The 284,855-nt window shown below is 39.7% G+C and overlaps 3 protein-coding genes across 4 annotated transcripts; 1 reads left to right on the plus strand and 2 right to left on the minus strand.

Annotated features, from left to right (window-relative positions):
- Positions 1-67,106: 67,106 nt before the first annotated feature.
- Positions 67,107-229,546, minus strand: STIM2 (stromal interaction molecule 2). Of its 2 annotated transcripts, none has more exons than XM_036853686.1 (12): positions 228,953-229,546; positions 170,632-170,762; positions 128,039-128,153; positions 100,541-100,652; positions 96,469-96,584; positions 93,393-93,570; positions 92,692-92,869; positions 87,605-87,772; positions 86,818-86,918; positions 86,335-86,573; positions 73,148-73,421; positions 67,107-68,539 (listed from the first exon to the last, which is right to left on the minus strand). In XM_036853686.1, the coding sequence occupies exons 1-12, from the start codon at positions 229,359-229,361 to the stop codon at positions 68,062-68,064; spliced, it is 2,499 nt and encodes an 832-aa protein (XP_036709581.1). In that variant the 5' UTR covers positions 229,362-229,546; the 3' UTR covers positions 67,107-68,061. The 2 variants fall into 2 exon arrangements, with proteins under 2 accessions (XP_036709581.1, XP_036709582.1); XM_036853687.1 differs by lacking the exon at positions 228,953-229,546 and adding an exon at positions 228,623-228,698.
- Positions 229,547-230,740: 1,194 nt separating this feature from the next.
- On the minus strand, positions 230,741-234,064 carry LOC118895778. Its single transcript, XM_036853307.1, has 2 exons — positions 231,977-234,064; positions 230,741-231,600 (listed from the first exon to the last, which is right to left on the minus strand). The coding sequence occupies exons 1-2, from the start codon at positions 232,517-232,519 to the stop codon at positions 231,505-231,507; spliced, it is 639 nt and encodes a 212-aa protein (XP_036709202.1). The 5' UTR covers positions 232,520-234,064; the 3' UTR covers positions 230,741-231,504.
- A 29,110-nt stretch (positions 234,065-263,174) lies between these two features.
- On the plus strand, positions 263,175-263,891 carry LOC118895818 (ras-related protein Rab-5A-like). Its single transcript, XM_036853373.1, has 2 exons — positions 263,175-263,335; positions 263,370-263,891. The coding sequence occupies exons 1-2, from the start codon at positions 263,175-263,177 to the stop codon at positions 263,812-263,814; spliced, it is 606 nt and encodes a 201-aa protein (XP_036709268.1). The 3' UTR covers positions 263,815-263,891.
- Positions 263,892-284,855: the final 20,964 nt, after the last annotated feature.

Consider the following 284,855-nt stretch of genomic DNA (forward strand, 5'->3'; position numbering starts at 1 on the left):
TTTCCAGATGATTGGCTACAAAAATAAGCATGCCCACGCTTCTCCAAAATTTAAACTGTATCGGAAGCTCCAATACTCAAAATCACAAGAATGTTTTTGTTATTTGTTCTTAAATGTGGACAGGAAAAAAATGAGTACGAGAAGAGGAAATATAAAAGCTGGAGTGGGTTTGTCATCTGCTTTTGCAAGCCTGTCTGAGACTGTGTGAAGAAAACACCCTGGTCTGTTCCATCTGCCCTCCTGCTCCTTTAATCTTCACCAAGACAGTATTTGAATAAACAGAGATAAACAGAGCACAGAGAAGTGCTTCAGGAAGGGCCATGTGTGCTGGACGGAGTACACACAGAGCCCAAACCTGAAATATCTTGGAATTCAGGATCAAATCTGAGTGTCCTGTGAATCCGATATTTCCTTTTTTATTTTATTTCTCTTCTTGTCCCAAAGTTTGATGTCCTCACGAGTTTTCCATGGGAAGAGTCAGCCTGGGATTGAGCCCCAGGAAGGAGCCCGTGACCTCCCAGACTCCATCCTGGTGGTGGCCAGGGAGCTGAGCCCAGGCAGAGACACACCTGCTTTTTCCTCCAGCCTCACCCATGGCACTGCTGGTGCAGTTGTTTGTTTGTTTGTTTGTTTGTTTAGACAAAGCAGAAACCCTGCAGCTGACAGGAAACCAATCACCCACCACCTCTGCCCCTCCCTTCATTCATTTCCTTACCCAGCACACATCCATGAAGACCTTGCACTGTGCCAGCCCCTCTCAGGGAAATGTGAGGTGTATAACTGATTAACAGGAAGTCCAAGAATCTTAAGCCCCAGGGGTACCGCCACATTTTATCCCATCCATCAATCACTGAGCTCAGGTGGAAGCAAAATAGCTCAGTGGTTAAGGGCATGCACTTTAGAACCAGACCTGAGCTTGAACCCCAACACTACCACCAACAAGTTGTGTGACCTCTCTGGGCCTCCATTTCAACATCTGTCAATGGAGGACGATAATAATATCTACCTCTTAGAGTTGATATAAGGAATAGATGAGTGCAAATATGTTTGGAACCAGGTCTAGCACATAGAAGTGCTCAATGTTGTTCTTATTTCCTCATTGAAGTGTTGTGATGCTTAAAGGAGAAAATGCATTTAGCATCATGCCCTGTGTACATAGCAAGTGCTCAGTAAATAGTAGCTACTATGTTCTTTCCACCCGCCCCCAGGCAAGGTGGTATAAGAATACTAGGGAAGCCGGGGCTGTTCTCTGGAAGCCTTACATTCTAACAGGGAAAGAGCTGTTAGGCAAGAAGGGCTGGAGGATGCTTCATGGGGAGGCAGAGTATTATTCATCATTCGGTCATTCAACAAAGATTTATTGAACAGCTGCTAAACTGCAGGACAGTCAATATTTTAACAACAGCTAGAGAACACTCGGGAAATAACTGCTACCCAAGGCTCCAGGCAAGTGTCTCTGCCACCCCTGCTCTGGGACTTCTGCAGAATCCTGGGATGTCCCACCAATCCAGCCACTAAAGGAGTTTCCCCTGGCAGAGCCGGAGCCTCCAGGACCTCAGGATCTGCTCCAGGGCTCCCATTCTGAAGGGCTGGTACCTCTGCCCTGCCGGTTGTCGGTGTTTTGAAAAAACCCCCGTGTTCACCCTCCACAGGCTGGTAGAGAAGACGAACAAGCAAAGAGTTGCCAAACAGTGTGACAAAGAGCCAAAATAGTGCTACTCACAGAAATGAGGAGTACAGGGCCAACTCCACCTCGTGGATGGGGCATCATAACCGGCTTTACCGAAGAGGTGATGCCGAAACCAGGTATGACTGGGACAAGCAGAGATACAGCATGCCAGGCAGAGGGTACATCAGGGGTAAGGCACAGGGTAGAAGGAGCGTCCTCTGAGGAAAAGCGAGATCACAGAGCACTTGTTAGATTTGTGGGCAAGGAGACTGGAAAGATGGGCAGAGGCTACGTGTTGGCTGGGTTGGGATACAATAAGGTCTCAAGGATGGACAGGAAGCTGGGGAGTGACTTTGGTAAAATCACCCTTGCAATGAAAGCGGACCAGAGAGGCAAGAAGATGGAAGCAGAGATGCTGGTGCAGGAATCCGGGGTGAGAAATATGAGGCTCCCAATCTAAGCAGGGACAGAGGAGATGAAAGCCAGCGGGGGAATTACAAAAGAGGCAGAAAGGATGGATGTGGCAGCTGAATGGATGAGGATAAATGAGGTGGGGCCGTCAAGGAGGACAGTCAGTTTTCTACCTGATCACATGGTGCCCGGGACACCATTCCCCAAGCCAGGGCAGCCGGATGTGAAGGATGAGAGCCAGTGACACACACAGAGGGGGCTAGAGGTTATGCAGCCACACACCCCTCCTGAGACGTCAGCCAGAGGGATTTTTTATAAATGTGAAAAAGATTACATCACTTCTATCTTAAAATCTTAAATCTTAAAATGGCCCCCAATCCACTCAGAATAAGATCTGAGCCCCTGATTTTCTTACCCACACAATCAGGCCCAGCACCTCTCCAGACTCAGTGCCTACCTGCAACCTCCCGGCTTCCTGATCTTCAGTTGCACTGACCTCTGTCTCATCTGGACCCAGAACAAGCCCATTCTTGCTCCTAGACACTTGAGCTCTGCTGTCCCTTCCACATAATTTGTGCTTTTCACCATTTTCCTTGTCATTGAGGACACCTCTCAATTGTCATCTTCCCAGAAATGCTTTCCCTGGCCACCCCATCTGCTGTTACCACCCCACTGACTCCCACCCAGTTAGGCTCTAGTACATTCCTTCCTTTTCTTTAAAGTATGAGATGATCTCAGGTAGGTCTCCTTTTAGTCTCTCCCATTAGGATATAAAAGCCGTGAGGATAGAGGGAGGGTCTGTCATTCATCCCTGAGTTCCTAACGCCCAGAACAGTATTGGCTCATAAGATATCATCAGTAACCATCTCTAAAGAAATGAAGGGGCCGATCTGGGTCATCTGCCTGTCCCTTGTGTTTTTGGTTTTAATTTTAGAGGGATTCTGTAGAGGAATGAGATATACTATGTACCTGTAAGATGACAATAAGAAACAGTGCACTCAATGGGAAAACTGAGGAGAGTTAAATAAAGGGGCTGTTTATAAAGGTGTGGGCAGGGGTGGGAAAACTGACAAGGGATGGCACCGTACCCCAGGCATAGCCAGAAGCTGTTGCTTCCCCAGGGGAAAAGGGCATAAGAGGAGACATTACCAGGCTGTCTTACCAGAGTAAGCCGAGGGCACTGCAGGAGCAGAGCCGGGAGCTTTAGTGAGGAATGATCCCAGGAGGGAGGGAGCTGGAGGAATCACCTCACTCTCCCAGCTCCGATCCCCTCTCAGTGCCTCTCAATGGATGAATCCAGCCAGAAACCATGGGGAAGGGAGCCCCGGGCGATGAGGGTCCTACAGCTCAGCCCCCCAGGCAAAGAGGCAGAGAAAGGTGGAGCATGGATCCGGGGGAGCACAGGGAAGTTATCTGTGCACTGTTTTTTTCCCCCCTGCACCTTCAGAACCGTACAGTAGCAGAGGAGTGATTCACCAAAGTGATACAGGACAGACAAAAACAACACATTTCCACCGTGCGTATAGATTTACAAACGAGAGAGTCTTGCTTCCCATAACCTCCCTCTGGCCCCTTTGGAGTCCCGTCTTCCCTCTCTTCCCAGTACCCACCCCCTGCCCTCCCTTCCCCCCACTCACTCCTCACCCACCCTGCAGCTTCTCACTGCCGTTGGCTCGTCAGACATGGGAAACAGCACGGTGGCTACAATCTGTGGAATCATCCTTTACATGTCGATACTGCCTTGGGTTGTGGTGCAGAATAAACTGGAGGCATAAAATAGAATGGTGTTCTGAAATTCTTACTGAGCACAAAAGCAGCAGGAGATGGTAGAACAAGAGATGTGAATTTCATGCCCTCCATCACCTGGGCTGCAAGTTTTGAAAATGCAGAATTCCTAAAATGCTGACCTTGGAAATGACAGGACTCAGGCTCAGAACTTTCTAAAGGATTTGGGCTGCTCTGTGTTTTCCGCACAGATTTGGGTGTCTGCTTTTTTAGCACAGAGCCCGCAGATGTGGGTGCACATATGTCAACGAGTCATTGAAGTTTTCTGTGTATTTGTTTCTGTGACATCTAATTCAGTGCTTTGCCCCAGGCTTCACATCACGGGCACAATCAAGTATTATCTAATAAAACTTTAAATGTAGCCAGTGCTTAAAGTCCTTTTCTTAATATAATGGAAACTTGGGGTGGGGGGAGAAGAGAGGAAAAAAATTCATCTTCAACCTTCGTTGTGCTCCAGCGAGTGGCAGCACCAAGCAAACCTGGCCCCCAAACTTCCAGGCAGCCAGGGGTTTTCATTTGCTGCCGGCTTTCCCCACATCATTGGAGAGTTTTCCCCACTGCAGATCACCCCCATAGAAGGATTTCTCTTTTCTTCAATTTGTATCATTAAAATCAAAGATCAATGCTGGGTTCTGGGAGGGGTTTTACAGGGCCAACTTGGTGCCCCCGAGAAAATACATGGAAGCAACTTAGAATCTCAAAGGTTTCTCTTTGCAGAGTCCACCCTCAGACTTAAGAAACAGCCCTCGACATAGGGTCTGGAAGAGCTGTCTACAGGAACTAGCCAGGTGCTGGACTCTGTGATGACCTTGCTAGTGGCTACCTGTGGACAGGTAACGAGCAAAGTTGGAAAGAGAGAGACTGGGAATATGGGAGAAGCAAGGAAGGAGAAAAAGGCAGAGAATAAAGCAAGGATTTAAATGATTGGTCCATGGTCACTCATCTAGGAAGCAGAAGAGGCAGAACTTAGATTCAATTCCAAAGTCCAAATTCCTTTCTTTATAACAGTTGGAGAGGAGTCACACGTAGCTCCTAGCACACAGAGGGCACCCTCAGTAAGAAGAGTTCCCAGCTGATCTGTTTAACTCTAGTGATTTTCATGAAAGCATTTTTAATAGGCCTTAGAGTATACCAAACAATGGGCTGGGTCTTTGGGATCCAAAGATAAACAAGACCGAGGAGCCCACAGTCTAGTAGGGGGGGTAACTGTGAAAACAAATAACTATACCCAAAAAAGTTAGGGTAAGAACATAAACAAGTATAAAATGCCATAAGATCAGAGATGAGGGAGGAACAATTGATCTAGAGAATCTGACAAAGATACATAAATAGGGGGATATTTGATGTGGGTTTTGAGGGATGACTAGGAGTTCAGACAGCAAATGACGGCAAGAAAAGGTATTATAGACCAAGAAACAGTTATTCCAAAAGACAAATATGGGAACACTATGTGGAAGTGATGAGAGAGCAGATTTGGCTCAATAAAGCATAAACAGCCCTGAAATAGAACACTGCCCCAGAAAGCAAAAATTCTCCATTGCTGGAGAGGTCTGAGCAGAGTGTACACACCCCTGCATCGACAAGAGAATAATCATGTTAAATTCTGCCTAGACTCCTTAGTGGTCCCTAAGGTGTTCCCTACTCAAGCTCAGCTCAAGTTGGAGTTGGAGTGCAGTGCAATGGTGGAAGCATGGCCTCAAATTCAGACCAGCCGGTGGAACCCTGGCTCTTCACTGTAAGCAGGACAAGTTACTGAACCTCTCTGAGCCTCTGGCTCTGTGCCTGTGGACACCTGCCTCACTTTCTAGAACTAAATGAATTACTGGTGCAGAGCACTTAGCTCAGTGTCTGGAGTGGAAGATGAGTCCACAATATATAAACTTGAACAAGGATGTCATGATTATCACAAAAGGTGGAAACTCCACTGAGCTAAGTTTGACCTGCTCTTATCACCAGGGCAACGTGGCAGTGCTAGGGCCGGTAGCCACTGGCAGAAAACATGAATATATGAACAATGGACCAGGGCTGGGACACCAGTAAGGAGAATGAGGTCATAAAGTGCAGGGTCGGATCCTATCTTTATTTAAAATTTTGGTATTTTGTTCATCATAGATCTTTTTGCCTTAATTTTTATTTAAAAAACAACCAACAATGCATTAATATATTAAGTATCTTGATTCCTGAGCTTTTTAGCACCTTCTTAAATTTGGTGCCCAAAGCAAATTGCTCATTCCCCTCCCCCAACCCCTCCCCAGGCTCTTCCTGCCGCTTTCCATGAGGAGCCCCACATAAGCAGCCCTCGTGGGTTCCAACTTTCACCTTACAGTCTTCCTCTCCAGGACCCCCAGCCTGTGCCGAGACCCTAAGATTCTAAACAGAACACAGCTCCTGGCTTGGTGATACTTGATTTCACTTGATTTCTTTCTTTTTTTTCTTTTTCTTTTTTTTTCTTTCTTTTTTGCCTGCCCTATTATGAATTTTATTAAAAAGAAAAAGAAAACTTTAGAATTGGAAGGCTGAGAGCTCGCCACTTGAAAATCAGCCTGAATTGTGTCATTACCCTGAGGAGGCAGAGGAGTGAATTGAAACGAATACAGAAAATTCACATCACCTCCAAATGAGTAGTCTTAATGCAAGAAGAACCTGTGCTCAAAGGGCCTGTTTTCCCGGTATAAAGTGCAGCCGGCTCCCCTAAGTGACAGCCAGGTCTGTTTTGCAAGGTGTGGAAGCCTTAATCAGCCTTACCGTTAGTGACTTCTTCAAGTCCTGGTCCCACTGACTTCTCTCCCTCTGCAGCAGTCCTAAACGATGCTGTTAAGTAATTCAGTTTGAAGAACTTTTAAGGAGATCAGTTTTACTAATGCACACACAGCATACTAGAGGCTGGGCTACCGTAGAGAGAGGATCTCTCTCTCTTCTTAAATCAGAGAACAAGAACAGGAATTACTGATCAGGTTGGAGCCTCGGCCTCACCATGGCTTCCCTATGGATCAACAACTCCTGACTTGGCACTTTACAGAAAGGTTACAACTATTTATGTCATGTGCAAGCTATATACAGCAATTAGAACCGCTTCACAGCTTAAACCAGGACATTTGCAGGTGTTTCAATGCAGACATCAGAGTCCTTGGATTTCTGGTGACAGTTGTCACTCAGAACTGGCAGGAAGGGCCTAGATTTTGCATATATATATATTCCAAGTTATTTCTTATCATGCTCAGTGTTCTTGGTTCCTTTACCAATTAGCCCTTCTCTTATAAATGTTTCTATTCGGAATGTAAATAGTTACAGTGTAAAGTCTGTAATTTAGCAACTATCCAGCAAGATGGAGATCTAGTTCAAAGACAAACCTTCATCTTGCGTGAAAACTTATTCAAAACATGCAGTGTTAGTAGGAGTCAGGAATTAACAAATGGCAAACCGCATAGGAACAAAGAAAGCGTTTTAAAAGGTAGGGGGCTAGGATATTCTAGAAACTGGTCAGGGAGTCACTTTGGATAAAGATGAAGTACCTGTGAAGTTGATGCGTGTTAAATCCAACAGTCTCTGATTAGAGTGAGTAATCAAACTAAGATGCTACGTACCCCAGGTTTGGGATTCTCTATGAAAGTTATTCTCTTAAAGCTATGATTTCCCAGTAACAGAACTCCCCATCCGTATGCCTCTGTGATTCAGATTTTCTCAATATCATTTTGATTATATATAAGTACAGACTCGGCTTGAGCCCATGGAAAAGTAGGACATCAGAGAAGCATTAGATCACCCAGGCTACTTCGTACCACTTAGAAGATTAGTAATCTAAAAAGACACACAAAACCTGCTTTAAAACATCTTTTGCTTTCCGGCATCTAACTTGAAATTGGCTTCCAGGAAGAAAAGATAAGGCGGTGGGAGGGAGGGGGGAAATTAACATTGGTGGGAACCCACTGTGCATCAGATGCTATGCTGGGCACTTCACAGAACTTCTTGCTTAAGCTGGGTGAAAATGATGTGAAATTATCAAACCTCTTGCCTTTTTTCTCTTAATTTTCAGAGAAGCCCATTCACTGCAAAGTACCTTATGTTTCCAATTTTAATTACTCTTTTGTTAGTTTGGATGTAAGTGACAGAATCACAATTCAAACCAGCTTTGGCAAAATCAGCGATTTATTGGCTCAACTCCAAAGAAAAACTGAGAAACCAGACTGTGGGATGCGCAGAGATGCAACCCAGTTTTATGACAGCTGGAACTTGGAGAACAATTATCACTGGGATTATCTTCCTAAAAGTTGTCTCTTTCTTTCTGGGTTCATTCTTCTTCAATGCACCCCTGCTTTTCTCCACATCTGAGGGGAAACGTGGCCCTCCCCAAAGCACCTGAGCTTGACATCGTGTAGCTTCTAGATCAGGAGAGGACCTGACAATGTTTCTTATCTCAAGACCGAAAATCCCAGCAAGAAGACCGTTTGTGATGGACACCAGGCGCCAGTGGTAGCCATGGTGACGGGAGGCAAGCACTTCCTGGGAGAAGGGGACAGCAGTCCCCTTAAGGCTCCCTACACCCATCTAGAAAGTATTTCTCTCCTTAGTGAATGCCTAGTTTAATTCCTAGCACATAACAGGCCTTCAGTAAATAGTTAGGAATGTCAAGGATTTTTTAAAAAAGGAAGTAAAAAAAAAGGTAAGTGAGCAGAATAGACAAAAGGCTAGGCTGGCCATGAGTCCAGTTCATAGTGACATATCTTCCCTGCAGGTGAGCTCACTACCTCCAAAAGCATATTGAGAGCCCAAGGGAAAGTTGCTTGTGTGTGTTTAGAAGTGCAGACACCTTTACCCTCAGCTGACGCAGAGCTGTGACCACACCGATAAGGTGCTCGAGCGGCCAGTGCTTCCAGGCTTCTTTTATCTTCCCCTGCAATAATACGATTCTTTTTCCTTTAGCAGCTGGCATGAGGATCTCTCCTCCAGGGAGAGACCCACTTTCGTCAGGCAAATGCTTTGATAAATCACTCAGGTCAGCTGGTGCTGGGATTAGAGAAGCAGGTGGGGCTGCTCTGTATGAGATAAGAAAAGTGACTGCTCGGCTCCGGAGAGGGAGGGGAGGAGGGAGGGGAAGAGAGAGGGGGAGGGGAGGAGGCTGGGGAGGAAGGAAGGAAGGGGAGAGGGAGGGTGGGAGCAGACTCCAAGGAGACTCCAAGTCAATGGCACATTCAAAGAAGCCTGGGAAGAAAAGAAGCACATGTCTAAGGGCGTGGGGTGCCCTGGGCTCTGCAGTATGAGCACCACGCCCACCCCCGACCCCGCGCATCCTTTACAAACAGCAGCAATCCCCACTTACAGGGCGGCCTTCCTGGAGAAGCCTGGGAAGGGAAGAGATTCTGTGTCAAGGTCAGAGTGGGGCACACGAAGAGCCTGACCACCTGGGCAAAGGGGCAACGTCTGGCCTGGAGTCCCAACACCCACGTGTGAAATGACCCGCACGCCAGGCCTTAGTCCACACCTGCGGGGAGCCCGGCAGGGCACCAGCGCTGGTGTCCAAGGTGAGGACCGCTGGCCTTCCCTCCCTGCTCCCTAAGGCGACAAGTCGAAGTTCTAACAATTCCATTTGGTAAGTGTAGCCCTTGTTCACAGGTCCCAAGTTCCAGTCACTTTGTCAGTTTTTCTGGTCCAAGGCCATATCCACTCTCGGTCCTCTTCCTCCCTCCTCCAGACCATTGCGCTGTGCTTCCCCCCCACCTGCGTCTGGTGAGCTCCTCTTTACCTTCAGATGTTCCTTCCATGTTCCTTTTTCTAGAGAGGCTTCCCCTAGCCTCCAACGTTAGATCCATGTCCCTTTTATATGACATTGATTTCCTGACTCATCTCAAGCATCATCCTGATCATGTTGAATTAGAATTGTTTACTTGCCACTTATCTGCCTATCTCTCCCACTAGACTATAAATTCAGTGTCTGTTTTATTCACCACTGCATCCCTAGCACAAAGTACAGTACCTGTCCCACATCAGGTGCTCAATAAACATCTGTTGAATGTGTTGAATAAATGATCCAATGAATAAGGCTCTGGGAAAACCACTCACAGCCAATTCAGTCTCAGCCTAATCACTCCAGATGGGTCCTCTCCCCTCCTTAGTCCCACACCCTCCTGCTGCTCCCCGTCAAAGGAATGTAGAGCCTGCAGCCATGGCTCTGCCATCAACAAGTCACTCTTCTGATGCACCTGATAGTAGCCGCCAAGGAGCAGAACACCTGCCCATAGAGTCTAAGATCCCAACCCCAGGCAAGTGAGACTGGGGAAAGGAACTACTGAGAAGAATCCTACCCATTTGCCACCTCCTACAGTCCAACTGGCCACTGTTACGATGTCCAGAAAACATGTACGTGGATCCTGAGGGCATCAAACACGTCCTCTCCCTGGGTGACCATAGAGACAAGAGCAGGACCTTCTCGAAGACTCTCAGATGTCCTGGATCTCTGAACACATGAAACAGAAACACCATGGTCCCCATTTTCACTGAGCCTCAACTCCAGCCCAGGAGACTGGACACCACAGGGAGCCAAGGTGCAACCGTGGAAGAGGACAGCAGAGAGAAGGCAGCGAGTGGTTAAAGCCCACACAGGAGAGGACCCTTCAGAGAAGGGCAGGGACCATCCCCCAGAGGACTTAGAGAATAGGTAGCATCCGAGTACATGGGTAGAATCAGGAAGGTGTTGAAGACATGATGAAGAGAATCAGCAGAAAGGCAGAAGTAGGAAAACCAGAAAGACCCTTGCAGGCAGGGAGGGAACCATGGCAGCTGGAGTGGATGATTGATTCAGAAAGAGGAGAAGAACCAGAAGCCCAGGAAGGGCTCAGACTGCAGACGTCTGAGCTCCGGGTTGTAGAATCTGAACCCTGACTTCTAGGTAACAGGGACCCTTTGAAAGCTTTAGGCGCAAGTTCCCCTCAGAGCAGAGCTTGGGGACAGGACTCTGGTGACAGGAAGGCAGCGCTGGGAGAGCGAGGCTGTAAGGCAGAGGAGCCGGCCGGGCAGCTGCGGCCCTGGGCAAAGGGAGAAGGCCTCTCCTCTCTTCCAAGGACCAGGGCGGTGGAGGCAAATGCGGGGCGGGGAGGCAGGGAGGCCAGGCGTGGGGCTGGATTGTGAGCAAAGGAGGATTTAGCTTTATCCAAAATATTTTTATTTTTTACAAGGAAAATTATTTATGTAGTACTTGAGTGATGAGAGGTAATAAAATTATTGGAAAGGAAGGAAAAAAGGCAGAAGTAAGAGAGAAAAGAAAGAAGAAATAAAAGATGAAAGGAAGAGAAAGATTGAGCAGAGAAGGAAGGGAGGAAGAGAGGAAAGAAGAAAAATGAAAAGAATATAATTTAGTAGATTCAGGAGTAGTATCCATTCTAGAAATATTTACTGGGTGCCTATTCTGAGCCAAGCAGTCTTACTAGGATGAACAAATAGATAAGATGGAAAAGGTCCCCTCCTTCATGGAACTACTATTTAAGGGAGGAGATAGAAAATAAACAAGTTAAGAAATAAATAATTTTATCCCAAATAGTGAGCAATAAGAAACATAAGAGGCTATCAGCCTACGCAGAGAGAGAATGTTCCAGTTATCTTTTGCTGTATAAAAACCAGCCACCAAACAGTATCTTTAAGGAATAATAATCATTTGGTTTTGCACATGAACTTCCAGCTTGGGCAGGGCTCAGGGGGGACAGCCCATCTCTGCTGCACTCAGCGTCACCGGGGCAGCTCACGGGTAGGCGGCTGGATGGCCAGGGCTGTTCTCCCACATCTGGACATGATGCTGGCTGGCAGCTGGCACCGTGGCTGGGCCGGTTGGCTGCAACAACTTCACGTGGCTTCTCCTCCTGTACTGGGCTCTCTCACAAAGTGGTGGGAAGGCTCCAAGAGCAACGGTTCTGAGAGAGAGAGAGAAAGAGAGCGTGAGGCTGACACTATATCACCTTTTCCGATCTAGCCTCAGAGCTCATGCATTCTATTCACAGAAGTGAGTCACTAAGGCCGCCCAGTACTTGAGGGGAGAGGAATTAGTCTCTACCTTTCTATGAGAGGAACATCAAGGGATGTGTAGACATCACAGAGAATGATGTGGGAGGAAAGCCTCTTACACCAGATGGTTAGTAAAGGGGGCTCCAGAATCATCAGTGAGGGTTCTCCAGAGAAACAGAACCCAGAGGAGGTTTCCTTTTTTTATATATATTACATATACTGATATTATATATGCATTACACATGCACACACACACATATATATACACACATACACATGGAGTGGCACATGCAGTTGTGTCAATTCTGCCATCTGTGGGAAGCAGCAAGTCTGCAATCCATAGGGCAGCCGGTAGCTGTAAACTCAGGCAGGCGTTAAATGACGAAACCACTGGAAGATTCTGCACAGGGCGTATGCCCTGACCTACACTCAGCCGGCACCGGCTGCAGTCGGAAGGCACAGGCTGGGGGAAGGGCCACCCAGAGTTAGCAGCTCCCCAGATCAGGGGTCTGGAAGGAGGGGACGAAGGGGGACAAGCGCAAGGAGGCCTGTGCTCTGCCGGCGGCATCAGCCGTGGGACAGAAATGAAGAAAGCAGAATTGGGCTCCCGTTCTAGGAAAGTCAGGTCTGAGAGGAAAATTGTTCAACTGTCTTGAATCAAAGCAGTAGGAGAGTCAGGGCTGCACCACCGTCTGGAAGGCTTGGCTCAGAGGTGATGGCTGAAATCATGGCGCGAGGGGCTGACCAAGGGGGAGAGGAGAGAGAGCCCAGCCCTCTCTGGCGGCCAGCTCCTTCTTATTATCTAGTCATGACCGCAAGATGGGATCCAAGGAGCTGATGAAACAGAAAACAGTTTGAAGAGAATACTGCTCTGTTCTCTCTTTTTGTTCTCCCAAAAAGGCCACGCATGTGCTGAGATGTTAGGCCGTCCAGGAGACAGCTGGGAGGCGGGAGGCATGCATTACTTATAAGACTCCACTGAAATGTAAATTGGGGTGAGTTTATTGGCTCCCTTGGTCTTAAATGGAATCATGAAGTATTCATTGGGGCCAGCCAAGACCTTTCAGATCTGGAGCTCCGCGAGAAATATGTGGCATGCTTAGGCTACATTAATAAAAAATAAATAAATCCGTGTCCAGGAAACTCGTGCTTGTGCACTCTAAAATTGCCCATTCTGTAGATATTAATGTTTAATGTGTTTGTAAAAAGCAGTCGGCTTTGCCGAGCGCAGCAACAAAAACACCCCGCAATCCTCCGTACTTAACATCTCAGCGAGGCGCCTAAGCGCCCGGGTGGAGGTGTTCTGAGCAGCGTCTCTCGTGGAGACACATTAAAAAGTGGCTTCGCTAAGAGGAAACGTGCTCGCTCGCTGCTGATGCGAGTTAGACTCAAACTTTCACCCACGGCTCACCCTGCTCAGGAGAAAGGCTGAGAAGTGGATGGTCTCAGAACTGAATCCATAACGACTGGACACTCTTTTAAGGAAAGATCACTGCATCCAAATGAACAAAGTTGGTTTTATGGAAAAAAAAAAAAAAAAAAAAAAAGCTGGTAAACACTCAACTCGGAGAAGCAAAAGTACTTTCTGGCTTCAGACCACTTACACCATCCCAGATGTTTCCTAGACATTTCTAGAAAGAGCACACTGATCGATCTGACCCATCGCTTTCCTAGGCCAGCAGGCAGCAGGCTGCACATTAGAGAGGCTGCACTTGGAAGCTGTTATGTTTTGCTTTGGGGTCTCAAGTCAGTGCAGAGAAATCTCTTCTTCCCCTAAGCTGATTTGCAGTCAGAAAACAGCTCCTAGCCCTGCCGACCAAACCTCAGCCTCCCCACATGCCTCTGGGTTACTTTTCACCCGGAGGCATCACTTGGAACCAAATAGTGAAATGAGAAAGGGCAGGTGCAGAGAACAGAGCTGACCACCCAGGAATGGGAATATATACTCAGACCCAGCATCGGGCACCTACCTCGCCACTAGCTTGCTCTGCACACTCAGCCCGGATCTGCATAAAAGGAGTGTGGAGAGCAGGGAGAGACTCTCATTCTCCCTCGCCTCCACATCCTGGTGGTCACCAGACCCATTTTCATTTCTGCCCAGACTGCAGGGCCACCCACAGTGTCCCTGAAGTCAGAGACCAAGCTTGCAGAGAGAACGCAGGGGACTTAATAGCTTGAGAAATGCTGGGAGACACTTGGAGCTTGGCTTCTTATGCCGAGAAAGGGAGCCTGGCTTATGACCCTCCGAAGGAAGCTTTGCTTGTCACAGCCCATATTGTGGGTTGACTTGTGTCCCCAAAAAAGGTACGTTGAAGCTCTAGTCCCTGGTACTTGGATTTACTGACGATTTTGACTTGAGGATTAGAAGAATGATGTTACGATAGTACTAATAGTCTCATCTGTTGTAACATGGACACTTTGCTTACTGCAGTGTTTTAGTGCAACTAAGTATTTGAAGCTGATACTCAGAAATTTACGTTTAAGAAACGGCTTTTCTCAGGAAGACATTAAGAACATATTGGAGAGCATTAATGTGGAGCTAGCCAGTGTCTGCTGCAGGATTAATGGGAGACTTTCTGCAGAGGAGAGGGGAAGGTCTGCAGGTGCATCAGGGCCTGAGTTCTGGACTTGGCCTCGTTCTATCCAGTGATGATGTGACCTTGAGAATGTCACTGCCCCTCTTTGGACCTCAATATCCTAATTTGTAAAATGGCAGTATTGCACTAGGAGACATTTAAGATCTCTTTCTGATAGAACATGCTGTAAGAATTTCCCAAGCTGTCTCCTTTGGTTGGATTGTGCACACTGCATTTCTCCTGAACTTCGGCATTAAAACAACACCAAAGGCAGATCTTGGGAGAAAAAAACGGAGAGACAGAGGATAAGGGTGTGAGTCCCGGTTCTGTACTTGCTGGCCACCCGTGAGAGGTGAGGGGGTTAAATTATGTCTACCCAAATGATGTTGAAGTCCTAGCCCCCAGTACCTGTGAATGAAGGCAGTGCTGTGACTGTGACCTTATTTGGAAATAGGGTCTTTGCAGATGTAATCAAGCTAAGATGAGGTCATCCTGGATTAGAGTGGGCCTTAATCCAATGACCAGTGTCCTTATAAAGACAGAAAGATTTGAAGACACACGGAGAAGAAGACAACATGAAGAGAGAGGTGGAGTTGTTATGCTGCCAGAAGCCGAAGGACACCCAGGGCTGTGAGAGCCACCAGAGGCTGGAAGAGGCGAGGAAAAATTCTCCCCCAGGACCTTCAAGAAATCATGGCCTGCCCACACCTTGATTTCAGACTTCTGGCCTCCAGAACCGTGAGAAAATACATTTCTGTGTTTTAATCCCCCCAGTTTGTGGTAATTTATGCAGCAGCCCTACGAAACTAATACACCCCAGGACCCATGGTGGTAGCTGAGGAATAAGCAAGGGAAATCTTGGAGGCCAGTGCTGGTAGGAGCTCTGTGGTGAGGATGGGGATATCCACAGCCGGCCCCAAAGAGGCTTCCCAACAGGGATGCACTGAAGTTGCCAGGAGAATCCCACCCGGGCAGCATATGGTCAGGGCACACCTGTCCTGCTGCAGCGTCCAGGAAATGTCCACTTTAACCAAGGCGTCTCCAAGAGCATCACCAAGGCACCAAAGGGACTGAGACAAGGGGAGGGCGTCACGGTCCAGGAGGAGGCTGGCCCTGCTGTGTGCCTGGGCAGTCACATCACATCGTGGTCACCCCCGTGGGGGCATGGCTGACTGTCTGCAAATAGTCCTCCTCCAGCCTACCTAAATCTTTGGTTTATCTTGAAATGCCTTCCCTAAGAAGGAGGAGCACATAGATCACTCCCCGTCGCTGGGCTGGATCCTATGAGAAAGTAGGCACCCTGTAGATATTTGTCTGGAGACTGACAAAATGAAGGAATGCTCCAGATGAACTCCAGGTGAACGTTTAACCGGACTGGGGTGGGGCTGGAGCGGGATGGGAAAGGAGAGAAGGATGAGGGTGAGTATTGGGAGGACTCCAAGAGGCGAAGGACCGAATCAGGACTGATTTTGGCTCTTCAGGGATGAGCCTGGAAGGAGTCTGGTTTTGAGTCATCTGTCAATGACCTTTAGAAGGGTGTGGGCAAGTTTACTTAGGGAAGAAGCTGAAAAGGTATGAATACTGAGTACTTCACTCCCATGTATTCATGGTTTGGATTCTGAGATCTGCTTACTCCAAACAGCCTCACTCTGGCCTGCAGCAGTGAAGACTCTTCGGGACAATTCACTTCAACCATTCTAGAAATTCCACGACTTTGTGGAGCCGAGTCTGCCATTGACTCACTGGGATGGACCCAGCTCCATCTCCTTCTGCCTCTTAAGCAGATGAATGAATGAATGAATGAATGAATGATGACTGAGATCTATCTTGGCAGGATAAATAACACCTGGCCCCAACGACGAGCACAGCATAAAGAGAACAGATTTGGGAGTCACGCAGCCCAGTTTGCTGCCATCACTTTCTAGCTGTGACCTTCAGCAAATGACAACCTCTGGGAGCCCCCATTCCCTCAGCAGCCAAATGGTTATTAGCAAGAACTGAAGAGAAATATGTAAAGTTCCTAACACCTAACAGGTACTTAATTCCAGGAGTTTCCTTCCTCATCCCTCCATCCTCTGTTTCCTCCCTCCTTTATTCCTTTCTTATAGTAACTAACATTTGAGGTACGCCCACTAACTGCCAGGCCCTGTGTGCTAGGGGCTTTCCTATACATCATCTCATTTAATCTCATCCTTGCAGGTTAACTATCCTCCTGTATTAGTTTGCTAGGGCTGCCACTGTAACAAAGTATTACCAACCGGGTAACTTAAATAACAGAAAATTATTTACTGTTAAATAAATTTTAACAGTATCATAGGGAAATAAAATTCTGGAGGCTAGAAGTCCAAGATCAAGGTATGGGCAGGGTTGGTCCCTTCTGAGGATTGTGAGGGAGAATGTGTCCCATGCCCCTCTCCTAGCTTCTGGGGGTTTGCTGGCATTCTTTGGTGTTCCTTGGCTTGTAGAAGCATCACCCCATTGCTGCCTTCATCTTCACACAGTGTTCTCCCTCTCTGTGTCTGTCTCTGTGTCCAAATTTCCCCTTTTTATAAGGATACTAGTCATATTGGATTAAAGCCAACCCCAATGACCTCATCTTAACTTGATCACCGGCATAGACCCTATTTCCAAGTAAGGTCACATTCACAACACTGTCCTTCATTCACAGGTACTGGGCGTTAGGACTGCAACATCTTTTGGGGAGACACAATTCAACCTACTCACCTCCCAAGGATGGCCAGCAAGTATAGAACTGGGACTCACACCCCTATCCTCTGTCCCTCTGCCTTTCTCCCAGAAGCTGGCTTTGTTTAACTGTTCATGCCAAAGTTCAGGAGAAAGGAAGTGTGAACAATCCAATCACAAAAGGAGATTCTTACAGCATGTTCGATCGGAAAGAGATCCATTTTATAAATGAGGATACTGAGGTCCAAAGAGGGGCAATGATTGACCCAAGGTCACACTGCTGTATAGAAGGAGTCCAGGTCCAGAACTCAGATCGCAATGCACCTGCAGACCTTCTCCTCTCCTCCACAGACAATCCTCCATCAGCCCTGCAGCAGGGACTTGCTAGCAACCACATAACGCTCTCCGAGAATGTCGATAAAAGACATCTCTTAAACGTAAATTTGAATAAAAGCTTGATCACTCAGTTGCAGTAACACACTGCAGTAGGCAAGGTGTCCATCTTAAACCAGATGAAGGGACTATTATTATTATCATTATCATTATTATTATTCTAGTATTCAAGTCAAAATTACCAGTAAGTCCAAGAATGCCACTTTCCTCCCATGTTCACTTTCAAGAAAACAACCCACAGAAACTGAATCACAGTTTCAGCTAAATACATATTTAATTCCTTATGTATTTTTTATATTTTGTTTTGTACAGAACTGTTTACCTAGTTAATGATGAAGCGAAATCTATTGTCACCAAGTTGCTGGGTTTTTTTCCTTACTCAGTCTTAAAGTGCCCCCTAGTGAAATGTTTTTATACTTAAGAAGCAGAGAAATAAGCTGAAGAGAAGCTTTTCAGAGAGCTGAAGAGAATTTTAGAAAGAAATGGGGGCAACAGTGGGGGTGAGGGGAATTGCTCCCTTGTTTCAAGGGGATTTGAACATGATTCTTTTAAGATCTGTTTTGAAGCCTTTTTCTATATGCTCACTCAAGCAGAGTGCCTAGCAGTTTCATCCCTGAGGCAGGAAGGTTTCACCCACAGAGCATCCACCAGAGAAATCCTGCAAGCCTGCTTGCAGCCGGGCAGAAGGGACAGCCAGCCCAGCCTGATTCTAGGGCCACAGAGAAGCCAGGGGTTCAGCCAGTCACTCAAGCAGTGGCCGTGAAACCTCTGCCAACACTAGGTTTGTGCCCAAGTGATTTTAGGGAGCGTCTTTTCAGGAAAGGAAATCGAGTGCTGTCCTTTGGTTATTTCAAGTCGTGCACATTTCTATTAAAAACAGCATTTGATGGGGCTGTGCATCTGTGGAGGCAGGGGTATATGGGAACTCTCTGCAGTAAAAAATAAAGTTTATTAGTTAAAATAAAAAAAAAAATTTAACCCACAGCACTTGATAAAGCAAAGAAATCACTCAAAGGAACTAAACATCAGAGGGTCAACTAAACAGCTTCATCCAGTCGGCAGTTTGCAACCCGGCCCCTGCATCAGAGTCACCTATAGGGTTTTTAAAAAATACTCATTCCCTATCGCCACCCTCAGAGGTTTGCATTGATTGGTTTGGGGTGGAGCAGGCATTAGACTTCTTTTAAAAGTCCCCCCAAAGCAGGACAATGTGCAGCCAGGGCTGAGGAATACTGACCGAGATGATGGCCATCGCTCAGACTCCAGATCTCACCAAGGCACCTTCTGGCTGGTGATCTGGGTTCCCTTGGAGTCCTCCTATGGGCAGGATAGGAGAGACTAGTCACACAGAAGGGATGGGAATGCAGGTTTCAGGTGTGCCCTGTCCCCTGGACCCTGTGGCAAGTCAGTAAAGTGGCATCTGCTTAAGAACTGGCTTCCCAGATGAGCAGCTCACAGGGCAACTCAGATCCCCAGGTCAACTCAAATTATCAGGGTGACTTCATTAACTGCTCCCTGGGTTATTCAGATGTGTTTCTAGGTATGAGAGAAGAGCCCGAGTTTTAATTCAGACAGATCTGAGCTCAAGCCCCAGTTCTGCAACTAACAAGCTGTGTGGCGGAGCATAAGTTGCTCAACCTCTCTGAGACTCAGTTTCTCTATCTGTCAGAGACATACGCATTCCCTCATAGAGTTGGGGTGAGGCTTACATTTAAGAGTGTTGTGTAGGTGCCTGGCCCTACGTGCAGCGGGGCTCAATCAACAGCAACGTACAGTGTTAAGCTTCAGCCCTGACCAAGCTTCCAGTAATTCAGAATAAGACTCTAGACCCACTCACTCGGGGAAAGCTACATAACTTCTCTGAAGCCGTTTTCTCATCATAAAAAGGGGGTAATAATAATAATAATAAACGACATAGTTCTTTTGAGGATTAAATGAGTCAATTTGTGGAGAGCAAAGCTCTTAGAACTCTCCTGGTATATAGTCAGTGCTCAGCAAGCGTTGGCTCTTTTTATTATGTCCAGCTTCTGTATCTTTGCTCATTTCATTAACCCAGTTTTTAAGGCCTAATGAACACCCCACCTCCCCTGATCCCAGGCAGCCCCAGGAAGCCATCAAATGCAGTGGGATGACCAGAGCCTCTGGAAGCCAGTGGTCCTGGGGGTCACAGGGCTGCCTGGCATCATGCAACAGCCCCATGTGAATACACACACCCCTTCCAATAGCCCAAGAGAATGTGAACCTAAAGGTTGGTGGGCAGAGCCATCCAGCCGGGAGATGGGGACGCAGGCAGCTTCCTCACCTGTTGCAGAGCAAACCTCTGTGAGTGGCCTCTCTTAGGGCTTAGTGACACCCCTCCTTAGGTCTGAGACCTGCTCTTCTTGCCCCATTGGACAGCGACAAGCAACACTGCCCTCGGACAGCTTGATCCTCGTGTCCCCTTTGCCCAGCCCACAGGAGCTCCACCAGAGCCTGGGCACTGTTTGGAGGAGGTCGTGGGCACTCCCAGGAGGGCACTGCTGCTCTGGGAAAAGGCGTTCACTCCCATTAGACGCTGTTAAAACCTAGAAGACTGTACAGCACACTGACCCTAATGTAAAATATGGACTTTAGTTAATAACGATTTATCAATATTGGTTCACCAGTTGTAACAAAGGTACCACATCAATGCAAGAAGTTAATAATAGGAGAAATTGGCGGGGGTGGGGCAGGGGAGTGGAGTCTGTGAGAACTCACTGTACTTTCCGCGCAATATTTCTACAAAATTAAAACTGCTCTAAGAAATAAAGTGTATTAATTAAAATAAAAAAAAAAAAAAAAAAAGACACCCTGTGAACCTCCCTTGGAATGAAAGTAAGTATGGCCTTACGCATCACAGTGAGAACAGTTCAAATGTCAGCCTGGCAAAGCTAATCATCCCGGTACCTCCCAGGCTCCAGCATGGTGGTCCCACAACCAGGCCACCAGCCCCAAGTACAAAGTCCCCAAGGCGGAGCTGCCAGCACTCCGCCCCTGCCAGCAGAGAGCCTGGGGCCCCTCCTTAATCGCGGTGAGCTTGCTACCCTCCCTAAAAGCTCATATTCAAGTGTAAATGACCCAGGTCAGTGGAGATCCCTGGTGGGGGCTTGGATTTTACATCCCAGCGGCTCCCGGGCTGGGAATTATTTCCTCACAAAGGTGAATTCTTTCTCCTGGGCTGCTTCCACCAGCAACATTCCCCATGCCTGGTGAATGGTGAACATGTGCAGAGGATCACAGGCAGAAATTTTGCACGCCCCATTGGGCAAGCCGCTAGGAAATCTATCCAGGGCTGATGAGAGCTACATCTGCCCACCCCGACTTAGCCAATTTGTCTACCCAGAAAAAGAAAAAAATTACATGAAAAGAGTGCCCAATTTTAAGGAAGAGGTTTTTTCTTTTTTCATTATTGTGAAACATTTAGTATAAAGGAGTATTTATCACCCTTTGCTGACTGCATTCCACTCTGGTTGCTAAAAATAAGAAGCCCAGTGTTCCTGGGCTTCTTATCCTGAAGGTGGTTAAACTTGTGTTAGCAAAGCTGTCAGGGGACTGGGTAGCACCCAAGAGTGTACCAGGAGCACCACCAGGTGAAATGTTTATACAGTGCCCCCCCTAATGGGCACCTTAACAAAAACAAACAAAAAAAACAACCATAGATCACAATAATGAAGGAGGAAGGAAGATACTGGTGGTTTTTAAAAAATAAAAGCATCTTAGTGGGAAAATTTCCCTCTGTGCAGGACAACAAAAGGAATATTTCCAGGAAGTTGAACCTTCTCTTTTAACCTTTGGATTTTCCCCTTGCCTGCCCCTTTCCCTCTGCTGCCCACACAATCCTGATGGGCATAGGATTCTCCACTTTCTCTGCTCAATACGTTTCTTGACAAGAGAATTCCAACGACGACGCACTTACTACCACTTCCTCTCCCCATCCACGTCTGGGAGGAGCATTGCACCCAGCTCAGAGCCTGGCCTGAATGGGTATCACTGGCCCCATTCACGGAGAACAAGGAGAGACCAGAGAAAGAGACAACCACTCCAGACTAGTAGATGGCAGTTTTAATAAGCAAGGGGACTTATATACGATACTTGTCTTGGGTGCCACAAGATAAATAGATCTTGCCCTCCAGTCAGAATCTTAAAAGTTTATCTAGAGGCCTTAACAGGGTTCAGTCACGTGTACCATAAAGGTGGTCAAAACACCACTTTTCTCTCTTAAGGCTCTGTCTTTTCAAAGGGCTGCCACAGTGGGAACAGTGGGCAGAAAGTACATTCCAAGAACGGGTCCAGCTCATGGGGTCAACCTGCAGTTATGTTCTCCCGATGACCTCCTCCAACACTCCATAAGTGATCCAGCTGTGGTAACAAGACAGGAAAGTGACAAAAAGAGATGGATAAACCAAGAACACTGATCTGGCTCTCCATCCCATGATCCCTGCCACAGCATGGCTCTGCTATTTCTGGCAGGTGGCTTCACAGTGCAATAACCCAGCTATTGGCTGATGCATGGAGATGAGCCTAGACTAGCAGGCAACCTCTAACCTGTGCTTAACAGGCCTTCAGTCCTGTTTCAATTCCTTGGATGCATATATCAAAGGAAAGTTTCTCAGTTTTCAAGGAACAGCAAAACTGGGAAAGAGTGTTGATGCTTACACACCGTGAATGTAAAAGTGCTACTCATTGTACACTTTAGTTAAAATGCTAAATTTTCTGTTATGTATATTTTGCCACAATTTTTCTTTGCTTAAAAAAAACATGACAAGCTTTAACTTCTAACAGCTTTTGATTCCCTTACAAGTTCCTTTTTGCCCCGTAATTCTTCCCCAGTCTCCTCCTTTGCCTGAGAAGAGGTATTTCTGAAGAAGCAGTTGGCTTCTTACCCAGGTGGCTCCTACACTATTCTAAGAAGTCATCAAGCCTCTTGAAGGAGTGGTGAACTGGACTGGATAAGTGATCATTACAGGAGCCCCCCAACTTTCTTTTAAAAATATTTGTAGGGCTTCCCTGGTGGCGCAGTGGTTAAGAATCCGCCTGCCAATGCAGGGGACACGGGTTCGAGCCCTGGTCCAGGAAGATCCCACATGCTGCAGAGCAACTAAGTCTGTGCACTACAACTACTGAGCCTGTGCTCTAGAGCCCTCGAGCCACTACTACTGAGCCTGCATGCCACAACTACAGAAGCCCACGTGCCTGGAGCCCATGCTCTGCAACAAGAGAAGCCACCCCAATGGGAAGCCCACGCACCACAACGAAGAGTAGCCCCAGATCGCTGCAACTAGAGAAAGCCCACACCCAGCAACGAACACCCAACACAGCCAAAGATAAAAACAAATAAATAAATAAATTTACCAAAAAAATAAATAAAAAATAAAAATATATGTAACCTGCTTCTTCCTTTAATATACCATGAACATTTTTCCTATCCCTTCAGTATGATCTTCAAAATCTGCATAATATTCCATTTCTGGCTGTTTCACCTTCATAAAAGCACTGCAGTGAACCTCATCATAGGTACACCTCTGTGCCCTCCTCTAAATATTTTCAAGGTTTTTTGCAGAGTTTACAGAGAGAGCCACCTCCTTTGTCCCCACCACTCTGTCCCCAAGCTCTGCCCTCCAAGGCTCCCAGGAGCTCACCTTGGCTCACTCTACCCAGCAGAAGATCCTGAGAGATCTCCCCAGAATTTCCCCTCAACCTGACTAGATCTTCATTGGCAAATATATTCATATCTTTAGAGGGCATTTACGGATCTTCATTTGCAATTTTAAGCATTTGTTCAAAAAGCATTTACAGACATTGTTCTAGGACATGGGCATTGAACCAGGGCATGGGCAAGGAAGGTAAACCCAATATTTAATCAAAGAAAAAAGGGGAAAGCACCTCAGAAGAAGCTCTCTGAGCACGCTGGACAGTTCTTTCCTTTGCAATAAATTCATCCGAGAATTGTACTTAGCCCGAGACATTTTTAAAGCTCATTCTCTCTTAAAAAGAAAACGGTAAGGGATGTGTGTTTCATGCCATGAGATAGCTGCAGAAGGTTTGTGTTTCATTTTGCTCAGTATTAATCTCCACATTCAAGTCGACGCTGCTTTCGCTGAGTCAGCGCCGTTCCTTTAAGTGACCCGATTCTGTAATTCCATTATTAATATTATGAAAATGGCTTTCCTCTACACTATTTTGTGCTATCAATGGAAAACCACAGTTCCAAAATGCATTAGCCGTTGCCGGCTCCGGCAGGATTATTTGCATCAATATAAACCGAGTTAATCATCTGCCTATTTGAATGATCAGTCACGTGGCGCCCGCGCGCGCCTTGCCCGCCCGGAGCCGCGTTATTTCTTTTGGGTCCCAGGTTCTCCTAAGCACTGCAGATTTTTCTGCTCGCTGTCGCGTCAACTTCTTGCCATTTACTTTGCCATTTTTCCTCTCCTTCCCGGACAGTGATGTAAGCCCCTACCCAGCCCCCTAATTAGCAGGTGAATGGCATGTGTTAAAACCGATAAGTGGAAGGAAAGAAACTTTCATTAGGAAAAAATAACGAGCCCTGTAATAATAAATGTCAGAACAGAAAAGACGCCTCTTATTTTTCACAATATTAAACTGCCTTTGGTATCTTAGGCCTTGAGGTAATACTTTACTGACTTACAATTTGCAAAACCAAAATTAAGGCAGATGGGGATGGGAGGGTGGAAATTAGATGCCGATCACGGGCTTTTGATGCGTTCCAACCTATGCACCTTCCCTCTCCTAAGCCTACCGGGACTGTCATGGATTTCCCGCCAATGATGCTGTTGGCCATCAGCAGAAAATTAGGGAGTTGGAGGCTGGGGAGAAAAAAGGAAGGAACCAAGAAATCTCTAAAATGCAAATCAGATCACTTTCTTCCAGGTAAAACCACAAGGCAGCCCTGGGGTTGTGCCATCCGAACCCTCCAGCCTCTCCAGGCTATTGCCCACTCTCTGCCCATCCGTCCCCCACCGCCCCCCTCCCCCGACCCAGTACCCTTCCTTTCTTCCCTGGGAAGCGCCTCCTCCCTTAGCTCTCCCTCTTCCTTCCTTTGTAAGGCTCCACCTCTATAATGCTCTTGCTCTCCCATCCAGTTTCAGATGATGTCAGCTTCCTCTGAAAAGCCTTCCCTGATCCCTCCAAGAAGAAATCGTTGCACCATTTTCTTTGTAACATGCTTCGTGCTCCTAACATTTCTTCACCATCTGTAGTGGGTTGAATGGTGGCCCCAAAAAAGATGTGTTCACGTCCTAACCTCTGGGACCTGTGAATGTGACCTTATTTAGAAGAAGGGTCTTTGCAGGTTTAATTAAGTTAAGGAACTGGAGATAAGGTCATCCTGGATCAACCATACGGGCCCTAAACCCAATGGCAAGTGTCCTTAGAAGAGATACCCAGAGGAGAGACACAGGGAGAAGAGGAGAGGTCATGCGCAGTCAGAGGCAGAGGGATGCGGCCATAATCCAAGGAACGTCTGGAGCCCCAGAACGTCTGGAAAGAGCCGGGAAGGACCCTCCCCTAGGGCCTCTGGAGGGACTGCGGCCCTGACAACCTTCTTTTGAACTTCTGGCCTCCGGAACTATCAGAGGATAAACTTCTGTTCTTTTAAGTGACCTTGTTTGTAGCAATTTGTTACGACAGCCACAGGGACAGCCCATGAGCTCCATGAGGTCACAGGTCAGGCCCTCTATCTGCACTGCACACCAGTCCCGCCAGAGCGCATACCACAGCGCCCAGCACATGGTAGAGCTCAATATATGCTGATTAGGGACCTCCCTGGTGGTCCAGTGGGTAAGACTCCATGCTCCCAATGCAGGGCGCCCAGGTTGGGTCCCTGGTCAGCGAACTAGATCCCGCGTGCATGCCGCAGCTAAGAAGTCCACAGGCCGCAACTAAGAGTCCCCGTGCCGCAACTAAAAGATCCCGCATGCCGCAACGAAGATCCTGTGTGCCGCAACAAAGACCTGGCACAGCCAAAAATAAATAAATAAAATAAATTTTTTTTAATATGCTTATTAAATGAGTGAATGAATGAATCAATGAGTGAATGAATGAATTAATGGACAAGTGATGAAGGGCATGATAGTCTAGGAAGAAATGTTTTTCTTCAATATGCGCCTCCAGCTTATACCTATCTAAGTACCCTATTGGAAAGGGCTCCTTTGTTAGTGACGGAGACTAACCGAAGCCATGTGGCCGTATCTGAAGGACAGAAATGTGGCCAGGCCCCAGAGGATGCAGGAGGAGGAACCGGGAAATCGTCATCACCATTTCTCACCGCAGCCCCATCCACACAGCTGCTTCCTCCTTCTCTCTTGTAGCACAGTTTTCTCTGTTTCTGCCTGGAGGAATCCACCCAGCCCACACCTCCTGTAGGGTGGTCCAGCTACCTTAAAGAGTGATCTCTTTCTCCACCCCTATATTCTCAGGGAAGGCTCTCTGATGAGCCAACCTTGAATCAAATGCCCACCTTTGTCAGTCAGAGGCAGGGGGCAAACATGGCTGTCAAGAGTCACCTACTTTTGCAGTTCTTAAAGCAGAGGGCTGAGCAGCTAACCCAGGAGCTACCCCCTACAGCCACCCTGAGCTTGTCCTACACTGTCTAAAGCACCTGAGTGACCCAGCATCTCTGGAGCCACCATATCCTCAAGGGCTGCCAGCCTTGTGAATGGACAGCCAGTCAGTGCACAAGGGCGGACTTTGAAGGTTTGCCCTTCTCAGTCCTAATGCACCCAGATTTATACGTGTTCCCCTTGAAAAGTACTAAGAGTGTAGTCAGTCACATGAGTACATGCCAGAGACTCAGGCTCTCACTGATATGATTATACCACAGGGAAAAGCCACATTAAAAAAAAAAAAATATCCCACAATAAGAACAAAACTACTTAGAGGCACTTATCATAATGAAGCTGCATTAAATTACAACAAATAATTGTCCTCTTGAAAGAACTTCTGCCGATAAAAAGCTCCAGTTGGTAGAGGAAGGCCAGGAATGTCAGCACTGAAAGGAGAAGTATCAGTCGTCTAATTTAACGGGCTCACTTGACTGATGGTGAACCAGCCTCCAGGGGAGAAGGGGCTTGCCTCCATCTCACTATTAGCCAGTGAGAAAGCCCTGGTTAGAATTAGCTCTCCCAAGTCCCTGGTCAGCGCCACTATTGTCTCCTCTCTCCTCCTGCAGCAGTAAGTAAAGCCAAGAGAGGGGGTAATTAAAGCAGGTCAGGGAAAAGAAAAGACAGAAGCAAGGGAAAAGGCAAACAGACTCAGCCAAGCAAATCAGAATGTTGTAGTGAAGGAATAACACCGCTATTGTCTCTGAAACCAGCCTGGGATACAGTAAGCACTCAGTGAATCGCCGTTAACCAATTGCTAATTGCGGGTACGCAGCCATGCTCATCATTTACAAACAGTAAAGTCTCTCTCATAAAGACAACAGCCAGTTACAAGAATATCCCATAAGGTTATTTTCTCATTGCTTCTTTCACAAAACAGTTGTGTTCTTTTGTGTATGAAGACAAAGATTAATCAACTCTTGATGGGGCGAGAGGTGAGGTTTTTATTCCTAATCCCCATACAGTTCTGGAATCCATAGTGATTTAGGAAAAGGACTTGTGGGAAGTTTATGATCTCTTTGCCAAGATCTCCAGTCTTCAACATGCAGGCCCTGAGGGGCCTGGGGAGAGGAGTTCCTGAGTCTTCCTCCCCAGGCCCTGAAACTTGAATTTTGGTGACTACGATATTGTGATTTTTTTTTTTTAATGAGAAATATGTATTTGGCCTATGTCCTTGTTCCTGGCACAGAGCTCCCAAAACCCTTGGAATTTCCTACGATGAGAGAAATAAAGGTATCTTATTATTTAAATGAGGTGACTGGAAATCACCGAGACTGGGGGCTGGCTGTCAGAGGGACCAACCACTAATTAGAGGGTTGGAACTTTCAGTCCCACCCAGACCTCTGGGGTGGCCAGAGGGGCTGGAGAATGAGTTCAATCACCAGTGGCCAGTAATTTAAACAGTCATGCCTGCGTAATGAATCCTCCATAAAAGCCCAAATGGATGGGGTTCAGAGAGCTCCTGGGTTGGTGAACACGTGACGATCTGGGGAGAGTGGCACACCTGGAGAGGGCATGAAACCTCAGCACCCTCTCCCCATGCCTTGCCCTGGGCATCTATTCCAACTGGCTGTTCTCAAGTTCCTTTTATAATAAAATGGTGATCTAGCAAGTAAGATGTTTCTCTGAGTTCCCTGAGCTGCTCTAGAAAATTAATTAGTTAACCCAAGGAGGGGGTCATGAGAACCTCCATCTATATCTGGACATCAGAAGGACAGGTGGCATTGGCATCTGAAGGGGGGGCATGCAGTCTTGTGGGACTGAGCCCTTAACCTGTGGGATCTGATGCAATCTCTTCATAGTGTTAGAATTTAGTTGAATTGTAGGACACCCAGCTGGTATCTGAGAATTGCTTGATCAAAAAAAAAAAGAAAAGAAAAGAAATAAAGCACACATTGGAATTGGGGATAGAACCGTAGTGACCCTCCCAGAGAAGTTTCGGCAGGGTCAGCAGTGCAGAGGGACAGCTGTTCCACTTTAGCTGAATTAAAATAGAGACAAATCCCCAAGCCTGTTCCAGCTGGTTGGTGCCGCTGGAATCTCATGGGTTGTTCAGTCAAGGTGAGCTAATTGATGAGCTGAACTGGCCAGAGCGAGACATGAACTAGAAAATATGTCCATGAAATGTAATATAGTCGCCCTCTGTATCTGCATGGTCTGATCAGCAGACTGGGAACCTATGGATAAAGGGTGGGGACGTGGGGCAACAGTACTACGCCTTTTTATTGAAGGGTCTTGAGTGTCCAGAGATTTTATTACCAGTGGGAGGAGGTTGGGGGCCTGGAACCAATGCCCCCACTGGATACTAACAGACTGTATATCCTTTTTTGCCAATGAAAAGATATGTCAACTAAATCCTTTTGGTACACACAAATTCCACTGTCCTCTAACCAACCTTCCTTCGCTTCTCTTCCTATTAACTTCCGCTGGGGGAAGCTTGGTGTGGGTAGAATATCAGAAAATCAGTTTCTCTCCAAAACCTAAACAGGAGACAAGCTAAGCTCTCGTGCCCAATCACCACATTTTGCATGTCTGGGGACCAAGTCTGCAAGTGTGGTGACGGCAAGGAGGATCACACCATTGGGTCCTGTCCTGTCTCATTGTGCAGAGACATTTAGCACAGTTGGGCTTTAAGTGCACAGAAGAGGAAGTTGCAGTCAGCGTTTTGTCAGGCGCCCTGGAAAGAGCCATCTCACTCTGATATCTTGCTCCTAAATTCCTGGGTCCCATCCCACTGACAACTTCTTTTAATTAAAGCACTGAAGCATAGTAGAAAGGTTCTTAACAGTGAAAGAGAGAGGACCCCGAGGGAAAACAGATGTATCTTGATGGGCAAAGAGAAGAAAGGCCAGAGAAAGGAGGCCAGCAGCCACGGGAGGGTGAGCCCACGAAGAGTGGGAGAAGACAGGGCTGAGGGGAGATGTCATGAGTCCACCCAAGGCAGATGGAGGAGTGTGGGTGCTGGGAGTCCTCTTCTGTGCAGTGTGGACCACATCTGGTAACCCTGGAAGGACCACGCCCAGCAGAAGAAATACATACAATATGAGAATTACTAGAAACCTCTGACTCTCCACAGCCCCAGTGACAGGGAACCATGGCAGAAGCCAGCTCTGCTTGGTGATTTCCATACATTCCCTCATTCTGTTTTTTCCTGCAATCCAGTGAGAGGGCTACTGTTAGCCCCACTTTAGAGACTGCAAATAGTATCAGAAGAGCTTTATAGTTTGCAATCTCATTGATTCCAGGTGCTCAAGGTCCTGTTTTGACAGGGCGAAGCACTTTCACTTTCTTGCCCTCCACAATAAGAAGACAGGAGATGCTTCTAAGTTCCGTAACAACTCTAGACCAAGTTCCAGCAGCCACAATCCAGGACCACGACGCCAGCCTCTTTCTTTCTGACCGTGCGCCAGGCCAGCCCAGCCCATTTGTCCCAGATCTCCAGTCTGATGGTAAATCTTTCAAGGACTCTGTTGGCCCTCACCGCCCCAGCCTTGGTTGGAATTGCCCTGTCCTAGTGTCAACTTCTGTGCCTCAGAGGTTGAGGCGTGGGTTCTTTCATGCCCTGAATGCTCCTGGGCCCCTATTCATACCGGTCCCCTCCCTCTAGAACTCAAAGGGAGAGGCAACATTTGCCAAAGCCACCAAACAAGAGTTATACACTCTTCCCGGGAAAATGGGAAGCTCTTTGTTTTACTGGTTCTGTGATTTCCCGGACAAGTGTTCTAAGTCTCTTTTCTGCAAAATGAAAATAATAATAGTATCAAACTCGTATAATTTTTATTAATTTAAATAAGATAATGCATGTAAAGCACTAAGCATGCACATGCTAGATAAATAATATTATGTTAAACGTTGCTATCATGATCATTCACCCACATTTGCAAAAATAACGTTTTCCAAATGACCCTCTGCAGAATGAAGATCTGCATAAAACGTCTCTCAGTCTCAGTCGACTCCTGTTGCAGCTAGAATCTTCTTTCAGCCAAGCCTGCTCTCCTCTACACGTGTACCAATTAATGGTCCCAGCGCCCTGGCTACATAGAGAGCTAATGCCAACCTTTCAGTGCACTGACGTCTCAAGTTTATTCTGCATATTGATGCTCCTTGTCTTTCATTTCTCTCTGACTCCCCTCCACATTCACACATACACGCCAGCTCCTTAAAAAAGAAAAAGGCTTTCAGAAGACAGTAAGAAATATTTAATGTAATCACTGTTCTAGTCTCATGATTACTGATACAGAGAAGTGTACCGGAGCAAATGTTTAAACCCATTAAAATTAAATAATGCATTGCCTGTGTCTCTGTATTGCCTAGCACACAGGGGTCTCTCAAAAAGGTTGCCCACACTTTTGTAGTTCAAGTCCTGGGATAGCAATCCCTTCGTAAGTGCCCAGCATCCCCTGTGCATTCATTTATCTCCTAGAAAATAAGTCCCTAGCAATTGTCACTTAAACCTGATTAGGATGGGGAGATGAAAGGAAACCAGGATTTTAATAGGCTGGTGAGCTTAAATGCGATTCTATCGAACACACAAAATCATTAGCAGATGTGAATGTGACTGATGGAATATTGCATCAAGAGCTGTTAAGAAAAGGGCTCGCTTGGCAGTGTTCATTTCTGGGAAAGCCGTTTAAACTCCTCTTTCCCCACACCTCTCCTCAGTTACCCAATTTAGTACTTGATTTGTTTTCCCTCTAAGATATAGATACAGGCAGAATCATTCATTTTACCCAGCTTCTACTGTGTCCCTATGCTGTACCCGGAACTGTGTCAACCACTGGAGACATAGTGATGAAGATGCCACGGTCCTGCCTTAAAGGGACTCGTGGTGGAATGCACGGCCACACAAGGTAAGGGCTGTAACACAGAGCGAGGGGATGTGGGTGCCGACCGAGAAGGAAGGGTGCTGTTGACTAGGGCTCGCTGGGAAAGCATTACAGACAACGCGTTTCAGAAAAGCTTTTAGAGCTGAGGAGTTCACCAGGACATAAGGGGTCTTGTACATGGGAAAAAGAGTAGAGATTTGAAAGAGAGAAAGTGCTTAGTGTTTTCATAGAATGGCAAGCCCAACACTAAGGTTAAAAGGAAAATGATTTGTTGGGTTTTGTATCAGGAAGATTTTTCCACAAGTAACAGAAAGTCAGACCACCAGTAGCTTGAGTCACGAAGACAATTATTGTTTACTTCACAAAAATCTATGGGTTCTGGATGGTTCCAGGGGTCATTCCACGGCTTGGTTACATCATCAGATACTCCGGCTCTGACCATTCTTCTCTTCTCCCATCCTCAGAGCACTGGCCTTCCGCCGTGGGGCTTGTTGCCCCACGATGGTGGCTGCCACAGTAGCAAACATCACATCCTCATCTGGTGTCCCAAGAAGGAAAGAAGAGGCAGGGGCCAAAAGGATTCTTTTATCAGAAAATAAAAGCTTTCCAGAACCAAGTCCCCCAGCTCACTTCATCTTAGCTCTGAAAATAGGTTATGTGCCCAATCCCATACATAAGGGAGAATCTGAGGATTTAGGAAAAAGTCTCTGGTAAAGGAAAATGGAATGGCCATGCCAGGATTAGATCAATCCTGATTAATCTCTGAGGAAGGACAAGTGGTCGGGTCAGTAACTAACAAGGCTACACCTTTATATTATTAATGCTTGAGACACAAAACAAAACAGCGTAAAGAATAACAACTCATCACCCAGCTTTAAAAAATAACTCATTGTCGGGGCTTCCCTGGTGGCGCAGTGGTTGAGAATCTGCCTGCCAATGCAGGGGACATGGGTTCGAGCCCTGGTCTGGGAAGATCCCACATGCCGCAGAGCAACTAGGCCCGTGAGCCACAACTACTGAGCCTGCACGTCTAGAGCCTGTGTTCTGCAACAAGAGAGGCGGCAATAGTGAGAGGTCCGCGCACCGCAATGAAGAGTGGACCCGGTTCGCCGCAACTAGAGAAAGCCCTCGCACAGAAACAAAGACCCAACACAGCCAAAAATAAATAAATAAATAAGTAAAATTTAAAAAAATAAGTAAATAACTCATTGTCAACATACAGTGTCTTCCAAGGTTCCTTCTCTTTCTTCTTTCTACCCAGGATGAAACTGTCCAGATTTTGGAGGTTTTTCATTTATTTGCATTTCTTTTTTCCTTTCCATATATATTTCTCCCTGTTCAATTAAAAACATTGTTGTCTGTATTGAACTTTCTTGTAGATATCATACTGCAAAAATTCATTTGCAAATTGCTTTCTTTTGATCAATATTATGTTTGTGGAATTAATCCATATTGATTCATGTAGCTCTAGTTCATTTCTTTTCACTGCTATGTGAATTCCATTACAGATATGACAATTTATTTCTCCTCTGGATGGATGCTGGGAAGTTGCCAATATTTTACTATTATAAACAATACTTCTATGATTGTTATTTTTCATGTCTCCTAACATATGTGTGTGTGTGCATACATAGGTATACATGTGTATATGTGCATATACATGCCTGCATATATGTGTGTGCATATATATGTATACATATGTGTGTATGCATGTATGTGTGTATATATTAATTCATCTAGGATATATATCTAGTGGTATATTTCTGAGCAATAGTGTATACGTATCTTCAACTTTACTGTTGCCAATTTGCAACAGCAGTAGATAAGAGGTCCCATCACTCCACACCCTAACAAAACTTGGTCCTGTCAGACTTTTCATTTTTGCCAATCTGATGGTGTGAAACAGCACCTAATTTTAGTTTTAATTTGCATCTCCCTTATTAATAATTAAGTTAAGCATCTTTTCATGTGTTTATTAGCAATTGATGTTTCCACTTTAGTAAATTATATCTTAACTCTTTTGCTTGTTTTTACTAATCTGTTTGTCTTTTTCTCTTTGATATAGAGAAGTTCTTTATGTATTCTGGCTATTAATTCTTTATTTCTTCCTAACTTTTTAAAGGTATCTTTTGATGGACAAAAAAAAATTTTGTTTTAATGCAAATTGAATTTTTCAATTTTTGCTATGGTTTGTGAGTTTGGAACATTATGAAATTCTTTTTTCCATCAAGTTCATAAAGATGTTTTATTTTCTTGTAAAAGCTTTTAGACTTTTATATTTCAGTCATTCTACAAATAGAGTTTTAACCTATACGATGCTAGGGATATTGTATTTTTCTCAATAGTAATAACCAATTGCCAATAAATAAATAGTGTTGATTGAAGAGTGTCATTTTTTTCATTGAGCTGCAGTGCCAGCCAGTTATGCATGGAGTGTGTCTGGGCTCTCTGTCCTTTGCCAGTGATCTACTTGCCTGTGCCAGTACCACACTGCCCTCACCATAGCTTCGTGATCTGTCTCGAGAGCTGGCAGGGAGAGTCCCCCAACTTGTTCTTCCCTCTCAGAGGTGTCTGTTAGCAGAGCATGACATGTGGGGCACCCCATTCCCATCCAGCTCCCTCCAGCCCGTCTACGCAACACTGGCTTCTTGCTTGACTCCGTAACCCACTAATAGCCTCTCTTCCCTTTCAGTTTGCACATTCAGCTATGGGTGGGATGTTTTGTACTCCTTCGAACTGAAAGACTCGCTTCCCATTTGAAGCTGCATCTGAAGACAGACACCCCATTAGCAGACTTGCATTTGGAGGACAATTCCAGTGTCGTAACTAAACACCACCTGACCACGTTAGTGAGCACAAGGGAGGAAAAGGAAGGGCTGGTCTGCTTGACTGCTGCACACACCCCCCGAGGAAAGTGTCAGCCACACCAGAGCCAAGGAAAGCCAGTGTGCATGGGCTCCGGGAAAGCTGATGTCAGAGAAACAGCCAGAAGGGCCGGGGCTTGGAATACAGGTGTTTTAACCTGACTTCTGTTTCCTCCTCCTCTCTTCATGGCCCACCCCCAAGCCCACTTGCACTCCGTACCCACGCACACCCACCTCCTTCTTTCACCTGACAAGGTGAGAAAGAACTTTTGATTCTACCTCTTCCAGGCCTCCTGGGCTGTCCAAACTCTCAGAATCGAACTTAATATTTTTTTCTCTTTCCAGTTTCCCACCACTGATCTCTGTTCAAATCTCCTATGGAATTCCTAATTTTTGTTTATGTATTTCTAAGTGCTGTTTATGTATTTCTAAGTGCATTTATATTTGTAAGAACCTTCAAAGATGTTTTAGGGAAAGGTGAAATCTAAATATATGCCCTATTCTACAGAGAAGGAGTTGCAACTCAGGGAGATGAAGCAATGTGTTCAAGAATTTGTGGTGTATCTGGGCTAGAAGTCGTACTCCTAATGTCCACGCCAACATCCTTCTCTTCTTCAGTCTCCCCACCTCTCCCGGGGGACTTCCGGCTCACAGAACAAAATCTCCAGTGGCCAATTGGGCTGACGAGGACTTACTTGCTAAGGGCTTTCCAGGAAACCACAATGAAGCAGAACCTGGCTTCAAGGAACTTGATACCCAGGCTCTGTGTGTGTGTGTGTGTGTGTGTGTGTGTGCTGTGTATACCCACTTTAATAAAGTGTGCATCTGAAACTCTGCAGGAATGGTGGCCCCGTTGTGCCAATTCCTTTTTAATGCCTAAACCCTCAGCACTCCCCCCTAAGGTACAGAGTTTTAAAAGCTGCTCAGGAAAAGGGGGAAAATATCTCGACACCACCTTAAAAGCTCTATTCGCTCAGCAAGAGCCATCATTTTTCTATCAGCTCAGAGACTGCCTAACAAGCAGGGCCAGAGGCTCTGTCCAGAAGGCAGAAGAAGGAATTTCAGCAAATTGTGAGTTACTTAGCACAGGTGAGGACGGGCCCAAGGACCGGCTCAAGGAACTTGGAAGCCACAGGAAGACTCTGCAGGAGGGCAAGAGGGTCAGGCCTGATTGGGACCAAGGCCTGGGTGGGCTTTCTCACTCACATGTGCAGATGCCCAGGAGGCCCTACTGACAGGCTCTGCCCTGGCAGCCCTCACACTTGAGCAAGCATCAGAACCACCTGGGGGAATTCCCTGGCGGTCCAGCGGTTAAGGCTCCGCACTTCCAGTACAACTCGTTAAAGCAGATTGTGGCCCTGACCCCAGAGTCCCTGGTTCAGTGGGCTTGGGGTGGGGCCTGGGAATTTGCATTCCTAATGTGTTCCCAAGAAAGTGATGCTTCTGGAACAGGAACCACACGTGAGAACCATGGCTCCACTCAATTCAGTTACACATGGAAAGACTCTCAAATACATCACAGGTGCCAGACGCTGTGGGGACAGTGAAATAAGGTGGTGTTTCCAAAACCCAGTTATTCAAAAAAGAAAAACAAACAAAAACACCCAGGAAGCTTGAAAATATACAGACTCCTAGGCTCCTCCTAGAAAATACAGAATTAGTACGTCTCTGATGGGATCAAGGAACCTGCATTTTTCAACAAGTTCCCCAGGTATTTCTTATGATCATGAAAGTTTAAGACAGACTTGACTTAAGGCCTGGTTTTCCAAAAAGCCCAGAACTTCTACCACAAGAAAGGTCTCAGAGTAACCCACTAGTGTTCCCACTTCTGTTACCTATTATCCGGCACAAATTATTCTAAAATGAACTGGCTCTTTCCCATAAAAGATCTCGAATAAAGAGCCCTGGAATAACAAGGGGGAAGATAAAAAAAGGAGTGAGACCAAGGACAGGTGAAGTTTAGCAGGCCTGGATGGAAGGCATGAGATGCTGAGAGGGGTCCGGGGGGAATGGGGTAAATTGCAAAATGGCCACAATACTTTATAGCTCCTTCCACAGAGAGGTAGAATCTATTTCTTCTCCACTTCTTGAATCTGAGCTGGCCTGTGACCTGCTTTGATCAACAAAATGAGGTAGACTCATTCTAGAATGTGTCTAGAATGTGGCATGACACGCTCGAAAGCTACTCTAACCCTTCACAAGCCAGCAAGCCCCAGCCGCAGACCACAAATGCCTGAACAAGATGGGCTGGACCAGAACTGTCCCGCCAAGCCCAATCCAAATTCCCTGCAGAATGCTGAGCCAAATGAATGGTGTTATGTTAAGGCACTAAGTTTGGGGTGGTTTTTTACCGAGCAAAAGTTAACTGAGACAAGAAGGAGACCAGGAAATGTCCAGGGAACCCTAAAAATCAATTCCATCATTGGAGCATTTTGCCTTAGGCCAGACCTAAGTATTGTGACCCTGCTGTATGATAAGGCCACCTTCTGGCTTCCTCACTCCCCAGCCCCTCCACTCAAAATTCAAAGCTTTTCACTGAGCAGTGAACAGGAAAATTCAGATCCTTCTGACATCTCAGCTTTGCTCACTGTCCCATTGCCCTGAACTCCATTTAGATGGGAAACAGCTGCCATTTCACCACTTGCCTCCATTGCCATCTAAGAGGGCAAAGCGAGTCAGTCCCCTATCCACACACATCTAACGAGCGTCCTGCCACATCGTGGGGATAACTGAACCCTGGAGAACTCTCTGTGCTCCAGGCATTCATACTGAGCTAACTCTTAGCAAACAGGTAGCTGAGAAGCAGGTAGCCAGGTGATGGATGGAAAACAGTAAACAATGGCCCAGGGGCCTGGCAATGGGCCTCCAGCCCTGCTTGTTCTCATTGGGAATCTTGGGTAAGCGCTTACCTCCTTGCACTCCAGGAATTCAATGGCTGGATATGATCACCAACAAGTTGCTAATGATCTGGAGAACAGGGGATGAAGCTCAGGTAAGAGATCTGGGTCACAGTTCGGAGAGAGCTGGCTTTGTAGGGGTGCAACCCATACGGTCCACAGGGCCCTAGGTTCAAAAAGCCCTATGCTTGGTTTAATGCTCATCTGTCGCCATCTTTAGATGCTTAATAATTTTCTCTTTGAACCTGGGTTCTGTAAGTGAAGGAGGATGGGACAATGGAACATGCACATGAGCAGAGGAGATAGGCACACTATGTGTGTCAGCCTCTGTCCCTTGTTGCCACGTCCCCAGACAGTGTTCATGGCTCCTCACGAGCACAGAAAGCCGGTGGCCCATGATGAGGGGACTTCAGCAAGACTCACATCTATGACTGAGTCAGTCATAGATTGTGGGGTCACTGCCAGCCCCAAGAGGTCATGCTTTCTGTTCAAACTAGAACTTGCTCCAAATGAGGCAATGAGCTCTAAGAAACATGAACAACCAAGGAAACTGCTATGGGTTGAACTGTGTACCTGCCCCCCAAATTCATGTGCTGGACTCCTAACCCCCCCATACCTCAGAATGTGACCTTATTGGGAAGTAGGGTCATGGCAGCTGTAATTAGTTACAATGGGGTCATACTGGTGTAGGGTGGGCTCTAATCCAATATGACTGGTATCTATATATAAAGAGGAAATTTGCACGCTGACATGTACACAGGGAGGATGACGGCATGTGAAGATTGGAGTTATGCTGCCGCAAGCCAAGGGACCACCAGAAGCTGGAGAGGGATCTGGAAAAGCCTCGTCTAGAGCCTTCAGAGGGAGATGGGCCTGCCAACACCTTGATTCAGACTTCTCCCTCCAGAGCTGTGAGACGATAAATTTCCGTTGTTTAAGCCCCTCTGTTTGTGGTACTTTGTTACAGCAGCCCTAGAAAAGTAAATCAGAACCCTGCTATATCCTCTCTTCCTTATACTACTTCCCTTTGTTAGTCAACCACAGATGCTGAAAATGATGACACAGAAGGAAAGGGAAAGAGAGGCGACTCATAATCCCTTTTCCTTTCCGTCCTTCCTGACTCATTGTCAGCCAAAGATAGAGAGTGTTGGTGGAATGTGCATGTACCAAAAAGTGAAATTTAAAACAGCTTTAAAACAGCTGGGTTCATTTTGTGCAGCATTTCTACTGTCCCAGTAAGAAAAAATATATATATGTAAGTATTTTATATATATATATATATATGTATATATATATGTATATATATATATATATATATGCACATACAAGCTGCAAAATATGAGTTATGTAATTTGGGAGTTTTTTGAGTTACGTCATTTGGGTGATTATATTAGTTAAATAGTCTTATGTTTACATTTAAAAGAGGCATTGCAAAATATAAAGAGGAACAGCAAAAGTGCTATTAATAATTAAATTTTTAATTTTTCTTTACTTAGAACAACACTAAAGAGCAAATGTAAAACACCATCACAAGTTGAAAAAGAGACCATAGAAGAAAGGAAAAAGTTTTATATTGTACCACCTTTAACAGCACTTTTTTCCTGCCTTTTGAACAAAAGGACCTGCATTTTCATTTTGCACTGGGCCCTGCAAATGACGTAGCTGGCCCAATTCTAGAATTAGCCAGGAACGGCAGGCAATGATATTTCTACTCAGGTGCTCTGAACTTTTGGCTTTTCCCCAACTCGAAAATCTGGATCTCTCTGATATTATTTCTTATAGCAATTTATATGCACATAGCACACACAGATTTTACATGATCATAGTGCTTGGGTGTGCAAAACCGTCACCTTTTTCATTTCTCCATAACTGATGCAAACTTAGTTCTTGAGACTCCATTTACCACTGATGGAGGAAAAAAAATTGCCAATTCAAGGAAACTCAGTGACTTTGGGGTTTGAATTCAATCAATTCAGGATACTGTCCCTGTAAACTCACACACACACACACACACACACACACACACACACACACACACACACACCCCTCCCCAGGGAGGGATTAAAATCTGGGAAGAAATTCCTGGCTCGTCACTAGCAGTCATCCACGCCGACTGAGAGGTACAGTTCCCTTTGATCTTTCCCTTTCGGTCCTCACCCACCTACAGACGTAGCTGAAATGCGGGGCGCTCTCCACCCTCCCGTCCACACAGCTCCTTCTGCATCTCTTTATGCTCACAAAGAAGCCCTTCCAGGTCCAGGAGGAGGCTGCCTGCTTTCACTCTAAAGGACAGAGTTAAGACTTTGTGACAGAGAATGAACAGCCCACAACCAAAAATACTTATTATCTGACTCTTTACAGAAAAAGTTTGCCAACCCCTGGCCTAGACACACTGGCTGTTACTTCTACTTTCTGTTATTTCAATGCAGCAGATATTCTTTTCTCCTGTAGTAAGTTTGCTGCCTCCTCAAGAAGCAAGGCTTAATTCCTCTCTACTTTTCAGAACCCCTCAAACTTACCCAGGGTTTCCATCCACCCCTCTAGGAGGACAGGGCATTTTGTCCACGTCCCCAGATGGAAATCCATCATTGTCTTAACCCTGCTGACATTCTCTCTGATCATCCTTTCCCACCAACAAGCCATCAGATCTTTATTACCTCTTTGGAAGAAAAGCTGATTTTATACCATCATGAATTGGCCACATATATTAGTTATCTACTGCTGTATAACAAATGATCCCAAAACTTAACAGCTCAGCAGAACAAACACTGATGATCTCACGGTTTCTATGGGTCAGGAAACTGGACGTGACTAAAATGAGTGTCTCTGCCTCAAGACCTCTCCTAAGATTGCAGTCAATCTGTCATTGGCCCGGCTGCAGTCATCTCAAGGCTGGACTGGGGGAGGATTTGCTTCCAAGCTCCCTCACGTGATGTGGCAGGCCTCAAAATTCCTGCTTCCAGCTCACTTACGTGGGACCCTCCACAGGCTGCCTCACGACGTGGCAGCTGGCTTCCCCCAGAGCCAGCACACCGAGAGAGAGTGAGGGACAGCTCCCAAGATGAAAGCCACTGTTCTCAAGTGACATCTCATCATTTCTGCCATATTCTATTCTATTCAATCTAATGTGCTGTATTCCATTTAAAGATGTGGCCTTAAACCTACCACATCACTCTAAGGCTTATGACAAACTCTGGCTGCAAAATACCTTTGTCAAAAATAAAACCAAAAAACAAAGCTCTTGATAGCCTGGACTATCAAGACAATTGTGTCTACCACTGTCCCTCAAATTCCATTCAGATACTTGTTTGAAAGCCATTCTGAGATGCCTTAATGCTCCCCTTCATCCCACTCCTCCCCTGGAGGCAATAAATACTTTGTGACAAAAAAAGAGAGGAAAAAAAAAGAAAGAAAGAAAATAGTGAAAACCAGAAAAGGGACCAGGAGGCAAAACCTTGGTTTTTACCTTCCAATTTTGTCCTACCATATTTACTTGACAAGGCATTTTGAATGTCTGAAATCCATCTGTTCAGGCAAAGAAATCAAGCAAATAAGAGGAACCAAATGAATGGGGACAGGCAGCTCAATGTGCCATAAATACTCCAAGGTCCCGAGCACATGACTATGTGAATAAACATTTAGATCCACATAAATATAAGCAAGCCTTTCAGGAACAGATCTTTGGCAACCACCAGCTGAAGGAAATCAAAGTCGCTGTTCAAATAGAGTCCACTCTTTACCTATGTGTACTTCCTTCTCTCTGGCTGGTCCAGGCTCCTTAACCCCACATCTGCAAAAGTTTCACAATGTCCACTGTGAGATCTCAGCCTTAACGAAGACTAAAGTTAAGTGATCTTCCAACAATCAAGAAGATAAGAAAAATTTCTTCATTTTCCTCCTTCTAAGAGTAAGTAACAATTGTACAGAGGTTCCTTAAGAAATGAAAAATAGAGTTACCATATAATCCAGCAATCCCACTCCTGAGCATATATACAGAAAAGATGAAGCTCTAATTTGAAAAGATACACGCACCCCAATGATCACAGCGGCACTATTTACAATAGCCAAGACATGGAAACAACCTAAGTGTCCATCGACAGATACATGGACAAAGAAGATGTGGCACATATATATATATGATGGAATGTTACTCAGCCATAAAAAGGAATGAAATAATGCCATTTGCAGCAACATGGATGGACCTAGGGATTATCATACTAAGTGAAGTAAGTCAGACAGAGAAAGACAAATGTTATACAATATCACTTATACATGGAATGTAAAAAATAGTACAAATGAACTTATTTACAAAACAGAAACAGACTCACAGACATAGAAAACAAACTTATGGTAACCAAAGGGGACATGGGGGGAGGATGAATTGGGAGTATGGGATTAACAGATGCACACTACTATATGTAAAATAGATAAACAACAAGGATTTACTGTAGAGCACAGGGAACTATATTCAATATCTTGTAATAAACTATAATGGAAAAGAAATGAAAAAAATTATATATATATGACCGAATCACTTTGCTGTACACCTGAAACTAACACAATACTGTAATTCTGTTTCCTGTGCACCTGTTATCACTTACTTTGTTAGACACTTTACGTGCATTATCTCATTTAATTCTTATCCTCACAACAACACTGCCAAAGAAATATTGTTATCTCTTTTTTTTCGGATGAGATAAACGGCTCAGAAAAACGAACTCATTTTCCACAGGTCACACAGCTATAAAATGGGGAGTGCAGAATTCAAACCCATATCTGTCTGAGTCTGAGTGCATTCTCTTTACAGTATTACCATTCGAGGGGTAAACCCAGTACACACGTCTTCCTGGAGCATCCGTTATCTACAGAGATTTAGGGAGAATATAATTTTCATATTAAAATAAATTATTACATATAGGAAAAATTAATATGCATTGTAAAGATCAAATAAATGCCATGCTTTTTGGTCTGTGGGTTTGGACCACACGTGAAGATCTCTGGGGAGATGGGTTTCCTCTTAGTTGCACTTGAAGTTTCCTCCATAAGAAAGTTCAAGAAGCCCAGCACTCACCCCTGCCTCCCTACAAGTAAGCAAACAAAAAGCTAAGCACAGCAAGACATCAGATAAAGTTTTTTGGATTTTTTTGTTTTCAATCCAGTCTTGATTCCTTGTGGGACTCTCTCAACACAGCAACTACTGTACCAGTGAAAATGGATGGTTGCTTGTCTCATTCCTGTTCCGCCCCACCTTGCCTTTGAGTTCTGATACAATCCTGTTGAGATCCTTACAGGGGAATGAGATGTTTTGATATGTTTGCTGATTTCAAAGGCAAATCCCTGGGAAATACCACAGCAATTGTGTTCTAATTCACCTGAGTCAATGTTTTGACTTGTTAGAAAACAATCTTTGCAACAGGAGCAAGCCGTGCAAAAGACGTAGAGATCAGGGAGCCGAGGGGCCAAATAGAGACGCCCGGGAAGTTACTGATGTACTTCCCTTGAGATGTACTAATGTGTCTTATTTAAGAGAAAACTGAAGGGAGCAACATGGGGCCATTTGAAAGAGCACAACTCAGTAATTAGGTTCCATTCATTGAAAATTTGGACCTAGCCTGAACTAACAGACAACTGCCATTCAGAGAACGACTGTGTGCCACAAATCTGTGCATGTGGACCACATCTATTCCTCACAACAACTCTTTGGGGTAAAAACTGTCATTCCCATTTTACACTTGAGTAAAATGAGGCAAAATGTCCAGGAAGGTCCCTCAGTCACTGAGGTAAAAAGGAATAACAGAGCTTCCAGGTTGGTGAACACATCCCGGTGCTGGGAGGGTGGCATGCCCAGGGAGCTCCCGGAGACACCCCCTTCCCATATACACCTCTCCCACCTGGCCATTCCTGAGTGGAATCCTTTATAATACATGAGCAAACATTTAGTTTTAAAAGGTAGCAGAGTAAAGGTTTCAACTGGAGCCTGGTTCTTCATGGCCATCAGTCACAGGCACGTGCTATACCCTAGAAATTCCCTTATAACAGTCATCACATTCTAATTTCTGATGTAATTGGAAATCTCCCCCATCAGAGGTTTCCACACCCTTGGAAGGTCTGGGGAAGCAACTGACTGAGTTCATAAACCCAGAAGTTCCAGGGCCATGGGGGTGATTCCTAGGAGCTCACCCAGAAGCTGTTACAAACTTCACACCAGCATCTGCCCACACTTCTGCCCACAGTTACCCAAGGATGATAGCTTCGTCTTCTCTTTCACGTTCCAAATCTCACTCAAGTGACTCTGATTGGCTGAATAGAACCCAGAACCATATGAGGACAGGAACTGTGAGGTAAGTCCCTGCTTCTTCCCCAAAGCACAGACGAGAATGGAAAAAGCAGCAGCAAGGATACTGAGCTGATCACAGCCAATCCGGCCAAATGCTAAATCGTCTGTGCATCACCAATTTGCAACTTCAATTTATACCCCTGGGACGATTAAAAGAGTTTAATGGATGCCATTATTGTACTATAAATCTATTGCTGCATACAAACCACCCAAAACTTAGTGGTTTAAAACAACAACCATTTATCTGGCTCACAGGTCTCTGGGTCAACAAGCTGGGCTGTGTGCAGCTGGTCGCTCTCACGTGTCTGTGGTCAGCCTCCTCCCAATAAGTCGGATGGCTCTGGTTGTTGGCTGGTGGTTGTCTGGGGCCACATCTCTCTCATCCTTCAGCAGACTGGCCTGGGCTCGTGCCTACGGAGACTGGCAGGGTTCCACCAGTGAGAATAGAAGCTGTAAAACCTCTTGATGCTCAGGCTCAGAACTGATACAATGTCATTTCGGCCACATCCTATTGACCACAACACGTCATTAAGCCTGCCCACGCTCAAAGGTATGGAAATAGCCCCATCCACTGATGAGAGAAACCTCAAAGTCACATTGAAATCAGGGATGCATACAGAGTGGAATGTGCAATTTTTGCAAACATCTACAGGACTTTATCCAATCATTTTGGGAGTCAGGTAAATAACATTCAACACATTCTCATAAACCCCTTGCAGGTCACTAATGCACTAAAGTGCATTATGTGTGGTATCCTGACAAAGCCCTTTTGGTTTTGTGTGTCACGTGGGCTTGGTGTGCTGAGAATCGACCTTGGGAAACACCACTCTCCCGCTATGAATTCCCAGCCAGAATCCAGGAAGGTATCTGTTTTCATACTTTAGTGGATAAAATGCAATAATAGGGCAGACATTTTTGTGGGGAAGAATGTCTTGTTTTATAGTAGGGTTAATAGGGGAAATAAAGCCCCATATAGTCCCTCAACTTTCGGTTTCTAAACTGGAAAGACCACAGTGTGTGTTCCAGCAGCCTCCCTGAAGTCATTAGTGCTTCAGAGCCAGCTGAACTGCTGGATAATAATGATTCTTTGCACTTACAGAATGCGTTTCCTCTGAGGAGTACCAAGTAATTTACAATCAATTATTAATTAATCCTCAGCCCCCACGAGATGAGGATGGGTTATTATGTGTCTCTGACAGATGTGTGAAGTGGCCAGAGGGAGACCAAGTGACACTAAGCTTCTGCCCAAGGTCACTGCGTTGTCAGACTCACTGGACACTGTCACAGCTCCGCCAGCCTCACCATTCATTCTGCAAGCCTCTCCCACAGAAGCACTGGAATTCCTCGGGGCTGGTTCCAGCCATTTCAGAAAAGTCTGAGTTTTTCAGATCAAATGTGAGGATTTTGCTGTCCCATTTTGTGTGTTTTGGGGGGAGGGGGAGGGTCCATTTTTTTGCTGTTCGGTTTTTAGTTTTGGTGTTGATGGGCACAGTTTTAGGTCTACCACTTAGGTGTCCAGGAAGAGTTGGTTCTAAGTGCATTACTTTTGCATTTTGTTCAGACATGTCACTTACGCAGGGAGAGCGTGCATTCTCCCAACTGAAAGAGGAAGCATAACAGCTCACAGAGTGTGAAAGGAGGCCTAAGAGAGGAGGGGGGAAGCGAGCCTTGCCTCTACCAGGGCCTCGTATTTTTGCAGCAACGTGCAGTTAAGAGATAAATGCAGATTTGCTTTTCTAAACAGATTGCACTTACACCAACTCTCAGAAAACTAGAGTCCACTTCCATTAGCAGATGAACACATCCACAGAAAAAGCTACGAGCTACAGAAGAGTCTTTGAGATTGCTTTCAGACATCCTTTGCAGTTTATTTTCAAACGGATCTCTTACCTGAATATGTGTTTTTCCACACATACAAACGAAACCAGCCAGAGCGGGTTTGTTTTTGTACAGGGAAGCAAGATCCAGTCACATCTAAAGAAGAGCTACACTGTACGTTAAAAACTCAGAAACTGTGAGCCAAACACCCCGATGTTGAGGCCACGAAAGCCATGGCCAGCCTTCTGGCCAGCCTTCTGAGCCTTCTAAGACTAGCTGCAGTCATTGCTGGCACATGAGAATAGACAGCTTGGATGACATAAAATCCCAGGGGCCACGAAGGAGTAATTAAGCATGGTGACTTCCAGGGTCAGTTCAATGGAAGAAAGCATTGTAATGTCTGGAACTTTTTTTTTTTTTTTTTTTTTTATTCACACACACACACACTGTATTTTATTTTTACAAGACATAAATAGACTGACACCAAGCATTGTACATGGATGACCACAACAAAAGCAACACTGATTGCAATTACCAAACATGAAACACACTCATACTATGTCATAATATTGGTAATGTCTGGAACTTTGAGGAATACTCTTTGGACAGGATACAGTCAAAGTTAGGCCAGCTGATGGAACTCCTTCCTTCCTACATCAAATGTTTGTTGAGCATTTCCCTTGTTGAAAGCCCTGTTCTGGGACTCTGGAGGGATGTACCCAAAGCCAGCAGTCTCAGTAGAAAATTCAATGACCTAATTTTCTTGAACTCTCTCCCACTCCCACTCCTCCCCCTTCAGGCCTGTGTGCCCTTTTGCTCTGCCTGGTTGTGAGTCCCATTCCTGGCAGATTAGGATGTAAAGCAGAACTCTGTCTGAGGAAACAATTGAATAAGGCTTCCAGGAAGACCCAAATTCTCCAGGTCTCAAAGGAAGGGGACCATGACGGTAGAGTTCCAGTTAGCAGGGTTGCCCTTTGTGGGAGAGAAGTGGTGTTACCCATGCGTCCAGGTCGTGGTAGGATCACCTCAGCTGCCCGGGTCGCAAGCAGAGAGGGGCACAGGACAAGGGGGCGTGCCATCGCGTCAGGCAACTGGCCTGCACTTGCAGCTGTGGGCTCCTATCAAGAGGTTCCTGCTGGACAACCCCAGCACACGTTCATACTTTTCCATTTCTCTCTTCTTTTTTGTCCCTGGGTTCTGAGGTTGATCTTGTATCTGTGTATGACAGGTGACTGTAAGTCCTTACATGTGTTTTAACTCAGTAACTGCTCATTACTGAATGAAATTTATTATCTTCAACCCATCCTTTTCCCTACCATCTGCCCTCACCTACTAAATTCTCTTGATTATATTCCAAAGCCATGTTTGGCTGGTTCTGATCTCATCTCTACCGCTGCATGGCCCTGGGTTAAAGATTTAGCTTCTGAGTCTGGTGCCTTGCATCTGATATCTGTTTTACAGGGTCACTGTGAGAAAGAAACAAAATAACTTAGGTAAAGCACTTGGCACAGAGTTGACAGCAAGTAAATGTTAATTCTTTTTACTTCGCCTTCTAACCTCTTCCCCTGTGCTCCCAGGCAGTTTGCTCAGACAACTATATTTGACTTGGGGATGGGCTGCTTTGTATAAAAGTTAGTGACAACTAGCCCCTTAAACTGATGATGCATAATTTAAAGAAAAGGGAAGTAGACTCAACATTGACTAACAAAGGTAACAAAGACAGAAACAAGAGGCACAGCCCTGGGGGGGCCGGGGAAGTGGGGATAAGACAGGAATCATAACTGATCTGCACATGCACAGTCACCAGGAAGTCAGAAACCGTCATTATTTATTATCAAACTCTATAAAATTTGTTTTATAAAAATACTTACAAAACATTGATCAAATCCACATAACCATATTTTAGAAGGTAATCTTCCAGAAATTTACCAAGCAAGAAAGTCACTCTATATTTAAGGAGACAAAAGGAAATGACAGATGATGATAAAACAAGTTGCTACCAAAAGGGGATACAAATATGATACAAAAGAACCCAAGAGAATAAACATGTGATGTTGGTAAAGGATTTGCTTGCTTTGAGTAGATCCTTGAGTAACTGCCAACATCCATCTATGTGCAAACCAATAAAATATGTACCACATAAAGTGCAAAGTTTGGCAGACATCTGTGAAATAGCAGCTAGTGGATAATGAGTTAACACATGCTCTGGAGAAAACCCCATTTTTTTTCTGACCTATTTGTAAATGAAGGATACAGAAGAAGATCCTATAAGAAGCAAAGCAAAATTCTAGCTCTTTACCAGAATAGTCTATCTCACCACCAGGCACCTAAGCCCCAGAAGCCCCAGAGAAGGACTAGCCAGCCCCTAAATTGTCCATCACCCCCTCCCTGGGACCAGCTGGAGTCAAACCAGAAGCAAATCTTCAAATATCCTCCAGCTTTGAGCCCTGCCCAGCACAACAATATTCCCATAATTCCATGCTCTTAGGGAAAGAAATTACATTCACCTGCATTTTATTTTGAGCCAAATACCCTTTGGGCAAATCAAAAAGAGATGAGTATTCACTGCTCCCCCCGTCCCTCAGCAATGTCTTATGGCTTAATTAAGACAGTAATGACTCTGGGGACAGAAAACATGTTCGAATTCTAAGCCAGCCCCAGCCTAGCACATTCCCTCACCAGGCAGGCATCAGGAAAAACGGAGAGCAAGCCCAGCTGAAGGTCACCACACCAGGGGGAAGGTGACTCCTCTCCAATTTTAAAAAGAGGAAGAAAAAGCACGAGGCAGCAGCTGCTGGTCCACAGAGCTGTGTTCGTGTTTGACCAAGGAGCCAGGGCCACGCAGATTACAAATGTATGCACACAAGCAATACACTATGTAGGCAGTGGGAATCAAAATGGGATGTCCCTGTCGGTGTGATGATTGGGACACAAAGACACACAAAGACACACACACACACTCGTCAGAAAATATTTTCTTTAAAGCAAAGTCCACAAATGAAAAACTATGATTTTTCTCAGCAAATTCAAACCTTTCTAACCTTCTGCATTAAAGACATCGTGTGACAAATCAGAGCAAGCCCACCCCATCCCACTAAGAGGTGCGCGCCAGCTTCTGGTGAGCAGACCTTCAAGCTTCCCAGAATGATAGATGGTGGCGTGGTTACAGCTCTAGTTATCAGGCCCAGTGTCAGCATCCACAGAAGCCCCCAAACTCCCCTCTTCATCTATCACTGACTACAACGCAGTAAGACAAACAGAACAGATTTCATTCAAATCAACTGCACAGTTGGGAGACAGTTTTCAATTTTATTCCATAACGAGGGTGGCTTTATTGCTGTAGCTACTGAAGGAATACAAAGTGGCCAGATTTCTGGTCCATAAAAAGGCCAGTGTTAGAGTCTGGAGGAATGTGAAATTGAGAAGAGGAACTCTTCTGCAGATTTATGCGTAGGTAAAGTTAAAGCGCAAATCAGGGAGACTGGACACTTTAATACGGCTCTTCTTTAGCGATATTTATACAAGCCTTTGAACTGAGCCCAACCATTCAGAGCTGATACTGTGCAGTGTTCTCAAAAACTTACCAAATATTAAAAACCCTATTTTGCAGAAAAACAACACTTTGCATGTTGGAGAGGCAGAGTCATAGTTAAGCAAACGTCCCTTTGTTTTCCACCAAGAGAAACTCAAGCTTTTTTTTTTTTTTTCACCTTTTACATTGGATGAGAGAAGATCTTTTCCTTTGTTGCAGAATCAGCAAGAAACTGGCAACCTGGAAATGTGTATTGCATTCATCCTGAACTCCCCCTCCAGGATGGCAGTGTCTGAGCAGTTAGGGAGCACAGTCCTGGGGACTGGGTCAGCTATAGAAAAGGATGAAACAGGTCTTCCGGTCTCCAGAGGCTGCCAGTCTCCTGAGGCTTCTGGTCTCCAGGGGCTTCCGGTCTCACTCTGTAGGAATGAGACAGGCAACCACAGTGAACGTCTCTGTGGTCTGAGATTATCGGAGAAAGATTTCTGAAGAAGGCAGGAGTTTAGCTGAGCCTTGAAGCAAAGGGAGCAGGTAGATAACGGTTTCCTATTTCCACTCCTCTGCATCTACTATTCCCTCTACCTGGAACTCACTCGTCATCTCATCTTCTCTGAAAACACTAGTTTTCCTTGAAGAATCCCGAAGTCTAAAGTCAGGGCATCTTCCCACCAGCCCCACCTCTGAGCCCACCTCTTTCCTTCCTGTTCCCTCAAGTCATTTAGTCTTTGCAAATTCTGTCAGTTACGCGGTGAGCATTTTGACAGAGAGCTGGGTTGAACACAGGACTTCCAGACCTGGGGGCAAGATGAGATTGTCCCAAGGTGGAAATGCAGACCTCATGCTTCCTGTAACAAGATCCCATCAGCCAAAGGCTGTGGTGTTGAAAATACATGCTACGTATAAAAAGTAACTTGCCCTGAAATTTTTCTTGAAACTAGAAATGTTGTCATAAATGCTCCAGAGAAGGTGGATTTTATGTGCTCTAATTCAGATTCCGTTTACCCAGGGGTTAGAGCCACTGAAAACCTTGACAAAAAGATAGTCAGGCCGCATACCTCTCTGAGGACTCTTTCAAACTCCCTCTAACAGGGTGGATTAAGGATCTGGAGGTATTCAGAGGGAGGGAAAATTCTACTGTGGAGACAGATGTGTCCAGGAAGGCTTAGTGAAAGACGTAGTCTTAACTTAGGTCCCAAAGGACAGAAAAGGGAGAGAGAGGCGGAGAGGGGTCAGGAAGGGTGTCTGGGAGGGGCAGGAATAGCCTAAGTCAGGATGGATCAGTGGTCAGGCAGGGTAGGAGCTGTGCGTCAGGAGGTGGGGTTGCTGCTCAGACTTTGCAGGGTAGGACCCAGCTCATGCTAACAAGGGTGCTTTTCCTGAAAGCAAAGGCTACTGATGACCTTTTTTCTAGACATCTTAGTTGGGTGCCACCAAGTCTGACCCAAAAGCCAGACTCCAAGCAGGATGTGGAAAGAGGGGTACGTCAAGTAGTGGAACAAAGGTGAAATCCATCACTTGGATCTAAGGTTCAAGGCATTCAGTTCAGGGGTGAGGAGGAGTCTGGAGCCATAGAAGTAAGGCAGTCTCTCTCATAACAGAGAGAGGTCACAGCGGCCTCTGCACGCTGCATGTAGAACAAGCCTGGGAAGTCAGAAGGGTTCCATCCCATGTGCCACTTCTGATGAAATCATAGTAACTGCCTGGGGGGCTGTGTTGCCAAGGACCCACACTCCTCACTGCAGCCTGCAGAACTCTCCCGGCGGCAGCCCTGTTCACCTGTCCACCTGCATTTCCTTCTTGCCTCTGCCCTCCCCTTGGCTCACCGTGAGGAAAAACGTCCCGAGAGTCACCTCTGTCCCTCAGTGGGACCAATATTGACACGATGCTGCCTGAGACATTCCCACTCCTGAGGGAGCTCCTGCAGGGGCTGGAGGACCTGTCTGTCAGGGAAATGGTAACCCTTGAACACTGGATGAGAGAAGCCCTCATGGAGTTCTTCCAATTCTAACCTTTTAGGATGTAATCAACCTGATGACCAAATAGGTTGGTCCAAGTTGTAATTGACCAAGCTTTTACAAAAGGGAACTGCCAGGTCCCTGTGTCACACCCAGCTGTCAAGTGGATTAACCAGGACTAAAAAGATGGCACTTTGAAAACCCAAAGCACCAAAACCAAAGAATTAAATCAGTGAAATATTAGTGAGTTGTACTTGAAGATAAAATTAAATACTTAATATTTGTCTGTTGCATACCAAAGCAAATTGCACAAAGTAACTCATAATGAAATATTTAATTAGCTGCTCTGAAATGAATTTGTTCTCAAACCATTAATCTAATTAGCACCCACAACTTCCCTTTCACAGCACTTGCCTTGTTTATGTATGAGGCCGACACACAGCTCACATTTGTCTACTTATGTATATGTGTATCTCTAAGAGCCTCCTCCGTGTAGTACAGACTATTTCCTGCTCCCTTGCCTCCCATATTTGTGGGTAACATTCATTATCCACAAAACAAAATAAAGAAATTGCTCCAAATGAGAAACATTTGATGTTTCAAAGTGCACAGAGAAGGGGCTATTTTTCCAACATGCATTGCAGATGTAGCAGCTGAATGCATGTGCACACACAAACTCTAAATGAATAGCCTGCATAATCGTGACAATTATATGTTGCAATATATTCTGTTTCTGCTAATCAACTCAGGAAGCTCCAAAGAGGGGGAAAAAAAAAAGATTGTCGTTTCGTTCTTTTCAATATTGCAGCTTGTGGACTCTACCTCTTACTGATAAATTTGACATTATTGAAAAAATACTGAAATAAATTTAGAAACAAAAATTATTCCCACTGAAAAATTAGATAATTAACATTTTGAAGGCAGCCGGAATGGGGAATAGCTGAGAGAATACCAGTACAATACTGCCATCTAGAGGCAACTATGGGAAACTACAGCTTTTAAAAAAATTTTTTTTCAGATTGCTTTATTCCAGAGATGTAAAATAAGCAAAATAAAAAGGCTTGCTGGTATATCCGATAAGGATAGGAAAAGGAGACCTGGAATTCTAAAAACTAGATTCTTATTATTCTTACATGGCTTAAAGCGGAGCTCTCCAAACTTTTTTCACTTCTTTGGACCCTTGGGTGTTTGGGAGGCTGAAGAGGAGGGCAGGGTTGCTGATCTGGCAGAGAGGGACGCGACCAGGCCTGCCAGGAAACTGAATACATGAGTGGGGTCAGGCTTAGTAATGCCTGTTCTTCCTGTTTTGTTTTTGCATTTGTTTAGGGAAATCTGAAAGTTTGTATGTGAAATCTCCGGATGTTTTAATTTGGCAACTGAAAATTTAACTGTGCAGTGAGAATGAAACATGTCTGTGGGACAACCTTGGCTCAATGGCAACCGGTTTGTGACACTTGGAATGAAAGAAAAAATATTACTGGTGAATCCTGACCCAAGGAGAAAGGAAGAGAGAACCTAGGAAGTTGTTGCCAGCTTGGAAACATATAAAGAGGGATGGGGGGCCACACCTAGAAACTCCAGCCCAGTCACATGGGAAGACAAGAGTCTAATGTAACAGTAGCCTTAGCTCTCCAACTGTAACTCATGGACTTCTGCGTTAAAGGACTTAAGGAAATGTGCACAATCTTCCAAGTGCAAACGCAGTAAGCTCTTTCCCCACCTCATCACACAGGGGAAAATCGTCCATAACGCTGAATCATTCCTGTGTTAGGCCAGTCCTTTCTCCGAACCCTGGTTACAGCTGAGAAAGCTCCCCCCAAGAATTGTGACCCAGGAAATGGGAGACACCATGGGAAAGAAAGGAAGGAGAAGAAAGCTCACAAAAAAATGCCAAAGGCAGACAGAAACTGCCAAAGAAGAAAAACATGGGACTTTCCTTTTGATATTGTTTTCAATCATTGCAATGAACAAGTTAAAAGTCATAACTAACTATGGACACAGTATCAAATAACTCAAAGAGAGCAAAACAAAAATGGTATACAAAGTGATGCCAAGCCCTGCATATGTCTCTATGGAGCAAATAAACGTTGGCAGGTAGAGAGTGAAACATCAGGCAAGCTGGGATGTTGCAATTGATTTGCACTCTTCAGTTACCCTGTACTGAGGTGCTCTGTGTGTTCTTTCCCTCTGGATAAAATAATCGCAGGTTTATACTGTCACAGAACAAAGAGAATCATGATGTATGTTTCATAATTTATTAATATTTAGCTGATTCCACACTTTTGCTAAACAGAGGAGTGAAGGAAGGACATTTCATAAGTGTGTTCACAAGAACCCAGGAGGAAGCAGGGAGGCCAGGGGCACAGTGGTCAGTGTGGGTGAAGGTGGTGCATCTCCTCTCCAACTTTCCCTTCTCTCTCTTTACTGATTTTTTTTTTTTTTTGGTCTTCTTGTTGCATCAATTTATGAAAACAAGGTGTTAAAATCTCCAATTATAACTGTGGATTTGTTCTGTGAGTCTTTCCTTCATGTATTTTAAAGCTGTATTGTGTGCATCCCCTATATATTTAGGATTTCTGTGCCTTCCTGGTGAATTAAAATATCATTATGAAATGTCTCTATATGTAACAATAATCTGTCTGGAAGTCTGCTTTGTGTGAAATTGACATAAGCACAGCAGCTTTCTTGTGCTTACTATTCCATGGTATAGCATTTCTCCTCCTTTTTTCACATTCTAACTACATGTATACTTATACTTAAATTGCTTCATTTATAGGTAGCATCTTGTAGAGTCTGCATTTTTATGCAGGCAGTCTCTGCCTTTTAAATGAAGAGTTTAGTCAATTCATTTTAAGTAATTAATATGATTGGGTTTAATTCTACTACCTTGCTATGTGCTTTCTATTTTTTCAGTCTTTCTTGTTTGTTCTTATTGTTCTTCTATTTCTCCTGGCTTATTCTCTTTTGAATTAATCAGATTTCAGTTGTAGAATTTCCATTTGGTTCTTTTTTAGAGTATCCAGTTCTCCACTGAGGTCTCCCATCTGCTGACTTATTGTGTCTATCTTTTTTTTTTTTTTTAAGTCTTTGAACATTTTTATAATGTCAGTTTTAAAGTCCTAGTCTGCTAAGTACAGTATCTGGGTCCTATCAAAGTCTATTTCCATTGACTGGTGTTTGTTCCCTTGAGCATAGGTAACACAAGTCTAATTGCTCACATATCTAACAACATTTTATTATATGTTGGACATTGTGGGTGATGTTTAAGGAGTCTGGATTATGTTATTTTCTCTAAGGAAGGTTAGTTTTGTTCTGCAAAGGAGCTAATTATTGGTAAATTTCCTTACTCTGGCTTGATTTTATTCTTGTTAGGGTGGTTCTGTTTCATATTTATTCTTAGTCCCAGGACATGGCTTTTACGTCTATTGCAGGGGTTGGCAAATGTTGTCTGTAAAAGCCAGGTAGTAAATATTTTAGCTTTGTGAGCAGTATATGGTCTCTATCTCCTTTTCCTCCTTCTCCTTCTTTTCCTCCTCCTCTTCTTCCAGCTCCTGCTGCTGCTGCTGCGCTGCTGCTTTTGAACAATACTTTTTAAAAATGTAATAATCATTCTTAGCTCACGGGCCACACAAAAACATGCCACAAGTGAGATTTGGCCATCGTTTCCTGACCCCTGCTCTAGAGCATGGTCCGTAATCCTAGCATGTAGCCTTTACGAGTTCTCAGCTGAACCCCTGCAGTGTTTATTGAAGACATTCCATTCGGGATTGGCCAAACTTCAATGTACACCGGTTAGCTCATGGCAGTCACTCTCTCCTAAGCCTCATGAAGCCTCACCCTGTGGGGGTACAGCCAAGCTCTCAGCTAAAGACCCAGAAGAAACCTCTATGCTCCACACCACACTGAGGTCCAAAAGGTGCTAAATGGAAAGAGCTGTGCAGGGGAAGAAGCCGTTCTGTCTTGCCTGGGTTAATTTTCTCTCTGAGGCTGTACATTTTAGGAATAGCCTAAAGAGCTGTCCATGTCCTCACTGTCTGTGATATGTTCTTACCCTCAGGGGAATCACTGATCCAAATCTTATAAAATAGTTAAATAGTTACTCATGACATCATCCTTACAGATGATTTTGCTCTCCTCTTTCTAGTATCGTTGATTACTGTAAAAAAAAAAAATCACTATCATTCGGACTTGTCATCAACTTCTGGCTTCCTTCTCATGCTTACCTAAAGATTCTGCTATAAGTTTCAGGTTAAAAAGTAGGTGTTTAACCAAGACAGACATCCTCAGAGCCTCAATGAAAAGGACAAGGCACTCTTACCTATTGATACTTTAAGTAATAGACTCATGAGTATAAACTGCCAAGCTGACACCACTTAGACAACTGCAGATTGCAGCAGGAGACTGAGTCAGGATCTCCAGGACTTTTTTCTTTTAGTCCAGAAGCAGCCACTTTGTAAAAGCAGATTGCAGACCCAACATACAGTGCAACAAGTGTTAGTTACATGGAAGTGAATGAACTGATAAGGTGAATACAATTGTGGTTATTTGTATTGGGATATTATTTATCTTCTTATTGTGTACTGGTATTATTTTTAATGTTCTATTTTCTTATGGACCTATGATGAAGCCCTTTCTCTTTCTTCTTGATCAACACCTAACCTTTATTTTAAACTAGGGATTAGAAAACGATGGTCCATGGGCCAAATCTAGCTCATCACAGGTCAAATCTAATCTATGAGCCCACTGTTTACATGTTGCCTATGGCTTCTTTTATGCTGCATTGGCAGATTTGAGCACAAATCTTATAGTAGACCCATGGCCCACAAAACTGAAAACATTTACTATCTTGTCCTTTATAGAAAAAGTTTGCTGATCCTTGTTTTAGACTATGCCTTTGCAAACTGAAATGAACTATTGTTTACAACACTGTCAAATTCAGAGACAAATGTTTTTTACTAAGTCTTTTGATTTTAGAACCAAGGTAGTGGACTTTCCTGGTGGCACAATGGTTAAGAATCTGCCTGCCAATGCAGGGGTCATGGGTTTGATCCCTGGTCTGGGAACATCCCACATGCCACGGAGCAACTAAGCCCGTGTGCCACAACTACTGAGCCTGCGCTCTAGAGCCTGCGAGCCACAACTACTGAGCCTGCACTCTAGAGCCTGCGAGCCACACCTACTGAAGCCTGTGCGCCTAAAGCCCATGCTCCACAACAAGAGAAGCCATCGCGATGAGAAGCCTGCGCACCACAACGAAGAGAAGCCCCCGCTTGCTGCAACTAGAGAGAGCCCGTACACAGCAACGAAGACCCAAGGCAGCCAAAAATAAATAAATAAATTTATTAAAAAAAAAAAAAGAAAAAAAAAGAGGCAGTTTTTCAAGGGATCAATAAGTTTTGTTTGTTTGTTTAAGCAGTATATAGTTAGAAAAATCAATTGTGTAACCAAAGCTACGCATGAAGTATCAAATGAGACTAAATCTCATTTAATCAGGTATGATATGCCTCCCATTGAGGAACAGGAGTTGTGCTTCATATGTGGAACAAAGGTTCACAAAGCCCTCCCAGTAGACCTAACACCTGTTTTGTGGATTTCTGGATCCTGGAATTTTAGATCATTTCCTAGCAGACCAGGTACCTTAGTAGATTTGGAGAATTTCACAGTGAGAGAGAAATTCATTCACATTTACAGGTACTCCAGGAAAAACTGATAGAAATGAATTTCTTAGGTTTGGTTTTCTAGCTTCAAATCATGAGTGCAAATAAGAGCAACAAAAACTCTTCTGGCCTATTGAATAGACACTAGTAGATTCCACGTAATTTCTCCAGACAGAGGTTAATATTTTGGCCTTAGTCATTGCTTAAGACCATGTGGTGCTGGATTTGCTGACCATACTTCAAATAAATTTATATTTAACTAACACTTTTTGCTGCACCAATGTTAATAAATCAGAACAAGATAAAATAAGACTAGCTTTTGTGATCAAAAATAATCTTTAGGAATTATGATCACAAGGATGGCTTTTAGAAAAAGTTTCCAAAATCTGAAAAAGACAAAGGGGTTTCTGCCTGTTGTTTCAGTGTTGTGTTGGGTGTAGTCTAACAACCTGCCCAGAATTATTTTGATTCTCTAGGAGTGTGTGCCTCTATATGACTTGCTATTTACTATTCAAGATATTTTTCGACTCTGCAAGGGTAGATGTTAACTCATAGAAAACAGAGATGTAAATTATTCTTGTCCAATAGGAATGAAAATGAAATTTATCTCTGGAGAGATGCAAGTGGAAATATTATAACCCAAAAGTTATGGCTTATTTTATATATAACTTAGCAATCTGATTCCAGCATCCTTTCAATGACTTTATATACCTAAGTCTCTCAAATTTTCTTTGAACCAGCTTCACCATTCTGCTGAGTCCTTCATTAATGAGTTTAATAAATTCTTGACACAGACTCACTTTAAAAAATTTTAGATATATAATCATTGACTACCTTCCTAGATGCTTGGGTAAAATATGAAAGCTAGAGAGAGTTAAGGACTTTTTTAATATAATAAGTGTTTAAGTCTGTTTCCCAATGTAAAAAAGGAAGCCATGAAAAGAGAACTATTAAAGATTCATTCAAGAGGAGACAATTAATGAGTCAAATCCCGGAAAAGGAGCACAAAATTCAAAACGTGAATGGCTGGATGACTCTTGGTTAGAAAAATGACCAACTTTTAACCTGATGGTGAAAAAAGGAAGTATAGTTGTATACATAGATAACTTTGTAAGTTAAGAAGCAACAAGTTGAAGACGTTCATACCACGTAAGCTGTCTGTTGCTGAGACTGAGGGTTTGGTGGTGTGGTAGGTAATGGGAAGGCATGGTAAGGGTTTGAATGGTCACTGGTAGAAATGAGAAAGAGAGCCAATTTGAAACAACCTTGCTGAGGTGAAAAGGGAATTTGTTGGCTGTACTAATCTCAATGTGGGATTTTTGGTGAGAATCAGGGATGTGTTGGAGGAAGTTCCAGACGATTGCAGTGATGTATTGTGGAATTCAGGAAGGAGAACACAAGAGAGAAAGCCAAGATGTGGCCGATGGATGTGGAGGAGGTGGATGGTATCCTGAGACTGGGCCCCGTGACAAGGTTGGTGAGGCGCAATGGAGCAAAGGAGTCAGCAGCAAAGAGGCACAGGGTGAGGCTGGGGATGGAGGCTGCCGGTGGACGGTTCCAGATGATGACGAGGTTTCAATGTGAGCAGCACTGGCGTCTGATATTCAAGTTAAGTATGTGTCTCGGGTCAACATTTCAGAAGACATTGGGGTTAGGGTGTAGGGACAGGCTGGTAAAAATGACTTCACTGAAAAATATATAGGGGGCACTAGGCTCTTGCACACTGGTAAAGAGTAAGAAGTTCTTTTTTCATAGGGCAATGCTTGACCTATTCCAGATATTCTGTGTGACCCAGAGCCTAAAGACCACAAGGAAGGGGAGAAGAGTAGAGTAGAGTAGAGATACCCATTGGGTACCCAGCACTGCGGCGGGCCCTTCACACACACCATCTCATTCAATACAGTAATAGTGCAGGAGGCATATTAGCATCCCAACTTCTTAGATGAGCTAATAGGCTCTGGGAGGATAGGCTATTTGCCCAGTATCACAGGTAGGAAATGTCAGGGCTCATACCCAGAGCTATCAAGAGGCCAAAGTCCATTTTCCTAATTACTACAGCATAGTCTCCACGAAAATAAGGAAATAAGGGAACAGGATTCAGGAAGGGGAGAGAAGTGGGAAAAGGCACTTAATAATTTCTCAAGATGTACATTCAGGCACCTTGTTTTTTCCAAAGGAGGAGGAAGCACTAGGTACCCCTAGAATTGCCCTATACAGCACAACTGTACCTATCAATGTTCATATGAAGCAATTAAAATATTGAGAATCCATAAAACAAACATATACTGGAAGTACAGAGAAGAACCCAGGGACTTTGTATCTTTGTTCCTGGTTGCTGGCTCCTTTCAAGGTATTTACATACCGAGGAATTTACGTACCTCACTTCTTTCACGTCATTACTCATAACCAGCTTCGTAACACTGGTCTTCCTAAGCATCCAGCTGAAAATTACAACCCACCACCTCAACCCTCACTACTTGGACACTCCGTTCATCTAAGATATCACATATTTCATTTGGTTATTTTATTCTCCACTAGAACGTAAACACCATGAGAGGGGGACTTTGTCTTTTTGCTTTTTTCATTTTTGTGGGGTTTTTTTGTTTTTACTATTGTATTCCCAGCATCTAGAATGGTTCCTGGCACATGGTAGAAGCTCAAATATTTTAAAATTTATCTCAAGGTCAGGCAAGTGCCCAATGACCTGTGGCAGACCTTTCTAATTCTTTACTCAAAATCCCCCTTCTTTCTTATCAGTAGAATTGTGTTTGAGGGCAGCAGCAGCATACCAAAAATAAATAAATAAATGCTAAACCATTCTATTTCCCAGCTTCTCTAGCTGATGATGGCCGTGAGGCATCGTCCTGGCTGATGAGCTGGAAAAGGAGGTTCCTGGGCGAGGCTTCCTGAAAAGCTCTGTACAAGGCAGTGGTATCAGCCTGCACACACCAGTTTGCTTTTGCCCTTCTTGTCTGGCATGTGCATGTGATGCCAGAGGCAGCACAGTTATCCTGGGCCATCAGGCAGCTCAGGATGGATAAAGTGGAAAGAGGGGAGGAGCCACTACCTTACCCTGGACCACCTTCTTCTGGACATCCAGTCCTATGAGGGAAAATAAAGCCCTAATTTTTTGAGCCATTGCTTAGCTGTGTTTTCTGTGACTTGCAGCTGAATGCAATCCTGTGTAAACCCCCAGGGTCAGAATTGTGCTTCCCACTTTCCCCTCCTTCAAATCTAGGCCTTGCGGTCCATGTGTGGGAAAGCTAGGTGTGATTGGCACCCACTCAGCCAGTTATATGGAGATTATGGCTTGTTTAACAGTCCAGTCCATCGTGGCAGGACAAATAATACTGAGCACAAGAGAGTGAAAGGCTGGCTGCTTTTCCTGTGCAGACCTAGCAAATGTTGGGTTCTCTCAAATTTCTCTAATCAGGAAAAAAAAATCTAGAGAAAGTGGAAGAGAGGATGAAATGTTTCCCAAACATGGAGAAGTCCCTTCATTTACAGGCTAAGAATAAAATGCAGAGATATAGTCAATATTCCCTGATACAATCAGGATCATCCCCGGCAGATATTTTTAAAATGTAGATTGAGTTCCTAGCCTAGAATTAAATGAAATAGAAACACCCAAGATAGGTCTCCTAAACATCAATTTTGAGAGAGCTCCTCTAGTGCTACTGATTTACATGCTGGTTGAGAACCACTGCTTCAGTGGTTTCACACTATCAAACCTGTTATGGATTGAACTGTGTCCCCTTGAAATTCATATGTTGAAGGTCTAACCCCCAACGTGACTGTATTTGGAGACAGAGCCTACAAGGAGGTAATTAAGGTTCAATGAAATCACACAGTGGGTTCCTCATCCGATAGGACCTAAGCGTTCCCTGTCTTCCCCGCGGTCTCTCTGCCAAGCGACGACACAGCAAGAAGACGGCTAGCTGTCTGCAAGCCAGGAAGAGGGCTCTCACTAGAATCCGACCATGCTGGCACCTTGATCTCGAACTTCCAGCCTCCAAAACTGTGAGAAAATAAGCTTCTGTGTTGAAGTCTCCCAGTCTACGGTATTCTGCCACAGCAGCCCCAGCTAATACAAGCCTCTAACCAAAGGAGGTGACCACCCTACTTCCCCATGTTCTCTCTAGGGTCCTTACTAGTCTCCCGAAGTATCCTACTCATTCTCACCCTTATACTTGTCTCCCTCCATTGGGAAAACAAGTTGTTAAATATTTACTGAGTCTCTGATTTAGTGGCAGGTGCTAAGAGGGAATGTAAGGATATATAAACAAACGTGTTTACCCCTCGAGCTACCTGGAAGCAACAGAACTGTAAAATAAATTTAAGAAGAATCATTTTCCTATCTACAAAACAGAAACAGACTCACAGACACAGAGATCAGACTTGTGGTTGCCACGGGGGTGGGGAGCGGAGGGGGAAGGTTGGACTGGGAGTTTGGGGTTGGTAGATGCAAACTATTACACTTAGACTGGATGAACAACGAGGTCCTACTGCATAGCACAGGGAACTATGTCCAATCTCCTGGGATAAACCATAATGGAAAAGAATATTAAAAAAAAGAATGTATCTATATGTATAACTGAGTCACTTGGCTGTACAGCAGAGATTCACACAACATTGTAAATCAACTACACTTCAATAAATAAAAAAAAATCATTTTCCTCACATTTAACCCTTTCAGTGATTTCCCACTGATCTCAGGACCGAGATGGCCTGCAAGGCCCTACACCACTGGGCCCCCTTTTCTCACTCCCTCCCTACAATTCAGCCTTCTTTCAGTTTCCTGAACCCATCCTTTTCCTCCTGGGCTCTTTCTACACATGCTGTTACCACTGCCTGGGCCACTCAGAAACCTGCTCTCCTCCTCATCTGTTTCCTACCAACTCTTCAGGGTTAAGCACAAATGTCGCTTCCTCGGCAAGGCCCTTCCTGCCCTTCGAGTTAGATCTCCATTAAGCACTCGCAGAGCCGCCCCGTGACCTTTTTCTTCATAGCACTAATAACAGGCATGGTGATTTAAACAATTATTTACGGACTTGTTCAACAAGTGAGGTAAGGACAATGTTTATCTTAGTTATGCTTCTGTGCCCAGCACTCAGCATATTATAGCATATTCTTATTAAAAGAATAAGATCTGATAAGACGAGAAATCTCATTAATTACCAGATATATAGAATAGTCATTAAAAGCTCAGGTCAGGAGAGGGGGTAGAGCAGCAGGACTGGATAGGCTAAGCAACTGCACAGAGTAAACACCTAAACAGAGTCTGAAAGGAAAGAATCCAATCATTCTGACGTCATTTCTGTTAGGCCTATTCAGACAGCACTCACCGTTCAGAGTCCAGCTCTAAAAATACGTTTCACAAAGAAAACGGACTAGTTACTCCATGCCATCTTGATCTCTTCCTTCCTTGGCATCTACATTATAAGACAACAGAAACACAGCCATACAATGCTCATTTGTATTGGGTAATAGTCTTGCACTGTCTTCTAATCATTAAACTTGTGAATGCCCTTAACAGTCTGAAACTTGAAGGCAGCAATAACATGTTATTCATTTATTCATTCATCAGGCATGTAATGTATTCAGTGCCTGAAGTTCCAGTCTGCAGGACCTCAAAGCGAGATAAGGCAGAGTCTTTGCTCTTAAGCAGTTCAGTTTATTGGGCCAACAAGTAAACAGGTCCTTGTAATATGATGTGACAAGTGCTGTAATAAACACCAAGTTCTGGACATTCACAGAAGTGGTTTCTCACTCAGATCGGGGGCCTATATGGAAGGTTTCCGGGAGATACCTGAGCTGAGTTAAAGGTTTAGAGTTTGTGGCCCAAGACTTGAGAAGACATTCCAGGCAAAAGGAGCAGCCTGGCTTCTTCAGAAACCTGTATGAAGTTCTGTGCAACTGGTTAGGTTATGTCCATAATGTGAAGCCATGAGGCTAGAGAAGTAAGCAGGTCCAGAACACCAAGGTCTTTTGCTAGTTTAAGTTTATATTTTATCCTACAGGCAATGGAAAGGCATAGAAAGATTTTAATCAGAGAAAATCGATCCTATGGCTTAGAAAGCTCACCAACAAGTAGATGAAAGATGGTAAGGCTGGGTTCAGTTAGCTCTTTAAAGTTAATGAGAAATGGAGAAGGCAAGGCCCCACGGCAGTAGAGGCATTAGCTAAGATGTTCAGGGATTAAATGGACAAGATTTGGTGATGTGACAATAAATGCACCTTTTCCCTCCCTACCTCCTCTCCTTTCCGAAGGTCCCATGTCCCAGTCCTATTTCCAGGTTCATTTTCTTACCTTTACATTACACGTCAAAGGCAACCTCTGGTTCACTGTTACACCTAGGCTTCACCACCCCCACCACCATCCAGCCCCCCTTTCTTTTAATTTCTTGTCATTGTACTTTTTGACTACAGATGCACACCTCAAGTGTTAACAGAAAGCTTTTTCAAGGAGAAGCACCGAACTTGAATAGCCGGTATTTCAAAAACAAAATTAAAAAGCCACATTCTTCTTCCAGAAACCTTTTCCAGTTCCTAAGTGGCATTGCCCTTCAATCTCCCTCTGATCTGATACTATCATATCCCAGGGACCAGAGGTCTGTGAGAGTATCTCAGAAGTTAACATTCTCACATGTGGGAAATTAGCCCATGTGGATATTTTAGAACTAAGATGCTGCAATTAAAGAGGCGGTACTGGGCTTCCCTGGTGGCACAGTGGTTGAGAATCTGCCTGCTAATGCAGGGGACACGGGTTCGAGCCCTGGTCTGGGAAGATCCCACATGCCGCGGAGCAACTAAGCCCGTGAGCCACAATTACTGAGCCTGCGCGTCTGGAGCCTGTGCTCCGCAACAAGAGAGGCCGCGATAGTGAGAGGCCCGCGCACCGCGATGAAGAGTGGCCCCCACTTGCCACAACTAGAGAAAGCCCTCGCACAGAAACGAAGACCCAACACAGCCATAACTTAAAAATAAATAAAAAAAAAAAAAAAAAAAAAAGGCGGTACTTAAGGAATAGACACAAGGTATTCTTAACAGAACCACAATACTGGGATGGCTGCTATGTTACACAACTATTTGAAACTAAAATGTGGCAGTCTGAAGCAAGAGATGCAGAACAAGTTTGACCCAGGTAAGATTTCTTAGAGCCCTGCTTCACAGGGAACTAGAACCTGCCAGGGCCAACTGAGCAGGATGTGGGAAGGGGAAGCAGCACCTCTGCCTCTGCTTTAAGGACTGGGGATTTGGAGTGGCTGAGCCACTATGACCCCCACTCCCCCCATTCCCCCCACTCCACCCACTGCAGAACCGCTCTCACCCAGTGGAGGCCAACTGCCAGCCTTACCTGGAGCTCCCCGCTTGCTCTCTCACTTTTGGAGGCTGATGAAGACACTGCAACATAAGCAGTAAACACTAGATCATCAGGATAATGGAGACCCTGGCAGTCAAAACTCTAGCTCAGGAAGGGATCCTGGGCATTGCCTCAATCCTTTCTTGCTGATAGGAAATCAAGATCTGGACTGAGGCCTCCCTACAACGTCCCATCTGGGCCTACAACAAACATCGCCATGGAGAGGACCCTTTGAGGGCCACTCCAGAGACCTGTAGATAACCTCAGAAAAGCCCAATCACGGGACTGAGGCAGTATCTGAAAATTGGCCTGAAGCCCACTTGACACCAATTGAGAAATGCAAATCAAAACTACAGTGAGGTATCTCCTCACACCAGTCAGAATGGCCATCATCAAAAAGTCTACAAATAACAAATGCTGGAGAAAAGGGAACCCTTGTATACTGTTAGTGGGAATGTAAATTGGTGCAGCTGCTACAGAGATTAGTATGGAGGTTCCTCAAAAAACTAAAAATAGAGTTGCCACAAGATCAGATCAGGCCTACCTGAGTAAATCTGAAGGAGAGTGTCTTTCAACAGACGATCCTGTTTCAGGGCTGGGGATGTGGGGAGGGAGTCTTTTATCAGTACTATCAGGGCTTATGTGGGGTTGCTCAAACACTGCTTCTCTCTGGTAAACAATTTACCCCCGAATGAGCACCCTCACAGCTGTTACAAAGTGTTTTGCTGGAACTCAGTAACTGCAAGCTCACCTGCTGGAACTAGACTACTAGTTAGGTGCAACTTGCCCTTGGACCTGTGTGTTTCAGCCACACCAAGTACTCTGCCCGTCCTCAGCAAATCAGCATCATTCAATTATCCTTGATTTAATAGATACTATTGAGTTACATAATCTCTCTCTCCAACATTTGGTTTACATTTCTATTACTGCCCTTATTTTAAGGGTTCATGACCTGTCTCCCCTATTAGATACCAAGTTCCTTTAGGGCAGGTACCTGTCACATTAGTCTCTGTACCTCCAGAGCTTATCGTGATGCTTGGTACATGGTAAGCTATTTAATATTTGTTGAATGAATTAAGCAGATTCTGATTGTCTCTTACCTGTAATTGGGGGGGGGGGGAGGCAGGGGGCGGGGAATCTACTCTCTCACTGAAGACCTAAAAACAGGAGAGCAGGAAGACTAAAATTTAAATGTAGGTTTTCTTCGGCTTACTTTTAAAAATAAACATGAAAAATACCATTTGATAAAAAAAAATCAGTTTTAGTTAGTAAATGAAGAATACAAGAATAGCTACATTTGAAAGACTGTGTGAAAGATTGAAAAAAAACACTAGGACCTCAAGAACAGGCAAAGGACATGAAGAGACAATTCACAGAAATGAAAAATACATGGCATAAAAAAACCTTCCATCCATACTAGACATTATTTACCAATTAAAAAACTTATTAAAATAGCAAAGTTTTAACCAAATGGTAATTCAGAAATGATGGTCTGAGGCAAAAAGTCACTTGTACCCTCAAGTATTGAGGGGAATACAAACATAGCTACGTGGAGAAAGAACTTTAACAGTCACCCTCAAGGTATCTATGTGAGACTTTGTGTGTATACATACAAACATATGTGCATATACATAAAATAAAAATCTTGATGCTTTTCTAAAACTATATATATTTTAAGGAATGAGAATGTTCACTAGAATTTATGCAGTATGACTTAAAAGTTAGCATGGTTCTACCACTTATTAGCTATGTGATCTTCAGCAAATTATTAATTTTCTGGGCTCAGTTTCCTCATCAGTAAAATGGTGATTTTAAAAAAAGAAAAAAAAAGACACCTACCTTACAAGGTTAAATGAGAATATATAGAGAGTTTAGAACAGTGCCTGGTATATAGGGTGCTCAATAAATGTTAAATGCTACTATTCCTCATATTAGAAATTTGGAAACAGCCTAATGTTTAATAATAAAAGAATGATTAAAAAGATTATGGTTAATCAATACAATGGCATATCATACAATCATTAAAATGTTGTTCATGAAGAGTTTTTAATAATGTTGGAGAAATGCTTATACTATATTAAGTGAAAAAGCATAATATAAAGCTATATAGTATGATTTCAATTATGTAGAATATATATCAGTATATAGAAAATGATCTAGCAGAAAACATACCAAAATATTAAAGTGATTACTGTGGGCAGTAGAATTTGATCTACTTGCTGTTGTTTTTCTTCTTCATACTTTTCTATCATGAATCGTTTTTTTACAGTAAGGAAGGTATTACTTTTAAAATCAGGAAAATACCATAGTTTTATAAGGTTAAAATAAGGTAAGAAATGGGTAATTTTAAAAATTTATATTAATGTCCAACTCTTCGTGTGTAAATGATGTGATACAGAAATTATTGTGGCTTTCCAAAACTCAATTATTTTCTGTTGAATTTACAAATACAGAGCATTGTACTAATGCAAGTAAATATTATAAGCAACATAAGGCAGCACGTATCCCTTGGTTGAGTCTGTTTATAACTGTATGAAATTTAGAACAAACAATGCATCCCCCGACTTAAGACGGCCCACATTTTACTTAGGCCAGCCTCTCCCACTCCCAACCACAAGTTCTAGCGTCCAGGTGGCTCTGATCCAGGATCCCTTCTAATCCTGAACAAGTGGAAGCCTTGCTGGGCACTCCTAGAGATCCTCCTTCTCCCAGCCCCACTTCAGGCTCTGTGGCTCTTACCTTCTCTATTCATCAAACTAAAAGGTTCTCATCCCTTCTGCAATTTTCAAAGGGAAGAACTCCTGCCTGGTTGTAAGAAGGAGAAAGAAGATTAGGTATTCCCTTCACTCTGAAGAAACTTTCCATGGCGCTTTTCAATTCTTCATGCACAATTGTTCCCCTTCCTAAACAGCTTTAGGGTCTATGTTCCCCAACTCTTGACCTTTCAGGTTAACTTACCTTATAATTAGTCCAAAACACTATGTTCATTTCAGTCAAACAATTTTTGCCCTTAAAGCACTGTCTATTAAATATATAAATATCTGCGTATATAAATATCATTCAAGACCTTAACAGTTTTTAACAACGGCACTAAAGTACATAAAATTTACAGGAAACTTTGGGAAACTGTTCATATTCTTAGTAAAGTATTGCTTTGGAGCAAATCTTGAATGCTGATTGTTTATCAATCAGCATTTTCATCTAAACAGGACCGAGTTGGACATTATATATTTCAGCCACAAAGCTGAAAAACCATTCTAGCTAATATGCATCAGTTGTTCACCTAAATGTCCATCCACATTGCATTAACCAGATCATTTTGACTGAATTTTTAAAAGCAGTTTAAGCAGAAACTCCCCAAATGTTAATGTACTTTGTTACTCATGTGACAATCTTCACAGTAAAAGTTACCTTTATAATAAGCTATCAGTTTAACAAACCCCAAACTTCATAAATTAATACAATACAATCTAAATGCACCATAAATTTATATTTGTTAATCTTGATATTAGAACATTTAAACATTTCAAACTACATAAAAATATGACAAACAATATAAAATAGAAAGAAATTTGTTGACAACTTACTTCCAAAACATCACTATTTCTTATATTGCAGTTAAGCAAGAAGACAGCTTACACAGCTCTCCAAAAAACATATAGTGTTCTTAGTGGAGTGTTATCAATAAAAATCAGCACAGTCCCACACAATAATGTCTTCGATTTATTATCTTTTCCACAGTACAAGTTTTTCACAAACCATAAATCCTTTGCAGTTATTGAGTCTGTAAACAAGTGCCTGAATCCCCACATCCCCCCAGTTTAGTATATGCTTGTGAATGTTGTAAGTCCTTCAATCAAGTTTTAACTCTTCCACTTTGTGTAAGGAATCAAGAGCCTTCTCTCTTTAAGTTATTTATATTTTATCATACAGCCTGCAATGCAGAAAATCACAGTGAAAGCCCTGGGAAAAACAAAACAACATGGTCTTTACAGCAGGACTTGAAACTTTATAATGTTAAATGCATTTAAAGAAGCTTCCCATAATAAAAGCGTGGGTTTTCATTTCCAGAAATCAAGTTAATTAGAAACCCTAGGTTCTACTTAAAAACCCATTTTGATCTAAAAGTGAAAACAGTCCCCTATCCATAGTCATTTTATAAACTCTATACAGTTTCACTTGCAGAGATATTTTTCCAGTCTGAGAAACAGTAGTGCAATTAGTTTTACTCCTTTTAAGTTATTTTAGTCCAGGATGTAAATAGCTCTGTGGAAAGATAAGAAGATGCTCTGGTAAACAAGAAATTTTTGCAAGCCCATGCTGGCTTACTAGTCCATTAAAGCTTGTAAGTCCATAGTGGCTCTCAACAAAATGTTGTATATACATCACTAATAACAAAGCAGAAATAAATAGGCAAAAGTGACTGTAAACTGTCTCATCTCTTAATGATTTTTCAGTAATAACTGGCTTGACAAATTGATTATATAGTCATTTAAATAAGCAGACAGTAAACAGTTGCTCTTAAGGACATTCCACTATGGCATCCACTCTGGAAAGCCCCAGTGGAGTTACATTCCTAAAATTAAAACAAAAAAAGAGGAGTGAAGGATGGGAGATAAAAGTTTAAAGATGCCACTTGAATGGAATTCCACCAAGTCAGCCAGTTCACTTAGATTTCTTCTTAAAAAGGCTTTTAATTTTTGATGGCTTTTTGCTTTTCTCTCCATTATGGCAAAGGTCATGCGGGATGCTGCTTATCCTGGCAACACCTGGGGCTTCCTGAACTGCTTTGCTGTCGTTGCCAGCTGAGGAACATGATGTGTGGCGAGGCTTAGGTACCGGGATGCCACTGGAAAGCTGGTTCATGCTACAGGATTTCTCCAAGATGCCATTGTACACTTTGCTTGCAGGACTGAAGATCATGCTCTTAGTTTCTGTCAGACCTACGCAATCAGGAGAACCCCGGGAGATATCTGCAGCTATGGGCGAATCTCCTCTGGATGAATCCTCCAGAGAGAGCTCATCTCTTGATATTTTTCGAGGAGACAATGTTTGGTATATCTCAAGGCTTGAAGGAGGAGATTGTTTCCTTCCAATGGAAGAATTTAAGGAGTCACATTCTGAAGCTGTGTCTGGCACTTCCCTGGATGAGATAGAGGCAAAGGTAAAATTTTAAATCAATATGTTCTTAAGGGTACCGGCAGACTTTCTAACTAATTCTAACCAAAACATCTTTCGCTGTTTAAGCTATCGAAATATTAAAGGGAGAGATGTTAAAATTCTATACACATTTCAACAAAATTAGAAAATTACTACTTTAAATAATATAACTTATCAAAATGTTTAATTTTTAACATAAACTATGATAATGATACCTTCCAATCTAGAAAATATTATAACTTAAAGTTATACCTTCTTCAATTGTCAGAGAAATGAAAATGTTTAAATTGTACAGGTTTTTATCATTTCAGCTACTTCTGTGTTTTGTTTCAATACTGAAAATTTTTCTTTCTAAATCACATAGTTGACATATAGTTGAAAAGATGAATTTTAGTCACCACCTTCTCCCTTTATTTTTTAGTCACTGAATTGATTAAATATAGCTTCCTAAGGAAGGAAGAAAAGAATATACTAAGCTAAAATATAAGCTCTCCCAAGTTTAAAACAGAAGGGAAGAGGGGTGAGGTACACTGGGGTGGGGAGTGCATGGCAGGTGAAAGGTAATGATATTGAGCTATTTTTTTAAAGTAGACATTCAATAAATTCTCACAAATTTATTCCTTTGTGATTTTTCCCTCTTTTCCACAGTGGAAAGAGAAATAAAGAGAACTGGAAAAAATAAAGTTTACAACCCCAAAGCCAACATACAGTAAATGCTATCAGCTATTCCTTCAAAATATACCTCAAACCCACCCTTTTCTTCCTGTCCCACTGCTACCGTCCTTCTTCCTGCCCTACTAGTTACCTCAATGATTGCAATAGCTTCCTAATTCATCTCCCTGCTTCCATTCTTGTTCTTCCCTCTGAGTTACTTCTCTGCACAGCCCTTAAAGTGGTTTTTAAAGACTCAATCAGAGCACAATAATCTCTTGCTCAAAACTTTCCAATGTTTCCTCACACACTTAGGCTAAACTCCAAAGTCCTTGCCAAAGGCCACAAAGCCCTGCACGGTCAGGTCCATGGCTATCCCTCCAGCTGCACGGTGCACCATTTTCTGCCTCTTCCTTGTTCCTGCCACATGCCAATCATGCGACTCCCTCAGGGCTGTTGCACTTGCTATTCCCTCTGCCTCATCTTTTTTCCCCTCCATCTCCACATGACTCAAATGCTCTCTCTCCAGAGATGCTTCCCCTAACTACCCTATCCAAAGCAGCATTCTCTTTCCTTTTACCTGTCTTTGTTTAGCATCCCAGAACTTATCACTACCTAAAATATTTTATATTAACTTGTTTATAGTAAGTTTCCCCAGAAGAAAGGAGACAATGAGGGCAGGAAGTCTTATTAACTTTTGTATTCTCTGGAATGGTGACAAGCTCATAGTGGATATTTAATAAGTATAGAAGGGAGGGAGGGAGGGAGGGAAAGAGGGAGGGAAGGAGAAAGGAAGGAGGGAGGGAGGGAAAATAAAGGGAGGGAGGCAGGAAGGATAAAAAGAAGGAAGAAAAGAGAAGAAAGAGGGGAAGGAAGGGAGGGAGGAAAATTTTGAAGAATAGGGATAACAATTTATTCATTTTTGAATGTACCATACCTGAGATGAATAGTGTTCACTCTATGAACGGAATGATTACGAAATGAAAAGTAGAGTCAAGGTAAAAAGTAACTGGCAAAAGAAATAAGGTGAGAGAAGGAAGAGAGCTGAAGACAGAAAGGCAGGAACACATATGATCATGATCCACCAGCTGGAACTAGGCCAGGACCGTGTCTCACCTGTCTTGGCAGCTCAAGTTATCAGCAAGTACATGGCACACAGCAAGGACTAAATTCATATCTATAGAGTAAATGAATTGAATGATCTCTCACCTTGGATGATCTATGATTACTATCATTATTCATGTTATGATATGCATGTTTATTGATTTTGACATGTATTTTGTTAATACCATACTTCAGGTATATATTAGACTGCTAAATGTATTTAGTCTTTTTTATGAACTTTACTCACACATGTATGCAAAGACTGTCTTTATTACACTACAAGCTTTCACAAGGTACAAAATCTCCTGGGCAAATAAAGACTTAGATAATGCTTTCATTTTATACATTTACATGTACTGCATAATTTTTCAAATGCTCTTACAATTGATAATGGATAGTGCTAACAGAGGGCAAGAGGCAGTTCAGCTAGGAAAAAATGACTCAGAAATCAATCACTGGTAGGGACTTTTCTGCAAGGCTTCTTTTTGGAGTAGATGTCCATTAATCAAACAGCATATATCACTGTTCCCTGGAGCAGCTTCCAGAGCCAGAAGCTGATCTGGTCAAAATTTTATGAATTTACTTTCTATTCTGTTATGTGGTTTGGCTGCTTTGTGTGTGAAATTCTAAACTAGGTTAAAAATATTTTAAAAACTAGCTTCTAAAATCTAAATAATGTGTGAAAAGAATACTGACCTAATTTAGGAGACCTAGATTCCTGTCCTGGTCCTGCCATTAATCAGCTGTACAATCTTGGGCAAATCACTTAATTTAACCAGATCTCAATTTTCTTGTCTAGGTAAGAGAATTTGATTAATCTCTAATACTACTTCTAGTTCTAATATCCTAATTCCAAAACAAATAATTGTCTGAAGTGTTGCTTCTTCTGCATAAGTAGTCAGACTTGGAATATAGGTCTAGTACACCTTAAAATCTCCCATTTTTTCCAGAGCATATATTCTTCAGAATATTGAATTTAATTGTATGTACCATTTATGTCATTTTTCTACTTTTATTTTTTTCCCACAGTGACGTGCAGTTGAATTTATGTAAGTTTAATGCACATATAACAAGACTTAACTCAAGGTAAGGTTTAAGTGAGTGTATACGTGCAATAATGCATAGAACATAAAAGATTGGTAAATGGTAAATGTTTGTATTATTATTATTTTGTAAGGATTCTGGTGGTTCAACACTTAAAAAACTAAAATGGAGAGGAGGAAGTTGTCTGAATCCAAATTCTTCTCAAATTTATGAGCTAGCTGTGAATTTCTGACAGTGCTCTTTGAAATGAGGGCTGAACATTTCCATCAGTGCAAAAAATTCTACTGGACAGCAGAGCTCTGGAGTTTTCCTACTAATTTCTGTAAGCCACACAAAATTAGTTTTGTCAGTAAAGCCATCTTAGTGGTGACTACAGTTATACTGCAAAGGTTAGACAAAAAAGCTGGTCATAAAGTGCTAACCAAGCAAAGCTGCATCAGATTCTCCAGTTGCAATGACAACACAAAACTTGTACTATCTCTTTAGGAATATGCTATAATGATCACTTGCTAATCATAAAATTTACTTTCACTAGCAGATGAAACAATTATGTGTGAAGAATCACATGACAGAGAGCCACCAGGGCTTATGGCAAGTGTCCAGCCCATTCCTTCTGGTTTTGTTTTTCTTACAAGAACAGTAAAGACTTCATGGCCACATGGCTACTAAGTGGCAAAATCAGAAACCAATACCAGTTTTTCTGTCACTTAATACCGTACTGCTCCAAAAGAGGAATATGGTTTATAGAGATCCCCAACAGCAACCGGTCTCACTGGACTAGAATACACTGCTGCTATATCTACTTTATAGAAAAAAAAAGTGTTATGAATATAATTTCCTCCTTTAAGTTCCTGACATTTTCTTAAATCTTTTGCATCTGATACTGCTTGCTTGCTAGCAAGTACTAGCACATAACAGAACAAATCATTAATTGGCAACAAGTATTTTAAAACCTCAGTCAGTCATATTTAATGTTTCCTTGTGCTCAAGTATACTTAAGCTCATGCCTTTATATTTTACATATGAAACTGTTCGTTAGACAAGTTTATATTCTGAGACTTGAGTCAATTGTGTGCAATAGCCTCTAAGCAGTTATATCTCAAAATATCCTATGTCTGTGGTGGTCAGAATTCTAAGATGGTCCCCCAATTCCCAGCCCTGGTGTACACACATCTTCTCCCAGTTAGTTATTTAATCAAACACTAACATAGGTGCTGCTATGAAGGGATTTTGCAGGTGTAATTAAGGCCCAAACTAATAGATCTTAATATATAGAGAGATTATTATCCAGGTAAGCCTTTTAAATTTGGGTATAGAGATCAGAGATAAAGGAAGGCAGAGATTCAAAGCAAAGGAGGGATATGAAAGAAGGGAAATTCTCTGTTGCTGGCTTTGAAGATAGAGGCCACCCATGGCAAGGAAGAGCGGGCAGCCTCTAGAATCTGAGAGCAGCCCCCCACCTGAGAGCAAGCACAGAAACCAGGACCTCGGTACTGTAACTATGAGGAATTGAATTCTGCCACAAACAAGTGAGCTTTGATGAGGCCCCCAAGCTCCAGATAAGAATAAAGTCCAGCCAACACTTTGATTTTAGATTTGTAAGACCCTGAGCAGAAAACCTAGCCACACCAAGCTTGGGCTTTGGCATACAGAACTGAGAGCTAATAAATGGGTGTTGTCAGAAGCCACTAAAGTTTGTGGGAACCTGTTATGCAGCAGTAGACAATTAACACAACATACCACTCCTACCCACCCAGCCCAACACATACTGTATTTCATTCATTGCCAATACCATTGCTTTTCAGCAGAGAAGTAAATGGCCTCCTCCTCCTCTTCATTTCGATAAAGAGCAGGACAACTTGACACTGAGAGGATATCTGGATCAGGGGAAGGCAAGGAGTGCTGTGTGTGCTGGGGATGGTGGGGATGCCGGGGGTGTGACGGGTGCGGGGCATGTGCAGGAAGCTGAGCTCGCTGAGACTGCGGCGAGGACGGAACGATGCTGCGGCGGGAGCGACACAAGCTGCTGCTTCTGGCCAGTGATCCAGCAGGTTTAGCCATGGTCCCTGAAAGCCAAGCGGAAATAAATGAAAACTTTCATAAAATCCAATGCTCCTTTCATGCACACTACAAAGACACACCAAAGAGAACTGATGTGATTAATCTACCTTTGTCACCACTGAATCTACCTTTATTGAAGTAACTGTACAATTACTACCATCCTCTATCACCTATAAAACTGCTTCTCAGGAAAGTTAAGAAGTAAAAAAATGTAACAAAAATAAAAACAGGTCTAAAAATTAAACAAAAGTGAACATATAAACACATGAGGTTTTAAATATAAAATCTGACATTACTAACCATAAAGGCTTAAACATTTACCCAAGATAACAAATTCTTATATTTAAAAATCAATAAAGCATATTTATAAGGAATCTGTACTTTATTGCAAATATTTTAATGAATTTTAACGTTGAAAGATGAGAAAACTATTCAGTAAAACAGGTTGGATTTTTCAACAAATATCTCTTGAGATAGCACAACTTGTTTGAACTTTGAGAAATTTTAAATCAAGGATCATTTAAATACTGTATATATAGTCTCACTATTTTTTAGGCAAAGGTCAGATAAAAACTTGTTTTTTGAACACTGACTACTGTGGAACTAACCAGAAGTCTTAGATTACCTTGTTTCTGCTCCCAGTCTCAGTCTAGACCCACACAGACAGCAGACAAACTTCCCCTATGTGCTTAAATCTTCCCTGAATGGGCACTTCATTTCTTTGCCTTAATGGAAACATAGCTCTCCTAAGAATACCGTTCTCAAGCTGAAGCCGTTCATTCTTCATACCTCACATGCTGCAGCATCAGAACAACAGACTGATGGCCTTCTCACTCCCCAATATTGTTGTAAACCCTCACTCCCTTTATAAAAACATGTTCCTTTGACACTCACACTATGAAGCCACGTGAATCTCTCATCTCCACTTCACTAGTCACTTCCTGCTTAGTCTCTCTCTTACCAGTCCATCCAACCTCTCACCAGCTTGAGCCATCTCATCTGTAAGATCAACACCTTAACCAATCATGGTTTTCATCTCTTCTCACCAGACATTCACCTCTACTCTACTCCACCACCCACTCTCAGGCCTTGGGTCTTGCCATCATTCAAAATTGCTGCATTTTTGAAATAATAAGCTTAAGACATCAGATAATTTAGATTCTGATATTCCTACCTTTCACACATTCTGTTCCTTCCACTATCTGTCCCATTCTCTACCCTAAACTCAAGGCCCTTATCTACTGTTTATCCCTTTTGCTGCCTTTATTTTCATCTTCTCCCCTTCTATTTCCCATCGGCACTTAAAAATAAAAGTTGAAAAAACAGGGGGCTTCCCTGGTGGCGCAGTGGTTAAGAATCCGCCTGCCAATGCAGGGAACACGGGTTCAAGCCCTGGTCCGGGAAGATCCCACATGCTGCGGAGCAACTAAGTCCGTGCGCCACAACTACTGAGCCTGTGCTCTACAGCCTGCGAGCCACAACTACTGAGCCTGCGTGTTGCAACTACTGAAGCCCGTACACCTAGAGCCTGTGCTCCGCAACAAGAGAAGACACCACAATGAGAAGCCCACACACCGCAAGGAAGAGTAGCCCCCACTCGCCACAACTAGAGAAAGCCCGCATGCAGCAACGAAGACCCAACACAGACAAAAATAAAAATAAAATAAAATAAATAAATTTATTTTAAAAAAAAGTTGAAAAAACAAACCTGAAAAACAAACAGATAAACAACAAGAGCAACAAGAAAACCTCCTCTACCCTCAGACTGTTTTCAGCTGACATCTCTCTTCCCTTTTATGTAAATGATCTATGTTGCTTTCTCCACTACTTTATCTTCACTCATTCATCAAAGAAACGGTAGAGTGCTTCCATACAATTTCCCTACAACTATCATTAACAAAGTTATGATAAACTTCCTCATTGCTAAATTCAGTGAGTATCTCCATCCTTCCTTGACATTGGACCAGCACGTGACATTATTAGTTTATCCTTTCCATGACCTCTCCAACCACATTCTCACCTCTTCCTTTACTGTCCCTTAATTGTCTGTCTCCAAAGTTCTGTTCTAGGCCTTGTTATTCTTGTTCCACTTATTCTTCTCAAGAAATTTCATCCACTCCCATTACTTCAATTACCCTTTGCAGTCTATAGAAGTCCAAATCTGCGACTCCAGCTTTTAATCTTTTTCCTAAACTTTAGAACTTCACAATCAACTGCCTACTGGACATTTGGGTGTTCCACAGATATCCACACTGAATTCAGCATTTTCCTCCCAAATCCACTCCTTCTTCTATGTTCCTTACACCTTGGTAAAGAAAAAAACACACCACCACTCACCTAGTTATCTGAATTGGAAACACAGACATTCTTGACTCTTCTTCCTCCATCATAATCCACATCTAGTTAATCATAAAGCGTTTCCAGTTCTACCTCCTGGGTATCTCTCACATCTCTCCACTTCCCCCTCAACAAACCACTGCTGTGTTATGCTGGACTACTGCACCAGAATAATAACTGATCTTTCTCCTCCAACTTATTCTCCATACTGCAACCTGCATGATCATATTAAAATGGAAAAGGAATATGACATTTTATTGGTTAAAACCCTTAAGTTGCTCCCATTACTTCTAGGATTAGGATAAAGTCAAACTCCTTAACAAGGCTTAGAATGCCCTATTTATCTAGCCTCTAATTTGGAACTAGTGTCCCTCTTCTCTGTTATAGGAATACTAGGAACAATATACCTCACTCAGCTCCCAGAAGTATCAGAGTATTTCTTGCCTCCACACCTTCTGTCCTCATCTCATCTCTCCCTTGACCTCCTATTTCACTTAAAGAGCAGTTCCTCCAGGAAGTTTCCCAACCCCTCCAAATTCAAGGTCAGTGTTTGCCCTCTTGTGCTCACATGGCAACACCAAAGTGTATTTCCCTATGACATAACTTAGTGCATTGCTCTTGTCTGTCCTCCATTAGACTGCATGTTTCATGAAGGAAATAACTGTGTACCATGTTCAACACCGCATCACAACTGGCACAATGCCAGGCAAAAAGTAGATGTACAGGGACTTCCCTGGTGGCGCAGTGGTTAAGAATCCACCTGCCAATGCAGGGGACACAGGTTCTAGCCCTGGCCCAGGAAGATCCCACAAGCTGTGGAGCAATAAGCCCATGCGCCACAACTACTGAGCCGGCGCTCTAGAGCCCGCGAGCCACAACTACTGAAGCCCGCGCACCTAGAGCCCGTGCTCCACAACAAGAGAAGCCACCGCAATGAGAAGCCCGCGCACCACAACGAAGAGTAGCCTCTGCTCGCCGCAACTAGAGAAAGCCCACAGGCAGCAACTAAGACCCAACGCAGCCAAAAATAAAATACATAAATAAATTTATTTTTTAAAAAAAGTAGATGTACAGTAAGTATTTAGAAGCCCGCGCACCACAACGAAGAGTAGCCTCTGCTCGCCGCAACTAGAGAAAGCCCACAGGCAGCAACTAAGACCCAACGCAGCCAAAAATAAAATACATAAATAAATTTATTTTTTAAAAAAAGTAGATGTACAGTAAGTATTTAGAAGCCCGCGCACCACAACGAAGAGTAGCCTCTGCTCGCCGCAACTAGAGAAAGCCCACAGGCAGCAACTAAGACCCAACGCAGCCAAAAATAAAATACATAAATAAATTTATTTTTTAAAAAAAGTAGATGTACAGTAAGTATTTACTGAGTGAATTAACAAACAATTCAAACAGAAACAGCCACTGAAATAACTTGACGGACTGGGAAAAAAAAAAAGAAAATGGGTAAAATTAAAGGGAATATTTTCAGAATATTTGACTACCTCCATAAATACCATACAAGGCTTTTTCCAAACACAAATTATATAATATGAAAATATTTATAATTTAGTAGGCAAACACTAGAATTTTCTCTTACTTATTTATAATGATTCATAGATTACAGAACTGGAAGAAACCCTGGAAATCTTTAGTCTGATGTTCTCACTTTGTCAAAGAAGAAACAATATCCTACAAATACTAAAAGAATGTGTCCAGACTGGCACAGATAATTAAGTTCTACAACTCTTAGCATATAATGCAGCCGTTCTCATCAATCACTGGTTACTTGGTATACACAGTAAAACGTAGCCACATTCAGCCATGAATAGGTGTGATGAGAAGGGCTGAGAAGAATCAGGATTCCCTGCTTGGAAAAATGAGTATTACTCACAAAGATGGAAAGATACTGCATGAAGGAGGTTTAAAAAAAAAGTAAATAGTTTATATGAGGAAAATTCTAAGTAATCCAATAAAGAATATAACATAAAGATGAGACTCATAAATGGGTCACATCTAGAAAATGTTTACAACTCTACAATCCTTTCAAAAATTTTTCTCCTTACATATTGCCATCTCTTACATATTGCCTACACCATAAAACTCATGTAGGATTAAAAAGCAGTTCACTTTGACCTTGTAACAAGCTCTCCTATACAAAAGGTGAACATGTTTAATAATATCTCCGGGCTGTTATTAATTCTCAATGAAAGCCGGCAGCCATCCCTACCTGTGATTTATAAGAGTAGTTAAATGAAACACTGAAGTTCACTGTACAGAAATTTATTTGAGGTGATTTTTCATTCTAATATCAATAACTACATACAGAAGCACAACAGTTTAATATGACACTATTTTTCAAACTGTATTTTCTTATGGCAAAGAAGATAAAATTTGGTTTTGAATAAGGGGGTCCCCCCTGCCACCAACAACCAAAAATAATAAGTAATATAGGGACTTCTGGTTCTAGCAATATGGCAGTCAAAGATAACCTGACCACCATTCCCAACCCCCAACCACACACTTTAAATAGCCTCAAGTACTTCAATACGCTGAATAAAATATAACAATAGTTTTAAATGCATAGCTGAGTTTGCAAGGAAGAAGAGAAAATTCTCGGATGCCAAAACACAAAGACTAAAAGTCAGAGCTAATAGGCCTGTGAGTGATGTTGGAACTGCTGTAGGAGGTTCTCGGTCTCAGTAATTTAAGGGTTTGTGCTTTAATTTGGGGATATAAATGACATCTTAAGCCCACAGAAGGTGAGGAATAGGAATTATGAGTGTTCTGGATAAAAGCCTGGGCCTAGATGGCTGCATTCCTCAGTGGGAGGGTGTACTGAAAAGAAATCTGACCAATGAACAAGGGAACTTCCTTCAATGCATGTTCTCTGGATACAGGAATTTAAAAAGGTTCTTGTGAAAAACTCAATATGCTGGGTGTTCAATACTCAAACTCAATACAAACTAACTCATATTACCCTGGAGTTCAAGTTTATACTACCAGAAGGGTCTGTGAAACCCAAATCCAAAAGGTTAACAAAAAAAAAAAAAAAAAAAAAAGATGGTCCTGAGTAGGTGAAGCCCTTGAAACTACTGCCAGAAGCAAAAGAAATCATACTGAGGAGCACTCCTACTCCTCACAAAGTGTTTCCCTGGAGGGAAGAAAAAAAAGAAGTTCCTTTAAGATAGTTCAGTAAAACACTATAAAACAGGAGAAGGCAATCTGCTCTGCAAACTCAAGAAACAGCTGCAGTAATCAATCAAGAACATCAAATAATACAATTATCAAATAAAACTAAAAAATAAGATGTTTAAGGGCATTAAATTATAAAATAGAAATGAAAAATGAAAAAAGGACAAGGCATTAAAAAACAAGTAGATTTTATGAAGAATCAAGGAGAACTAACAGAAATGAAAACAGTCACAAATTAAAAATTCAAAGAATGGGTTAAACAAAATTGGAGCTGAAGAAAGAGTAAGTAATCTCGAAGACGGATCTAAGGAAATTTTTCTGAATGCAGCACAATTAGATAAAAAGAAAGGTTAAGAGATGTGGAAGATAAAATAAGATCAAACATATAATTACAGGCTAATATTAGTCTTATATTTCTATACAACTAATATTCCAGTAGGAGTGAACAGAGAAAAGAAAAACAATATTAAAAGAGAAAACAACTAATAATTTTTCTGTAATTGAAAAAAGATAGTCATCTTCAGATTCAAAAGCACACCAAGTATCAGGGAAAAAATTGTACACCTAATTATATTATAGTAAAAACATGTAACAAAAGAAAATGAAAACATTTTCTAAGCGATGAGAGAAACGAGAAATTACCTAAAAGGAAACTGGAACAATCTGCCTTACTAAAACTTCTCAACAGTAACAATAAGAGGCCTGAAAATAACAACAAATGTTTTCAAAATACTATGGGAAAAGTAATTGTTCATCTAGAATGTGATATCCAGTTAAACTATTATTCTCAAGTGAGAGTGAAAATAAAGACATTTTCAGGCAAAGACAGAGAATTTACCACTCCCAGTTGCTAACTGAAAGAATTTTTACCAAAGAACATATTTTCAAGGAAGAAAAAAAAAAAGGAAAGAGTAAAAAGCAAAATACAATGATGAACAGAGAAACACATAAGTCTTTCTGAACAATGACTGAATAAAACAATAAAAAAATGACTTTTGCAGGGTATTCAAAACAAAATACTAGACAACATTAATATATAAGATGCAGAGGGTAGTGTCTAAAATTAAAGCATCTGAAGATCCTTTAGGAGAATGACAGAGAAGCTGAAAAGAGGTATAGAAAAGAGAAACCACAAAATAATATGCCAGAGAGAAATCCAAACAGATCAGCAAGCAGATTAAATGTAATTGGATTAAATTGGCCTTCCCTGGCAACAGAGATCCTCAAATAGAATGCAAAATAGTAACAGTTATTGCTATTTCTTATACAGACGTATCTAGAGCCTGATGATGGAAAAAATTTTAAGTGAAGAAAAAGTTACACTGGCAAATATTAATCAAAAGAAAGCTCCTATAGCTATTTTAATATCAGATAATACAAACTTAAAGGCAAAAAGTACGGTTAGCTGTAAAGCAGTCTCCGCATAATCACAGAAGAATAGTTAATCTTTTAAAAAGATACATCTGGACTTGTATTCACCGAATAACTTGGTTTAAACTATATAAAATAGAAATGAGCAGAATTACAAGACGAAATTGATAAATGTGAGAGATCTGAACAAACTTCTTTCTGCAACTGACAGAAAAGTAGACCAAAATGTAGGTATATAGAGATTTTTCATAACTAATACATGATTTAACCAACAATATAGTATCCTATAACTAACAATTAAGAAAATATACTTTTCAGGTATGTGTGGAAAATTTTAAATATTCGATCAAATAAATACTAGGTCATGAAGCAAGTCTCAGAAAATACCAAAGAATAAATGTTATACAGATGCTATTCTCTAAGCATAATACAATTAGAAATTAATAAGTAAAGATATTCTTTAAAAACTAACGCCCAAATAACAACAAAACAAACATACTACATTTGGAAACTTAAACATATACTTCCAGATAATTCATATTTCAAGGAAGAGACATATTAAAAGTTGGAAACATTTTAAAACTAGATGATAATCAAACTATACGTATCCGAACTTCAGGTAGATTCAGTTAAAGTCGTTCTTAGAGGGAAATTCACAGCCATAAAAATCATACATTAAGGAAAACAGGAGGACTGAAAATTCATGAGCCAGCTGTCTAAATATTGAAAACAAACAAATGAAGCAAATTCCAATAAAGGAAATAAAAGATAAGAGTGGAACTAAATGGAGAATATCAACAAAACCAACAGTTAGCTCTCTGAAGAATGATGAAGTGAAATAAAATAGACAAATCATGCCAGATTAATCAAGGAGGAGAAATGAAAAGAAAATTTAAAGATGTGAGATTTTTAAAATCATATAAAATACTATGGAACACTTTAAGCCACAAATTTTATAACTCAGATAAAACAAACAATATTTTAGAAATATATAATTTAACAAATCTAGACTTATGACCATTTTAAGAAACTGAATCAATAATTTAAAAATCTGTCTCCTTCCCTCCTGCCAGCATACACACACACCAAACTCAAACTGCCTATAGGCAATTTCTTCAAAATCTTCATAGAATCATCTGTATCTTATAATATTTCAGAATACAGAATAAAATTCAAAACATTTATTGAGGATTATCATGGGCCAGGGTATGTTCTAATTGTTTTACAAATATTATTTGGTTTAAATTACAAAATAATCTCATAGGGTAGGTTACATTTTACAGACAAGGAAGCTGAGAGTCAGAGAGAGTACCTCCCACAAAGTTACACAAATAAAAAAATAATGTTTTGTGGGACATTCAAAACAAAACAAAATACTAGACAACATTACATACATATAAGTAAAATGGAGGAGTAAGGATTCAAACTCTAGCAATCTTGTTCTAGAGACCAAATTCTTAACTACTACTATCAGAGTAAAAAAAAAAAAAAAAAAAAGAAATGAAAGAAAAAGGGGTATTCTTTGCCTTATTTTATGATGCTAATATAACCTTGATACCAAAATCAGAGTGTCGAGAAGGAAAATTATTGACTAATCTATGATTTAAAACGTAAAAACCCTAAATAAAATAATATAGCAAACCAAAGCTAATTATTATCAAAACAGAACATTGTGACAGAAATAGTTTCACTGATATTTAAAGGAATTTATTTAAACAGATTAAAATTCAATGGAATAAAGAAAAATAAAACAAGCAATTACCTCAAATTATGCAGAAAAATAACATGGTAAAATTTAACATCCATTGATTTAAAAGAAGAATCATTCTTAGCAAAATAGAAATAGAGATTAATTTCCTTAACTTAAAAATAATCTATCAGGGACTTCCCTGGCGGCCCAGTGGTTAAGACTCCGTGCTCCCAACGCAGGGGGGCGCGGGTTCAATCCCTGGTCAGAGAACTAAGATCCTACATGCCTCGTGGCTTGGCCAAAAAAAAATGTAACCCATCGAACACAGAGCAAAAAACAAAACAAATAAACAAAAAAACACACTTCATGATGAAATAAGCATTCTCTTTAAAGTTAGAAATGGCGATCACTATTTGTCTGCAATCACTTTCGCACTTTTATTCAACATTTTACTGGAGGTCTCAGATTGCCTCGGGGAAAAAGCTCAAGGAATGGAAAGGGGGGAAAAAGTCATTATTATTGTCCACACAAAAAAATCCAAAACACTCTTATAGAGAAATTCAATGTTTCTATATACAAAATCAGCATACCAAGATCAACAGCTTTTCCCTATATATCAGCAACAAGCAATTTGAAGTATAACTTTTTAAAGAAAGGTAACACATGTAACTATAAAAAAAACAAGCTAAAAATTAATTTTTAAATTCAAAGAAATTCCAGTAAAAGCCCCATGGAACTTTTCATGGCGTTTCGTAAGCTGATCCTAAAATTCATAAGAATAACTTGCCAAGAGTAGCAATTCTGAATTTAATAGAGGAAGATTTAAACCCATCAAACATTAATACTTACTATAAAGCTACATATAGCAACTAAAGCAAAATGGGATCAATGGAACAAAAATAGAGAGCCTGGAAGCATTTATGCATCTATGGAGAGAAGCTGTATTACAAACCAGCAAGGATAGAGCAGGAATGAGACTAGGACAACTGTTTATCCATACATCAAGAGATATCTTTAGATTCCAACCTCACAATAGGAACAAAAATAACTTCCAGGTAGACTAAAAGACTAAAGGATTAAAGTGAAAGTTAAAAACTTTTAGTAGAGCAAACAACAATCTATCGCCTTATGAAAAAGACATAAAAATACAAACCAGATTTGTAAATTTGTCATTAAAAATGTTTTTTTTGAAAAAAAACCGTTTGATTAAAAGAGAAAATAAGTAACATAGCACAGTAAAAAAGAAAAGCCAAGGCCTAGGAAAAGACATCTGCAACCCTGAAATAACCAGAAAATAATAATAATAATAAAAATTCTTCCAAATAAGTAAAGAATCTTGGAGGGAGATTCCACGGCAGGAAAAAGAAACTCAGAAAGGAAAAAATCTGAATGACAAACACCAATAAATATGAAATGGTACTCAACCTCAGTAGTCATTAAAGAAATTACAATTTTAATAACACTAAAGTATCATATCACACGCATTCAAGTTACAAAACAAATAAATCAGATCATTCCTAGTATGGTGAGGATACAGGCAGACAGGCATTCTTATAAAACAGTGGGTATGTAAACAGAGAGAACCACTATGAAAGCAACTTGGCAACGACTAATAAGAGGTGCCTTCCCAATGACTTAGCAATCCATTTCTAGGTGTCCACCCAGAGAAACTCTCAAAGTTAGGAACAAGGAGACAGAGATAAGGATGCTCATTTCAGTATTGTTCGCAAGGACAAAAAAGTAGAAAGCACCTATCTCAGTAGAAAAATGGATAAACTGTGGTTTATTATTACAAAAGATAAATAGATATACTGTGGTTGACTCATATTAAACAGTTTTAGTGAATTTATCTGTATATACACATGGAAATTTTCTAAAACATACTTTTGACCAAAAAGAGTTGCAAAATGATACCCACAATTTGATAACATTTATGTACATTTTTAAACAAACAACAATTGTATCTATTGTTTATAGATACAGCTGCATGTAATACAAGTAAAACAGGTTTTAGAAGATATACAACTTTAGTAGGAAGGGGAGGAGATGTGTTTTCTTTTTCAGAGAAAAAGAAAGATGAATAAAGCAAAATGTTAAAATCTGTTTATCTTTGTAGTAAATGAGCAATTTATTTTCAGTATTTTTAAGCATATCTGAAGAGCTTTATGATAAGAAATTTTAAATAAATTGCTACTACAATCCCACTATGAATATTTAGTAGATACTATAAAGGTGCTGGGAAAACCCATACAGAGCTAACCTTTGATAATATTTTCTCTTTTTTATTTACACATAATTAAACATAGACAATATTATTCTGTATATGGTTTTATAATCTTTTACTTTGCTCTTAACATACCACAGGCAGGTTTCCTTGTCATTCCTTCACTCTTAGACAATTTACACATATCCATGGGGCAGATTTCAAACTGCTTAAAAGGGTATATAATGAAGAGCTTCATCCTACCTTAGACCCTAGTACTACTGCCAAGAGTTTATTTGTCAGGTCCAGAAATTATGCTTTTATAACTAAACAGAGTGGAGTATTACTTTTGTGCCACTGGGTGGAGACAGAGCTCTCAAAGTGTAATCTTTGGCATAAGTTGTTTTTCAGAGATAATAAACTTCAGCATTTCTAAAACATCATACTGAATTTTAAAAAGTTCAAATTTCTCTGTGTATCACAATCACTAAAAAATTATTCACATTTAGTGATAAGTGTTTTAATGCACATGTGGATATCCTGCCCCATCAAAAAGTACTTAAAAAAAAAAGTAAAGAAAAAACTAGTTAATTTTAGGGAATACATATATGCACACTTCTGATATCGAATAATTATGGTTTCTAAGGAGGAACTGCAACTTTAAAAAGCTATCATTTTCAAACAAAATCATACACTTATGAATCAGTGTTGCATATATAGTAAGCTTAAGGGCACATAATTCAAATAAACGCAAGTTGACAGTATCCAAACAGCAGAGCTAGCCCATATCTAGATAAAACTTTGCAACCATCACTATCTTGCAGCATGGGGCAAGTGAAATGATTGAGGTCACATACTTCCCAGTATTCACTGCAGTTAAAATCTGTCCTCTCCCCCTTCCTCTTGTAAGAGTTTAGTGTCTCCCCAATCTGCTTGCATTATCTATCTGCCATTAAACCAGATAATTAAAATCACAGAAATGAACACAAGCACATAGTCACTGATTAATTATTTGCAAACTTAGGGTTTTACTTCATAAAATTGTTTTAACATTAGAACCCTTTCTAAATCATAACTTTAGGAAAGCTGTAACAATTGGACAGAAAATTTCAAACTGCAAAATGTTCATATATCATGATTTGTGTCTCAAAGACTCAAATTTCTGTGTAAGTTTTCAACTGATGAACGATTAAATTTTGCTCTCTATTCTTTGGAATCTTGTTCTAGCTATACTGTTTCAAAAAGGTTACAAAGATTGGGAAAATGAATCAGGCAAGCAATAATAAGGATAAAGCAGTTTTTCAAATGATTTCTAATACAAGAAATATACCACTTTAAATTTAAACTCTCTATAACTTTGCAAAAATTCCAAATATTTATTAATAAATTCTACAATTTATTAATAAAATCTAAAATATTAAAATTTCACCTTCCTACCAAAATGTATTCTTTACACTGTAAACATCTTCAAAGACTACAGCATAACAAAGCAATTAAAATGAAAACTGTACATGTTAAAACCACCTTTGGGAGAAACTCCACTTTCTAGCAACAAAAAAATGTTTTCTAAATATAAACGCAATTTAATTTTGTGTAAAGGTGAGTGGATTTAGTGCTTTATGAGTTAAATACAGCCAGATAATACTCTTTCAATAAAAGGAGAGAATTGGAAAAGCAAAACAAAATACTATGAAACATGCCTACTGGGAAGGCAACTCAATTTAAAATAAATCGACTGGCTCCAAGTCACACAGTTGGTTAGTTAGTGGCAGAGCTAGGATTGCAACTCAGGTTTCCAAGGTCTTCCTCTAATTTTTAATTTCTACTATAGATTAAGCTGCCATATGAAAGGATGTTTTCCCTCAAAGCTCAGCACTTCATTCATACAATGACTTAGCATGTATGATGTGTTATTATATATGTGTACATATATATATATGTATGTAACACACACACACACCTCATATAGTATGTCAAACAGTAAACACAATGATCAACAAAAAGAAAAAAGAGAAAATGAAGAATTAACACAATTTTTATCACAGATTTCAAAGCAAATGATTCATAAAAGGCATGGCAGAAAGTTACTTTTAAAACTGTACCAACTCTCTTTTTTGAACTCACCACTTACCGGGAAACTGTGACACTATTGGGGGTGTATCTTCATCTAAATCATCAACTCCTCCAGCAATGGGATAGGGTGGAATGGAGACTCTGGGCATCACCACCCAGCTGTGATCAGAATAAAGGGAAGAGGTGAGGCTGGGGAGTCCCGAGTTATGGGCTATCTGAAAGCCACAGATCTTCTCTATCTGTTGCCAGCGAAAAAGTCGTTCTCGTAAACAAGTTGTCAACTCAGAGAGAGCTTTCCTGGAAAAGCCAATATAGGAATTACTTGTTGCATCAAAGAGTCTTTAATACAGCACTGAAAAAGGTCAACTACATGAACAGACCAAGGCAATTAACCAATTTCAAGAAGAAATTACCCCTTTTCAGAATTAGTATAAATGATATAATAGTACATGATTAAATGACAAGTTAAAACATAAATTGCCTATAAATTACACATTTCAACATAATAAAAATAGACAGTTAGTGACAGTAACATTCTTACTTTGCTTCCAGAATTTTGTGGTCTACCTCATCTAGGGAGGAGCTATGTGCAACATGCAGAGTCCCAAAGACTGTGCTTCTCTTCTTTTTAATTTTCTCTGCCTAGAAACCCAAAGAGAGAAAAATAAGGCTAGGTTTGGGATAAAATACACATATACTAATAAGGTTTATTTTGTTTTGAATATATTAATAATTATAAAATCAATGGAGAATTATTAGCCAAGATATAGCCCTATTTTCCAAAAAAGAAAACAAATGAGGGAGAAAACGTGCTTTCCTAAGCCACACTTTGTTCTGGAGAATTTTTTCCCTCATTTCTATGGATCAGAAAGACCTGAATCTTCTATTTAAAACTAGGAGAATAACATAAACTATATCCTACTGTAATGGAGGTGTTAGTGAGTGCACTGAGTTTTTTGTTGTTGTTGTTTCACTAGAAATCAGATTAAGACTCAATAATTTCACACAATAATTAAGAGTCAGACATTAATTTCTAGTAACTCCTAACCTGAATCAGATATGAAGCAGCAACCTAGAAGAGAAAAGCTCCGTATAAAACATTTATGATAATGATATAGTACGGATGATTTTTAAATGATACTAAGGTCATTCTGAAAGGTATGTACTTCTCTTAAATAAAGTAATTTTACTTTTATGAGAGTCAATCTATGCAATAAGTTCCAATTCATGAAAATAATCTGCGATACTAAAAATTTTATTCAGATCTTTGTATACCAACTGGTTAATCCCTTTAGAAACGTAGTACGTTTTGCAATATAATAGAGTACCTCATCCTTAGCAATAGCTAACTGCATTTCAGCATTCTGTCTTTTAATATTGTAGTACTGTACTTCTACTTCATGCGTCAGCTGAAGCCATTTTTGAAGTGCATCTGGAACAGACCAGCTGCTTCTGAGTTCAAATTCTTTTTCAGCCTTTTTTAGAGCCATTCGAACCTGGGAGGGAGGTAGGAAAGAAAAGGAGGAGTGGGAGAGAAGGAGAGAGAGGGAGGGAGGGAGGGAGGGAGGGAGAAATAGGGGTAGAGGAAGGTGGTAGAGGTTAGAGAGAGAAAGAGAAATTTCTCTTTTTAAAAGATATTTAAACTAAGATTTTTTAGTACCAAAATTAAGAGACAAGGCAATTTGAATTATGCTCTTTGTAAACATCTTTTTAAATCACAGTCTAAAACAATATTTCTAACATTAAAACTAAAGCTGAAGTTTTTAAGTACCTCTTAAACTCACTAAGCAAGTTTGTAAAGCCAGAGGGTGAATGGGAGCTTACATATATCTTAGGTTGCAATATTGCATTTTTATATTTTATAATAGCCAGACTCACTGAGAGACAAAAACCCAGGGCATGTACAAACTGAAATGGACTACATTTTTTGTATTTTTTTGTTTATGGACAGGATACGAAGAAGTATCCAAAATAGGGTGAATACCTGTTCTATTACCCCTTCTAATGTTCCCAAAAGACCTTGCTGTAGCTACCTAACTATACACTCATTTTTTAAAGTAATTATACCATTTTTTAAAAGTTTTTCAGACATCTTTATGGCCAGTTATTTCTCATTGTTATGAGCATATCTGCCTATTATAGTCTGTTTTATCACCTCTATTTAATTTTTTCCTGCTTCTCACATACCAAAAAGTTGATAAATTAGCATTTCCAGACCAAGTGTAAATTTCGAGAAAACAGATTCTGAGTGAGAGTCTTCTTGATTTTTCCATGGGAAACTATGAATAGCTTCAGTGTCAGAATGTGGAAGTTTTTCTTCTAGCCGCCCTTTAGGGGAGCCAGAAAATAAACAGAAAACTAAAATGCTTAGTGTATGAGGTGGTATAAAGTGCTAAGGAGAAAACTCTTAAGGAAAGTCTCACTAAGAAAATGACACAGAATAAAGAGACAATCCATTGTAGGAACGATTCACTTAAAAACTAGCAAGAGCTCAAGCTAAGGATGTATAAAGGTGCATGATGGAACTTATGAAATTACATACACACACTCAAGACCTTCAGACAAAGTGACAGATGGACTATGGAGCATCCTGTTTCTAGAGCACCATAACCGCAAATTAATTTTCCCCACAGTTAATAAAGTAACTAACACTTCATTCCTAAACTAACGTGCAGAAGAACGTTTGATCTGATCAAACCCAATTTATTTAAATAAACCTTATCATGTGCCAGAATGAACTAAATTAGAGTACTAGACACAAATTTCTGATAAAGAGAACAGCTGCCAGATACTACAGGAAAAAAATGTAGAAAGGTATTTTTTAAAACTCTAAAACTTTTTTAAAGTTTTCTAAAAACTTTTTTTAAAATTCTAAAACCGTCAGACAGGAAGTAAACAATTCAAAATACAGGTATTAACAGGAAGGGTAAAACAGGACTTACTCACTTAAGACAAATCGTAAGCAACACTTGCCTGACGCGACTCCCTGTGCAATGTGCTTGCGACAATACTGCGCTTAATAAGACGGTTGGCAGAGCTGTATGAGGTCCCTGCTAATCTCTCAAGAGAGAATTTGAGCTCAGGTCCTGTGACATGGAGTTGTATATAACACTACAAAGTGTAGGTCACAGGCCCTTCTTCTCACAAGATTTTAAAGCTAAAATTTCTATATAGTTTTCATTGCCAAAGATGTATACAGAGAATCTGAACAAATTCACTCGTGTTTTTCTCTTTAACCATAAAGATTTTCCTGAACGTTATATCCATAAATTTATTTCCCCCAAACAAGCGCAATAAACACATTTAACACAGAATTGATATAGTTCTAGTATAGACTGAGGCTGACCAATGTTTTGATTGACTGTCAAATAATGTCTCAAAATTTTGGAAATTCTGACCTTCCAACAACAGCAACTATTTTCTCTGCCATTATTATTTTTTTTTTAATGACATTTTTTTTTTAATTTTTTTTTATAGCTACTTTTATTTTTATTTATTTATTTATTTTTGGCTGTGCTGGGTCTTCGGTTCGTGCGAGGGCTTTCTCTAGTTGCGGCAAGTGGGGGCCACTCTTCATCGCGGTGCGGGAACCGCTCTTCATCGCGGTGCGCGGGCCTTTCACTATCGCGGCCCCTCCCGTTGCGGGGCACAGGCTCCAGACGCGCAGGCTCAGTAGTTGTGGCTCACGGGCCCAGCTGCTCCGTGGCATGTGGGATCTTCCCAGACCAGGGCTCGAACCCGTGTCCCCTGCATTAGCAGGCAGATTCTCAACCACTGCGCCACCAGGGAAGCCCCTGCCATTATTCTTAAGTTTATCACTTGATCTGAATTCCAACCCTCAGTCTAAATTAACATTGTTATTTACAGGGAAATAGATGCAGTGAAAATTAAGTAATTAATAGGTTTTACAAATGATGAATTATTAAGTTGTTTAAAAATACAATACTTATTTATATAATTTTTGTGTCTTAGGAATAAAACAGCAACAAGTAAAAACATGACATCACAGAAGAAAGTCTAAATATCTGAAAACCTGGTTTCTGGACCAACTTTATGATTTATTACCTCTGTTTCCTTCAGCAAGTTCTTTACTTTCGGAGACTTAGTGTTGCAGGTACAACAGAGGTACTATGACTTGCCCTAACTTTAGGCTTCTTGAGACTTTAAGAACAAGATAATTTATGTGCAAAGTATTTAAACCACACAAAATATAAAGCACTACTATTATTCACCCAAAAGCTTTTGTTTAACAGAAAATAACATTATACAAAATATGTACCAGATCTTCCTGCCTTCTAACTTTGAGAAGTTGATTACCCACCCGACAAGATACAGTAATGCTTCAAACTATGTGGAATTGTGGATTATGTGACATTATATGTAAATTAATTTCCCACTTAAACTTACTTTTATAAACAAAGCTTTTAATAGCAGTATGGGAAAACACGGACTTTGGAATAAAACACACATAATCTTGCCTTTTGCCACATAATAGCTGTGTGACCTAAGGCAAGTTATTTAACCTGTACACATGTCATCTGTAAATCAGAATAATGTCTATGTATAGTGAGGATTAAAATTTTGCAGTGACGTGCACAGCATAAAGTTCTGGCACAGAGTAAGCACTCATAAAATTGTGTTTCTTATTATTGTAATCATGTTGGACAGAGTTCTTTTTAAATACCCAGTTCTCTCCTTTAAACCACCTCTTACTGACTCAGGATCTCATTAGGATTATTACATTTGTGCTGCGACGTAGTACCATAGTAATCTTAGGGTCTACTAAGGTATGCAAGGTCTCTATGCCCCAAACCCCAGATGAGAATATTTCTGATTTTGGGGTCCTTCTTTATATTGTGTCTTTTTTCCGTACTGTGAAATTTTACAGGCAGTTTCCTGTAAAATACTGCTACCAGTTTATGTCTCTGTAGAAGAATCCCCACTATTGCTTTCTGATTTGTTCTTTCTCACCTGCAAAGTTCAGAAAAACAGCTAACAAGCTTTTTAATTTATTTAGTACTGACTGGGAACAACCAAGAGTTGAAGTCTCGGTGGGAACAGGCACAGAGTTCTCACAGGAGTAAAGTACATAATATCTAATTCTTGGACACAGTATAATTTGGCTAAGCCTTTTTTGTTAACTCCCTGGTTCTTTACTACATTCTATATAGACAAGGTCTGCCAGGTAAATAGGACCAGACTGCAAAATAGGTCTAGGAGTCAACTTAAGAGAACAAACCCCTTAAAGGGAAAAGACCCAAAAGACAGGTATCCGGGGTATGAGAGAAAGAACAGTTAACTGTTAACAAAAGAGATAGCTGCATTCAGTCAGACAACTCCTACCAAAATGACAATCTTGAAGGAATTAGTAATGCACCCTGAACATTTCCTCCTGAGCTGAAACTGAAACTCATCCATTACATAATTCTTACTTAGCACTTGATTGAGAAGACAACAGTGCATAAAGCAAAGTGGGAGGCAGAATACCTAGGTTCCTGGCCCTGCTTTACAACCGAGTCACTCTCTAAACTTGAACAAGTTTTCTCGTCCTCATTTTGTTCCTCAACTTCTTTATCAGTAAAGAAAAGGTCAAAGTCAGAAGAAGGAGATGAGACCACGGAAGCAGAGGTTGGAGTGACATGCTTTGAAGATGAAGGAAGGGGCCATGAGCCAAGAAATGTAGGCAGCCTCTAGAAGTTGGAAAAGGCAAGGAAACAGATCCTCCCCCTAGAGCCTCCAGAAGGAATGCAGCCCTGTAGGCCTATTTTAAACTCTGACTTCAGGAACTCTAAGATAATAAATGCGTGTTGTTTTAAGCCCCTAAGTTTGTGGTAATTTTTAACAGCAGAATTATAAAACTAATACATCTGCCTATAATTAAATTCTCCCAGGACCTCCCCGCCTTTTCTGAAGGATTGTGCAATGCCTGAACTCCATCCTGAGTAAATGCATAGTAGAAGCAGATATTGAAAAGGACACCTTTTGAACAACTTCAGAATTTGTAGCAGATTATGTTCTAAAACCATTTAACAGGATTCAAATGGATGTTTAATAGAGATTCTTAACATTTGCAGAGAACTTTAACAGTAGATATACTTTACTAGGTTACAGTCAGAAACTGAAATATACTACAGTTGTTAAATGAACATCTTAGATTCACTCAAGACAATTAACATGGCATGGGATAGGACTTCATGAATGAGTGAACATGAGGGTAACTTTTCCTTTTAGTTGGTACTTTGTTTTTTTGCTATATGAACTTTGACCAGTGCTAACAATATAGACAGATGACTCTTTTATTAACTAAGGAAGAGTATATGATGGAACTAAATGTAGGAGATTGAATGAAACCCAAAAAACTCCTCAGGGTAGCAACACAAATATCCTCACAAATACTTTTTTAAAACATAAATACCTGTTCCAATTCCTGCTCTGCATACTGACGTCTACTCAATTCACATTCAGCTCCCTCCCTTAGCTCTCTCAGCCGACAAGCCTCTTCCTTTGCGTAATTGATTTCATCCATCATTTTGCGCTCTAGATTTTGCTTTTCTACAGCAACATTTCTGTTTTCTTCCTGTGCCTTTTCAAGCCTTACAGAACAATAAAAATGAAAATTCCTCACAAAAGTTTCCAAAATTTCATTATCTTAATGAAGAATAAATACGTATCAAGCAATAGGATACATGTTTCAATCAGAATTCACAGCATTTTCTATTGATCTTAAATTTGGACAACAAAAACATCAGGTAGCCTAGTATATAGCTATTTTGATTTATCTTGAGCTAAAAATACAGGATATAGAAGGGAAACACTCTTCAGGAAGAAGCTTTTAAGAAACTCATAATTATTTAAATCATGTTAAAAATAAAATTTAACTTCACTTATAATTCTACCTATATTTGCTTTATTTCCACTGGTCTTCTGCCCATTTATACCCTAGTGCATACCTTTATAATAAATTTGTGATTATGACAATATGATACTTTTCTAAAAACATGAAATGAACTCCTGATGTATGTACCAACCTAAATATAAATGGTAAGCATATGCCCATATTACATATTCACAAACTGTTATCTTCCCACAGTTTTATAGTCTTTTTTACCTACTCACCTCTCTTGTAAGTCCATGAGACTTTGCTCTGCAGTTTGTAGACTCTCTAAGTCTTTCATCATTTTTGCAACATGTTCTTTTGATGTCCTATTCTGCGTGTAAGCAAACCAGCACCCGCCAACACCAATTACTATAGAAACTGTGAGGATAAAATCCTTCATCCAGTTATGAGGAGGGCCTACGAAGACAGTTACAGATGGTTAAGTTAATCTTTGAGCATCACAGAATCTCAGTACACACTGCCACTTATTTTAAAAAATAGTAGGTATCTAAAAACAAAACAAAATATGAAGATGTCCCTCCCATACACAAGTTCTCCTCAAATAATCAATGTGCTTATTATAACTACCTGATATACTAGACCTACAGGAGGGCAGTGATAAACCCACATGGATGCACCATGTCCCTGCTGCTACAGGAGCTAGTGACAGAATTCCTGGGGAGCTCTGAAGAAGCAACAGTATCTCCAGTCACACAGAGAGGATGGCCCTCTGTGGGGTGAAAGGAGTCATGAAGAGTATCACCATTACCAGCTCCCTTCCTTCAGACAAGTTAGGCAGGGGTCATGCTTTGATACACAAACTGAAATCCTAATCATTCACCAAAAAGCAATTTCCCAAGCACACAGCCATGTAATGAGATTAATTAGTGATTCTCAACCAAGAGTGATATTCCCTCCAGCAGACATCTGACAATTTTTGCTTGTCATAATTTGGAAGGTGGAAGTAAGGGTGTCTGTTATGGGTATCTAGTAGATGGAGGCCAGGGATGTTCCCAAACATCCAATAATGCATAAGACAGTCTCTTTCCTGCCCCCAGTCTGGCGGTAACAAAGAATCATCTAGGAATTATCCAGCCCGGGGTGTCAATAGTGGCAAGGTTGAGAAACCATGGGTTAAATGATCATAACTAGTAACGTTTTAGGTGGTTATCTGCCAGAGAGATCTGGGTTACTAGAGGGAAACATCGGGATCGCCTTCCCCTGTGGCACACCAAGCGTGACAGTAACCCCCGACATTTTTTCTAAAGTCAGGAGCCAGGAGCCAGGAGCCAGGCCTACTGTCCTCAGTAATACAAACCACAGCAACCGCTAGTCAAATAATTTCCTAGTTGATCTCTGAGTGCTCAGTGGGGGGAGACATGATAACTAATACAATATAACATGTTATTTGTTGAAAAGAGATACAGTTTTTCAGTGAAAAACTGCCTAACTGCCCACACCTCCAGAAGCAAGGAGATACTCTGCATGTTTGATGAGATGAAGAGCTCTATAGAAATGAAAAGTTTTCATGCTTACAAGCCTAGCGTTCATCTACGTTTACATAGTGTGATAAACAGCATGTTCTACGCCATAGACCCTCAGTGTTTCATATTTCAAGAGTGCACGCCCTCACCTATAGTGAAAGAGATTCACTATTCACTCTTTGGCAGAAGGCTAAAGTCTCAAAAGGATTTATTTTTATTCTGCCTCAGACTGAGAGGTTCAGCTCAGGCTCTAGTCCAAACACAAGCCTTGTTTAGGCTGAACTAGAATCACCAGGAATGACAATAAACAGATGGACAAGTCTCAACTGCACAATAAGTGCCACAAACTGGAAGAGATTTCAGTGAAAACTCCTTTAAAATGTATTTCTGTTCACTTAACACTGCTAATTTTTTGTAAATCTAATGTGGGTGTTCCAACTGTAGGGCTCATTCACTCAAGTAATAATTCTAAGACAAACACATTAAAAAGGTAACGCATCATTAACTTCTAAACTGGTTTGTTATTAAAACATTTGTTTTCAACATTCTTTGAGACTAGTTTGGTTTCTTTTCAAATGATAATACTGTTTGGCTTAGAGAGTGGTTTGTTCTTGGATTAATAAAATATAAATATTCCTGACCAGTTTGCATACAGAGACAAATTCTATAGTTTAATTCCTATTTTCACCAATCATTCACATGAAAAAACTAGATCGAATCTCACAGAAGACAACCTCCAATAGATTCAGTTGAAAACTTAGGATAAGGAAAAGGTTAGAAAGGGTATCATCTTTATGGAATGCTTGGCATTTCAATAGTGTTCTATTTCATAGGGTTTGTAATTTCCACCAACTCTCACAAAGGGGAGTTCCAGCTGTTTCACCAGCTGCCCTTTTAGCCTGAGCCAAAAAAGAACCACCAGTAAAGTCATGGAATCCATCCAACCACTCCAGTAACCCTTTATTAGCAGGGGCACCCCCAACATGGTATCATAGAAACCTGCACGTCTCTTAACTTCAAGAACTGAGGTAAAATTAACATTAGTTTCTTAATTTATAATTTGTAAAAGCCATTTTTCTTGGATTAATTTTGTTATCCCTTTTTACCTTCTGAAAAATAAAATATAATTCCTCTAAAATGTGTACTCTTCAAACATTTTTCCCGCAAAGCTTTCTGAAATTTGAAATTAAATGAAGTAAACATATTAAACTTCCCTTCTGGGAAGAAAGTATTCCTCTCAAGGTAAAGAAGAACAAGGTTCACTTCCCTTACAAATATGACAAAGCAATTTCTTAAATGTTCTTCTTTAGAACAATCAAGTAACATTCTCCACCTTGTACTTCTGCCAGAATAGTCTGTTACTTTGTACAGTTTCAAGCAGACCTCTAGGGCCTCTGTTTTTGATCTGTATCTTAAAAATCCTTTTCCTGGTAATTAATAAAGTCAACTTAGGATTTATTACTTCGTGTTATCAAGATGGTTAGATTGCACCTTTTTTTTAAGGACTCTTCAGTGAATATCCAGCTATAATAACATCAACATTAAAACTGCTGTCAAGAGCTTTAAATCTAGAAATTTAATTCTAAATTATCAACTAACATATAGTTTTTACAACTTTCTACATCAGTAACCAGCTTTGAAAATTCCACACTCCATATTTCAATGACAGAAAATCTCACCCTACAAATCTTTTAAGATAGTATTACATTTCTTTCATAGCTAACAGAGGATTCTTCTTGGTCTACCACCTTTCTTACTTTTTCCTTCTTTAAACAACAATGGATGATCTGATTATTCTTTCGCACCATATTTTGGGAGAGAGAATACTAACGCGTTAGAGGTCCGAACAAAACCACATCCAGCGCCTTGAGCTGAAGTTTCTGTCTGTGACTCCGATCACTGATTTTCAACTGAGAGATCATAAATGAAGGTTCATGCACTGCTATCCTGTTCATTTAAAAAATACATATATATTAAAAATATTACTAGTATGTAAATTTAAATATTTCAGCAACATATTTAACACTATACATATTAGTGACGATTACTTTAAGAGCTCATCCATGTGCAATTTAACACTTTATTAACATGTATCGAAAACCTTTTCAGTGAAAACTCAGCAGTGCAAACACTCCTGTATGTTAATAATTTAGTTGCTATATTGATGTTTTTGTTTTCTATGGTTACTTTATGCTATAACTTAATATGATTTAGAAATTTATCAAATTCAAAATATTTTATAATCATTAATTACCTCTGCCATTTTACTATCATTTCATAAACAAGAAAATTGTAAGTAATTTACTGAACATAGCAGACTTTTAAAAATTATCCTCAATTTAGATCATATTGCTTTTCTTTATAAATATCTTTTAAAACAGCTATACCTTTACATTCTAATATTTAAACTATTTAAGCAAAGTCCACTGAAGTCATAAATGGGAAGTAAAAAGTCATCACTGGCTGGGGGAGTAAACTGAGGGACTGATGTAGTAAGAAGTATTGAACCATTTCATTAGCAATGAAGAAAGTATGCAGGGTGCCAAAAGGCATAGGTGAAATAAGGAAATAAAATCACTCCGTTTTGGACTTCAAATCCAAGTATCCCAGTTGTCAAGATTTCTTATCAACCAACTATGATGCCAAGAAGGATCTTACGATACAAAGTGTAATAATAATAATAAAATTGTTAATAACAATGACGATTACAACAAGCATGTACTACGTGCTGGGTACTGTGCCAAGGGTTTTTAGAACTCAAAGAACCTATAATATGTGTAAAATTGCCATTTTATAGATGAGGAAACTAAGGTACTGCGAGGCTGAGTAACTTGCCCGAGGTTACTAATTAGTAAGAAGTAAGGCAGGGATTCAAACCCAAATGTGTATGATCCCAATGACTGTACTCTGAACCACTACATTTTATTTAGGAAGATTTCAGGTTACAGAAATCCGATGAGGTTTCTACAAAACTTCAGAGAGTAAAGAACTCTAACTTGCCCTATAGAAAATGCCTTCCCTCATCATCTCTGCAGGTAACCTTTTGTGTATGCTCCTGTTACATCTTCAATATGACACTTATCAAAGTGCTTGAAGGCAAACTATACCTCATCTCTTTATCCCCAAACCTAGCATGGTGCTTGGCAAAAGTAGATGCTTGATAAATGTTTATATAACAGACGAATGAATGCATGGATGGATGCATGAATGAATAGCAATACTATCGGCAGACTAAATTTAAGACAGACAATGAGATGTAGTAAAAAGGAAACTATAAAACAGAATTTTATGCAAAGTTCTATATGAGCCCAGAGGTGGAAGCAATTCTACCTGAGTGGGTGAGGATGTCAGGAAAGTTCACACAGGTCTGAAAGGAATGAGGAGGCATGTGTCAGGTGAAGAGAGCCTTAGTATAAGCTCTGGTAACAAGAATTACAGAATATAGAAAATACAATAAAAGGCTTAAAGATAACCATGACATAAAACTAACATAATTTTACCTACCTACTGCAGATGTAACAATATTTTAATGCCACAGAAAGGAAACAAAATAATGAATTATTGTAGGTATGTGTACATCTGGAATGTGTAATACATTTTCTTATACATTCTTATAAATAGCTCTTGTATCTACAGTTACCCTACAAAAAAGTTTAAGTTCAAAAGTTGTGAAGTTAATTTCTATTACCATATAAAAGTTAAGCTTTTAAATGGACTCATCTAATTTCTATTACCATATAAAAGGGGCTTGATGAAGGCTATTCCAGTTTTCCTTTCCCCTCCATTCAAACAGCCTCCAGGGGGCTGACCTGAAAAGCCGAACTTCCACATTTATAAGCTTTTCTTCTGTAGTAACGTGTTCACTATTTTTAAAAAACTGATCTTGATTAAGTGTGTGATGTTATCTCAACAATTCTACCAGAATTTGAGGTTATCTCTGATAACCTTTACTTAACCAAAAGAAAAAAGTGGCTATAACATTTATGGTCAAAACATCAAGCAGCCTGGGACTTCCCTGGTGGTGCAGTGGTTGAGAATCTGCCTGCCAATGCAGGGGACATGGGTTCTATCCCTGGTCCGGGAAGATCCCACATGCCACGGAGCAACTAAGCCCGTGCGCCACAACTACTGAGCCTGCACTCTAGAGCCCGCGAGCCACAGCTGCTAAAGCCCGCGCACCTAGAGCCTGTGCTCCGTAACAAGAGAAGCCACCACAATGAGAAGCCCGTGCACCTCAACGAAAAGTAGCCCCCGCTCGCCACAACTAGAGAAAGGCCGCGTGCAGCAACGAAGACCCAATGCAGCTCAAAAAAACAAACAAAATCAAGCAGTCTATTTTATTTCATGTTGTTGTTATATAACGAAACTTCCCAAAAGACAGGATAAGAAAAATTCTATATGTTCCAGGGTAACATAAACAACTTGAAAAACCCTAATCCCATCAATGCTCTACTATCCTGTTTTGTTTTAACTTAGAAACTTGTCTTATTTAAAAGCAAGAACTCTATTTTATTTTTTTTTCCTTCTTTTCAGCATCTAGTTGCACCATGAACATACAAGACACTTAATATGCACTTGTTGATTTGACTCTTAACTCCATAATTTCATCATTATAGTCATGTACACAGTAAAATCAGAAATACTGTTGATTTTCAGAATACATTTAAGAAGACATGAAAACTTTCAACTTGATCCAAAATACAAACTTCAAAGCAACAAATGCCTCTTATTTAAATAGGATGTATAAGTAAATTGATTAGAAATAAAATATGCATATAATAATTAGATAGCATTATTAGAGACTTTTTTGGTACAAGAAACAATCTAGGTTGGAATGGAACATAAGCAATCTCATAAGGGTCAAGTTCCAGTGGAATTATGCAAATTTTAACATTTAAATCTTTAACGATTATTAGGTTAACTAATGGAATTTTTAAAAGATAATTTAGAAAAGTAGTGACAATTAATTCCAGACACCTAAGGAATAAATTGGCATCCTATACTTTGGTATCAGATCTATCTGTGTTCAAATGCTACCTTGGGCAAAATATTTAACTTCTCTCTGACTTGGTTTTTTCAATCTGTAAAATGGGGATAATAATACACTGTACTTCGTTTTAACCATGAAGCTTATATGAGATAATATACAGTACCTCTATGTAATATACATTCAAAAATGGTTGTTATTATTTACAGTTTATTTATTAAACTTCATTTTTTTGAGGTTTAACATATGGTCACTAAAATTAAGTGTTGTTATTAAAAGAATACCAATTAAGACTAAGGATCTGTACATTAATCCATTCAAATAGGTCTTTTCATAAAGGTGGACCCATATCAAATGAATAAGCTTTTGTTACATTTACAACGGGATCAGAGGTCGGCCCTTTGTTTTTTGGGGTTTTTCTGTTGGTTTTTTTTTTTGGCTGCATTGGGTCTTCGTTGCTGTGCATGGGCTTTCTCTAGTTGCAGTGAGCGGGGGCTACTCTTCATTGCGGTGCACGGGCTTCTCATCGCAGTGGCTTCTCCTGTTGTGGAACACGGGCTCTAGGCGTGTTGGCTTCAGTAGTTGCAGCACGCTGGCTCAGTAGTTGCAGATCGCAGGCTTAGCTGCTCCACAGAGGTTGGCCCTTTGATGTTATCTAAAAAAGATGTAGTTGACCTACCTTCTAATTTTCAAAATTACTTTCCTTAGGAATAAATATTTTAAAAGGCCAGATTATTTAGGCAAGAAAAATTGGTTAAAGCTTGCAAATTCACACCGTACAGATATCAAAGAATGGATATATTTATAATATTTTCTTTGAGCACTGAGCCACAGAAGTTAACTTGTAGATTTTGCTTTGAAAAGTAACATTATTCTGAAGGAGTACAAAAAATACATTTGAATAATAAAGACCCACCTGGGAAGCGTTGTTCCTTTGACATTATTGTCTCTAAAATTCTTCTCATATTGGGGTAGTTCAACAAATTCTATCAACCACTGAAGCGTGTCCTCAAGGGTCCAATTATGAACTGCAAAAGATGAAAAGAGAAGGAATATTTTAAACACATCTGCTTTCAGAATTTATATAAATTATATATATATTTATATACATACACATATGTATAACAATACTATAACTTAATTGGAAATAAAGATGTTAGACTGAATTTTCAATTCAATTCAATCAATAATAAGTACTACAATAATATGTAGCATTCTATGAAAAGCTAAAAACAATGGAGACATACCTCCTACCCTTAAGGGCTTACAATCTAGAACAGAGAAGACACATAAAGGAAAAGATAACAAAATATTAACATGCTTAATTCTAAAACAAGCATCTATGCAAAGTTTGAACAGGACGAAATAATCCACTATTTCCCTGGTTGTAAACTTACCAGATATATATTTATTCATTCATTCTTTCATTTAGCCATCCATCCATATAATACTGTACACCTGAGTATCAGGTTCCATTCTAAGCACTGGGAATATGGCAGTAAAGAAGATGGATAAAGTCCTTACTCTCATAAAACAAATTCTTTTGGGAGTGGGGAGGGGCAATTAACAAAAGGAGGAAGAAAAGAGGAGGAAATTTCAGATAGTGATCAGCTATTAAGAGAGAAAAGATGTCAGGGTAAAGTCTCTCTGAGGAGCTGTTACCTGAATTAAGACCTAAAAATTGCAAGGAGTCAACATTGTGATGATCTAGGAGAAAAAATAATCCAGACAAAGGAGAAAGCTGGTGTAAAAACCTTAAGATAAGGAATGAACTAGCTGTGTTTGAGGGAAAGAAAGTAGTCAGAGGGGCCAGGTCAAAAAATACTTTCAAAAATTCTGGATATTTTTCTAATTTCAATAAGAAGAAGGAGAGGTAAATAATCTATGTTTTTAAAATATCACTATCCAATGTGAAGAATGAATTGTGAGAGACAAGACTGAAAACAGAGAGGAATAAGGAGACCATTCCTTCCACAACTGTCCAAGCAAAAGGGGTTATATTCCCTTGGACTAACGTGCTAGTAGAGCACATGGTGACAAGTGGTCAGATTCAGGACATATTCTGGGGAAAATGCTTTCAGATGTTCTGATGAAATGGATGGGGTCTGATAGCTAGAGGAAAGCCAAAAAAAGTACGGAGTGCTGCCACTAACTGAGATAGGAAAGAATGAGGAGGAACAAACTGGGGAGGCAAGTAGGGGCAGGTGATAGAGATCGAAAGTTCTATTTTTAGACATGTTATGTTTGAAGTATGTATTAGATATTTAAGTGCCAATATACGTAGCAGTCAGATATACAAACCTCAAGCTTGGGGAAGAGTGAGGTAAGGAACAGAGATATAAATTAGAAGTCATGGGCATATAGATGGTCTTTAGACTAAATGAAATCACCCAGAAGAGTTGAAGATAGCTGTTAATGGATTCTAGAAGATTGGTTCTAAATCATGAAGAAAAGAATAGCTAATGTCTCTTCTCCTAGACACTTATTTTGAGTTAAGCCCTTTAATGCATTTTTCCCTTTAAACTTTAAAAAAAAAAAAAAACTTATGAGGCACTAACATGATTATCTCCATTTTGGAGATGAGAAACTGAGAAGTTAACGGGACGGACCAAGATAGGAGTAGCTGAACTGGATCTGAACCTAGGCCAACTGACCTCAGGACCTGATTCTACACTACTCTAAGAGCAATAATATTAAATAATAGTAGAGATATAAGCAAGCAGTTAAACACTGGAAGCAACTCAGACATTTCTGTTGATACTTGAAGAGTAGGAAGAACAATAAGTTTATCCAAAGGAAAGGATGCAAATGTGCTTGAAAAAAGAGCTCCGTGTTCGTCTGCATTTCATCTGAGGGTGTGGAGAAACAAAATGCTTATAGATCACAGAAAAGGCCAAAGTAGAGTGAAGAAAACAAATGAGCAATAAAAGCAGAGATGGGAATCCATCTGTGATAAATCTGAGATAAGATCTTTCTGATTATGTTAACAATGTGCCTTTTTCATTAAGTGTTCTTTAGAGGAAAAGCTTAACTAAATCATAAACAAAAAATTAACAAAAATTAATTTTTAAATTACATATGATATTTGATAATTTTATACTGAGACAAAGCTTTGACTATTTTTTTAATGAGCTCTCTTTCATGTGTTCCTGCCATAAGCTTGGGCATGTGCCTGAGGCTGCTGTATCTGTTTAGCCAGATAACTTAGAATAAATATCAGCCAAAGGTTCAGGCCCTGGGTGCTTTCCACTGAATTTAATACATGCAAAGTAGCCTTTTTATCTTAAGTTTCTTCCTATCCAAGATGAACTGCATTGAGAATTGCCTTGCCTTGACTGCCAAGAAACTGACGGTGCAGCTGCACCTCACACACCCACACAAAAACCTCAGCCAAGAAAACAGGATAAGATTCTCTCTGTCATTTCTATGGCTGTTCAGCTGATCAAAAGCAAAAGTCCCTGATCTAAACACTCCAGTACATCAAAATAGTCCCTCAATTCCCAATGAACCAAGATAGAAAAGAAAAATCAAATGAAAAATAATACATGTTTAAAAGTACACAAATCCTAGTATTACTCCGTCTAATAAATAGAACATTATAGTGGTTCTAAAGTAATTTTCTTTTCACTGAATCTGTAAAACTCCAAAATTCTAACATAGAGCACACATTTTACTTTGGTGGGGGGGAGGTTCATTTCTTCTTCTTGTGCTATTTGGTTTCTTCGGTGATGCCTAGTAAATACCTTCACTTCTCAAGAGCAGGAGCTGTATTTTATATTAGCTTTCTCTGCTCCAATTACAGTAAATTGTCTTCCAATTCTTAGGACAGATAATACTACGTCCTTCCTCAGGGCCTTTGCACATGCTGTTTCCTCTTTCCCTTTCTCTATCCCTCTGACTCATCTTTGCCTATTTACTTTGTTGAGCCTTCATATTGCAGTTAAAACTTTAATTCCTCAGGGGAGCCTCCTCAAACATTACTATATGATCATATATCACTCTGTACTTTTAGGCATAGCATTTAACTAATTATAATTATTTATTTGTATGATTATTGTTTCAACATCTGTTTATAACCACTAAAGCATGAGTTTCTTGCTCACCATTCTAGCCCTAGCACTTGGTACACAAAAGGCACTAAACAAATTATCTATTGGATCCTCTTGAATAAACGAAGTAGAGCATGTTTAATTGAGAAGTATTATGAAAATCTATTTTCATATTTTAGAAAGGAGATTCAAACAGAAATAGGAATTTGTCTGTATGACAAATTTTTGATGGCAAAGGAATTATTCATTTAAGAATTATCCATAAATCAACTATACTTCAATTTAAAAAAGTAAATTAAAAAAAGAGAATTATCCAGTTCCTTAGTATCTGCCTCTCACTGCTCTTTCACATGTGCTGTTGCTAAATACCATTCCCATCAGAGGGCAGGCAGAGGAGGATATGATACTCCTTTAAAAATATAGATTTTTTAAATCTATCTGTAAAGCTACAGAAATGTCAGTTTCTACATTGTTAACTTATATTGTTTCTGCTAGAAATTGTGGCCAGTGCCATAGGTTGGTGTCTTTGAGTGATTTTTGGCAATTTATTCCAAGACCAATAGAAAGAACTCTGGAATTCAAACAGACCTGATTCTAGTCCCAGCTGTGTCACTAACTCATTGTGATATCATAGCCAGATTATTTAACTGTGACTCTGTTTCTCAACACACACACAAAATAATGAAATTGAGCTAGACCATCTTTCAAATTCACTCAAATTCTGTTTTTATGATTTTGTTATAATGAACAAGAGGTAACGTTTAAAATATTGCTAAACTGTTAACCTAGAACAGTAGATTATAGAATACTGAGAGGGAAAAAGTAACTCTAAGAACTTTTAGGACAGCAACAAAACTGTTCCTAACATTTACTACATGTTTATTAAACACCAGGAGATTTGCAAAACTTATTTCAAACCACCATTGCAACAACCGTTTTGAAGTAGGTACTTTCATCATCATACTGAACCTATAAGTTTATGAAGGTGAAGTTTTTAATTAGATAAAACAGATTACTAAATGGTCAAACCAGGTTTCAGACCAAGTCCATTTCTAGAATTGTCTACCATTGTACAATAACATTACCTCTTTAGAGTTAGGTAAGTGGTCCTCATAATCAAATTAGGCACTACAAGTAGACGGTTTATGCTCCATACTTGAAACCATATATGCAGCTTTCTAAATCTGCCATATTCCCCCATGCCACTCCTTCAACCTGGAATGGCTTTCCCCTTCTTCCTTCTTTGCCAGGCTTGCTCTTCCTTAGCCTTCAGATCAGGAAGTCACTCCTCCACGAAGTTTTCCCTATCTGTCCATTTCCAGATTACAGTTGCTCTTCCTTGCTCCCCTGGTCACACGTACCTGTATCTGCCATAGGATTTATCACATGCTCTCATGTAACTGTCCGTGCTTGTGTTGCCCTCCGGATGATGAGTTCCCAGAGGGCAGGAACTTGTTCTTTTACCTAACACAGTGATTATTAACACCATAATGCCACATTCCTCTGATATAGGATTTTACATTTTACTACACACTTTCACATACATTCTCATTTAACACCTCCAAACCACATCTGAGAGACAGCTGTTACCTCTACAGTCTATAGAGAGAACCTTATCCAAGAGAGGTCATGTAATTACAATGTAGTTACACAGCTAGCATCTGAACTCAAATCTTCTGACTCCAAGTTCACTGCCAATAGAGGTGGCTCCTGATTTAAAAGAAGAGCTCACTATTTAACGTTAAAATTCAAAACACATTTTCTCATAGAAAAAAAGCTTCCAGACCTACAGTACTAATAGTAATTCAAGAGTTAAACATTACATATGAGCAATCTGCTGTGGGTAACTGCGTTAATGGATTCAGGATTCCACTACAGGCATTAAGTAAGCATCACGGCCTACTGAAGGCCTGGAGGCAGTAACACAATAGCCCAATGGAGCTACACCGGTTCTTCATCATGGGACTGACTCCCAGGACTTGAAAAGGGGGCTCTAACAGCCTGAAGGGTAAGATTTCAAAGAGTCAGGGGATTGAGAGCTGGAGCAGGGCTCTGGAGCAAAGCAAGTAGTGTGGGACAGGGGAGAGTGGGGACAGGATGGTGACGAGAACCAAATCTCCAGGAGACGAGGGGGTGTGGGAGAACACATTTATGGATTTTTCACAGGAACAGAGAGGCACTATGAGGACTCTCCTTTCCATGCCCCCTTTGCTGCTCTCTAAAGGGCTCTTTCTGTAATAGGGAATGAGACTCCTGATTCTACACCAAAACACTTCCTCTTTCCTGCCCTTCCTACTTGCTATCGTCAATGCCACCTCCATATAATTAGTTTGGACCAACACTTTGAAAAGATGAAAAACAGTAACTGGGCCTCAGGGGAGACAGCAGTAGAATCTATAGTAATGGGGAGAATGAAGAGATAGTAAGGGCTAGAAATACCCAGCAACAGAGAGGTAAAGAATTAAGCATTCCTGTGGCCACCCAGCAAAAGCAGCCTTCTAAAAAAGACTCATGAGTCATGCATAGGTACATGCTCAGTTGTACAAACTAGGTTATAAGTAGAAGAAACACTCCAACTGAAAGTGGTCTCTCCCTCCCCTGAATTTCTATAGTACTTACTATTTCTACCAAATGGCATATCATATGTGCTGCCTTATTTTGTAACAGTTTGCTTAATTACATCTTATGTTCCTACCATACTGTAAGCTTCCAGCAGCCCAGCATAAAGTTGCCATTTAAGTATTAGCTAAATACATAACTGACTTTTTTCTTCCTTAAAGAAGCTGTTTTGTTTTGTTTTTGTGTCTACTTGCTATCCCATAGTGGAATGAAAGACAAACCGTACTGTTTTCATGATATCCCATTTCAAAGAGAATCCCTGACTCCAAAAGAGGATCACAGAGACTTACAATGGAGGCTAAGGTGCCAGTTTATAGCCATGTGTTTGACAGTTGGATGAGATGAGAATTTGTGTGCTTTCAGTCCATCTCTGCCTTAAACAAATGTGACAGACAGGAACAGTGCAAAAGAGAAACTTCAGAGGATTTACATATATGTATTTACTTGCTCATTTCATCTGTAGAAGGCCATCTTATAAAACCAATGCACCCAGTGCACTTAGTCATATACTTGTATTAAGTTACAGGCCTAAAAATACAAAACAGCTTAGTGAAGTACCACGATGTAAGTTTTCATCTGTTGTATTTAATATTAAGCACATGCTGTCCTAAAAGGCTTCAAAGATGATTTGTGAAATCACCTAAATACTGTGAGGGAGAAAACTAATTTCTAATTAGAAAGCATTAGTGTGCATGTAGAGACATGTTAATAAAGCAGTACCTAACATTTTGTTTGGCAAGTTCCAGGAACTGTGCTAAATGCTTTACATGAATTATCTCATGAAATCCTTTCAACAACCCTATGAACTAGGTTTTAGGAGTAATATTATAATCTTGGTTTACAAATCAGGAGGCTGAGTCTCAGAGAGTATGAGTAACTTGTCTAAATTCACACACCAAGTAAGCAGTGGAGATAGGATTCAAAACCACATCAACTTCAAAGCCCCAACTCTTAACCATTATGCACTTCCTCCTCCCCTCCCCTGCATACTGAGAAAATTTCAAAGCCACCGTCAGCTGTGTCACATCTTGTGTATAACAGACACACCATTTACATTTACTCTGCATTTCATTTCTTAACATCTCCTATTACTTTTTAAAAACTGCTATCTTCTAAATTTATGATAAAAACATTTGTAATGTTCTTAATGTTAGGAAAGCAACTAACATTACTTTAACAGTTTCTTTTGGGAAACTAATGTGTTTCAAAGAAATCAACTTGTGATATTTTAATACAGTACCATATAGCTACATACAGTACAGTTACTACACACTTACTACTTTCTATTAAAGTATGAAAACTTCTTTATAAGTAACAAAAGGTGTGGTAAGGGGGTCAGGAAGGAGAAAGAAGAAACATTGTTAAAAAAGTAACTATACTTAAAGCTGGCCATATGAAATGGTTAATAAAAACAAGTTCTATATTTTGAAGCTACTTTGATACACAAGCTAAAAATTATTTGTCATTTGAAAAATATTTGAATTACTGGCATGTTTATGTGACATACTAATTTCTAAAATATAGGTGCAGACCAGTATTCACAGCTTCTCCAAATTCAATTTCAACTAAGAATTTTAAGTTACAAAAGCCTCAGAAGTTCTTACAGTGACAGACAATTTATCTGGGGAAACTGCAACTAACCAAAGGTTCAACATAGCAGGACTTCGATGAAAAGCAACTTTAACTAAATGTAATATAAACATTAAAAAAAAATAACTTTTTAAAATATAAAAAATGAAAATGTTTAAAGCTTTCCACACTTAATCTCAACTCAGGCGGTTTATAGACTTTGTGGTATCAGTTCTGAGTGAGACTTCAGATGATCAGCTGCTCAGCACAGTCAAGGGAGGCTTATCTTTAGAACAGAATCAGCACGTGAGCGCCTCATCTGCACAGTGGTCAGTGGGGCATGTCTCTGTTAACAGGACTAAGTTCCTGCACCATGCTATATTTGGACACCTAAAAGCCACACCCTGAAATTGGGAAGTCTAGACATTAGTAGATATTAGTAGTTGTATCAAAGAGAAGTAAGTACACACTTTCTCTCATGAGCTCCTTACCTTTTACCATGCAAGAATTACATGTAATTTTTAGACACTCTAGATAAATATTGGTAAATGTCTGAATGTTCAGAACTCAAAAATTACCAGGTGTTCTCTTTCCAACAGTGGTACAATGGACACTAAGGGAAGGCTTTAATACTTTTCCTGTTGTAAACTGCAATCTTATCATTTAAACGGAGTATACCATCAACACCTAGTTTCGTGAAGATGATGAAAGATAACAAAGACATATCTAAAAAACAAAAACTGGAGAAACATTGAGTCTCAAAGTTGTATGACTGTTCTGAAGATTAACTAACAAAATGTGTGTGGAAATAACTCTTAGGAATGGTAAAACTGCTCCACAAATGTAAATTATTATCATAATATAATAAATATTGTTACTTATAATAAATAAGTAAATTCAAGGAATTTGCTTTCTTTATAAATAAGTCCACAAAATCAGTGAACTCAATAGCTATAAGGGAATTAAATGTTTAATCAAGTTTTCCTAAACATCTCATTACGATGTCATCGAAGATGTCAGGGACAGAGTGGCTGAATCTCTGGTTATGCATCTTCCATTTTACACTCAGCCCTCAACCTTCTTTTTTTAAAACACTGAACTGAGACTACAAAGAGTAGTTCACATCAAATGAAAATAAGTTCTTTAAGGGCAGACAATATCTCTTATTCATTTCTATATTCCCAACATGTTATATATACAATGCCAAAAATACAGCAGGCACTAAACAAATGTGGAATGGCAGATGTTTCTTAGGAACTCAATTAATACTTGCTAGATGAGTGAATGAATTACAAAATGATTTATTAACCAAGGCTGCCAGGAAAATGTCACCTTTGCATTCACTTTAAAAAGAGTGGCATTTCTAGATAAAGCAACAAACTTTTTCAAAAGTACGGCTAAGCTTCATAAAAAAGAAAGGATGCTACTTTTCAAAGAATATGTTGAACAACAATTCTATAATTATAATTATTATATTTACAAATGTCTGCTTTAATTTTCTGCTATTAAGATTTCAAAAATGCTCAATTTTTTTCCTCTTGGAATTTGGGAGTTTCTTCAAAAGACTATCTGCACAGGTGACTTGGGATTCTTATATTCAACAAATATTTACAGAGTGCACAGTAATTACTCCTGGGCACTAGATAAAATAAACGTAAAACATCAGAGTCAAGAAATTATTACCAAGACTAACATAAAGCTCAATGTAAGAAAATGTATTGACTTTAAGAGGAAGTTCAACAAAAATGAACACAAAGCCCAGTTAATAAATACCTTATTTCTAAAGGGTATTAAATCAAAGGCCAGCTAAAATTGGAGCTTTCACAGCTTCTTGTCACACAGCTCCAGGTAAGAAGAGACATCACACGCAAAACGTGTTAATCCTTATTTCTCCTAGAATAGAAATATTCACCAATTCCAACGGTAAAAGCATTCTCAAGATAGTATTACCTAGGAACTTTGATATGACTCTTTCTAGTACATGTAGCATTTAAAATTCTAACAGTTCACAAATGCTATTAGCTGCATTTACTTGGTATATAGCATTTTCCAATTTAGGTTTCAACTACTATATAGAGTAGTGGTTTAACTCATTACTATTAATGCCAAAACAATTTAGGAAAAGTTCACTTGTTTTCTGAGTACTACTGACACAATGATTGAAACATTAAAATATTAAATAGCCTCCCCATTCACAGGGGACCTTTGTCAATAGCTAGAGTTATGTGATGAAGGAAAAATGTGAATAATGTGCTTCAGTGATAAAAATAAATTCATAAAGACGAACTCCTTAATACAATGTCACTGTATAGTGCTCACTCGACTTCTCTCCAAAGTCTTTTTAAATTCTCAAATTGCCCAGCAGTAGCTGGGTTCCATGTGAGGATGGGACGATAGGCTAGTGGTGGGCAGAGTCTGCCTAATGAGGACAATGGGAACACCAGGTCCCTACAAGGCAGGCTCCTGAGTGAGGGAGCAGCCCAATGGTGTCAAGAGACTGAATATGTACAGGGGGACTCAGCAAATTAGAAAATATATTGAAGATAACAGAGCTAGGTGTTTCATAGTCAGTGAAATGAGATACAAATAGGGAAAGAAGTTAACTAGAATTAACCAGCTAGAATTAATCCAGTAGTGTTAGACTGGTATCAATGTGAACTGGTAACAGGTATCAGTGAGAACTCGTGACTTTTAATATATAGAGAGAAGTAAATAGAGATGTGTGTGTGTGTTTTTTAACTCTGTCCACTGAGAAGGCCTGGGAATAATACCTCAGTAGCAATGAGAACACCTAGTGTGCAAATCTTGGTTTCTAAATACCACCTCAACTAAAAGCAACCAGAACTCCTTGGAGAAATGGTTGTTTCCAGGGGTAGGGCTGAGAAATAACAAAATAAGCCTGGAACATCTTTTTGTGCCAGAATATAAGGAAAGCTCAAAAAATGATAGAGACATACATATGAAAGAATAGAAAAGCCAGCTTGAAAGGCTTCCCACTAGCCATAGCTGGGACAATTTAAGCATTAAAATAATGAGAGCAACAAATCCAGGAGTCCATGCTGATATAAATGAATAAATGCTGAAGATCAATCTTCAGAACAGTTATAAGATTTTGAGATTCACTATTTTCCCAATTTCTATTTTCAAGATATGTCTGTTATCTCCCACCCTTTTCACAGGACAAGATGTTGACAATACACTGTTTAAATTTCTTCCTTATAATAAAATGCAACTAATAAATAGAAGGAATGATGGAATTTGAAAAATTACAATTTGGCAACCATCAGAGTAATAATTAATTCAGGCAAGAAACATTCACAGATGCTGAAACTAGTGGGTGAAAGTGATATGAGGAATGTGATGTTACAAAGTCTCCAAGTTTCTCTCCACACACACACAAAATATTACAAAGGGGGAAAAAAGTAACTTTACAGTTACAGAAACGGAGTAGACACTATCTTAATCAAGTGATCAAAGGTAACACCACATAAGACAAACTGACACCATGTGCCAATCAAAAGAATTTAATGAAAAGAATCATTTCTGTGACAGTCCAGCCCAAATGCCTAACAGGGATCTAATCATATGAAAACATCAAACAAACCCTAATTTAGATACAATCTACAAAATGACACTTTTGACAATTACTGGCCAAAGACATGCAAGGCAAGGAAATACTATGGAACTGTTCCAGATTAAAGAAGACTACAAACTCAGGACAACTGAATACTCTTGGATCCTTTGGCTATAAAGGTCATTATGAGGATAAAAGGCAAAATTGGAATGAGGGTCTCTGGACAAAGTGTATATGAGTTCTTTGTTCTGGTCCTGCAACTTTTCACTAAATTTGAAATTGCTTTCAATTAAAAAAACTGCATTAATAATCTTTCTTTTTCAATTATGCAGGCAGAGAGTTCTAATAATTGCTAACTTCATTACTTTTGTAGTTTGTGGTTTTCTTCAAGAAAGTATGGTAATCTTTTAACACTAACAATGATAATAGCAAATATTAGGCCCTTATTAGCTGTTAAGTATTGTTCTAAGCTCTATGTATTAACTCATTTAATCCTCAACACAATCCTCTAAGGTGGGTACTATTACTACCTACATTTTACAGATGGGGAAAGCTAAAGACAGAAAGATTAAGGTACTTGCTCAAGGGGAAAAAAATTTACTAAGTGTTACACAAAGAGCTGAATCTAGGAAGTCAAGCTCCACACTTTCTATGGAATACTGTCTCTCTAGGAAAGGACAGCTGTACCTTGGAGTTTCGCAAGATACCAGTAACTAAAAGATGAGAGACCTCAGTGATTATAAAGCCTCAGAATCCATAAAAAGTTTACTTGTTGTTCAACATTCATTTAGTACCAGGTTGAAAAGATGTAAGATCCTAAATTCATAATACTGGAAATTTCTAGTACAGATTTATGATGTTTATTTAGCAAAAAAACTAATAATAAACTACTACAAAAATATTTATGATACTTTTGAAAACTAGACTTTAAAGAAGACCAATTCTTTTCTTAACTTTGGTTGCATTCAGGAATAACCTGAAATTTAAGTAGTTTTTTTTTTTTAGGAACATCGTGACTACATTGGTTTAAAACAATAAAACATCTGAACTTTACTATTTCTCTACTGTAAAAGTAGAGCTGGAGTTGAAATAACCTTTTTTGTGTGTGTGCCTTTTCTAACTGTCTATTCAATAATTCCCAGTTATATTTCTTTGTTCTCTTGAAATTGACTTATTTCCCAGATCCAGAAGCGCTTTCCTGCTTTAACTTTTTTTTTTTTTCCAGGCCCCAGCTGTGTCAATGGGGAAGAAAGTAAATCTGCTTACTCTGGTGAAACAGTGTTGGAGACAAAACAACAAGTTATTTCCAAATAATTAAATTCAGAGTTCTACTTAAATTATAAATTGCCCTCTTATTTCTAGTCAGTAATGAGTATCTATTTTAATGGAAGTGTTGACAAACCAAAAACCATAGAAGTGACCTCTAAGTCCTGCCTAACCAATTTACTTGCAAAATAAACAAATTCTTACATTCCAGAAGACAAATACCATATCTATTCGTAATTTATCCATGTCTTCAGTCTACACAAATGCTACTAATAAAAATATTACACCAATTTGGTATTTCAGAGAATTCTGCTCCTTGCTTCCTATTAATATAAAGAAAATGAAAGACAATCACGACATCAAATTAATTTCTGAAAAAATATTATCCAAATTTTTCATTAAAAAATATAAAAAATGAAGACAGCACCGTAAACTAAATAAAACTTCCATTTCTTATAGTAATCTAAATCTCATGAAAGTATTGCTTTTCCTAGAATTGATAACAGCAAAGTACTGCCTATAACTACTTATAATTTAATAACTTTTTATAATTTCATAAAAGCGTATCTCCCTAGACAATTCTCTGGACGCCTTTATAAACTTTATATTCATTGACTCTCTAATGTTATATTTGTTCTTTTCCCTACTGAGAAGACCTCACTTGGCAAAAATTCATGAGTAACTCAAAAGATAAGAACTCTAGGACATCATGAAGACACAGCACTGCAAAAACTTTCTACATTCTTAGGCTCTTTACAGTAAAGTTACCAGTAGTTGCGAACAGTAGTTGGTATTCTTAGATATTACTTAAGTGTGATGAATACTATTTGCCTTTTGGGGGTGTTTATGTCATGTGCCAAGAATCATATATTCCCTAAACTTAACATGTATCTGGAGGGCATCACTTTCTCAAGATTTCCAAACTAACTCAGAATGACAGCACCTAGTTTTTGCCTCCTCGAATTCACTTCTTTGATCCTCCAATGATGCTTTTAAAAACACCTATGTTTCCTCTTGCACAGTATACACATGTCTGGTGATCTAGGTGAACACAGTCAGGGTTTCACTTTGTCAAAGTAAAAAGAGCTGTGCAGAGCTGAAAATTTGTAACAGCGAGGAAGATTTTGGAAAGGGTAGAAGTAGAGCAAAATTTACTGATATAGTGTCCAGCGATGAGAGTTGTATTAGCTCATTTAATTAAAATACCAAAATGGGATTTAATAAAGCATCTATATTTGGGAAATAATATACTCATCATAAAATTCAGAGTGGGAAAAAAAGAGGTATATGAGAAAATCCATTTATAGTCCAAAAATTTTGGCCTGAAAATGTCAAGAACATATCAGATTTTCTGAAGGAGTGACTATATTTTACATCTTGTGACCCATGCTGCCAGACCCCACACACCTACTTCTGGATCCAGAATAACCTTTTAAGCCTTTCTTCTACCTACTCTTGCCAAAGTCTAGTTTCTCTTGCTCATCAATCTGTTACAGCTGTTTGTCAACTAGGTACCCCTTTTCTCTCTGTCATCTTCTGAGACAAGACTCATGATCACCAGGGAAAGGGGGTCAGAAAAGGAAGTAATCAGAGGACATCGCCGCATGACCTAAGCCAGTTACTTCCTGAACTTTTTCGAACTAAAGCAGGCAGGAAAGACTCCTTTCTCTTTAGTCAAAATCCTGGGAAAAGGTAAGTTTACAACTGCCCACAGCCACAGAGTTTAGCCTCTAGGAAATGCAGTAGGAGAAAATAAAAGCAAAATCCAGAAAGAAACAGAGAAATGCAGATAACCAGGGTGGATTAAGCCCCTGACTACATACCTACACTTTCCTTAAGTTAAATATAGTTTTTAATTAATATAGATTGATTTTCTCCTACATCAATTTTTTCTCAACTGGGTCATTCCATTAATAAACACACTTTTATATATTTCCACCTTTTAAAAAATAAAAAAAAAACTGCCTTCATATCATATTTATCTTCAGGTATCACAGCCCCACTTCTCTTCTCCTCCTTTTGAAAGTCAACAATATTTACTGTCTGCACTTCCTCTTTTATCCACTCCGATCCGACGTTCACTTCCACCACTACAGTGCAACTGCTTTGTCGAGATCACCAGCAGCAACCTCAGCCTCTACTTTGCCGATCCAATGGCGGGTCTCTGTCATGATCTTACTCAAACTTCTGGAGCATCTGACACTGACTATGCCTTCTTTCTTAAAATATTTCCTTCATATACTTCAGCACTCTAGATTCTCCCAGTTCCCCTCATACCTCACTGGTCACGTCTTCTTTCTTCTTTCCAGGATCCTTCTCCTCTCAGCATTCAGTCCTTCACTTCTTTGCATCGTGATCTCCATGTTTCTCAAAGTTTTTTTTTTTTCCCATTATTGATCAGGCCCAACTGAGCCTGTTTCAACTTCTTTTTTCCCTAATTGCCTCCATCTCCAAGAAATTTTAATACCACAGATACATAAAACCTAGGGACCGTCCTTAATTCCTGTCCCCACCCCCATCAACTTCCTAAATCCAATCCAACAGCAAATCCTGCCAGCTATTCCTTCAAACTATATCTCAAATCAGACCTCTCTGCTACCTCCCTCTACCAGCTCACCGCAAGACCCTCAACAGGCCTTTTACTTCTACTCCTGCCTCTCTTCTCCAGAGTCTAATATCCACGCAGTAACTACATAATCTTTTCAAAAGATAGAACACACATCATTACTTAGCTCGAAACTCCTAAATGGAGCTAGACTTTCAGTAAGTATACTGACATTATACTTAAAATAAATCCCACATTCTTTATTAGGCCCTTCAAGGCCTTACGAGATCTGGCCCCTGTTTATCCCAGTGATCTTACTTGTCTCCTACCACTCTCCCCATTCCTTATGACCATCTAGCTACACCAGCCTTCTACAGTCCCCTAAATACTTTGAGGTCATTCCAGCCACAGAGTCTTAGCCTGGTTGATCTCTAAACCTGGAATATACTTCATCCAGACCTTCCTGTGACTCACTCTCTCTCATCACTCAGGTCTATAATCAAATATCACCTCTTTGGGAAGTTTCTCCTTGACTACGTTACTTAAATAGCCCCCACCCTACCTAGTCACCGACCATGTATTACCCTGCTTTACTTGTATCATATCACTAATCTGTTCCAGCAGTCCTGTGAGTGTGTATATATCTCCACACACACACACATGCAAACTTGTTCATTATCTGTCTTCCTAAAAGAGTGCTAACTTCAAGAAGGTAGGATATCTATTTTGCTCAATGCTCTATCCCCAAAACCCAGAATAATGCCAGTGAGTCACTTGCAATTAATAAAATCATTGATGACAGAGTATCCTTACAACAAATTTCCCATTACTTGAAGTAATTTGAGTCTCTCTCTTTATCGTCTGCCACTAAAAAAAGACTTATTAAGACATATAAACTGCTCAAACTTTAAAATAAAGCTCTGTAGTAAAAAAAAAAAGAAGACAGTATACTGTAATTTCAAGCCAATCAACAAAGCATGTTGAACAATCAGTTATGCACAGTAATTTATTAAGCGTTTAGTTTTGTGATAAATTCAGCCTCCAGTACTTAATATAGTGCAGGTTCCATTAGAAACTAGAGTGATTACTTTTGGGGCATTCCTGAAAAACACTCAAAGAATCTAGACATAGTCCTAAAACATATATCCACTAACTTAAAACTTAACCTTCCCTTTTTCAAAAGCTTCCAATAACACATCTAAAAGAATGCAGTCTAAAGTCATGGTCAGATTCATGCAATTGAGCATGCTCATTAAAAACAGATGACAGAAATTTAAACAACTACCAAAGCAGATCAATCTTCAACTATCTCACACTGCAATCTGGGATATGCTTACCTTTGCTAAGGTCACAGGCTCTGGATCAGTGGGTATGCAGCTAGCACACAGAAACCTATTATTATTCATTGTAGTAGAGCTGTAGCACTATCATTAAAATTCTGCCACAAAATATTTGGTACTGGTCAAAACATGGAAAATAAGGATGTTAGAATTCTATATTCTTACAATATATAATTCAGAAACCAAACAAACAAATAAGCATATGTAAAGGGTAAAGAATTTCTTGGGCCTCCCCTCTCTAATCACTCACCCTCCCATTTCCCCTTTTCCTAGCCCACCTCTATCCCCTTCCAAAAAGTTCAAGGCATTGTTTTAAAAGAACTGTCACTCAAATTCTTCACGGGAAGTAAATTCTGCGAAGGATTTGAAAATGGCTAGCGATAGTGCCATCTAGCAATGAAGAATTATTCTGTCAACTAGTTTCTTGCCTGTCTTAGCTTAAATTCATTTTTTATTAACCTAACAATATCTTTTCAATCCATAAACCAACATAATTATCCATGAAGAAAATAAATACTGACATTTATTACATTAAGATGTAATAAGGTGTAATCCCAACTTCCAACTCTTATACACAGTGGTAGTACTTTTTGAACAAAATCCTTGCTGAAATGAAATTTTTTTTAAATGTTCAATTTTTTAAAATGTCAGTAGAGTACTTCCCTTTTTCTTTAAGCATAATCAGATCTACCAGTTCTTAAGAAAACCCTTTACTTGATCATACTACCTATTTGTAACTACCATTCAATTTCCTCCATTTTCTTGCCTACCCCTTAAATAGGGGGTTACCCATATATCTACTTCCTATCTACTCATTCTCTTAAATCATTTTTTATTGTGGCAAAATACACATAACATAAAATTTACCATCTTAACCATTTTTAAGTGTATAGTTCAATGGTATTAAGTATTCATATTGTTGTGCAACCATCACCACCAACCAACTCTACAACTCTCTTCATCTTGCAAAATGGAAACTCTGTACCAATTAACCAATAATTCCCCATTCCCCTCCCCCTAGCCCCCGGCAACCACTATTCTACTGTCTCTATGATTTTGACTACTCTAGGTATCTCATATAAGCAGAATCATACTGTATTTGCCTTTTTGTGACTGACTTATTTCACTTAGCATAATGTCTTCAAGGTTCATCCATGTTCTAACATATGTCAGAATTTCCTTACTTTTTAAGACTGAATAATACTCCATTGTATACCACATTTTGTTTATCCATGTATCTGTTGATGGACATTTGGGTTGCTTCCACTTAAATCTTTTTTAAGATTTATTCCATGTGTATATGTGAGTCAATTCCCCATACCAATGTTTAAAGTGATATCCTGTAGGTTAATGATTTTCTTCTTGTCATATCTAATGGCTTTTTTCCAACACATTGTATTTCTCTATTTAGCGCTACTGGCCACTTTTCATCTCTCCTCTCTCTATCCCCCGGGGAGAGAGACAGAGAGAGAGAGAGAAGAAATGACTTAGATTCATAATGACAAAGATTCATAGAATATAAAGAGAATAAAACATGAAGGATGTCAATGGGCCAGAGAAATAAAACCAAACTAAAAGCATGCACAAAATATAAATGAGGTCCTTAATAAAAGCTACAAAAAGTAGACAAAGAAGGAAATAAAATCAGTCACAGGGTTCACAAGGTAAGCACAAATCATCCCCTCAGGAATACGACTATTCTTATTACAGAGAACTAAAAAAAGATTCTTCATGAGGGCTCTCAGCAGATACTTTGCAATATGGTGGACTATGCCCTCAACTATACAACCATCCGTCACTTCCTGAAAACTCTCCTCTATAGACTTTCAAGAAAGTGCACCTTCCTGATTCACCTCCCATGTCTCTGATGGCCATTATTTATTTCATTAGTTAATCCTTTGCTTTTGTCTTATTAGCAGTATTCCCAAGGGGCTATTCTCTTTCCTTTTCCTTCTCTTAGTGAACTCTTAATTCATATAACTCTAACTATGTTACCTTTATATGTGAGCGAATCACAACTCCATATCGTTATTTCTGTTTTAGAACATAGCCTTTAAGCAGCCATAAGCTCCTAGTGATAAACACCTGTTTTATACTTCTTTTTTTTTTTTTTAGCTATTACCTGGTAAGGAAAGAAAACTGATGATGGAAATAAAAACTTAATTTCCTTCAATGCAACTGACATTTGCTGTTTCATTTTGTTAGACTGATCTAGACTCTTAGTATTCAACTAATAACTTAAGTAAGCAGCTGATTTTAAACACTTTGAATCAAAAGTATCTAAATGTCCACCATTTTCAACACCTCGGAAGAACTCACACTGATGCAAAGAGAAAGAGAAACAGAAGACTGGCCAAATGTTAGAGGAATGCTTATTAAGGACCTCTTATTTAAGAGCACCTTAACCAGATGAGAAAGTTAGACAATAAACATTATTTGTACTTTGTACCCTATCTGAATACATAACCATCCACAGAGTGAAAAGATTTTTAAGACATAATATAAACACTATGTGATTTATCCTATGTTTTAATCATACATTCCCTCTGAGACATATTTATATATGTAATATAACAGATTATGTGTATACATTATGTTTCAGAATTATAGAAATGAATTTTTAGAAATAAGTCATATTCAAATCGAAATGGTTATCTAGTATCTGTGAAATCTTTATTTTCATTGTAATTTGCATTATTTCTATTACAGTTGCTTCTAAATTGCTAAGTAATATTCAGGGGAATTGAAAAAAAGACCCAAGTAAGCATAAAATTTGTTTGAGAAAAGATTTTTGTAAAACTGACCATCTTTGAAGAGGAAAATATTATTACCAACGAACAAGTTCTTCATCCAAAAGAGCAGGAACAAAATATTTGTTCCACCTAAAGCAGAATTTGATATAGTGAATCTCCCGCAATAACATATATTTTAACAACCAGAACTTGAACCAGAGTCCTCCTACCCACCCCCTTGCCAAGCCAAGGATTAGTAAAGCAAAATTTAACACACATCCATGTGGAACTGGTTCCCAGTTGGTGGGGTAAGGGAGGAAAGAACAGTAAGATGTTCAAGAAAGCCTATTGTTTTCTAGATAGTCCATCACAGTGAAAAGTGGACAGCCCTCATTTTTACCTTCTGCAGAAGGTTCTGTTACTGTACTCCAAACTTGAGGTATCGCTTGAGTCTGTGAACACAGCAGAGGAGAAATGTAGAATAATTCAGGTATATAGAAAACCATAAGGCAAATTCACAAACAATTTTAGAATAGTACTTCCTTAAATTATAAGAAAAGCATCATCATATGATGCATATATAAAAGTTGGGTTTTTGTTATTTGAGAAAAAATGGAGGCTCACAATGTATCTAATTCATGTGTCCACACAGAATAGAAATTGTCAAGTTTTCTAAAGCCCAAAGTACAGAGAGATGTAACAGGCAGTCGGTCTCTGCATCCTATTCTGAGAGGTGGTCTCTATTTCAGAACAAAACCAAGAAAGAACTACAAAGGAAGACAGAGCTATCTCAAAGTCAAATATCTTCTATAGATTAAAAAGTCATAATTAATCCCAGCAAATCAGTACATGCAATGACCCTAAGTCTCCAAAAGTCAAGTATCCTGAAGTAAAAGAGGAAGAGTGCCAACAATAAAAGAGAAAGAGAAAGAGAAAAGAAGACAACTAAACTAATAAAAACCAAAACAGTCCTGATGAAGAGATCTGAAATTAAGGGTACAGAGAGACCGAAATACTAACATAGAATAAGATTAAGAAAGATTACCAATTTATTGTGAGTGCTCTGAATTCATTTGGATAATTATATAATAAAAAGAAAGCTATTTGATAATAAAGGAATAAAAACACACTTTATACAAAGTCCAAAAATCAATCCTGATTAATATAAAGCAGTGTTTGCAAAATGATCAATTTACCAACTGATCAAGTAATATTTATGCTACTCTTATAGAAAAAAACCCATGTTAACACACTTAAATGTTGGTTGATAGAATAAATGAACAATACGTTCGTGTCACCTACTCTCTACATAAAAGAAACTTTGACAAAAAAGACTTTTGTTAGTGGTGCAAATAATGACATCTGTCATTCTGAAACCAGACTCTACCTCAAGGACAGGCCTTCCCTTGTATAAACCACTTTCTGTGGACAATGAAAACCCAGTACCTCTATAGATAGCTAACAACTGCTTCTCCTAGAACTAAAAGTATTGTATAAAAGTTGAAAAGTGTTAAACATCTGGGCTAATAAAACAGCATAAGCATTTGAAGCATACTAAGTGCCTTGTGTTTTTAAAATGTGCTATATTAATTACAAGTATCCTGAAAGCTATAAATCCAGTAGAGTCCTTCCCAGGGAAGGGTGACAAAAGATGAAAAAAGTAAATGTCCCTTTATACGCAACTAACTCCTCTGGCCTTACCTGACTTCTGCAGGCAGACTAACATACTTCTTTTTCTATTAACCCACAGTGCCTAGTACCTATCTTGATTACAGATAGTATCACATCCATTAATTACTTGTCAACAGAACTTTCTCCAGTAATGGATGACAGGCAGGTGGAGGACAGAAAACATATTCTTCAGCTGTGTATCTTCAGTATCTGTGTATCTTCATTCTTCCCACTCAAATCCACATTACATTAAAATCAAAGCTGATTTTCCTGCCTATAGTGAATTCATCATCCTATAACTCTTTCATATTATATGACTTTCTAAAACAAGAAGCTGTAATAGCTTCTAATATTTAGTGCAAGGATGATAAAAATGTTACAATATACTACACCACCTCCCACATACACAGTAAATATTGCCAATCAGTAATTTCTACAGTAATATCCTTCTTTGCTACTGAGACCAGGCACAGACCAAGCATCCTTAATACAGTCCTCCAGGCAATCACTATTGTTTGGTAAGCACTGGTGTATCAGTGGAATCTTACTTGTCATTCTTAAAGCAGTTCATCAGACTTAAACATCAAGGCTCACTAGTCTCGTCTCCCTGTCTAACCTTATTTTCTACTATTCCCCAACTCAGAAATATTAGTCTCCAACATCCCCCCCCATGTGCCACCTTCACACTTGCCTTACAAAAACAGTAACAACGGATAGTCATTGAGCGCTTGCTATGTAGTAGGCACTAGTCTAAGCACTTTACATGTACAAATTCATTTCATCCTCAACACTCTGATGTGGTAGACAACCTTTACCCCTAACAGATGACAAAACCAAGACACAGAAAGGTTAAGCACTACATGTTAATAGCAAAAGACAAATATTAAAACAATGATTTATTCTTATCTCGTATACTAAAAAATTACATTTCTGACTTGTAAACTGTGCTGATTTGAGGGATTTAGGACTAAAGTGTGGAATTACACCTATTCATTTACTCATTTTAATGTGCTAACCTGTATGTATATCCCTCTCTCTTTCTCACTTCTAAGAAAATTTTCTCTCTTTCAAAATCTTGCTGAAGAGTCATCTCCCTAATGAAGACTTCCTCATAATAAATCTATTCATTCTCTTAAACTCCCACAATAGAACCATTGACCTAGTATTTAATCAAACGTTCCTGTACTGTTATTTAACACTTCATCTGTGCACATGTAACAATATCGTAAACTCCTGGAAAAACAAGGCCTTATCTTATACTTACTTGTTCAAGTGAGTATCAGTCACCATAGTGACTGCTATGCCTACTACTGTACACAACATACAATATTGTGTTGATGGACGCCACAAAGATAATGGCTACCTTATTATCTATAAGGTCTACATTTTGAGTTACTCTGCTGATAATGTCAAACAATGTGCACTGATCCTTTTACATTTTTCTTCATTCCAGTCTCATTGTAACCAACAGCATACACATGAAAGAGCTGGTAGATTTTATCAACATTTATACTTTCACACCCAGAAGAAAATCCTTATGAATATCAAGGATCTATACAAAGGAAATAGTTATAATCCTCCTTACTTTTAGAAATTTAACACCCATAGTCAGGAATTCTTTTCCTTTATATTTCCTTTATGTAACATTTACATTTTTGCTTTCCTAAACAGAAAGAAAACACTCTTGGTCATTTATCTCTAGCTAGGCTTTATATACACTTCAAAACATCCATCATTAAAGGCCAACATCTTTCATTCTCTCAGACAATTTCAGTTCCTTTAAATTTCTAATCAAAAAACAATAATAATAATAATAAACCTTCAGCAAATTTTCCAGATGTCTATTCAATCTGTAAAGCCCAAAATTACACAATGACCTTAGGTAAGATAAGACCCGTGCTGAACAGGATGGAAAGATTACCTCATGAGTGTCACATGTTAAAATAACTATTTAACCCAATGAGCTATCATTTTTAAAAACAGTACATTACTTAATCAGTTTTTTTATCTACTATGGTCCCTAGATCTTATACATAACCAATAATTTTCTACCTATATTTTCCTTCATTAGGTAGCTGGCTACTATTTAACTGCTCATTCATTAATTTTAACAACTGATCCAGTTTATCAAAATCTGTCTGAAATCTAATACTAGTTTTTTAAATAGCTTTCATTTGTATTGGACTGTTGCCATGTGCAAACTAACCAAGCATTCTCTACACACACACAAAAAGTACATTCAGGTCATGCTGAAATTTTTCTATATGAGATCAGTATCAATTTCTGAGGAACACAACTTTACTTTTTCCCCACTGACAATATTCCATAAAGATCTCAGGTACATTTTACAAACCAGAGAATTGCACACTACAATGGTGAGTATGTAGTCTAATATAGCTATTCATTTTATTGATGAATATTAAGAGACTGAATCAAAAACCTTACAAAACTTTAAATAGAGCTGAACATTTTAGTTCGTTCAGCATTATTACAAAGGTAAGTAAGTCAACACTTACTTAGTGCCTATCAGGTGTTGCCAGGAATTATGCCAGGCACTTTTACTACATTACTCATTTAAATCACACAAGAATTGCATTTTACAAGTGAATTTTTAAATGTGCCAAATGTCTTAATGTTCATAAACAGAAGGGCCAGGATTTAAATTTGTACAGCTTGAAAGCCCACACACCTCCTTTAGTATGCTACCTCAACTTCCATTTCTAGCAAATTTTCAGGTAACTGAAGGAGGAGCTATATGGGGGCTACCATTTATGGTCTATCTCCTTATCCCCTTCCAGAACTCCTGGTCAACCCTCACAGCCTACCGCAAATACCATCTTCTGTGTATAATCCTATCAGAGAGTTCATTAGTCCTTCCAGTGAGCTACCTCATATCTTACACTTACTTCTAGTATTATACATTTCACCACATGTTGTAATTATTTGTTTACTCTGTTTTTCCCATTCAGCTACTTACTCCTTATAGCCCAGAGACGCATTTAACTCATCTTTAGTACCCAGGATCCAATGCCTGCTTAGCACATAATACATACAACCAATTATGCTTCATTGCTACTGTAACATGAATTAGCTTACATGTAACTGGTAAAAAGGAATCATGTTAATATAATGTAAAAGTCACATCATTTCACACGTGATCATTTTACACCACCAAGTAACAGCAAATGGATACAAAGTATGAAGAACACCAGAAAAACAAAGCTATGAACACGATGTCTGCTCACCATTCCTTCTTCCTTTTAGCTCAGTCTGGCCACAGGCTCTCAGAAATGCTTGTTGCTCAGTTCTCATCTTTGTGCACATTGCCCTTGTCTTCATAATTTAGCAACTTCAACCCTACCTAATACCTCCTTTTAATAAGTTATCTTTAATTATTTTGTAAGGTAAAGTCCTATATCTACTATAGTATTTACTGATTAGGAATTTAACACGTCTTTTTTACCTGTATTTTTATTAGTACTGTTAGTGCTCTGATTACAACGTTGCATAGGTTTTCAGTAGTCTGCTCCAACCCCGATTTTTCCCATAAATTCTAATTTTTAAGTTCATAATTGTGCAAAGCATAAGTTTTCCAGGAATGCATATATTTCATTATGGCAGAAATGCCTGTACTCAAAGTATGAACTGAATTACTGAGAATCCAATGCTCATGGGGCACTATACACTCATTCATTCAATTCATTAGACAAATCTTTACTGAAAATCAAAGTAAATAAGGCACTGCTCCAGGCACTGAAGACACAACAATGACAGGCAAAGTATGACTGTATGTTTGTGTGTGTATGCATGTGTGTGCATATGTGTGTGTATGTACCTATATTCATATTCAACTAAACAACCTTAAATTACATATTATTGCATTCTAATCTCTTTATCAACAATTTCCAAACCTTTTCAGAAGAATTACTTTTTGTTTCCCAAGAGAAATCTTAAACAGAAACAGAATATACCAGATAAAAGCAGAACTCTACACATTTAGCATGCCCTGTCCCTGAGATACCTCCAGGAAACCTGGGGCTTGTCAGGCTATGACTTAAAAACCACTGATCTAACAACAATGCTCTGCCTTTTTACATGAAGCCTGTAATAAATAAAAAGACTATGACATGGTAAAATCAACTGAGAAAAATAACACTGAGAAAATCAATCAGGTTACCATAAAGCTTCTAGCAGAGGTTTATTTTGCTCAACTCCTCTCTCTTCCCTCCCATGCAGCTGTTTTAGTAGGAGCCCTAAAACACTTCCTCCCAAGCCCTAATCCCCTAAGAAGGTTATGTGAGAGACTGGGGTTTGGAGAATAGGAAGCATAGAGCAGATAATTTAGGCCAACTCTTTGAAGACTTAGGGGGAAATCTTCTCACCACCATAATGGTAAAATCTTAGGGGGTGGAAATTAAGGTGAAAGCCTAGGAAAAAAGATTTAAGAAGCTATTCAACTTGAAAAGACCTTAAGCTGAAAACAAACAATCTCATAGATCACAAAAGATCCCACAAAACTCACTAGGGTGGGAAATCAAAATGGGGTTTAAGGACAGAATCCCCTTGAATTTGGGACACAGTAATAAACAAAATAGACAAAGACACCCCCAACCCTGCTTTCTGAGGCTAACATTTTCAGGGGTAGGGGACAGAAGGCAGACAAACATAACAAATAAGTCAATTATATTATAACTTAGAAGCTGATTCCTGACATGGGGAAAAGAAAGTGTGAAGCTAAGTAAGAGGGATCAAGAAGGGTGCCAAACGACAAAGAGGGTGTCGGGGGGGGACGTGGTTTGCAATTTGCAATTTTAAATAGAGTGGTCAGGGTAGGCCTCAAGGAGAGAAGAGCCTAAAAAAGAGGTAACGAGTTAGCCAGGAGGACATCTGCATTCCTGCAGCAAGGAGTCCATCTGGGCAGAGCACACTGAGTGAGAGAAATGGAAAAGACAGAAAACGGAAGAGAGGAGGGCGCAGGAGAGGACAGATCATGTAGAGACTTACAGATCTTTGTAAAGATTTTAACTTTTACTCTGAGCCATTACAGGGTACTGAGCAAATTTGATTTATATCTTAAATAGATTACTCTGCTAAGTGAAGAACAAATTTCAAAAGAGCACAAGTATACAGAAGGAGACCCTCAGGCAGCTACCACAATTATCCAGGAAAGGGATGGGGGCTGAACCAGGGTGGTAGCACAACAGGTGGTGAGAAGTGGTCAAATCTTTTTTTTCCTTCATTCAAACGTAGTTAGTTTTGTGGGCTCCATTCAGCTTACCACAAACTCCAAATATAAAACATACTAGTGGCAATAGACTCCATTGGATCTCCAAGTCCTTTACTAATATCTACATATTGCTGAGATATCTCATATAAATAGTCTTACTGAGTTTTTGACCATTCTAGCACTTTCCCCCATGAAACTTATACTCATTTATTCCTATTCCTACCCAAGTTCATATTACTTTAAAATAATATGGGGAAGGGAAATGGAGAGGTTTTTTTTAAGTCTATGTATCTTTCATTAAAGTCAGTGGTATTTTTTTTCCTTCTTTCTTTTTCTTCTTCCCAGAGTATTTCATCAGATGCCTCTTTTAGAAAGTGAAAACAAAAACATAAGAACACCTTTGTTTTTTTTAATTTTTATTGAAGTATAGTTGATTTACAATGTTGTGTTAGTTTCATGTGTAGAGCAAAGTGAATCAGTTTTACATATACATATATCCACTCTTTTTTAGATTCTTTTCCCATATAGGTCATTACAGAGTACTGAGTAGAGTTCCCTGTGCTACACAGTAGGTCCTTATTAGTTATCTATTTTATACATAGTAGTGTGTATGTGTCAAACCCAATCTCCCAATTTATCCCTCCCCTCCCAAGCAAACCTTCTTCTATATTAATAAAAATACTGAGTTGATGGAATAGTTTCCTGTATTTTCTCATTTCCAAATGTTACCACTGACAGTCTAGTAAACTTTGTTATTTTTTCATACTCCTACTTGGTAATCTGTCCCAGATTCTTTTTAATTTCATTTCACTATTCAAACTGGCAGAGGAAAATATATGCTACAATATAATTGCCTGACTTTGACAAAAGAATGAAACATTAGGAAAAAGACATTTTGTTTGACACTGTTACTAAAAAAAGAAAAAGAAAAAAAACTTAACAGACCTTTTTTTTTTATGTAGCTTTCTACAATTGGGGATCAAGTTGAGGTTTTAGGCCATACACTTTCTGCCCTAAAAAATTACTATCCGTAAGACAGCTTGAGGACTTAAGGGTAGAAAAAGGAATAAAATATAAATTATACAACTGTATCATGCAGTCTTTATCATCAGCAGACTTTGCCTTCTAAAGATTTTAGGAACTGTTCTCCATAATTAAAAAAAAAAACTTTGGTGGGGCCTCCTTGGTGGCACAATGGTTAAGAATCCGCCTGCCAATGCAGAGGACACGGGTTTGAGCCCTGGTCTGGGAAGATCCCACATGCCGCAGAGCAACTAAGCCCGTGCACTACAACTACTGAGCCCGCGTGCCACAACTACTGAAGCCCGTGAGCCTAGAGCCTGTGCTGCACAACAAGAGAAACCACTGCAGTGAGAAGCCCGCACACCACAACGAAGAGTAGCCCCTGCTTGCCGCAACTAGAAAAAGCCCACGCGCAGCAACGAAGACCCAACACAGCCAAAAATAAATAAATAAAATAAATTTTAAAAAAAAATTAAACTTTGGGATCCACATGTTGATTTGACAAACCTTTTATAATAATGCCATTTAACAGATGAAACAATGCTCTACAACTTTAAGCTCTCAGACATGCGTTACCTTATTTATTCTAGTATAAGGTATCAAATTAACTGAAAACAGGCTGACCTTTAATAAATCCTAAGAAAAATTAAAATCATATTTCAAAATAAAAAATGGAACAATTATTTACTAAAATATAAATATCCTCATAGAAATGTTATTTTGATTTGTTTGTAAATCATATGCAATTAATGAGCTCAGAAAAGCAGCTCAGGGATTCAGATCACTAAAACAGTCCTACCTTCTGATGTTTTCCATCGTTTCCATAAATCCTCAACAGTTATATGCTTGTCTTCTCTGTGCAGATGGCTGTGTTTATTAGTAGCATCTTTATATTTCATATCTTCTCTGATAAACTATAAAAGAGAAAACACTAAGTTAGGTATACTTAAATTCACTATTTTATTCTCTATAAACAGAAAAAAGTAAAATGTGAAATACAGCAGCTGGTAATTTTCTGATCATAACTGGTGCATTTTTGGTATTTTATACTCACATTATTCTTAAATGTTTATAAAATTTATTTAATGAGATGTCTTCTAATCATAACAGCAGCAGCAATAAAAGTACTTATTTAACTCATTATTTATCAGGTCCTATTGCACATTATATAATAAATATATCATATCTGCACACACACACAGTCATTTAACTTCATGACAGTTCTATAAGGAAAGTATTACGTATTACCATTTTATAGATAAGAAAACCAAGGCCCAAAGAGGTTAAGTAATTTGCCTAAGGTTGAAAAAATAATGAATGTCAGAGCTGAGATTCCAACCCAAGCAGTTTGGGTTACGCTCAACAGCATAATGTACTGCCTCAATATTATACATTTTTACCAAATACTTAGTGACAGGGGTATTTCAGAACACACTAAATACTAACCTCAATTACTGCATCATATTTCTATTTTCTACCTTTTAAGTCATTACTTATAGTTGAAAGACATAATTACAGTGTTTAGAACTAAAGTATTTACAAAACTGAAGTAGATCCTCTATTAATCTTACTTTAAAGTATATACAGAGAGAAAACACTAAAAATTTTCTTTGCTAAAAACCAACCTACTCTGTATTGCTTCATTATATAAAATTCTCCAACTGCCCTTCACTGTCTAGCAAATAAAAAGCAAACTTTTTATGAATTACATACCATTTCCCAATCTTGTCCCTGACAATCTTTTAGGCCTTAACTCTTGACACTTTCCCCATATCAACCCAATACTCTAATTATATAAAACTAATAGTTTTTATAAATTATTATGCTTTTTCTACCTCAATATTTCTGATCCTTCTTGCTTTGGTATTGTTTTACTCGGTAACTTTATTAATTTTTTTTCTGATTCCAAAATTATAAGATCATACAAAAGCTTATTTCAGAAATCCATAATGCAAAAAGTAGAAATCTCTTAGAGCTCCAAACCCTAGAGGCATATTTTTCTGACTTTTATATACTGACAATGAACATCACCCTCAAACAAAAGACCAAATTTTACTTTTGAGTAGAGCTGTTCTCTACTGAAACTAAAAAAGAAAAATTTAATAGCTGTAGAGAAATATAGAGAAAATCATTTCACTTTTCTAAGCGAAATAACCTTGGGTACAAATGAAGAAACAAAGTTTTAGAAAAAAACCACTACTCAGCATGTGGTCAGCAGACTAGTGTCAATCAGCAAACTGACACTGGTGTAGAATATACACAGAAATGAAGAAATTTCAGCATTTAGAATTAGCAATTAGACAATGCTTTCAAAGAATTTGACCCCAAGCATGAGGTAAATGTACTTGCCATGCAGGTCCTATCCATAATGAACTGGTAACAAAATATCTGGTTCTTCACCATAGAGGTAATCTGGAAAGCACTAATCTAGAAGGTCCCCTTTAGCACTTGTATATTATATTGTTCTAAACAATGCCTTACTCTTTTTTTCCCTAAATGCCCCCTTTTTTTTTTTTATTCATTTATTTATTTTTGGCTGTGTTGGGTCTTCGTTGCTGTGTGCTGGCTTTCTCTAGTTGCGGCGAGCGGGGTCTACTCTTCGCTGCAGTGCACAGGCTTCTCACTGCGGTGGCTTCTCTTGTTGTGAAGCACTGGCTCTAGGCGCGCGGGCTTCAGTAGTTGCGGCTCGCGGGCTCTAGAGCGCAGGCTCAGCAGTTGTGGTGCACGGGCTTACTTGCTCCGCAGCATGTGGGATCTTCCTGGACCAGCGCTCGAACCCGTGTCCCCCGCACTGGCAGGCAGATTCTCAACCACTGCACCACCAGGGAAGCCCCTAAACGCCCTTTTTTAAAGTTATTTTTAAAGGGACCTGCCTCATTGCCTCCACTCCTCCTATCTATTTCTATTTCCCATTTTCTATTTCCCTATTTCTGCCTATCCCTCTTCCTCTTCTGACTGACATTTTTAGAATCCTGTAGATATACCTGGAAAATATCTGCCACTGAGATGCTCAGAAACTGCCCCTATCTTGGAAGAGATCCAAGAGTTAGAGAGAAATTCTAGAATGAAAAACATGATGATTGACAGAGCAGAGAGGAAGGCTGTCTTGGAAATGGTCCAGTCAGTTGGAACAAATGGCAACTGTTTCATTTATGTGACACATTAAAAAAACAATGTCCTAGGAAATTCTTTTTACCATGTGAACACAAAGAGCCCAGAAGTAGAGTTCTGTGGCTTTGGGATCAACATATTTCAGAAAATAAAGCTAATTACCATATATAAACTAGGTGTGGCATTCTAGCTACTGAATTACTCTAGAAAGCCTAGAATGAGTGTATAGATATCTATCAAAATATGTGCTTAACAAAATAAAATAATTAAGATATAAAAAAAGACAATAAAAAAAGCTTATAAAGATATCTACAGTACATCTGCTGTAAAAGAACTGTCTGACTCCTAAGAAAGTTGAGCATAAACTGAATAAATACACTGAATTATGTTTTCTCTGGAATTATCATTCAAAAATTAATACATACTTCTGTTTTAAAAATATGACCCTCGAAATAACACAAAAGTATATTCATATAACAAAAGTATACTCTACATCTAATATATCTTCAACATTTTGATCATAAAATATGACTAGAAAGCACCATAATTAGAATTACTTTATGTTGACACTAAGTTGGAAAATACTTAACCCAAATACAATACAAACCATTAGCTTCCATTAAACCACTTTCCCAATATCCTACAAAGGAGCAGACAATTCTGACTGTTCACACTTTTTTAAAACTTCACAGGAAACTGCAGATTTTAGAAATGGGGGAGGCTAGTAGAGAAATTTAAAAAAGAGTCATCAATAACTGAAAATGCATGCGAAAATTATAAATACTTCTTACTCATTAAAATCTGTGAATTAAGAAATCTGAAAATAGAATCTGAAATCCTATGAAGTAAATCTTCAAATAACGTACAGCAAGCAATACAGAGTTCCTTAGTAAACATATCCAATTATGCAAACCTACTGCAGGAAAGTCTGCACTGACAATACAAATAAAGGAATGCTCAATAAATAAATGACTATTGAATATTCTTTTCAAAAACATTTACCCAGATGATTCTTTTATATAAATTCTTCTGGTACCATTAAAGAAATTACATATCCACTTTCAAGAAGTTACGTTTTTTTTTCTTTTTTACTTTTTATTTTGACAATATTTCAAAGGTTGCAGAATAAACAAAAAGCTTTTTTACCCCCAACTGAATCACTTGGGAATAAGTTGCAGGCATGTTGTCCCATTATCACTGACTAATTCAGCATGTTTTCCTATAAACATGATGTCATCCTATATAGTGATGGTATGACCACAAAAATTAGGAAATTAACACTGATACTCTATATTCCCTACTACTTAATCCACAGAGCACATTCCATATGTGCAGTTGCCCCAATGATATTCTTTGTAGCAAAAGGATTCAATCTAGGACCATGTGTTAAATTTAGTCCACATGTCCCTTTAGTCTCCTTCAATTGAGAACAGTTCATCAGTCTTTCCTTGACTGTCACAACCTTACAGGAAGTCACCTTTTGAAAGACTGATTTCAGTTCCTTGTACCTGTAACATATATATTATTCTGCATTTTATATGTGTATTTGTATTTTGTATTTGTGCATATTTTTGTTGTATTTACTTTTGTTTTATTTTTATGCTATTTATTGCATTTGTATTGATATTTGTATTGTGTATTTTTATGATACTGCTTAATAAAATCTGATACATATTAATATAGACATATTTTGGGACACTATTCAGCCTCTACCTCTTTCCCTGAGAACTACCTACCAACATTAGTGTAGATCCCTGAATGTGTCCCCTCAACCTATCACCCCCGCCACAGCTATGTGATCAAAGGACAGACACTTGACCCAGAAAAAAATAATCCAGAGCCTGACCAGGATGACAGAATTCTGTCTCACAAGAAACTACAAATCAGATCATGAAAAGTTGGGTCACTTGGCCAAGGTTCTGGATTTTTAAGGTAGTAAAGACACTTGTGTTGAAGGTACCATTTTATGAGCAGTCAAGGTGGGCCAGGTGGTGAGGAGAATGGCGGAAGCCAATATGCAGAGAGAGAAAATAATAAAAGAGACAGGAGTGAGCACACAGAAAAGATACAGCACCAGAACTGCCTCGGTTCCCAATGACTTTCCAGTCTCAGTTACTCCAGAGGCCTGGGCTATACAATTCTTGTCCTGATTTCCATGATGTAACAATGATAAATCTGTCTTTCCTCTTTTATTTTTAAATACGCAATTTTAAGACCTCAAAACCCAGGAGAGGTGATTTATCATCACAGTTAAGCACTCAGACTCTGGAAGCGACAGACTGTATTCAAAATCTGACTTCACTACTTACGTTCTCTCTAGCCTCATATTTCTTCTCTGTACAGTGAGGAAAATAAAATTGCGCATTACATATGGTTATGAAAAAGATTAAATTAAAAATGCGTTCATAGTGCACAGAAGTATTAGACAATAAAAATATTTCGAACCAAAATAATTGGCTTTTATATATCAATGTTATTACTGCTGAAGTTTAAAGCCTAAATAAATGAGTTTCACCCCAACTATATTGGTAGGTTTAATACATATTTTGGGGAATTTAGACATTTATGAAGAAAAGATTGTCCAATACTCTTAAAGTACCATTTCATATATTCTGAAACAAAATACATAACACAGAGACAGAGAGGAAAACCACAGTCTTTTCACTGAAAATGTAAGCAGAGACTTTCCCAAAGGACACCTGTCATCAAAACAACACATATCATCCAAGGTCTGATATGTGAGTCAGTCAAAGCAGATGTGTTCCTTGAAAAAAATTCCAGGGTCTTCCTGTCTTGAAAATAATACTAAAATAACTTAGCATAATGCTTCAGAGGGGAAAGAATGCATAACAAGAAAGGTAACTACTGTTAATCTCAACCTTGAAAAATGAAAAAGCTAAGGCAATGAGAGGGTTAACAATTTATTCTATTTTGTATATAGCTATTTAGGAGACCTAATAGTGAAAGTAAATTCAAAATAATTCTAAAATTTAAGTTCTTCACCACCATCCTAACCTGGATATTCTGTAAAAGTTCATTGATTCCCAAACTCTCAGAAATGATAACATGCTAATTAAGCATGAGCTGCCTATGTTTCTCTCTTCATCCCAAAATTGTTAAAACAAACAGCACAGTGACTGAGAGCACAGACTCGGTCTCCAGACCACACAGATATCCCAAATCTACTATCTGTCATATGACCTTAGTACGCTACTTTATACTTTATGCTCTGTGCTCCTGTTTTCTCATCAGCAAAATGGTAATAAAAGTCATACGTCAAAGGGTTGTGAAAATTAATTTATTTCATATGATGTGTAAAGAACAGTGCCCGGTATATAGTAAACACTCAAAAGTGTGAGCTATTTCTAGTATACTAAGACATTCCTTGTTTTAATAACTTTGATCTTATCATCTAAGATGGATGATGACAAAAACACAAGAGAACACAGGCAAACTGGTATATGTTTTCATGAAAGTTAAGAATGAAAAAAAACAGTATAATTATTTAACATCTGAAAAAATTTTCTTCAGATCCTAAATTCAAACATTTAAATTATATGCTAATGAAAACTTCAGGCTGATTTGGATAGTTTCTCCATTTTAATACATGCATAGCCTTACATTTCTGCTCCACCTCCCACCACGGTAACTCCTTGCAGTGTTGCCATAGTACCGTTTCAGCCCTTAAACCCATTCCCTGAGCTTCCAACATCAAAAATCCACTAGTCAATCCCCAGTTTACCTGCAATAATAAATCCAATGATGACCTCCTTAGCATCCTGTTCTCTGAACAGCTCAGGGTTCAACTGGTTCCACAATTACTGTCAACACCATTTAAGCTAGACCATAGCTTTTTTTAAGCTAATTGTAGAACTTAACCATTATTTATGACACTGGTGCAATTGACGGATCAGTTAATAGACAGAGAGATGACCCATGGACAGAGTCAAACAACTAATTTACAAAGAAACTTGTAAAACACAATGTTTTTATGAACTGAAGTCGGCTTGCCATTTGTTTTACAGAAACCAATGCATGACCTATATCATGGTTATTCTTCAAGATTATTATTGATTATAATCCAAAAATCTCTAACAAAATTACTCATGATTCCATCAGTCTGTCCACTAGTTTAAAAAAGAAAAATAGCACTCTACTGTCATTAAAAAGAACACGAAAGTAAGAGTCAAAATGACTTACCTTCTGTGTTCTCATTTGGAAAATAAAAGGTAAAAGATATCTCACAAAGTTATAATGATAAAAAAGAGAGCATAGCTTTACAAATATATGGTGAAAATATATACTAGAGCTAAAACAGGTAGGTACTGTGCCAACTAGAGATAGACCAAAGTCAAGTTTTGGCCTTAGTTTCCTCTGCCAAAACCTACCATTAGGATTTGGTCTCAGATTCCAGAACTCTGAACACCCAAATACCTACATACATGTCTTTCTGCCATCCATGAATTTGTGTGTGATCAATACTCGTAAGATCACATAAATTAAACTTATATCCAATCAGCATAACATCAGTAATATATACAAAGCAAGTCATTCAAATTTAACACAAATATGTGAATTTCACTTTAAGTAGTGATAAGCATTCAAGACATAACAAACAAAAAATCTCCTTCTGTTCTTTTTGGCTAAAATTTAGTAAGTCAGAACTTACATTTCCAGCTATAGATGAAATTATAGAGACCAGATGTACCATCCTCCCCCAAAACAACTAAAAACCCATACAAAATGTAAGGAACACCAGCTTTCAAGACATTGAACACCAGGCAACAAATTACAGTGATCTCTGAGAGACAAGAAACAAACACAGTATGCCCTATGGCTGCCCTAAATTAGTTCCTGGAGAGAACTTCCAGAACAAGGTGCAGGAAGAGAGAACCCAGGCAGAGACTGGCAGTCCTGAGTTGAAGAGATGGAACTGAAAGGCTGAGGAGACTAAGGGAGGGTAGAGAATACAGGACTAAGTACCAGAGAAGAGTGAGCTGCACAGAGGGAGAAGCCTGGGTATCTAGAAAGAGTGCCTTGAGTCTTTAGCTGACTACTGATCAGCTCATGCATGCAAGGAAGCTACAGCAAGCCAAAGAAAAAAGACATGCAAAAGAATTAGTGTAAACAATCCCTGAAGATTTCACAGGCAGGGAATGGTGCTTATTCCTACAAGACAGAGTAGAAAACCATAATTTGTGGGTCACCAGGTAGAATACAAAAAAGGGTTTTGCCTCAGTACTAGGGAATATTAACCCTAGACTAAGCTCCACATTGGTCTTGCCTAAAAAGCTTATAAGTACCAGCCAAAGGGATTAAACTGTTCCCAAGTAACTTAAACCTGTCCTGGAACAAAGCTTAAGAACATTTATAGGAATAACTAGGAATACCCACACCCAGCAAGGTAAACTCTATGATGTCTGGCATCCAATGAAAAATTACCAGGCATGCAAAGATAGAGAAAAATACAACCTCAAATTAGGATAAAAATCAATTAAAAACAGTCCAAAAATAGCACAGATGAGAGAATTAGTAAACAAACATATTAAAGTAACTATTGCAACTATATTCTAGATATTTAAGTTAGGGTAAATATTAAGCATGTTAATTGAGACATGTTTAAAGTTCTTTTCTAAAGACCCAAATCAAAATTCTAAACATGAAAACTACAATGAATGAGATGAAAAATACACTAAATGAGATTAATGACAGATTAAACATGGCAGACTAGTATTAGCAAACTTAAATACAATAAGCATTAGAAACTATCCAGGCACTTCCCTGGTGGCACAGTGGTTAAGAATCAGCCTGCCAATGCAGGGGACACGGGTTCAAGCCCTGGTCCAGGAAGATCCCACATGCCACGGAGCAACTAATAAGCCCGTGCGCCACAACTACTGAGCCTGTGCTCTAGAGCCAGCGAGCCACAACTACTGAGCCCACGTGCCACAACTACTGAAGCCCACATGCCTAGAGCCTGTCCTCTGCAACAAGAGAAGCCACCACGATGAGAAGCCCGCACACTGTAACTAAGAGTAGCCCCTGCTCGCCACAACAAGAGAAAGCCTGCGCTCAGCAACGAAGACCCGATGCAGACCCAAAAATAAATTAAAAAAACAAAAACAAAACTCTATTTAAAAAAAAAAAAACTATCCAAATTGGATAATGAGCTGTGGGTCTACTTCAAGCAGCCTAACACAGGTGTAACTGGAGTCCCTGAGGAACCAAGAAAGAGTGACAAAAAAACTTATTGGAAGAAATGATGGCCATAATTTTTCCAAATTTTATTAAAACTATGAACCCTATAGATTCCATAAGATCAATAAACCTCAAGACAAGAGACACAAACTACACCAATCCACATCACAGTCAAATAGCTTTAAATGAGGGATAAACAGAGTATCTTAAAAGCATCTAGAAGAGGGGAAAAAAGGCACATTAAGTACAGGGGAAAGAAAAGGAGGACAGCAGACTTTTCATCATATACAATACAACCCAAGGAGTACTTCAGCAGCATATTTAAAGTATGGAAATAAAAACAAACAACTTGTTAACCTACAATTCTTACCTAGCAAAAGCACCTTTCAAAAATGAAGGCAAAATAAAAACTTTTTCATATATACAAACACCAGAAGAGTTTGTTCAGACAAGAAGTCCTGTACCACTAGAAATGTTTTTAAAGCCCTATAAGCAGAAGAAAGATTGCTGGAAATGTAACTACATGGGAAAAATACATGCAATTTATTTTAAGTCAATTATACCTCAATAAAGCTGATGGAAAAAAACACAAAGCCTGTACAGGATGTGTAGGAAATGGCACATTCATACATCTGTGGGAGTACAAACTAGCACAACATTTTGGGAGGATAATTTTAGCAAATCAATTAAAATGTTAAATGCTCATTGCTTTTACCTCAGAATTTCCACTTTTCAGAATTTATCCCACAGCAACACTCCCAAAACTATAAAAAAGGTCAAGAACTTTCATTGCAATATTGTTAACCTACAATAAAAATTTGAAAACACCCAAACTGCCAATAATTAGGAGAATTATTAAACAAATTATGGTACTACCATGGTAAAATTTAAAATAAGGTCTATTCAGCCTTAAAAAAAGAGAAGCTTACATTTAATAAATCTGATACTTAATAAAATTATGTTCACTGAGTATGATTACCTTGTATATTTTTTCATGCTGACTAGAAGCTCTGTTATATGCCTAATACATTAAAAAACAAAATTATAACAAATCAATCAGAGCTTCTGATGTACATTTTCATACTATCTCTTAACTCCTATCCTAATGCAGGAAGGTGTTAGCCAGATTCATCAAGGCACTGTCTGATAATTTCCAAGAACTACACAGAATTAAATCAGGCATTCCCAGAGTCTTAATGAGATTAAAATTCTCATATATGTTTACTAACCATTTGAATTTCCTTTATGAAATATTACATACTTAATTTACATCTGGGAATATGTGTTGGACTCCTCTCTGATAAAACAAAGAAAGAGAGACTGAGATAAAGGCAAAAACAACAGCCCTCCAATCTCCTCACTCTTGATGTTATCATGCGAGGATATACAAAACTTGGAGCTTTGTAGCATGAGCAGAAAGCCAAAAAAATGAAAAAAAGCTAACACAGAGTCCTACACATCACTGAGCTTCTGAACTAACCTTGAAACCATTTGGTCACAGACTTATGGTAATTTCAAATGCGAAACTCCTACTTTTAAAGCTACTTTAATTCAGATATTATATAACTTGCAGCCAAAATCATCCTAAAATATACAATCCTCAAGTGACAAAAATTCTGTAGCTTGCCAGTCCCCATCCAGCACTCATTACCCAAAGTCTACACTCATTTAATAACCAATAATAAGCAAAGATGACTTTTGACACAGGGAAATAAAGCAAGAGACAAATAGGGAATTAGAAATATAAGGCACCACAAAATCAAACTGGTAAATTGACTTTATAAACTAATTATCCAACTGCATATTATTGTCTATATAGTCTTCTAATCAAAACTAAAGGATAGGGCTTCCCTGGTGGCGCAGTGGTTGAGAGTCTGCCTGCCAATGCAGGGCGCACGGGTTCGAGCCCTGGTCTGGGAGGATCCCACATGCCGCGGAGCGACTGGGCCCGTGAGCCACAATTACTGAGCCTGCGCGTCTGGAGGCTGTGCTCCGCAACAAGAGAGGCCGCGATAGTGAGAGGCCCGCGCACCGCGATGAAGAGTGGCCCCCACTTGCCATAACTAGAGAAAGCCCTCGCACAGAAACGAAGACCCAACACAGCAATAAATAAATAAATAAAAAAAAATAAATAAATAAATAAATAAATAAAAAGAATTAAATCTTAAAAAAAAAATGCTGGAAAAAAAAAACAAAAAAAATAACTAAAGGATATGAAGCCATCCAAAATTTGTTTCAGCTTTGGGGGAACTCAAGGAAAGGCATACTTCCATATTAGAGTTAGATAAAGGAAAAAGAAGCGTGCAGAGAAGTGCAAATACACAGAAGTGTGCATACACACACACACACACACACACACACAAGCTTGCCAGGCAATCACAGCAGTAAACAGTGAGAGACCTTCCTAAGGAGAGAAAAAATATCTAGAGATAAAAGCCAGAGCTATAATTGAACAGTTCCTTCCATCTGATATTCTTTTTCCCTTGCCAATATTAAGAACCAAGTTTTAATCAGACTAATTAAGGGAACTGACAGGTTCTTAGTCATAAGTTCTAGTAATTTTTAATAAGTATTCACCTATTTTTTCTTTTAACTTCTGAATGGTTTCACTTTTATTAAATTTTTTAATCTGATTTATTTTTGATGTAAGGTGAAAGGTTAGAATCTAATTTTATTTTTCTCCAAATCTTAGTTATCCAAGTATTATTTATTGAAATAACTTTAAAATCTCCAATGATCTACAATACTACCTTTATATAATTAAACATGGTCAAATATCAGTATTTTTACACTGTTCAACCTAATCATACACATGGACAGTTCTATTTATGGGATACTTGTTCTATTAAATGCATTTACTTGTTTCACTTTAATACTAATATTAGAAAAATGATTTTTGCATGTGTAACTTAAAATAATGACATCACAGACAAATACAACAATTTTATACATGGCTCCTGGCACAAAACTAAATAATATCACTGTAACTTTGTAAATCTGCCATGGATTCCAATTCAAATAGTATTAGTAGTACTAATAGTACTAAAATAGTACATGATTTTTTTTAGACTTTATTTTTTGGAACAGTTTTAGGTTCACAGGCAAATTTAGCAGAAAAGTAGAGTTCCCATATATCCTCTGCCCCCACAGTACATGCTTTTTTTCATTTAAACATTCTCCATACACTGTTAGATTTAAAATCTATACTGAGCCATATTCACAAACCAGTGCATATGTACACATATGCACAGACTTAACAGACACAGAGTTTGGGGAAATATTATTTGGGTAATCAATGAGAAAAACACATTCAGTGATTGTTAACTTACAAAAAATGTTCTGTTACTTTCATTAAGAAACTGTTTTCACTAGTTACTGGGAAAGATTATTACACAACAGTAAAAATAAACTTTAGAATACTAATTTCAGCTCTTCAGCATATTATCACTCTTAAATGAAGTATAAAGTAATGCATTCTATTTTTTTAACATGTTTATTGGAGTATACTTGCTTTACAATGTTGTGTTAGTTTCTGCTGTATAACAAAGTGAATCAGCTATATGTATACATATATCCCCATACTCCCTCCCTCTTGCATCTCCCTCCAACCCTCCCTATCCCTCTAGGTGGTCACAAAGCACCGAGCTGATCTCCCTGTGTGATGCAGCTGCTTCCCACTAGCTATCTATTTTACATTTGGTAGTGTATATATGTAAATGCTACCCTCTCACTTCGTCCCAGATTACCCTTCCCCCTCCCTGTGTCCTCAAGTCTGTTCTCTACGTCTGCGTCTTTATTCTTGTCCTGCCCATAGGTTCGTCAGAACCTTTTTTTTTTTTTTTTTAGATTCCATATATATGTGTTAGCATACGGTATTTGGTTTTCTCTTTCTGACTTACTTCACTCTGTATGACAGACTCTAGGTCCATCCACCTCACTACAAATAATTCAATTTCGTTTCTTTTTATGGTTGATTAATATTCCATTTGTATATATGTGCCACATCTTCTTTATCCATTCATCTGTCAATGGACACTTAGGTTGCTTCCATGTCCTGGCTATTGTAAACAGTGGTGCAATGGACAGTGTGGTACATGATACTTTTTGAATTACGGTTTTCTTGGGGTATATGCCCAGTAGTGGGATTGCCGGATCATACGGTAGTTCTATTTTTAGTTTTTTAAGGAACCTCCATACTGTTCTCCATAGTGGCTGTATCAATTTACATTCCCACCAACAGTGCAAGAGGGTTCCCTTTTCTCCACATCCTCTCCAGCATTTACTGTTTGTAGATTTTTTGATGATGGCCATTCTGACCGGTGTGAGATGATACCTCATTGTAGTTTTGATTTGCATGTCTCTAATGATTAGTGATGTTGACCATTCCTTCATGTGTTTGTTGGCAATCTGTATATCTTCTTTGGAGAAATGTCTATTTAGGTCTTCTGCCCAATTTTGGATTGGGTTGTTTGCTTTTTTGATATTGAGCTGCATGAGCTGCTTGTGTATTTTGGGGATTAACCCTGTGTCGGTTGCTTTGTTTGCAAATATTTTCTCCCATTCTGAGGGTTGTCTTTTTGCCTTGTTTATGGTTTCCTTTGCTGTACAAAAGCTTTGAAGTTTCATTAGGTCCCATTTGTTTATTTTTGTTTTTATTTCCATTTCTCTAGGAGGTGGATCAAAAAGGATCTTGCTGTGATTTATGTCATAGAATGCTCTGCCTATGTTTTCCTCTAAGTTTTATAGTGTCTGGCCTTACATTTAGGTCTTTAATCCATTTTGAGTTTATTTTTGTATATGGTGTTAGGGAGTGTTCTAATTTCATTCTTTTACATGGAGCTGTCCAGTTTTCCCAGCACCACTTATTGAAGAGGCTGTCTTTTCTCCATTGTATATTCTTGCCTTCTTTATCAAAGATAAGGTGACCATATGTGCATGGGTTTATCTCTGGGCTTTCTATCCTGTTCCATTGATCTATATTTCTGTTTTTGTGCCAGTACCATACTGTCTTGATTACTGTAGCTTTGTGGTATAGTCTGAAGTCAGGGGGCCTGATTCCTCCAGCCCCGTTTTTCTTTCTCAAGATTGCTTTGGCTATTCACAGTCTTTTGTGTTTCCACACAAATTGTGAACTTTTTTGTGCTAGTTCAGTGAAAAATGCCATTGGTAGTTTGACCGGGATTGCATGGAACCTGTAGATTGCTTTGGGTAGTATAGTCATTTTCACAATGTTGATTCTTCCAATCTAAGAACATGGTACATCTCTCCATCTGTCTGTATAATCTTTAACTTCTTTCATCAGTATCTTACAGTTTTCTGCATACACGTTTTTTGTCTCCTTAGGTAGGTTTATTCCTAGGTATTTTGATCTTTTTGTTGCAATGGTAAATGGGAGTGTTTCCTTAATTTCTCTTTCAGATGTTTCATCATTAGTCTATAGGCATGCAAGAGATTTCTGTGCATTAATTTTGTATCCTGCTACTTTACCAAATTCACTGATTGGCTCTAGTAGTTTACTGGTAGCATCTTTAGGATTCTCTATGTATAGTATCATCATCTGCAAACAGTGACAGTTTTACTTCTTCTTTTCCTATTTGTATTCCTTTTCTTTCTTTTTCTTCTCTGATTGCCGTGGCTAAACTTCCAAAACTATGTTGAATAATAGTGGTGAGAGTGGACATCCTTGTCTTGATCTTAGAGGAAATGGTTTCAGTTTTTCACCACTGAGAATGATGTTGGCTGTGGGTTTGTCATATATGGCCTTAATATATTATGTTGAGGTAAGTTCCTTCTATGCCTACTTTCTGGAGAGTTTTTATCATAAATGGGTGTCGAATTTTGTCAAAAGCTTTTTCTGCATCTATTGAGATTATCATATGGTTTTTATCCTTCAATTTGTTAATATGGTGTATCACATTGATTTGCGTATACTGAAGAATCCTAATGCATTATATTTTAATAAACACAGAAATTTTAATTTGCATTAAGATAAAACACCATGAAAGCACAATGCATCAATTATTCACATAAATATTTAATGAGTATCTATTATGAACTGGACTTTGTTCTGAGTTGTCAGAATATACAGTATGAAACAAACAAGGGACTTCCCTGGTGGCGCAGTGGTTAAGAATCCACCTGCCAATGCAGGGGACACGAGTTCAAGCCCTGGTCCGGGAAGATCCCACATGCCACGGAGCAGCTAAGCCCGTGCACCACAACTACTGAGCCCACATGCCACAACTACTGAAGCCCACGCCTAGAGCCTCTGCTCTGCAACAAGAGAAGCCACTGCAATGAGAAGCCAACGCACTGCAACAAAGATAGCCCTCACTCGCCGAAACTAGAGAAAGCCTGCACACAGCAACGAAGACCCAACGCAGCCAAAAATAAATAAACAAATTTATTTATTTAAGAAAAAAAAAGAAACAAACAAAAATCCCTACCCTCAAAGAATATACTTCCTAGCATGGGGAACCCAGAAATAATAAGTAAAATTAGGGGCTTCCCTGGTGGCGCAGTGGTTGAGAATCCGCCTGCCAATGCAAGGGACACGGGTTCAAGCCCTGGTCTGGGAAGATCCCACATGCCGCAGAGCAGCTGGGCCCGTGAGCCACAATTACTGAGCCTGCGCGTCTAGAGCCTGTGCTCTGCAGCAAGAGAGGCCGCGATAGTGAGAGGCCCGCGCACCGCGATGAAGAGTGGCCCCCACTTGCCACAACTAGAGAAAGCCCTCGCACAGAAACGAAGACCCAACACAGACATAAATAAATAAATAAATTTAAAAAAAAAAAAAAGAATATACTTCCTAGCATGGGGAACCCAGAAATAATAAGTAAAATTAGGGGCTTCCCTGGTGGCACAGTGGTTGAGAGTCTGCCTGCCAATGCAGGGGACACAGGTTCGAGCCCTGGTCTGGGGTGATCCCACGTGCCACGGAGCAGCTGGGCCTGTGAGCCACAACTGCTGAGCCTGCGTGTCTGGAGCCTGTGCTCCGCAACAAGAGAAGCCGCGATAGTGAGAGGCCCGCGCACCACGATGAGGAGTGGCCCCCACTCGCCGCAACTGGAGAGGGCCCTCGTGCAGAAACGGGGACCCAACACAGCCAAAAATAAATAAATAAATTTATTTAAAAAATAAGTAAAATTAAAAGTATATTGTTACTTGAAACAAGGTTGATTTTTTAAGAAGATAATAAAAATATGTAAATATTTGCTTATTATTTTTAAAAAATTAAAGGACAGGTAAACCATAAAGTCGGCAGGGGGAGAGGGGGAGGTTTCCTTTAAAGGAAATGGAAGAAACATGATCTATGACACAGAGACAGAAGCTATACTTTTTGCATATACTTTGTTTTACAGATAGAATTGTGGCATCATATAAATGTCTTTTATAATTATTGAAAAAACGAATTTTTAAATGTAATCCCTAAGAATCACAAGTAAAATAAAACAAATGAATCTAACTGTGTATCCAGTTTGTAGTATAACAACATAATTAGGAACCATCTTCCAATGATTTTAATCATATATCCCTAGTAGGATATACCCTGTGAACAAAAACAAGAACTAAAGGAAAAAAGGCTTAAACTATTTTTAGTGACCATACCTTGGACTTAATATAGTATTGTTATCCTGAGACCGTTGGGTACATACTGTGGGATAATTCTAATGAGTAATTATGCTGGTATTGTTAAGCACCAAGAGTTCCAATGTGACTGTAGGGGTAAGATCAATAAAGTTAAATAAAAACCCTGTAGTACTAAATTTGAATCTTAATTATCAAGCTGAATTCATAGTGAGTATCATCTTTAGGGAAAAAAAAAAAACAGTAACAATAAAATGTTTCTTGGCTCTGTCACTGAAAAGACACAGAAACAATGACTAACTCAGCACTGCTAGCATCTTGATTATGGTCTGTCAGATACCGTTTTCCAATAAAAACAATCAAGTCTTCTAAAAGAAATGGCTAAAGAAAATGGAACTCTGGGGCCAGCTATGTACAAACAGAGCCTGGTACATCTTATTACAGTAGAAAGCAAGAAACCAATCAAAGACTACTCAAGTTGGGTCAAAAGGATCCAATGAAAGCTTAAATAAGCTTCCACTGGCCAAATATGGGACAATTTAAACAACAAAATAGATTAAAAACAAAAACAATAATAGCCTGAAATTCATTTAGATCCATAAGTTCATGATACTACACACACACAGACACACACACACACAGACACACACACACACATACATATATTCTTCTATCTCCTTTGGTGAATCCTTGGAAACCACCTAGTTATTTTGAAAACCTATAAATAAGGGGAAAGAATCAAGGATTTATCCTGCCTTTCCCATAGAAACAGGAAACCCAATACCAGATATACTGAAATTTTTCACTAAAGAAGTATTCCAACTAGTAAGAAAGAAGAATGGCATTAAAATATCGGCATTTTGCAGCTCTAATAGATTAATGGATCTCGGATATGATTAGCAACAGTGGATAAAATCACAAAACATTAGAGATGATGCAAATGTTGCGGGGGGGGGCACTCAAGGTTTGTTATATATACTGTTTAAACAGTAATTTCATTGCTAGAAATGAAGATAACTGAGAAGAGATTTGAGTCAAGCAGAAAATTAGGGCTAAATTTTGAACAACTTAAATCTAAGTTTACTATTAAACATCCAAATAAAGATGCTGATGCAGCTGGATATATAAAACCAGAGCTCAGGACTCCAATCAGAAGATATTTGAAAGCCTTGAGATTAGATGAGATCACTAAGGCAGTTAAGTATAAATAGGCAAAAGGTGTAAAGACTAAGTTCAGGAGCACTTCAACATTAGGAGGGCAGGGAGATGAAGAGGAAATCAGCAAAGAAAGTGAAAAGAAGCAACTAATACAGAAGGAAATAAAGAAAGTGTGGGGAGAAAAAAAAGAAAGTGTGGTTTCCTGGAAGCAACTGAAAAACATCACGTTTAAAAATAAAGCATGTTTAACTTTATCATGATACTGATAAGTGATATAAAGCTTGATAACTGACCACTGCATAGCAACATGAACATCTCTGGTGGGTAAGAGGCAAAAGCTTAAGTGAGTTGAAGAAAGAACAAGATGAGAGAAATAATACACAAGTCCTTTTCTGGGATCTTGTAAAGGAAGGAGAAAGGAATTGGGCAATAACCAAAGGGAAAAGTAGAATCAAGAGAAGTTTTTATTCTCTTGTGTTTATAAGGTGGGAAAGTAACTGCAGGTTTGAGTCAGATGAGAAAAATCCAGTAGAAAAGTGGAAAATATGATTGTTGAAGAAGAGAGGAAAACTGCTAAAGAGTGGCCAAGAGGAGATGAGATTGAGTGCACAGGTGGAGGAGTTCAATTTCTGCAAAGAGCACAAACAGTCAACCCACAGTAATAGGAAAGATATAGAGCTTATGGACACGAATACAGGTGGATGAGCCCCCAGATGTTATGTGGCTCTGACAATGAGAGAGGAAAAAACTTCCCTACCCCAATCCTAATATCTTTGGTTAGTTATCCAATCACTGGAATAAGGCTTTAAACATACCACAAAGTATGGGAAATAAACTAGCAATGGGGAGTTAAAGGAAAATTACTGACCAATTACACTTAGTAGATTTAAAGCAGCACAAAGATTTCTCTTCACTGTCTTCTACAAAAGAAAGTGAGAGTTTCAAAATCTGAGAAGCAAAATGTTCTGTATCTCAAATGGGGTGGTAAATACATGGGTGTATACATTTGTCAAAATCCATCAAACTGATAGCTAAAATCTCTGCATTGAAATGAATGTAAAACATACCTCAAATATTTAAACCAACAAGAATGTTAGAAAACTCATTGTCTTTTATAGGCACAATTTTATTCACTAAAAATATACTTACTTTAAACGTACTGCTCATATCTCAGGATCATTAAGAAAGCCAACCTTTAAGAGATGCTATTAATTTGCCATATAGTGTAATTTTTAAATGTCTTTTTCTATCATTTGTTGATTTTTAATTGTAGAAAAGAGAATAGAAGAGGAGCTTAAAATACTTCCATCAGTGAGACTCAGGGTAGTAACTGTAATCCATTTCTGTGAATAAGACAATCCTATACTGGTGCTCAAGGAATATTGGCTTGTTAGGCCTCCTTGTTACAGCCTACAGAAAGAGCTTCATTTCCTTCAATCAACACACATATGCTAATGTGGGATAGGGAAAACATAAAGAGTTGACTGAAAGAAGGAAATAAAATGAAATAAGGGTCAAGCTAAACTATAAGCCAACAAATACCAGAAGGGAAAAACACAGTGCAATCTAAGGGATTACTCTGGCTTTAAGGATAGAAAAAAATACCAAAAAAAACAGGGAAGACTTATATGGACGAAATTCTATTTTATTTTATTTATTTTTTAAATATTTATTTATTTATTTATTTATTTTTGGCTGTGTTGGGTCTTTGTTGCTGCGCACCGGCTTTTCTCTAGTTGTGCCGAGCGGGGGCTACTCTTCGTTGCGGTGCACAAGCTTCTCACTGCAGTGGCTTCTCTTGTTGCGGAGCACGGGCTCTAGGTGCACCGCTTTCAGGAGTTGTGGCTCATGGGCTCCAGAGTGCAGGCTCAGTAGTTGTGGTGCACGGGCTTAGTTGCTCCGCGGCATGTGGGATCGTCCCAGACCAGGGCTCAAACTCGTGTCCCCTGCATTGGCAGGCGGATTCTCAACCACTGCACCACCAGGGAAGCCCCGAAGTCCTATTTTAGCTAAATCTTAAAATTAACCTTAAAAATGGATATAGGGGCTTCCCTGGTGGCGCAGTGGTTGAGAATCCGCCTGCCAATGCAGGGGACACGAGTTCGAGCCCTGGTCTGGGAGGATCCCGCATGCCGCGGAGCAACTAGGCCCGTGAGCCACAACTACTGACTAAGCCTGCGTGTCTGGAGCCTGTGCTCCGCAACGAGAGAGGCCACGATAGTGAGAGGCCCGCGCACCGCGATGAAGAGTGGCCCCCGCTTGCCGCAACTAGAGAGGGCCCTCGTGCAGAAACAAAGACCTAACACAGCCAAAAGTAAATAAATAAATAAATAAAACCCAAAATGGTTCTTTTAAAAAAAAAATGGATATAATTTGACATGCAAAATGGAACAGGAAGAGACTGAGAAATCACGAATGAAGTGCCTCTGTAGGCATGAGAATACAGGGTATGTACAGAGCTGTCTGTCAACAGTTCACTTTGGCAAGAGTAAAGAGTGTGTAAGGAAGCTGCATAGCAATTGATAATGGCTAAAAGGGTAGATTATAAACGGACTGCAAAAGACCTTGAATACCAAATTAAGAAGTCTAGACTACATTTGGTAGACTTTGGTAGTGATTCTTAAAGTGTGTTCACTGGACCAGCAATGTCAGCGTCACCTAGGAACATGTTAGAAAGGCAAATCCTTGGGTCTCATCCCAGACTTACTGAATCAGAAACTCTGAAGATGGGCTTGGCCATCTGTGTTTTAACAAGTCCTCCAGGTGATTGTGATGCACACTGAAGTTTGAGATCACTGGACTATGAAGATCCAATACAAGTTTTTGAGTAGGAGGAGAAAATAACAAAATATCATGTTCTAAAATATTTTAATCAAGTAATAATGGTCAAAATGGATTTTAAAGGAGGAAAAGACTGGCAATGGCGAGACAAGTTAGAAACCAAATAATAAGTAGAGAACAACAACTCAGGGACAAAGATGAGTCTGGAGCATTAAGCCTGAGTTGCAGGTAAAAGAGTGATATCATCAAAAAATAACAAATTTAAGGGGAAACAGGAAACAGTTTTTTAAAGGAAGGCAGTAATTGGTTCAGCATGAGACTATCTAGAAAGGAAACCAAGAAAGAAAGCAATGTATTTTGTTAGAATTTAGGACACTGAGTTGAAGATCCTAACAGACAAAATGTGAGAATGGAATTCAGGACAAAAGTCAGAACTGAACATACACAGATAATTAAAGCTATGTGCCTGAATAAAGCTTCCTAGAAAGTGAAAGAAAGTAAAGAGGCCCAAAGACAAAAATTTTATGGGAGACTTCTAGTTTCCAGTTACACATGTAAGGAGTTTGGAAGTTGCCACTCCATCCTAACAAAAAAGCACTATAAAAAGCTGAACAGACTAAAAAATAAATACTCTTCTTAGATCTATAAGAGTGGGGAAGACACAACAAATCGCTGCCCCTAAGCCTGGACAGCTGACAAGCGAATACCAGGAGTCTCAGCTTACCTTTACCGGAAGAGAGACTTAGGAGCAGAAACCGCTGAGGGAAACAGTGCAGGAGTAGGAAAACCTGAACTGTGATAAAAATAAGACAACAGGCCCCAAATGGAGTCACTTTTGCTAAGCTCCACATCGCCAAACCAAGACTTAATACTTAATTACAGTTTTGGCGTCTCCCAGAAATGGAATCTTAAACCAGTAAATCAGGAATGACCTGGTCAGCACTAGTGAGATAATCTGCCTGATAGATCCCAGCCATCCCCTAAAGGAAGGTGACCTTGCCACAGCACAACCAATCTGCTTGTTGCTAGCATAACTTCCTTGTTCCACTCCCTTCTGCCTAGGAAAGCCTTTCATTTTGTACAGCTCCTCGGAGCTCCTTTCTATTTGCTAGATGGGATGCTGCTCGAGTCATGAATCGTTGAATAAAGCCAATAAGATCTTTTAAATTTACTCAGTTGAATTTTGTTTTTGTTTTGTTTTGTGTTTTTTGGCCACACTGAGCAGCCTGCAGGATCTCTGTTCCCCGACCAAGGATCAAACCCAGGCCCCTGAGCGAAAGCACCCAGTCCTAACCCCTGGACCCCCAGGTAACTTCCTGAATTTTGTTTTTTAACAGTATTGGTGGCAGCAGTGGGATCCAAAGGAAACTTCTGATGGCTTTGGGTACAACGAGAAACACAGGCACTAGTACCTGTGAACCCTATGAGTTCTCTTTCTTGCTGTTTCCGAGAGCTGTGGGTAAGTTCCTCTCAGTTCTAAGCTCTGCTCTCTTTGCATCAAACTCCTGATCTAATTGGCTTTCCAGTTCAGGGAAGGTCAGCTTGAGCTAGCAGACGGTTCCACTTGGAACCTAAACCCCTAGCCCTTGGTTCAGTCCTCAGATTCAACATTGGGAACTGCAGGTGGTTCAGTCCATAGTTCCCCATTTGACTGGACTCTCAGTCCACAGTCTCCATTTGTTGGGGTCTGCTGTTTCAGTCCTTTCCCCAGTTCCACAATGAAAATTGCTGGTGGTGCCCACAAGGCCTTCTCTTGGCCAGGTTACTGTTGGTCTCTGTTCATGTGAACACGAGGTAAAGGCTGATGCTAATGGCAATCTCAGAAGCCAAAGCCACAAAATTGGTGGTCATGAGTGGAGCACTTAAAAGCTGTTCGAGCACTCACCACTTAAGTCTAGACTCCTGTGTTAAAATTTTAAGTTGGTCACAGAACAGGTTAGATTGGGTCACTAGCCAACCTCAAGCAAATTTCCATGCAAGGAGGTGTATCTAAAATACCACACAACCCCCAACCCAATAGCGCATCCCTCCTAGGTATTAATTTGACTCCATGAGACCCAGAGCTTAGCTAGAGAAACAGGATCCTTAAGTTCCAAAGAGTTGAGTGTGCCACCTTCCAGCACACCTGATCATTTTATTTCTAAGAACTGTGGTCCCAGAAGCTGCAGACAACCCAGAATTACAGCGGCCATTATGGGGAACGTTCCAATTAGACAAGACCATTCATGTAAGAAGTACACTTGAAAGCAAGGGTTCCCAAGTCAAACAATAGAGATAGGATACCTATTTTAATTGGTATGCAAAAGGCTTCAAAAGGCTTAAAGATTCCAAAACAGCTTCACTGAAAGATTTGTTGCAAAAGGCTAATGAAAAATTAAATACACAAGAGGTACCTAAAACAAAAGGCAATAACACTGACATGACTCCTACTGCTGCCCTCTGGTCTCCTTTTCCTGAGTACTCACATTCTAATTCTCTATCTGAATTGCCTTTCCACTCTGAGGAGACTATTAAACGGTTACCATTTAAAATAAGACCACCCGAGACTGCAGGCAATCCTCTTCAGGTATCTTTCACTCCTCGGTCAAAGACCATATTAAGGGCCATTGTTAAAGAATTTTCCAAACCCAGGGGGGAATCCCCAAAAGTTTTCTGAAGAATTTAGAGTTCTTATGGGGTCTATGACCTTGTGCTGCCAGATCTTTGGCAGCTTGTGCACATGCTGATAGGACTTGGTGAAGTCCAAAAATGCACGCAAGAAGGAGCGTGGCATAACCCCAAGCGTGACATTTGAGATCCTCAATCTTCAACTTGGTCTTCTCCCTTATGGAACAGAAAAAGCTCACAAAATAGCAACCGATCTTTTCAAAGCTATTCCTAGTCTTCCCTGCCTGCACTGATTGGTCATCTACAAAAGAAAGATGAATCTGTGGCAGACTTAAAGCCCATCTGGAACCTCTCTTCCTACAGCATTCTAGGTTCCATACAAAAAATGATGTCACCTAACCTGCTCTAGCTGCCCTATTTGTAAATGGATTATCTCCTGAGATTAGTGGATTAATAAAAAGGCAGAAAATAGGATGGGAAGCCACAGGTCTGATCTGACTGAACTCATGACCACAGCTGAGCACTTGAAAAGAGCTTTGGGATAAGACTGTAAACAAAAGTCCGCCAAGCTATGAGCCTTACAGCTACAACAGTTCCAAGGCCAGAAACCAGAAACAATACCTGGGCCTCCCCCACCGTACCCTCCTAGGGGTTCATCATCAAAATGCAGGCCCAGGAATCAGTGTTTCATTTGTAACCAACTGGTACACCAGAAAAAAAGATTGTCCTCAAAGGTTTTATGCAAATTCTTCATCACCAGCTTCAATGCCCCCATGCGTACTCCAGAAGGAAGGCCCCCATATGGACCCTTCCTAGAACTGACAAGACTCTGGAATTCTCCAGTAAACTGCTACCAGTAATTCCTGCAGACAGCTGAGGAAAAACTAAAATTAAAATAGATGGAAAACCTTGCCAAATTCTGGAAGATACTGGAGCTACACTCTCTACTTTAAACCCTAGTCTCATAGAACAACAAATAACTCAGAGTGAAAAAGAAGTTTCTACAGTGGGTGTATCTAATAAAACCCAAAGAGAGTTACTATCTCAATCAGTACAGATGCCTCTGGGACCTTTCCCTGAAAAACATTCCTTTTTTGTTATGTGATACAGCTCCAATTAATCTATTCAGTAAAAACTCCCTTTCTAAATTAAAAGGGCTAATACATTTTGCCTCCAACAGAGATCTCACCTTAGAATTTCCTGACCAATCTGAACCTGATCTTTTACGTTCCTTACTATCTGTCCTTGATACAGAAGAGAAAGAATTCCAGCAAAAAAGCCCTAAGTTAATCAAGGTTAACAAAAAAATCTGTGGGCTACCTCTAATACTGACACTAGAAGAATAAAAGTGTAGAACCTATAAAAAAATTCAGATACACATATATCTAAACCTCTTTCCAAATTGCCTCAATATCCATTAAAACCCAAGGCCATACAAGGCCTCACACCAATAATAGAAGACCCAATCACTCCAGAGCTAATCATTCCCTGAACCAGCCCCTGTAACACACAGATCTTGCCAGTCTGTAAAACTAACAGGCAGGGATGGTTATAAGCCCACGACTTGACAGCTACTAATAAGAAAGCTATTCCCCATTTCCCAGTTGTTCCAAACTCAAACACCTTTTTGTCACAAGTTCCACCTGACTCAAAATGGTTGACTGTTGCAGACCTATGTTCACCCTTCTTCAGCACCCCTGCAGACTCCACTCTAACAGTCAATAACTATATGCCTTCACTTGGAACAATCAACAATATACCTGGACAGTCATACCTCAAGGATTCACTAAGGTCCCTTCTCATTTCTCCCAAGTGCTCCACCAAAGTTTAAGTACCCTCCAGTTCACCAGGAAATCAACCCTTCTGCAGTATGTAGATGACCTCTTTTTATGTTCAGTCACCAAAGAGGCATCCATAAAGGATTCCATTAATTTGCTGCAACAGTTAGCTGAAAACAGAAAGTCTCTGAGGAAAAATTACAATTATCTTTAGACACTGTTCATCACCTAGGTCATAATCTAAGCACTAAAGGAATCTAGCTATCTCCAAAAAGAATTAAATTAATCCAAGAATTTCCTAGGCCCACAGCTAAGCGACAGCTTCGTGGATTCCAAGGTCTGCCTGGCTATTGTGGACTATGGGTTCCTATTCTTCTCTATTAGCTTCCCCACTCTATGAACTTACTAAAAATTCAGCCCCTGAACCCCTTCTTTGGGAAGATAACAAGAGCAGGCCTTCCTAAGACTTAAACAAGGGCTGCAAGAGCTACCTGCCCTACAGCTATCAAACTATTCAAAGCCTTTCACCTTATTTGTGCAGGAACAAGATAACCAAGCCCTGGGAATGCTCATGGGAGACCACAGCAATAAACACAAGCCTATTGCCTATTATAGCATAGAACTCGATTCAGCTGTTTATGCCTATCCCAACTGCCTTAAGGCTACAGGCTACAGCTGCAGCTGCAAAGTTAGTAGAAGCCTCAGAAGCCTAGGAAATGATATTTACTTACAAACTCCACATGCTGTCCAAAGTCTTCTTAATTCTGAATTGACTAAGCATTTCTCTGCAAGCAGTCTAACCTCTTATGAGAGCCTTCTGCTTTCATCACCTAATGTGTTTCTTAAATGTTGCAATGTTCTTAATTCTGCTTCATTACCACCCTGCCTGATCAGAGTGAATCCCATGACTGTGAGATAATAACATCCCATCTCGTGACACCAATTTATGAGATGCTCCTTTGACTAATCCTCATCTAATTTTGTTCGTTGACAGGTCATACTGTAAAAATGAAAATGGGAATTTCCCAGCTGGCTCTGCTGTTACTACTCGACATGAGCTACTTGAGAGGGGAAACCTCCCACAAGCTAAATCAGCCCAACAAGCAGAGCTCCATGCCCTTACCAGAGAATGCCAATTATCAGAAGGACAAATTGTTAATATTTATACTGACAGCTGATGTGCTTTTGGGGTCATCTATGATTTGGGGATGTCATGGAAATAAAGGGGCTTTCTTACCTCCACTGAGACTCCAATCAAAAATGGACAACACGTGGACTTCCCTGGTGGCGCAGTGGTTAAGAATCTGCCTGCGAATGCAGGGGACACGGGTTCGAGCCCTGGTCTGGGAAGATCCCACATGCCACGGAGCAACTAAGCCCCTGCGCCACAACTACTGAGCCTGCGCTCTAGAGCCCGTGAGCCACAACTACTGACCCCACGTGCCACAACTACTGAAGCCTGTGCGCCTAAAGCCCATGCTCCGCAACAAGAGAAGCCACCGCAATGAGAAGCCCGCGCACCACAACGAAGAGTAACCCCCGCTCACGGCAACTAGAAAAAGCCCGCGCGCAGCAGCGAAGACCCAACTCAGCCAAAAATAAATAAATTAATTAATTTTTTTTAAAAAAGGACAACACGTAAATGACCTTCTTACTACCATTCTCTTACTCTCTGAAACTGTATCAGAACTGAGGCTCACACCAAAAGGACTGAACCTGGCTATCAGGGAAATGCCCTGGCTGACTTTCCTGCACAGACAGCAGCAACGGAATCTATAGACTGCAGCACATGTGGATAAAGTCCATTCTGCTTCTGCAAAAGCTGACCCCTTGCTGCCATACTTTTGCCATCCTGATGTCGTTGCAACATGACAACAATCTGCTCCTGAATCAGAGAAACCACAATGGGCAAATAATGGTTGCAAATTAAATGACTAGTTGGGGCTATGGAAACCCAAGATGGCCGCTTGGTTCTTCCGGCTCCCTGACAAACCCCATCTTTCAGTTTTTACATTCCTTTACCCACCACGGTGCAATTAAGATGACTCAAATTATGAATAAACATGAGTGAGGACAATTCTGTAAAACTATGAAAACAGTTTACCACAAAGGTCTGACCCTGTCAGGTCTGCATCCTGGGAAAACTATTTTTGTTTCCAGAGGCTTCAAACCTCATCCCTCTGGACCCTTTGAGCACCTGCAACTGGACTTCATTCAATTGCACCTCGAATGAGTTATCAATATGTTCTTGTTACTTTATGTATGTTTTCTGGCTGGGTTGAAGCCTTCCTTTGCCACACGGCTAATGCCCTCACAGTGGCAAAGAAACTGTTAGAAAACGTGTCTCCCATTTGGGTATACCTTCCACAACCTCCAGTAATTACGGAACCCACTTCACTGGGCAAATCATACAAGCCTTAACAAAAACATTGCAAAACTTGCTGAAACTACTGGCCTCCCTTGGCCTAAGGTACTGCCTCTTGGTCTTGCTGACTGTTTGCAGTACTCCTTTTAGGAAACAAACTCACTCCACATGAGCTGGTATACAACTTCTTGATCCCTTGTTATCACATGTTTATATGACTACCTACTGTAAGTCTTTAATGTCTTATGCTAAAGCCTATTATCAACAGGTTAAAAAAGCTTTCCCAGATCCCAATTCAAAGGATCCTGTTGGTCACAGTCTGAAGCCTGGTGATCGGGTATTCTGGAAATGTCATCAACCCTTGAGCCCCCACTGGAATGGATCTTACCAAGTGCTTCTGACCACTGACACTACTATGAAACTAGAAGGCATTAAGACTTGGGTACACATTTCACAGCTGAAGAAGGCTCCACCTGACATCTGGTCCTGTACAAACACTAGAAACCTCCAAATCAAACTGACTAGCAAGAGAAGTAGCCAACATCGAAGTAGACTGCTTCCACCCAAGATGCTGGGTCAAGACCTCATGCTTTAGCTAAACATGAAACGCTTTCTTCTCTTTCTTTCCTTTACTCTGGCATTGGCCTGGGAAGACAATGCCTCATCTGTAACTCCCAAGCCACTGCTGAGAGAGGTAACCTTTCAAACTGCTAGATTTCTTATCAAATACTCCAATTTATCCATGATGCTAGAGACCCCCTAGTCCTCCCTGTGACCAATTTTTCTTTTATTCCCAATGTCACCATAAACTATAAAAAAGGAAGGAAGGGAGGGAGGGAAGAACAAACGAACAAATGAACTACAATCAAACCCCATTGGAAGTCACTTACAGAGTCCCAACTTTTATAGCCAGAACATCCATTCCCTTGTTTTAACCTTTCTCCAATTATAACTGTACTTTCCCAACTAGACACAAATGCCTACATAAATCATGGTACATTTGTACCCCACATTCTTATGATTATATCTAAATTGGATCTGCCCCCAATCACGAAAAGATCTCACCAGCAGCACCCATCTTTGCAAGGAATTTAGAACTTTTTTTTTTTTTTTTTTTTTAATTTCAGGCTAGGAGATTTACTTCCCAAATGCACTGAAAACCTAACTGACCCATGGCTTGGAAGAGGCAAATCCAACCATCCCTGTGAATGAACCCATTAACAGTACCAGCTTAGCAGGAGCAGTTTGTGCCCTGACAGGATTTATCTTTGTCTATGGTGGTTATCATTCTCCTTGGACCTATTTATGACTAGATGGCTGGCACACAACTGAGCAATGCCTCTTAAGTGATCTAACTGCATTCCTAACTGTCCACAAAGTGAGACACCTCATTGGTCAACTCCCCTGAATTTATATCAACAAGTTAGAAGGGACCTAACAGGAGGCATTCATGATTCAGGATTTGCTTCCTTTGGCAGGTCCCTACTTCCCTGGTTAGGAGTGAGTAGAAATGAGGTTATGATCAGGAACCTCTCCTTAATTCTTGAAGATATTACAGAATCTGCTGCAAAAGCAATAGCTGTCCAAGAAAAATCCTCAACTCTCTGGCCAAAGTTGTTCTTGGTAATGGGATAGCCCTTGATTATCTTTTAGCTGAGCAAGAAGGTGCCTGTGCTGTGGCCAACACCACCTGCTGCACCTGGATTAACACTTCTGAGGAAGCTGAAACTCAGTTATGTAAGATCACTGAACAAGCCACTTGGCTTAAGAAAGTGACTCCTTCAACAGGGTCTTTCTTTGACTTATTTGAATTTGAGTGGTTTTGGTCTTGGGGACCATGGCTCCAAAATGCACTCCAGATATTAAGAATTTTCCTGCTTATAATAACCACAATAGTCTCCCTGGTATGCTGTATTCTCTCAAAAGCTTTAAGTGCATGTTTGCAGCCCCTAACCACCAAACAAATGATCTCCCTAAGCCTGTAATATCAGAAAGGAATGAAGAGAAAGACCAACTTAAAAAACGTGAACCTGAAGTCATGACCTGTGAATACCACACAGAGGATCAGTAAAAACTGCAAGAACTTCAGAGCAGTAGCTGGCAGTGCCACTAATGCCTTAAATTTTGATCATACCTCTCAGAGGCTGACAGTCATGATCAAAAGGGGGGAACTGTTAAAAACAGGACAACAGGCCCATAATGGAGTCACTTACGGTAAGCCCCACATCACCAAACCAAGACAATACTTAATTTAATTACAGTTTTTGCCTCTCCCAAGAATGGAACCTTAAACCAGTCAATCAGAAATCACTTGGTCAGCACTACTGAGGTAAGCTGCCCAACAGACCCACAACTGTCCCCTAAAGGAAGGCCACCTTGACACAACCAATCCACTTCTTTCTTCTGCTCCCTTCTGCCTAGCAGGCTGAACACTGAATAGGTCCATAGGAAAAGTCAGACTAAATTCTTCAGACATGAAAATTAGGGAAAGCCAGAAAACTTACTACTAAAAAAAAAGTAATTGTAAAAATCAATGAAAGGGTCAATGAGTATTATTTTAAGTTAATAAAGAAAATATTGTTAAGTTATAGTATTTCTAAAGAAAAGAGAGACAGGAAAAAATCACTTAACTCTAAGAAAAAGGAATAGAAAAATGCCCGAATCTCTGTCATGTTACTAGAAAACAAACTATACCATGTAAAAAGACTAAGACGGTAAACTAAACTGAAATAGATCCAACCAAGCTTTACTAACAGAACAAACCTTGGCATAAACTTAGATCAATTTAATAACAACTTAGTAAAGGAGCAAAACAAAGATAAAGATAAGCAGTACAATAGAAAGCAGACTGTGATAAGACACATAGCAAGGTAATTATACAGCCCCATTTGCCAGGGTTACTCCTCATTTACACCTGTTGTCCTGGTATAATTACTAATAGCACCCTCTTTCACTCTCAAAAGTATTCCAGTTTGGATGATGAATTATATGGTCATCCTATCTATAATAACAATATAAGGCAGATGGAGTTAATGTTATAGTAAAGGTACAATTTTACTTAATTCACTTGTGAAATGGGAATAAATAGGTTCTGTACCCACCCTAACTCAGAGACCTTTTACAATATGAAACAATACGTGAAGCGTGCTAAACTCTCAAAAAAAAAAAAAAAGAATTACATAAATGCAATGCTATGCTGTGATCCTAAAAACGCCCAGGAAAGGAGGGGGAGGAAAGAGCAGGACTGGCAGTGCAACCCGGCTGGAGCTGACGGAGTACACACGCAGGTCCCGACGCACACTCCCACGCCGCTGCCTCCTTCCAGCCTGGAACGGTATTTAATACGAAACTCTTTGTAAGGTAAATTAAAAATTAATGGAACAGGAATGGGAAATGGTATTTTTTTAATGATTATTATTTGGTACGACTAAGAAAAGCAGATATAATTTGGAGGAAGGGGCTAAAATATGTACCAGTTGAAGCAGGGGTTGTGGTAATTCCCAGAAAGAAGCAAAAGGTCCTGGGTTGAATGTTTCATGGCCATAAAATAATTCAGAAGTTTTTGGCTCTTTATAGACAGAACTCATACCATAGACTATTCATTCCTAGTTAAGCCAGTTGCATTTAAGAGCATTTATTTGCCATTTGAAACACATCTTTCTACAGAAACTGTTGTGGTATTTAAGTTCCTACAACAAAAGCCTAATATTTAATCTATATATAACTGAACTATATAGCACCAACGGTGCTCTCGAATGACCCGTGACTAAGGAATCATCAAGAAGAGATTGAAGAGGTAGAGGTGAGACAGTCTGGATGGTAAGAAAAGAGAAAGTCTTCTGGTTTCTACGGTGGTTGCTTTGAAAGAGACGGGGGTATATGAATTGAAATACTCTAGGAGAATTAGTTCTTATCAAATACCTATAAAGAGAAAGATAACAACAGCAGCTGGTAAATGAATTGGAAAAGAAAGAGATAGAGGAGGAAGTCTAGTAAATAGGTACTATAATTGTCAAGGGAAGACATAAGAGCCCAGGTACTCAAGTAAATAAATGCTGAGGCAGGATAGAAAATTTAGAACTTAAGAAATAGTCTAGTTATGTTTATATAACTATAAAATGAGATATTTTCTTAATATCCATCCCATTAATTTATACAGTGGTTCTTAACCATTCTAGGCTACAGAACCATCTTACTTTAACAAAAGCAAAGAATCTCCTACCCAGAAAAATATACATATAGCCCTGCTTTATAGTAACTGCAAGTCCATGACCTCTTTAAGGTGGAACTTGGCCAACGTGAAATCGCAAAGTACAGGGGCAGGAAAAAATGTCTTTTGCAAGACCATCACAGTAGCCAAATATAATGCCTGAGATTATAAAAACTGTTACAAAAGTATAGTGCAAAAACAGCTGTTAAAATTTATTAAAGTACAAAGCAGGCATCAGAATCATGGAAGGACTTGTTAAAACAGATTTCTGGGCCCCACCCCCAAGTTTCTGATTCAGTAGGGCTGGGGGGGGGCCTGAAAATTTGCAATTCTAACAAGTTGCTGCTTGTCCCAGAAGCACACTTTGATTTATTCCTTAGAGCAATCTTTCAAAACTACAAAAACTATACCAACTTCTTTTTCATCCACTTCTCTCCCTTAAGGCCCAAAGATTTGGCTGCAGTAATCCACTCTGTCTTATGGGTTCACTGCCTTTCTTTCCTCATTCTGTAGGCTAAATGCAAAAAAAGTATTGAATGGAAGACTGCCCCAACCTTATTTCTGCCTTACTTCCAAAACATGCCTACAGCCTCCACATTATTTTGAATAGCTCCAGCCATAGTTAAGAACATGCAAACAGAGAAGAGGTAATAAGCAAAGTGACAAACAGATATTAGGTACTTAACAGGTTTTGATGTGCTGTAGAGTATCAAAATACTGTACGCAAACCCCAGGAGATGACTTCCTCCTAGGTAAGAGAAGGATGTTTCTTTTCTTTTTTTTTTTAATTTTTATTTATTTTTGGCTGCGTTGGGTCTCCGTTGCTGCACGCAGGCTTTCTCTAGCTGCGGCGAGCAGGGGCTACTCTTCGTGCGCATGTTTCTCATTGCAGTGGCTTCTCTTGTTGCAGAGTACGGGCTCTAGGCACGTGGGTTTCAGTAGTTGTGGCTCATGGGCTCTAGAGCGCAGGCTCAGTAGTTGTGGCGCACGGGCTTAGTTGCTCCGCGGCATGTAGGATCTTCCTGGACCAGGGCTGGAACCCGTGTCCCCTGTACATTGGCAGGCGGATTCTTAACCACTGCGCCACCAGGGAAGCCCGAGAAGGATGTTTCTTGCACAGACTCCTATTTAAAGGTGTTCAAAATCATTACTTCTTTTATGAGCTCTACAGATCAATAATTAGACACATTCCAAATAAAAATTAAATTTTAAAATTAAATTTTTTAATTTAGAATTTGCAGCTAAAATAAAAAATCATAGGCAAATGTACAGAAAAAGGTATGTTTCAAACAAAGGAAATAAAGTGTAGATTTTAATCATTTCTTTTCTCATCAAAATGATATCTAAATTTTCTGCCTCAGTCATTCCCTACCTTTTTTTCTAAATTAGTATAAATGAGTGTGACCTTTCCTCCATTCTTACAATATCATTTCTTCTAGATATCACAGTATCAGAGCTAATTTCAATCATGAAAGGCAGAGTGGTCATCATAAGAATATCAGTAATTGATGTGCTGTATAGTAGAGACCTGTATACAATGAATGTGGAAATTAGAGAAGAATATTAACATTATCAGTGTTTCTGGAAATTGCTTTTTTGAAAAATTCTCACGGTTGCCTGTTCTTATAAAAATGGAATGAAGCCTATGTGTCTGATAACAGACCTTGCTTTACAATTCATTACATCAATGGTCTCCAAATTCAGTTGCCCAGACCCCATAGGGATGTACAATCTAATCCACTTTAGAGGGAGAAAACATCAGAACTTCCATTTATATTTAATTTTATCTCATTTTTAATTTATATTTTCATGAACATTTAAAAAAGACGTAACACTGGTATAAAAGAATGTATATATAGTAAAAATATTTATATACACATACAACTTATATACAGCTATTTATTTATAAATTGTATCAGGGAGGGCATAATGATGGAGATTAATGATACATATTAACACAGAAAAGCAACACAGACTAGAAATCAAGAACATGGGTTCAGTCTGTTCTATCATTTGTAAGCTGGTGACCCCGGGCATTTGCCTCATCTCTCTAAGCCTATTCCTTATCTGCAAATAGATAATTACGGTATATTCTTAGTTCACAGGGTTGCTATGAGTAGTCCATTCCATAGTGTATGCAAAGTGCTTACAGTGTGGAACAAACGGTAAATGCTAAATAAATGTTTTCTGTTATCTTAGTATATAAATCCATAAATACGAGTTTGAGAAGTCCTCCAGTAACAAAACTAAATTAATTCATCATTTCCCAGTTTGGGCCATCTAACCCTTTTTTTTATGGAATAACTATTAACATTCTCTGCTATTCTAGTTGTATGCTATTGCTATTATTTTCCAAAAAGAATTAAAGCCTGTTTTTATGGCATCAAGTTTTTAACTAATTGAACTATGAAACTATGAAAATTTCAGTATACAGGAAAATACCTCAATAATTATAATTTAACAGCAAGAATTCTTTAGCACCTACTCTCTTCACCTTACCTTCGCCCTGCCTGTCATTTCAGGTGAACGCCAAGTGATCCTTCAGTCAAATAAGTTGTACCGGTACATTTGTGCATGTAAAGTACTACTCAGCAGATAATTTTAATCAAATTTAACATGCTTTAAAATGTTAGACATATCCTAATACAAAGATAAACATGAAAAGTCTTATTGTGGGTCACTTCCAAAGCAAAGCCTTTTGAAGGAAGTTATGTAACTTTACTGCTTTTATACTTTATAATTCCATGGCTTGAGAATTTCCCATCAAATCTCTCTAGCAGAGTACAAAAACAAACCACGGTAAGCAGCCTCTAAAATGGCTCATAATGATCCCCACATTCTCTTATTTGTGCTCCTGTGTAACTGCCTCCCCTTGAGTATCAGCTGGACCTAGCAACTCACTTCCAACAAACAGAATACGGCAAAAAGTGATGAAACATCACTCCCAAGATGAGGTTACAAAAAGACTTTGACTTCCATGTTGTCCTTTCCCTCTCTCTCTCTCTCTCCCTCCCCCCATGCTCCCCCCGCTCCCTTCAGCCCCTCTCACTCAGGGAAGACCACTGCCCTAGGCCAGGGGCATGTGGCAGAAGACTGACATCTGCAACCAGCAACCAGTGAGGACCTGTGGAGCCAACGGCCACATGAGTAGGCCTTGAAGTGGATCTTCCCCAAATCAGGCCTTGAGATGACTGCAATACCAGCTGACATCTTAACCGCAGCTAGTGAGAGGCCCAGAGCCAGAAGAGCCAGCTAAGCTGCTCCTGGATTTCGAACCCACGGAAACCGTGAGATGATAAAACCGTGAGTGGCTTAGTAAACCACTAAGTTGGGAAGAATTTGTTACCCAATAATAGATAACTAATACCTAAGTTGAAATTTTAACTTAGAAAACTTCAGTAAAGAATAGACACAGTTATTCCTTTAGAAACAATACTCCATGTAATTCAAAACTCAGTGATCCTTTTTTAAAATGTATTTTCTACTATTTTTTTCTAACCCTACTTTTGCCTATTTTCTTAAGTGACTCTCCTTGTTTCAGACAGATTCATCTGTGTGGTTAAAACTAAGTTTTCTGAGAAGTGTACAGAGAAATGATGACAAAGGTGTTTTTCAGGCAGAATAGCTAATATAACAAAAACAAATACCAGGTACAACCAGATTTTTCACATAAGTTGGCATTAAAGTTGGTTTTATATACATATGTATACAAAACCAACTGATAACAAACACTCTAAAACTATTTGGAATCACATAAATGAACGGGAAGAATGGATAAAAAGGAAGAAAAAGTAGAAAAAGAGGAAGAAACCTTTTAAAATATAAAAGAAAAAGGGGGAAAAATAAAAACAGAAAACAAAGTTCATACACACTAGGAACTATAATAAAACTTCCAGTCACGAAGTAGGCAATAACAATGTCAATTCTCACTGCCTCCTACTGCTGTGCTCAGGGCCACAAAACCATTCAATACTCTCATTTAAATTATTTGCTAATCAAGTACCTACACTGTCCAAAATATCTTCAATATTGACAGAACAGGCAAACTTACCTGTAATCAACAACTCAATCTAAGCAGGTCACAAATTCAGCATACACTGACATCTAATCTTCTAGATCTTGCGTCAGAAGACAATGACCTAGAGAGCAAAAGCTGCATATCCTGTTCCTAATCTGAAACACCCCTAGTCCTCCAATTTCAATTGTAGAATAGCTCTGGAAAATTGCCAGATATTTATTCTCTTACTTGTCCAAGCACTGCAAACAGTACACACTTTGTTACCTTCTTAATGAGGCCTGCTGTGACCATCCTATTTAAAATTACAGCCATCCATTATCTACCTGTCCTGATCCCCTTTCCCCTGCTTATTTAGTTTTTTGTTTAGTCTTGTTTTGTTTAGTCTTGTTTGCTTAGTCTTGTTTAGTTTTGTTTTGTTTAGTCACAAGCCCCATCAGAATGTTAGCCTAAGGGCTTGAAGATTTATATGAGATTTGTGTCTGTTTTGTTCCTGATATATTTCGAGATCTATTTGAGTATCTGGCATGGAATAGATCCTCAAATATTAGCTCAATATCAAATGAATGAATAAACTAGAAAAGTAAATACTTTCTCATATGACCAAAAACAATAGGTACTAAAGAGAAAAAAATTAAGCTTCCATCCAGCATTTTCAAATGCTAAATATTTTGCTAAATTTTTTAAAAAGCAATATTTCCATTCAAAAATCACAAGAAATTCAGTATTTTTAAATTTCTAAGGTTTCCTATTAAATTCATGAAGTTTCCTAATGATGGCTACTAGAGACCTATAACAGTATTAATATTCACTTCTTTAAAAAAGAGACACTTTAACAAGAAATACAAATCAAGATGTAGCGATAATGAACTGAAGGCACCAAACTGGTCCAAGAACTACAGAATTAAAAACCCATTCTCTTAAAGCCTGCAACACACTATAGTCTCTAAGATCAGTCCTGTCCAATATAAATAAATTGTGATCTACATATGTGATTAAAAATTTCCTAGGAGCCACATTAAAAAGTAAAAAGAAACAAGTGAAATTAATTTTATATTATATTTCATGTAACCCAGTATGCCCATAATATAATCATTTCCAACATGTAATCAATATTTCAATATTTATGTAAATCTTCAAAATTTGAAGTGCATTTTACACATATAATACACCTCAATTTTAAGTGCTCAATAGACAAATATTGCTAGTAGCTACCATATTGTACAATGGATTTCTAGATTCTTTTGGGTACTAATAAAATATAGAAGCATACTATATTTGCTTTTAAATATTCATATTAAAAGAAATAGAGAGAAAGATATCTTCTAATGTTTTTAAACATTAAAGTTCACCTATTATACTGATAGAATTATAAGTTCTTTTAACATAAGTTTTACTTTTTAACATAAAGTTATTATTTTTTTATTACAAAATATTTGGAATTCCACTGAAATTTAAAAGACTCAATAAGAATTCCATTGAAGTATAAATTATACAGCCATGCGTGCTTACTTTGTTTGGCACAGTGATAATGATACTACTTCACACATTTGACCATTTACTATCTGATGATTAGGTAAAAAGATTAAAATAACTTGCAGTTCTAGGAATTATTATGCAATCAAATACATTCAAGTAGGCTGTCAAATATCTGCATAAGCTTACTTAATACCTCTCTGTCTATATATTATACACAATTGCAACAGATCCTTCTCTTGAAGGTATTTTTAATAATTAAAAAATATGAATTTTTGCTATTTTTTCCATATTTAAATATTTTTTAAATTGTGATATAATAAGAAATATATTTGGTCTTTATCCCTGGTTCCTAGCACAGAGCTCTTAAAAGTATTGGAATTTCCTCAGTGATAGTGTCCTTTCCTCCTTTAATCACCCCTGAGTTCATGCTAATGAGATGACTAAGGGTGGGGCCCCTAGATAGCCTCAGGATGGGGCTGATCACCAGAAAGACCAAGTGATCAGAGAATTGGAAATTTCAGTCCCAGCTACCTGACTTCTGGGAAAACTGAGCTCTGTAAAAACTCTTGAACTTAGAGATTCAGAGAGCTTCCCAGGTTGGTGAATATATCAAGGTGTGGGAGGTGCTGGGAGGGCGGCATGGCCAGAGCGGGCATGGAAGCTCCATGTGCCTTCTACCATACCTTGTCCTATACATATACAGCACTTGGCTGTTCCAGAGTTGTATCCTTTTTAATAAACCAGTAAACATAAGTAAAGTGTTCTCCTGCGTTCTGTGAGCCATTCCAGCAAATTTTCTTTTTTTTTTTTTTTTACTGAAGTACAGTTGATGTACAATATTATATAAGTTACAGGTATACAATATGGTGATTTGCAATTTATAAAGGTTATACTCTATTTATAGTTAGTATGAAATACTGGCTATATTCCCTGTGTTGTACAGTATATCCTTGTAGCTTATTTATTTTATATATAATAGCTTGTACCTCTTAATCTCCTACCCCTGCATTGCCCCTCCCCTCTTACCTCTCCCCACTGGTAACCACTAGTTTGTTCTCTATATCTGTGAGTCTGCTTCTTTTTTGTATTATTCACTAGTTTATTTTTTAGATTCCACATATAAGTGCTATCAAACAGTATTTTCCTTTCTCTGTCTGGCTTATTTCACTTGGCATAACACCCCTCCAAGACTATCCATGTTGCTGCAAATGGCAAAATTTCATTCTTTTTATGGCTGAGTAGTATTCCACTGTATTTATGTACCACATCTTCTTTACCCACTCATCTGTTGATGGATGCTTAGGTTGCTTCCATATCTTGGCAATTGTAAACAATGCTGCTATGAACACTGGGGTGCACGTATCTTTTTGAATTCGTGGGGTTTTTTTGTTTTTTTCAGATACATACCCAGCAAATGTTCAAACTTGAGGAAGGAGCCATGGGAACCCCAGATTTATCACCAGTCAGTCAGAAATTCAAAAACATAACCAGAGACTTGTGACTGGGATCTGAGGTGAGGGCAGTATTATGGGACTGAACCCTTTAACTTGTGGGATCAGGGAGAGAGCATCAGAATTGAATTGAATTGTTGGAAATGCAGTTGGTGTTGGAAAACTGAAGAACTGGTTGGTGTCAGAAAATACCCCAGAGTAGTAATATTTATAACTTGATATATCATTTAATAACAAAAGTAATTTTATTATGTAGATTTTTAATATAAAGAATCTAGCCTTATTCTAGGCTCAGAATTAACCAATCTTAATAAGTTAATTTGTAACTTCTGAAATGTGGCTACCTAAAACTATTCCAGCTTTAAAAAGTGAAAGTGCACACCAATCTTTTCAAACATTTTATAATGCTAAACTCTTCAAGTTAACCATATCCGCCTGCCAATGCAGGAGACACGGGTTCGAGCCCCGGTCCAGGAAGGTCCCACATGTGGCGGAGCAACTAAACCCGTGCACCACAACTACTGAGCCTGAGCTCTAGAGCCCGCAAGCCACAACTACTGAAGCCCGTGTGCCTAGAGCCCATGCTCCGCAACAAGAGAAGCCACCACAATGAGAAGCCCCCGCGCTGCAACAAAGAGTAGCCCCTGCTCGCCGCAACTTGTTATATTCCTGTAAGTAAAACTCCTAATAATCATCAACTTCATTTCATTTACTCTACTTTACGACCAACAGAATATATTTACATATTTCGAATACTTTTTAAGTTGGAAACAATGTAAAATAGGACTATCCTGTCATCTGCAGTTCTAAAAATGAAAGAAATAAATTTGACTATTTTGAACTGAAAGCCATGATTTTGGTATTAATAGAACTGAACTCTAATTAAAATGATTTAACCACAATGAGAAGAGATTATCTCAGTAAGCATGAATCAGCTGATGCAGAGATAGCAAAAAAACAAAAAGACTAAAGAGTTAATATCTGATCTAATAAGTACTAAGAAATCACTGTTAAATTTCTTAGCTAGAGAAAGACACTCTCAAAGTGATATGCATGATGATGAGAGGAAAAATTTAGAGGTAATAATCTAGGCATAAGATAATAAATACCTAGATTAAAATGGAATAAGTAAATAACTAAAACAGGTAAGTGAAAAAGGAGGAAAAAGGAATAAATTCTAAGAACACAAAATTTTATTTATAGCAGGGGTTGGCACACTACAGACTGATGCCTGTCTTTGCAAACAAAGTTTTATTGGAACACAGCCATGACCATTAGTTCATATACTGTCTATGGCTGCTTGGCACTACAATGGGAGAGTTAAGTAGATCCAACAGAGATCATACGGCTCACACAAATCTAAACTATTTACTAGCTGGCCTATATTCGTTTCCTATGGCTGCTGTAACAAAGTACCATAAACTGAGTGGCTTAAAATAACAGAAATTTATTCTTTCACGGGTCTGGAGGTTATAAATCTAAATAAAGTGTCAGCAGGGCCATGCTCTCTGAAAGGCTCTAAGGGAGAATCTGTTTCATGCCTTTCTTTTGGCTTTTGGTGTCACCAGCAATCCTTGTCATTCCTTGACTTGTAGCTGCATAACTCCAATCTCTGCATCCACTGTCACATGATCATCTTCTCCCCTGTGTCTGTCTGTCCACATGGTGTTCTCCTCTCTTACAAGGACACCAGTCATATTGGATTAAGAGCCCATGCTACTCCAATATACGCTCCTCTTAAATAACTACATCTGAAATAAACTTATTTCCAAATAAGGTCACATTATGAGGTAGTGGAGGTTAAGACTTCAAAATATTTTTTTTTGGGGGGGGAACATATTTCAACACATAATTTGGCCCTTTACAGAAAAAGTCTGCCAACTCCTAATTTAAAAAAGTAAAAACTGGTACTGGGGGCTTCCCTGGTGGCACAGTGGTTGAGAGTCTGCCTGGCGATGCAGGGGACACAGGTTCGAGCCCTGGTCTGGGAAGATCCCACATGCCGCGGAGCAACTAGGCCCATGAGCCACAACTACTGAGCCTGCGCGTCTGGAGCCTGTGCTCCGCAACAAGAAAGGCCACGATATGGGCTTCCCTGGTGGCGCAGTGGTTGAGAATCTGCCTGCCAATGCAGGGGACACGGGTTCGAGCCCTGGTCTGGGAAGATCCCACATGCCGCGGAGCAACTAGGCCCGTGAGCCACAATTGCTGAGCCTGCGTGTCTGGAGCCTGTGCTCCGCAAGAAGAGAGGCCGCGATAGTGAGAGGCCCATGCACCGCGATGAAGAGTGGCCCCCACTTGCCGCAACTAGAGAAAGCCCTCGCACAGAAACGAAGACCCAGCACAGCCATAAATAAATAAATAAATAAATAAATAATAAAAATTAAAAAAAAAAAAAGTGCTTGTTTGTAAGTTTAAAAAAAAAAAAAAAAGAAAGGCCGCGATAGTGAGAGGCCCGCACACCGTGATGAAGAGTGGCCCCCACTTGCCGCAACTAGAGAAAGCCCTCGCACAGAAACGAAGACCCAACACAGCCAAAAATAAATAAATAAATAAGTAAATAAAGGAGTTCCTTTAAAAAAAAAAAAAACTGGTACTTCCTTAGTGGCACAGCGGTTAAGAATCCACCTGCCAACACAGGTGACACGGTTCAAGACCTGGTCCAGGAAGATACCACATGCCACATAGCAACGAAGTCCATGCACCACAACTACTAAGCCCGCGTTCTAGAGCTCATGAGCCGCGAGCCACAACTACTGAGCCCATGTGCCACAACTACTGAAGCCCGCGCACCTAGAGCCCGTGCTCCGCAACAGAAGCCACCGCAATGAGAAGCCCGCACGCTGCAATGAAGAGTAGTCCCCGCTCGCCACAACTAGAGAAAGCCCGCGCATAGCAACAAAGACCCAACGCAGCCAAAAATTAAAAATAAATAAAATAAACTTTAAAAAAATAAAATAAAAGAGTAAAAACTGAGGAGAAGTAGGTCCACAATTGCCATTGAACAGTGAGGGATTTCAAAGAGAAGATCTGGGATTTTGCTTTAGATAAACTAAGCTGAAAACAAAAGAGCCCTCAAAAGATGTCAGGCAGAAAGCAATATATGTAGGTCAGAATCTGGACTGGCTTAGAGATGGAGGAATCAGGAGTAACCTAAAAATGGGTGAGCATTCTCAAGGTAATGTTTTACACAGCAGGTCAAAAATTGATCTTTAGAGAATGTTTCTGTTACATAACAATGTAATTAGATAAAAATGTGATGAGAGGATGTCACTGTTATACAACATTAGATAATAATGTAGAAAATAGTGTAATTTAGTATTACGTAAACTAAAAGAGAAGCATCTCAACAGTGACGAATACAACAAAAAGGGTGAAAAGAACTAAAAAATGACCAGGGAATTTGGTTAGAATGAGACCATAGTCAAATAAAGAAAACAACCTCTAAGAAGAACACTAAAAGGGACACTAGACAGGGGTAAGATGAGAATGCTTAAGAAATAAAGCGCTGGGCTTCCCTGGTGGCGCAGTGGTTGAGAATCTGCCTGCTAATGCAGGGGACACGGGTTCGAGCCCTGGTCTGGGAAGATCCCACATGCCACGGAGCAGCTGAGCCCGTGAGCCACAACTACTGAGCCTGCGCGTCTGGAGCCTGTGCCCCGCAACGGGAAGGGGCCGCGATGGTGAAAGGCCCGCGCACCGCGATGAAGAGCGGTCCCCGCACCGCGATGAAGAGTGGCCCCCACTTGCCACAACTGGAGAAAGCCCTCGCACGAACTGAAGACCCAACACAGCCAAAAATAAATAAATAAATAAATAAAGTAGCTATAAAAAAAAAAAAAAAAAAGATTTGCCATTTAAAAAAATAAAAAATAAAGCACTATTTATTTGTATGGTGAGTACTGTAGATTAGGACATTGGTGACCCCCAGTAAACCACATCTCCTGGTATTCATATCCTTGTATAATCCTTTCCCACACAGACTCTGAGCTCAGCCAAATAACTTGCTTTAAGCCAATTTGATATTAACAGGCATTGGCAAGCAGGGGCATGATAAGCACTTTCACATGGGAACTTGTTTTCTTGGAACACTGCCACCTGGAAGCTGGATGCCATGCTGTAAGGAAGCTTGAGCTAGACTCCTGAATGATAAGAGACTGGATGGAGAGAGACTCTGATGGAAAAGAGGTCATCTGAGATATTCCAGCCCAGCAGAGCTGGCAACTGAATGCAACTGCCACAGTGACCTCGGGCCATAACTACAGGAACAGAAAAAGTGCTCAGCAAAGCCCAGTCAACGCAGAGGATCAGGAGAAATAACAAAATGTTGTTGTTTTAGGCCACTAAATTTTGTGGTGGTCTGTAAAGCAGCAATAGATAACTGATATAGTCAGAATAGGATATATGTTGAGAAACCCAAGTACACAAGACTGGGAATTCTTATAAACCTGAGAAGACTTGTATAGACGTGAAAAAAAAGAAAAAAGAAAAACCATGTAAATACAAAGGGTAAAATTAAAATGTAAAGAGAAAAACTAAAGATGATGAAGATGAAGGAGTTGAGTCATACAAGGAATAATGGGAAAATTTAAGACTAAAAACTTGGTCATTCTGTTTTAAGAGAATACCAGGGAAAAAGTGTTTCCACCTACTTCATCACTTTCATCTACTTCAATTCCACCATCTTTGTCATCATCCATTTGTTTATGTATTGTTTGAAGAGCTTCCAGACTAAATCTATCTTCTTCTGTGAAGCATGGTGGACTCAGTGACATGCAGGGATCTGAAATAGAACAAAGGGCAATTACTAACTTGCAATCCCCAAACACAGGCTATAGTCAAGAGAATGTAATTTAAAGCAAAACCAACAAATTAAATTTCAGACTAAGTCAAACTAAGAGGCTTTAAGACGTCTAGTAGGGTATTCTTCACATCAAAAGTATAATATATGAACACACTGACTAAAAATAAATAATTCTATTTAATTGATATTAGTCAACTAAAACCAGTACTAAATTCAGGTTGTCTACATTCTTCCACATCTTTAACCATTTTCTTCTTATCCAGCTCATTATATTTATAAATTAATCCTCCCCCAAAACAGATAAACTCCCTCCTTTAAAAAAAAAAAAAAAACACTAAAAATCACAGAGTACAAGGTGCTATTTTTGTATAGTCCAGTTTAAAACATAAGTCCTAGGGAAACATCACAAAGAATACAAGAAAAAGAAATGCAGACTATTCACATGATCCTTAGACATGTTTTTATCATTTTTCTATCTAACAGAATCCAAGAGTCCACCATATGACTTTTTAAAATAAAATGTATAACTTCTTAGATTCAACAAGGAAAAACTGAATTTTTAAAAATCTTGTTCTTCATGTTTTTCTTAACATACATTTATTGGCTAAACCTTTTCCTATGGAAAATGAGTGAATCCTCACATTTAGGTTGTCAAAAACCAACAATTTAAAGAGAATGTGGGGTTTTTCATGGCTTAAAATGAGATTAATAAAATTACCTCCTGTTGACTCAACCAGTAAACAGTCTACATACCAAAATGGAAAAGTACTGCCAAAACTTCACTCACACCCAATCTGGCTGACTGCTGGATTGACAAATTCCAGGAACTGACTTCTACCAGGTCACTAAAATAATATCCTTTTAAAACATCATCAGATCCACGTGTATTTCTAGGAACAGTATGGTCTTAAAGTTTAAAGTGGTTATTAGCATAACAGAAGGGTTAGCCACAGTTTGGCTATCTCCTCAACAATAGTTAAAAATCTAGTTTATCACCTGGTCCTGTTAACTGACTGTGGACAAATCACTTGTCCTTGTATCTTAGTTACCTCTCTAAAATAAAGCAAGTAGACTAGATGTTTACTAAGCTCTATTGCAGCCATAATGGCCTAAGAATATCTAATTCTGCACTTAGGAAAAAAAATTACAAGAAAAGAAGCCAGTCCTGGAGACCAACTAATAATTTCCTAAAAAAAAAAACAATTTAAGCCTATATTACCTGCATGTTCTATTTATAGACCATTTTGGCAATTTAACATTTCTAATAGTTTTAAGTTTTTAATCTGAAACTTAATTTTGATTCCTTTAATTTTAGAAGGGAAGGAAACAGAAAAGGAAACTCTCTAAAAATGAAATTATAAGTTATGTGACATAAATATGTGTATAAATATTCAAAACTCTGATTAAGATTTGCTAAAATTTAAGAACTTACAGGCATAATGGTCAATTATGATCCCTAATTCACAAGACATCCAGAACCCTGATATGCCCACAAGTTATTCTGAATGGATGCAAAATAAAATATAAGCTCTCAGGTATCACAACAACACATGGTGTGAAGAAGATGTGTATACAACGTGCTACTGCCTCCAGCAGACATATTTTTAACACATATTTATTTTGCTAACCAACATATGAAGTGAAAGTTATTACAACTAGTACAATAAGGAAAGGCTCAGCATCACTCACTCTGATTAAATAGGCTTTGTTGTCAAACTCTCTAAGCGAAGTCAACAGTGAGGACGGCAGAAACATTAAAAAGCTTGAGAGAAATTTAGGAGGAACATATGATCTGGAAAAAACTCATATATAAACAAAATGGGTAGTTTTTTACTTAAATTAACTTAGTTAATAAAACACTATCTCGGGGCTTCCCTGGTGGCGCAGTGGTTGAGAATCTGCCTGCTAATGCAGGGGACACGGGTTTGAGCCCTGGTCTGGGAAGATCCCACATGCCACGGAGCAGCTGGGCCCGTGAGCCACAACTACTGAGCCTGCGCGTCTGGAGCCTGTGCCCCGCAACGGGAGGGGCCGCGATAGTGAAAGGCCCGCGCACCGCGATGAAGAGTGGCCCCCACTTGCCTCAACTAGAGAAAGCCCTCGCATGAACCGAAGACCCAACACAGCCAAAAATAAAATAAAATAAATAAATAAAGTAGCTATAAAAAAGAAAAGTGCTTTTAAAAAAAATAAATAAATAAAAAAAATAAATAAAACACTATCTCTTAGGGTCTACTTCTGGATGTAACTTCTCCATGAAGAATTTCATAAATACTAGCTCCTAGTGAGTACTTCTTTCTCTGAACACCATTCCATACATTCAACAAATATCTATTGAGCACCTACCATGTGTCAGGCATGAGAAATACCACAGTAAACAAAAGAGGTAAGAATTCCTCATAAAACTTACATTCTAATGGAGATGAACATAATAAGATAAATAAAAGGCATAGCATGTTAGTAGTGGTAAATATTAAGGAAAAACAGAGCAAAAAGCAGATAATGAAATGCCAAGGGATTTGAAATTTTCAACTGTATCTTTATTCTCAAATCATCCTTTAATGTTGTACTTTTAATTAACGTTTAATTGCTTAATGTCATTTTGTCCATACAACTAAGCTTATGAAAAGCGCAGGGACCATGTTATTCCATTTCTCACATGCTCATAATACCCAGGACTTAGCTGGGCACAATCTGGACCTCTGATAAATTCTGTTACTTCATACATTAACTAAATCACAAAATTCTAGGCTTCCATACTGTGCTAACCAGTGAGAGGCATTAGAAATTAAAGAGATAATAGAGTATCCTGTACTCGAAAAAGCTCACAGTCTAGGGAGGAAGAAGGCATGTTATTGGGTTAGGTACCACTGAGAACATTAATTGTAAGGCGTTATGAGAGCATGGAGAAAGGGCACCTAATCCAGATTGGGAAAGCGAAAGTCAGAAGTTTTCTAGAGGTAACCGTGGGGAGTTTTAAAGGACCTGTAGTTGATGACCTTGGGAAGGAGAGAAAAGCATGCCTAGAAAAAGAAACATCATATGTTCAGTGGCATGAAAAGAACATGAAACACTCAGAAAAATGCAACTGGTTAATATGTCTGGTACAGATAATATGTGGGTGGAAGAAGAAAAAAAAGAGGAGATTGGTAAGAAGGGGTCAAATCTCTGAAAGTGGTTTTCCATACTAAGGAATTTGGATTTTTATCCTGAAAACTGAGAAGCCCATAAGGGATTTCAAGGAGAGAACCAACACAAACAGATTCATTAGAAAGACCATTCTGGTGACAGTGGAAAATAGACAAGATGGAAGCAAGACTGGGAGCCACAGCAGTGGGGAAGTGCTTCAGGAATCCTGGCCGCACCCAACAGTCCATGCCCCCAAGGAATGGAGGAGGTAAATGATGAAGGCTGCTCTAAGGCTTGGTGTTTTGCCAAGTTGGAACAGCAGAAGAAAAGGAAAAACAGGGGTTGAGGATATGGCAAGAGTGATCCACTTCTCCACATAAAATTTTATTTCCTTTTGGTACAGTGACTTAAGGCCTAGAAATCTTAGAATAGTTGTGAGTTCTGAACTCCATTACCTGTTCTAAGGTCTTTTTCACTTTTTCTCAGTTGTTTCCATTCTAGATTACTTTCGCACAAGTGATCATTTTTAACTGACCTAAATTTCTTTTAAAATATACAAAATGATATAAAAGAACTGTACATATAATGAATCAGGTATAATGGTTTCAAAGACAACTGCTAAAATACCAAAATCAGTCTCCTTTGCCAACATCTTACAGACATCTATCTTGGCTACCCAAAATGCACTATGTACTCCATAGCCAGAACAGGTTTCTCATCTAAACAGAATTCACTTGTTCATTTAAACATGATATGGAGTGCCTGTCATGTGCCAGGCCCTGTACTTGGTGCTGGACACCCAACTAAGACAAATTTCCTCCCCTTGGTGCCCTCACCTTGTGTTAAATGCAACATGATGGGATGTATCTTTCTAGCATTATTATGCTGAGCATTCCTTTCTTTTCTCTGGATCAAGACCAGCACATTCCACTGAGAAAAAAAGGAATCAGCTGAAACAGAGTAAGACTTAACCAAAGTCAGCAATCAACACCATTGTTAAATTCCACCTTGTTTTCCTCTACCCAAAGCCAAACAAACACTCAATCTGATTCTGCAGAAACAGAGTTACTGAATTAAAATGATTTCACCTAATAAGAAACATCTGATATATTCTAGAAGCCAATGCTCTTTTATGTACATAATGTAATCCCTACAACCCTGTGTGAGGAACATATTATCTCCATTTTTCAGATGAGGAAATGAGACTAATGAGTTACTTTCTTAAGATCACACCCCTAGAAATGACAGACCTGGGATTCACACCAGTCTTCAAGACTCCAATTCATGTTCGAGTGTCAGTATAATGAACATAAATGCGTCAGTGTCACCAGTGTCCGAGAAGAATAAAGGATTGCTATCATAGATACTGCCAGGACCTGGCTGAGAAGCAGAGAGAACCAAGAAGCATAAATGTGTCCCAAGGAAGGGGATCACTAGATACCTCATAAATGACAGACATAATCTAGAATACAGACCTATACTTCTTAGATTACTTCTCCTTTTGATAAAAACGTACCTTTAATTCACACTCCCCTTGAACAAACCTTTACAATAAGTATATTACCACAGTAACAGACATATGTTGAAAGTTTAAACATATATTTGTTACTTATTTGTTACTTATCTAGCAAAATACATAAATGCCAGACTTCAGGTTAGAAGCCAGGTATACAAAGGGTAAAAACAAACAAATAAACTTAAATATGGCAAGTGCAATGACAGACATGTAATAAATATATAATGGCAGTAAAACTAAGGGAGTAGTCCTGTATAGCAAGAAGAAGATTTGAGGCGAAGGTGATATTTACATTGATTCTTGAAAGATGAGCAAGTGTTCTCTAGGGAGACATGAATAGGCAAGAACATAAGCTACTAATAGTTATTATACTAACAAAATAATGATGACAATAACTATCAATTACAGAGTGTCTATAACATATTACATAAATGTATATATAAATTATATATTATATATTTCACTTTGTTCATAAAATAGGCATTATTATTACCATTTGACTAGGTAATTAAGAGAAAAGACTGATAATATCATTGAGGGCCAGATTATGGAGGGATCTACAGATTATTCCAAAGTGACAATAAAGGGGAAAAAATATTAATAAATTACTCACTGAAACCCCCTACTTGCAGTATCCTTGACCTGCAAAGCTCTTTCTCCCACGTACACCCACTGCTGGTAACTCCTTTCATTCCAGCACAAATGTTTTTGCTCAGAGGTCATCTTATTTCCCTATCTAAAATAGCCTTCCCCTTTTCTAGTTGCTATATTTTTCTTCACAGCACTTAATCACAGTGCACATATTATGTATTTATTTTCTTACTGTCCAATCCTCCACTATAATGCAATCATGAGATGAAAGGCTTTGTTTTGATTGTTGCTCTTTTCTGAGTGCCTAGAACAGTGCCTGGCACATAGTAAGCGCTCAAAAAATATGTTTACTGCATTACTTACCTAACTGGTTTCCAATATAAATGTTTGGAAGAGAAAAACTTTTCACGAAATTACTTGGCTGATTAGAAAACTAAGATGTAGAAAGTGACAATAAAACCCCTCACCTCTTTATAGTACTAAAGTTAACTCTTAAGTGTTAGTAAAAATCTACTAATATTACTCCTGCTCCAATTAAAACTATTCAGTGGCCCCCAAGAGCCTCAAGTATAAAGTCTATTTTTTCACTGTCAAATACTGCTGTTTAAATACTTAATGAACAAAATATACAACATATTATAAAAAAAAAATGGAAGGGAACTTTAAAATATTTAAGATTCAAGGCCCTTATACTTTAGCAGCAAAGATAAAATTTCATGAAGGCAAGGACTAAGCTTGTTTTATTCATTACTATATATTATTACTATTATTATATATGTTATAATATATGTACATTATTATTATACAGTACCACTCCTAATAAATAATTATGGCTGACTGGCTTTTGCATGCAAGCAATTGCATTTTTGGTGGTATTAGGAAAGAGAAATTGGATTTTAATAAGTGGGGTTAGAAAAAGAGAAAACAAGAACAAACCCAAAGAGGAAATAAGATGACATCTGGGACCCACAAAGAGCAGTCTGGCTCTCTACTGAGAGTGCTACTCAGTGCTCCTCGCTGCTCACCGCTCCTCCAGCTGCTGCTGCAGGCCTTCAGCGCAGGGGTGGGGAGGCCGGTCCCACACAACCAGCAACTGCCCTCTGCCAGCTAACAGTACTGCCCAGAGGGAGGAAGAAAACACTAGCAAGCGTGGGTGGAGGAGCAGTAGGATGTGAATCTGGAAAGATGGCTTGGGGTTATCAGTCAGTGAATGACAATGAACCAAGAAAGAAGAGTCTAAAAGAAGCCACTGATCATTTTTAAGTGAACTGTGACTTGATGGCAAATATAACAGAAATCACAACTTATATTTTGTGTAGTGCTTTCAAGTTCAAAAAATGCTTTCCATATAGTCAGTTTTATTTTAATCTAGAGAAAAAACTATAGTCTCAGTTTACATGCTTGTTACCAGTGAATGCCTATTCCAACAGTACAGGCAGGAAGTAACAACATAAACTACAACCACAGCAGTGAGGATAGATGGAAGAGGTCACACTGAAGTGACAACTGAATGTAGTGAGAGAAAGGAGACAAATATGACTGACATTTTTAGAATGAACTAAAAGTCTAGGTAAAACAAAGGTACACTTCTATTTGGCTGAGTGAAACCAAACAACACAGAGTTACAAAATGCGCCAAATGTGATTCCATTAAGCCTTTACTAGAGGCATAAATATTTATGCCATATTCTATATTTTGTTGTCCCAGTCAATTGATATAGGCAAGGAATACAGTTCAGAAATGTAAGAAAATAAGAGCTTAAGAAATAAATGAAACTGAAAAAGTAAATCCAGCCTTTAAAGCTAGTTTCCCTCCCAGAATACCTTTAAGGTCAGCAAATTTCACGCAGAAAAGAACTAAGAAGGAGAGCCAGCCGACTTTTAATCACAAACCAATGACTGTAGCCCATTAACAATGTGCAACATCATATACTGCCAAGAACGTGGCTTACCACGCTGGCAACTATTTATGAGTCTCATGATTAGGATTTTCTTAATTACTACCACTGAGAGAAAAATCTTAAATAAATATTGTTCATACTTAGTACTTCCATTAATAGTTCAAGCATTTATCAAATCAAATACTTAATCTGAATATTTTGAGAGCAAATTTTCTCTAAAATCTTCAGAGGTAACCGTTTGGTGTCATTTTTCAATAAACCAACAATCTGATTCAAACTCAAAAAGAAAGTGAATAATGTCTTCTTTCTTTTTTGATATCCTCTTTAAGGCAGAGTCTGCCTTATTTCTCTTATTATCCCAATGTCTAGCATATCACCAACACCTGGCATATAGGAGGATTAATGGATGTTTCTCAAAAAGTCTAATAAATAAATAATAAAGGCTGCCACATACTTTTTTAAAGAGAAGTTTCAACCCATAATCTATTATATTTCCTGGTATATGGTAGATATTCAAACTATGCTAATATTTACTGAAAGTATATTACACGCCAGAACAACAAATGAGAAAAAGAAAATTGTAACTGGTATACACAATGCTATACCAGGATGCTATAAAAATGCAGATGGATTCTGAATCTCAAATGTTTAACTCAGATTTTTGAAAAGTTCAACAAAGGAGACAGACCTCACCAACAACAGGGCTGAGAAACCACTGCTGATATATCAAATTATGGCTTAAGTATTACACTGAAAAGAAAATAAAGAGCCTTTATTTTGAAACCCTTTCTGATTGATGACTGCCTCTTGGAGCTCTGAATCACTGACTTTGTTTACAAAGTACTCATTAATTAGTCTGACTCTTGTAAAAAGAAAGAACTTTCCCCTCATCTGTTAGCTAAAAATTTCCCTTAAAAATTGCTAAGTTCACTTATACCTTCCAAATGTTTTAAACAGACTATCTGATACAAACTCAGTTACTTAGGTCCTTTCCCACTTTCCAGGGATATTTTTCAACTTACCATCTTCTGATTATTTCACTCCCACTTATTCCCCCACCCTCACAAAGCATCTTGTCCTTGCCACCTCAAAAAGTTCCTGCTAATCTTCTCAAAGAGCCTCTCTAAAGGTAGGAGACAAGGTGATGCCTCTGCCTCAAAACTATCTTAATATGCAATTCATTTACCAACACATTCCTCAACCCAAAAATATCTACACTTATATTCACGGTTAACCAATATGTTCCTTTAATGTATGTAAATAAGTGAGAAGTATTTATGCAGCTGTATTTATCTCTAGATTCACTGACAGCTGCCTAATTTTTCCCACTGTGTTTTACACTATAACCTCCTAGAAAGCAATACTATATCTGAGTATAACTTTGCTGTAACTGTCATATGCAGGAAAATACTGTTGACTAGGTGCAAAAAACAAAAGTAAACAGATGCATGCATACACTTATTTACTGACTCCTAATTTCCCAGGATGCTATAAACACTAACTTTATTTATCTGTTTACTTATTTATTTATGGCTGCATTGGGTCTTCATTGCTGTGCACGGGCTTTCTCTAGTAGCGGCGAACGGGGGCTACTCTTTTGCGGTGCGCGGGCTTCTCATTGCGGTGGCTTCTCTTGTTGCACAGCACGGGCTCTAGGCGCATGGGCTTCAGTAATTGTGGCACGTGGGCTCAGTAGTTGTGGCTTGCAAGCTCTAGAGCACAGGCTCAGTAGTTGTGGCATGCGGGCTTAGTTGCTCCATGGCATGTGGGATCTTCCCAGGCCAGGGCTCGAACCCATGTCCCCTCATTGGCAGGCGGATTCTTAACCACTAAGCCACCAGGGAAGCCCTAAACACTAACATTTTGATTAGCAACATTATGTGCACAGAGTAATGAAATAGCTTTATTTTTATATGTTTTGGAGCGAAGAAAATGATAATTCAAAGTTACAACCAGAACACTGTGCATGTACTTAATGCCACTGAATTATATACTTAAAATGGTTTAAATGGTAAATTTTATGTTATATATACTTTACCACAATTTTTTAAAAAGCTATAAGCAAAACATAAGCTATGGAGAACAAAGACCATTAAAACCATTCTACCTACATCAACACCTCAGGAAATAAGGAGAACGTTGTTGTTACTGCCAGGCATTGATCCAACTGTTTCACTTCTCTGTTTCACTTCTCTCTCAGTGTGAGAATTTAACAACAGTCAAAAATAAAATCAGTATCCCAATTTTTCAGATGAGAAATGTTGAGCACTCTGTAGGAGGAAAAAGAACTTTTAATTCATTCTCATTCTGCCTCTTATTATATAACCTCAGGAAAGTTATTTAACTTATTTGCCTTAACTTCTTCATCTGTAAAATGGGAATAATAGTAAATTTGCAAGGTTGCTGTTAGAATTAAATAAGACATCTATATATAAAACACCTAATACAGTGTGTGGCACATACTTGGAACTTCATAAACAACACTCAATAGATACTTTTTATTATTATCCAGAAAGGTAAGGTTCCTGTTGAAATTAAACAGCACAGTAGGAATTCAATGCCAAGTCTCCTGCAATCTAAGTGTACTCTTCCTATAATATCAATATTACTATTACCTTAACAGATATCAAAAACATTCGTTTTTAATTAGACTTAACTCTAAATATCTTTTGGCCGATCCCAAAACCAAATACACCCTAAAATACAAAGAGAGAAGATAAAGAGGGAGCAGGGTATTTGTTGGGTAACTTATATGCCAGGTGCTTTACTTGGTTACCTAATTCTACTTCTCTCAACAACCCTACCAAGTTGGAATCATGCTACCACTTCTCACAATGAATTAGCCAAGACTCTCATATGTAAAGTAATTTACCCACAGTGAAAAGCTTTAATCATTTTATTGAAATTCAACCTAGGTCTGTCCAAATCCAAAGAACTTAATTTTTCCCTATATCTCACAATCTGTCAAAAGAAAAAGACTTCTTAGTTTTAAAAATACCCAAAAAGAATATTTTGTGCTATATTCCCATCACCTAGAACATCACCTGAAACATAACAAGTACTCAGTAAGTATGAACCGAATGAGTGAATCAATATAGAAACTTGATGAGTGGTCATGGGTTAAGCTGGTTTATATTTATATCTGCCTACCTTTAATTACACTAGAAAAGTTCTCTTTTTATATGGAACAATCAAATCAACAAAATATAACCAAACCACCAAATGTGATAAAGTACCAAGCACTTTAGCTGACAGCAACTCCATTCTTACAAGTGCTAAGGGTCAAAAACTCTAAGGTCATTCTTGACGACACTCACACACGTCACATCCAACCTCAGGAAACCTGTTGGTTCTACCTGTGAAACATTATGCAGACCTATTACGTAGACCCTATTCAGAGTCATCATCTCTCGCATGGATTACTGTCCCTCATCTTTAACGATTTCTCTCCCTTCCTTTTATAGCTAAATCCATGGCCACCCATTATAATCACTCCTCTGCAAACACCCTCAACTCCCTTGCCATTCTCTCACTTCATCATTCTTGGTTAGCAAAGCCACAACAACTAAAGAAAAACCTAATTCTCCACCTACTGTGCATCTATACCCATGCATCTAAACACAGCTGATCATGATGCCTTAAATCCATAGCCACAAACTTCAACGGCACCTTTAATGTTGCCAGGCAATCATACAGTAACTCCCTGGTCTATTCACTCTCCCACTCTATTTCACATCTTCCTGATCCTCAACCCTCAATGTCTTCTCCCCACCCTTATTCATGGCAATGACTCTGCTTCCTGTGCTTCACTGAAAGAAAAAAAAAAATTTAATGAAGCAATTAGAAGAGATCTTCCACAAACTCTCACGACCCATCGAACTACCTCCCAGCGTCTACACCTCATACTGTGCCTCTGGCCTATTAACACAGAGGAATTATCCAAGTTTCTATATAATGCCAATCCCTACACTCGTGAACTAAATCTTATCCCATCAAGCTCCTCAAGAGCACTACTCCACGTATTCATCCTTAACATTTTGTTCTCAGTGGATCATTGGCATCAGAATATAAACATGCTTTTCTCCCATCCTTTAAAAAAAAAAAAAAAAAAAAAAGGTAAAACACTCTCAATTCCACTTTACTACTCCCCTTTGCAGAAAATCTCCTCAAAAACATTGCTAACTTACCATCTTGAATTTCTCTCCTCCTTTTCTCTGTTAAAATACACTCCAGCCAAAACAATCTTGAGAAAGAACAGAGCTAGAGGAATCATGCTTCCTGACTTCAGACTATACTACAAAGCTACAGTAATCAAAACAGTAGGATACTGGCACAAAAACAGACACAGATCAATGGAACATAATAGAGATCCCAGAAATAAACCCACACACTTATGGTCAATTGATCTATAAGAAAGGAAGCAAGAATACACAATGGAGAAAGTCTCTCCAATAAGTGGTTCTGGGAAAACTGGACAGCTACATGTAAAAGAATGAAATTAGAACATTCTCTAACCCATATACAAAAATAAACTCAAAATGGACTAAAGACCCAAATGTAAGACCAGATACTATAAAACTCCTAGAGGAAAACATAGGTGGAACACTCTTTGATATATATCACAGCAATATTTTTTTGGATCTGCCTCCTAAAGTAAAGGAAATAAAAGCAAAAATAATCAAATGGGACCTACCTAAACTTAAAAGCTTTTGTACAGCAAGGGGAACCATCAACAAAAAGACAACCTGATGAATGGGAGAAAATATTTGCAAATGATATGACCAATAAGGGATTAATTTCCAACATATATAAATAGCTCATATAACTCAACATCAAAAAACAAACCACTCGGGCTTCCCTGGTGGCACAGTGGTTAAGAATCCACCTGCCAATGCAGGGGATACAGGTTCAAGTCCTGGTCGAGGAATACCCCACATGCCGCGGAGCAACTAAGCCTGTGTGCCACAACTGCTGAGCCTGCACTCTAGAACCCGTGAGCCACAACTACTGAGCACGCGTGCCACAACTACTGAAGCCTGCGTGCCTAGAGCCCATGTTCCACAACAAGAGAAGCCACCACAATGGGAAGCCCACACACCACAACGAAGAGTAGCCCCCACTCTCCACAACTAGAGAAAGCCCGCACGCAGCAATAAAAACCCAACGCAGCCAAAATTCAATAGATTTTTTTAAAAAAAGGTGATTTAAAAGAAAAAAAAAACACTCAATTAAAGAATGTGCAGAAGGACTGAATAGACATTTTTCCAAAGAGGAAATGCAGATAGCCAACAGGCACATGAAAAACATTCTCACCATCAGTAATCATCAGAGAAATGCAAATCAAATCCACAACGAGATTATCACCTCACACTTGTCAGAATGGCTATCGTCAAAAAGAACACAAATAAAAAATGTTGGTGAGGATACGGAGAAAAGGGAACCCTTGTACACCGTTGGTGGGAATGTAAATTGGTGCAGCCACTGTGGAAAACAGTACAGAGGTTTCTCAAAACACTAAAAATAGAACTACCATTTGGCCCAGCAATTCCACTCCTGGGTATATACACCAAAAAAAAAAAAAAAAAAAATCAGAACACTAATTCAAAAAGATACATGCACCCCAATGTTCATAGCAGTATTATTTACAATTGCCAAGATATGGAAGCAACCTAAGTGTCCACCAACAGATGAATGGATAAAGAAGATGTGGTATATAAATAAAATGGAATACTACTCAGCTATAAAAAAGAATGAAATTTTGCCATTTGCAGCAACATGAATAGATATGGAAGGTATTATGCTGAGTGAAATAAGTGAGACAGAGAAAGACAAATACTGTATGCTATCACTTATATGTGGAATCTAAAAAATACAACAAACTAGTGAATATAACAAAAAAGACAGACTCAGATATAGAGTCTGCTCTATAGTGCCTGGGCGGGGAGGGGGCAATATATGGGTGGGGAAGTGAGAAGTACAAACTACTTGGGTGTAAGACAGGTTCAAGGATGTACCGTGCAACACAGGGAACACAGCTAATATTTTGTAATAACAGTAAATGGAAAGTAACCTTTAAAAATTGTATAAAAGGGACTTCCCTGGTGGCACTGTGGTTAAGAATCCGCCTGCCAATGCAGGGGACACGGGTTCAATCCCTGGTCCTGGAAGATCCCACATGCCGCGGAGCAACTAAGGCCATGCACCACAACTACTGAGCCTGCACTCTAGAGCCCGCGAGCCACAACTACTGAAGCCCACGTGCTACAACTACTGAAGCCTGTGCGTCTAGAGCCCGTGCTCTGCAACAAGAGAAGCCACCGCAATGAGAAGCCTGCACACTGCAACGAAGAGTAGCCCCTGCTCGCCACAACTAGAGAAAGCCCGTGAGCAGCAATGAAGACCCAATGCAGCCAAAAATAAAATAAATAAATAAATTAAAAAAAAAAAGAATTATGAAGATGGTTGACAGAGATCTGTGCCGCTTTCTTATTTACTATCAGTTATGTGTCCTAATTTCTATCTTTTCATAATTTTATACCCATCTCAATTAACATCAACCTATATCAGGTATTTTAATAAATACTATCAACAAGTTATTAAGTAAATAAGTAAACAGTACTTAAAGCATAAAAAGAAATGAATGCATTAAAATATTTTACAGAAGTCAAGTACGTGCGTGGGTATGTGTGTCAAATTGTTGGAGCTAGCAAGACTTCATGGAAATTAAATATTCAAGGAGCCACTCCGGTTATGTCACAAATTTAAGCTTTTAGCAGAACTCACTAGCAACAATAGACTCATGGATACATGGGTGGGATGGTGTCAGATTTGCGTTTTCTATAGAATATTCAGGTAGCTGCAGAGTGTGGATTCGAGGACAACAGACTGAGGGCAGAGAGACAAGTTATTTTATTATGCCAAGCCCCAAGGTCTAAACTAAGATTGTGCTAATAAGGTGAGATACAATGGGGCAGATTACAAAAATATTTACAAGGTAAGTTTTACTAATTTCTAGAACTCTCATTCACTCCACTATGGTATGCAGCCTCCATTAAACAGATATGTCATCAATCAGAAAAAGACCTTATTGATTATCAAGCATAAATATAACTATGCATCATTTTCCTTTGTATTTCATAATTTTAGAGAAAGATATATAAACTAAATCTCTGAATGATTAGATACTAAAAACTAAACTCATATTATTATAAACCTGTTATTTTTTTTGGCCCAATTAGCAATAGGAAGACTGTCCTTACAGACAATCCAAGAAAACTCCACCTACCACAGGACAGATGGGAACATTGCAACAGGTCCCTTCCATTTCAGGATATGAGGAAAGGACAAGACACAGGGTGGCATCAAATAGGTAGAATCTGTCCTAGAAGGACATGATATCAAAGAGACTGACAATTACAGCATTCTTCCTGCCTACAAAACTCAATCAGAAATTTCTAAGAAATGACTTAGAATGATCTAGAATGGAATGAAAGAAGTCATTCATAAAATAGTACTGATCATTTTAAGTAATGTTAGCTTTGCTTCCTGAAATGATGTGACTGTGTAGATCCTATATTGAAAAGTCTTATTTACACTATTACCATAATCCAGGCATAAATTTAGCTTCCATCCAAAGAGCTTTGTCACTAAAAGACATGATTTCTATCCTAAATGCAGCTATACCCTTAACAATTAAGATCAAAGCTCTTTGCAGATCAGCAATCTGAAGATGATCAGAACTGGGTCAGTTTTCTAAACGCAAACTTTTAGCTCTTTTTCTGATGGGGGCGGGGTGGGTGGGGGATGGAAGAAGTGAGAACAACATCTGCATGTTGTCTGACTATTAAAAGCTCAAATCCAGTTCCCTCCTCTCCTCCTCTCCACTGCTGCCATCAGAGATAACTTCATCACTTCCCCCACAGCTTTCCTGTAATGGTCTCCCTATCTCTAGTACCACCACGCTACAAATGTATCCCCTTTTACGGCCACCATATCTTTAGAATATGAAGATGGTCACATCACCCCTCCTGCTGAAATCCTTCAGTACTTCCCAATCCCCCAAAGAATAAAGCCCAATGACCACAGCATGAAATACAAAGCACATTCTGATCCCTGAAGAATCACTTCACTAGTGATTAACCCCCTCTATAAAGCCTTCCTGACTGCTTAACAGGTATTTCCTATTCTCCACTTTCACAGCATTTTTATGCATAACTATTATAATCACATGTAACTGTCTACCTATCAGCCCATATATTCCCTAAATAATCATAATACCATCAACTCCGGCAACAGACATGAGCTCTAATCTCAATTTCACTGCAGTAACCATGTAACCTTCAGCAAACCTCTTAACATCTTTGGTTCTTAACTTCCTCACCTGCAAAATTAGCATAAAATATTCACCCTCATAACTTCTTATGAGTAGCATTGAAAAATATAAGTAAAAACTAATACATGGTTTTAGTAAACCTGGAGAACTATAGTGCAGCTAACAACACCCATAAAACCTAAAAAGAAACTAACATGTATTATACAAAGGAACTAAACCTTCTCTATGGAAGGTATAAGCCCTACTTTTGTGATGAGGATATATGTAATGAGTTTTATTTAAGTAAAATGTCCTGCTTTTCAGAGCAAAGAAGTAACAAGCCACGTTAAATGTGACCTTCAACTTTAAATCAACAAAATTACAATTAATTTTATATAAATGCTTATTAAGTCTTCAGAGAAATTAGTATTCAAACAAAAACAACACAGCCTCAGTTCCTAGAAACTTTTTATTCAAAATAACTACTGACAAATCTAGCATGTAACGGCATTACCTTTAAAAAATATGCAAGCGTGATGAAATGACTTAAGTAAAATTTTTAAAAATTCATTTAAAATATGGGACACATATTTTCTACAAAGACGTTTGGTATTTTAAAGTTCCCTCAGCAAACATGGGCTCCTCCCTTTTAATATGCCCTTTTAATATGTCCCTGTGTGTCTCATCATTTCATAAGGAATAAACTTCCTGGGAAAGGAAGGGTAAGAAAGGAAGGAACGAGGAAATTCTTAAATGAGAGCAGACAACAGGAACTGGAGATAGGGATTAGCAACTGAAATATGTGCTGTTCTAATGAAGAAGGGGGAGAGGAGGCTAAGCTGGAGGGAAGGAGAGCAGCACAGTCTGGGATCTCCAGTTACTGCAGCAGTGAGAGAGAGGGAGGAAAAAGCCCGTCCCAGGGATACGACACCACAAATACAAAACAATACAGTAAGCCCCTACATACGAACCTTCAAGTTGTGAACTTTCAAAGATGTGAACATGGGCTCACATGTCCAATCACGTAAGTTAGTTCATGTGCCTGGTGTACATTGTCACGTGCGTGCATCCTCTACAAGTCATTGTGCTTTTGTGTGCTTTACAGTACTGTACAGAGTACAGTAGTACAGTATCTTTATTTCAGGCCCAGGATGTAACCTATGACGAGAAAAAAAGAGCTACTCTCCAAACATCAGTGAATCGCTTTTTCAAGACGGTAGATAGAATTGAATCCAGCAAGGAAACAGAACCTGTGCCATCAATGTTAGGCATGAGTGAAATTGCACCTTGCCCTCTGTCTCCTATTGCTGATGATCCTTCAGCTCTACCATCTCCCACCTTCTCTCCCTCCTCCAGTCAGTAACTCTTCTTGCCTGTTCACTCACTGCCAGCCCCTGTATGCCAGCTGTTATACTGTACTACTGTACTTTTCAAGGTACTGTAAGATTAAAAATATTTTCTTTATTTTTTGTTTGTTTTTTATGTATTATTTGTGTGAAAAGTATTATAAACCTATTACAGTACAGTACTATATAGCCGATTGTGTTAGTTGGGTACCTAGGTTAACTCTGTTGGACTTACGAACAGAACTCTCGGACAGAACTCATTCATATGTAGGGGACTTACTGTATACTGAATCTTCAAAGCTCAAATAAAAACAACCCTTCCCACTATGAGTATGAGCTTAAATCGGAAGGAAACAATTTTCTTCAAGACTATATTTAGTGAGAATAAGGAATTAAGCAGACAAATTAGATTTCAAGGAACTAACTCTTACAAACACAATTGGTTTGAAAGTTTTCATGTTAAATATAAGGTAAAATTTTACTAAAATTATACTGAAGTAATTTTTTTAAAGTAAAATTTCAACTGAATTTCAAGTACAAAGTTATGCAGCAACCACACAGAGCTTTACTTCTTACTGCATTACATGAATTTTAATCCCTGTAAAGTATAACAAGGTTCTCTTTGTTTAAACTCTGGTGGAAAAAAAAAAAAATCAATAACTACTTTGACAGCAGTTTTAATTACTGGTAACTTAAGAAACTAAAGTCTTAAAATTCCTTTTTCTCCCTAATATCACATGTACTTTTCTACCTAACCTCTTGGGAATGATACTCAACTATGTGCCTAAAGAAGTCAAAGTTTCTCTCAAGCATCCAGTGTTTAATTTGAAGGAAGACAAACTAGGAAACACCAATGATTTGGGAAACAGGAAGCCTAGGTTGTGCAGACAGCTCTATACATACAGTAGTAGCTTCTATTTCCTATAAACCAGAGGTACTCAACCAGATCTCAAAGGTTACTTCTAACCAAAACCACACAAAGATAACACAAAAAAGAAAATTACAGGCCAATATCACTGATGAACATAGATGCAAAAATCCTCAACAAAATACTAGCAAACCGAATCCAACAATACATTAAAAGGATCATACACTGTTATCAAGTGGGATTATCCCAGGGATGCAAGGATTTTTCAATATCTGCAAATAATCAATGTGATACACCACATTAACAAACTGAACAATAAAAACCACATGATCATCTCAATAGACACAGAAAAGGCTTTTGACAAAATTCAGCATTCATTTACACAAAAACTGTCCAGGAAGTAGGCACAGAAGGAACATACCTCACCATAATCAAAGCCATATATGACAAACTCACAGCTAACATCATACTCAATGGTGAAAAGCTGAAAACATTTCCTCTAAGATAGGAAACAAGACAAGGATGCCCACTCTCATCACTTATTCAACATAATATTGGAAGTCTTAGCCACAGCAGTCAGACAAGAAAAAGAAATAAAAGGAATCCAAATTAGAAAGAAGTAAAACTGTCACTATTTGCAGATGACATGATACTACAAAGAGAAAATCCTAAAGATGCCACCAGAAACTACCAGAGCTCTTCAATGAATTCAGTAAAGTGGCAGGGTACAAAATTAATACACAGAAATCTGTTACATTTCAAAACACTCACAAAACAGTATCAGAAAGAGAAATTAAGGAAACAATTCCATTTACCATCGCATCAAAAAAAAATAAAATATCTACGAATAAACCTACCTAAGGAGTTTGTAAAAGATTTGTACTCAGAAAACTGTAAGACACTGATGAAAGAAATTGAAAACAACACAAACAGAAGGAAAAATATATCGTGTTCATGGATTGAAAGAATTAGTGTTGTTGAAATGACAATACTATCCAAGGTAATCTACAGATTCGATGTAATCCCTATCAAAATAACAAGGGCGGACTTCCCTGGTGGCGCAGTGGTTAAGAATCCGCCTGCCAATGCAGGGTACACAGGTTCAAGCCCTGGTCCGGAAAGATCCCACATGCCGCGGAGTCACTAAGACTGTGTGCTGCAACTACTGAGCCTGCGCTCTAGAGATTGCGAGCCACAACTACTGAAGCCCGCATGCCTAGAGCCTGTGCTCCACAACAAGAGAAGCCACCACAATGAGAAGCCTGCACACTGCAACAAAGAGTAGCCCCTGCTCGCCTCAACTAGAGAAAGCCCACGTGCAGCAACAAAGACCCAACACAGCCAAAAATAAATTAATTAAATTTTTAAAATAAATAAAAATTAAAAATTAAAAAATAACAAGGGCATTTTTCACAGAACTAGAACAAATAATTTTAAAATCTATGTGGACACACAAAAGACCCCAAATAGCCAAAACAATCTTGAGAAAGAAGAAGAAAACTGGAGAAATCATGCTCCCTTACTCAGACTATACTACAAAGCTACAATAATCAAAACAGTATGGTAATGGCAGAAAAACAGACACATAAATGATCAGTGGAACAGAATAAAGAGCCCAGAACCCACACACTTATGGTCAATTAATTTACAACAAAGGAGGCAAGAATATACAATGGAGAAAAGACAGCTTCGCCAGTAAGTGGTGCTGGGAAAACTAGACAGCTACATGTAAAAGAATGAAATTAGAACATTCTCTAACACCATATACAAAAATAAGTTCAAAATGGATTAAAGATCTAAGTGTAAGATCAGAAACCATAAAACTCCTAGAAGAAAACACAGGAGGAACACTCTTGACATGAATCATAGCAATAATTTTTGGCTCTGTCTCCTAAAGCAAAAGAAATAGAACCAAAAATAATCAAATGGGACCTAATTAAACTTAAAAGCTTTTGCTCAGCAAGGGAAAGCATTGACAAAACAAAAAGACAACCTAGTGAACGGGAGAAAATATTTGCAAATGATATTACCGATAAGTGGTTAATAGTCAAAATGTATAAACAGCTCATACAACTCAATATCAAAAAATCAAACAACCCAATTGAAAAATGGGCAGAAGAACTGAATAGACATTTTTCCAAAGAGGAAATGAAGATGGCCAACAAGCACATGAAAAGATGTTCACCATCATTAATCATCAGAGACATGCAAATTAAAACCATAATGAGATACCATCTCGCACCTGTCAGAATAGCTATTATTAAAAAGAACAAACAAAACAACAAACATTGGTGAGGATGTGGAGAAAAGGGAACCCTCCTACGCTGTTGGTGGGAAAGTAAGTTGGAACAGCCACTGTGGAAAACAGTATGGAGGTTTCTCAAAAAACTAAAAATAGAACTACCATTTGACCCAGCAATTCCACTCCTGTGTATCTATCCAGAAACAAACAAACAAAAAAATGAGAACACTAATTCAAAAAGATACATGCACCCCAATGTTCATAGCAGCATTATTTACAATTGCCAAGATATGGAAGTAATCTAAGTGTCCATCAACGGATGAAGACTACGGTATACATATTCAATGGAATACTACTCAGCTATAAGAAAGAATGAAATTTTGTCATTTGCAACAACATGGATGGACTTGGAGAGTATTAAGCTGAGTGAACTTAAGTTGGACAGAGAAAGACAAATACTGTATATCACTTATATGTGGAATCTAAAAAATACAACAAACTAGTATATATAACAAAAAAGAAACAAACTCACAGATATAAACAACAAACTAGTGGTTACCAGTGGGGAGAGGAAGGGGGTAAGGGCACAACAGGGGTAGGGGATTAAGAAGTACAAACTATTACGTATAAAATAAATAAGCTACAAGGATATACTGTACAACACAGGGAATATAGACAATATTTTATAACCTTTAAAAATTGTGAATCACTATGTTGCATACCTATAACTTATATAATATTGTTTCCTTCTAACCTCTTTCTTTCTTGGAACATTTTATCTATATTCGCTACCTTTAAAACCTTTCATTTATATATAGTTTATGGTTATAAAGCACTTCACAGTTTATCCTCATGAAAACTATGTGAAGTAGGTATGTGTTTTACAAATGAGGAATTTGAAGCCCCAAAAGTAAGAGATATACTCATGATAGTAACTGGCAGAGCAAGAAGCTGAATTTAGGTATCTAGATCAAAGTCCTCTAAAGATTCCTTAAAGATTCGTTATTTAGAAATCTTACAAACTTAAGAAGCTTAAAACACAAATCTAAACTGTAGTAAAGCAATATAGTAGATAACCTATTTTTTTATGTAATTGTATTAAATATAAGAGTTATTTACAGACAAAAAAGCATGTAGGCAATACCTCAACAAATGGAGACAAAATAGCTCAACTCAAACCATTCAGTAAAAAATATTAATCAAAGAATGTGGAATCTAAAAAAAAATCTTTAAAAAATCTTAAAAAAAAGAAACAAATAAACTTATTTACAAAACAAATAGACCCACAGATATAGAAAACAAACTTATGGGTACCAAAGGAGAAAGCAGGGAGGAATAAATTAGGAGTCTGAAGTTAACATATACATATTACTATATATAAAATAGATAACCATCAAGGACCTACTGTATAGCACAGGGAACTATAATCAATATTTTGTAATAACCTATAAGGGCAAAGAATCTAGAAAAGTACATATATATAACTATATATATATTTAACTGAATCACTTTGCTCTACACCTGAAACTAACAAACACTATAAATCAACTATACTTCAATTTAAATACATACATACATAAATTGAAAACTAAGAACTCCTGTGAACTTTTTAATTTTTTGAAAAGTTTACAGGATCCTAAAAAAAAAAAAAAAAAGAATGAATTTTTCACTTATAACTACTAGTTTGTCACCACAGGAAGATACTACTTTTACCTTATATTCTTCAAAGAACTAAAAACTAAACCACCTGGAAATTTTTCCCACAAAGAAAATTCCAAGCCCAGATGTTTTCATTTGTGAGTTCTAACAATAATCAAGGAAAAGGGAATTCTACCTTTAACACAAAGAGAATAGAAATTTCCTTAACTCATTTTATGAGGATAGCTTAACAGTAGTACCAAAACCAAGAAAAAAGTACTAAAAATGAAAATTACAAATCCAGCCTCACTTGTGAACATAAATGTAAAACTCTGAAAATATAAGCAAATTAAATTTAACAAACCACAAAAAGGATAATAATACATCATGATAAAGCTGAGTTTATCCCAGGGATGAAAGATTGGTTTAACATTAGAAAATCTATTAACATAATTCACATTAACAGATTAAAGGCAGAGAACTCATATAATCATAAAAACAGATACAGAAAAGCACTTCATAAAATTAGACATTAATACATGATAAAATGTATAGGTATATAAGGGAACATCCTTAATCAGATAAAGAACCTAGAGTAAAACACATTATTAATAGTGAAATATTGACAGTGTTGCCCCTGAGGTAAGGAATAACAAAAGGGTTGCATTATCCATTTCTATTCGAATAATACTCGAGTACTGTACTACCACAGTAAGGAACAAAAAAAGAATTAAAGGTATAAAGACTTGAAAAGCAGAATAAAAAACTGCCATCTGCAATGATAAAAATCTAAAAGTAAATTTAAATGAACAAGAATTTAACAAGGTTGATGGATTAAAAAGATCAATGTACAAAAATCAATTGTACTTCTAAACACCTACAGTTAGAAAGTGAAATTTTAAAAGCATCCAATACCTTTTTTAAAAATTTTGTCATTGAAAAGCATCAAATACCTTTTTAAAAAATCTACAAATTCAAAATAATACACAGAGAAAATGATGGGGGAAAAACACCTCATTGGTGTCTTCTGTAGATGACCTGGGCAGCAAGTCATTACTCTGAGAACTGATAATTAAAGGGGAGTGGGGGGATTGAGCATTTTTTCCTACCTTTCCTGTATGAGTGTATTTAATGAAAACCAAAAAGTTGATGAAAGTTCTCAACAGTCCAGCAAATAAATGCAGAAATAACTAAATTGGAAAATCATCATTCTGCAACCCCAAATGAAATACTGGACCTAGGCAACAATCATCAATAGAAGCCATAACCATTAGGTGAAAGATAAATGAAAAATGCTTAAATGTGGGAATGGGGCTGACAATACCTGAACCAACTGATTGAACTTAGTACTCCAAAAAGCAGAACAATCAAACATCATGTGCCTCATGATGTGATGCAACAGGGAGTATACAGTACCCTTGTGAAGTACTCTTGTCTAAAAATTTGATCCCATATCTAACCGAGCCACTAAATCTTTCTATTAGTGTAGAGGAAAGAGGGCATAGAACAAGTTAACTGACACTAAGAGAAAGGAATCAGCCAAATCCAAATTTGTCTAGAAGACAAATGACCCAACTTCTCCAGCAAAATCAATTGCCTGAGGGGAAAAAAAAAAGGAGGGAGTGCTATGAAAAAAGAATACATAACTAAGTGATCTTATTTGAATTCTGATTCAGACCAACCACTTTTAAAAATACATGTTTAAAACAGAAAAATATAAACATGGACTAAGTATTAGCTATTAGATATCTATTATCTATTAGTGACATATCCTAAGGATATACTAGCTACTAACATATACTAGTACTAATATATACTAAGTATATACTAATACCATTAGGTATTAGTATTAGATATTAAGGAATTATCATTAAATTAAGTACTTACAAGTGAAATGTCATGAAGTCTATGTATCTGACTTGCATTGAAATATTCAAAACAAACAAAAGGGTAGAATGTAACTGCTGAAACTTGATAATAGGGGTTCATTATACCACGGTCTCAACTTTAATATTTATTTGAAAATGGCCACAGTAAAAACTAATCAAAATTCAATTAGAAAATGGGCAAAGGCATGAACAGAAGATATAGAGATGGCAGATAAACACATAAAAAGATGCTGAACACTGCTAGCAATTAGAAAAATTCAAATTAAAATCATAATGAGATACTACCACACATCTATTAGGATGGTCAAAATAAAAAATACCAATAGAACCAAATGCTGGCAAGGACGCAGAGAAACTGTATCACTCATCCTTTGCTGGTGAGAATGTAAAATTGTACACCCACTCTGGAAATCAGTCTGGCAGTTTCTTAAAATGTTAAACACACACTTGCCATATGCCCCATCAATTACATTCCTAGACACTTATTCTAGAAAAAGAGAAACACATTCACACAAAATCCTGAACAGAAATACTTGTAGGAAATTTATTAACAGGCCCAAACTGGAGACAACCCAAATTTCCTTCAATGGGTGAATGGCTAAACAAACTGTGGTACATCCATAAATGGAATACTACTCAGCAATAAAAAGAAACCAACTACTGATACATTCAGCAATTTGAATGAATTTTAAGGGCATTATGCTGAGTGAAAAGGGTCAATCTCAGAAAGCTACATAATCTAAAATTCCATTTATATAACATTCTTGTAATGACAAAAGTATAGAAGTGGAGAATAGAACAGTGGCTGCCAGGGATTCAGAAGTAGGGTGTTACTATATGGGGGGAGCACAAGGAAATTTCTTTGTGATGACAGAGCAGTTCTGTGTCTTGAATGTGGTGGTTATATGAATCCATACATAGAATTATACACACAGACATACCAAAATTTAAAAATTAATGATACAAAACTGGTGAAACTGGAGTAAAGTGTGTAGTCTACTTAATCATAGTATGCTGATATCAATTTCCTGGTTTTGATAATGTATTATATTTACGTACGATGTCACCATTGGGGAAAACTTCCAATTTTTAGATTGGAAGATTCAGTATCAGGGTGGATATATAGAACCTCTCTGTAAAAGTTTTGCAACTTCTTGGGTCTACAATTAGTTCAAAATAAAAGCAATCCAGGTGTGAAGAAGAATCAAGGTATCATTTGATATGAGAAACTGGAATTTTCACATATGGATCAGAGTGTGATAGGCAGAATTCTAAGATGTGTCCCAAGATTCCTGCTCCCTGGTGTATACATCCTGTACAATCCACTTCTCTTGAATGTGAGGAGTTGTGAATATAATAGGATATCACTATTGTGATTATGTTATTTTACATGGCAGAAAAGACTTTGTAGGTGTCATTAAGGTTACATCAATCAGTTGACTCTGACTTCACTTCAAAAGAGAATTTATCCTGGGTGGGAATACCTCATCCATTAAAAAGGCCAATAAAAAAGGTCAAAGAGACACAACATGTAAAAGAGATTCACCTGCTGGCCTAGAAGTAGCAAACCATCATGCTGTGAAGAAAGCAACAACTGGCCAAAAGACTTCAAAAGATCAAGGTCCTTGGTACTGTAACCACAAGGAACTGAATTCTGCCAACACTCTGAACGAGCTTGGAAGAGGACTCTATGCTCCAGATGAGAATGTGGCCCAACCAACACCTTGACTTCAGCCTTGAGAGACTCTGAGCAGAGACCCCAGTTAAGCCACGCCAAGACACCTGATCAACAGAAACTCCAAGATAAAATACATTCACGTTGTTTTAAAGCAGCTGAGTTTGCGGTAATGTATTACGCAGCAATACGGATAACTAATACACTGAGTTTGACAATTATTCCTCAAACATGCAAAGACTATGACTTTGAGGAGTGGATAAAGCCAAAAATAGATTCATTTACTTTTTCAAACTAATTCAAAATTTGTCTGAACCTTAGGCCTTCATGTTCTGGCTGAAAGTTTCATAAGAACGAACTATCCAAAGAGCTCCATGGTTGGGATTACAACTCATAAACAACAGAGCAAGACGGAGACTTAAAACTGATGAAATTTGGTTAGACCCAAATTCCTGTTTTTCACATTTCTCATCCATAGAGGGTTTCCAAAACCCAACTTAAGCCCCAACTCCTGCCTTTCTCTACCCATGCTAAAAAATTTCAGGAAAAGAGAATATTTACAAGTTCATGTTTCTTGAAGTACAAAGACAATCATGAATCTATAATACTTGTTATCCTAAAGCGTGAGAACTGACAATCCCATTTTTAAAATAAAGATACTATTTTTTCAGACAGAAGGGGAGATCGAAACATAAAGTACCTAGGAATAAATATAACAGTGTGCAAGACCTCTAAGGAAAGAAATTATAAAACTTTATGAGAGCCATTAAAATAAATTTAAACCAATAGAGATACACACTAAATTTTTAGACTGAAAGATTCAATGTTATAAAGATGTCAACTGTCTCCAAATCAATTTGAAAGAATCAATGCAATTCCAGTCAAAACCCAATAGGTTTTTTTTCCCCTAGAGCTGGACAAACTGATTATAAAATGTACATGAATATGCAAAGGGCAAAGAACAGCCAGACAGTTTTGAAAAAAACGAGAAAACCTGCTATACCAAATATTAAGACTTATAAGACAACAGTAACTTTAAAAATTGTGAGTATTGTCAAAGTAACAGACAAATCAGTGGAAGAAATAAAGAACTCAAAAACAGATCCACACATATACAGACACTTGATATATGACAGAATGAGCAATGCAAATTGGTGAGGAAAATTCACTTATAAAATAAATGGTTCTGGAACTGGCTGAGCATCCACATATAGAAAAAAAAAAGTGGAAATCAGACCCGATTCTCACAAAACACACAAAAATCAATTACTAGCAAATTAAAAACCTAAATTTGAAATACAAATTATACTGCTTTAAGATAATGTATGACAATATCATCAGGGTATTAAAGAATTTCTTAACTAAGACACCAAAAGCATTTAACGATAAAAAGCCCAGTTAATTTGATAATACTAACATTAACACACCATAAAGTAAATAAAGAGACAAGCCATAAACTGAAAAAAGATATTGCAACTGTAACCAAAGGATAGAAATATAAAGAATTCCAAAAATACTTTGTAACAAAGAATAGAAATATAAAGAATTCCAAAAACACTATAAGGAAAAAAAAAAACAACTAACGCAATAGAAAAATGGACAGAAGACCTGAAAGACAATCTCCAAAAGAAGAAATCCAAATAACCAATAATATGAAATAATGCTCAATTTCAATAGTAAAGAGCAAATTTAAATGCACAAAAAAATACCGTTTTCACATCCACCACAGAAATTTTTTTTAATGTATAATACCAATATTGGTGATACTGGAAAATAAACTGATACACCTCTTTTGGCAAATAATTAGGCATTACTAAGTAAAGATGATATCATCTGACCCAGCAACCTCCTTGATTACATCCCCTTGATAAACTCACATAGATGTACAATAAGAGGATATTCACAGAAGCATTATTCACAAAAGGCCAAAACTAGAAATAAAAAAAAAAAAAGTATTAAACTGTGGAGTATTCAAAACTGGAATATAATACAGCAATAAAATGAAGTTACATACAATAAAATGAACAAAACTCATACTTTTCTTGAGCATAAGCGAGAGAGAAAAGTACATACAATGATTCTATTAATATATACTTCAAGACAAAACTAAGCAATATTGTTTAGGTATACATATACAAATGGTAAAAGTAAAAACAAAAGGAAGAAAATTATTACCACAGAAGTAATGTGTACATCTGTGTGCACATATATACTTGTTCTGTTTCTCTGAAGAACCCTGACTGATACGGACTTGGGTACTAAGAGTAGTTCTAGAGGAACAGAAACTTATGGATGAGTTTTCTGAATTGGTTCTGGGGTTTATGAAATTGGTTCTCTACTGTGAGTAGATTAAAAGGCACTAATGACTCCATTTCCACTAAAGAGGCAAAGTAGGCACTGGTGATCCATGGCATGATACAGCAAGAGAGATATACAAAATATAACCACTGGATACTCCTAATCAAATACTTACGAAAACCAAGGCTCTAGGTGAACATGCAATTGACACCTTAGAACATCTGTCAAACATCTGTCAAATTATTAATTACAATAAGATTAGCTGGTGACTCCTAACTGTGCTGGGTAAAGTGGGGAAGTAAAAGGATAAGCTCAGCACTTCATATGCCTAGCTCAAATGCTATGCAAATGACCTGAAAGCTCTTGTCTTCCCTGAGAGAAACCCTTATCTACTGAAGCCTCAGAGCTGAGATTTCTGAAAACCAAACCCAGAGTGCCATCCTGTGAGTGGCTGAATTCCAACACAAACTGAATTCCCGACCTCACAAGATACTGTCTGTTAAAGTAAGGGCACTGATTAGAAAGAAATGGGATCCTGCAAACTGGAATGGGCACATGTGGGCAGATCTCAATGAAGCTGGGGACAAAGAAGCCTTTCTTTGCTAGGAGAAGCAGACCTTCTACCCTTGACAGAGGTGAACTATGCTATGCATGAAGAATCTATAATGACCTCCCCTTGGGTAGTTGCCTTGCCAGACACAGCTGATTATCCTCAGGACCTACACTGACCCTTTGCTTCTAGACCTACAACTAGACTCAAGTCCCACTGGCCCCGAAAGGTGCGATACAAAGTGTGACCTCTAGGAGATGTACTACAACTCAAAAGAGCAGCATGATTTTTCCAATTTATATAGATAGAAACCTGAGGAATATGTGTGGGATTTAATATCATGGATGTGGGATAATATGGACAAAACATAAAGTTGGATGAGGCCAAATTTATTGTTATGAGACTAATTATAAACAGATATTCTAGAGTCAATGTTGTAGCTCAAGGGGTTAGAAAAGGCTCTAGCAGTTCGGTGAGTTGCATAAAACATGCCCCAAAAGGTGGCCTACATTAAATGAACTTGAAATACCAGGACTGCCTTGGTATAATGTAGAAGGTGGTATCCAAAGGCTTTGAGAAAATGAAACGTAAAAAATGGTTTTATCACGTAAAACCTGCTCACCCACCCCAGGATGGTCCAGAAGACCTACCTTTCACCACAACTGTCAGACATAAACGTGTGAGGTGAGTCAGCATCGCTGAAGAACTCCATGGTTGCTCTTCTCTGCAGATCAGAAATTACAGTGGGAACGGATACCAGTGAACTGGGATCCTTAAATGCAATGGGGAAAACTGCATCCTGGGAGGTAGGGGCCAAGTGGCAGTATTTAATCACCAAATACAAAGTGGACTTTGTTACCACAATGGACAGCAGGGTAAAAACGGAAATCAGAACAGTCTGACTCAGAGACCTGTGTGTGGCATTCTCTAGTTGATCATGGTGCCTCTAAAAGAAACAGATGGGCTGTCTACTAAATTCTTATTTGATCTATATGGGCAAAAGAGTTCTAGGTCAAGTGAACACAAGACTAACTTGAAAAACCAAAACACAGTCAAGGCCCTCCCAAACTTAAGCCAGTTTACAGACTCAGAACTCCTTGGGTGAAGGGGGGAATAGGCCCCCTTGAGGAAAGACCCTCCTACACAGCAAAAATTTCATTTTGTTCATCTTTGTCCCAGCCTTTCCCAAGTGGATCTACACCCTTTTACCAAGGTGACTATGCACTGGGAAAAAGAAATAATTAGACTTTTCAGGGACAATTGGACACTGGATCTGAACTGACACTAATTCCAAAAGAGCCAAAATGTCACTGTGTCCATGTGTCACAGTAGGCGACTATGGAGGCCAGGTAATTGATGGAGTTTTAGCTCAGGTCCATATTACAATAGATCCATTGGGTCCCCTGAATCCTCCTGTGGTTATTTCCCCAGTTCCAAAATTCATAACTAGAAAAGACATACTCAGCAACTAGCAGAATCCCCACACTGGTTCCCAGACCTGTGGAGTAAGGGCTATTAGGATAGGAAAGGGCATGTGGAGGCCACTAGAACTGCCTCTATCTAGGAAAATATTAAGCCAAAAGCAATACCGCATTCATGGAGGGACTACACAGATTTGTGCCACCGCCAAAGACTTAAAGGCAGGGCTGGTGATTCTCAACACATCGCCATTCAACTCACCTATTTGGCCTATGCAGAAAACAGATGGAGAATGAAAGTGGATTATCATAAACTTAACCAGGTGGTGACTCCAACAGTAGCTGCTATTCCAGATGTGGTTTCACTGTGAGAGGAAAATAACACATCTCTTGGTACCTAGTATACAGATATAGATTGGCAAATGCTTTCTTCGCAATACTTATTAATAAAGACTACCAGATACTGGCACAAAAACAGAAATATAGATCATCTGTTTATGTCTTCTTCAGTTTCTTTTATCACTGTTGGTGGGAATGTAAACTGATACAGCCACTATGGAGAACAGTATGGAGGTTCCTTAAAAAACTAAAAATAGAACTGCCATATGACCCAGCAATCCCACTACTGGGCATATACCCTGAGAAAACCATAATTTAAAAAGAGTAATGTACCACAATGTTCATTGCAGCACTATTTACAATAGCCAGGACATGGAAGCAACCTAAGTGTCCATCAGCAGATGAATGGATAAAGATGTGGCACATATATACAATGGAGTATTACTCAGCCATAAAAAGAAATGAAATTGAGTTATCTGTAGTGAGGCGGATGGACCTAGAGTCTATCATACAGAGTGAAGTAAGTCAGAAAGAGAAAAACAAATACCGTATGCTAACACATATATATGGAATCTAAAAAAAAAAAAAAAAAAAAAATGGTTCTGAAGAACCTAGGGGCAGGACAGGAATAAAGACACAGACGTAGAGAATGGACTTGAGGACATGGGAAGGGGGAAGGGTAAGCTGAGATGAAGTGAGAGAGTAGCATTGACATATACACACTACCAAATGTAAAACAGATAGCTAGTGGGAAGCAGCCACATAGCACAGGGAGATCAGCTCGGTGCTTTGTGTCCAAGTAGAGGGGTGGGATAGGGAGGGTGGGAGGGAGACCCAACAGGGAGGGGATATGGGAATATATGTATATGTATAGCTGATTCACTTTGTTATACAGTAGAAACTAACACAATGTAAAGCAATTATACTCCAATAAAGATGTTTAAAAAATAAAATAAAATAAAAACTAAACTAAAATAAAATAAAATATTGAAATGCATAAAATAAAATATTGAAATGCAAAAAAAATAAAAAATAAAAAAAATAAAGACTACCAGAAGCAGTTTGTTTTCATCTGGCAAGTCCAACACTACATCTTCACTCAGGGGTATACTGACTCTCCAGCTCTTTGATGAGGGTCATAACTTAGTTCTCAGGGATCTTGATGGCCTTTCTCTTACACAAGATATCACATCCATTACATTCATGATAGTCTACAAATTGGACCTAGTGAGCAAGAAGTTGCAACTACTCTAGACTTATTGGTAAAGACAACTGCGTGTCAGAGGGTGGGATATAAATTGGACAAATATTCAGGGGCCTTCCACCTAAGTAAAATTTCTAGAAGTCCAGTGGTATGGGGCATGTCAAGGTATCCCTTCTAAGGTAAAGGATAAGTGGCATCAGGTCCCTCCTACAAACACACAAAAAGAGAACACCTAGTGGGCCTCTTTGGATTTGAGAGGCAACACACTCCTCATGTGGGTGGTTAGCCCACTAATCAAGTGCATCAGTCAGGGTTTTCCAAATATACAGAAGCAATGGGAGATATAAACATGTATAGACTCATGCGCACACACACACACACACACATCCACGGCAGGAAAGAGAGAGAATACACACTTATTTTAAGGAACGGGCTCACACGATTGTGGGGTCTGGCAAACCTGAAGTCTGTAGTATGGACCATTCGGCAAGAAACTCAGACAGGAGTCGATGTTACAGTCCAAAATCTGTAGAGCAGGCCAGCAGACCAGAAACTCAGGCAAGATTTCTAGATACAATCTAGAGGTGCAATTTCTTCTTTTCTGGGAAATCTCAGTTTTTGCTCTTAAGGCCTTCAACTGATTGAATGAGGCCCACCCGCATTATCAAAGAATCTCCTTTACTTAGAGAGTCAACTGATTGTAAATGTTAATCACATCTACACATTACCTTCACAGCAACATCTACAGCAGTGTCTGATGAAACAACTGGGCACCACAGCCTAGCCAAGCTGACACATAAAACTTATCCATCATACCAAGTAACCTAAAAAGCTGCTAGTTTTGAGTACTGCCCGGAAGAAAAGAAGGCTCTGGGACAATTCAGGCTGCCCTGCAAGCTTCTGGACCATGTGATCCAACACATCTAATGATGCCTGAAGTATCAGAGCAGACAGAGATGCTGTTTAGAGCCTCTGACAGGCCTATATAGGTTAAACACAGTACAGACCCTTAGGATTTTGGAGCAAAGCCCTGCCACCCTCTGCAAATAACTACTCTCCTTTTAAGAAACAGATTCTGGCATGTTACTGGGCCTTCAGTAGAGACTGATGCTTAACAATGGGCCACTAAGTTACCATGCGAACTGAGCTGCCCATCATGAACTGGGGATTATCTGACCCATCAAACCATAAGATTAGGCATGCACATCAGTACTCCAGCATCAAATGGAAGTAAATAGTATATACAAAATGGAGATTACACATACACAAGTAAGATATGAAGAGGTGACCCAAATGCCCATGGTCTCCATTCCTGCTACATTATTTTCTCTCTCCCAGCCTACACTTATGACCTCATGCGACATTTCCTACCATCAGTTGAATGAAGAAGAGAAAACTTGGGCCTCATTTACAAATGATTCTGCACAATATGCAGGCACCACCCAAAAGTGGATGGCTGCAACACTGCAGCCCCTTTCCAGGACATCCCGAAAGGACAGTGGTAAAGGAAATCCTCCCAGTGGACAGAACTTCGAGCAGTGCATGTGGTTGTTCATCTTGCTTAGCAGAAATGGCCAGAGGTGCCACCGCATACCAGTTCACAGGATGTAGCAAATGGTTTGTCTAGATGATCAGGGACCTGGAAGGACATGATTGGGAAACTGGTGACAAGGTGGTCTGGAGAGGAGACATAAGGATAAACCTCTCTGAATGGGCAAAAAACATGAAAATATCTGTGTCCATGTGAATATTCACCAAAGGGTCACTTCAGCAGAGGATGATTTTAATAATCAAGCGGATAAGATGACCTGTTCTGTATATACAAGTCAGCCTCTCTTCCCGGCCACTGCTATCATTGCCCAATGGACTCATGAACCAAGTAGTCATGGGAGGAGGGAAGGTTACGCGTGGGCTCAGCAACATGAGCTTCAACCCGTGATGACTGACCTAGCTAGAGCCACTGCTGAATGCCCAATATGCCAACAGCAGACATCAACACTGAGTCCCCAGTATGGCACCATTCCCCGGGGTGAGCAGCCAGCTAGCTGGCGGCAGGTCGATTACACTGGACTGCTTCCATCACAGAAGGGGAAGTTTTGTCCTTACTGAAACAGACATTCTGGATACAGATTTGCCTTCACTGCATCTAATGTTCCTGCTAAACCTACCATCCATGGACTTCCAGAAGGCTTATCCACCGTCATGATATTAGACACAAAATTACCTCTGATCGAGGAACTCACTTCACAGCAGAAGAAATGCAGCAATGGGCTCATGCTCATGGAATTCACTTGGTAAGAGCACTTGTCTTACCATGTTCCCCATCATCCGAAGCAGCTGGCTGACAGAACAATAGAATGGCCTTTTGAAGACTCAGTTACGGTGCTACTTAGGCCGCAATATCTTGCAGGGTTGGGGCAATGTCCTCCAGGAGGTTGTGTATGTTCTAAATCAGCAACCAATATATAGTGCCCTTTCTCCCACAGCTAGGAGTCACAGATCCTAGAATCTAAGGGCAGAAATGAGAGTGGCATGACTCACTGCTGCCCCTAGAGATCCACTAGCAAAATTTTTGCTTCCTGTCCCCATGACTTTATGCTCTGATTGTCTACAGGTCTTTGTTCCAAAGGGAAGATGCTGCCATTGGGAGACACAACGATTACATTGAACTGGAAGTTAAAACTGCCACCAGCCACTTTAGGCTCTTCCTCCCTCTACATCAACAGGCAAAGAAGAGAGCTACTTTACTGACTGGTGTGAGGAATCCTGATTACCAAGAGGAGACTGGATTGGTATTAAACAAGGATGGTAAGAAAGAATATGTCTGAAATATAGGCAATCCCTTAAGGTAACTCATAGTACTACCATGCCCTGTGATTAAAGTCAATAGAAAACTACAACAACCCAATCCAGGCAGGACTACTAATGGCCCAGATCCTTCAGGAATAAAGTTTTGGGTCAACTCACCAAGCAAAGAACCACAACCAGCTAAGGTGCTGAGAACAAACAGAATATGGGGTAGGTAGTAGAAGAAGGTAGCAGAAATACCAACTACGACCACGTGACCAGTTACAGACAAACTGGAATTGTTACAAGTAGTTCCCTGAAATTAATCTATTTCAATATGTATATATTTAGTTATTTTTTAATATTTAAATTTAAAATAATTATTAATTAAAATGCAAGTAACACTGAACCTTACATTTTGAGTTTCTCTGCTCCTAAACTCCTTAGTCTGATAATCAGAGTTAAACTCAGATAAACTTCATTTATTTGAAAGCTCCTTCTGACTTCACCTAGGCAGAACACAGATAAACCTGAAAAACTACAAATACATCCTCAGAAATGAAAAAGATATCACAAATATCACACATAAAAACTCTACACGCTTTACTCAAAGGAGGACCCCTTACACTACCAATAGGTATGACAACTCAAGCCTTGACACCCATCTTCCGGCCTTAGCAGATACCAAAAAATTTTTTTAAAATACAGCTGTCCGATGAATAAACTGTGATGTAATCATATGTTGATGATTCTACATTTATATTACCTTCAAAAGCAGGAAAGCGATCCTACGGTATCTGAAGTAAGGACAGTGGCGGTTAACCCTGGGCAGAGGCAGGCAGTGATTATAAGGGGGCATGAGGAACATCAGGGGTGAGGGCAATATTATGTTTCTTGAGCTGGGTGCTGGTAATATGGGAGCATTCACTTTGTGAAAAACAGCTGAGCTGTCTAAAGATTTCGTGCCATTTTCTGTACTGTTCTACTTAAGTAAAAAGTTTATGAAGAAATAAATACTACAGCTGTTCAAGGCCATGAGAGATAAGGTTGAACAACTCTACATGAATCAACAGTCCTGAAAAATACCTGTGCTTTTGCATAAGCGCCAGCAGTAACAATGTGCCTGTTAACTTGCACTCAGAACCAGGCAGGGAAGCAACAAATTTTAGAAATAATTTGATTCCAAAATGTTTAAAATAAAAGAAGTTTATAATTCAAAAGAGTTAAGCTGCAACTATTCAAGAATCAAAAGAGTACTGGTTAAGGATACGAGAGCTGTTGGTAGAATCCCGCCTCTACCATTTGCCAGCTCTGTGAAAGTGTTCTTAACTTCTCTGGGCCACCATTACCTCACCTGTGAAATGGAGATCTACCTCATAAGCCTGTGGTGAGGACTAAATGAATTACTCTGTGTACAGCATTTAGAACTGCATCTGACACAATGTAAGTATTCAGATAAGTGCTGGCTTTTCACTCAGGTGACATACTTTATCTCCCAATGATGCTAAATAAACAGGGTGGGGTGTTTCCACCATAGTCAACTGACAGATGAGCACCAGAATGCAACAAAAAGCCCCTTCTTAAAATAACATGTACCACACTCTTTCTATAAAACAGGATCATTAACTATTAGCTTTCCTTATATTTGAATTTCCCAAAGAAGTTGGGATAGTAGCAACAAATCATACTCCAGTCCCATTCTGGGTCTTTTTTAATCCTTTACTCCAAATAGCTTTAAGAAGTAAATAAATAACGGCGTAGAGCACTGCATCATCACAGAAAGAAACTGTAAGAATTTAAAGTAATACTAGTACTTAACACTTCGTAAGAGTTACTATGTGGCAAACATTATGCCAAACATTTTTCCTATACTGATCTTATTTATTCTCAACAACCCTATTAAATAGGTATTATATTGTTCACCCTAACTAAAATGGCATAAGGCCATTTTACTTCAGAGCCCACTTTATTACATTTATCTCCTTCACCCTATTCTCTCACAATTTTTTTCTCTCTGTCTTTATATACACCTCAGTTATCACAGTGTTTTGTAGTTATACCTGCTCTTCCTCCCTAGGTTATAAATACCTCAACTCCCCTCTCCCAGAACTGGCACAGAGTACAGCACAAAGAAGGGACTCAGGAATGTTCTCCAGGAACTGGCTCATTAAAAAGTTGTAACTCTTCGGACTTCCCTGGTGGTCCAGTGGTTAAGACTCTGCGCTCCCAATGCAGGGGGCCTGGGTTCGACCCCTGGTCAGGGAACTAGATCCCGCATGCCGCAACTAAAAGATCCTGCATGCTGCCGCAACGAAGATCCTGCGTGCCGCAACTAAAACCCAGCACAGCCAAATAAATAAATATTAAGGAAAAAAAAGTTGTAACTCTTAAGCCCAGCTGCGTTTGACTGAATTCTAGAGCAAGCATCTTCTCTTCCAGAAGAGGAATGTAAAGAACTCAAGCATCTAATCCCATTATTCCAGTCCCATTTGAGGTGACTTGCTTGGTTTGCTGAGACGGTTATCCATTTGCCAGGTGTTAACCCAGGGGATATTTTGATAATCCTACTTCAACAATACTTTTCAGAGAATAAGATAAATGCTGAGGATCCACTGGATGGGCATCTAGCATGAAATTAAGTTATCAACATCCTATCAAAAGACACAATCTTGCAGATTTACATACCTCACAGTACAGCAACAGTTCTCCAGTATCCTACATGCTGCTTTTTTTCCTTCAATTACCAAAGAAGCATTATTTGATACAGCATTAAGTCTCCTTCCAAAAAATTAATAAATGTAGCAGGAAGTTTTCATTTTAAATTAAACTTCAAAGAGTTTTTTCATACTTTATTTTAATTATACAATTATATTTCCACTACAGCTTGGTTACAGAGAACAAATCTGTTGAAGTGTTTTGCTCACCACAACGTAACTTACTGTGTATGTTCGGCATCTCAGACAATGTCCTAAAATATGCTCGTACAACTCACACCTGTGTTTATACAATATGGTCCTCTCAGACATCATGACAATCCCTCTATTTCCAAAGGGAAAAAACAGCTATTTACTGAACACCATATAATATATTACACAGCACAGGTATATACATACTATGTGTGTGTATAATTTGATCCTTACTGTGACCTTGAAAGATAGGAATTATCATCTCCTTTTTTCCCCAAGAAAGAAACTGAGGCACAGAAACTTTAAGTTAGTAAATGATACACAAATAAAATGCAGGTTTACATTACTCTAAAGCCTAGTTTTTCCACTCTAAAGCCTAGTTTTTCCACTCTAAAGCCTAGTTTTTCTTTTATTCCAAGCCTATCTTTACTCCCTACCCCTCTTTTTTCTCACTCTGCAGTTTTCTCTGATCACCAGTCCCCATGGTGGAAGAGACACACAGCTAGTTCCTAGACTTACATATTATAGTTCAAGTCATAAAAAGAGAAGAATAACACAAACTTCAGACTAACTATGCAATTAGGTATCATGGACATCACCATTTAGAGAGTAGTGAATAGTCAAGAGGAACTTACAACAGAAAATAAAGGCAACCAACATTTGTAATATTCATGGTAACTTACTGGTCAGAAATTTGAGTTGCTAAATTCAAGAAATTCAAGAAACTAGGTTCCGGATTAAATCAGAATTAAAAGGAGGGGGGAAAACTATGATTAGCTAAAACTTTAACAAAATTGGAAAAAATGGAAGCATAAATAATCTATCGGAAAGGGCAACCCTTTTAATATCACACTTTTACAAGAGTCACAAAAATGGAATGTCAGGAAAGAATCAGGTTTCATCCTCTCATTAGTTTAAGAGATCTGTTGTCAGGGCCACTGATCACGAGGGACGATGTATTTAACAATACACAAAGGGGAAAACATTCCAACTATAATAATTAAAGAAATGAAACATGATATTTCACCCAAAATAGCAAAGATTCTTTTTCAATGAAAACACCAATGGGCACTCAAAAACACAATCCTTCCAGGAAGCAATTTGGCAGTAATATATGAATTAGGCAAAAATATACATACACGGCCAGTAATACATATTTTTTAAATCTTAAAATATTCATACCTTTTAATCTAATAGTATGCTATTGGGAACGTACCCTTAAAATCCAAAATGCCAGACAGGTTTCTGCGCATAAATGTTTATAACAACATTTTTAGTGGAAAAACTGAAGACAATCTATTTAACAATGGGAATCTATCCAACAATAAGAACAAGTAAATATGTCTTCTATTCCATTTAACAGTTACGAAAAAGCTCAGAATGTTAGATTTTTAAAAGCAAGATGCAAAATTGCATCTAAGAGGACTGCAACTATATACATACAGGAATACTGTATATAACACAGAACAATACCAAAGTGGTTCTGAGGGTGAAATTTGTTTTATTCTCTTTGCTACACTTGTCTGTATTTTCCAAGTTCATAATAAAAAAAACTATATAAAAGAAGAATGAAAATTGAGATGGCCCAGCACTCATTTTAAGTATCGTAAGATCTAAATAAAAAGAGAGGAAATCATTTCTGAAAAGTTTAAATGACCACATATGGTTAAAAATACAGTAAACATTTCCCTTAGCTTAATTCTACTTTGGCTTTCTAGCTTCAGGGGAGAAAAGATCAAAATACAGAAAAAGGCTTATGCACAAAAGGCATGAATCAAGACATGCATCATCCAAAAAGTTTCATGGATTACCTATGACATATTAGACACTATTTAGGTAATATACAAACAAGACAGACAGGGGTCCAATTTTTAGGAGCTTACATTTCTTTGGGCAAGTACAGATAGCAAGTTAATAAATATATCAAAATATAATTTCTAGTTATAAGTGTATCTAAGTATTAAAAGTGATTTATGAATTTATTGAAGATAGGAAGGAGACTGCCCCTATAGGTGATCACCAAAAAACATCTTTCTGAAAACGATGCAAAACCAAACACTAAAGTCAGCCACGCAAAAAAGCTGATGAGGAACAGAGGAACAGTAAACACAGAAAACCTCAAGTGCTAAGACTTAGAAACAGGGAAAGAGTTTGGCATATTCTAGCAGCACAAAGGAACTCAGTGTGGGATAAAATGGCAAAAAGAGATGCGGAGAGGTAGGTAGGGGCCAGAACAAGCAGGGATTTGCAGACCAGGGTAAAAAGTTGCTATTTTATTATAATGACAAAGTAAAGCCACTGAATGGGGAAGAAAATGATCTTATGTGCATTTTTAGAGGCTTCTGAGGGGACAGACTGTCAAAGGTCAAGAGCAATAACAAGAAGTTAGGAAGCTACTGCAGGAATCTCAGTTGGGGGTAATGGTGGCCTGGACTAGAGTGATGGCAATGGGAATAGAGAAAAGTAGAGAAACTCAAAACATAGTGGGTAGTTAGAACCCATAGTATTTACTGACAGATGGTCAGGATGTGGGACATGAGAACTCAGAACAATCAAGTATAGCTCCTAGGAGTCCGGCTGAATCATTACTTACAAAACTTAAAGTATGTTTCTAATAGAGGAAAAGTTAAGTATATTATGAAGTATCCATCAGATAAACATTACTAATGTTTGTGGAAGGTTTGCTTCTCTTACTATCTAGAGGCAGTGGACATGATTCTTAACTATTCAGGCCTTCAGTTTCCTAAAATAATTACTCAATATTTCCTCATATAATTACTACAAAACAAAACAAAAACAAAAATAGCTACTGCTCTTACAGAGCTGTTGGAAGAATTAAATGTGAACCTATGAAAAACACTTATTTAACATAATGACTGTGCTCAATAAATTAAATCTGCCAGAAGTCATAGTAATGACTCTGCAACCAGAATAGAAAAGTTAGTCAATAAATATTTTATGGATAAATAGACAAGCAGATAAAAGAAATGGTGAAATAGGAATTTAAACCCAGGTCATCTGACTCAATCTCTACAAAACCATACACTCTACACCACAGGTGAGCAATGAAGAATAAAAACTGTAACAACCGTTAGATTGTGAAATCAACCAAGGAGAAGATGGAATCCTCATTAGAAACTTTTTGGTACAAATTACACAACAATCCAAGGTCCAGAGGGTTAAGTATAATACACAGTCAAGTAGATTAACTAGAATAATTGGCAATTTCTGAATCACAGAATTAACTGAAAACCTTACTGTCTTTTCAGTAAGTACCCTACTTCAGTAATGTTGATGACTCAACCTGAACAGAATGCAGAGGGAGCACAAGACTAGGAATTTAGTTAGACCATGGGGGTCTGGGCAGCAAAGAATTATCAACAGGAAGTCAAGACCTAGACAGGGAATACAACTGAGTACCAGGATAAGAGAACAGAATCCAAAACCTGGAAGGAAAACATTAGCAAAGAGACATATACCAAAAATCAGTATTAGAGTCTGAGAGAGAAGCACAGACCAGAAGAAGCAGGTATTTACCTCTGGGATAGAGTTGAGAAATTCTCCTATCCCCAGGGCCCAGGCAAAGATGCACTGCTCCTAAAGGAGAGGCAGAAGTAAAATCCCACTACCTCAGGAGAAAGACAAGAAACCCACTTGGCCCAGGATCCCATACCGCAGCTAAGCAGTTAGCTACCCCTTGGCAAAAGACAGGAAACTCTCTCAAGTCTAACTCCTCCCTCCTCAGAGTTTAGCTGCCCACTGCCAAGGTCCAAGCTCAAAAGCTCTACCTAAAGCTGAAGGCAAATCAGGAGAACCAAGAACTCCTCCACTCCCACAGTAGCACACACAAAGAGGGCCTCTCTGTAGCACAGCCATGCTGTGGATAGTTGCCAGTGGAGCAGGAACAATACTCAGGCCACAGAAAACACCAAGTAAAAGCAATACTCCACTGGGGAAATTTCAGGTCTGTGGTGCACTGAACATGACAATAGTAACAACAGAGCCACACCCAGCTCAACTAGTGACAAAACTAACTCAAACTACCATACTAATTGTCTAATAGAAGAAACATACCCCTTTCTGGACATATGCAACATTTATGTCCTCAGTCTCAACTGTTCTGTCATCCAATCAAAAATGATGAGACACACAAAAAAGGAAAAACAAATTCATTGTCAAGAGATAAAGCAAACAACAGAACCAAACACAGAGATGACCCTGATGTTAGAACTGTCAGACAGAGATGCCAGAATAACTATGATTAACATGTTAAAAGACCTAGAGGAAAAGATTACTATGCAAAAGGATCTGGATAATATGTATGAACAGATGGGGGATTTCAGCAGAGATATGGAAACTATAAGTGAAACAAAGAGAGAAAACAAGGGTGTTTAAAAAAAAAAAAAGAAACCAGAAGAAAGCACCCAATGATTGTGGGACAATATCAAATGGTCTAACATACACTTAATTGGAGTCCCAATGAAGAAAAATAGAACAGAATTATCTCAAAAGATAACAGTTGACATTTTCCAAAATTAAATAAAGACAACAAATCACAGACCCAAGGAGGTCAGAAAACTCTTAAAATTGTGAAGTTATCATTATTTTATATCAAGCAAGTTTAAAATAAAAGGTTTCAATAAAGATATAGCTTGAAATAATTAGCTACTGAGGAGTATGTATTTAGCAGATATTGTAAAAATATTTTCTATTACCCATAAAAATACGACATATTATTTACTATCTCCACATAAAAATGATCTAGAGGACTTCCCTGGTGGCACAGTGGTTAAGAATCCTCCTGCCAATGCAGGGGACACAGGTTCAAGGCCTGGCCAGGGAAGATCCCACATGCCACGGAGCAACTAAGCCCGTGCGCCACAACTACTGAGCCTGCTCTCTACAGCCTGCGAGCCACAACTACTGAGCCCACGTGCCACAACTACTGAAGCCCGTGTGCCTAAAGCCCATGTCCACAACAAAAGAAGCCACTGCAATGATAAGCCCGCGCACCACAACAAAGAGTAGCCCCCGCTCTCTGCAACTAGAGAAAGCCCGCCGCAGCCTCAAAGACCCAATGCAGCCATAAATAAATAAATAAATTTATTTTTAAAAAATAGACTTTCATGTGTCTGTTGATCCTCACTTCAAAGCCCGTTTTTCCCATAGGATCTTAGTTCTTCAATTTCAAATTGTGGTAGGGTTAAGATTTTTCAGGAACATCTTCAGCATGATTAGAAAGGTATTATCTATAAACATACCATGTCTTGCTTTGGAATCTGTATTTAACAAGTACAGCTGCTGTTTATCTAGAAATCTGGAAAAAATGACTGAATACAAAAAAAGACTTATCTTATTATCTTTTATTTCCTAAGCAGTCTATTCCCACGTTGTTTCATTATAAATTGGAGGTCCTACAATATCATAACAATTGTTTACTCCTTTACTAACCTAGAATATGAAAAAAAAACAGTCCTAATTATTAACAGTTCAGTATTCAAGGCTTATAATGAATGTCATGACTATCAGCCATGTACCTGAAAACAAATTTTTAAAGACTTCAAAATGTAAACCTAAATTTTCAGTACACCATAAAAGCTAGCTGATAATTTTATAAACAAGTTTAAACAATTTATCAGAGATTTTCATATGTGTTTTGACTAAATTCAGAGGGCCAACATACCTGCATGTTTCTATGACATTTTAAAATAGACCCCCAGAAAGTCAAAAGGTAAAAACAGTAAAAATTTTTAAACATGTTAAGGCACAAAATGTGAACTTTGGTTTCTTTTTAAGATTCTACAAATGGTAACAAACATATGACTACAGAAAAAAATTTTTAATAAAAGCTAAAAAAAAGAAGATAACGTAAACTCCAAGAGCTGCAAATAAAAGTATAAAAATTGACAAAGATACGGGCTCAGAAAAACGGATATCCTAATGCTTGCACACAGCCGCACTACCCAGAAAGAGGCTTCCAAGGAGACATCAAACGTGACGCTAACCACACACCTTTAACAAGGCAGAAGCATGAGCTGAGGGCAGAAGCACCCACCAGGAGAGCAGATGGGGGCATGGCAGGCAGAGGCAGCTGCATCAAGCTATGGGTGGACTGACTGGGGGAGGAGGAAGCAGTGGGGGGCAGGGGAGGGATGGAGGGATGGGGGGAGGGACAGTGAGAAAAAACTAGGTCCCATAAAGAAATATTATATAGCATATGGCAAAAACAACACAGGACCAGGAGTTAATAGAGGCTGGATTCTAGTTCTAGGTCTACCGTATTGTACTAAAGTTGATTTTAGAAAACATGTATTTGTATATGCTTTGTATAAAACTCAAGAGAGATTTATCGTGACTTGTATAACTGATATTATAAATGAGTAAAGAGATTGATAAATAAAATCAATGTACCACTTAGCTTCAACTACAAAAGAGTCTGGGAACTAGTGAACACTGGGATCAGTGGCAACCATAAAATGAGGAAGTTGTCAATTTGTTCAAAGACCAGATACTGTATATAGCAAAACTACAACTGCATGACAAGTAACCAGAGCATTAAAAGTGAAATGAGAGCAGAGACTTCATTTGTTTAGTTTTCTATATTTCTCCAGCACCTAAAAAGTGTCTAGTAGTTTGAAGTAGGCATTCAAACATCTGTTGAATATACTCCCCAACTAAATAACACACTGTAATCTCACAGTCCCTGCCTAATACTTACTGCTTCTACTGCTCTTAATTTCACATTAATCAGCACTTTTTAAATGTTTTTAAAGTCTGTAAGATTACAGGTTGAATAAAATTCCATCCTTTTTAATAATCACATCATTTTAAATTTCCCTAAACTCTTTGAAAAAGATGTGAAATTATCAATTAAAGAAGAGTTCATGACTTAAGCCAACTGAATAATATATTAATTATAACTGCTCAGTCTATAAAAGTGAAAAACAAAGTTAATTCTGTAACATTTTTCCATTAGAAGTTAGCAGTCACAGATGAAGATGTGCTACAGTTCTTCCCAAAAATACCTAACACACAAAATTTTTCAATACCAAGAAAGACATATTGGATCAGAACAGATGTCAATGATTAAATCATGCAATATTCCAGACTAACTTATTTTAAAGTGCTGGACACACTGTATCAAAGTGATATTTGTAAATGATTAATCACTATATAAATGTAAGGTATCATCAACTATAACAGATTACAATCAAAGACAAAGCTTCAAGTCAAAAAGTATCTACAAGACTATAGTACAACTTCTAAGAGAAAGATACCTCAATTGAGTAAAAACTAAAGAAGAACCACTATAATACAACAAACATAAGTAGACAGATATTGCCTGTCAGAATTGCAGTAAGAAGGGTATAAAGAATCTGTTAAGAAAGTTCCAAGGTGGAAGAAGTCATGCCCTCAAATTAAAGATGACTCTGGAAAGACTTTATGACAACAGAAACACGGAAGAGCAGGAGCCATGTCAATTTTTGCCAACTATGACATCTCCAACTCTTACAACAGTGCGCTGAACACAGAATATTATCAATATTTACTGACTGAATAAACAAACATTTAGAATGGACCTTGAGAGATTGAGAGGACACTCTAGCATGAGGGAAACACGTAAGGAAAAGAATAAAGGAGGAAATAAGGTGTGTTCAAAGAACACGGAGTAGCCTAATTTTGCTGGAGTATATTTATAACATGCAGAAGATCAGCAGCAGCTTGTGTCCACTATGAACTTCGTAACATGTTTAAATTTAATTTGGTATAAGTGGAAAATAATAAAAGCTTTATTAATGAAACTAGAATATAAGAGAATGCAAGATGAGCTATAAGATTATTGCCTCCTCTAACACAAATGATTTAGTTCAGAACAAATATCGTAGCAATAAAAATGAAAAGAGTGGGGAAAAGGTCAAATATAATTCCAAGACTGTAAGTTTGATTGATCAGAAAACAGTGGCATAATTAAAAGAAATACAAAGTCAAAAAAAAAGATGGGGTGGAGGGAGAATGACGTAAAGAAAATGACATTTGTTGAGCATTTATTCCTTGCTAAGCATTTCAAATACACTATTTTATTTAGTCTTCACAACAACTCTGTCAGGTAGTTATACTCCCATTTTACAAATGAAGCAAAGAAGTCAAGATGCTTCCCCAAAGCTCACAAAGTTAATTAGTTATGTGTCACTCCCTCTATTCTTCCTTCCTAAGGGAACCTCCATTTTGTCCAAATATGGGCCAGCAATGTGCTCAGGAAGGTGGGCCACTCCCCTAGGCCTGGGACAATGAAACTTGATTGTTCTAAACAAGGGAAATCCTATTTCCATTATCCAATAACCCAGGCCTGACCTATGAGACACGAGAAGAAATATGTTGAGGGCTCCAGGAAACGTTCTTACCTGCATTAGCATCATGGATGTCATTGGGAACCTTGAAACCACCAATCTAAGAATTACCCTTGATTCCTCCCTTTTCTTCACTCTTGTTTCCCAATCCATCAGCAAGTCAAATTGATTCTATTCAATAATTCCAAAACATCTTGTTAACCCTTCCTTTTCTCCTATCATCCTAATCCAAGCCATTATTAACTCTCAACTGGACTCTTAACAATTACTCTCCTAGGCAATCTCCCTATGGTCACTCTTGCTCCCAACAATTCATTCCCCAAAGAGCAGCCAAAGAAATCTTTAAAATGTAAATCATGGAGCAACTAGAACCCTTGTGTTCTGTTGGTGGGACTGTAAAATGGTACGACCACCATGGAAAACAGTACAGAGTTTTCTTAAAAAATTAAAAAAAAAAAAAAAAGCTACCATATGCTCCAGCAACCCCACCACTGAGTATATATACACCAAAAAATTGAAAGCAGAGTCTCAAAGAGATATTTGCCCACCCACGTTCATAGCAGCACTATTCACTATAGCCAAGAGGTAAAAGCAACGCAAGTGTCCTTCGACAGATGAATGGATATAAAAAAATGCGGTATAAACATACAATGGAATATTATTCAGCCTTAAGATAGAAGGAAATCCTGTCATATACAACAAGGGTGAACTTTAAGGACCTTATGCTAAGTGACATAAGCTAGTCACAGTAAGACAAATACTGAATAATTCCACTTATATGAGGTATCTAAAATAGTCAAATTCATAGAAACAGAAAGTAGATAGTAGTGAATATACTTAACACTACTGAACTGTACACTTAAAAATGGTTAAGATGGTAAATTTTATGTTATGTTTTTTTCATAACATACATACACAGCAGGCCAAAGGAGAAAAAAAAAAAAAAAAGTAAATCATATCACTTCACTCCTCTCCTTAAAATGCTTCAGCTGCTTCCTATCACCCACTGATAAACTCCAAACAAGGTCCATGAGGCTCTGTACCATCTGGTCCTTCCTGCCTGTACAGCCAGATCACATGCTACTCTACTCCTTCAAGATGCTCAGTCAAAATGATACTCTCTCACTTCCTCAAACAATTCAAATTCTTTCTTGCCTCAAGGTCTTTGTCCATTCTATCACCCCTGTGTGGAATGCTCATCCCTAATTCTTCACAGACTTGGCTCTTTATTATCCTTCAGATGTCATCTTAAATGTGACCTTCTCAGAAGCCTTCCCCAACCAGGCTACCTAAACTAATAGGTGTCCCCACACCATCCACATTCTTTTCTATCTTATGTCTCTTCTGTTCCTTGGTAGCATTTCTCGCAAATTAAAATACTATTTTTTTCCCCTATCTTCCCAAACAAAATGCAAGTTCCACAGGGACAAGGACCTCATCAATCCTGTTCATCATTATGTCCCAAATACTTATCATATGCCTGTTATATACTTAACATTCAAATATTTATTGAGTAATTTCACATTAAGAAAAAATCATCCTATAAGCCTGTTATTAAATATATATAAATATATATACAGATCTTTAAAAGACTAACTGATGTGACAACTATTATTTCTAGTTATTGAGGTAGACATGTTGACTTTATACTTTTCGATATGCTCTAACTTTCCTATAATAAATCTTTACACTCAGAAATTAAAGATTTTTAAGACTAATATTTCAACTTCTAAATGCTTCATATCTTTTAAATATAAAATAATAAAGATACAAAACAAGACAATGATGCAACCGACTTTTTAAAAACACCACAGTACGCCTCAATCTCTGCCTATACTTAGTTCTGTATTTCTACAAAGTTTTAACTAATATCAGACCATTAATGGTTGTTTAGATCACAGAACTGACTCAAACTATGCCTACTTACTTTTCTAAATGCATATAAAACATTTTAATAATACTCAATATATCACAGCACATTTCTACAACTTTCCTACATCTATAACTATAGATTTAAAAAAAAGTCAACAGTAATTGAACACTTACACTTGCCACACTCTAAGCACTTTACATAGATTAACTCATTTATACTTTAAACCCATTTTAGAGATAAGGAAATTTAGGTACTAATAGGTTAAATCACCTACCCTAAATTACAAAACCACTGTCAGACTGGGCCTCAAGCCCAGGAAATCATGCTCTAGTCAAGAGGCTATGCTCTTAACCACACTAGTTGGAACAGACTTACAGCCCAAATAAAAATTCAAGATATAAAATGCTATGTTTCTTAAAAATTGCATTCCATCCTTAAGGAATATTCATGAAAACAAAGCACAAATAGGAATTACCCACTTGTTGAGAATACCAATTTTTTTTAAAAAGTCCTTTGTCTTAAGCCCCAGGAATCATACATTTTAAATGTGTATTTTTTAAGAGTTCAGAATATTTAATAGCAAAATTTTAAAAAATGAAAAACTGGTTATTTACCAAGATAAATGAAGAAAGAACTCATAAAGTTCCTTGGACAATAAAGATCTAGAACTTAACATTAATCAAAAAGTTTAATTCTGCTACTTCTCCAGCCTCATTTCCTAATTCACTTCTAATCACAGCCTGGGCTTTGTCATAACACTCCTTGACACTGGAGGATTTTTAAGGCATAAACTATTTGAAAGCAATCCTAAATCTCCACTATACGGAATAATTTATTATGGAGATGACAATTTCACAAGGCTTCTACAAGGATTAAATGAGATAAAACATACAAATGCCAGGCATAAATTTGAATCCCACATGCAAATATAAATGTTTGTACACTACAAGCAGGCTGACCACTGACTCTGCCATCCTGGGTATTTGGTAATTCACAATCACCATCCAGCATTCTCAAACGCCAATGTGTATGATCAATGTCATTCCCCACTCAGCTGACTTCTCTCACACCATTATAATTTTCCCTATCTGACAAACTCTTATATAGTCTCAGTGAATACCCCTACTGTGAGGAAGGGGGGACATCTTCATTAATAACCCACCTCCTCACATCAAAGTTAGGGACTCCCAACTTTGTATTTAATTTTACTGAATACAGCACATGCCCTAATGTCCATATATCCTCATCACAATGTATCATCACCCTTTAAGTGGTTATATCTCCTCCTGGAAAACAAAGCACAGTCAATAGCTTATTAATCCTGGAATTCCAAACATCTGATTTGGTGACTGGCATATAAAAGTCACTGAGGATTTTTGTTTGTTTGCTTGTAGTTTTTGGTTTGTTTGTAAATGAAGAATAGAAGTAATACAAAGGGGTGAACAAAAAAGAATGTTTGTTTATATTATACCTTTTTCCAAAGAAAGGGAAAAGGAGACTTATTTTCAATACTGCAAATGTATAACAAGCACTTGTAATAAAAATTCTAAAAGATATTTTTAGTAAATGCAGGAACGCTCCTAGATAAGCTACCTAGTCATTTCCTTTTAAAAAACAAATACACAGAAATCTGTTGCATTCCTATAGACTAACAACAAACTATCAGAAAGAGAAATTAAGGAAGCATTCCCATTTACAACTGCATCAAAAAGAATAAAATACCTAAGAATAAATCTACCTAAGGAGGTAAAAGACTTGTACTCGAAAAACTGTAAGACACTGATGAAAGAAACTGAAGACAACAAAAACAGATGGAAAGGTATACTGTGGTCATGGACTGGAAGAATTAATATTGTTAAAATGACCATACTACCCAAGGCAATCTACAGATTCACTGCAATCTCTATCAAAACCAAGGGCATTTTTCACAGAATTAGAACAAATAGTTTTAATATTTGTATGGAGGGACTTCCCTGGTGGTCCAGTGGTTGGGAATCCGCCTTCCAATGCAGGGGACACAGGTTCGATCCCTCGTCAGGGAACTATGATCCCACGTGCCGCGAGGCAACTAAGCCCATGCACCGCAACTACTGAGCCCATGCGCTCTAGAGCCTGCACGCCACAACTGGAGAGCCCGTGCACCACAACTAGAGACAAGCCCGTGTGCCACAACAAAGAGCCCACGCGCCACAACAAAAGATCCCATGTGCCGCAACTAAGACCCAACACAGCCAAATAAATTTTTAAAATATATATTTTTTTAAAATGTGTATGGGAACACACAGAGCCAAAACAATCTTGAGAAAGAACAGAGCTGGAGGAATCATGCTCCCTGACTTCAGACTCTACTACAAAGCTACAGTAATTAAAACAGTATGGTACTGGCATAAGAACAGACACATAGATCAACGGAACAGAACAGAGAGCCTGGAAATAAATCCACGCACTTATGGTCAATTAATCTATGACAAAGGAGGCAAGAACATGCAATGGAGAAAAGACAGTCTCTCCAAGAGACAAGAGAGGCCGCGATAGTGAGAGGCCCGCGCACCGCGATGAAGAGTGGCCCCAGCTTGCCACAACTAGAGAAAGCCCTCGCACAGAAACGAAGACCCAACACAGCCATAAAAAAATAAATAAATAAATAAATAAAAATTTAAAATAATAATAATAATAATAAATAAAAATAGAAAAATTGTCCAAAACTTAAGTAGAAAAAATGACAAAAGATCTTAAAAAAAAAAAAAAAAAAAAAAAAAACTAAAAATAGAAGTACCGTATGACCCAGAAATTCCACTCCTGGTTTTATATCCAAAAAAAAGGAGAACACTAATTTGAAAAGGTACATGCGCCCCAATGTTCACAACAGCATTATTTACAATTGCCAAGATATGGAAGCAACCTAAGTGTCCATCAACAGATGAATGGATAAAGAAGATGTGGTGTGTATGTATGCGTGTGTACACACACACAAACACACAGGCAATGGAGTACCACTCAGCCATAAAAAAGAATGAAATTTTGCCATTTGTAACAACATGAATGGACTTGGAGGGTATTATGCTAAGTGAAGTAAGTCAGAGAAAGACAAATACTGTATGATATCACTTATATGTGGAATTTTAAAAAACAAAATTAGTGAATATAACAAAACAAGAAAGACTCACAGATATAGAGCACTAGTGGTTACCAGTGGGGAGACGGAAGGGGGAAGGGGCAAGATAGGGGTGGGGAATTAAGAGGTACAAACTATTATGTATAAAATAAGCTACAAGGATACACAGGGAATACAGCCAACATTTTATAATAACTATAAATGGAGTATAACCTTTGAAAATTGTGAATCACTGTTGCACACCTGAAACATATATAATATTGTATATCATCTATACCTCAATTTTTTTAAATGATATTTATACATTTTTTAAAATTATGTGATCCACTCTCTAGCAATTTTCAAATTTATATTGTTCTTGCAACAATAAAAATGGTCAATTTTTATATTCCCAGTTCTTTGCATCATTCTGACACAAAACAGTCGCTAAAAAATATTCAAAACTATATGCGTACACACACATTCACTGAAGCCTGACTTTCTCACTTTTAGCCTCTGGGTTTTTTAGGATCCATTTCGACCGACCTAGAACCAAATACTGGATGCACACTGCAAGGTATATTTAAAAAAGCAAATTCAACAAACAGCAAAAGATACCTGTACCACAGTTGGACAAAGATCTGGAGTAGCTTTTTTTTAATTTGGTACACAGAAATACAGAAGAAAGAAATATCAAGGATTAACACAGTCTGAATGTTTGTGACAAAGTAGAAAGAACAGATGAAGATGACAGAGCAGGAAAAGAGGAAAAATTACATACTTGTCATTAATGGAAAAATTAAAAGATTTATTGATGGAGACTAGGAGTAAAGAAGAAGGGGAACTAAGATTATCTATTACTCAACATCATATATTTTTGAAAGGAAAGAAAAACAATAGCGCAAAGAAAACATGAGTGCAATAACATGGACCCGTACACTGTGCTGAATAGCAGGAAAAAATTTCAAGTAAGGATTTTAAAACCTTTTTCACTTATTGAGAATCACTTAAGAAACAATTACGAATCACTTTCATTACTCTGGGAGTTTGTGATGAGGTTTCTTACTATTTTTTAATTACCTAAATAAGATACTCACTTCAAATATTTTCAAAATTTAAAAACCAGTTTTTACTTAATTCAGTAAAATCTTCTTTGACATTTTCAGTTCCATATAATGTCAAGTTTAGGAAAATCAAAGAGAGAGGTAGAGAAAATGAAAATGACTAGAGGAAAAAGAGTAAGTTACAGAGGCCAAGATCCAGGCACACAAAAAGATAAATTCATTTGCAAGAACACTGGGACAGATACAGACACCTGAGTTCTGAAATGAACTAGTCCAAGTAAACTGTGTTTGTCATACTCTGGTTCCCTGGTCCTGGGGTGGGAGGGTTACCACTATCTTAAGAAAACACTGAAAAGTCACTATTAAACATTCTAAAACTAATCTTAGCCTAAAGTTGTTTCACTTTAGACAAGATGGCTGATAAAGCCTAACAGAAAGGAAATTACTCTCAGGACTGCAGCCATGATGGTTGTGCAGTATCACCTCAAGGGCCAAATGAAATAAAGCCAAAAGTCAAATCAATCATTGGCTTGGGGTTCCCCACCCCCAATTTAGAACTTTCCTAGTAATGAAGTTCTCTGAGGAGGAAATGTTCAGGTAGACTAGAGGAACACAGACTGAGGACACAGGCTTAGGGGAGAACCAACCTTAAATCTGCAACAATGAAACCAGTCAAGGACAATAGTTACTGAAGGTAGGATTAGAAAGTGTCAAGACGGATTGAATATCCGGATTGAATACCTACTAATATAAAGATCTAGACGGATAAGGAAAGGAACAAATCATTTAGATTTGGCATTTGAAATCATCTACAGATCAAGTGTGAAATTCACACAATGAAATTCAAAAGTTAATTTTGAAACAAATAATATATCAGTACTCTGAGACACTGTTATTCAAATGGCGGCTGGGGGTGAGTTCAACCCTGATGCATCGTAATGTTAGTTCAATCTGGAAACAGTTATCTTTGTTAAGGAATAAACATGAATTTTAAAATATGGAATACTAAAAAGTTTCATATAAACCGTTTGTAAATCATCACATAAGTCCAATCATATACAAAAATAGTAATTTTTTAATTAAATAGGCACATTTGAAATAAAGACGCTCTACAACAAAGTGTTCCTTCTTGCCTGTTTTCAAGGCCTTGTACCAATTTAAGTCATTTTACAAACTCTAGGAGTTTAAAGGTTAAAGGCAATTTTTATTTCTTAGACTTTATATAAATAGATTCCTTTCTAATCTAACCATAAAGGAAATTTTATAAAATTTCCTCTAAACATTTTCATAGCCACTGTATCTTTTAAACTTTCAAGACCTCCACTTCTATATAGCTTACTAATTGGCCTCTTTATCTCTCTTATCTCCTCACTTCCATCCACCTAGACTTAGCTTTTCAAACACTGAGGTCGTGTCACTCCCATGTTTAAAAACCACAGGGCTTCTCAACCCCTGACAGGATAATAGATTTAGAACTCTAAGTTCACGAACAAAACATTCTGAAAGGTCAAAACACCTTTTTAAGCCTTTCATTTGACCTTAAAATTTAGAGTAAACTTACATTTTCCATAACTTGTGCATGTTTAGCATTGTTAAATGTTTTAAATTACTATTAAATATTTAATGTTTGCGTTCAAAATAATCTAGTAGGGCTTCCCTGGTGGCGCAGTGGTTGAGAATCTGCCTGCTAATGCAGGGGACACGGGTTCGAGCCCTGGTCTGGGAAGATCCCACATGCCGCGGAGCAACTAGGCCCGTGAGCCACAACTACTGAGCCTGCGCATCTGGAACGTGTGCTCCGCAACAAGAGAGGCCACAATAGTGAGAGGCCCGCGCACCGCAACGAAGAGTGGCCCCCGCTTGCCGCAACTAGAGAAAGCCCTCGCACAGAAACGAAGACCCAACACAGCCATAAATAAATAAATAAATAAATAAAATTTAAAAAAATAATAATAATAATCTAGTAAAATGAATATGCCAAGAAAATGTATCATAACTTTCCTGTGGCTTTCCATACTCCCCAGCACATGGCTGAGTACCCCAGTTTTAGATGTGCTGACATTTTGATACACAGGGAATAAACTAGGGAATATTAAACCTCTTGATAATTTGGCCAAACCTTCTTTCTCCTTGCATTTCTGCCACTCTACATACAACCTACGCTTAACTCTAAAGAAAACTATTAACTTATTCCTTATTCTTGCATACGCTTCCTCCCTGAAAGCCTTTTCACTCGTCTCCACAACAAGTCCTATCTATACATCAAGGTCCAGCTCAAACCCAACCCTCCTCCAAGTAATAGTCTCTAGTAGCCTTTCTTTCTCCAACATTTTTAGGTCTGTTATTGTTAATCACAGTCTATCTCATTATTATGTCTAGTTGTGTGTATAAGGAAGCATACAACATACCAGTTAAGAATCAAAGCTTTGGAATCAGAGAAACACAGGTCAACATCCGACTCTGCTACTTACTAAATGTAACCTTGGACAAGTTACTTAAGATCATCCTGCATCAGTTTCCTCATCTCTTACGTGAAGAAAGCAACTATCTAACAGAATTAATCTCACAATCAAAAACAGTGAGGTATATAAAGCACTTAGCACAATACTGACTGCCAGTAATGGTTTAATAAATATACCTATTATTCCCAATAGGCAGACCCATGTCTTAGTCTCTTTTGTATTTTTTCCCATTCGTACTACATGGTATTCGGCATATGCTTAATAATTGCTCGGTTGATGAAATCTGATCAATTCAGAAGTAATCTCCTAGGTAGGTCTTAATAAGGTAAGGTCCAAATTCTGGCGAATATCAAAAATGGCTTGCTAATCATACTATTAGCTGTTAATTTTAACATTAGCTTAATGAGTTCATACTTTAGCTACCCTATACACAAATACAGATCTCCATGCATCATTCCAAAAATGTTCCACACTGCATTATTATCAATGAGTAGGACAATATCCAAAATACTTGATACAGTTACTCAAAAGTCTAAATTAATCTAAGAACGTTAGCATGTATCCAATCACAAAGCAAGCCTTCAGCAAATTGAAGAATTCCTGTGTGGATCCTATTGTTAAAATTAAACTAAATACTGAACCCACTTTTCCAGCTGGCCCTCTGAGTTTTTCCTGTGTCAGGGGATTCCCAACAGAGACCACTCAGTTCTGCCATAGCATTCTCAAAAAGAGTACCAAGGGATGCAATGTTTCCAGACCAATAAGATTACTACCAATTCTTAAATGGTCAGAATAGACTAGATCAGAAGGGATACGAGTATATTCTTTAATTCTGTAGTCAGCAACAGGAAAAAGAAAAAACAACCTAGAGCAATGGCCAAAGACTAGTAAAGAAAGAGACTGGTATGGGAATTCCCTGTCGGTCCAGTGGTTAAGACGTTGCTTACCAATACAGGGGGGCAGGTTCGATCCCTGGTCAGGGAGCTAAAATCCCACATGCCTCGCGGTCAAAAAACCAAAACATAAAACAGAAGCAATGTTGTAACAAATTCAATAAAGACTTTCAAAATGGTCCACATCAAAAAAAAAAAAAAAATTTTTTTTTTAAAAAAAGAAATGGACTGGCAAATGAAAACTATGGGAAAGGAAAAAAAAGGATACAGCAGTAGACCTAGCCATCAAAAGGCAGCTTCAGGAAATCCTAAGCTAAATTCAAAAAGAATAACTTCACAAAAGGAGGAAAAACATTTTCTAACACTATGTGAAGTACACTATGAATTTAACTATTGTCACAATGAAAACATTAACACGTGCAAATTCACAAAATATTACTCAAAGTAACATATGTGTATATATATAACATATATATGACAAATATATATATTTTGTCAGAATAAATAATTGTGTTCTATAAACATACGATATATTTATGCATGTGTGTATGTCTATTGTATATATGTGTGCCCTTTCATAAGCTATTTCTCAGGGACCATATCTGGATGAGATCAATCACTGCCTACTGGGATCAATTCATTGACTCTGAATCTGTTAGGCAAAAAAGAAAAATAAAGTGATGTTTTGAATTATTCAAACACTGCTTTAGATTATAATCAACAAGCACTCAATCACCAATCCCTAACTTGCTTTAAATTTCAATCACTTTGAAAGTAAGAACCCTAAATATATATGTATTGTTATTTATTCTTATGACAATGAGCCTGTTTATTTTGATGTGACATAGTCTCTCTCTTTAAAAGAACACCCACTTGCTCAAAACTAAGCATGCAATAGATGATTTAAAGGCAATTTATTCTTAAAATACACTAAACCTATAAAGTAAAACTCCTGAGAGGCAAACTTCAGTGGAAACGACTGTTTTCTAGATTTTATTAGTAAGAGGCAAACTCTTATGAAGTTCCTAAAGGTAAGTATTTAAAATACTAATTTGAAGAGAAAAAGAGAAGATAAAGTGACTTTGGTTGTCATTTTCAGAGCTATTAAGAATTCACAGGTAAATGACATCTTTAACACAGAGCCAGAGAGAGTAATTCTCTCAAAATTCTTACAAGAATTTTCCATTTTCAACATTCACATGAAGCTTAGTTTCATTACTGAAACTCTCTATTCCATTTCTATCCATTAACACTGCCTAGGTTATAACACCGTATTTTTTAAGTTCAGTCTATGGTTCTACTTCCTGAAGTGTACAACAGCAATAATTAATTATGTTCTGGGTTTAGCACATTTACAAATGGTAACCATAAAAGAAAGCACTATTCATATAATCAGAATAGGAAGGAGCCCCATACTAACCATATAATTCAAAGAAATTTTCAGTATGCTCTAACTTTGACTGTATTTACATAAACTTATTAAAATAACCCAATTTAACTTGTACACTGTGTAATTTAATTATCTTAAATTTCAAGTGATTTACATGATTCAAAAAATCAATATTCAGGCTTCCCTGGTGGCGCAGTGGTTAAGAATCCGCCTGCCAATGCAAGTGACACGGGTTCGAGCCCTGGTCCGGGAAGATCCCACATGCCGCGGAGCAACTAAGCCCGTGCGCCACAACTACTGAGCCTGCGCTCTAGAGCCCGCGAGCCGCAACTACTGAACCTGCGTGCCACAACTACTTAAGCTCGCACGCCTAGAGCCGTGCTCCGCAACAAGAGAAGCCACCGCAATGAGAAGCCCACTCACCACAACTAGAGAAAAGCCCGTGAGCACAACGAAGACCCAATGCAGACAAAAATAAAAATAAATAAATTTATTTTAAAAAATCAATATTCTAACAAAGGGAAAGACTATTAAGAATATTAAAAATAAATTCCAGGGTCAATCTTATTTTAGTAAACTTATTTTAAAGCACTACAGCACAAACTAATTTTGTGTGATATATCAGACTTTTCATCCAGTAAGAATCACCTTTCCTTTTTCACAATACCATAAATAACTCAGAGGAATTTAATTCAAAAGGAAGGATTATAAACAGCTTATTAAAATAAAATTCGATCTTAAGTAATTTTCTTGACCTAATCTACATGATATACAACATACTGTTAGTGGTTAATACTACATTTTCCGAATCATGTGCCCTTTTAGCAACTACATAGTGATAAAACACTAGCCAATTATTTATTAACCAAACTTTTCTGCTCAAGAAACCAAGAGCCACACTCCTATAGCTTCTAGAAACCCAAGTAATTCTGCTCCTTCCCTTCGTGCATGAGGCATTAAACCTTCACATTATAGTTTTATCTTGCTACTTTCCCAATAATCACTATAAGACTATGCAAGCATAAAACTATCCAATCTATCCTCTCACTCAAACTCTATTACACTCCTAATACTGATCATTCTGTAATCGTTTTATCAAAATTACCCAGTGATAAGTCTGATGTTTCAATTTCCACTTAAAGGGCTTGATATACTTCAGGGTAAAGCAAGTTAAATATTCCGATCATTATGTTCCATATACTACAACTTCCAAAGAGCTTGGAAAGTTTACCAACACCCTCCTCTCTAGAATAGTAAACATCCTGTCATAGAACCCAGAGAATAGCTGCTTTGCTCTAAAGAATAGAGCTCCTGAGCTCCATCCACTCACAGCAGCTGTTAGTAACTTTCAAACGCCTGTTGGACTATCACTTTGGTTAAATTAATGATGGGTCATCTTTTTCCACTTTACTTTTTCCTTTTTAGTCCTGCAATTATGTAGAAAATCTACAAAGTACTTTTAAAAATAAAGTACAAAAAAAAAAGCTTACTTTAAACTCCACTACTTTTCCAAAAGAAATCATTTCAAGATCCTTACATCACTACTTAAACCACAACCTATCAGTAGTACATGACAATGGAAAGCTTTAAAAGGATTCAATTTTCTACCTCACCTTACCACATATGTTCGCCAGTTTTCAATAATTTCAAGAACGTTCCATATTTTTAAAAAGTGCTGTTGCAGTCTATCAGAAGTGTGCTGCTCAAATACGAGCACCGAATATCCTGCACTTGGTAAATTTTCGGTATATTCCTGGTAACCTGCTCAGCTTTCTGCACCCTTTGCACCCAGTGATGCTCCCACCAGCAAATACTATCTATCCATCCTTTAAAACGGTCTTCTCCCCACTCCTCAAAAAGTCCACATTAGGCTTAGAGGTTTCCGCATACTAATAAGGAACCACTAAATACCACTAGGTATTATGACTCTCAAAGAATCCTCTCCAGCAGACTCCCCCGGGACACTGTGCTCAGCGGGTCTCTGAACCTGTGAGACTCGCTGCCAGCTGCCTTTGCAAAAGCAGCACCAAAGGCGGTCTCAATACCGCATTGCTGCTGCTGACTTCTCCTAGCAGTTTAAAAAAAAAAAAAAAAAATCAGTCCAGTACCCTGCAGACCCTGCTGGCTCTTCTGCAGCACGGAAGAGAAACCACCGCATTGCTCAGCGTGGAACACCGGAGAGCAGACTTAAGGGCGGGGAAGCGACTGCCGTCGAGAGGCTTTGACGAGGGCGGGGTATCAAGGGGGAGAGGGAAGGCGTCCGGAGTGCAGCGCCCAAGCAGCTGCCAGGGCGCTGGCGTCTGGGCACCCGGCTGGGCATCGCGCACTGACGAGAGCCGTCGAACAGCAGGCGCCGGGCAGAGGGCGCGGGCCCCTCCCGGGGATGGGGGTCCCGCAGCGCCCGGCCGAGCCCCGCCCGCCGCCCTCCCGGCCCTCACCTGTCATGAGCGCCGGGCTGTCGCCCCCCGCCGCGGCGGGAGAGGAGGCGGCCGCCGCGGCAGAGCCCGCCGCCCGCCGTCCGCGGAGGTGCCTGGGCACCAGCTCGCATCCGTCCGCCGCGCCTGCCACCAGCAGCCCGAGGACCAGCAGCGCAGCCCAGCGCCGCCGCCGCCGCAGCCAGCCCGAGGCCGGGCCGGGCGTCGTGGCGGGATGAGGACGCGGAGGAGGAGCGGGGGGAAAGCGCGGCGGCGCCCCGGCCGCCAGCCACTCGCCCGCTTCGCGAGGCGCGGCCGCCTCCTGCGACTCCTCGGGCCACCCCCGCCGCCTCAGACGCGAGCTCCTGTCGGGCTCCAGCCTGGTCCCGTCGGCACCGGCGGCCTCTGGAGCTCGGGTCCCGGCTGCGTTCATTGGTTTCGGTTATTTAAAAAAAAAAAAAAGGTGAGGAGCAAAAAGGTACGTCGTCTTCAGGCCGCGCGCGACACTCGCGCTGCTGCGGCAGCAAGACTGGGATCCGCTGCTCTGGCGCCTCCAAACACCAGTCCCAGCGCCCGCGCCGCCGCCGCCGCGGCGCATCCCCCCGCCCCCTCCGGCCCGCGCCCGTCGTAGTACCACGCTCGGCCCGGACGCCTCCTCCCCTCACACATTCGCTCGCATACCAATCCCCCGCCTCCTTCAGCCCCTCCACTGCGCAGGCGCGACGGGGCTGCATTGGGCCTGCGCGGCACTCGAGCCCCGCCCCCGGGGGCGTTCCGGGTAGGACGAGAGCCGTGGGGTGGTTTCCAAGGCTTTCGCTGAGCGGCGAAGATAGGGGGTGGGGAGGAAGGCGGACTTGCCCCCTTCCCCCATTCACGTCCCCCTCCCCCATTCACGCCCCCACCGCGACTGAGGCGGCGGGGGAGGGGGAGCGGGAACCGGAACCAAGGGGACGGGGAGAAGAGTACGGACATCCGAAATCGTTTGGGCGACTTTTAACCGTGCAGATGGCAGCAAAAATAATTGCATAGGTCAGAAAACCTTGTAATCGGAAACAGCGGCGTCTCCAGAATTTCGGTATAGGTGGGGCTTACAAGAGGCTAGCAGTATGGAAGTGGAGGTCATAGCGTTTTACTTACTTATCAAAGACTTAAAGCTCTTGCTAAGTGCCAGTGTGCCAGGCAATGTCCTAAGCGCTTTACAAATGTACACATTGTAACTCTAAAAGTTAGGTGGTGGTATCGTTTTCATCCCCATTTTACAAAAGAGGAAACTAAGGCTGAGAAACGTTGTTACTTGCCCCCAGTTTCCGCAGCTAAAAAATGGGAGACGGTGCCAGATTTAGCGCCACTGAATGTAAATATTCAAAAGGATTTGGTCTAGCCTCTCTTCTCCTATGTTCAAACATTACCTGAACTCATCACCTCCCTAACCGCACCCCACCCCAAGGAGTCTTTGCTGTCAGCTGAATAGGTTGACAGAAAAACGGTGTTTCAGATTTCATTTGGCTTCACGTACCTCAAAAGAAGCACGCCACACACACAAACACACACACACACACACACACACACATTCTCTCTCCAGAGGCACAAAATTGTTTTGCAGATAGGGTTCTTAAGCACAAAGGTCCTGTTTGTTATTGAGTCTCTGTTGTTGGGTTAGGGTTTTGATTTGGTTTTTTATTGGTTTGTTTTCTCAAGTCAAGAAGATACTCAAATTACACAATCTCCCAAATAATTTCTTAGGCAGTCTGACCAACATAACCATGAATATCACTGACTATGGAAGGACAGATGCACATTTCAGAAAAGAACTAAGAATTTCTTTGAGGCTAATCAATCTATCAACAATGATTTCTTGACAGACTTCTTGGGGACACGGTGTTTAGGTGGCAATTCTTTATAAGGCATCAGGGAGATTATATTTCCCCTGCTGAAAGGCACAGCAATCAAGTCACATATTTGCTGAATGTCCTCCAAAAGGAGATAATTGTGCTAGAGGGCCAGAAAAATATAAAGAAATAGCAGGCTTGTTTTCTGCTCTCCAGAAGGCAACATTTCATCAACATTAACTGAGTGCCTAGCATGTGCCAGGCAGAGTACTTAGTAGTGGGGATTCAAGGGGGTATAAGAGGGACACTTGCAAAAGTCAAGTCAGTTCAGAGATATAAGCCAGAGAACACCGTCCCTGCCTGGGGCATCTTACAATCTTGCTTAGCAGATAAAATTTACACCCATTAAACAATTAGAGGCTAATACAAGGTAATAGTTAATCAGTTGTTAAATTGGGCAGAGCAAGCTGTTACTGCTGTTTCAATAGCAGTATGAAACCACGAACAAATTAACAAATCACTGGGTCCAAGCTTCTTTAAACAAAGATGATATGGGCTTTTTTTCTTTCTTTTAAAGATAGACGTTGGCACTGAGATGGTACTGGATTGGGGCTTATGATTGTTTATTCTTCTCACTACTGGAGCCACAAAGGAGTTACAGAAGTAGAAGAACCTGCAAGCACTAAAGAGACCTCTCTCAGGCAAGCCAGGGTTCGGCAAGACATCCTCCATCTCGTATCATCTTTGTCACGGGTACCAAAGTTTCCGGCTGTTAAACGAGTGGCCAGAATGCATCTTCTTGCTGAACAGAGGAACAGTTATCACTGTGCATCGAGCAGAAATCTAGGTGCAGAAAAGAGAAAGTCCATTGCTTTGGAAGACAAGCCTATCTCTAGAATTACAGATGCTACAATTTGCAAGCCAAACGTAAAGACAAGGTTCCAGTTGAAGCAATCGCTTCCTTTTCTTCTCAGGTTTCCTGTTCCACCTCCAAGCCGTTGCTTTCACTTTTCTTTCACCTCCAGCCAAATCCTATTCAAAATCCACTTTGACCCCTTTTCCCTGACACCTACCTACTCCTATAGCCTGATTTATACCTTTTAACATCCAAACCTCACAATTTACCATTTATTTACAGAATGTCGTTACTGTCTAATTTTCACCCATTCAGGACTTCAAGCGTCTGATAGGCAGCAGTGAGCTTTGGAATCAGACAAACCTGGTGGAAAGAGCAACTCCACGATATTTCAGCTGCGCGACCTGTAGACAAGATAATCTGTCCTAGGTTTCCAAAGGGGAAACTGGGGACCACGTAATAAACCCGCCTCACAGGGTTGTTGGTGGCGGCGGGAGACTGAAATAACAGGTCAGCCATTGCGCGGTGTCCGGCACACAGATACGTAGTCATCCCAGGGGAGAACTGGCCCCAGGCTCTGGGCGTGTATTCTAAGCGTGTTCCTGGCTTAGGAAAATTGCATCGCACTTTGCACGGTGGATTGATTTCATCTTCCGACAAATCCCTAACTCTGTGGGGCGCCCAGCACAGACGCACACTAGGATCCGTCCACCCGGGCCCTCTCCATCCCAGAAGCAAATCCGCCCTTCTTAAGAGTCTGGCTCCTTCCGCATCACCTTTTTCTCCCCCTTCTCCCCGGCAGCCAGGACAACCCACGACACCACCCCCGCTCCAACCCGGAGAACCGGATCTGGTCCCTCGAGTGAGGCCAGCAGCGCGCCTGCGCCGCCCGGCAGCCTCGCGCATGCCCGCTGTCTCCTGCCGCTTTTCCCCAGGTGCGCGAGCTCTCAGGCTCCCGCGGTTCCGGGACGCCGCGCGCGGCTGCCCTCGCGGCTTCCGGCTCCCCCTCCGTGGGCGGTGCGTCCTTGCACCCGGCAGCCAGGCGATGACGTTGTGACGCGGGCGGGCTGTGGGTGGGCGTGGAGCGAGAGCAGGGATGGGGGTGGAGAAGTGGGGAGCTCCAGCCTGTGGTTAACCGAGAGGAGCTTTGTCTTGCGACTCGCACCGCCCACGGAATTTCTCCGGTCCGCCTGTGACCTGTAGGGCGGTTGCAAGTAGGATTTCTCACCTTTGACTTCGTGTCCCTGGAATGTCGGGGGCTGACTGAACATCATCCGAGAGCCCGCTTCATTTGCTCATCCTGGTTAAGCCCCTCGGAGAAATGCAAAGAGCTCCCTTTGGTGGAAGCACCGTTGCGTACCAACCCTTTTATGTTTTCCCACTGACTCCCCACACTAGCTTGCGAAGGAATCGAGGCCCCGAGAACTTTGGAAACACGTCCAAAGTGATACTGCTTATATGATGGTTCCAGTATCTGATCAGTGAAGCCTCCGCGTATAAATATGGCGCTCAAATTGTTGAATAAATTAAAGCACTAAAAAATAGTGACACATTGGAAGTAACTCATTGGCAAGATTCTTTCTCCCTAAAGCCAATAAGGCATGGAATATTACTCACCTAATCCAGGGAAGGTGGTAAACCTCATACCATCTTTCTGCTTGAGTGGAGAAAGGAAGTCTCCTAAAAGGTGTCGTGCATCCAGTGTAGGAAATAAAAAACTAATAATTTTTAATGTACTAACATACCTTTTTTAAAAGACACCCATCAGAGCAAAAGCAAGTCAACTTTGCCCACCAAAGCTATGGGAGTCAGCAGGCTCTGGGGTCATTTCTATTACTAAAGATGTTGGCCCTGGTACTGCTTAATCTGAGGTGTTACATGAATACTAATGATCATGTAGTATCTGATAAGTGCAAAAGCAGTAGGAGTTGACAGTTCCTGAAAAAAGAGTGGAATTGTGATGGAGATAAAAGAAGAGGTATTCATAATTGAAAATGATGAGAGAATAAGAATTGCTTCATTTGCACACAGATGACCTCCTTGGATAGTACTGACAATTCTGAAGATAAAAAGGCAAATTATACAACAGGTAAAACATGATACGCCTATGCTCTTGACAGCAAGAGACTGGAAAAGTGATTGATGGAATGGAAAAACCTTGGAGTATGATGGAAGAGATAAGCTTCTAAGTCAGATGCCTACTAACCTAATCTGAAGTCAGTTAAGACCAAGTATTTGTTCTGGAACTAAAGCTTAGGATGGTAAATTTTTTGTTTTCCGGCAAAGTGTGGTTCCCTGGGCTCAAAGCACTAATCAAATGTTCATAACACCTGTGAGTTACAGGGCACAAAGCTGTTCAAGTGTTCCTTTCAATACTTGAAGAGATTATCTAGGAGGAAATTACCTACCCTCAATTTCAAAGTACAGTAAGTCCCCTACCTATGAGCCTTCAAGTTGTGAACTTTCAGTGATGCAAACGCACGTTCCATCAACGTCAGGCATGAGTGAAATTGCAGCTTGCCCTCCGTCTCCTATTGCTGATGATCTTTCAGCTCTACCATCTCCCACCTCCTCTCCCTCCGCCAGTCAGTAACTCTTCTTTCCTGTTCACTCGATGCCAGCCCCTGTATGCCATCGGTTGTACTGTACTACTGTACTTTTCAAGGTACTGTAGGATTTTAAATGTTTTCTTTATTTTTTGTGTTTGTTTTTTATGTATTATTTGTGTGAAAAGTATTATAAACCTATTACAGTACAGTACTATGTAGTTGATTGTGTTAATTGGGTACCTAGGCTAACTTTGTTGAACTTACAAACAAATTGGGCTTATGAATGCGCTCTCAGAATGGAACTCGTTCATATGAAGGGGACTTAATATATACAAAACATGTCTATTTTAGGAAAAGGTGCCATACAACATATATGAGCAAGGACATTTCAAAGTTTCAAAGGGTTTTAAAATTTTAAAGTTTCAAAGGGTTGCCCATCTCCCTTTCCTTTTGTGGAAAATTCATCTGGAGACTGCAAATTTAAACTCCTTCTCATGAAGTTTGAATGAATAAAAACATGGCCATAAGTACAGCCATTTGGAATCTAAACGCTTTGTAAGGAGAGACGCTCCTGTATCTTGGTTCCAGGAAAGCCAGGTCCTTGCTGGAAGCTTATTTGAGCTATGATGTCTATAAGAATGTGGATTCTGGGGCTTCCCTGGTGGCGCAGTGGTTGAGAATCTGCCTGCCAATGCAGGGGACACGGGTTTGAGCCCTGGTCTGGGAAGATGCCACATGCCGCGGAGCAACTAAGCATGTGCACCACACTACTGAGCCTGCGCTCTAGAGCCCACAAGCCACAACTACTGAGCCTGCGTGCCACAACTACTGAAGCCCACCCGCCTAGAGCCCATGCTCCGCAACAAGAGAAGCCACTGCAATAAAGAGTAGCCTGGGCTTGCCGCAACTAGGAAAGCCCACACACAACAACGAAGACCCAATGCAGCCATAAATTAATTAATTAATTAATTAATTATTTTTTTAAAAAGGGCTTCCCTGGTAGCACAGTGGTTAAGAATCCGCCTGCCAGTGCAGGGGACAGAGTTTCGAGCTCTGGTCCGGGAAGATCCCACATGCCACGGAGCAACTAATCCCGTGCGCCCCAACTACTGAGCCTGCGCCCTAGAGCCCCCGAGTCACAACTACTGAAGGCGGCGCACCTAGAGCCCTGCTCCGCAACAAGAGAAGCCACCGCAATGAGAAGCCCCCGCTCGCCGCAACTAGAGAAAGCCCGCGCGCAGCAACGAAGACCCAACGCAGCCAAAAATAAATAAAAATTAAAAAAAAAAGAATATGGATTCTGGAGTTCACATAGCCATTTACTAACCGTGTGACTTTGGCCAAGTCACTAAACATTTTAACTTCAGTTTCTTCTGTAAAAAGGTAAAAAGTTCATAATAATAGTACCTAGACAGGGTTGTTGTGAGGTAAAAATGGTTGTAAAGGTACCTGGTGCATAAATAGCTGTTAGTATCTAAGCTCATAAGGGTGTTAAGGACAAGAGCTTGTTTTCACTTAAATTGTGCAAAAGAGGAACATGGAAAGAGAGAACGCAAGAAAAACAGACAAGAGCACATACCACAAAAGTAAGCACATAAAAATCTTTACAGGGCCTATGCCTGAGGGGATGATCAATGATGGTATTTGAATCCCAGTTCTCTAGAAAACAGAATCTGAGGTAAAGGCTTATATAACAACAATTCCTTGGGGAGTGCAATGCCAGGGAAGCAAGAGTGAGGGGAAAGGGGAAATGAAGCAGGGAAGGAAGTAGAAAAAAATCAAGGGGATGAACTCCTGAACTGGCTGCTGGGTCTCGTGTGATTTCTCCGTAGCAGACTTGGGAGACCACAGTGTTTTGGAACAGAGGAAGGTAGAACAATGGAGCTCCGGGCTCCCGTCAGGCAAAGGTTCCTGCAGGAGCTGTGAGCCCCCCATACTTCTGAATCATGGCTCCTGCCTCCTCAGGCAGCTGCCAGGGAAGCCACACTCTCAGCAGCCGTGGCATTATCCATGCATGAGCTGAGCCGGCAAGTGAATGGGAGCCAACAGCACTCCCCAACTGTCCACCCGCAGCCTGCAGCTTCCAGCAGTGCCTACCACCTCTGTAGCAACAGAGAGGCTCCAGGAAAAAAAGGCTGGGGATTCAAGGTATTAAGCAAAACATTACTAAGTCATGCCCCAAAGCAGCATGAGGGACCTGAGCAAGCAGAGCATCACGATGTCTTGGCCACTATCACCAAGGCAGCCACAGATTTCAACAAGCCTCCTTTCAAGGAAGATTGAAGCATCCTTTTTGCAACCTAGAAGGGTGCTGTTGCAGTGCAGTAATGTTCCTGGATGGCAAATGTAGCATCAAACAGAAGACTATGACCAAGCAAACTCAGGGAGACACATCACTTGGGTTCGACATAACAGTAATGGCAGAGACATAGGAGGACCAAGGCATAAAAGGCATTATGAACTAAGAGAAGCCCTTCATGATTCATGCATCAAACATTGAATTTAAGTGTCAGGTAATATATTAGGTGCTAGGATCAAAGATGAAAAGAACAATCCTTACGTTCAGGACTTAAGGAGCTCACAGTCACATAACAGCAATAAAAAAAATAGATATTTCATTCATTTATTCGTGCTTTGTTTAATAATATCTGTCATCATTAAATGATGGTTCTACAATCTCTGGTGTGGTTAAAACTTCCAAGAAAACAGTTCATTTTTCAAGTTCTTCCCTCAAAAAATTAATATCAAGTGAGTTTATGAATGATCTCATACTTCACATAATGCAGCTGCCAGGAACTGGAAAATTAGGCATTTGTCTGAATGTTTTAATATTTACACAAAGGTGTTCCAGAATGTGTTTGCAATTGGAGGAGTGGAATGATTAAAGGCTTGTTTGGGAACAAGCCTTCTGACATGGAAAAGAAGGAAAACAGCCTGGAAATGTGGAGGTTCAGATTATGGAGGAGCACATTCTTGTAGCATTATTGCAAATCCAGAAGGAAGAAGATGAGAGTTCAGTGTTCTCTCTCTAAGCAGGACAAATTAGTGCTATTTGTCCAAAATTTATTGGGCCCTTGACTATGGGGAAATATAAAAAGAAAAGAAAAACGCACCTCATGGGAATTACGTTCTAGCTGGGGAAGCTGACAATATGTAAGATAAATATGTGTCAAGTGTCAGATGCTGATAAGTAATAAAGGAGGAAAAAAAGCAAGGTGAAGGAAGGTGATTTTTGAGTAAAGACTTGAACAAGGTGAGATGATCACGCAGATATCTGGGGAGAGAGGATCCCAGAAGCAGGAAGATTTGGGGGAAACAATATGTATGGCCTGTTCCAGGAATAACAAGGGGGTAAGTATGGCTAGAGTCGACATAGGGAGAGAATAGTAGATGTAATAGGAGCCTAGATATAGGAGCCAGAAAGTACAGGGTCTCCCAGGTCATAGTAAGAATTTTAGCTTTTTCTTCTGAATGAGGTCAGAAACTAGTGGAAGGGGACTTCCCTGGAAGTCCAGTGGTTACGACTTTGCCTTCCAGAGCAGCAGGTGCAGGTTCAATCCCTGGTCGGGGAGCTAAGATCCCACATGCCTCGCAGCCAAAAAACCAAAACATAGAACAGGATCAGTGTTGTAACACATTCAATAAAGACTTTAAAAATGGGCCACATAAAAAAAATCTTAAAAAAAAAAAAGAAAAAAAAAACAGTGGAAGGTTTTGAATAGCACGATGAGATCTGACGTACGTTTTTATAGGATCACTCCAGTTGCTTCAGGGCAGGAGCAGGGACAATAGTTTGGAGTCTCCTGTAACAACCAAGACAAGAGGTGATGGCAGTTTGGACCAGAATAGAGGCAGAAGGGATGGTAAAAATAGTAAAATTCTTGGTAAATTTTGAAAGTAGAATCAACTGGCTTTATTGAGCCAACTGAAAACGATATGTGAGAACAAAGTCAAGGATAGCACTGACATTTTTGCCTTAAGCAACTGTAAGAGTGAAGTTGTCATCAACTAAGACGGCAAAGACTATGAGAAGAGCAGGGCAGGGGTAGGGGTGGGTGGTGGAGAAGATTAAAAGCCTGTTTTGGATAGGTTCAATCTGAGATGCTATTAGCCATCTCAGTGGAAACATCAATGAGCAGTTGGATATACAGGTCTAGAGTTCAGAGGAAAAGCCCAGGCTGGAGGTATACATGTAGAAGTCATCAGCATATAGATTGACTATAAAACCATGAGATTATCCACACTTTACCAAAAAACTTTATCCAAAAAACTTTACCAATCCTATCTTGTCCTTTGTGCACTAAACAGGTGCAAATAAAAGAAAAAGTACTTATTACAGCACGGAACTCATTTATAGACTGTACTAACCTTAGAAGTAGTATAAAATAAGTATTTAAATAACTGCAAAGGCTTTGTTAAATTAATGGCCAAATGATCCAAAGTGAGTTTATTAAAGAAAATTCAGTAGCTTAGGTTTATATTCTTGTACCCCTCACCCAAAGTTTGAAATGTCAAGGAGTGTATTTTGCAATAAAACAAAAAGTCTTTGACACCAATCAACCCTGGGATCAGCCTACTCTGTTTGTCATTGAGAAAATTAATACATGTCCGTATTCATTTGCTTGGGCTACCATGACAAAGTATCACAAACCGGCTTAAACAACAGAAATGTATTTTCTCACAGTTCTGGATGCTAGAAGTCCAAAATCAAGGTGTCAGCAGGGCTGGTTCATTATGAGGGCTGTGAGAGAAAGATCTGCCTAGGCCTCTCTCCTTGGCTTGTAGATGGCCATCTTCTCCCTGTGTCTCTTCACATTCCCATCTGTCTACGCACGTCTGTCTCCAAATTTTCTCATTTTATGAGGACTAATCATATTGGATTAGAGCCCACCCTAATGACCTCACTTTAACTTGATGACCTCTGCAAAGACTTTATCTCCAAATTAGGTCACATTCTCGGGTACTAGGGGTTAGGACTTCAACATATGAATTAGGAAGAGGACACAATTCAACCCAATGCAGTGCCTATGAAAATAGTAAACCTAGGTTTCAAGACTATCCTGAAGCTTAAATAAGTCCAGTATCTAATACAGTCCCTGGCATATAGTAGGCAATCAGATTTTGTAGGGTAACAGAAAGTACGGTTTGGCAAACAATAGTGATCTAAGTATAATCCCTTAAAAAAAACCTTCTATTAACAGGGTACCAGACATGAGCTGGCTGTAAAAATAATGAAAATTTCACTCTCCCTCAGAGCCAACCAAAAGTTGCATATAATAGTGTATTGGGTTATTCTAAAACTTGGAAAATAATTTAGAAATTAAAGTTAATGTGATGTGGATTAGAAGCCCACTCAACAACAAGCGAACCTTAATTTTCTGTGTTCATTAAAGCTCTTTCATTTGCAAAGGGCATTAATTTTTTCACCATATATGTATCAATTGATTACTAATGCCAGTCACTGTGCTGCTTGCTGAGCATCAGAAGTTAAAAAGACAGATTGCCTGCTCCCAAGAAACTCTACCTAGTGATGGAGACGTATGAATAAGGATTTACAGTAAAAATGTCATAATGGGGTAAAAATGTAGTAATAAGGGTAAAAAGAGAATGCTGTATAACCACAGTCCTACTGGGGCGCTAGGGAAGGCAATAGAGGAGACCATTGTCTTAGAGAAGACAATAATTAAGATGGCTTTGAAGGTTAAGAAGATGTTACCAGTTAAAGGGTAACAAGACAAAGAGGAAGGGGAAGATAGTCTAGTTGGAAGTACTAGCAGCTGAAAAAAGAAAGTAAAAACTGTCTTATAGGGCTTCCCTGGTGGCACAGTGGTTAAGAATCCGCCTGCCAATGCAGGGGACACGGGTTCAAGCCCTGGTCCGGGAAGATCCCACATGTTGCGGAGCAACTAAGCCTGTGCACCACAACTGTGAGCCTGTGCTCTAGAGCCCGCGTGCCACAACTGTTGAGCACGTGTGCCACAACTACTGAAGCCCGTGCACCTAGAGCCCGTGCTCCACAACAAGAGAAGCCACTGCAATGAGAAGCCCGCACACCACAACGAAAGTAGCACCCTCTTGCCGCAACTAGAGAAAGCCCGCGCACACCAACGAAGAACCAAAGCAGCCAAAAGTAAATAAACAAATAAATATTTTTAAAAAACCAACTTTCTTAAAAAAAGTAAATATGCACTCTTTGGAGAACCGTATTTCACTCAACATTAGCATGTAGATAATTGAATAATAGATCTTGACATCATGAGGCCTCAAATTCATGATGGTGTGTGTGTGTGTTTGTGTGTGTGTGTGCGTGCATATTTCAACATTGAACCATTTGGGAAGTTCTTAGAATACTGCATTATGAGTTGAAAGATCTAAATCTAAAAGCTTATTTCTCCCTAATAAACAATATGGTGGGACAGATGGAAGAAAACCACAGTCGTGTACACCCACTGGAGAAGAAATGGGTGGGAGAAGATCTTTAGAAAAGCTAGTGGCTTATCGTTGCAAAGTAAAAGAAAGAAGTAATAATGGTAATAAGGCTTCTGAGAATTTGATGAGCAATATTCATTCTTTGGCTTCCAGGAAGCTCAAAGCTAAATTTGCTCTGAGATTTTAATAATCATATAAGAGCTTAAACCTATATAAGAGCTTACTCTTTCCTCTCAGTTTTTATTCCTCTGTTCTATCAAAATGGTGGTTTTATACATATACAGAGTGCCCAGAGCTCAGTGTGTAGAACTCTTCTCTAGCTACACTCATTCTTTGATAATTTCAGCCAATCTCATAGCTTTAAATGCCATCATAGTTTAATGACTCCCAAATTAACTTCTCCAGCTCAGAGCTGTCTTGTGAACTCCAGACTCACACTGACATCTCCACTTGGATATCTAATTAGCATCTCCAGATCACATGTTCAAAACCCATATTCCTGATATTCTCCCCAAACCTGCTTCTCTCTACTCCCCAACTCAGTCAGTGACTGAGATCCTTCCTCACACACCCACATGTAATCGCTCAGCAAATCCTGTTGACTCTACCCATTTCTCATCGCCTCTACAGCTAGCACTTTGGTCCAAGCAACCATTACCTCTTGCCTGGATTATTGCAAGCACCTCTTAAGTGGTTTCCCTGTTTTGCCCATGCTCTCCCAAAGGCTATTCTTGGCACACCTTCCAGAGATCATTTTATTTCCCTCCTTAAAACTCGCGAACAGCCCATTTTGCTTGGGGTAAAAGCAATAAATGGCTGATCTGGCCCCAGTTGCATCTCTGACCACATTTCCTATTGCTCTCCTCCTGATTCAATCTGCATAAGCCTTTCAGTTCCCTCACTCCTTCTGGAAGAGACTAGGTACAACATTGCCTCAGGCTTTTGCTTTTGGTTTTCCTTCTGCCTGGAATGTTCTTCTAACAGATGTCCACAATGGTTGTTCCCTCATCTACCTCCTTCAGCTCTTGGCGTAAATGTCCCCTTCTCAGCAGGCCTTCCTGGACCACTCAACTTAAAATTGCACCCTCATATCCACCCATAGATACTTTTTAACTTCCTTGCCTGCATTACTTCTCTATAGCCCTTAAATACTATATATTGTATGTACTTAGAATATTGTCAGTCTCCCCCATGTAAGTTCCATGAGAGTAGGCATTTTATCTCCTGAGCCTAAAAAAGTGCCTGGTAGAGTAAATGTTCAAGTAATATTTGGTGAATATTAAATGAATTAATGACTGAACATATAGATCCAGGTAGGATTTTCTGCCAAAGATTAAAAGAAGGGGGGAGGGTGTCAGTCACATATGGGTCCAAGGGGCTGATTAGTCAGAGAGCATGTACAACATGAGAAGAATAAATGATTGAAATCAATTTTAGGAACAGGTAGAGAAATAGGTGCAAGAAAAGAGCCTGAAAACCAATAGCAAGAATATGGAAGAACCAGGAAAGAGTGAGCAACAAAATTGTAGACATACTTCCAGAAAGAGTGGTTAGGAGCCAAGGTAGCAGAAAGATTAAGTAAGACTGGCAATAAGAAGTGTCCATAAAAATTGCTTAGATCATCTTACACCAATATATCCAATTCCAGATGGATAAAGTGTTGAGTGAAAAGAATCAGTGAAGAAATATGCTCTTGATGGGAAAGACTTTTCTAAGCTTAAAATAAATTATATAATTTACAAATGCACTAAATGATAAATTTGACTCCATTAAAATGAAAAATATTCTCTGCATCAAAAAGAAGCCTAATCAAAACAAAAGGCTAAAATAAACTGGGAAAACATGTGCAGTAAATTTGACAATGGGGAAATATTTTTAAATTGAAACAACTCTTACAATAAGAAAAATCTTAAGACTCTAATATATATAGGGATGAGAAACATGAACAGACATTTCACAAAAGTGGAAATATAAACAGTTGAAAATGATCTACTTGACTAACAAGTGGAGAAATATCAATTAAAACAATGCTAAGATTTTTTTCTCCTATTAATTAGAAAAGTTTAAAAATTTTATGGGAAATAAACTATGAAAAAAAATACTTATATACTGTCAGGAGACCTAAGCAGGTACAGTTTATTTCAGAAAGAAATTTAAAAATAGAATGAGATATTCACAATAGCCAAAAGGTGGAAACAATCCAAATGTCCATCAACAGATGAAGGAATAAACAAAATATGGTATATACACACAATAAAATATTATTTAGCCTTAAAAAGGAATGAAATTTGATACATGCTACATTGTGAATGAACTTTGAAAACATTATGCGAAGTGAAATAAGCTAGACACGAAAGGGTAAATATTGTGTGATTCCACTTGTATGAGGTACCTGGAATAGTCAGATCCATAGAGAAAGAAAGCAGAACGGAGGTTACCAGGGTCTGGGAAGGGAGGAGTGGGAGGTTATCGTTTCATGGGTGGAGTTTCAATTTGGGATGTTGAAAAGCTCTGGAGATGGTTATTGATGATGGTTGTACAACATTGTGAGCATATCTAATGCCACTGAATTGCACATTTAAAAATAGTTAAAATGGGGGCTTCCCTGGTGGCGCAGTGGTTAAGAATCCGCCTGCCAATGCATGGGACATGGGTTCGAGCCCTGGTCCGGGAAGATGCCACATGCCACGGAGCAGCTGAGCCCGTGCACCACAACTACTGAGCCTGAGCTCTAGAGCCCATGAGCCACAACTACTGAGCCCGTGAGCCACAACTACTGAAGCCTGCGTGCCTAGAGCCCAGGCTCCACAACGAGAGAAGCCACCACAATGAGAAGCCTGCGCACCGCAACAAAGAGTAGCCCCCGCTCGCCGCAACTTGAGAAAGCCCGCGCTCAGCAATGAAGACCCAACTCAGGCAAAAATAAATAAATAAATAAATTAATTAATTTTAAAAAATAGTTAAAATGGTAAGTTTTACTTATATGTATTTTACCACAAAAAAAACAAAACATATATATATACATTTATATGTATATATATGTGTGTATATGTATTAAGAACCTTAAAGTGACCCAGTGATTTCACTTTTAGAAATTACTCATGTGGAAATAAACTCAAATTTAAGCAAAATGTTTATCAGAATGTTATTTATAATTGTAAAACAATTCTTTGGAAACAAAATAATGGTAAAATAAATAATGGCACATTCCTAGTAAAGTGGAAGTGCAGAACAGTGGGAACCATATCTGTTATTGCTCTTCATCTCCACCCTCCTTCCTGTGCTTGGCACCTAGAAGCTACCCAACACAGTTCCACTGAATTAATTAGTATGATGAAATGTTACGTATAAGAATATTTATTAAGGATTTTAATGAAATAGGAAATGGTTTGATATAATAAGTGAAAAAAGCAGAATAAAACTTGTATATACAATTTGATTTCGGCTACTATGCAAAAACAAGGATTCTTGTTATGTGAGATAATGAAATCCTTTATTGTTTAAGCCAATCTGAGTTGGGGCTTTTTATGACACCTGAAAGCATTCCAACAGATCCTTACACCCACACAAGAACGTTCTCATCTAGAACTCCTCATGCTTTCCCAGAGCTTATTAAAATGTGGAAAGTAGAAAAAGTAATGGTACCATTAATAAAAGTTACCTACCAGCAAGGGAGAAAATAGGAAAATAATCTAAACAAAACACAAAAAAGCAGCTGTAGTACCATAAAAACACAGCTGGCTGTAGAATTTAGGGTAGGATCAGACAGTTTTATAGACTTCATAACTTTTTAAGCTATTCTTATAATAATGGATATTTGTAATAATGATCCTGAGTCACCCATAACGATGCCCAATGTGTGTAATATATTCTGTTTGAGAAGGTGGTGCATTATATTTCACAGTTTAGAAGGATTTTCATTAAAATGTTTAAAACACTGAGAAGGGGCTTCCCTGGTGGAGCAGTGGTTGAGAATCTGCCTGCCAATGCAGGGGACACGGGTTCGAGCCCTGGTCTGGGAAGATCCCACATGCCGCGGAGCGACTGGGCCCGTGAGCCACAATTACTGAGCCTGCGCGTCTGGAGCCTGTGCTCCGCAACAAGAGAGGCCGCGATAGTGAGAGGCCCGCGCACCGCGATGAAGAATGGCCCCCACTTGCTGCAACTGGAGAAAGCCCTCACACGGAAACGAAGACCCAACACAGCCATAAGTTAAAAAAAGAAACTAAATAAAAAAAAAAAAAAAAAAAAAACCTTTCCCCAGTACTTAAATAAAAATTAAAAAAAAAAAAAAAAAAAAAAACACTGAGAAGTTCCAGGACTTCCAGGGGTAAACTGAAATTAAATTCTTCTGGGAAACTGACTTAGCTGGAACTCCTCATTTTCCCAATATTGTTGTTAAAGAGAAATTAAAAGTTACTTTATTTGACAATCTAAAATTCTTGTGTTTATGTTGGAAATTGGGTTTTCCTAAAACCTGGAGTGCCTAATGATCACTTGGAATGGGGTGGAGGGCTTATTAAAAATGCAGTGTCCTCAGTCCTTCCTCAAAAGACCCTAATTTAGTGGGTCTGGGATGGGGCTTCAGTACTGGCATTTTTAACAGACACCCCAGATGATGTGTTCTGGATATTCTGAAACAATGGGAGCAAGCTATGAAGACATAATTTAGGAATTACTAGTGAGTTCTCTGCTTTATCAGGCCTCCAACTCAGAACATATTAATGCTTGCTACTCTGCACAAGAAGAGGTAGATAGCCTCACTTGTTAGATTAAAGGAAAGTATCAATACTGACCTACCCAAAATAACCTGCTGCATTTTTAAGGCAGTTGAGGATCACACCTGTACTGACTTTAGTTAAGGTTTTATGATTCTGTTTTTTTGTTTTTTGGGTTTTTTTGATGTGGACCATTTTTAAAGTCTTTATTGAATTTGTTACAACATTGCTCCAGTTCTATGTTTTGGTTTTTTGGCTGTGAGGCACGTGGGATCTTAGCTCCCCGACCAGGGATCGAACCCACACCCCCTGCATTGGAAGGTGAAGTCTTAATGACTGGACTGCCAGGGAAATCCCAATTCTGTTTTTTTTTTAATTGAAGTATAATTGATGTAGTTGATGTACAATATTATATAAGTTACAGGTGTACCATATGGTGATTCATAATTTTTAAAGGTTATACTCCATTTATAAAATATTAGCTATATTCCCTGTGTTGTACAAAATATTCTTGTAGCTTATTTTATACATGATAGTTTGTACTTCTTAATCCCCTACCCTATATTGCCCTACCCCTATATTGCCCTTCCCCCCTCCCCTCTCCCCGCTACTAATTTGCTCTCTATATCTGTGAGTCTGCTTCTTTTTTGTTTTATTCTCTAGTTTGTTGTATTTTTTAGATTCTACATATAAGTGATGTCATACAGTATTTGTCTTTCTCTGACTTATTTCACTTAGCATAACACCTTCCAAGTTCATGCATGTTGCTGCAAATGGCAAAATTTCCTTCTTTTTTAATGGCTAAGTAGTATTCCATTATATATATATACCACATCTTCCTTAGCCATTCATCAATTGATGGACACTAAGGTTGCTTCCTATCTTGACTATTGTAAATAATGCTGCTGTGAACATTAAGGTACATGTATCTTTTTGAATTAGTGTTTTTGTTTTTTTTCAAATATATACCCAGGAGTGGAATTGCTGGGTCAAATGGTAGTTCTATTTTTGGTTTTTTGAGAAACCTCCATACTGCTTTCCACAGTGGCTACACCAATTTACATTCCCACCAACAGTGTGAGAGGGTTCCCTTTTCTCCACACCCTCGCCAAAATTTGTTATTTGTGTTCTTTTTGGTGATAGCCATTCTGACAGGTGTGAGGTAATATCTCATTGTGGTTTTGATTTGCATTTCCCTGATGATTAGGGATGGTGAGCATATGATTTTCTTTTTAACTTTATTTATTTATTTTTAAAATAAATTTATTTATTTTATTTATTTATTTTTGGCATCATTGGGTCTTTGTTGCCGTGTGCAGGCTTTCTCTAGTTGCAGCGAGCGGGTGCTACTCTTTGTTGCAGTGCGCAGGCTTCTCATTGCAGTGGCTTCTCTTGCGGAGCACAGGCTCTAGGCGCGCGGGCTTCAGTAGTTGTGGCACACAGGCCCAGTAGTTGTGGCTCACGGGTTCTAGAACGCAGGCTCAGCAGTTGTGGTGCACGGGCTTAGTTGGTCCACAGCATGTGGGATCTTCCCGGACCAGGGCTCGAACCCGTGTCCCCTGCATTGGCAGGCGATTCTTAAACACTGCGCCACGAGGGAAGCCCTCTTTTTAACTTTAAAGAACTCTCTCTCTCCTATTACTAAAGTTTAAAGTTTGGGTTACAATAGACCTTGTCCTGAAGTTCTTACTTAATGTTGATAAAAATGTAATGTATGTTATTAATGGTCTTTGGGGTCAGTAGAACATTTTATCATAGTGTTTTCACCAGAGTGCTTTGGCACCATATCGACTTTCTCTGATTCCTTAAGATGTTTAATCCTAACATCTGGTATCTGGATTTGTAAGACACTGGGGAAAAACATGTAATGAACATAGAGAATTCTTGATCAAATGTATGCTATGACTAAAAAGTTTGGGGAGACATGAATTTACTTGGACATGGCCTTGGTAGTTTTTCCTTGGGGGGACTTTAAATAGGCGTGAAGCTTTAAGTGTCATGATACCAGTTACAAGATGATTATAAAATAGTCAGACTCTTGGAAATAAAGAGTAGAATGAAGGTTGCCAGAGAAACAGGGAGGTACTAGCCAAAGGGTATAAAGTTTCAGTTATACAAGATGAATAAGTCCTAGAGATCTGCTGTACAGCACAGTGACTCTGGTTAACAGTACTATATTGAATACTTACAATTTTGCTGAGAAGATAGATCGTATGTCAAGTGTTCTTATCACATAATAATAGCAATAATAACAACAACGATAATGATAAATGAGGTTGGGAGAAAACTTTTGGAGGTAATGGACAAGTTTATGGGACAGGTCACAGTGATGGTTTCACAGATACATACTTATCTACAAACCCATCAAGTTGTATACATTAATTATGTATAGCTTTTTGTATGTCAAAACGTTTTTTTAAAATAAAATGTGTCATGTTAATGCTTTCCAAAAAAATAATAGAGGAATTATTTCATTACTCATTAATTTCCATTATATAATGTTTTTGCAAGTGGCAAAAAAAATTTTTTTTCCTGCTTCTTCTCTTTCTGTTTTTCTTCTTCATGATATGTCTGTGCTTGAAATGAACCTTTAGCTACACAGATATGGGGTCTGCCTCCATTTTCGGTCCCCCTGGGCCCAGGTATTCCTAGAAAATAGATTTACTCTGTATAAGATTCTGTTTTTTCTGGTGCCCATAAATTCTGTCTTATTTTCCCTGCACCATCTAATCATTTACTGAGAGTCTCCAGTATACTATGCCAGACATAAAAAATATAGAGATAAATAAATATACCTTGACTTTGATTTGCTCCCAGTCTAGTAAGGGAGACAGACACATAAACGAATAATCACAATACAGCATAATAAATGTAAAAGCAGGCTATAGGATCACAGAAAAAGGAATGACTAATTCTTCCTGGGCAATTATGAAAAGGCTTCTTAGACAAGGTAGTATGTGATCTGGGTTTTGAGTGGGCATTAAAGGAGTATTGCAAGCAGCATGTATCATATATAGGCATAGAGATAGGAGAGGGCATGGAATATTTGGTAGAACTGACAGAACTTGATGACCAACTGGATATTGGAAATTGAGAGAAAGGAGAGAATTGAAAATGTTTCTAAGATTTTACTCATTCATCTAACAATTTTATTACCTACTCTGCTACAAAGAGTGAGTGGATGACATTCCAATGACAGAAAAAGGAAATATAAGGGGAGAAGCAGTTTAGGGGGGGTGAGATCAGATGAGAACATGTTGAATTTGAGTTGCCTGCAAAGCCTCCAGGTACACTGGCCCAGTGTGCCCTCAGAAATGTGGGTCTGAGAGGAGGAGGGAGGTCCCGACTGAAGAAGAAGGGTGGGAGCCATCAGCAAATGATGGCCTGGACAGGACCAGACACAATTTGTGGGGCCTGGTGAAAAAGAAAATGTGGTCCCCCTTGTTCACAAAGCAGGAATAGGGTGCCATTAAAGTTATTAAATAAACTTGTACTAAAATACAAAGCATTTTCCTTTCTTCCACAGTCTCTCAGCATGTCATGGTGGTTTTTATTTGCTATTTAATGTTCTTCTAAGTAAATAAAAATGTTAAATTATTGGCGTGAATTTTACCATTCATCTTTATATTGTGCAATGCCAGTTCTAAATGTAGATATCAGAACGTTCAACTGTTCTGTGTACATGGAATCACTCAAATTATGCAATTCATATTTCCGGCTGGACTCTGGAAGCTGCCTCAAGCTGCTCAGACGAAATGAATACTAGCCAGATTCAGAGAAGTTAGGAGGAAGAAAAGGTTTCCCCAGGCACGGTGTGGGCCCAAAGGATCTGGGGATACTTGCAGGGTAAGTTCAGAGCCTTGAAGGTGCTGGGGATTCCGCCTTGGGACTGGCAAGATCTGCATGCACTTGGACCTGATAGATGCTGTGTTCCCCTCCCACCAGCCCCCAGACCAATGTGCCATGCCTCAGGAGGGAGCTGGGAAGTCAAGTCAGGCATCTCCCATTTCCATCTGTCCCAACCCACAGCAGATAGGCGACCCCAAGGGTACCACAACCTCTGTGCCAGGATATGCTGGGTATTTGGATCAAGGAGAGGCTGGCCCCAGCCAATCGCCCACTGAAGGAGCTGCAGTGTTGCCAGCCTGGGGTGGGGACAGCCACCAACTGCCGGGCCTTGCCCTTGAGATGCCACTGGTTGTGACCCCAAACCTCCTCACACCTGCACTCAGATCCCTGCCAGGGCAGAGGGCAGCAGCAGTTTGGGGAGAGGGGGAGTAAGGGAGAGCAGGCAGGACCCAGGGCACAAGGGTGAGAGAGCTGGTGGCCAAGAACACTTCCCAGGGAGGCACAGGAGGAAAGATAGCACTTAAACTGAGATGCCAAGCCCTCAGCCCATGCTCCCGCTGGCCATCAGGCTTCACTCCCGAACACAAATTCAAGGACAGCATAAGAATCTCAGGACAGCAGCATGAAACCCCAAGCGTGGGACTCTTTGTGACTGTACTAATCGCAAACACGTGCAACCAGCCCTAGGCCTGTGACATTGCCCAAGAGGATAAGAAAATAGATGAGAGCCAAGAAGGAAGACTGGGGAGCTCCAACATGAGAGAGGTAGATGGAAGAAAAAAAAAAAGCAAGAACAAAAATAAGGCAGACTTGGGACTTCCCTGGTGGCGCAGTGGTTAAGAATCCTCCTGCCAATGCAGGGGACATGGGTTCAAGCCCTGGTCCAGGAAGACCACACATGCCGTGGAGCAACTAAGCCCATGCGCCACAACTACTGAGCCCATGTGCCGCAACTACTGAAGCCTGTGCACCTAGAGCCTGTGCTCCACAACAAGAGAAGCCACCGCAATGAGAAGCCCACGCACTGCAACAAAGAGTAGCCCCCGCTCACTGCAACTACAGAAAGCCCACGCGCAGCAACGAAGACCCAACGCAGCAAAAAAATAAATATAATAAATTAATAAATTAAAAAAAAATTAAGGCAGATTTGAGGACACAGGGAGAGGGGAGTGTAAGCTGGGACGAAGTGAGAGAGTAGCATTGACATATATACACTACCAAATGTAAAATAGATAGGTAGTGGGAAGCAGCCTCATAACACAGGGAGATCAGCTCGGTGCTTTGTGACCACCTAGAGGGGTGGGATAGGGAGGGTGGGAGGGAGATGTAAGAGGGAGGAGATATGGGGATATATGTATACGTATAGCTGATTCACTTTGTTATACAGCAGAAACTGACACACCATTGTAAAGCAATTATACTCCAATAAAGATGTTTAAAAAAAAATAAGGCAGAGATGAACAGGGAGAGAGGGGTAAGTGCAGAAGCCAAGAGAAGGGGAGGACCACCTCCAGCCAAGGCTTCTCCTGGGAGCCCTACAGATATGGTTACTTGTTCCACAAGCATTTTAAAAATTTGAGCCAATATCTAGAAATGAGAAGCATTCTCATAAAACAAGCTTTTCTTTAAAAAATTAAGAGATTTAACAACACCGTGTCTACACTCGGCCATGGCAAAAATCAGCCAAAGTTGAGCAGCCGCTGCTCCCCTGCAAGGGCCGCATCGCTGCTGCTGGACCAGCCTCCCATGACGCACTGGGCTCTGCCTGTGCAGCCACACCGAGCCCCGCTTCCCCCAAGCCGATTACCGTGGGCGCCGAGATCAGAAACCTGGGTCCCACAGCCTGTCCAATGCTGCAGGAAGGTCAAGTAGAAGGGGGCCTAAAAATAGGTCATTGGATTCGGCAAGTAGGAAAACACTGTTGACATCTTTGTTAGAACAGTCTCAATGGAGCAATGGGATGGGAGCCAGATGGCAGTGGGCTGTGAAGTGAATGGGAGGTGATGAAGTTGAGGCAGCGAAGGTAAAGACTCATTTTTCACGCATTTTTCTTTTTTTTGTCATAAAGGAGGGTGATGGAAAAGTAGTTTGAACCCACCCAGCTATCCCTATTCCTCCCTCTTTCTCCTTCCCACACACTCTCTATAACTAAATAAAGAAAGAAAGCAAGATGACATAAAGCAACATCTCTGCTTGAAATTTTACACTTTGGGAAAAAAAAATCAGTTCAAGACCAGAAGTGGAAATTAACTGAGATTTTACTGCTCCCCATTAAAGTGTCATCCTCGAAGATACCAATCATGAGTATTTATTGCCTCTTATTGGCAGTTAGAAAAAATAAAATTTAGGCCATTTGAGACTAATTCAGAGTTTTTTTTTTTTTAAGTTTACTTTAAAATATTTAACCTGTTTTTTGTTTGTTTTTTCTTTTAATATAGCAGCACAACACAGAGTTAAACATTTAGGCTCTGCTTAAAAAATCTAGAAAACTATCTGATAGCCCTGTATTTTTAAAAAATAACAGGTAAACTACTCAAATCCTAAGCTGTTGTGTAGAATAAGCAACATTCTCCCTTTCAATTGTTGAATAAACTAATCTTAAAATAAATGGTGACATCTGTTTCCACCTACTGCACCGTTGTTTGGATGTTTTGCAGGCTTGTTTTTCCATACAGAATGTGATTTAGAGGCTGATATTTGATCATGAACTAGTTAGCTTTGGATTTAGTAGGTTCTACATTTTACGAAAGGTCTAACTTGGGCAAGTATACCCTACCCCCAAAGTGGAACTTACCAGAATTGTGAGGATTGAATGCCTCTTGCTCGGTGCTAATGTAGATGCTCTGATTTGTTAACGGACTTCTGCGAGGTGATTTAGGTCAAGTTTTGGAATCCTTGCAAAGTAATCAGATTTTAACCTCGGCTTCCGCTAGTCTGTCAAAATACAGGAAGCCTGCTCACTCCCTCTGTGGCCTCCCCGCACCAACTGTTTAGAGTGTGGTCTGCAGAGTTCACCAGGGTCTTGTAAGATATGCAGCTTTCAACACAATGGTGTGTGTCGATGAGATTTTGTGACTTTGAGTGGATGTCAAGTACATGAGACAAACTACACTTTATTTAAAAAAAGGAGGGGAGAGGAGAACTGTATAATTCTTATATGTTTGTTTTTAATGAAGTTGTAGATAGCAACCAGCCTTTATTTAATAAATTGCTAGACATCTTTAAGAAAAACTGAAAGCATAATGTTAAGGGCATTTAGTCTGCAACTTTGAGCACCATTCTTTGATGTTATTGAATAGCTTTGGCCTCCACAATAAGCTGATACTCTCTACCTGAAGTCCAAAGTTGCAAGTCAGCAAGCTGGCTTTGTATACATAATCCCAACAGTTGACCCATCCTAGACTTGGATGAAGGCGGTGTGGGGAGCTGTGGGTAAGGGGCTGAGGGTGTGGGGAGGGAAGGGCTTTGTGGTAGGCAGAAAAAATGGGCGCAGAAGGGGCCAAGAGGCCATTCTCACTGTCTTACTTCCTCATTATCCAACCACTCTAGCCATTAGAAATCTCAGTTCTGTGCCTGCTACATCACTAAGACTCACATGTGCAAACCCCACGGATTTTTCTTCAACTTTTATTCTTTTTAACGCTTTGCAGGAAGTGACAGTCTTTGCAAGTCCCATTTTTCATCAAGTCTTCTTCTTCCTTGACTTCTGTGGTGCAGAACTGTCTTGGTCCTGCTGCCACCTACGTTCCCACTACTTCTCCATGTCCTTTCTCTCACCTCCAACACTTCATCCTCCCACCCACCTCCCACGTGCATCCTTTTGGGACTGGCTTCTCTACTCTCGCCCTTAGTGATATCATCCAGCATTATGTTTTTGATTCTCTCTTCTGTGCCGATGACTACCAAATCATGTCGCGTAAACCCAACGTCTTTGTCAAGTTGTAGACCAAGGTCAACAAGCAGTATAGTGGGAAAGCTAGCCTATTTTGCCTCTGTGGCTTTTCTTTCTGCCACTCTCCTATTCAATCACTACACCCCAGCCAAACTGGACTATTTTCTGCTCTCCAAAAGTCCCTCCAAACTCTTCCAACTCTGGACTTTTGCTCACGGCGGTCTCTCCCTTTCTGTCTTTACCCCCATCCTGATTTCAAGGCAGTATTGGTCTGGGTCCAGGCAGGAGAATGGAAACCACTCTAAGTGTTTCAAACACAGGGAATTTAATACAGGGAATTGGTTGCAAAGATGCTGGAAGTGTTCGAATAGCAAAAGGTGAGGCGAGGGGAGCCGAAGGAGTAAAAGAGAAGGCACAGCTAAGCACCCTTGGTCTAAAGCCTCTCAGTCCACGCCTGCTACTGTACTGCTTGTCAGTTCTGGATGTGCCAAAGGGGTGCTGCCTGGACCAGGCTGGAACTGCTGAAATGACGCTGCCACGGCCTGGGCTGCTACAGTCCGGATCCCCACCCCTGCTGCAGCTCCAGCAACCACCTCACTCTCAGAGCCAGAGCAGGACTCCTCTCTCTGCTGCCTTTGGATTCCCTTCTGGGCCCAGCACAGAAGAGAGTCTAGGAAATGTAGTTTTCAGACACTCAGCCTTACCACTTCGAGGCATAGCACAGAATGGCAGGTGGGGCTGTGAGACAACAGGCATTAACTCGACAAGAGCCCCATTCAAATGCCATGCATTTCCTAAAGGAGTTCTTGATTCCTTACCTCCCGGCCCCTCCACCACCCCTAGCTAAAAGAAACGCTCCCTCTTCTGAGTTTTGTCTAAATTTTGTTTGTCCTTTTGACTCAATTTAAAGTATATGTATTGAGAATCCGCTTGGTGCCAGGCACCATGCTTGGTGCTGAAAATACAGCTATGAGTAGGACACACTAGGCTTCTGTTCCCCTGGAGCTTCATGGAATTTAAAGTCTCATTGGGGAAACACACCGTTAAACCTGCAATTACAATGTAGCTTGATGAGCACTAAGATAGGGGAAGTATATGTGTGGGAGCCCACACAAGAATGGTGTTTAAAGCAAACTGGGAGGGTCAGGAAGTGCTTCTAGAGGAAGCCAAGGTCTGAAGCCAAAGAGGTAGGGGTCATGGGAAAATGCACTTGATAGAAAGAAACCCACGTACAAAGGCCCAGAGGTGAAAGAGAGTGCACTTCACGAGGAAAACCCAGGTGTGGGCAGAGTGGCAGGCACAGAAATTCTGAAGTGGAGAATGGAAAAGAGGAGAATGAGGAGAGATGGGGCTGGAGGAGGCAAAAGACGTCATATCAAGAAAGGCCTGGCGAGCCAACATGAAACAGTTTGGATTTTATCCTAAAGACAACGGGAACCCATTGAAGGTTTCCAGTAGGGATGTGGCATGATCAGGTATTCATTTTAGGAAGCTTGTGTGGAAATAACATACCTGCAGAAGTTCCACTATCCATGGCAGTTTTTATAGTACAGGCCACCTTTACCAACTGCCTCATCTGTCTTAAGATGCTTTAGAGATTTGATCTCTAAAACACTCCTCTTTGCTTGAGATTAAAATCCCACTTTTTCCGCTACCCACTGTATAATTTCATCTATCTGATATTCTGGAAAAGGCAAAGACAGAAACCAAATATATATGTGGGGACACAAATCAAATCAGTGGTTGGGAGGGGCTGGGATTTGCCAGAGGGGTTGACTACAAAGGGGGACAAGGGAATTTTTTGTGGTGATGGAAATATTTTTTCATGATTGTATGTGTTTGTCAAAACTCATAGAACTATACACTCAACAGGGTGATTTAACGGCTTGTAAATTATGCTTCAATAAGCTTAACTTAAAAAAAACAATCTTTCCTTCCTACTGACTCTTGCACCTGCATTGCACCCCTGATTTCTCTCTTGTACCACCTCCTACCTTGGCATGTATGAAGTCTGGCTACTCGTGTCAACTTAAATCTGTTACCGGACAATGTAAAATCTTCCCTGGTTTGTCTCTCTGTGTTTTTGCAACTGCTGTTTGCTCCTGTGGACCGTGGGCAGAGCTTACATACATTTTGATTGTTTTTCCTGTAGGTAAGTCAGCACTCACTCATTCTGAGGGTGGCTATTTTCCAGAGGAGTGATTTCAATTTTGATGGGCTCTTTGATCATCTTTCGATTGACTTGCCTCTGGGTCACAGGGTGCCGATTCCAGCCCTTTCCCTTTTCCTCTTAGTTCATTTGTTCAAACCTCGCTATCTGATACTGTGCGGATATGCAGGTTCTAACCAGACAGCATGCAAAACTAAATATTAAACAGGAAGATAAAATGACTCTTATTTCGAATGTGGAAACTAAAAAGAAGAACAGAGTTTCTTTATTCTTCCTTGGAAATGAAGGAAACTGCAGACTTTGGGAGCATCACAAAGATGACTTTTTCTCTCCAGTTGGACAAGCAGCATCCTGAAGCCTGGCAGGTTCTGCCTGCTTGTGTTTGCGCTGCCAAAAGCCTGTGATTCTAAAGCATATCAGGTTTCTAGAAAAAACAGAAGTCTACCTGTGGAGAATTGGGAAGGGATTTCCCACCCGGAGTGAGGCCTGAGGGTAAAAGGATTATTTTATCATTGTCATTTGCCAAAAATATGATTTCCTTGAGTTGCATGGAGACAAATCGGTTTAAATAATCCGGTTTTATTTTTGTCTTATGCCCTGGAAAAATCTGACATGTGGAGTTCTTTTTTAAAGCTATGTCTTTTACTTATTTTATTTAATTTTTTTACTGAAGTATAGTTGAGGTACAATATTATATTAGTTTCAGGTGTCCAACATGGTGATTCAATAGTTTTATAGATTCTACTCCATTTAAAGTTTTTTTTTAATATAAATTTATTTATTTATTTTTGGCTCCTCTGGGTCTTTGTTGCGGTGCGCGGGCTTCTCATTTTGGTGCCTTGTCTTTGTTGTGGAGCACGGGCTCTAGGCACGCGGGCTCAGTAGTAGTTGTGGCACATGGGCTCTAGAGCGCAGGCTCAGTAGTTGTGGCGCACAGGCCTAGTTGCTCTGCAGCATGTGGGATCTTCCCGGACCAGGGCTTGAACTCGTGTCCCCTGTGCTGGCAGGCGGATTCTTAACCACTGTGCCACCAGGGAAGTCCCATTTAAAGTTTTAATAAAATATTGGCTCTATTCCCCGTGCCACACAATATATCCTTGTAGCTTATTTATTTTATACACAGTAGTTTGTACCTTTTAATCCCCTACTCCTATCTTGCCCCTTCCCCCTTCCCACTACCCACTCACTGGTAACCATTAGTTTGTTTTCTATATCTGGAAGTCTGTTTCTGTTTTGTTATATTCATTCATTTCTTTTATTTGTTAGATTCCACACATAGGTGATATCATACAGTATTTGTCGTTCTCTGTCTGACTTATTTCACTTAGCATAGTACCCTCCAGGTCCATCTGCCTTGTTGCAAATGGCAAAATTTCATTTTTTTTTTTTTTTTTTTTTTTAAATACTGGACAAGCCATATGACTGCTACTGTCAAGCTGCTTATAGAAAGGAAGGTGTGACATCAGAGAGGAGCTACAGATTGAAGAGTTTAAGGGAGATATTGTTCAGGGGAAAGTAAGGATGTTTTTAGGGAGGAGATGGGATTTGAGTAGGGCCTTGAGAAATAGGTTGGATTTACAGAAGTGTAGTTTTTTGTTTTTTTGGGTTTTTTTAATTAATTAATTTATTTATTTTTTGGCTGTGTTGGGTCTTCGTTTCTGTGCGAGGGCTTTCTCTAGTTGTGGTGAGTGGGGGGCCACTCTTCATCGCGGTGCGTGGGCCTCTCACTATCGCGGCCTCTCTTGTTGCAGAGCACAGGCTCCAGACACACAGGCTCAGTAGTTGTGGCTCATGGGCCCAGTTGCTCCGCGGCATGTGGGATCTTCCCAGACCAGGGCTCGAACCTGCGTCCCCTGCACTGGCAGGCAGACTCTCAACCACTGCGCCACCAGGGGAGCCCTCATTCTTTTTTCTGAGTAATATTCCATTGTGTGTGTATGTATGTATATCCTCTTTATCCTTTCATTTGTTGATGGACACTTAGGTTGCTTCCATATCTTGGCAGTTGTAAATAATGCTATGAACATTGGGGTGCATGTATCTTTTTGAATTAGTGTTTTTATTTTCTTTGGATATATACCCAGGAGTGGGATTGTTGGGTTATATTGTAGTTCTATTTTTAGTTTTTTGAGGAACTTCCATACTGTTTTCCACAGTGGCTGCACCAGTTTACATTCCCACCAAAAGTGTATGAGGGTTCCCTTTTCTCCACATCCTCACCAACATTTGTTATTCATGTTCTTTTTGATGATAGCCATTCTGGCAGGTGTGAGGTGATATCTCATTGTGGTTTTTGATTTGCATTTCTCTGATGATTAACGATGTTGAGCATCTTTCCATGTGCCTGTGCCATCTGCATTTCTTCTTGGAAAAATGTCTATTCAGGTCTCTTGACCTTTTTTAAAAAAATTTATTGAGTTTTTAATTTAAATTTTTGGCTGTGTTGGGTCTTCGTTGCTGCGTACGGGCTTTCTCTATTTGCGGCGAGCAGGGGCTACTCTTGGTTGTGGTGCAGTGGCTTCTCTTGTTGAGGAACATGGGCTCTAGGCACATGGGCTTCAGTAGTTGTGGCACGTGGGCTCAGTAGTTGTGGTTCACAGGCTCTAGAGTGCAGCCTTAGTAGTTGTGGCACACGGGCTTAGTTGCTCCGTGGCATGTGGGATCTTCCCAGACCAGGGTTCGAACCCATGTCCCCTGCACTGGCAAGCGGATTCTTAACCACTGTGCCACCAGGGAAGCCCACTTTGCCCATTTTTAAATCTTTTTCTTTTTTATATTGAGTTGTATGAATTGTTTATATATTTTGGATATTAACCCATTGTTGGTCATATCATTTGCAAATATTTTCTCCCATTCAGTAGGTTTTCTTTTCGTTTTGTTGATGGTGGCATGTGGAGTTATTGATTTTAATTGTCAGGTATTTAATGTCACCCATAGCTTGCCCAGCCTGTAGAATAACTTGCTGAAATTATTCAATGCTTTCATTCCAACACAACAATCAACAGAATAATATAATCCGGCATTACGTTTTTTGCAAAGTAGATTGAAGTTGGTATGCATCATAAACCTGGCAAATATGTGAGCCTTGTTATTTTCATTCAATAGCATCTTTAAACCTTTAAGACAGGGATGCGAACTGCTGTTATGGGACAATCTGGCCTGCCACTTGTTTTTGTAAATAAAGTTTTATTGAAACATCACCACTTCCGTTTGTTTATATATTGTCTATGGCTGCTTTCCACACAACAGCAGAACTGTGGAGTTGCAGCAGAGACCACATGGCCCAAAAAGCTGAAAATATTTACTATTGACTCTTTACAGAAGTTTGACCATCTCTCCTCTAAGAGGTAACATCTTCCGGGCTTCCCTGGTGGCGCAGTGGTTGAGAATCTGCCTGCTAATGCAGGGGACATGGGTTCGAGCCCTGGTCTGGGAAGATCCCACATGCCACGGAGCGACTGGGCCCGTGAGCCACAACTACTGAGCCTGCGCGTCTGGAGCCTGTGCTCCGCAACAAGAGAGGCCGCGATAGTGAGAGGCCCGCGCACCGCGATGAAGAGTGGCCCCCACTTGCCGCAACTAGAGAAAGCCCTCGCACAGAAACGAAGACCCAGCACAGCAAAAATAAATAAATAAATTAATTAATTAAAAAAAAAAAAAAAAAAGAGGTAACATCTTCCATAGTCAGTTTCAGAATCCCCATTAGTCCTGCACTCGGGCCTTACTTTTGAAGTGAAGAATGAAAAGGTAGCATCTGTGTTGTGAGCATCTCTCTCAAGAGTACAGATATTTTGTTTTGAATAAAGAATAGGAAGAAAGCTAATAAAATTATTGTTTGTTTTCCTAGAAAATATCTTAGGCAAAGTTTCCAGCTGGCCCTCTTTGTGACATAAAATGTATGGTCATGTGTTTATGTGTTTTCAGGCACATTCAATAGTAAATAACTTACAACATCTTATGAGAAAAAGCAATCATTCTTAAACTTTTGGTGGTTACCGACTCTTTTGGGTACCAGCAAAGGCCCAAAGAGCCTCCCTTAGGGCTAAAAATGGGCAAATGCACTCAAACTCTGCGTATAATCTCAAGCGTTCACAGAGGTCTGAAGCCTACCTGTGCAGTCCAGGTAAATTACTCTTTTACTGACCGGTGAGTCTCTACAGGCAGGACTCCAGGCAGGAGCTGGTCCGAGGAGGGGGACGCGGAGGGTGCTGGGCAGTCCCAGCATCCACGGAAAATCACACCTCAGAGGCAGGCTCTTGTTTTATAAAAGTAAAGCCTTAAAGGGTATTTAGGCTGCAGACACTAGTGTTTGGATGCTGGCTCTACATGATCTGAGGTACAAACAAAAACCTTTGTGAGCCTCTGAATTGCAGAAGCTGCAATCTGGTGGTTAGGGAATCTCTGGTAATAGAAGGCAACTGCAGAGGTCAGAGGTGATAAATGTCCCAGAAATATGCAAACACTGCACAGCTCTGAGAGTTCCATATGGGCCCCACACTTAATTGCAAGGACCTATCTCTTACCTCTTTCAGTTTTTTCTACCCATTAGTATGCAGCGCAAGTCAGGTTTGCAGAAATATCTCTGCAGAGGTAGGATGTCACATACACTTAAAGCAACTGGAATAGGGGCTTCCCTGGTGGCACAGTGGTTAAGAATCTGCCTGCCAATGCAGGGGACACGGGTTTGAGCCCTGGTCCAGGAAAATCCCACATGCTGTGGAGTAACTAAGCCTGTGCGCCACAACTACTGAGCCTGTGCTCTAGAGCCCGCGAGCCACGACTACTGAGCCCTCGTGCCGCAACTACTGAAGCCCGCACACCTAGAGCCCATGCTCCGCAACGAGAGAGGCCACCGCAATGAGAAGCCTGCGCACCGCAACCAAGAGTAGCCCCAGCTCGCCGCAACTAGAGAGAGCCCGTGCACAGCAACGAAGACCCAACACGGCCAAAAATAAAAAATTAAAAAGAAATAAATTAAAAAAAAAAGTCACTGGAATAACTAAATGATAACCCACCAAGTTAAAGATGGGAGCCAGGAACCCTCCGGTGAAGTCTCCACTGGCATGCCAACCCACACTGCTCAGGAGTCCTTGCCAAAACTGGTGTTCATCATTTGCTTATAAGCTTTGTTTATTCACCAACGGAAGAGAGCGGGTGATTTGCAAGTACCTGCTAAGTTGAGTAAACAGTTATGTGTTCTTCCCTCCAAATTCAATATGTGTGATTGGGTGCTCCTCTGGTAGGGTCCACTTCTTACAGAAATCTATTTTGTGGACGGTGGGCACCCTAGATTGGGGAGCCATAACTTCCTTGGGATGGAATGGCCCACATCACAGAGTACCTGTTCCCCAAGTCCAGCTCATGGGTGGTTCCTGTATGGTTTTATGGGTGTGGAAGGGGTGCAGAAGGAATTGCCAAAGATAAACTACAACCACCCAGAGAGCCCTGTCACACCCGTGTCAGGTTACATTGTTTGCTAGAATAATTCCAGGAGAGCAAAGCCTCACCACCTGGGTAGTTAGCCACGCTGTTTGTCTGCAGGCATCGCAAAATGCTGCCCAGACCCAACAGAGCAACAGGTTTTAGTCCTGATGAAGTAAAAATAAACAAGAAAGGTAATAAACTTTCGCCTTGAATGCTTGGTGATTCATTGCTTAGCCTTGACATTTTCTCTGTTAAATTATAATTGTTTCTACAGGTATGTGATCAGTTTATTCTTTTTTCAGTGTGAAAGGGAAAAAACTGGGGCACTCCCCATCTGCAAGCCTGCAAGTAGTAGGGCACTTTCCCCTCTGGCCCTCCCTCTTTCCTTTCCTCTCCCTCTCTTTCTAAGATTGGGGACAGGTTAGTAGCAAGGGGCTGGACTAAGAGTTAAAGAAACTGGATGTCGACTTGAGCTTCAAGGTTGCTGAGTTGCCTCAGGCAAATCCTTTAACCCTGTTGGGTTTGTTTCTTCAGCTATAAAAAGAGAGCTTAGGAGGAGATGGTTTCTAAATCCCCTTCTAGCTCTGAAATGTGATTTTGTGATTGCTTGGGAATACCTTGGGACATTCAAAGAATCTTTGACTCCCACAGAGGGAACAGAGTTCCAGGAGGGACATGGCCTGTATATTACTTAAACAACAGAATTTCAATAAGGCTTTTCCCATTAAGGCATTTGGTGCAGGCAAGCATTTTACAATAAACTTCCCATGAGCTCATTTAAAGCACCATTAAAAAACAAACATATTTTGGGACTTCCCTGGTGGCACAGTGGTTAAGAATCCACCTGCCAATGCAGGGGACGTGGGTTCGAGCCCTGGTTCGGGAAGATCCCACATGCCACGGAGCAACTAAGCCCGTGCGCCACAACTACTGAGCCTGTGCTCTAGAGCCCGCGTGCCACAACTACCGAGCCTGTGCACCGCAACTACTGAAGCCTGCGCGCCTAGAGCCCGTGCTCCGCAAGAAGCCACCGCAATGAGAAGCCCGCGCACCGCAAGGAAGGGTATCCCCCCACTCACCGCAACTAGAGAAAGCCCGCGCGCAGCAAGGAAGACCCAACATAGCCATAAATATATAAATACAAAAATAAATAAATACATAAATAAATAAATTTATTTTAAAAATAAAAAACAAACATATTTTTTAGAGTGAGCTCCTTCTAATTACCTGCTATTAGAGCTTCATGTTTCCTTCCAATCTTGAGTTCTGGGCATCTGTAGCTGCCCAGGAAACTGTAGCTGTCAAGAAAGATAATTGGGGGCTTCCCTGGTGGCGCAGTGGTTGAGAATCTGCCTGCCAATGCAGGGGACACGGGTTCGAGCCCTGTTCTGGGAAGATCCCACATGCCATGGAGCAACTGGGCCCGTGAGCCACAACTACTGAGCCTGCATGTCTGGAGCCTGTGCTCCGCAACAAGAGAGGTCACGACAGTGAGAGGCCCACGCACCGCAATGAAGAGTGGCCCCCGCTCGCCGCAACTAGAGAAAGCCCTCGCACAGAAACGAAGACCCAACACAGCCAAAAAAAAAACAAAAAACAAAGAACAGTTAAAAAAAAAAAAAGATAATTGGTTTGATAAACACTGTAGATACAATGACTAAAGCATATAAACTAAATGGATTTGTCCTAATCTCCCTTCCTGAGTTCTTCCCACTCTCCTGCATCACAGCCTCTATCATTTAAAACAGTGATGTAAAAGGTAACATTTACCCAGTGCCTAATTGCCAAACACTGTTCTAAGGGCTAACACTAAACATAGCACTCACAATATTCCAAGTCTTACATTTGTTAATTTAGCAAGTTCTCCCTACAGTCCTATAAGGTAGGTAATTTTATTATCCCTATTTAACAATGAGGAAACTAAAGCACAGACAGCTTAAGTAACTTGTCCAAGGTCACACAGCTAATAAGTGGCAAAAGCAAAATTTGAAGGTGGTAGGGCTCCAGAGCTCAGACTCTCAACTACTTTACCATAGTGCATTATACTCGGGCATGCAAGAATTCAGGAAACAATGTTTTATAACAGAAGTTTTTAAAATGTCATTTCATCTAGTATTTTATCATCCAAGCAAAGGCTAATCTAGAGATGATTTGGAATGACAAAATGATTTCCATCTAATAATCTTTCCATTTAGTAATCTTTTATGCTGATAATAATCAGCATAAAAGCAACAGCTCCAAGATTTTATGGAACAGCCAAAGATGTTTCAGTACTTTCTTTTTATCTCTGCTCCCATAGTGAATTCTGAAAAAAACTGCCAGAAGGCGTCTATTTTAAACCAAGTTAGGGAGTCTCAGCCTCAGCCTCCTCTCGGGCTCCGCCCGGGACCTGCAGCCGGAAGCTTCGGAGCCGTGGCCCCAGGCGCTGCGGTCTCAGGTTTCTTTACCTCCAGAAAGAAAACAATTGACACCTTGCATCCTGGAAGTTCATTTAAGAGACTGAAATTAGAGACTTCTTTCAAATTTGGACATGGCTAATCGAGGAGCAACAAGACCCAACAGGCCAAATACTGGAAATAAAATATGCCAGTTCAAACTAGTACTTCTGGGAGAGCCTGCTTTTGGCAAATCGAGCCTAGTGCTTCGTTTTGTGAAGGGCCACTTTCATGGATTTCAAGAGAGTACCATGGGGGCTGCTTTTCTAGCCCAAACTGTGTGTCTTGATGACAAAGTTTGAAATATGGGATACAGCTGGTCAAGAACAATACCATAGCCTAGCACCAATGTACTACAGAGGAGTGCAAGCAGCCATGGTTGTATATGATGTTACAAACGAGGAGCCCTTTGTCAGAGCCAAAAACCGGGTTACAGAACTTCAGAGGCAAGCCAATCCTAACACTGTAATAGCTTTATCAGGAAACAAGGCTGACCTCGCAAATAAAACAGCTGTCAATTTCCAGGAAGCACAGTCCTATGCAGATGACAACAGTTTATTATTTATGGAGACATCAGCTAAAACATCAATGAATGTAAATGAAATATTCATTTCAATAGCTAAAAAGTTGCCGAAGAATGAACCACAGAATCCAGGAGCACATTCTGCCAGAGGAAGAAGAGTAGACCTTACTGAACCCACGCAGCCAACCAGGAGTCAGTGCTGTAGTAACTAAACCTCCAGTTTAAACTAACTGGAATGTTCTTCTCCTTCCTAATTGTTAATAACAGTGGAATTGGAGCATTTAACCAGCCCAGTATGACTTCCAAAAAGAAGAGACTTACAATAATAGCCAAGTTTCTAATACAGAATTATTTTAAGCGTTTTGAACTTAATTTTTAATAACATGCATGTGACCCTCTGACTAATGTTTCAGCAGTGGAAGGGGGAAATGAGAGTTGTGGGTACACTTGTTTCTTTGGAAGGTTAGCGGGACTCACTTCTCTTCACCAGTGATATAAACAAATGACTCTGAACCCACAGGTAACCAGCCAGTTCTGTGAAAAAGATTTGGAACTTACTCATTTGGACTTTTCCAAAAAAATTCTTTCTTTGGAAGGAGGTTCTAAAGATATTTCTGCTTAGCTACCATATTCAGGCAACCTGTAATTTCTCTTAGTATCCTTATTTAAAGTATACATTCCACATTTTAACAAATTAGCCACAAGGAAACAGTCCCACATCTTCAGCGGAAAAAAATGAACATTAGTGGCATCTAAATTATAGCTAGTCCTGTTATTTTTTAAATAGGGTAAAAAAAAAAAATCAAATGTAACCCTGTCTTATTTTAGGAATATGAAAACTAATAAAATGCATCTTAAAGGATAGTGTTCCCTTTAAACATGTAAGTTCTTCAACAAAAATGAAACAAACCAGGTGTCTGTGATTTCTGTTTAATCAATCACTGCTGGCCAATACATAGCTTTTGTTGTTTGGGAGTAGGGAGGGGGCTTTTGTGCCCTTTGGATATAAACGTAGTCAACACACTAACAATTATGTACATTCAAACTTGATTATTTTAAATTCGATCTTCAGCTGTACTGTAAATAGGGTACTGCATTGCAGTCTCCATATATGTTTATTACTTTTCTATAATATTCAAGAGTTGCTTAAAAGTATACCAAATGTACAGTTACTAAAACAGCTAATTTTTTCCTTCTCTCCCCCTTTGAAAGGAAGAGACTTCAATTGTTCCTACCTGGCTAGAACCATAATAAACAATGTACCAGTAATTTGTAACATAAGTATTGGATATGTTAGTAACAATCTTGCAGCCTTGTTTTCCAAAGTTCATTTTATTTTGATCAGGTCAGTATATTGCACTAATTGTTTTAGGTATTTTCATTATATGAAATCTACCATGTGTCAGAGATGATTTAATCTATTTAAGTGTTGAACTGCTAGCAGAACTCGTACATTCACAGTAATTCAAAATTAGTAAGGAAAACATTTCTCCAGGGTTTAGTTTTATATTGAGGTGCTCAGGTTGGAATACAGTGGTATAAAAAGCAAAAAAAATTTTTTTAATTAAAAAAAGTAAACCGGGCTCCCTGGTGGCGCAGTGGTTGAGAATCTGCCTGCTAATGCAGGGGACACGGGTTCGAGCCCTGGTCCGGGAAGATCCCACATGCTGCGGAGCAACTAAGCCCATGAGCCACAGCTACTGAGCCTGCGTGTCTGGAGCTTGTGCTCTGCAACAAGAGAGGCCGCGATAGTGAGAGGCCTGCGCACCGCGATGAAGAGTGGCCCCCGCTTGCCGCAACTAGAGAAAGCCCTCGCACAGGAACGAAGACCCAACACAGCCAAAAATAAATAAATTAATTAATTAATTTTAAAAAAAAGTAAACCAAGTTAGGGTTCACAGGTCAGGTCCTTCCATTTAAGGCAGTTGAAGCTACAGTCTTGTAGGCTGAAGTTAATTTCCCCAGGTGACGTACATTGGGTGTACCCAGAAGTAATAATCATAATGGGCATCACTTATGTTCATACATGTAGCCCATGGATCCTCTGACAAGCTTATTTTAGAGAAGAGGAGACTGAGGTTCAGAGTACTTGACATTTCTCCTGGGACAGCACACAATGAGAGCCAGAGCTGAGGTATCCGGACTTGCAGCGCTGGTCAATTTCCATCCCACCCTTTAAACATATAGGCATCAAAACATCTGCCAAACTCGTTCTTGGAGGAACCATTTCAAAGTTCTTTGTTTAAGAATCTTCGATATGGATTTGTTGGATGGCCTCTGTCCATCTCAAAGCCCAGTGAAATGGTCCCTTCCTCAAAAACATTTGCTTGGATTTAGGGCTGGATAGGTGGGTGCCAGCCTAATGTTTTTGATCCAAATGATGGATTTGGTGACTAAGATGAGAGATCATTTAAATAGTAATACATTTAAAGCTGAGTATTTCATCAAGTGAAAGGGAAAACAAAACGTTTTCAATCTTTGTATTTATCATTTATTGTGATGGAATTTGTGATGAGGAGTCAAAGAAAGGTTATGGAACAGCAGACCGCATTTGTTCACCAGACTTAGCATGGGAAGGTCAAGCCATCCCGGTTAAAGTTAAAAATTAGTTACCTTTCCCCATGATACGATTGAATAAGCACATTAACAGTTTATAAAAGAGGTTGTGAAACCTCCTAAGGGGAAAAAAAAATATTATGTAACCAGTTTAGGGGAGAGACTTGCCTGACTCCACTTCTCAGTAGGGGGTTGAACTGCCTGACTGGGAGGTTCATTCCTATTTCAAAACTATTATTATTTCTCCGGAAGGGTTTATCTTTTATTGCTAATAACACTTTACTCTCCACTTTCTCTGCTCTGTCCTCTCAATCTACGTCACCACCCACACCCTGAATCAATATAAACATCTACCCAACATCGGAGCACTAATCTTTATTAAGTAAAAGCAGCACCGTCTTTTCTGCCTACCAACAGGGTTATAATCCTTGAACTGTCATTGGGCCAAGCTTTATTGGACTTTGTGGTTAGGGTGCTTGAATATCTATTTAAACCCAAACTAACAAAATACATGTGGACATCAATTAAAACAATGACACCCAAAGGTATATTGAAGAGCCACAAGAAGTGTTTAGGATTGTAACAGCCCTGCTACCTTAATAAGGAGAGTCTGTTAAGCATTTATACATGGTTAGTAGTAACGTCATTCATAAATTTTTTTCTAAAAAATGTTCATCTACTATAACCAGACAGTAAGGGCACTGATATATATATCAACTTTAAATTGTTTTAAAATATCCTACCTTTTGTGATACTTGTCATCATTAAATATGTATTAGGTTGCTGGGTAAAAATGCTCTAATGCTAGATTTGTGATAGGAGACAGAATGTGAAGTTCTACCTACAGTGGGAATTCAATTAAACTTTTTAAACAAAATTATGGCCTTCAAATACATGAAAAGATGCTCAACATCACTAATCATTAGAGAAATGCAAATCAAAACCACAATGAGGTATCACCTCACGCCGGTCAGAATGGCCATCATCAAAAGATCTACAAACAATAAATGCTGGAGAGGATGTGGAGAAAAGTGAACCCTCTTGCACTGTTGGTGGGAAAATAAATTAATACAGCCACAATGGAGAACAGTATGGAGGTTCCTTAAAAAACTAAAAATAGAACTACCATATGACCCAACAATCCCACTACTGGGCATATACCCTGAGAAAACCATAATTCAAAAAGAGTCATGTACCACAATGTTCATTACAGCACTATTTACAATAGCCAGGATATGGAAGCAACCTGTGTCCATCGACAGATGAATGGATAAAGAAGATGTGGCACATATATACAATGGAACATTACTCAGCCATAAAAAGAAATGAAACTGAGTTATTTGTAGTGAGGTGGATGGACCTAGAGTCTGTCATACAGAGTAAAGTAAGTCAGAAAGAGAAAAACAAATACTATATGCTAGCACATATATATGGAATCTAAAACAAAAATGGTTCTCATGAACCTAGGGGCAGGACAGGAGTAAAGACGCAGACGTAGAGAATGGACTTGAGGACATGGGGAGGGGGAAGGGTAAGCTGGGACAAAGTGAGAGAGTAGCATTAACATATATACACTACCAAATGTAAAATAGATAGCTGGTGAGAAGCAGCCGCATAGCACAGGGAGATCAGCTTGGTGCTTTGTGACCACCTAGAGGGGTGGGATAGGGAGGATGGGAGGGAGATGCAAGAGGGAGGGGATATGGGGATATATGTATACGTATAGCTGATTCACTTTGTTATACAGCAGAAACTAATACAACATTTTAAAGCAGTTATACTCCAAAAAAGATGTTTTAAAAAAAAAAAACAATTTTTAAATGTGAACAATCTGTCCTCTGTATTCTTCCAGAGGCAATATAGATGGCCTTTATTCCCAGTTCCACATATTAACAAGGAGATTTTGGCTAAGTTAGTTAACTCCTCTGTATCTTAGTTCATTTATAAAATGAACGTAACAAAAGAAGCTGATTCAGAGAGTTGATGAAGATCAAGTGGGATGTTTTTGTCTTTTGTATCTCAGTGAACATTCAATATGGTTAAGCTATTATTATATTCCATTACTAATAGTTAATACTGATTAACGGCTGAACTTGTACCAGGAAGCTTTATTACAAGTACTTTACTCATCTTACCTTAATGAAATAACAATCTTATGAAGTAGGTAGTTTTATCCTGGTTTTATAGATAAGGGAAATGTGGCACAAAGATTTTGAGCAATGTTTCCAATGTCATAAAATCACTAAGTGAAAGGGCTAGGATTTGAACCCAGAAAGTCTGGTTCCAAATCTCTTTTACGTAAGTAGTGTGGCTAGACAATACTAATTCTCAAGTCATTGTACTTAACTCATGGCAGGTCAGTGATACAGAAAATTGTCAGCAAAAATTTGAAGCCATTGGCAATGGGTGTTTCTAACCAAAATACATCCATTAGAGCCTAGAGGGTTTTTTGCTTTTTGTTTTTTTGTTTTTGTTTCTTTCACCTACAGAAAACGTCATTGGAAAAATAACTAAAATAACTGAAAATGAGGTGTTGCCTTATCTACACATCATTCCTGAAAGAAAAGTAAAAGAATTCCAAATTTTTGGTTTTGAAGAGGCAAGTCAATACACGAACATCAATACATGAACTTAGTTACAAAACAAACAGACTCCCAGACTTAGAGAGAGAACTTATGATTACCAGGGTGGGAAGGGTCGGGGGGAGGAATAGATTGGGAGTTTGGGATTGACATGTACACACTGCTATATTTAAAATAGATAACCAACAAGGACCTACTGTATAGCACAGGAAACTCTGCTCACTTATACATGAATCACTTTTCTGTACACCCAAAACTAACACAACATTGTTAATCAACTATACTCCAATATAAAATAAAAAGTTAAAAAAAAATCAATACAAATAGCCAAATGACATATGAAGAAAATGTTCATCTTGATAGTAACGTGGTAATAGTAACACACAGTGTGTATGATCATGGGGAGGAGAAGCAGAGGTTCAGGGTCAAATAACCTTCCACAGGGCAGTTTGACAGAGTATCAAAAACCTTCAACAAGGGGACTTCCCTGGTGATGCAGTGTTTAAGAATCTGCCTGCCAATGCAGGGAACACGGGTTCGATCCCTGGTCTGGGAAGATCCCACATGCTGCGGAGCAACTAAGCCCATGTGCCACAACTACTGAGCCCACATGCCACAACTACTGAAGCCTGCGCTCCTATAGCCCATGCTCCACAGAAAGAGAAGGCACTGCAATGAGAAGCACACACACTGCAATGAAGATTAGCCCCCACTCTCCACAGCTAGAGAAAGCCCGCGCGCAGTAACGAGGACCCAACATAGCCAAAAAAAAATAGATTTAAAAAAATTTAAAAAAACCTTCAACAAGCATGCCCTCTACCTGGCCATTCCACTTTTAGGGATTAATTCTATACAAAAGAATGCATAAATGTGTTTATTTAAACATTATTTATAATAAAAACGGGAGCAACCTCATGAGAAATTTATTATGCATATGGCAATTCAATTTTTTTCTAAGGAAATGGACATGGATGTGAGCAAAGATTTACCAAAACAGATGTTCATGCTAGTAAATAGTAAATAATACGAAAAAGAAAGAAAAAGAAAAGAAAGAAGAAAATGACTTCATTTGTTAAAAAGGAGGAATTAAAGAAATTACAATGCACCTGCATAATTTGGAAATTATATTGTAGAAGTCCATAAATATGCATATGAAAAAGACTCAAAGAACATACACTAAGAGGTTAGCAGTCATAACATCAGAGTTGTAGTACTAAAAGTGAATTTTGCTATATTTTCTTTGTGTTTTCCAGATTTTCTTCATTAATCATGTATTACTTTTGTACTAGGGGAAAATAAGAATATTATAATAAATAAAAATATTTATTTTAAAGTGGAAAAAATTGCAGGTCTATATTAATCAAGATTCTAAACTTTGAGTGACAGAAAACCCAGATCAAACTGTCTTAACAAGAAGGAAGTTATTCCTGAACATGCCTCAGGCATGGTTGGACCAGGTCTCAGACCTCTCACCATCTCTTTATCTCTTGTCTTTCTTTTCTTTCTATTGCTTCGTTTTTAGGAATGTTCTCTCCATGTGGTGGCACAGGTGTCCACAAATCTATTTATATCCTCCTCTCTCAGCAAATCCACCAATTGCCTTTTCAATAAGACTTAAAAGTCCTGAATCTTATTTTCATTGGCCGTCTGAGGATAGTGTACCCTTCCGTCTGTGATCCTATCAGCTCTGTGAATGGAATGCCATGATTGGTTATGCCTGGGTCACATGCCCAGTGCTGGAGCCAGGAGGTGTGGTTAGCTAGGATGGCTGGAGTGAGAGTTGGGGAAGGTGTTTTCCCTAAGAGACAGTGGGGTTGGTTTCATGTGAAAAAAGAGGAGTGGAATACCTGGTAAGTTAAAAGCCACAAAAACAAAGACACATTCACCACAAGACTGCAGTTTCTTTAGAGGCTGGCTAGGCATGGCTAGGAGTAGCATTAGCAGCCTTGAATCATTTAGATTTCTTGTGGTTGCAAGTGACAGAGAATTCACTTAGATTTGGATTAAACAACAAAGAGAATTTATTGGTTTACATAACTGAAAAATCCGGGCTGGCTTCAGTAAGGCTAAGCTACCCAAGGATCTGGCTCTTTCAGTCTTTCTAGTGGTGACAGTTTCAGCTCCAGATTCTACACAAAGGCTCCTGGCAACTCTGGGCTCTCCCTCCAGGGTAGCGAATTGCTCATCCTCACCACCCACCAGGTGTGATCTAGGGACAGAGAATCTCTTTTAGTATTTTTCAAGCAAGCGATCCTGTGATTGTCACCTCTCTCACTGGCCCAAATGGAAAGAGTTTGAGAAGGATTAGTATTCATTCTTCTTTAAACGTTTGGTAGAATTCACCAATGAAGTCATTTGGTCCTGGATTTTTTTTGTTGTGGAGTTTTTGATTACTGATTCAAGCTCCTTACTAGTAATCAGTCTGTTCAGATTTTCTATTACTTCATGATTCACCTTTGGTAGGTTTTATGCTTTTAGGAATTTATCCATTTCTTCTAGGTTGTCCAATTTGTTGGCATATGATTATTCACAGTAGTCTGTTATAATCCTTTGTATTTCTGTGGTATTACTTGTAATGTTTCCTCTTTCACATTTTTTTTTAAATTTAAAAATTTTAAATCTTTGTTGGAATCCTCTTTCACATCTAATTTTATTTATTTGAGTCCTCTTTCTTTTTTTCTTGGTAAGTCTAGTTAAAGGTTTGTCTATTTTGTTTGTCTTTTCAAAAAAACAGCTCTTAGTTTCATTGATGTTTTCTATTGTCTTTTTTTTCTATTGCCTTTTTAGTCTCTATTTCATTGAAAATTTCTGCTCTGATCTTTGTTATTTCCTTTTTCCTACTAACTTGGGCTTAGTTTGTTCTCCTTTTTCTAGTACCTTGAGTTGTAAAATTTGGTTGTTTATTTGCGCTCTTCCTTTTTTCTTAATGTAGGTGTTTATCGCTATGAATCATTGGCCTAAATTGAATCATGAACTCATCCCTGACCAATCCATACGGCCTGAGGAATGGGATACACTGATTGGCTTGAGCCAATTATAGTTCATTCCTGAAGCTGGGGCCAAGGTCAATCCCATCTGGACCACCAGTGAGGGTGGAAGAGGTGTGTATTCCCAAGGAATGTCAACATGGGAAAGGGAAGAATCCATGCTGGAGGGGTGACTAGCAAATGTCTATAACAACTCTTTAGGAGTCTGTTGTGTTTAAACACTGTCCAGGTGTCCATTTCTGAACAGGAAATATTTATTAAAACTATATCTTGCCTGCGGCTTAGTTGCAGAATATTGCTAACTTACATGGCTAAATGAAGAAGCATACACATATCACAGGTCTTCAACCGTATCTCCATTTTAAGCCTTTCCAACACGCCTGCTGTTTACCAAGAGAGGTAGAGGCGATCAGAGCACCCTGTAAACTGCCCTACACAGTCACAGGCAGGCAGCGTCACTCCTCTTGGGTTGTAATAACCTAAAAACCATTATATTATTATTGAATACATATTTTCATGAAACTTTGTTTAGGGAAACATATGGGGCTTTGAAATGTCAGCACACTGGGAGGAAAGCAGGAAGTTAAGGAGTTTTGTGCTCCTGTCTCTTTTATTTACGGAGTGGGTTCAAAGTCGTGCAGGGTTAGCAAGAAAAACAAGCAAAATGATCCATGCCTGCTTTGGATGACATCTGTCCCCTAGGACAGTCACTAGCTTTTGGTTTGGAAAGGTTTTCAGTGGATTGCACAGGCTAGGAATGAGATGTTTTCTTTTCAGCTCCAGAAGGAAGTTTGCATGGGTCCTTTCAGAGCAAGGCTCTTCTGTGATAAATAAATGTGCTTCTGCCAGAGAGAGCAGCAAGAAAAGCTCAGCCACTGACAGCTTAAGTTGGGGAAGAAATTCACCCAGGCTAATGTCATTGTAGCTGAGGGACAGCTTTGAAAGTTACATGATTAAAAATGCTCTGCATAGACAGTAGCCGGGCTTGGCGTATGATGTGACTAACGGATCTGTTTTCCCAAGTGGCAACTGCTGCAGAAAAATCCCCCATCTTGTCTTGCATGAGTCAACGGAATTCTGCAAAAGTGTCATAAAATGTCAGTGAAAACATTTCCTTCGCTAGGGCCTACGAGATGATGAAGGTCATGAAGGGAAGTGGTCTGCCTGGCCACCAGAGGTCTACCACACATCAAGAATGGGTACCCGGCTCATTCATGCCGGCAGCCTAGGACAGAGACTCATAGCCCAACCACAGCGAGCCCTGCCACAGTTCCGGGCTCCCCACCACACTCATGGAACATCTCTCATTGCCAAGGACCTACATTATCAGGCAGTAAAGGGACACTTCCATTTTCTAATCTCTGACTTCTGCCATGACTATTTTATCCATTGGATTTTCTAGGTCCAAGACCTGGTGCAATGAGATTCCAGGGGCCCATAAATATGGCTGAGTCCATAAAGAAAACAATGATGGGTTCTCATACACACAAGGAGCATTGTAAAACCTGAATTCACAGGTGCTTACATAAATGCTCACAAAGCACAGCATTATCCCCATTTCATTAACTGTTGAATTGATTATTCAGAAAAATTTCATTACATTTGGAGACCATTTGAAAGTTAGATTTGATTTCACTTCCAAAGAACTCCCAAGTGCATGACTGCTGAAAGTCAGAGCCAGTTGTAAATTAACTTTGTCACTCATTGCCAAATGATTTCAAAAGCAAAATTATAACAGTCGTTTAAAAAAATTTAAGCTAAAATTATGTTTAATGTGAAAGGTAGGTGCGTTTAAATAGATTTTCTAAGATGTAAGGATTTTCCAAGATGTGGGATCTTCAAGAGAAAGGGTGGCTAGGACTTGAAGACCTTTCGAACAGTCTGAAGCTGCTGAGTATTTAGTCACATGCATGCTTAAGTCCAAAGGTCCTCTGTTCCATGCATCACATTAACACCCATGCATCCCTACACCAAATTCAGCACGAGGGTCAGGGCATACGAAAACCTGAGTAGAGTGATTCCTGTCTGTTTAGTAACCAGTCAACAGACGTTTATGTGCTATATTCTACTATATTCCAGGAGATGTTCTGGGCTCTCAGAATACAGCCATGAAAACAAGTCCCTGTACTGATGGAACTTTTAGTCTAACGGGGCCAAAGACTATCACCACGTAAGTTAAAGGTATAATATGTTAGGTGGCAGTAAGTGCTAAGGAGAAAGTAAAGCAGAGGAAGTGTACTGAAGGTTGCAGTTTTAGACAGACATAGTGGCAAGAGAAGGCCTCATTGAGAAGGGGTTATCTGAGCAAAGAGCTGAAATTGGTGAAGAAGAAAGTCAGGCAGATATCTGAAGGAAAAGCATTCCAGGCTGAGGAAAGAGCAAGCACAGATGCCCAGAGGCATGAAATGTTTGGGTAGCTTGAGGAAGAGCAAGAGGTCAGCACAGTTACAGAGACATAATCAAGGCAGGGACTAGTATTTGATAAGGTCAGAGAGGCATCTGACTACCAGACTGGGAAGGGCCTCATGAGTCATCATAAGGAGTTTAGACTTTATTCTGAGTGAGATGGGAAGCTACTGGAGGCAACAGTGTGCCACAATCTGATTTACATATTATTGACAAGATGACCATGGCTGCAGTGTTGAGCACAGACTGAAAGTGACTAAAGCAGAAGCAGGACGATCATGAGTTTTGCTGTTGCTATGGCCAAGTCTATGGCTCTCACAGTCATCTAGATGAGAGACGTGGGCGGCTTGGACCAGTGTGTGTGTGATGGAAATTATGAGAAATGATAAAGACGCTGGATCCATTTAGACTTTATATTTTTCCTTTTTCTCTGTGTGGTTGCTTCCCTCCTCTCTCCAGCATTCCCCATTCTGTTCAGGGGAAACAGAAGCAAAACAGAGCAGGAATAGGTGACCCAGAAGACCCAGCACCCCTTCCATCCCAGTCATTTTCAGTGACAGAGATTCCATCCCAGCTACCTCGATCTCCATGCACCATCTCTGGTTCCTACAACCTCCGCGGGCGGCTACACTGGGAGAGAAAACAGATGCCCAAGTTTAGAACAAGTTGCTCACAAACACTAAAGAAAAAAAATCTCATTACTCTTTTCTTCTAGGAACCAGTTAGTCGCTGGGAATTTCTTTTATCCTTGTTCCCAGCAGCTGCCCTGGGAGGTCACAGCCTGCCTTTGTTGGGCGTTGGCCTCCCTGGCATCCATTTCTCTGGAGATGCCACAGCTGCTGTTTCCAGAAGCTCAGATGAGTTTTCTACATATGAGCTAGCCTCTGGGCTTACCTTAAGCCTGGCATCTGGAAAGACTCACTTTTACAGGATGGCCTCACAGCTCTCTGCTTCCCCTGGGGCCTGGGTCTCAGCTTCCAGTAACGGGCTGGTCTTGAGTCCAGTAGCTGTCAGGCGGCCGTGGGGTTTGATAAGAGAACTGGGATCCGGGCAGGGGTGAAAAATAAATTTTAAAAGTATAAAAGTGGTATATGCCTGTTTAAAGATATTCACACAATACAATATTTTTAAAAGTAAAAAATAAAACTTCTTACCTCTAGGTGAAACCATTGGAAACAGCTAGATTGGAGGCCTTCCAGAGTCTAGGAGCTGGTTGGAAATGCGGACTCGTGGGTCCCCACCTCTTTAGTAGAAGCAGGAGTGTGCTGCTACATACATTTTAACAAGTTCATCAGGCGGTTCTTACCGACTCTAAAATTTGAGAAGTCTATTGTCCTTGACCTTCCTATTAACACAAAATGTGCGTGTGTACGTATAGTTTTACACAAACACACACACACACACGCAGATTAAACACATTCCTGCCTGCACAAAGGGATTCATATAACACAAAGTGCATGCGGCTGGGCTAGTCTGACTCAATAACACATGTATCAGTATATGCAGCAATAACCCATATTTTTAAACAGCCACTTCCTGTTCCCCAGTAGGGATCAGCATACAGTGTTTAACTGCCACCCCCGCTGTTAGGCATTTGTGTTGTCTTCCATTATTTGGACCTGATTTTGGATCCCTCCTTGGCCACTTGTAGCTGTGTTCCATTAATCAAGTTCCCTTCGTCTGTAGAATGAGGTTTCTAACAGTCTCCCCCAGGGTTGTTCTGCGGACTGAGAGAGTGTACCTGTAAGAAAGTCCGTAACATTGTGCTCAGCGTAGAATCGATGATGAAACAATAACTGACTTACAGTTATTTTCCGACTCGCCTCTAACTCTTGGGTCTAAAAGCATGGTATCTAACACGGGCTTCCAGTGATCCAGCTGGGGTGCTGCAGGGCTTCCCCTCCCCTGAGGTCAAGGGGGCCGCTCTTTGAGTAACACCCCACAACCCAGAGACTCAGATCACTGTGGTTCCTACATTGGGACACTGTACTTATTACTATGACACAAAAGACACATTTGAATCTACCTAGGAGGACATTTCTTCAAACTGAGTTGAACTTTATTTCCTTTCAACTTTTTTATTTTGCTATAATTTCAGACATAGAAAAGTGGCAAGAATAGTACAAAGGTTCTTCATTCACATCCCCCAAATGTTAACATTTACCACATTTGTCTTACATATGTACATACACACAGACACGTACACATAGACACAACCAGACACCAAGACACACACACATACACATTTTTGTTCTGAACCTTTTGAGAGTCAATTGCAGCTGGGGTGACCAAATCTTCCCAGCTTGCCTGGGCCTTTGCTGATTTTAATATTAAAAGCCCTACATCTGAGAGCTCCTTGAGTACCAGGCAAACTGGGACAACTGGTCACTCTAGTTGCAGCTGTGATGCCCTTTTACCTGTAAATACTTCAGTGTGCATATTTACGAAAATCAAAGACATAACCACTGTACAATTATCAAAATCTGGAAATCAATTTTGATGCAAAATACTATTCAATCTGCAGACCTTTTTCAGATTTTGTCAATCTTCCCAATAATGCCCAATTTTTCTTTATAAAAAGAAAATCCTGGATCATATGGTGCCTTCACTTGTCATGTTTCTTTTCGATTCTTCAATCTGGACCAGTTCCTCAGTCTTTGTCTTTCGTGGCACTGATATTTAGAAGAGTATAGTCCAAATATTGTGCAGAATGTCCCTCAGTATGGGTTTCTTTGATGTTTTCACACAACTGGACTTGGATTATTTATTTTTGGCAGGGATCCCACAGAAGTGAGACGTATGGTGTTGATTTACCCCATGACCAGGTATCTTAACTTTGATCACTTGATTGAGGGGGTTTTTGCCCGGTTTCTCAGCTGTAAAATTACTATTTTCTCCTTTGTAATTAATAAGTATGTTGTGGAGAGATACTTAGAGACTATGTAAATATCTTGTTTCTCATTAAACTCTCTCACTCGTTTTAGTATCCACTGATGACTCTTGCCTGAATCAATTATTTTTATGATGGGTTGCCCAATAACTGGTCTTTATTTTTGAAAATGTTTAACAGGGGAGAATCTGCATTAGAAGTGCATGGGTTTATGGAGGAGACAGACAAGTTTCAGGAAATTACAGTACAATATAGCAAATGCTCTGAGGTAAAGCAAAGCAGGGGATGGCAAGCTACAAGCCCCTGGGTCAAATCTAGCCGAACACCTATTTTTGTAAATAATGTTTTATTGGAACACAGCTATACCCATTTGCTTGCCTATTATTTCTGACTACTTTCACACTGTAATGGCAGAATTGAGAAGATGCAGCAGAGACCGCATAGCCCTCAAAGCCTACCATATTTACTACCTGGCCTTTATAGAAGAAGTTTGCTGACCCTTGATAAAAATGCCCGTGGGGAGAGATCTGCTGAACTGGACTTTTCTTTAAGTCATACATAGGCAACATTCATCTACTCTGTAGGCCCTGAGGGGTACAGCAGGTCTGGGGGAATCGGGGTACAGCAAGTCACATGCATTGCTGCCCCAGAACCTAGGAATGTGTAAGGCTTCCCCATTTGGGCTACCACACACACTACAGAGGTGTCATGCAATGTCTTACCTAAAACAGAGTAATTCTGGTTTTTCGTTTCTTTGTTTTTTGAGTATAACTATAAATTATCAAGAAGGAAAATTATACCAAGTCACAGCAATTAAATACAATTATCATAATTAGCATGATCAAAATCTTTGCATATCAAAGTATTGCCAGGTCCTGTAAGAATGTCCTCTTTATTTCTAGCAAATATTTGGTACAACAAAACTCCAGGGATCAAACGAATTTGAACAATTCTCAAAGCTGTTTTGGCGGTAGATTTGGTAAAGATAAATAATAAGGGTTATTGGGAGGTTAAAAGTATCAACTGGTCATTTACATGTGAAGTCTCTTTTATTTCCAGAATGCATCTTGTTTGCTAAAGCTCCAGGCAGAATTAGGCAAAATTTAATGTGCTGCTCGGGCTTCATTTTGTGATAGGAAGAGGAAGTTCTGGCAAACCAATTAAGAACTCAAAGTAACTTAATCTTGTTGATTGTTCCCTTTTATGGGGAACACCCATGTAGTGTTGGAATGACCAACTACTGGAAAAGATCAAATTTTTAGGCCACATCTATATGATTAAAGTAAAATAGAGAGTAGAATAACTTTCTGTTGAATTTTGGCGACACAAGAAAACTGATCTAGATTTTTCTAAAGCCAGAGCAACAATTTCTTATTGATAAAAACCATCCACAGGAGATTCTTCTCTGAGATAGTGTTGGCTTGAGGCGGTGAAGAGAATTTCAGTGAATGATAGAGTCCTTACTAAAAATTATTACTTTACACTCTATGGAAATATGTGACTTTAAAGCAGATAGAGAAGCCCTCAAAACAGGACAGAATATTGAAGATCATAAAAATGAAGCCCAAACAATTACAAAATGGCAGAAGATGGAAAAGAAAATGTAGATTGAGCCCTGTCAGGTTAAAATACACAAGCTTCTGGCTAAGACACTCACTGAAGTTGGATGACAAAAATTAAGTTCAGGCAGCAAAGAAGGTGGACACTTAGGAAAGAGAGAGGGCAGGCTGGGGGCTTTCCTTTTTCCAGTCACCTCTGGTCTCAGCATAGGTATACTTTGCTTTAACAAAGTGTCATGAACTAAATGTTTGAGTCCCCCCAAAATTTATATTTTGAAACCCTAACCCCAACGGGATGGTAGTAGGTGGTGGGGCCTTGGAGGATACTTGGAGTAAGATGAGATCATGAGGGTGGGGCCCTCATGCTGGGATTAATGCCTTTATGGAAAGAGGAGGAGACACGGGATCTCTCTTCCACCGGGTGGGGATACAAGGAGAAGACGGCCATCTCCATCTGCAAACCAGGAAGGGCCTCCTCACCAGACACTAAATCTGCCTGAGACTTGATCTTGGACATCCCAAGATGTTTGCTGGTTAAGCCACCCATGTTGTTTTTGTTATAGCAGCCTGAACTGACTAAGACACAAAGCAAATATTCTTCTCCAGAAGATTTGGGAGAATAGGCTATTCGGAATAATTGAATATTCTAGTTTTCTAAGCGTTCTTGAATTCTTAGTATTTCTGTAGTTTCCTGGACATTTCTACATACATTGATTTGTTTTATTATCAAGGCACACTCTGAAATAGGCATATCAGCCCTCTTTGAAGGTAGGAAAACTAAGGAGGAGAAGAGTGAAATGACTTGCCCAAAATCAGCCAATCCTGAAACTCAAGCCTCTTGATTCAAGCTCAGTGCATTTTACAGGGCATTACAGGGACTCTCTGATTTGTCAGCGTATTGGTTGGGGTACAGCAGGAAACAGCATTCACTCCAGATGGTTCAAATGGAGAGACTCTAACAAACGAGCCGCTTACGAGGTGTGGGCAGGATACAGAGAACAAACACGGAGGTGGGTACATCCACCTCCTGCAAGAGTGGGGAGCAGATACTACCCTTAAGAGTTGAAGGAGGGAGGGGTTTAGTGGTTGGAGCTGTGAATGTGAATTGGGCTGCCAGGCAGGAGCTGACATGGGGAGGGAGGCAGGTAGTGCCAGCAACGGGCACTGAAGCGGAGTGGGAGTGCAGTAGGGAGGAGACACCCCAACTTCCCTCTTACCAGAGGGTCAGCCAGAATGAGGCCGTCCACATGGGTGGCCACCTGGGACGGGGGGGGGGGGGGGGGGGGGGGGGGGGGGGAGGGGAGTATGGATCCAGGAGGCGACAGGAGGGCGGCAGGCAATGAAAAGGGAATAGCCAGCACTTCAACGTCACAAAGCTGAAATACCCTAAAAAATGTCTAATGTCAACTAAAAACATATTCACAACCTAATAGTTGAGAATTATGTTTTATTTGGCAGGAGTTTTTAGGACTTCAAGCCTGGGAGGCAGCATCTCAAGTAACCCTAGGACATCTGCTCAGAGGAGGTGAGGGAGGAAGCCAGGTTATATAGGAGTTTTGCAACAAAGGGCAGGTATTCTGAATGTCAAAGGAGTATTGTTAATTAAAGAAAACCAGATATCCCAAGTTAAGGAATTTAGTGCTTTTCTATGTATGGGAAGATGAAAGAGTCCGGGCTCACTGAAATCATTCCTTTGATATGCACCTCACCTATCTGGGGCCAGTATCCTGTGTTTTCATATCCTGAGTTTCCTTAGGCCTCACTGAAGGGAGTGGCTGCAATCTGATGGTTGCTAGATGGCAGGTATTCTTTCCTTCCTGAGTTCCCTCAGGGCTCACCAGCTCACCACTGGCTGCAATTGCTGATGACTGTGACATCCTTTGTTTACTGATATGGCAGGAAATATTCCATTTCTCACTAACACTAAAATAAAGATGAATACAATTTACACGAGCTCAGGCTCATAATCCCTTATCTGAAACCCTTTGGGCCAGAGGTGTTCCGGAATTGAGAATATTTTTACTCTCATGAACTATATATTATATAATGCCCCCAGCAGGGTCTAGGGCAGCACCCTGTAATAAAATATATTCGTGTGTTTGAAGCAAAAGGCATGAATATTTACTTTAAGTGAGATAAATGAATATAAATAACTTCTCATTAGTTCAGGTCAATTTTTGCTATCAAATGATTTTTGGAACCGTTGGTAGGAAATTATTAACCAGTAGTTAAATTTTCAGAAGTCATCCTAGGAGTTGGTAGCATTTTCTTGTCATTATTATGAATGCTGATTGTCCTTTATAGTCTTTCTTTTACTGTGTAGTTATTTATAGATACATATATTATCTGGACTCTAGAAAAATGGAAATTTACCTTATATAGGTTTTTCAAATTTTTAATTAAAAAGTAGAAGAGAATGGTGATCCACTTCACAAGAGAGTCTCTGTCCTGGAAATGATTCACAGCAGGATTCCTTTAAATAGCAAGCAGCCTGGTCATTACAAATTGGCTTTGTGGCAAGAAGTGGAGTGGTGCAGGACTCTTCCTGAGTGGCCTTGAATACTCTGTCAAGGATGGGACCCCACAGTGAGGAGAACAGCTTATCCCCCTGGATGGTTGGCACTCCCTGAAGTGCCCAGGTTAGCAGAGTGATGAATCATTTCTTGGAATTCAGTGGGGATCTTTAGTGGTAATTTTGCTGGCAGGCATTCCTGGTCTCTGAAGCTCTGAAAACCACAGTTCTCAGAACAACTTAACAGGAAGCCTCACCCACTAACAGAGGAAGCTAAGGAAGGAAGGAAAGATGGCAGTGCTGGGGGAAGGTCAGTATATGAAACAATAAGTAAAGTCACACGTTTTGCGATGGTGTCTACATGGTCAGAGGAAGCACCCCCAGCGGCCCCTCCTCACTGCCCCCCCAAGAAGCTCTCCTGGGTGCTCTGCACTCTGCTGGCCTGGATCATTCCTCAGGACACTTGTGCTCACGGTTTTCTCTCTCTAGGACACCTCCTCTTCAATTCCACTGCCCAACTCTCACCATCCTTGATGACTTTCGAAGCCAAAGTGCATCTCTTTTACAAGGAAGTCATGGCTGCCTTGTTTCTACACTGGCTGCCCACAATGTGGTTTAGACTTTCCTCATGATTCTCACCATATCCCACCTTGTATTAGAAGAATTGTCTTATTCCCTTTTCAAAATTAAAAACTTTGTTCATTTAGTACTTTTTTCCTCCACTAAGTCATCAAGCATTTTTTCAAAACCTATTCTGCATAGGTATGGTGCTAGGCTTGAGAATTTGAAGATACATAAGATAGAGTTCCTGCGTGCTGGAGCTTACAGTCTAGTGAAAGAAAACAGGCAATATGAGGACGGAGTGGTCTGGGAGCACGGAAGAGGGACAGGTCACCCAGCTTGGGTGCTTGCTTGTCGGGGTGGCCAAGGAAGCCGGCAACCTCGCAGCCAAGTGGGAGGGAGACAAATGAACGGTGGCGAAGGATGTCCCTGGCAGAGAGACCAGCATGGCACCGGGCCAGAGGCTTGAGGATTGGAATATATTCCAAGAGCCACACATAACTGACGGTAGCTGGTATGTGGGAGTCACGCAGGGGGGTGGGGTGGACAAAGGACTGGGGAAAGGTGACGCTGGACAGCCAACAGGGGCCTGATCGTAGAGGATCTTATCAACCTCGCTATGGAATTTATTTATTTATTTATTTATTTAAATGCTTTTTTTTTAAAAATTTATTTTAATTTATATTTATTTTTGGCTGTGTTGGGTCTTCGTTTCTGTGCGAGGGCTTTCTCTAGTTGCGGCAAGTGGGGGCCACTCTTCATCGCGGTACGCGGGCCTCTCACTACCGTGGCCTCTCTTGTTGTGGAGCACAGGCTTCAGACGCGCAGGCTCAGTAGTTGTGGCTCACGGGCCCAGTTGCTCCGCGGCATGTGGGATCTTCCCGGACCAGGGATTGAACCCGTGTCCCCTGCATTGGCAGGCAGATTCTCAACCACTGCGCCACCAGGGAAGCCCCTCGCTATGGAATTTAGACAGTTCGGTCCACAGTGGCTGGTAAGTGACCTGGATAGAGGAGGCAGAGGAGGCCAGAGGTCAGGATTAATCAGGACCCCTGATTACCTGGGGTCCTAGGTTGAGTTCTCACAGAAGCAGATTCTGAGGCAAAGGTTCAAGTGCCAGCAGCTTCGCTGGGCGACGATCCCAAGAAAGACTGTTAAAGGTTGGGAAAGTGGGCCGGGAAAGGGAAGGCGGCCCCGATGAGCAGTTACCGCCCTGAGCAACCCGGCTCAGACCCCTGGAAAACTGCGGAGCGAGCTTCGGAGTTATTCCACTCCAGGGGCGAGGACGCCGGTGGGGGCGGGGGGAGGACTGTCCATCGGCTCCCGCGTCATTGCTGGAGGGCAGCTCCCAGGGGCTTTGGCTCGCGACACTGTGGCTCCCGGCGCGAGCGCCAGCGGAGCCTGCAGCCTGAGAAGCCCGCAGGCAGAGCCGCAGGCGTGCGAAGAAGCTGTCCTCAGAACCTGAGAGATAGGTTGGGGGCGGGACCCGAGCATCCGCGCCCTCTGGTTATTCAGATAGAACGATTTGGAAAAACAGGGCGAGTTTTGGAGTCAGGCAGGGAAGAGAAGGCACACCCAGGGGGTAAGCGAAGAGAACTGCATGGAGGGACGATGTGGGCGGAGGTGTGGGCGGGCGAGGCCGGTGTCCACGGGCAGCCGGTTAGCGCTCCGGGACCGGAAGGGCCACCCTGGCCTCCCCACCCTTCAGGCGGGACAACGCGGAGGTGCGTAGACACTGTTTCGCCGAGGTCTGAGCCGAGCAGCTCAACAGTTCTCCCTGTATCGCCACCTTCCCTTTCCTGGCCCATCTCCCTACTCCCCTAAACAGTCCTTCTTAACCCAAGAATCTTCTTGGTGGGAGACACGGAGAGCTAGAGCCCAGGGAAAGTGGTTGTCCAAGGGGAGTGTGGTCTTCCGTAGAGAATTGCAGCCCTGCCCTGCTTGCTAGGCAGGGAGCTGAAGGCAGAAGCTCTGTGTCCCCTCTCTTGCCCAGTCCCCCAGCCAGAGGGCAAGGAAGTCCCAGTGATGTGGTAGGTCCCAGAGGAAGGGTCTCCAGGGGCACAGAGCAAGGAGAAGAGTGGAGGGCACAGTCCGGGTGCGGGGCAAATAGAGAACATCCAGCAAACCTGTATCCCACCAGGATGTAGCATGTAACCTGCACTGTTCAGAATAGCGTCCATGCTGCTGGAAAACTCATTTCATGACAAACACAGCTTTACCCAACAATGCCTTATATTTGTGAGCTCTTCATAGTTACAGTTACTTTACATTGACCCCAGATTCCTTTTGCCTCAAAATAACTGGGTCAGCTAGGCAGAGCAGGTACAATACTCATTCCCTATTGAGCCAGGAATCTAAATCTTCTCTTTTGCTTCCAAGTCCAGCATTCACCCCAGTACACTATGTCCTCCCAGAAAATAAGGTTATTGGTGCTCAGCAATGACCACATTCTGAGTGTTTACTAAACACTTCTATAATTGTTTAGTTGGTGCTTAGAATCAGTAACCAAACTTCTTGATTCCTGGAGGTCCCTTTTAGCTTTAAATATCTTAGTTTAATAATGATCTCACTTAGATTAGATGTGACCTAAGGTAGTTCTATAGATGGGATGTTTGCATCCCCCCACCAAATTCATGTGCTGAAATTCTAACCCTTAAGGAGATGGTGTTAGGAGGTGGGGCTTCTGGGAGGTGATTAGGCCATGAGGGCAGAGCCCTCAAGAATGGGAATAGTGCCCTTATAAGGGTCTGAAGAGACTGGGGTTCTCCCTTCTGCTGTGTGAGGATACAGGGCCAGGAAGCAGCCTCACACTAGACACCCAATCTGCCGGCACCTTGATCATGAACTTCCCAGCCTCCTGTGAGAAATAAATTTCTGCTGTTATTAAGCCACTCAGTCTATGGTATTCTGTTATAGAGGCTGGAAAGGACTAAGACAGTGGGTATATCATACCTCCTTAACTGTGGAATTTCATGTAAAATCTACTTAGGCAGAGGGAGCTGACAGAACTAAAATGCTGAATACCTACCATGTGCCAGGCAACTTGTAAATGCCATCACTTTACAGGTGGAGAAACCAGGATCCAGAGACACTGAGTAACTTGCTCAAGGTTACATGTCTAGTGAGGCCAGAGCCAGGAATGAAATCTATGTCTCACTGACTCCAAATTCGATATTCTTCTATGCTTCAATAAAGGTTTC

This window comes from Balaenoptera musculus, chromosome 5 (genome assembly GCF_009873245.2).
Source record: "Balaenoptera musculus isolate JJ_BM4_2016_0621 chromosome 5, mBalMus1.pri.v3, whole genome shotgun sequence".
NCBI classification, from domain to species: domain Eukaryota; kingdom Metazoa; phylum Chordata; class Mammalia; order Artiodactyla; family Balaenopteridae; genus Balaenoptera; species Balaenoptera musculus.

Coding starts and splice junctions, on each gene's coding strand:
- LOC118895818 (XM_036853373.1), top strand. CDS start 263,175: ATGGCTAATCGAGGAGCAACAAGACCCAACAGGCCAAATACTGGAAAT. Junction 263,336..263,369: donor TTTCAAGAGAGTACCATGGG/GGCTGCTTTTCT, acceptor GTGTGTCTTGAT/GACAAAGTTTGAAATATGGG.
- LOC118895778 (XM_036853307.1), bottom strand. CDS start 232,519: ATGCGCGAGGCTGCCGGGCGGCGCAGGCGCGCTGCTGGCCTCACTCGA. Junction 231,601..231,976: donor GGAGTTGCTCTTTCCACCAG/GTTTGTCTGATT, acceptor TTCTGCACCTAG/ATTTCTGCTCGATGCACAGT.
- STIM2 (XM_036853686.1), bottom strand. CDS start 229,361: ATGAACGCAGCCGGGACCCGAGCTCCAGAGGCCGCCGGTGCCGACGGG. Junction 86,574..86,817: donor CACAAAATTCTGGAAGCAAA/GTAAGAATGTTA, acceptor TGGCTTTTCCAG/GAAAGCTCTCTCTGAGTTGA. Junction 73,422..86,334: donor AATAGTGTCACAGTTTCCCG/GTAAGTGGTGAG, acceptor CTTGGCTTTCAG/GGACCATGGCTAAACCTGCT.